Raw genomic sequence first — 234147 nt, 5'->3', positions numbered from 1 at the left:
TGACAGTACCTTAATAAATAAAGCTGATTAGACAGTTTTAAAACTGTTCAAACAAACTTCTTCTTAAAAAACCATGGGACAAAAAGTACAGTCTAGTGGAATTGCTACAAACGAGAGAGTGGCAATAGTATCCTACCTGCTTCTCATTATTCCATTTCTGCCCTATCCCCCCCACCCCAAATCCACTGTCAACATGGAACCAGATGGGGTCTTTCAAAACATAAAACAAATCATATTGCTCCACTGTTTAAGACCCTTTCAGAAAAACCCAACCTCCTTTCCATGGTCTTCCAAAAGCCTGCATGATCTCACTTCAGTTTAGCTCTCCAGTCTTACCCCCATCAGGCTCCCCCTACTCATTATGTTCCAGCCACTTGGCCTCCTTTCTATCCTCAAGCCTGCCAAATTCTTTTCCACTCACAGGCTTGCTTTGGTTGTTTCTAGGCCTGGAATGCTTTCTCAGCTCTTCTCATGCAGAATATTTGTCATCCTTAGGTCTCAAGCCAGATGTCACTTCCTGAGAGAGGCTCTCTAAACAACGTTCTCTAATGAGGCCTTCCTCAGTTACCTTTTCTAGTTACCTTGTTTATTCTTCATAGTAATGGCCATGATTTACAGTTACCTCATTTTGTCTTACTTGTCTATTGTCGTCTCTCCTACTAGAAAGTAAGCTCCCTGATAAAACTAATGTGACAAAACATTTAGAAAAATTAAGGATATGTTAAAAGTAAATTTCATAGGATTTTTTTAAAGTAATTAAAAATTACAGGTAAAGCGTAAAAGTTCTACAGAAAGGAAATAAAATTATAACATCCTATTGCCATCTTTTTCATGGTCATCAGGAAGTTTACACTGTTACTGATTTAAATAAATATGGTGATGTAATTCTATTGGAGTGGTATGGGTGGAGGTGGTTTGTGAGTGCTAAATGCCCATAGTGGAAGTTGGCATTGTCCATCCAACATCCATTCCACTTTCCCCCATGCACGGTGGCCATGAAATCCAGCTTTAGAGGCTGGCCTGATTAATCTAAATTGATTAGCATAATCCCATTCTCCTTGCCACTCCAATAAATTTATGGATGGGCAAGTCTAAGCCAATAAATTCACAGCTTTCACTAGGCCATAGGAGATGGTTCAGGAATGAGCATATGACCCAGTTTCTAGTAAAGAGCCATAAGAGGTTTGTCTAGGAATTCAGAAAAAGAGATTCCCTTATTCTAATGTAAAAGATCAGAGAATGAACCTCTTTCTTTGGATGTTGAGTGTGTCATTGTGAAACCAGGAACTGTTACAGCTCATTTGCCCCCATGGGAGAAGCAGTCTAAGGATGGGGACATCACACAGAGGAGACTAGAACTGAGGGAACCACAGAGAAATGGAGCTACAGCCCCTGAATGAAGCTGACTCAGGTTCATCAGAAACTCTGGGCTTCTGATTGTGGAAATCAAGGCAGTTCACGCTTCTTAAACCTGGTGGGATTGGGATTACTCGAAATTGAGGCATCCTAACTGACAAAATCCTACTCTCTCTTAACAACAAGTCAAGATATATTATCTAAAATATGTAGATGAAGAAATAGCTGTGAATATATATTATTGAGAAAAATGGAGCTTGCTAACAGAAGAAACAGCTTTAATAGCTGAAAAGTGTTTGCCTCAGGGAAACAGGGACCGGGGTGGAGAGAAGAGAGATGGAGACAAGAGAGGTAAGGCACAGTCCTTTTTAATTGTTAGCCTTTCAAAATTATTTGATTTCTTAACCAGCTTTAATTATTTAGACTTTTTCAAAAAGAACCTAATGAAGATTAGAATTTTAAATTGAGTCCATTTAAAAAAATTATTTCTTTAATTACTATTTTAATACAGGCAATTTAAAAATTGAAGCATTTGGTGTTCTAGATGTAAGAATGGTAATAGAGGAGTGGGGTAGATAGATAGATATAAAAGGAAAGCAGGGTCTTCAAAGATAAGAAGTTTGAAGTTGTTTTTGTTTTTTTAAGTGCCTAGTGGCTAATATCTTTAGATGTATGTACTATTGAACAACCAAAAAAGCACTAGATGCTGGTTTGTTAAGATAAGTTTCTTAAAACTAAATAGACATTTTATGCATAAGGTTATCATAGCCCGTTTCTGAGTGGTAAGAATATCGGTTTTTCTTTTTCTTAGATTGATATTAATATCAATCTCTGAGTAATATTATGGCCCCATGTTCCACTTGCAAAATACTTCCCTGTTTCAGTGTGAAGCAAATTTATTACTCCCCAATAGATTTTCACAGTCCTTTCATGTTCACTCTGCATAAAATTCCAGATAAATGTTTGATCCTTTCGTCCTTTTACTACAAATTCACTTTGCGTCTTTTCTCATCCAGATTTCAAATGTCATCTGACGTATATTTTAGTGGAGTGTTTCAGTATATTCCACAACCAATTAATTTTTATACAGGATAAATAGTTGGAGACACACTGAGTATTTTTTTCTCCACACAAAAATGCCCATGTGAGGAGAAAGTGATGGCTGAAACTCAGCTTGCACCTACTTTCTGTGTAGTCTGCTAGGAAAAAGGGCACATTTTGTAATTCACATTAAATTTCTATACATATTAGTGATGACCAGAGTTGGAGAGGAAAATAAGAACAACAATAGGAAAAGGTCAAAGAATATGTAATCAATTTCAACTAAGATTTTTGGAGTACCCACTGAGTGCTAGGCACTGGCATCACAGAAATGAGGAAATCAGTGGGCCCATAATGAGCAAGGTGACCACAGGCCTGTTTACTCAGGACTACCCAAGTTTGTCTCTGTTTTCCCATTGTCCCATCTGGTTAGTGTCCCCTTTCAGTCTCGAATGTGTACCAGTTTGGACAGCAAATTATCACCCTAAAAAGAAGGAAAAATTCATTCTAGACTGAGTGGCAAAGTCATGGGTAAGTGAAAAGGCATGATCTCCTCTGGTTTGTCATGATAGGAGGGTTGGTGGGGGAAATGGCACAAGGTAGAGATATGACTGAAAAGATAGGGAGTCTGAGGCGGTGAAGGGCCTTGTGTACTACTTTAAGGAGTTTTTATTTGTCTTGAAGGCCATGGGGACTGATGGTGGTTTGGGAGCAGGCAAATGATAAGATCAGCTCTGTTTAGTGTTGACAAGAGCAAAAGTACATTTCTCTACCATTGCCCCCATGGCTCCCCATACACACATACACACACATGGGTCTGGGAGAAGGAGAGGAGAATCTTGTCCTTTCTGAGTGTAAACACACATAACTGAGCCCCATTGAATCTTAAATCCACTATAACTCCTTGGAATGAATGACCAACCCTCTCCCTTCCTTCTATAAGACACACTGCTGCCATTGGCATGTGGAATCTCTAACTGCCTACAAGTGGCAAGCTACTCTAGTGCAACACACACTTCTGCTCCTGTAAGCTGAATTGTATATTTTAAGAGGTTGTGTATTTGTTCTTAAGCCTGTTAATGCTAGTTGTACTCGTTATTGCAATTACGTATTTGAAAAAATTATGTGAATTGATGAAATAAGAAGGTAAAGAGTTGTTTCTATGAAAATTTTGTGGAATGCTTCTGAAAAACTGAAAGACAAGCAGCTAAAAATACTTGGATAAATGAGATGTGGATGAGACAACTGTAGGAAAAGAAAGAAAGAAAGAAAGTAGTATACACATTCAGAAGGTTCTGTGTTCAGTTTGCCTTACCATATACTGTGAAACTGAAGCTATATGAATACACTCTCGTAAGGAGACAGGTCGAGTCAGCCCTGATGGCCTAGTGGTTAAAGTTTGATGCTCTTACCCCTTTGGTGGCCAGGTTTCCTTTCCTAGTCACGGAACCACACCACCTGTCAGTTGCCATGCTGTGGCCACGGCTCATGTAGAAGATCTGGAAGGACTTACACCTAGGATATACAACCATGCACTGGGGGTTTGGGGAGGAAAATAAAAAAAGAGAGGCACGTTGAGTTGGACACCTGCAATCAGGGCTATTACTTGATTGGGCTTGCAGTAGTCTATGGTCATTCTCCAGGATTCATCCAATTTTTGCAGGGGGCAGACAGGTAAATTAAATGGAGGTATTATAGGGACCATGTATTAGGGTTCTTCAGAGAAACAGAACCAATAGGATATATGTAAAAATAGATTTATTATAAGGAACTGGCTCATTCAATTATAGAGGCTGAGAAGTCCCAAGATCTATGGTCAGTAAGCTGGAGACCCAGGAGAGCTGATAGTATAGTTCCAGTCCATGGCTCAATCCAAAGGCAGGAGAAGACTGATGTCCCGACTCAAAGACAGTCAGGCAGAGAGAGCAAATCTCCCTTACTCAACCTTTTTGTTTATGCAAGCCTTCAATAGATTGGATGAGGCCCACCCACATTGAGGAGGGTAGTCTGCTCAGTCTACCGATTCAAATGTTAATCTCATCCAGAAACACCCTCACAGACACACCCATAACATTTAACCAAATATCTAGGCACCCTGAGGCCCAGTCAAGTTGACACATAAAATTAGCCATCACAGAACTCCACCCAGGCACCCCTGTGATCTTTATGAGTGGCACTAATCTCTCCTATTCACACCCAAAGTATGACATATTGCTTTTGGTTTATTTTGTCTCAAGTGGGCTGAGTATCAGTTTCCAAGACTTCTCTTTGGCCTTCCCCACTGTAACAGCTCTCATTTCAGGAACTAAAACCCAATCTGGGGATTACTCCTGCTGCCAAGTATGTTAATCACAATCGTAACTTAAGCGACCGAGGAAATGACCACTAGCTGTTGCCATGGACCCAGAGTACCTGCTCTGAGCCAGGATTTGGCCAGGACTACATCTGGCCTCTGTATGTTCCTACTTTTAATGGGGAGGCCAGGATGATACTCTGGGTTTCTGAGTATTAATGTTAATTTAGACCCTATGTCTAATGTTCCCTGAAATGTCTAGATACTCCCCTTTTCTCAGTGTATAGTCACCTGAGAAAAGGGCGTAGTACCCTTTGGGAAAAGACTAGAAGAATCATTACAATATATACTTGCCCTAATGTTGTGGGGTCCTTTCCTCCAGGACTTGGCCACGTCTACAGTCAATGGGTTCTGGGTCTGAAAATTGGCTCAGATCTGGGAACTGGACAAGGGATCATGACACTTTTTATTGTAGTGACATCCCTCGGTCTCCTTAGCCACTCTTGTTTTCTTTGATTACGTATATTAGGCAGTACCCTTGTTGCCTGCCCATCTATTTGTCCCCTGGGGACACTGGGTTCTTTAAAACATCTCCACTTCTCTTTCTAGGTCAAGCTCCATTGGTTTTCACTCTGATTTTGCCAGTCATTATAATAATTGTGACTACTCTGACTTCTGGCATTAAATTCTACCTCCTGGATCTACTATACTTCTGGACCCCATCATTCCCACTGCTATTAACAAGCCAACCCTCTGTGATAGCATCTCCTGAGCTCTGGCCCTCAAAGGTGAACTGCCACTGAACTTCTTAGTGAGGGTGGTGTCTCTCTTACCAGGTGTCTCTCTTATTGATGTCCTTGGTGAATGGTGTATCCTCTGCCTCTCTCGTAGTCTTCCCTGTGGGCTTGTGGCCTCAGATAACGTATGCACTCCAGCCTGCCCACTCCCCTGAGTTTTTAATCCCACCTTCCACTGACTGCCGTGGCAATTTAGGCATTTCAACATCTCTCAGCACAGGCCATTACTTTCTCCAGACTTCTGGGAACCATCCTAACAGGGAGTTTGCACCATCCCCTGGGGCCTGCCAGGGTGTTAAAGCCCATATCCCAAGAGTGCCTCCAAGTTAATAAGCTCGCCATTATCCAATCTTATATTCTACCTTTCTTGACTAGGCACCTTCAAAATGCAGTCCTAAATATTCCCCTGTTTCCTGTCAACATATGCTGACTGATTCTTGTGGCTTCTTTGGGGTATAGATCAGGCCTAGCACATTCCCATGCAGATTATGCTATGACTTAACCCCAGTTATCGACGTGGCTGCCATGAGAGGAGGGAGGTCGGGTAAGTTTCTGAGAGGGCACTCTGTTGCCTTGTTCAGAAGCGCTCACCGCAGTGGCTGTTTGCTTGGAAGGAGTGCTAGCTTTTAATGAGAAAGGTGGGCAACCTCTGCAGGCTCTGTGTGTTCAGAGGAGTCTAGGGAGCCAGAATCTTTGGATCATCCACCCAGATGTCCCCATCCTGTGTGTCAGGGTCCCAAGTTTTCCAGCAAGTTACCTATCTTTGGCTTCAGTTGTTTTTGAAGCTTCCTGATGATTGAGTTCTGAGTTTGGTGTTCAAGCTTTTTCTGTTTTCCCAGAGCAGGAGACAAGGGCTTCTTTGGAAGCTGCTAAAGAAGCCATCTGGCCTGCTTTAGGAGCTCCACTACTAGCGAAGTAGTGAGTTTTCACTTGTCTAACTGCTCTCAGGTTTTCATTAACCATCTGAAGGCCGCAAAGCAACATAACAGCCAGCCAATAAGAGCTTGTATCCATTGTTCATAAACATACGCACACTTTTGAACTGCCTGCATCTTTGCATTAACCAGGGCATTCTTCTGTGTCAAAATAATCTCCCAAGTCACAACTGGCGAAAGTTTTAGTAACCAGGCCCCCACATTCTACCAGGGACTATCCATGCCCTGAATCCTGCGTTTGATGAGGTTCATTGAAGTAGGACAGTTCTCATCAAGTTCTCCAGACCCCATCTTACTGCCTGCTTTCTCAGACCACTCCTTTTACTGACTGTGTCACTTTGGGTGTCCCAAGAAGCAGAAGATGACATGAAGTTAGGAGTACAAAAAGTCCATTGGAAAAAAGATAAAGGGGGAGAAAGCAGGATTGGGAAGGAAGAGCTTCAGATTGTGGTACAGATCTGGCAGAAACTCAGCCAACACAATGTGGAGCTCTGGAGCAAATATTGCCTTTTTGGCGAAATGCTACACTGGGCAGAAATGGCCAGGCCCTAGTACCATTGACGTGCCCAGTAACTGGCCAGGGCTGCCAGGGAAGAGGTCACCTCAACTGGAATGCTGTAGCAGATCTTGAAAATGCTGCAGATGGAGGCAGTTAGCTTAATGGCACTCATTGCAGCTCAATGGCAAGTTATATCTTGAAGGGGGATCTAAGTAGTGTATTTCCATGGCTGCCTTACTGTTCTAGCCTGAGAAGGCTCAGGAGGTGCCAACAACTGGTAGCAGAAGTACTTGATCGGGGGATGGAGAGGAAGACTGAGACAGGGAGGGCTGGTTGAAAGCTGATGAAGAAGCAAGTAGAACACTGGATCTCCCCGACTCCTTATCACTAGGCAACGGCCAACTGCAAATTGGAGTTTTATTGGAACATAGCCATGCCCATCCATTTACATATTGTCTATGGCTGCTTTCTTGCTACGACACAGAGTTGAGCAAATCAAAAATATTGGCTACTTGGCCCTATACAGAAAAATTTGCTGAGTGCTGCTCTGTGCTCTTACGGTTATTTACATCTATGTATTTCTATGGTGGAAATACTATAAAATGGTGTGCTGCTGCATATCTCCTTCCAACTCTGCATTCTGAGGAATCACATTGGCAGCTTGAAATTGGCCATGGTGGGAACATTTTTACCACAGAAATAAACAAATTCTACAATTCAGGGCTTTTTCTTTTTTGGAGAACTCCTTGTTAAACATTTACCAGCAGCATTTATTGCTGCCTAGTAAGTGTTGTGGACTGAATTGTGTCTTCCTCAAATTCATATATTAAAGTCCTGATCCTTGGTACCTCAGAATGCGACTGCGTTTGGAGAGAGGGTCTTTCAAGAGGTAATTAAGTTCAAATGAGGATATTAGGGTGGGCCCTAATCCAATATGACCGGTGTCCTTATCAAAAGAAATTTGGAAACAGGTAAGTACAGAGAGAAGACCTTGTGAAGCCTGAGGGAGAAGATGGCCATCAACAAGCCAAGGAGAGAGGCCTCAGAAGAAATCAACCCTGTTGACACCTTGATCTTGGGCTTCTAGCATCACAGAACTCTGAAAAAATAAATTTCTGTTGTCTAAGCCACCTGGTCTGTGGTACTTTACTATGGCAGACCTAGAAAACTAATATAGCAAGTGACCCAAGAAAGCATCAAAGTTCCTACAGAAGTAAATTTATTGAAATGACTTTCAAAGAGCTTTGATCTAGTGAGTATCTGCACCCCACTTTTTTTTTTTTTTTTTTTACCTCAACTGCATTTTGGTGACACTTAGTGAGCCTGCAGGTCACTCCAGGTGCCAAGTCAGCCTTTTGCACTCTTGGACGACCAGTGCCCCAGGAAAAAGACAAATACTCACTATACCAGCAGTAGCACTATACGAGTACTAGACTACGTGTTTGAGTAGACTATTTGGCAAAGCACCTTTATTAGTCCTGTAGGCATAATTTGACTTGAAACCCTTTATAAGTACTTTCTTTTTAAAAATGAAGTGTTCTAGGGAGGATGCTCTCTATTTTCAATTCAGATGAATATTACAGAAACTATAGTCAGAAGTATGTTTTTGAATGTAGATAGATTTGCAGTCAGTTAATAAATACTATCACCTACCCACATGTATTTTTTTCCTGTAATTTTGGTACCTGAATTTGAGGTCAGTAAATGAAAAAATGCTTTCTTTTGGGGGCTTGCAAACATGCACAATATGTTTTTAAAATTCTGCTAGCATGAGAAAGGAGCAATTCTTAAAACATATACCGTTTACTAAGAAACCTGTTAAGTGCTTAGGGGTGTTGAGCAGTTTTCTAAGCAGATTATTTAAACTGTGTGTGCAGTGAGAGGTACATACCTCCTCTGGACAATATGGAGTAGTTTAGCAATTTCCAAAATTTCTTAATTTATTTACATTTTAGCAGTGACGCTGTCTTTATAGAAAAGCTTGTATAGAATCTTGTGAAGTCCAAGAAGGAGAAGTAGAGATGCTGGAGTTGAAGTTAGGGAGGGACACAGAGATCCTTCCACTCAGCCACCCTCCATCATCCTAGAAGTCTTGTAGGCTCCTCCAGGGATCCTGGGTCCCTGAGAAATACAGTTTGGAAACTGTTATAGAGGAACAAGCACTAGGTAAGAATCTGAAAGCTTTGCTCTGAGTTTGTGACTTTAAACTGTTCGTTAACTCTCTCGGGTTCCCTGATCTGTACAGTGGAGATATAAAATATAGATGATCTCTAAGGCACCTCCTGGCTCTAAAATTCTGTGGTCTCCAATTCTGCCTGGTGACAAGCCATTGCTCATCTGTCCAGCCAATACCCAAGATTTTATCTAAGTTCGCAAGCAAGCCAGGCTATGCCAAAGGGGAAACAATTCTTGACTCTGCATTGTCTTTAACTCAGGAAGCATGTTCTATTTTTCATATTGTCTAAATTCATCTCTGGTCAAGAACCAAGAATTATTCCAACAGTACCTGGTTTATCTGGCATGGCTAAGGAATGTTCATGTTACAATTTGAAAACTCTGAATTCTGGTACATGAATATCAAATTGAACAGAAACCTGGCACATTGTAGGCATTCAATAAATAGTTGTCCCTTGTGACTATGCTAAAAAAACACTGAATTATGCACTTTCAAAGAGTGAAAGTTATGGTATGTGAGTTATATGTCAATTAAAAAAAAAAGTTGGAGGCTAGCCCAGTGGCACAGCGGTTAAATGTGCACGTTCCACTTCAGCGGCCCGGGGTTTGCCGGTTCGGATTCCAGGTGCGGACATGGCACCACTTGTCAAGCCATGCTGTGCTAGGCGTCCCACATATAAAGTGGAGGAAGATGGGCACGAATGTTAGCTCAGGGCCAGTCTTCCTCAGCAAAAAGAAGGATTGGCAGCAGATGTTAGCTCAGGGCTAAGCTTCCTCAAAAAAAAAAAAAAGTTGTTGAATGAATGAAATAGTTGTATTTTGAATATAGAAGTAAAGGAATTCATGTTATAGTTTTAAAATGCTGATTTCTGATGCTCAGAATAAAACAACCACCACCAAAAAAATAAAATAAAATAAAAACAAAGGAAATTTAAATCAAATACCTAATAGCACCATTAGTCGTCACGAGACATTAAAGACATTTGGGATACGTCCTTGAACTTTGAGGTTTGGGCACTCGTGTATGTAATAGAAATTTTCTTGCTGCTTTTTTGGAGGCAAAGTAGTAGCCACATTAGCTCTGCTCCTTCATGGCATTTAAAAATGTTTTTATTCTTTTAAGTATTACATTTACATTTAATGACATGAATTCATGCTGCTTAATATGTTTCATGTTATTTCTTTGGGTTAATTTCTTTTTTTTTTTTTAATTTTATTTTTTCCTTTTTCTCCCCAAAGCCCCCCAGTACATAGTTGTATATTTCTCATTGTGGGTTCTTCTAGTTGTGGCATGTGGGACGCTGCCTCAGCGTGGTTTGATGAGCAGTGCCATGTCCGCGCCCAGGTTTGGAACCAACGAAACACTGGGCCGCCTGCAGCGGAGCGCGCGAACTTAACCACTCGGCCATGGGGCCAGCCCCGGGTTAATTTCTTAATGCAATGATAGCCGTGGGCTTTCTCATTAACTGTGAAAATGTACAATGTTTGCTCAAACTCACATGAATGTAGTATTTTAAGGTATTTCCTCCTTTCTGAGTAAATGAATATTTATTGGGAGGGGTAGTAGGAATCTTATAAGTTAGTTTAAAATGAAAACCCTTTATAGTTGGTTTATTTATTCTCTTCACTATATTATTAACAGGAGAGGGCAGTCATAGACTACTTTCAGGAATTCTATAGCTTCTATATATTTCAGAGGCAAAATTCTATAATTCTGCTTTAAAAACACTTCTTCAGTAGCCTGTACTACATGCTATTTAAAGTCATTGCTGACGAATCGTTTATACCTCTGATGTACCCCTTAGAGCATGAAGGGTCCTTAGTCATTGTCTAAACTTCTCATTTTACAGGTAAGAAAATGAAAACCTAAAGGGCTTACATGATGTATCCAAAATTACCTAGCCACTTGATGGCAGAGTCTGTTTAATTTTGTCCTTAGCACTACCCCCCACAATTCATTCCTCTGATATGTGTCTGTGAAATGGAAACTAGTTATAACTTCGTAGTGGATTCAGAAGAGATCTGAAGAAATTTAGGCTTGAATAAGGTCAGGTTTACCCCTTCAGAGTTACTTAATAATGCGAAAACAATTACAAATTATTTATCTACATTATTCACCAATAAATCTGATACCTTTTCCTGATCCTATTACCTAGTTTTAATTAACTATTTTTCTATTAATATGTTAATATTTATATACATCTGAATTCTTTACAAAGAGAATTTGAGACAACCCAGAAATACATAAGCATAAAACTCTTAGATGTGCCTTGTATGATAGTATTAAGTTTGGATTATCTATAAAGATAATTACTTAGAGCACATTATAGCAAGATCTATATGTCTGTCAAAATTATTCTTAGCAGTAACTTTGATAGGCTTTGAAAATTTCTGGCAAAAATTGCATTTGTTATTATTTAGACAGTTCTAAATAATATAACATACTTCCCATTCTGCGCTGCAATATGAGGAAACTAAAGATCAGAAGCATAGGAGAGACGTTTGGATTGACTGTTTCTCTTAGGGGAGAGATGAGCTCCCTCAACCTTGTTTTTCCCACCTAGGTTTATGCTGTCTCTGCCTCTGGGATATGAGTTGGAAAATTGTTCTTACTAGCAGTTTCAGCAACAACAGGTGCATTCAGTCAGTTTACCAATATATTTGTAATATGACCAGAATACCTCTGTCATAGTAATCATTTTTTCATAACATGCTTACTGACAGATCAAGGAATCACCAAATACACACACACGTACACACACACACCCCTACCTATAAAGATACAAATGAGAATCTTTAGTGGATGCTGCGCAATGACACCCAGATTCTAGCCCCTTAAGGACTGAGACACTTATGCCCACATCTGTCTAGTGTGTTGGCTGCTGACTGCTCATAGCTACATTCTTCTCTGGAAATTGAGCTTGAGGTAAAGAAGGTACTGCATTCAACTTTACATCACCTGTGTCGATGTTGGAATCCAAAGGCTTGGCACCCTTGCCTTGCTTCAGAGCTCCCATGGGTCACTGAGGCCTCTGTCCCAACTGCATCACAGTTCCACTTCTCCCTCTACCCAATCCTACTTCTCTTACCTGTCACACATCTTGTTCCGGAGAGTAACCCTCCACCCCCAACAAACTGCCAACACGCAGATCTCAGAATCTCAGAGTGTCTCCTGGGACCCCAACCTGCAACAGTGTACACATAGTTGTATATGGAAATAGAGGGAGAGAAAGGAAGAAATTTGAAAGAGCTGATTAATTTTGGCTATCATGTGTAGCATAATCACAGAGAAAGGACAAGAAAACAAGGCTTAGATATCAAATTGAACTTCTGGCATGTCCTCATAGATCCTATTTTATCTGTATTTTGTTCACTTCCACTGTTTACCCCTAAACTTTAGACTACCTCATCCTTCCATCCTTCACTCTCTTTTCTCTATATGATTCCATAAACAATTTTTGCATTCAAGTTAGTCCTATGAAATTAATTAGCACTTCATACAAATGGATTCCTAAATATTTAGCTCCGTTTCTAACCTCTTTTCTGAGACCTAGATGAGAATTTCCAAAGGTGTTTTTGACCTCTCAACTTGAATTTTCTGCAGATACTTCAAATTCATTGTGTCCAAAACTAAACTCATAATGATTGTGAGTTTATGAGGGAACAAACCACTCCCAACAGAATCTCTATCTCTTTTTAATACAGTCACTGTATTCCTTTTTCTCCAAAATAAGTTACCTTAATCATAGTTTTTCTTCTTTCATATTATACTAACAATTGGCCACCAAGTCTTGAAAGTGCTAATCAGAAATGTGTCTAAAATCTGCTTTATTCAGGCCCTGACTTTCTTTTCCTTTTTTGCCCAAAAAGTCACCTACATAACCAATTTTATTTCTTTAACCATCTTCCCATTTTCTCTTCCAACCTGGTACCTCTTAATCAGTCTAACTCACCCTGTGTCACTTACCTATAGGCCGATAAAAGAAACGACTCAATGGTGTTTGCAGAAACCGTTCTGGGCCACACTTCCCTGTTTCTGTCCATTTCTTATTCATTCCCTGAGTCTTCTTCTGTCTCTTCTATTCCTAAACTTGGCATTTATATGTAAATTCTGGCTCTTAAATCTTGAATCTTGGCATTCTGAACTGGCTTTCTCTATTCTGGACCTCTGCCAGTAATGTAGTCACCATAGTCATTCTCACGCCCAATGGCCTACAGCCCAGGCAGCCTAACACCCAATCACTATGTGGGGACAAGGGACGTTTTGCTGCTAACTGTTCATTCTAGGAACATACTTTTCTTAAAGATATATGCAAAAATACACTTCAAATCAGCAATTTTTTCAACAAATTTTTTTGAGCATGTACTATATGCTAGATGTTGTTCTGGCTACTAATGATACAACTGTCGACAAAAATCCTTACATTCTAATGGGATAAGTGCATCTGTTGAAGCCCAGAGATAAGGGAAGGGAAGGCTGACTACAATATTTATCCTTACTTACCTGTTAGAACTAGCTTGTTAAAGAGAGAAACTGCTCGTCCTGCAGGTACCAGTATCTCCTCCCACAGCTGTTTAAGGGATCTGCAAGCCGTCATTGCTTTATCTCCTCAAACATGTCTTGGGGCACTAAGAAAAACTGCCTTTCTTGCTTAAGCAACTACAAATCCATATGGAAGCCCAAGACTTCTAATTAGCGTGCTTAATAGGGTGATATTTTACAATATTATAGTGATACAACTTAGTGCTTCTCTGCAGCCTTCCTTGCCCTGGGTTTGAGGCTTATTACACAAAGGAGCCAGAGGCTATTACACAAAAGAAGCTACACCAGAAAGGACTTTGATGAGCTTTAGACTCCACAGCTGGCTTTCCGGACCTCTCTAGGAAGATAATTGTCTTGCAAACCTGGAGAGTGAAAAGGTTTTCCCAAACTCCTTTTACTTGCATTTAACATATCAAAAGTGAGGCCTGATAGCTTATGGGCTTTCAAAGCACTGCTAACCACAATAGGAAACATTGTGCTATGACCCAGTTCACATGTATATATAATATTCAGTGTATATATTTTATAGTTGAAATAAACACAAAAAACTTGCTCTTGTTACTTGCAATACATTTTGATATACTCTATCCATTACAATATCATTTCTTTTTAATACACTATTCACAACACACTAAACTGTGATCTATGTTTAAAAAAAATTTCTAGCCTAGGGTTTTCAAAAGGGAGGAGGACAATGAGACAGAAAAAGGGCGAGAGGTTAAGTCGGCTTCTGAAGGGGGCAGGCGGGGGTTGGGAGCAGTGCTTAGGGAGAGGATCTGAAGGACCAGTGTTCAAATTTTTCGTGTTGAGTAGAATTGACCAGAGGGGAGATGTCTTTTATTGGAGAATGGAATTGTATTAATGTAGGTTATAAAAAGCAGACTGTATGAAGTCACTGAATTTAGGGGAACGTATAAGGTCACCAAGACATTGTGAGAAGTAGATAAAGATGAGTCAGCTGCAGAATGTTTACGTTCTTATGCCGATAAGCATAGGATGAGCTAAAACCACAGTGGCATTTGACCAAAGGACAGGCTATAACTGACATTACACTGTGTAGTTCCCACTCTTGATGGCTTGAGTGATGGAATCCCTCCCTATGATAATGGTATTTTAATAAGAAAATGAAGTAATATTTAAACAGTGGTAGAGCAACCTGGTGGTCTAGTTAGTGTCACCTTGAGGAAAAACTGGGGAGCAATTAGGGGGAAGGAAGTTGTGCAAGAAAGATGAGAACATAGAAATGATAAACTTGGGTTAGGCGTAAAAACGTACAGACTTGCAGACTTGGAAGATACTTGCGTGCCTTAGACCTGTTACAGCTAACTGACAAAGTTGTGTTCACTGTAGATAGTAGAAGTTTGTGTCTCCACATCGCCTTATCAGTTTGTCCCATCCTACACCTTTGAGGCAACAAGTAGATTAGGCTGAAGTTTTCCTAGGTTGGATTAAATGTAGATTTTTTTCCTTCCTTGCTTCGCAAAAAGGTAGGGGCTCACAAGGAAGATCAGGTAGGTTATAGGAAATGAAAAGACCTCGTTGTTGTTATACATGTGAGAATAGTGAGTAACCCTATCCATATGATCTTTGCTCAAATGTCATCTTTCAGCAGGCCTTTCCTGTCGACTCTGCTTATACCCCAACCACTCCTTATTCTCCTATTCTGCTTTAATTTTCTATATAGCACTTATTACAAATGAACAATTATGTGTATATGCATGTGTCTATGAATGGTATAATGAATCCCCATGTTCCCATCACCAAGCTTCAATAGTTATCAATATTTTACCAATCTTATTTAATCTATACCCCCATTTCTTTCTTTATGGTGTATGTTAAAGCAAATCTAAGACATTATAACATTTCTTCCATATTGTATGTTTTTCTTATTTTGTTTAATGTCTGTCTTACCTTACTAGAATGTGAGCTAGATGAGGGCAGTGATTTCTATCTGCTGTACTCTCAGAAAGATTCCTAGCACCCAAAAAGGTCGCTGGCACATGATAAGTGCTCAATAAATATTTTTTAAATGCATGAGTATGGAATCTAAAAAAGTGACATGTTTAGTCTCTTGCTAACTGTGCATAGAAAATTGGTTAATTTTATTTAGATAACTTGGCAGTCCCGATTGGGGAATCAGGTGGGGGTTTCTGGCCATCTTCTAGATTATGTCTGAAGTGTCCAACCTACCCTAACAAAACAGTTTAGAACTTCTGTTTTGGAGAGTGTAGATGTAGAATTTAGGTTCTTCTAGCAGCAACTAGACTGAAACTAGCCCACACTTATGGCTTAAATCAAGAGGTCCTCAAGAGAGCCCTGACTGGGAAGCTGGCCCAGACTGTGACTCCACTAGTTGGCCAAAATTGGCCATAACTGAGACAATTAGGCAGAAACAACAGTGGAAATTATGCCTTTTAGTGTTTGGCAGGGAGCCAGACAGAGCCCCAGTCAGGTCCTGAGCTAAACAAAAACACCCCTGCCCCATGATTCAAATGAGGAAATACAAACATGTGTCTTAGTTGTGCCCTCGTACCCATGTTGCTCTAAGAAATTTCATGTACTCCCTCTTCCAACACAATGCCCTACACTGTAACACCACCCAGTTACCTAGTTCTTTGGGATCAGGAAATCTGGAAGACTTTCTTCATTCATCCCAACTCCCAGCCCCTCTGAAAAACTATTACTCTAGATTTCATAAAATACTTGCACCTTTCCAAAGATTATATCACAATCTTGGTAGATGCACGTACCAAAATGGCAGACTTCATTCTCTTTACTGAATCTCCAATTCCCTTAGTCATCGTCATATGATTTATGAAGAAAAATTGCCTAGGGGCTGACCCTGTGGCAGAGTGGTTAAGTTCGCATGCTCCACTTCAGCGGCCCATGGTTTCGCCAGTTCGGATCGTGGGTGCGGACATGGCACCACTCATCAGGCCATGCTGAGGCAGCGTCCCACATAGCACAACCAGAAGCACTTACAGCCAGAATATACAACTATGTGCTGGGGGCGCCCTGGGGAGAAGAAGAAGAAGAAGAAAAACAAGAAGAAAAAAAAGAGAAGATTGGCAACAGATATCAGCTCAGGTTCCAATCTTTAAAAAAAAGAAAAGAAAAAAAGAAAAATTGCCCAGTACAGATATCCTACCATTGAGCCCTTTCCCCCTCTTGCTTCCAGCAATCACTGCTCAGAGTTCTCCATCTACATATCCACTTGTCCGTCACCCACCGGCTTAGATCAATTGTTGCACCAACCATGTTCTAGAAGACCATTTCCACTGCTACATACTATACAGGCTCAAGGCATAATCCATTACAGTGGAATTTTCAAAGAGTGTATTGTTCTACCCTTGGAACTAATCACAACGTTCATTGCCATGGCAGCTTCCATCCCTACTTCCCTATTTCTTCCTCTTCTAAGAACAAGCCTCTGATTGATACCTGGAAGAGCTGCTCAAGAAAACCTACAGGATCTCCTCTGTTCTTGGACATTAGGTGTTTTAGTTTAGCCAGTATATTCTTTTTTCTATGGTAAAGGCCTCAGCTTTTTTTAGGGCATTGCCTCTCTTCCATTGTCAATCCATATTGTGAAGTTGGGACAGATCCCACCAGCTTTGATCCAGGAGTGGTTACATGATCCAGTCAGAGAACCACATTAGCCTAGCCACAGTGCTTGGATCATGGATCACTATACAATAGAAGATAGGAATATCAAAGGCACAAAATTCATTTCTGAGCTATATGTTGGAATTGTTGGGGACAGAAAATGTCTCTTTACAACAGATTTAAACTTAACAATAAAAATCTTGAGCTGCTGGTAGCAATTTTGCTCCCATGTATGGAGAGCCTGTCTAAGAAAAGCCTATCTGAGACTGAAGTTAATGCAGAGGAATATAGAATCAAGCTATGGCTAGATAATATTAATTGAGCAATTTACTATGTGTTAGTTAACTACATAGTTAATCATTGAGTCCTACAATAACCGTTAGAGGCAGGGTTGACATTTATTGTCCCCAGTATAGAGATGAGGTAAATGAGGCTAAATGTCTTGCCCAAAGTTTCACAGCTAATGGTAAAGCTAAGATTTGAACCTAGGCAGTCTGGATCTAGAACCTGTGTTCATTACCACTATGTTACACTGCCTCAATGTATGCTTTCACTAATATATACACAGACTTCAGAGAGAGAGAAAGAGAGAGACTGAGACCCAAGTATTTGTCTTTGATTCCCTAGATCTAGTCACGCCTGAAATCATGAGCCTCTTGATGTTTTTCAATTAAACAAGCAAAGAAATTTCTCTCTCCTTCCTGTCTTTTTTTCAGAAGCCAATTTGACTCTTAAAACAGGAAAAACAGAATAATATACTCTCTAATATGTGGTGAACAATATAAAGTTTATAGAAACCTATATAGCAAACATCAAGGCAGACAGACCACATGGGAAACACTGGATGGCTCTCCCTACATTATAGGCATTTGCATTTGCACCTGTTTGAGGACAAGTCATAAAGTTCTTCAAGATAATTCATTGAATTAGTATTATTCATTCATTGAATCGAGTATTCCCCTCTATGTTTACCCCTGCACATTTATGCTGTCTTTTGTTCCTTCATGCCAAGCCTGGCTGACATACACACTGCTCTTCATCTACAGCTACAGCCTACAGCTTCAGGTCGGAAAACAGAGTACATAGTGAAAGCAGTGCCCTGGTGACCAGGTATGCTGCAACCCAACCTCTCATATCAAGGTTGCCCCTAAATGCATGCCAGCTTCTCCTTAGGTCATTCCAAAGAAACTTGGATGGGGTCCTGTTTGGAAGGGGAGACCTGAGTAAGATATAGTGTCCATCTCAATTCTATAACCTTAAGTCATCCCTACACACCCACATGCCATGAACCCAAAGGTGCGTGACCTGCCTCTACTCACTTGTTCCCTTTCTGTGCTTGCTTTGATCCTGTCCTTAATTGATTCCTGATTGTTGGAGACACCTCTTATTTATCATTCCACTTCTATAGGAAAATATTTCTTAACTAGTTTTACGAAAAGCAATAACCATAAAGGAAAATATTGGCAAATATTGACATAGTGGACAATATTAAAATTAGGAACTTCTGTTCATTGAAAGGTACCACTGAGAGAGTGAAAAGGTAATGCGTATAACAAAGAAACTCTGCAAATTAATAAGATAGATAACAGTAGAAAAATGGATAAGAAACTTGAATAGATACATCATAAAACATGGTACACAAATGATCATGGTACACAAACGATAAATATATGAAAAGGTACTCAACATCATTAGTCAACACAGAAACGAAAGTTAAACTACAATAAGTTAACATTACCCAGTGATCAGGGCAGTTAAGTTAAAAATATCAATACGAAAAGTTGATGTGTATTGGATACTAAGTGTTGATGTTGATCTGCAACTCTCATATACATTTGGTAGGAGCGTAATTGATACAACAACTTTGGAAAAATGATATTATCTACTAAAATTACACGTATAGACACTCAGTGAACAGCAATTTCAGTCTAAGGTATACACCCAACAGAAACACACACACATGAACATCAAAACCGCACTGGAAATTCATAATAGTAGTATTTATTATGGCTACAAACGGGAAGCAACCCAGATAGATACAGAATGGATAAATAAAAAGGAAATATGGTAAAAACGTACAGTGGAACACCATTCATCCTTAAATAAAGAAGGAAATTTTGCAATTATGTGACAACATGGATGGACCTTGGGGATATTATACTAAGTGAAATAAACCAGATACAGAAAGACAAATATTACATGATTCCACTTATGTGAGGTATCTAAAATAGTTAAATTCATAAAGTGAAAGATTGGAATGGTGGTTACCAGAGGCTAGGTAGAGCAGGAAATGGGGAATTATTAATCAACCAGCATAATGTTTCAGATAAGTAAGATGAATAAGCTCTAGAGATCTGCTGTACAACATTGTACCTATAGTCAACTATAATGTATCGTACAATTAAAATTTGTTAAGAGGATAGCTCTTGTGTTAAGTATTATTACCAGAATAAAATGATAATTAAATAATGAATAAATAAAATGTGGCATATTCATAAATTAGAGTACCATTCAGCAGTGAAAGTGAACATATTCTATAGCTACAGACACAATATGGATGAATCTCAAGAATATAATATTGACTGAAAGAAACCAGACATCAAATAATATAGCAGCGTGATTCTATTAATATAAACATCAGAAACTAAACTGTAGAAGTTAGAATAGTTGTTACCTCTGAGGAAGAGAGAGCGGATAGTTGCATCTTGCTCCAGAACACCTTTGGTAACATACCTACTATCATGGCTAACTGCTTAGTGGGTAATTCCACCCTCTACCCCAAGTCCTGCTCTACACCACTGGTCGGTTCTCTACTCTGTCTACCTGATCCACCAGTGGAAGTGGTGGTGGAACTATGCTCCAACTGTAGTTGACAACTCAAATTTCCCGAATGCCCCATGTATATGAGTATCTATTTGTTCATACTGTTCCTTCTGCCTGTCACAGAATTCCCCCTTCTCTACCAACTGAGAAACTAATACTCTTGATTCAAAACATAGATGGCACTGCCTGAGGCCAGAGAAAGTGGCAGAAAGTTTTTATAGTCTTTGGCCCTTGACTTGCTACTTTCAAGCTATTTGCACTTGGTCCTACTTAACTGTTTAGCTTCAGTTTCTCATTTGTGAAATGAGAATAATGATATCTAGCTCGTAGGCTGTTTGAGGGAAATCTATAAGATAATATAAGAACTCATGAAGTATTATTTTTCTTTTTTTTTTTTCTTACAGTATTACTTGTTTTCTGCTATGTGCTCCTCTAGCATCTATGTGAAATAATTTTGGAGCTATTCATTAAAAAAATTGTCTAGTATAGATATACTTGGTTCTAGGAGTCAGGATTACAAAAATGAGTTAGATATGATTGACAGACAAAGGAATTGCTGCTTTGGCCAACAATTGCAAGTTATTGAATAAGAAAATGATCTAATGGAATAATTTTGGGAAAAATAATAAAAGGCTCTTATGTACAGAAGAGACTGGAGATTTTAGGGGAAGAGAGCAATTCGCATCTATGGTATTCATGCAGATCTGAAGGTATCGGTACCTTGCCCACGAGGATGTGTCAATGGAAAGAGGAAAAAAGAAATAATACATGAGACACCAAGAAGGAAGAAGCATTAGAAGCTTTTTTTCTAATAGATGTTGTATGTAAAGAATCATACAAGGGGAAGCTATTTTGATGCCACACAGTTAGAAATAGTATTTGTTTATTCTGAAAATAAAAACCCAATATTTTATCAATATAACCGTATGTGCTTCCAATTGGGTTGGATTAAAAGATTTTCAAACCTTCAAAAAAGAAAACAAACCCTCACACTATAACAAAATAAAATTCATCAAATGGATTTCTAGATAATAAGATTAAATATAAGTTTTATGAAACATCCTGATTGTAATTTTTAAAACATTATGAGAATTCTGTCACTGTTCTGTCAGAATAGGAAAATCTATCTTGGAAGAAAGGGAGAAAATATGCTGGAAAACATCAAATGTCAATTGTTACTACGAAGCAGGAAGGCTACAAATGTTTCAATTATTGGAGACCTATTTTGATGTTCCACCACTTGGCAAGGAATTACTGACTGTAGTGGGACATGAATCTGGAAAATACACACAGCTTGAAATTTGTTGCTATTGTTACGAGCTGTTTAAATGTCAAAGCTTTACTTTGGCATTTGAATAAAACATCTAATATGCAATTTTCTTAATGTATCCTTCATTGCATACTAACTACTGTAATATAAACTTTTACTGTAGCAATGGCATATAAGGTATAAAGACACAATAGAAGTGAACCGATGAGTCCCTTAAGGTGAAATATGAACTGCTTGGAAAAAGAAAAATAGAACATATTCACAGAATGCCCTAAGGTAGTCTAGTGGGATTTACCCCAAAATAATATTTCATCAAGCAGATCACATAATGATGCTGCTGATGTTATTAAGCACTGAACTAAGATTCCTAGAGACTAAATGTTTGTGACATAAAAAATAAATTATGTATTTACAATAATGGATATATAAAAAGTCAGTACTGAAAAAATTCTTTTAGAAGAATCATGGCTTGCCAAAGATCAAAATTGATTTTAGAGTTTTCATCAGTGGCAGATATGTGAGAGCTTGTTTTGAAGTAACAGAGTAATCATAATGGGGGAGATACATTCAGGACAAAGAAAAAACTTCTAAGGTAAAGTCATGGAACATCACAATAACTATGAACAAATGTCCTAAGGATTGAATTCCTGGATATTGCTCATCTGCAAGGAGAGTATTGGAGCTTATTTTTATGCTTACACAAATGTTGGAGTATAACTTCATCCAGAACAATATTAGCACCTTGAACATTTGGTATACATAACCGCATATAATTTGCTTATGAATTTCCATTGACACTTGGGAGTAACCTGAAAACAAGCACCATTCCTGAACAGTTAAGATATCATATTTGGGGAAGGTACACCCAAACCCAGTCTGGGAATGGTGGAAGGATGTGGGAAATGAGGCAAGAAGTTAGTAACCCTAACTAACCCTAGAAGAGAGTTCATGAAGAATTATTAACAAACTTGGGGGTCTATAAATGCAGAACATAGGTTGAACTAGATGATTTCTTATTTCACTCAACTCTAGAATTCTATGATTTTAAGAGTCAGAGAAAAGATATGCGTCTTTCCTTGTAGTGAAAACTCTGATTCTTTGTATCAGTTAAGTTATAATACTAGCTGCGCCAACAGGTAAACACCAAATTTTAGTGGCTTAACATATTGTTTATTTCTCCCTCTTTCAACAGTCCCATGTAGATTGCCCTGGATGGGAGGCCTTCCAAGTATATTTTCAGAGACCCAGGGTCTGCCTTGTTCTAGGTCGTCCAAGACCTCTCCTTTGCTACCTCTCTAGGAAGCAGATTGAAGACCTTACGTAGGAAGTTTTTGTGGGTCAGGCTGAAAGAGGCTCATGTCCTTCATGCCCATATCCCATTGGCTAGAATTCAGTCTTATCACACGTTGAATTGCAGCAGATGCTGGGCAATACTGTCTGTCTGTGTGCTCTGGAAGAGATATGGGTTTGTGGGCATCTGGACAGTAACTGCCAAACTTTTTGAGACAGTCAACAATTTTAGAGAATATTGAGTTAGGACCACAGTTAAGTAGGAAAATTTTATTTAAAAAAGCTGTAGCAAATTTCTCTCGGTCTCTACTGTTGACGCCTCTCAAATAACGCACTTTATTTCTCCTTCAAAACCACTGGCTGGTAATAAGATTAGAGGATTTTTCCTAGAACAAGTTCACACAATCCATCTGGTGGACAATGGAGAGGAGAACCTGTATATAAAGGTCTTAAGATGTCAACAGAAAATGCCTTTTCCTTTTGCCTACTGCATTCTCATATGCTCACTTTATTTTGCTTTGTCTCATCCAAGATGCAGAACTCAGTTCTTTCATATAAAAATGAACTCGCACTAAATATTAGTAAGAAATAGGGGCTTTATTTGAGCTATTGTAGGGGACAAGGATGAACAGTTTGCAAGCCACAACTCATATTCTTTTTTTTTTTGAGGAAGATTAGCCCTGAGCTAACATCTGCCACCAATCCTCCCATTTTTTTGCTGAGGAAGACTGACTGTGAGCTAACATCCATGCCCATCCTCCTCTACTTTATATGTAGGACACCTGCCACAGCATGGCTTAACAAGCAGTGAATAGGTCTGCACCCAGGATCTGAACCGGCAAACACCAGGCTGCCGAAGCAAGGGTGCGAACTTAACCGCTGTGCCACTGGGCTAGCTCCTCACAGCTCATATTCGTATAAGACACCACTGATTTCCTAATTCTTTCTCAGATATCATGCCAGAGGGGTTTTCTCTCTCTGGCCCTTCTCTCATATATATAGCCATCATCTTTGCTCACTTCCCTTTTCCCCTCTCAAATATTCCCTAGAAACTCAAATTCCTCCGCTTCTGTTATGAAGAATTACTTTTCCCTTCCTCTTGAGTTTTCACACCAGCTAATAATATCCAGACTTTCAGGACCTCAGCTCTTAAGCTCAGCTTCAAGAAAAGTATCTTCCCAATAAAAATAGCTCTCTCTTGATAAAAGGAATTGTCACATTAGCTCCTAAGATAATAGAAATTTTTCCATCTTTACACTGAGTCTGTATTTTCTAAAAACTGAACTTGAGCTGAGTAGGTTTTGGTGTAGCAAGGAGGACCAGGGGGTTATAATGTCTGGGACTGAGCATGGCCTTGAATGAAAGATAAACTGTAGATCAGCATTAACCTGTCCAGCACCACTTAGAATTGCAGCTTGGCTCTGGGACAGTTAACATACAGGGATGCCCTTCAAAGATGTTAGGGGGTCAAAAGCGGTATTAACAGTCTCTTGGGTTTCTAAGTTTGTATTTTGGATGAACACTTGTGTTTTGGCCTGAGATGAGTGACCTGAGGGAAACGAGAGGCAACATAACGTAAACACTGGGCCTCCATTCAGTCCTTGTTACAGGAATCCTCGTTGCATGTGGTGCCATATTGGGTGCCCTTGATTTCTTTCAATCCTACTAGGTATAAAAGTTAACTGCTTGTTGGCAGGGAGTAACATTCATGAAGTTGGAGGATGACCCAGGGTAGGGCTATCTCCTAGACACCTTGGTAATTAATCTTTTTAGACACAGCATCAGCTTCCAAAAACATGAAATTTGATATCCAAACACTGGAAGAACAGAGTTCATGAATGTTTATACCTGAGCATGAACTCTGCTGAAAGCTGTGGCTTGTTTGTGTGGGCATGATAATCCAGTCCCTAGAGTGTCCTATGACCCACAGACGAAGGTGGAAACTTGCAGGCATAATCCCTGTTTGCTTATTGCACGTACATATCTGAGAGTAGCTGGATTTTCCTGAGGATTTTTAAATCCAGGTCATGGTGGATTCCCAAACATTAGAAATCACATCTTTTAGGATCTGGGATAATGAGCCCAGACTAGACATGCCTAAGTGGCACTCCAAAGTAGAAACCATTGAGAACGTGTCACGGGAAGTCTTTATTGTGGGTCATCGCACACCTAGCCTGTCACATAGAAAATACTATAGCATGTGAACTAATGTAGTAGACAAAGCTAGCTTGCCGTATTAGACATTCTTATCCCCTTCCTAACAGGTAGAATACTTCTCTTTAGCTTCCTTGCTGTTGAGTAGAGCTGTGCCACTAGATTTGATGAATGAAATGTGAGCAGAAGTGATGCATATCTCTTTCAGGCAGAGGTAGTGAAAAGCCCATTCAGAGTTCTTCATCTTTCCTTCCCTACTGGTCGTGGAGGAGGCCTCAGGTTGAGAGGAAAGAGCCATCACATCGAAGTAACCTGGATCACTAGAAAGTCTGTGAAACACAGCTGCCCTTAAACAACTCCTCAACTTGCTGAACTTTGCATAAAGGAAGAAATTGACTTTCATCTGAGATTTTTCTTTTTTCCTTTCCTTTCTTCTTTTTCTCTAGAAGCATAGCTTAGACTCTCCTGACTAATACAGCTGTTATCATTGTTATCGTTATTTCTAGAGATGCTATTATTTAACAAGTGCTGAATTTAATTGTTGTGGAATGCTGCTTTACAGTAAGGAATTTATAATTTGGAGTAATCGTTGATTTTTCTTTTTTTTTATATCCACATTCAATCTATTACTAATTCTTTTAGAATCCACCTTCAAAAGCTATCCCAGGGGGCTGGCCCCATGGCCGAGTGGTTAAGTTCACATGCTCTGCTGCAGGTGGGCCAGTGTTTCGTTGGTGCGAATCCTGGGCGCGGACATGGCACTGCTCCTCAAACCATGCTGAGGCAGCGTCTCACATGCCACAACTAGAAGGACCCACAACGAAGAATATACAACTATGTACTGGGGGGCTTTGGGGAGAAAAAGGAAACAAAATAAAATCTTTAAAAAAAAAAGCTATCCCAAATCCAAAAGCTTTTCACTATTTTTAAACCGTCTTAATCTTTTATCTGGATTACTATGATAGCCTCTTAACTCATCCTCTGCATCCCTAACATTCCCCCACCCCTCACCCCCACCCCGTCTATGCTCAACACAGCAGCTAGGGATCCTTCTAGAGGGTGAGTCAGATCAGGCCGCTTCTCATTTCCAAACTTCCAAAAGCTTCCCATTTCGCTTAACATAAAAGTTGAAGTCTTTACAAATGTCTACAAGCCCTACCAATATCTTTTTTAGTGAGGCCTTTCTTGACCATCCTATTTAAAATTTCAGACCGCCTTCTGTGTTTCCCCCACATCCCCCCACTCTCTATCTCCCTTCCCTCCTTTATTTTTTTCCGTAGCCCTTGTTGAAAGCTTAATCATTAATTGCATATTAATTTGATTATTTTCTGTCTCCTTCTGCTATAATATAAACTCCATAAGGGTTATTTTCTTTACTGCTCTATCTCCAGCATCTAGAACGGTGCCTGGCATATTTAGCAGTCAGTAAATAGTTTTTAAATGAAGAAATAAAGATTTCCATCCAGTTAGAGCAAAGTAGTTCATTCTCATATTCATTATATATGAAGAGGGACATGTAATTATTTAAAAAGTGGATGTCCTTGGTTGTTTTAAAAAAATAGGGAATTTAAAAACATGTGCCATTAAGAGTGCAAATTAAGTTTTATAATTATCATTGTAGAATCTCATAATGTGTTTTATATCCTTTTGGGATCTCCAAGTAGAGAGAGGAGTTTTATTATAATTTTTTGAGGCATAATTTGTCACATAAAACTGCTCTAATGAGAAAAGTTATAGAATTTTATTTAAAGCTTTAATCAGTCATTCTGCTGAAATGTTAAATATATCACTGTTCCTGGCAATATAAATTAAAAGAGAGAAAGAAGATGTTTTTTAATGGGACACAGGTGAATTATGACAAGAGTTTACTTGGACTTCTTTTTTTTTTCCTGTTTACATTTAATTAAGTATAAATGGAATTCAAAATTTCCCTTAGGCATAAAATTTTTCCCTTAGTCACTTGTTATTGTGATTGAAAAGTTTTCCCGCTATGTCTGATATAAGAAAGTGAATCTATGAAAAAACCAAGCTTATACATATTAAATGAATAAAAGTTATTTGATAGCATTAATGTAAAAATTCTTAATTTTGTGGGGCCGGCCCAGGGTGCAGTAGTTAAGTTCGCACTTTCCACTTTGGTGTCCCAGGGTTCACCGGTTCAAATCCTGGGTGCGGACATGGCACTGACTGTCAGGGCCATGCTGTGGCAGGCGTCCCACATATAAAGTAGAGGAGGATGGGCATGGGTGTTAGCTCAGGGCCAGTCTTCCTCAGCAAAGAGAGGAGAATTGGCAGCAGATGCTAGCTCAGGGCTATCTTCCTCAAAAAAAAATTATTGTCATGTAATAAAACATCTCAATAATATTACACAATAAGTTTTATATCAAATCCTAAATACTGACTACTGAATCTAATATTGCTCCTTCTCATCTCTTGACTTTTAAAATGTGTTGGGGCATTAAAAAGAGATGAATCGGTAACCACTTTTTTAGCTACACAATTTTCCTAGTAAAATTAGAGTCTGTTGAAAGTTAGTTGCAGATTAGCATATTCATTATGCATTTTACGAAAACTTACAATTAAACAATATAATTTAGGGTAGAAAGAAAGAAAGGAACCTGAGGCCTGCATCCCTGGTAAAACCTTGATGAACTCCAATACTGGTGTGAATTTGTGCTAGAAATCATATGTTTCAGTTTATATTAAATAACTTTATTTTCACTAATTCCTACAGAATATCACTAAAATTAGGGTTTGACTGGCCCTGAGCTAACATCCGTGCCCACGTTGAGGCGGCGTCCCACATCCCACAGCTAGAGGGACATGCAACTAAGATATACAACCGTGTACAGGGGGGTTTGGGGAGATAAAGCAGAAAAAAAAAAAAAGAAGATTGGCAACAGTTGTTAGCCCAGGTGCCAATCTTTAAAAAAAAAAAAAAAGAAAGCTTACAGCTCATCTGGGAGAGCAGAATATTAGGAGGCACCAAAAAGGAGCCTCAGTGTCAGATTCATCAAACCCAAAGTGTGGGCATCAGCCAGCAGGAGTGAGGAGTCACATAAATGTCCATTAAGAGAGCTACCACGGTAACTGAGTTTAGGAAATACTGTTGAGGTTTTACATACCACCCCATTCCCATACTTAATACTTCTGAATATCTGAAACCCGGGGCAACTAATCTTTGCAGAGCTATATTGGCATATTTAATTAATATTAAATAAAATTGTTCTGGCTCTTGGTAGATGAAGGTCGATACTCTGATTCCCAATTTTGTATTTTGCTTAGGCAATTTTGCTTTCCTTTTGCTCTGTGTCTACACCTTTACACTTTGGAAATGTCCATCTGTCCCCCTTGGTTGCTTTGTCATAAGCCCACATACTAATGTGGTCTCTTGATGGGCTTATAGATGGTAAGAGGTTGGGAAGGACTACCACAAGCAAAGTGTATCGCAAGGAAAAAAAAAGGTTTTTCTTCAACACCAAGAACAGAAAGCTCAAATAATCTTCTTTTTGATTTCTTTCCCCATGTGACCTTTAGAAGAGGTAAGGTTTAGGAATGGAAGAGAAGATAGAAAAGGAGAAACCACCTTCCCAATTAGGAAGAGCCCTGGGGCCATCTGCCATTTGTCAATAAAGGAAGCTAGTTTTTTAGAGAAAAACTGAGTGAGGGAAAAGCCAGATGTAACACCATATATATTTATGAGACTTTATTTTATTTTTTTTATTTTTTAAAGATTTTACCTTTTTCCTTTTTCTCCCTAAAGCCCCCCGGTACACAGTTGTATATTCTTCATTGTGGGTCCTTCTAGTTGTGGCATGTGGGACGCCGCCTCAGTGTGGCTTGATGAGCAGTGCCATGTCAGCGCCCAGGATTTGAACCAACGAAACACTGGGCTGCCTGCAGCGGAGCGCGCGAACTTAACCACTCGGCCACGGGCCAGCCCTCATGAGACTTTAAATGGTGCTTCTTAAAGAAAGAGTCAGAAGTGTGCCTTTGGGACAGGTATGGGGATGGAAGCCGTCGCCCGGGATTCCATGCCAGTTGCCTCAGGCTTGACATAAACCGAAAAAAGTTGAGAAACTACTCCTTTATGTTTTCACTTGTTGCACTGAAAACTCCAGACTCCAGCATTGTTACCTACTTTTGTTTTTTTTTTGAGGAAGATTAGCCTTGAGCTAACATCTTCTGCCAGTCCTCCTCTTTGTCTTTCTTTCTTTTCTTTTTTTGCTGAGGAAGACTGGCCCTGAGCTAATATCCATGCCCATCTTCCTCTACTTTATATGTGGGATGCCTGCCACAGCATGGCTTAACAAGCAGTGTGTAGGTCCACACCTGGGATCCAAACTGGTGAACCTTGGGCCACCGAAGCACAACATGCGAACTCAACAGCTGTGCCACTGGGCCAGCCCCTCTACTTTTGTTTTTATCAGTACTTGTCCTCCTTTGGAGATGAAGTGAAGGAAGAAATACCTTGCATTCTCTCAGGTATACAACCAATAGTAGCCAGTATTTTGTCCTCCTCTTGTTAACCCACATGGTCTAAACACATGGGATGTTGCTGTTCCCTTCAAGGGAGATGGCAGAGTCTCGGAAATGCCTTAACTGCACAGAATCCTCACCACAGCTCCCGGTATCATCCAGAGATGGGCCATTCAGCCTCCTCAAGGCCTTAAGTTTCCCCCAGAAACATCAGAAATAAGAATGGACAATACTCTGGGATGATACGTGAGAACTCTGGAAACCACACATGTAGCTGGGAGTGGGAGCTATAGCCCCTTAGGGTAATCTGACCCGAAGTCATTTTTTATATTTGGCTAGCACTTTTAATAAGTATATACTGAATTTGAATGTATTTTTAAATTAGGCTAGATATGCCTATTCTAATCTGCAAAGGGCAACTTCTTTCAGATTCTATTATTTCTTTTTATAATTTTTTTTTTACAGATTTTTCCTTCTTCTCCCCAAAGACCCCCCAGTACATAGCTGTATATTCTAGTCGTAGATCCCTCTAGTTGTGGCGTGTGGGACGCTGCCTCAGTAGGGCCTGATGAGCGGTGCACCCAGGATCTGAACTGGCGAAAGCCCGGGCCACTGAAGCAGAACGCACGAACTGAACCACTTGGCCCTGGGGCCGGCCCCAGATTCTATTATTTCTTATTTTATTTCCCTCTCTCCTCATCTCCCAATATACCTTATATGTATACAAACAGTTCCTTTTTTACGATGGTTCGACTTACGATTTTTCAACCATACGATGGGGTTCAAGTGATACGCATTCAGGACCAGGCCCCAGGGCCGAGTGGCTAAGTTCGCGTGCTCTGCTTTGGGGGCCCAGGGTTTCACGGTTCGGATCCTGGGCTCAGCTATGGCTTGTCAGGCCACATTGAGGCGATGTCCCACATGCCACAACTAGAAGGACCCACAACTAAAATATACAACTATGTATTAGGGGGATTTGGGGAGAAAAAGCAGAAAAAAAAAAAAGAAGATTGGCAACAGTTGTTAGCTCAGGTCCCAATCTTAAAAAAAAAAAAAGTGATGCGCATTCAGTAGAGACCATGCTTCAATTTTTGACTTTTGATCTTTTCCCAGGCTAGCAATATGCCGAACGACACTCTAGTGATGCTGGGCAGTGGCAGCGAGCCGCGGCTCCCGGTCAGCCACATGATCAAAAGGGTGAACAACTGACACCCTTACAACATTTTGAACCCACACAATTATTCCGTTTTGCACTTCCAGTACAGTATTCAATAAACTACATGAGCTAGTCAACACTTTATTATAAAACAGGCTTTGTGTTTGATGATTTTACCCAACTGGAGGCTAATGTAAGTATTCTGAGCATGTTTAAGGTAGGCCAGACTAAGCAGGATGTTTGGTAGGTTAGATGTATTAAATGCATTTTCGACTTACGATATTTTCAACTTACGATGAGTTTATTGGTACGCAACACCATCATAAGTCGAGTAAGATCAGTATTTGTGCAACTTCCTCACCCTCTACAAGCACTTGGACTTGCTGCTTCCTGTTGCCATCTGCAATAGGCAAAACAGTCTCCTTCCATTCCTCTCCTTATTTTAAAGTATGTTCAATTATATATTGCCCAGCAAATGTCACCCATTGAAATACAGTCAGAATACCTAACATTCATATGGCTCTTATGTGCCAGACACAATTTGATGTTTTCTGCATATATCAGGTCACTCAACCTTCACAACAAACTTATGGGTAGGTACAATTATTTTTTCTATTTTAAAGAACAGGAAAAAGGTTAAAAGACTTGCCCAAGGCAGAGATAGTATTAGAATTCAGATGGTCCAGCTCCAAAATCCATCTCTTAACCACATGATATGCAGTGAGGCATTGATGACTGCAGCACATAATGTCGGCCATTTTCTGTATAGATCCTATACATTTTAATCATACAAATCTCCTCCCAATATCAAGCCAATGCCTTGGTCCTACAGAGAAGTCAAACTTCAATACAGGACCCAGTGTCTCAGGCCCTCTTGCATGCCTCCCTTCTTCTTACCTGTACCCAGGCACGTTTTCTTTTCAATCCTTGCATTCTCATATACAAGGAGATGAATTCAGGGGCCTCACTGCAGCCTGAGGTTTCTCCTCTGCAGCTGTTTCCTGGGCCGTCGTCCAGGAAATCTGAGGTAAAAGTTTTACCATTTTTAAAGTTTATTTAATCCAATCTCAAAACCCTGATTGGATATACTTAGCTCAAGTCCCAGAGGGTCAACAGGAACGTGAGATTATCACAGCAGCTGCTCCCACCCAGAAAATTTAGAAAAGGAGAACATCCTAGAATCAAACATGATCAGTGTAGCACTGTACACCCTAAACCAGTATTTCTCAAAGTATGCTCAGAGGACCTACTGTGTCAGAATCTCCTAGGGAACTGGTTGAAAACACAAATTCATTGTTTGCATCCCAAATACAATAATAAGAATCTTGCTGAGAGGGTAAGGGAAAGAATGGCATTTTCTTATGTTCCCCAGATGATTTTTAAACACACTAAATTTTAGAATCATTCGTCGAACACTAGTTCCTTTATGTTTAGCACATACAGAAAGAGCAATGGCCCAGAACCAATGTATGTCGTGGTCTAGATCAGCCCTGTCCAATGGAAAAATAATGCAAGCCATATATGTAATTGTGAATTTTCTAGCAGTTACATTAAAAAAGTATACAGAAACAGATGAAATTAATTTTAGTAATATATTTATTTAAACCAAAATGCATCCAAAATAATATATTTTCAACGTGTAGTTAATATAAAAATTGAGATATGGTACATTCTTTTTTTGTACTAAGTTTTTGAAATTTGATGGATATTTTATACTTAGAGAATCTCTCAGTTGAGACTGCCACATTTCAAGTGCTCAATACTACATGTGGTTAGTGCCTACTGCATTAGACAGAGATGGTTTAGATCCATATTACTGTTACCAGCCATAGGCCAAAAGAGAACTGGTATTTTCTGGGGTAAGGGAGTAGACAGAAAAATAAAATAATAAATAAGGACTTTTTGGTTCCAACTGTACCAAGAAACTAATCAATTCCTGTCAGTTGTTCAGGACCCACTTCCACTGACTGCAAGGTTCGCACCTCCATGATGCAGGCCTTTCCTGAGATCCTCAACTTCTTTCTTTTTCTGAATTATTCCTATTGTTCCCCAAGGTTCTCATTGTTTTAGCCTCACAATCCTGAATTGAGGGTGGCCTGTGCTCAGTGACATAGACCCCACTCTGAACTGCTTTAATCCCAGCAGAATCCAGCTTTGTTTGTTCCTACTGCTGCTGTAAGCACTTCCTACCCCTCTACATGCAGGAGCCCGTTGAGAAGTGTATTATCTCTGCCGTGGCTCATTCCCTAAATCTCACCTTTTGTCCATGATGAAACCACATCATCTTGGTTACAATTATCTTTCTCATGGTGATGAAGACATTCTTTTCTGCCACCTATTTTTCTGCTCCAGCAGGAATTTGCTCTTTTTCTTTGGAGTTACATTTGACTCCTTCTGCCCTGGCTGAGGAATAGGATGCAAAGGAAGATAGGTCCTGGAGTGGAGAACACAGAACAGTCCAGCAATATGACTGGCATTGCTAAGTCAGAAGTTTGCATACTGAGGCTGTGTCTTGAGATCAGCCTGATACTTTAGAACTGAATCTTCGTCTTCATCAAGACCATGGTCCGCTCACTAGATCCTGTCCTTGTGCAAAAGCCTTTCTCTTCTTGGGGGGATTTACCCATAAATAGTGCAATAGCCCTTCTAGTTTGAGGTTCTTGAGTGGTCTTAACTCCCAAACCTCTCGCACATTGGCAGTATCATAGCCAATGAGATTTATCCGAGGCACGATTATTGCCAATTGAAAACTTTTCCCAAACCTCTCTGTGTACTCGCTTTGGTCAGCTTACCTACACCAGATGGTGATCAGAATTCCAAATTCTGAATCATGTGTTATTAGGTGTCGTTGGCCTCCAACCTCCATGTAGTCTGCTCATGATTCAGCCAGGACCCTATGAGCCCCCAAAGATTTCTCTTGCCTAGGTCACAGGCAGACTGAGACACCACTCTCTAAGAACTACACCCTAAACTTGGACCTCCAAGTCTTACTACTTGAATGGAGTGAAGGGCAAGAAAACATGAATACAAAGAAAAAGTGAATCATGGAAGCAAAAGACATTTCTTTCAGAGGCCTAAATCTGAGCTGGTGTAGGCCACATCTCCTAAGCCTTCCTAGGCCCGCACTTGTGTTGTTGGAGTTCGTTTGGGTCATGAGAGCTGTCTGAGAAGGACTCTTTCAATCATCATGTCCATCTTACAACATCAACCACATTGGAGGTTCGCAGCCCAAAAACGCAGACTCAAGGAACACTAGGTCATTGCCAGAGCTTTAAAACTTGCCCTCACTCCAAAAGTGTCCCCTATCAAAGAAAAACTTAGTGAGAGATAGGGAGATGTCTAGGACAACTTCTGAATGTCTTGCTAAATGGTGGTACCAATGCTCAAGACCAAAAATATAAAAGAGAAAGCCATTCTACAGAGGAATGCGATGAGTTCAGTTTTGGTTTGTAGTGTCTGAGTTGTCTGTGGTATCCAGGGGTAAATCTTTAGTAGGCAATTGGATATATTGGTCTGAAGCTCAAGTTACAGGGAATTTTTGGGATAAGGATAAAGATTTGTGAGGCAGAAGGAAAAAGGTAGTAGTTGAAACTCAAGATAATGTTTAGATCTCCTGCAGCTCTATTGCCCTGTTTTTACTGCTTTTCATGTTGTTGATGACAAATTTAATTTTTGCCTACCAGGTTAAAGCATGATGTTAAAAGTCACAGAGAGAATGGCACTCACCTGTTGTATCTTTTGTGATACAATGCAATGATTCCATATTTAATTGTTGCATCTAAAGAGTTTCTTTTGAAGGGTGTTAATTGGTGCAGAAAAGGAAAGGGGAGTAGAGTATTGTGATGATGATTCTGATGTGAAGCTCCTGATCGGGCTCCTCTCATTCCTGGGCAGATTTTATACTTTGACTTTCAGGGTCTTTGTTTAGGAATACTTCTCATAATGGAGTGGAGAACATATTTATCACAATATTTGAAATGCCTATTAAAAAATTAAAATCTCTAGGCCCCTTCCAGACCTACCATATTATAATACCTCAAACTAATATTTAAGAATCTCTGGCTTGATAATTGTGATTCCACTGAAGATAAGTGTTGGTGTAACTACCTTTGAAGCAGTTCTCAAACTTTAGTGTGTGTATCAGTCACTTGGATGCTTGTTAAAAATATAGATTCAGCAGGTCCAGGAAAAGGCCAAGAGATTTGCATTTTTAATAAACACTCCTTAGCTGTGATCACCTGATCACACTTGGAGAAGTAATGTTAAGTATTTGGCTATCTGAGGGACCCCAGTGTAGGTAAAGAACAGAGTTTCTTAACCTGAGATCTAAATACCCTCAAGAAGCCCATTGATAGAATTTGGAGAGTCTGTTAAGTTGGATAGGAAAAAAAATACATCTTTATTTTCCATAACTTCCAACTAAACCTTAGCAATTTAAAAATTATAAATGTAGGCAACAAACTACAGTAATAAATGTAGTCCATTTAACCTTTTCACCTATAGAAACAACAGACATTTTCGTATCATGTTAGAGTTGTTGCAAATATCTTGAAATATTACTTACAACCATAACTATTTTGAAATTATGGTAGTTGTTAGACTAGTATTAAATCTCATCTAATTTAATAAATAAGCATGTATATAACTCTAAGATTAAATTTTCAAAAACATTTTGTTAACTATGCCTTAATAAAATTGGTTTCTTTCATAATCCTACATATTTTTTAATGTGCTTAAAAATTACTATGAGAAGAGGTCTGTGGCTTCACTGAAATGGTAAAAAGATCCGTGGCACAAAAAGGGTTAGGAACCTTAATGTATAGAAGAAGAGTCCACTTATTGAGACATTAGAGAGGTGTATTACTTAATTCTATGAAGAAAAACAATGCACAAATACTTACACATGAAAAGAGATTGTTGTCCCAGCCCCCACCTCTCATTCGTGACTAACTTTTCACTCTTCGATATTTCTTCTCACGGACTGTACATCTCCCTGATTCGTTTACTGCTCCTCAGTGATTGCATAGCTCTGTTTTCCGTCAAGGATAACAGATTTCATCACAGATCTGAAGCCCATTATGAACATTAATTAATGTCTGACATCTCTTAATGAGGTAAGTAAAAACTATTATCATTTCACAGAGGGGAAAATCAGGTCTAGGCAAGTTGGGTGATTTGTTCTTAGGCCACCCACGAAATTGTGGCTCATTTCTAGAATCAATGCTTATTCTCCTCACATGCAAACAGATTTTTTTTGATTCACTATCCACCAATCTGTTGCAAAAACAACCTATTTTGCAAAATATTTCATTGATATAGGTATGGGAAGAATCTTTCTTAAGGTAGAAACATCTGATCATATCAATATTCATACTACTCCAATAGCAATAACTTATTTTCTGTGTTGTTCTCCAAAGAATAATAGATGTCCTGGTTGGAGAGAAAAAGCCCCAAGCCAAAATAAACCATTAAAAACCACTATCAATTTTGAAAGAAAGCAATTGGTTTCTTCTCTTATTTAGGATATTTACCAGCAAGAGAACAAAATGGAGACAAACAAAATGAATGTTAGTTGTCAAAATGCATTGATTTCACTTTTGCTCTTCAGCTACCATACATGGTCAGTGAGTAGGGACTTTTGTGTTTTTGTGATCAGTTTATTCCTCATTCATTCATGTTGCTTTGATCAATGATGTTTGTGTGCCTGATCTTAATCTAACTTTTTTGTTGTTTGACTAGTGCAACTGGCTAGACAGGATAGTGTGAAAAATTTGAAAATTCTTTGGGAGTTGTCTTTTTAAATGGTGTTTACTTTTATCTGTTGCTTTGCTAAATTCTTTCTGGCCTGGCAAGGAAGGGAACAGAAGGAACACAAGCAAAAATGAAGGGCACAAGTGACTGAATAAATAATTGATGGAGAAGGGATATGTAGAGGGAATAAGGACAATTGAAAATCTTAATTAGACAAACAAAATATGATAATTACCAGAGGCAAAATACGCTGAAGGACGCTAAAATTAGTGGGTGAAAGTTTGAGGAGAAGCAGGATATTTGCATAGTCTCATATTATCTCCCTAAGATATTTATTAATGACAAGGGAAGTGGGATATTTACACAGAGAAACTTGCAGATCCCACCAGGTCTCCTGATTTTATGCACTGAGAAGGGCATAATGCCGGGTGTTCTTTCTACATGCATAACCTTGATCTAGACGTGAGAAAGCATGTGACAAAATAACTCCACCAGTACTCTCTTCCAAAGTGTCAAGATCATGAAGACAAGGAAAGACCAAGGAACTGTCTCAGACTGAAGAAGACTAAGGAGACTTGACAACTAAATGCAACGCAGCATCCTGGATTAGATCCTGCAACAGAAAATGGACCTTAGTGAAAAAATGGCCACCAGTTTAAAGCCTGTAGTTTCGTCACATGTATTGTACCAATATTAATGTCCTGATTTTGGCAACTGTACTATGGGTATGTCAAATGTTAACATTAGAGGAAACTGGATGAAGGGTATGTGGAAACTGCTATTTTCACAACTTTTCTGTCGTTCTGAAATTGTTTCAAATTTGAGAAATCAAGGAGGCATTTGCAGCAATTTTCTAAATAACTCTTCATTGATAGTGGGGAAAAAAGATTTTGGTGGCCTTGAAATATCTGGGTAATATATCTTTCCACTCAGTCCAATAACTCTTTGCCTGGGCATATACAGTTTGAGAACTTTACCTCTTTCAGATGCATAGAAGAGCATAGCCTTTTTCTATAAAAATTACCCTATTTTTTCCTCATATGACATAAGCACTCAAAAACTATTTGTATAAAATGGGAATAATGATTGCTGTCATGATTTTCTCTGCTGAACTTATAAGGTGGTCAAAAGTGTAAAAAAGATATAGGAAGTGGAAAGTATTTTACAAGTTGTAAACATTGCACAGGTGTAAGGTGTTATTTTGATTATTGATGGAAGATTGTCCACGATATTTTTGTAACTTATATGTACATCAAATAAGTTTCTCCTTTTACTTTATCTGTACTCTGATGATATTTTCACATGTTTACCAGGCTTACAATTTCAAAATCGCCCTTGACAATGAGAACTAAAGGAGAGGGGATGGGTATCAGCTACGAAAATTCCAACTAGTCGTCTTAAAACATGCCCTTCACCGTTAGTCTTTTCTATGCCATATGAAATTATAGAGAAAAAAAGAAATTTTAGAGCAGGATAGGGCCCTAGAGTAATCTAACTCAGGTCTCTTAAACATACCTGATTATAAGAATCACCTAGTGAGGTCATTTCAAATATGAATTCTTGGACCCTTGAAATCATAATCTATGGGAGGGACTCTAGAATCTGTATTTCATTTTTTTAAAGAAATTTATTTATTTATTTATTTCCTTTTTCTCCCCAAAGCCCCCTGGTACATAGGTGTATATTCTTAGTTGTGGGTCCTTCTAGTTGTGGCCTGTGGGATACCACCTCAGCATGGCTTGATGAGTGGTGCCATGTCCACGCCCAGGGTCTGAACTGGCGAAACCCTGGGCTGCCCAGTGGAGAACACAAACCTAACCACTCAGCCACAGGGCTAGCCCCTAGAATCTGTATTTCAAAAATGAGTTTCAGCTGGTTATTATTGGCAGGCAAATTTAAAACACTCTCATTTTACAGATAAAGAAATTGAGACGTAATGACCAAATTTATTTAAAAAATAGCATACACTATCTGGTAGATAGTTTCTGGGACATTGTCTAGAATAGGAAACAATTTTGTAAACAACTCTAGTACATACTTTACTAGGGGACCAAACAAAGCTGAATACGGCTAATTCTTCCTTGGGAGGAAGAGGATCAGGAAAGCCTTCAGAGACTTTTGTAATATTGCACCTGGTGGATAGATGGCAGAGGGTAGATATTCCAAGAAGAAAGGACAATATGCAGAGACATATAAATGTGCATGGCATTTTCAGGGATTAGGAGTGGTCCAGGGGTCTGGACTGTGTTTTGCAGTGGAGTAATGGTGAAAGATGAAAGAAGAAGGACAGACTGTGTTCAGAATTTGAAAGCCTGAAATACCTTGCTAAAAGGTTTGTTCTCGTAGGACACCAAAAGTGCAGGCAACAAAAACGAAAATGGATAAGTGGGACTGAATCAAGCTAAAAAGTCTCTGTGCAGCAAAGGAAACCATCAACAGAATGAAGAGGCAACCTGCAGAATGGGAGGAAATATTTGCAAACCATTTATCCATCAAGCAGTTAGTATCTAAAATATATAAGAAACTCACAAAACTCAGCAAAAAAACTAGTAACCAATTAAAAAATGGACTAAGGACTTAAATAGACATTTCTTCAAATAAGACATACAAGTGGCCAACAGGTACATTAAAAATGCTCAATATTGCTAATTATCAGGGAGATGCGAATCAAAAACACAATGCGATATCACCTCCCACCTGTTAGGATGTCCACTATAAAAAAACCCAGAAAATAACAACTGTTGGCAAGGATGTGGAGAAATTAGAGCCCTTGTGCACTATTGATGGGAATGTAAAATGGTGCAGCCACTATGGAAAACAGTATGAAGGTTCCTCAAAAAATGAAAAATAGAACTGTCATATGATTCAGCAATCCTGCTTTTGTGCGTTTATCTAAAGGAATTGAAAACAAGATCTCGAAGAGATGTTTGCATTCCCATGTTCATTGCAGCATTATTTACAATAGCCAAGAGGTGGAAACAACCTAAGTATCCATTGGCAGATGAATGGATAAAGAAAATGTGATACATACATATTATGGAATATTATTCAACCTTGAAAAAAGAAGAGAATGCTATCATTTTACATACTACATATGCTATCATTCTACATACTACAATATGGATGAACCTTGAAGACATTATGCTAAGTGAAATAAGTCACAGAAGGACAAATACTGCATGATTCCACTTGTATAAGGTATCTAAAGTAGTCAAACTCAAAGAAACAGAAAGTAAAATGGTGGTTGCCAGAGGCTGGTGGGAGAGGGGAAAGTGGGGAGTTGCTGTTCAATCCTATATTTTCTATTTCCATTTAAATCGTAATTAGCCAGTTTCTTGAAGTTGAATTCTCAGAATTATCTTTGACCTCTCCTTCAAGATCTCCCCTTCCTTGTTCTTTCCTCCCTTCCTTCCTTTCCATAATTATTTGCCAGGCACTGTATTAGTCATTGACAAGACTAGTGAAAAAGCAGGCACATCCCCCATTCCTCATGAGGCTTACAATGTAGTGGGGGATACAGATAATAAACATGATAAATGAATATAATAATTACAGCTTGTGAGAGGTGTCATAAAGAAAATATATAGGGTAATATGATAGAAATTTGCTAAGATAAAGGGGTTGGAGGAACCTAATTCAGGTAGGCCTCCTGAAACTGAGTCTTGAAGGATGAGAAAGTTAATGTCAAATGCTGCCAAAAAGTGAACAATTATAAACATTAAAATCTTTTGTTCTAAAAGATTTTAGAACAAAAATGAAAAAATGAAAATGTTAAAATGAAAAGACAAATCTACAGACTGAGAAAACATTTACAAGTCTCATTTCTGACAAAAACGTGTTTCACTGCATGTTCATTGCAGCATTATTTACAATAGCTGAGACGTGGAAACAACCTGAGGGTCCACTGATGGATGAATGGATAAATAAAATGTCGTACATACACACACACACACACACACACACACACACACACACACACACGCTGGAATATTATTCAGCCCTAAAGAATAATGAAATCTTGCCATTTGTGATAACATGGATGGACCTTGAGGGCATTATGCTAAGGGAAATAAGTCAGGCAGAGAAAGACAAATACTGTAGGATCTCACTTATGTGTGGAATCTAAAACAAACAGACAAAAAAACAAGCTCATAGATACAAGAACAGGTTGGTGGTTGCTAAAGGCAAGGGGGATGGGGTGGGCTAGGTGGGTGACGGGGATAAAATGGTACAAATTTCCAGTTATAAAATACATAAATGATGATGATGTAGCGTACAGCATAATAACTCTAGTTAATACTGTGCTGCATATTTGAAAGTTGCTAAGAGAGTAAATCTAAGAAGTTCTCATCACAAGAAAATATTTGGTAACTAGATGTTAACTAGACTTATTGTGGTGATCATTTCCCAATATATACAAATAGCAAATCAAGATGTTGTATACCTGAAACTAATATAATGTTATGTATCAATTATACCTCAATAAAAAGACTTTTATTCAGAATATAAAGAATTCACAAAATTCAGCAATAAGAAATAACTCAAAAAACATGAACATAAGTTTTGAACAGACACTTTACTCAAAAAGACTTATTGATGGTAAATAAGCCTATGAAAAGACACCAGTACTCATGACGGAAATGCAAAGTAAAATCACAATGAAATACCACTATATGTCTGTTAGAATGTAAAAACAAAATCCTGACACTACCTGTATCGGGTAATGTTTGTTAACTTAAACAAGTTTAAACATATACAGTACTTATATGTTTACTTATTCTTAAATGGGAGTAGCAGTTCTACTCACAAATATTTCTTCAAGAGAACTAACAACTATTGTGCACACAAAAATCTGTACATGAATGTTTATTTCAGCTTTACTTTTAATTGTCAAAACTTGGAAACGGCTCAAATATAAATAAGTGAATAAACAATTTGTGGTATATCTGTACATTGGAATACTACTTAGCAATAAAAGGGAAAAAGTAACCATGATGGATTCATGCAACGACATGAGTGAATCTCAAATGTATTTTGTGAAGTGAAAGAAGCTAGAACCCAAAGGTATCATATTGTATGATTCCATTTATATGACTGTCTGGAAAAGGCTAAATTGCTGAGATGGAAGACCAATCACTGGCTGCCAAGAGTGGGGTGTGGAGAGGGGTTGATTACAAAGAGGCAGCAAGTGGGAATTTTGGGGGTGATGAAACTTTTTGGATCATGACTGTGATGGTATACACAGTTCTATGCATTTGTCAAAACCCATGGAAATATACATCACAAAGAGTGAACTATGTAAATTTAAAGCATGTAAAGTGTTATTATTGATTTCTAGTTTAATTCCATCGTGGTCTGAAAGCAGGCATTGCATGATTTCTATTTTTCTAAATTTGTTAAGATGTTTTATGTCTCAGGATATGGTGTATTTTGGTGAGTGTTCCATGTGAGCTTGAGAAGAAAGTGTATTTTGCTATCGTTGGATGAAGTAGTCTATAGATGTCAATTATATCCAGTTGATTGATGGTATAGGTGAATTCAGCTATGTCCTTACTGATTTTCTGCCTGCTGGATCTGTCCATTTCTGAAAGAGGCATGTTGAAGTCTCCAACTATTAGAGTGGAGTTGTCTGTTTCTTCTTGTAGTTGTATCAGTTTTTGCCTCATGTGGTTTGACACTCTTTTGTTAGGCATATACATGTTCAGAATTGTTATGCCTTCTTGGAGAATTGACCCCTTTATCATTGTGTAATGCCCTTATCTATCCCTGATAACTTTTCTTACTTTAAAGTCTGCTCTGTCTGAGATTATTATAGCTACTGCTACCTTGTTTTGATTAGTGTCAGCATGGTATATTTTCCTCTACGCACTTACTTTTAATCTATATGTGTCTTTGTGTGAAAGTGGGTTTCTTGTAGACAACATATAGTTAGGTCATGTTTTTTGATCCCCTCTGATATTCTCTGTCTTTTAATTAGTGCATTTAGATCATCGACATTTAAAGTGATTTTTGATATAGCTGACATATGTTTACTATATTCATTACTGTTTTCTATTTTTCCCCATGTTTTTTTGTTCCTGTTTTTGTCTTCCACTCTTTTTCTACCTTTTATGCTTTTAATTGAGCATTTTATATGATTCCATTCTCTCTCCTTTCTTAGCATATCAGTTTTACTTTTTTAAAACTTTTTTTAATGGTTACCCTAGAGTTTGCAATATATGTTTACAACTAATCTAGTCCATTTTTGAATAACACTTTACTACTTCATGGGTAGCATAAGTATTTTATAATAACAAATAATCCTAATTCCTACTCCTATTCCTTGTATCGTTGCTGTGATTCATTTCACTTATATGTAAGCATACATAAGCATATTTATTCATAAGCATACATAATCAAATACATTGTTACTATTATTATTTTGAACAAACTGTTATCTGTTAGATCGATTAAGAGTAAGAAAAATAAGTTTTTATTTTACCTTCATTTATTCTTTCTTCAACTCTCATCCTTTCTTTATGGAGAGCTGTTTCTGACCTATATTATTTTCTTTCTTTCTAAAGAACTTCTGTTAACATTTCTTGCAAGCAGGTCTACTGGCAACATATTCCCTCAATTTTTTTTTTACCTGAGAAAGACTTTATTTCTCCTTCACTTTTAAAGAATAATTTCATAGGGTATAGAGTTCTAGGTCGTTGGGTTTTTATTCTGAACACTTTAAATATTTTACTCAACTCTCTTCTTGCTTGTATGGTTTCTGAGAAGTCAGATTAATTCTTATCTTTGTTCCTCTATAGGTAAGGTGTTTTTATGCTCCGGCTTCTTTCAAGATTTTTTTTTTTATCTTTGATTATAATTTGAAGATATAACTAAGTCTAGGTTTTTTGGGCATTCTTTGAGCTTCCTGGATCTGTGGTTTGATGTCTGACATTAATTTGGGGAAATTCTCAGTCATTATTTTTTCGAGTATTTCTTCTGTTCCTTTCTCTCTTTCTTCTTCTGGTAATCCCATTACATATATGTTACACCATTTGTCGTTGTCCCACAGTCCTTGGGTATTCTGTTCTGTTTTTTTTCCTTCAGTCTTTGTTCTCTTTGCTCTTTAGTTTTCAAGGATTCTATTGATATGTGCTCTGGTTCAGAGATTCTTTCCTCAGCCATGTCTGGTCTACCATTAAGCTCTTCAAAGTCATTCTTCATTTCTGTTACAGTGATTTTTATTGTTAGCATTTCTTTTTGAATCTTTCTTAGGATTTCCATCTCTCTGCTTACATTACCCATCTGCTCTTGCATGCTGTTTACTTTATCCATTAGAGCAGAGCTCTTAGCGTATTAATCACAGTTGTTTTAAATTCCCAGTCTGATAATTCCAACATCCCTGCAGTGTCTGGTTTTGATACTTGTTCTGTCTCTTCAAATTATGTTTGTTGCCTTTTGGTATATGCTTAGTAATTTTTCTTGATAGATGGACATGATGCACTTGGTAAAAGGAGCTGCTGTAAATAGGCCTTTAGTGATGTGGCAGTGAGGTGTGGGGGAGGGGAAGCTTTCTATAGTCCTGTGCTTAGGTCTCAGTCTTGTAATGAGCCTATGCCTCTGGACTGTGAACTTCACAAGAGTTTCTCAGTTTTTTCTGCCCCCTTAGGTGGGACAGGATGACTAGAGTGGGCTGGAGTTCGGTATGTCCCTTTCCCTAAGTCAGCTAGGCTCTGATAATACTCCAACAGGTTAAGCTGTGGTTAGGTAGTGTTCCGTGAGGACAAGCCTTGTTTAGAACAGAGTGCTCTGGAGTGTCCCCGAGTGGTTCCTTCCCTCTCCTCCTGCCAGAAGCACAAGGGGATTTTTCTCAGATATTTACTATGGGAACCTAGTCAAGCTCCTAGGGGTAAATCTCACAATGTTGTGGGGGCCCCTCTACGACTGGGTCACCCCAGAGTTGTTAACTTTCAGAGTTGTCCCCTCTGAGCCTCCAGCAATTTGTCAGTTACAGTTCAGGCCTTCCCACCCTGGCACCGGTTCCGGAGGAGGTTTCTGCTCATGAGTCTCTGTTCTGGTAAGCGCTGCTCCCTGTATTTGTCTGTCTGTCTCTCTAATCTTGGGGGCAGGCAGCAGTTTGCCCTGTGTCCTTCTCTCTCTTATGGGTCCAAGAAGGGTTATTTGTTGACTTTTCAGTCTGTTCAGCTTTTTACTTGTTATTAGGATGGAGTGGCAACTTCCAAGCTCTTACATGCAGAGCTGGAAACTGAAAGCGAAAACATGTAAATTTTTAAAAAACCAAGCAAGATAAGGGTCAGGAAAAAACTTGGATTTTTAAAGTTCTGTATGTCTTTGGTGACTGAGCAGTTTTGAAGTAGAGCTCGTTGAATCCCCGAATTGCATTATGTTTAAGAGGAAGAAGTTGAGTAAATGGAAACGTACGTAGTGTAGACAACTCTTTCAAGAAGTTTGGCTATAAAGGGAAAAAGGGAGATAGCTGGATGAGAATATGAGTCCATAAAAGTTTTAAATTTTTTATGTGAGACTAATTAGGAATAAAACTAAGAAAAATGGGCAAGACTTTTACTGAGAAAATTATACAATTTAATGAAAGATATAAAATATCCAAATAAGTGGATATATCATGTTCACTGATGGGATAATTTAATATTGTGAAAAATTTCAGTGTTCCCTGAATTGATTTATAAATCCAAACAATCTCAATAAAAATGCTAATAGAATTTTTTTTGTGTGGATTTGGCCAAATGGACTCCAAAATTCATTAGGAATTTTGGAAGCAAGTAAGAATGCCACAATAATCTCTGAATATATTGGGAATTGCCTCATTAGTTTTCAAGACATGTTATAAAGCTGTGTTAATGGAAACTGTTTGGTACTGGTGTGAAATAGATGTTCAAAATTGAGATATGAGTGGGGTCCCTTTGAGGAAGAATGCTACGACCTTGCCAACATGGTATACTGTAAATCTCCCTCTTTACCTTCCTGAAAGTGACCTGGGACCATTTACCAAGGTGTCTGTGCACTGGAAAGAGGGAAATATCCAGGTTTTTTGAATTACTAGGACAGGCTTGGAGTTTATGCTAATTCCTAAGAATCCCAAGTGCTCTTTGGTCAAATAGTCAGACTGGGGATTTATAGAGATTAGATGTTAAATAGAGCTTTGATCTGATTCCTTCTATCAGTGGGCCCACTGGGTTCGCACATACAGCCCTATAGTAATTCTCTTTGTACCTAAATTTTCCCTGAATTTATAGTTCCCAAGAACCCATTTGCAAACCAGCAGACTCTTCACGCTGGTTCCCTGCCTATAGAACAAGGGGTTATATGACAGAAAGGGCCAAGTAAAAACCACTGCAATTGCCCTGCTCAACCAAAATGATAGATGAAAAGCAATACTGCATCCCTGAGGTGGTCTGTAGAGAATAATGTCACCATGGAATTCTTGAGAGCTGCAAGTGTTGACTTGGCCTGTACGCATGGTCATGGGATTTTGGAGTGTGGTAGAGGATTTTCGTAAACTTAATCAGGTGTTAACCCTAAATGCTGCTGCTTTTACAGATGTATTCTCCTTACTGGAGCAAAACAACACAATCTCTGACAAGTGGCATGTAGCTATTGCTCTGGCAAACGCTTTATTCTCTCTATATCAACCAAGAAGCAATTCCTTTCACATGATGAGATCAACAAAACATTCGCTGTTGCTTTCAGCTCTCGGGTTCTCTGTCATAATCTTGTTTGCATAATCCATGAAATCATGCTAATAGATTTGTTGGGCAAGAAGTACCAAATACCCTGGAAGCTTTAGTAAGATATATATGTGCCAGAGGGTGGGAGATAAACCCCATGAAAACTTGATGTGTTTCTAGAGCTCTAGGAGTCTGGGATATACTGAGATCTCTCCTTCAAAATAAATGTTAAGTTGATGTATCTTCCAGCTACTAACATTAAAAAAGAGATCCAGGGGCCAGCCCAGTGGCGTAGTGGTTAAATTCACATGCTCCACTTCAGTGGCCAGGGATGGTGGCTTCGGATCCCAGGTGAAGACCTACATGCCACTAGTCAAGCCATCCTGTGGCAGCATCCCACACACAAAATAGAGGAAGATTGGCACAGATGTTAGCTCAGGGACAATCTTCCTCAAGCAAAAAGAGGAAGGTTGGCAACAGACGTTAGCTCAGGGCCAATCTTCCTCAAAAAAAGAAAAGATGCTTTGTGGGCCTCTTTGGGTTCTGGATCCAATAAATGCCTCATTTGAGTGATTTACTTTGCGTATTTACTGAGTTTCAAATGGATCTCAGAGCAAAAGAAGGCTCTGAAGCTGCTCCAGGGTACAGTACAAGCTATTCTACCATTTAGGCCATATGAATCAGCAGTCTGTGGCTTTCAGGGCTGTTCTATGGAACTTCTGGCAACCCCCCATGAGAGACTGAAAATGGGTGCACCCAGGATTTTAAAGCAAAACCATGCAGATATCCATTCTCCTTTTGAGAAATGGGACCTTTTTTGCTACTTAGTGCTGGTTGGGACTAAATACCTAAATATAGGACATCAAGTGATCAGGCAATCTGAGAGGACTGTCATGAACTGAGTGTTTTCTGAATCATAAAGCTCTAAAGGTGGGCACAAACAGCAGCACTTCATCATAAAGTGATAACGGTGTGAGGTTGAACTCAAAGCGATATTGAATATATAGTTTGCATGAAGTGAGGTTCAGACTCTCATGACGTCTGCTCCTACTGTGTTGCTGCCACTCCTTCAACTCACATGTATGACCTCATAGGGAGTTCCCTCTGACCAGATGACTGATGAGGAAGAAGTTCAGACCTAGGTCTTTACAGATGGTTCTTTATGATATGCTGCCACAGGTGGAAGTGAATTGCTGCACAATTATGGCCCAACTCGGGGGGGGGGGGTCCTGAATGATAGTAAGGACATGAAATACTTCACTGAGCTGAACTTCGAGCAGTATATCTGCTTGCCCACTCTGCCTGGAAGGAGAGATGGTCAGAGGTATGGATCACATGGGCAGTGGCTAGTGGTTGATGCTGGATATTCAGGGACTTGGAAGATACAAGATTGGAGAAGTGGAGACAAGGAGATCTGGGCAAGAGGCATGTAGACGTACCCCTTAAAATGAGGACAGAATATGAAGATTCGTCTTATGTGAATTCCTACCAAAAATCACCAACTGGTGTCTGGTAGTTGACAGACAAGATGACCGATTATGTGGATAACTCTGCCTCTATCTCCAGCTACCCCAGTGCTCACTCAGGGGCTTATAAAGTGGTATAACAGGGGCCGGCCTGGTGGCGCAGTGGTTAAGTGTGCATGTTCTGCTTCTCTGCGGCCCAGGGTTCGCCGGTTCGGATCCCGGGTGTGGACATGGCACTGCTTGGCATGCCATGCTGCGGTAGGCGTCCCATGTATAAAATAGAGGAAGATGGGCATGAATGTTAGCTCAGGGCCAATCTTCCTCAGCAAAAAGAGGAAATTGGCAGTAGTTAGCTCAGGGCTAATCTTCCTAAAAAAAAAAGAAGTGGCGTGATGGCAGGGATAGAGATTATGCATGTGCTCAACAACATGAATTTACTCTTGTCAAAGCTTATCTGGCTAGCACCACTGCTGAGTGTTTGACTGGCCAATAGTGTAGATGGTTGCTGAGCCTCTGAGATGGCAACATTCCCCTGGGAGACCAGCTAGCAATCTGTGGCAGGTTGATTTCCTTCGACATACTCTTATTTTGGATAAATTCGGCTTTAAAATTTACCGTCCCTGCCTGAAATGTCTCCATCAGCACTAGCATCAATGAATTTGCTGATATTGTATTCACTATTGTGGTAGCCCATGCAACCATGTTTCTCCAAGTGTGGTCCGTGGAACCCTAGGGATCACCAAGACTCTCTCAGGGAGTCTATAAGGCCAAAACTATATTTTAATAGAACTAAGACATTATTTACCATTTTCCTTGTGTTCATTTATACTGATGGTGTGTTTTAACCACCATAAAAGCAATGGTGGGTAAGACCTCTGGCTGCTTAGCATGAATCAAGGAAAGGGTGCTAAACTGGACTGAGAGTCATAGGAGTCTTTGCTACTAGGCACTCACAGAAAAAATTTCACATCAAGAATATACTTATGTGGGGCCAACCCCATGGCACAGCAGTTAAGTGGGCATGTTCCACTTCGGTGACCCGAGGTTCTCCAGTTCAGATCCTGGGTGCAGACATGGCGCCGCTTGGCACGCCATGCTGTGGTAGGCGTCCCGCATATAAAGTAGAGGAAGATGGGCATGGATGATAGCTCAGGGCCAGTCTTCCTCAGCAAAAAGAGGAGGATTGGCAGCAGTTAGCTCAGGGCTAATCTTCATCAAAAAAAAAAAAATATATATATATACACTGATGAGGTAGTTAGTATGATTAATTTTATTAAAATTGATCTTTTAACATGTATTTTCTTAATATTCTGTGTGACAAATGAGAAACCATGCATATAGCACTTTTGATACATGCCAAAATATAATGTTTGTCTTGTGGAAAAAGCACTTGTGTGACTTTGTAAGTTGCAAGCTGAACTAGCTGCTTTTTTTCATGGGGCACCATTTTTACTTGAAAGAACAATTGAAAGACAAATTAGGATTATTCAGGCTTGTGTGTTTGGCAGATATTTTTTCAAAAATGAATGAAGTGAGCCTGTCATTTCAAGGGAAATAATTGACAGCATTTTGTTTCCAATGAAAAAATTCAAGCTTTCAACTGAAAGTTAAAATTTTGGAGAACTATCCACCCCTGTGAGCTTGAAAGCTTTGCAATAAAGACTTTTTAAAATGCTGTTGATGGTGATATTAATGAAGGTGATTTTACTTTTGATATTGTATAATGAAATGTGTCACCATTTGGAAGGTCTCAGTAACTCAGTGAATGAATATTTTCCAAAGGATCAAAGCATGATGTTACAAAAACGTGTATGCTGAAAGATTCACTTAAAGTGCCAAGTAGACCAATAGTTTTAATGTAACACAGTACATTAAGTAACAAATTTAAATAAAAGGCAAGAGACAAATTGAGAAAACTATTTCCAAAACATAGAAACATTTTTCCAAGAGTAAAAAGCACTTTATATTATTAAGTATAATGGATCATTGAGCTGTTTCTACTTGTTGAGATATAAAAATGAAATAGTTTTTTTACATCATTACTTGAAAATGTGCTGTGTAGAATTTTCTTTTTCCTCGATTATCGCTTTCTTAGATACATTCTAAAACCTTGTAGTCACTTTGCTATTAAATGAGTGCTAAATAGTTTAAAACCACAGCCTTATATTCCCTTCCCTAGGACCACCCAAAACTGCATCTCTGGCTGGTGGGAGTGACTTTAGGGAATGGGTGTAGGGAGTTGAGGGACCGAGCTCATGCATCTCTCTCACTTTCCTGTCAAGCTCCCACTGAAATGAAAGCAAAGCTTTATTTGTTTTTTGGTTTTGTTTGTTTTGGTATTGAAACCATAACACTACTCTTAAATAGGTAACATATGAGGAATACGTGGAAGGTAGAAAGAAGACGGTGTCGGATGGAGAAAGAACAGAGGGAGCAGCTGCCTGGGATGGTGGTGGAAAGCTCTGTTCCCCTTAGGACAGTTTTTCTGGAGAAGCTCTGGTCTGAATCCATGCAAAACAAAACAAAACAAAACAAGTGGGACATGGAGAAATCTGCAATGTTTTATGTAGAAAAGGTGCCAAAAATTTCTATGAACTGGAAAGTCCATTGAAAATTTGCACTGTTGATACTGTCCAGTGCCTATAAATGTGGTGACTCATCACATAAAACCTATAATGAGTTTAATTTTCACAGACCACATGTTGGGTAATTGTCCTTGATATATTGCTTTATGATGACATCATTCTCATGTAAGTACAGCTTTATTTCTGGAAAACTCTGCTCTAAAAATTATTTATCGATAGCCGTTTTGTATTAAGGCAGTATAAAAGCCTCCCATCATAATATTAATACCTTGTTAAAGACTCTATCATTGCAAATGCAACTTTATATTCTCAGAGTTTGAATTCTGGATGCAAGCTCACACTTGAGAGGGCAAGGTACAGAGTAGAATTTTTATAGAGGCTTAACTGTTCTCTCACAAAAGATGTAAACAATCAGGATTCCAACTTTCTATGCTTATCTCAGAGGCCGTCACAGTAAGTTGAAAGTCAACTAATCTTGTAACTAACACTAGTTTAAATGTAATGTTGCATATATTTTTAAGCATTGGAAAAAATATCTTCTCCCCTTTGGTCTCAAAAATTTCAGATTATTTATTAGAAATGTCACAAAATATGGGGGAAAACAGGCAATGGGCAAAATATCCAATTGTTGGGATCTTATAAAAGTAGGAAAACTGCCGTAATGTCCCTATTCGTTGCCATGGGAGTTATTTCCCTGTAGTAACTTAATTACAAGAAAGGGAGACTTATTCAGATGCACATTTTTTTGGCAGTCTGTCAGTAGTGGAAGGAAGGAAAATCTGTGTGAGTGATGGCTTGTTCTGACTCATATCTGCTTTCAAGTTTTAATTGAAACTGAATCTAACTATTCTCTCCCCCTCTCCCCATCCTTTCCTTCACCTGAAAACTTGAGAATGGTAAATGTAACTACCTTTTACTCCAGACAGATCATTTCAAATTCATGAAGAGACTGGATTAAATGACAGGTCAGCATTAAAGAGATTAACACATGGTCAAAACCCTCAGATGGGGCACTCAGGTCCAGGCCTGATGTATTTCCATAAATAGAAGTTTAAAAAAAAGGGCCCAGTGGACAGCAGAGGATTCTTCATAGTCAGGTTCATCTATGGCAATTTAAATATTCTCTAGATTGGCCTGGTTGACCTAGGATCTAATCTGTTATATGGTTTCAAACTAAAGAAGACCTAACCTCCTTTTAAGTGGCAGAAGCTACAGAATTTTTCTCCTTAAGGAACACGTAAGTTATTTAAGAAAGTCAAGCCAAAGAGATGTTTTCTCCCACTGTGTATTAAAAAAGGGAAGAAAAAGGCATCTTTTTTCCCCAGACAAGAGAGAAATAGCCAGCAATTTGTTTCTAAAGGCCTGAGAGAGAACTTCTCTTTCTACCCCTAATTTGCCAGGGGTAAAGTAAAGTGAATCACGGTGAAAGTTCCCTGTGCCTATAACTGCCTTAAAGGGAGTGGGCTGCTGGTCCTTAGAGGACATTACAGGTTGGACAATGACAGAACGTAGACTACAGTCCTTCTCCAAATCATCAGGGCAGCATCAACCCACCCCAGTGTGGACTTGCTCTCCTGCCTCCCCACAATAACTAATACCTGCTCATTTTGCTTCCCTTGTGAGTGTGTTTAATTTGATTTAGGAAAATAAGCAATGGGACACTTCCTGCACCTGGATATATAGAAGACATTTCTCTTCTAGAAGGCCAGAGCCAAGATTGTTGTAAGATTAGATTCACATCCAGAGCTGTCCCCAAGATTTTCAAAGTTACTCTAGGATGTTTGTGCCAGATGCAGAAAGTTATTCAATGCTGGATTTTCTTGCATCATTTGTTTTCTCTTTTATTGTTAATCTCTCTCTAGACCAGTTGAAAACTGAAATATCTAAAGCCAGGAAGGTAATATAAATTAGTAAATGGTGTCGTTTTGAAAGATGATAAATGGTAACTGGCTTTTGGCTTCAGTGCCAGGGAAGAATATGGAGGCGTGTGTGTGTGTGTGTGCGCCTGGGCGCAATATGGAGGGTGCAATATGGAGGACACATGCCCTATCTAAGGAGAGTAGTCACCATTCAGCTGTTAACCCTGGGGGAATGTGGGTCCAGAGTTGCCAAATTTCAGATTTTTTTTAAGAGAAATTGGAAATCCTGCTTTTTTTCTCATGAAATATGTTGTGTTTTAAAATGTTGGCTATTCAAATAAAAACTGTAGAGACTCTGTATTCTACTACAGATTGTCTAAGGTCAAATGGTGTGGTATAGAGACATAGATGCTCTCATATATTGCTAGTGGGAGCATGCATTGAGAATACCTCTTTGGAAAGCGTTTTGGCAATGCCCATCAAGATTAAGTACAGTCATCTCTCGGTGTCTGTAGGGGTTCGCTTGTAGGACGCCACGCCTCTGTGCACGGATACCAAAATCCACAGATGCTCAAGTGCCTTATATAAATGGCCTGATATTTGCATATAAGCTACACACATCCTCCACTGTATACTTTAAATCATCTCTAGATCACTTATAGTACCTAATACAATGTAAACGCTATGTAAGTAGTTGTTATACTATATTGTTCAGGGAATGATGACAAGAAAAATGTCTATATGTGTTCAGTAGAGATGCACCCATTGTAGGCCTTTCCATCCAAGGTTGGTTGAATCTGCAGATGCACACATTCTTTGACTCAGAAATTCTACTTCTAGGAATTTACCCTACAAATATACTTGCATACTTACAAAATGATATGTGCCTAAGGATATCCATTGTAGCACTTATCTATGAGTAAAATATTGGAAACATCCTAAATGTACATCAAAAGGGACCTGGTTAAATAAATTATGGTACATGAATACAGTGAAATGCTATGTAGCCATTTGGGTGAATAAAGCAGCCTGTATGTACTGACATGGGGTATATTGCTAAGGAAAGCAACATGTAGAATAATCAGTTTATATTGTATGCTACCATTTGTCTTATTTTTTTAAGTAAAATGTATACACTTTATCTTAAAATATATATAAAATACATATTTATATATTATATACAATACAATGTATATATTATATATATTTAAAGATTATCTCCTTAAGAATATAGAACAACTGAAAACGAGGCTTGTCTTTGACGAGGAGCTGGGTGGTTGGGAGCAGAGTTGGGAAGGTTACTTACTTTTCACTGTACATCCTTTGTTACTTTTTAAAGCTTGCTTCATGTGCATGTGTCATTTATTGAAAAAATAACAAAACAATATGGGAAACTAATTAAAAATTTAAAAAACTCTGAGTAGGCCAACACTGGATGGGCCACTAATTTGCAGACTGCCCTTGGCCTGCGGGTCTCTGAGCTTGCCATCTGCGCTCTGGCCTGAGCTCTTTGCTGCTTTCGCCTCATCCCCCATGCCAGGATTTGGCCCAGTGCCTTCCTCAAAGTAGTCACTTAATAAACATTCATAACTCAAGAGAGTAGCTGTTCTTGTTCTCAAGTGAATAGATGTTCTCTTCATGTTTCACTTCTTTCATTCCATTTTCTTTCATTCTTGTTTTTCCTCCAGCGCAGCCGCAAACTATCCTCCCCCACGTCTCTGGTCCTCATACACCCACTCTCTTCCTGCTACCATCCAAGATGAGAATGTGGTGTGCCATTTTGGGTCTAAGCAAAACTGTGGCCTCAACTTTGGCATCTGACAGACACGCATGAGTATAGTTTCCGGCTACCGCTTACAGGTCGTATGAATCTTTCCTCCTTTCTGAACCTCAATTTTCCCTTCTGAAAAATAGAGATAAGAATGCCTGCTTGGCAGAATTATTGTGAGTCTTAAAAAAAGTAGTATACAGAAAAGTGCCTTTAGAAATGTCTTTTATAACATAGTAAGCAAGCAATAACCATGAATTCATTCCCAAAGTGATCAATAATTTTTAATTCACTCTCAGTCTTAAGCAGTCGTCTATCCAAATTGTTCAGATCCTTCTATCACCGTAGAATGTAAAGAATTAATAATAGTGCAAAAAACATTTTAATTTCAGCAGAAATTAAAAGTTTAGGCCAAAAGAATAAAGCTCGAATGAACAGATTTTAAGAATTAACTGAAAGAATTTGTTTGTTCTCGGGGAGAGGGAGCAGTTGGAGAGAGTCTTGGCTAGTGACTTGGAAACGGGAAGTTCCCGTGAGTGCTCCCGGTCGGTCTGGCTTACCTGGGAAAGGCATATAAAGCTGTGGCTCTGTGGGACTATTTAAGTTAAGCATTGTTAATTAAGTTCTTGCACCCTAAGGGAGAAAAAAACAATGTGGGCCACAAGTGGCTGTGTGTTAAAGCCACCTCCAGAGAATTTCTGAAATTCTCTGAGGATTTCAGAATCCATCCTGAGAATTCTAGATTTTGAGAAATCTTCCTCTCTGCCTCCCCTGCCTACCAGCTGCTATCATTTTCATTATAGGTAAAGTACATATAGAATGCACATCAAAGGCAGCCCTGAGAGGGATAGAATATCCCAGAAGAGCCAGAGATGCCTACACTGAGTAAAGGGAGATCTTATATATAGATTGCTTTGGTGAAGAGAGCAGAAGAAAAGGAAGAATTTGTGTGTATAAAAAAATGACTTATTTTAGCATAAATTGGCAGCCAAAGGCTACAGGGCCAAAACTGTTGTAACAAGTTGCATTTTGTTGACTTTTCGAAACAAAAGGCCCAGAATACCCATCTTAATTCACTGTGCCCTGCAAATGATTCTTGGTCCATATATTGCAGGGCTGGAGCACGTTTCTAACAATGCTTTCCAAATTTATGATTTGAGAGTACATAATTTTCTTCCAAGGTGATTAGAACACTTTTCAGACATTGCCTTGTATGTCTTTGGCCTACTTAAAAAAAAAAGTCGTAGTTCTATGCTTTCAGTTTTTCAAGTGTGAAATGAGAGGATTGGACTGTTGATTCCAAGGGTCTGGATTATTCTAGCTTCCAGATTCCAATGAGTATCTTGTAGAGAGGAAGACCTTAAAGCACAGAGAATGGCAGCAACGTGTCTAAATTTGCTGAGAAAGTGCTGACAGAGCTAGGACTTTCACCACCATTTCCTGTCTCAAAAACAAGTTCTCACTTTGATCTTCAAGGCAGTAAAACAGGGATCAGAAACTGTTACTGTTTGTTCAAAAGCAGAAGCTAGAATCATTTCAGAGATAGAGAGAGCAAAATGGAAACTGACACTCTACTTCTACCTGTTTGTGGCACCAGTAGAGTGGATCCGCTAGGGGCTTCTACTCCTTTGATGCAATGAAATGATTAACCACAGAGGTGTCTTTCACTGACGTCCTAAATCTGGACACATCTTGCTGTTTTTGTTAGTAACCAACTCATTTTATGGGTACCCAAAATAGTTTTTAGTGGCTTTCTGAAGAGTCCTTCTTCTTTTCCTTTCCACAGCATGTTTATTCATTGACATCACTTCTGAGATCTTTAGTCTGACTTGGTAGTTAGACTAATCTGTACCATTAACCAAAATGCTCTATGAAATAACCCAAATCTCAATGCAAAGAGGCGAACTACATGGTATGCAGATGTTTCCTGCTTCTTTATTTTAAATAAGTCCATAACCTTCTTGGGATCCAGGATTAGAGTTAAGAGAATTAATTAGTGCCCCTCACTCAAAAAAAAAGCCAATACATTTTTGCCAAGAGGTTCCATTCATTCTTCATGGCTATGGTGGGCCACCCAGTACTTAAAAATTTTAGAGATAGTGACAGAAAAGAAATAAAAGTAAAAGGGATTCTTATGGCATCATGGGTGTTAGGAATTGCCAAGAGACTAAACATGTGAGGTACTTTCATATCTTCCTCAGCCATTCTCTTTGCCTGAAATGCTATTTTCCTCTTTCTAAGTGGTCTCATTCATCAAGGCTCAGTTCAGATGTTACTTCCTGTCAGAAACTCTCTTATTTCTGTCCCCAAACATCAGACTTACTGGTTTCTTATTTGTTTTTCTGTAGAACGCTTCTTAATGCATCATATTATCAATTTTTATTTTTGTCGTTTTTATTCCACGATAGACTCTGAGTCCCTTGAGGATAGGAAACATTCATCCTTGCAATTCTTGCCATATGCATGTTGTCTAGTCTATGGTAGATAATAAAAGCCTACCTTTTGAGGCACCAATTTGGAACAGGGAGTTGGTAACTGAAAACGACCTAAAATGCTCCCTTCTTTCAGTTTAGCCCACGCATTCCTCCATCGCTCTGGATGTGTCTGTCGCTGCTTAGATGCCTGAGAGGTTACCCCATCTATTGAACTATCATTCAAATGTCAGCCTCTCATTTCTAATAATGCTACACATCTGTATGTATTTTAAACTTTTCGTGTATTTTACCTCTTTTGCATGTATTACCGTATTTAGTTCTTACGATAATTCTGCAAGGTTCCACATGAGAAAACCGAAACTTAATAAGCATCAGTGGCTTGAACTAGAACTTAGGTCTTTTGAACGCTCAGTGTAATTCCATCTGATTCAGAGCTTAATGATTTTTTAACTTTTTATTTTGAAATAGCTTCAAACTTACGGAAACGTTGTAAGAATAGCGCGAAGAACTCCTGTGTACTTCACCCAGATTCACCCATTGTTGTCGTTTTGCCACATTTGATCTCTTTCTCTCTTCTGTCTGTCTATCTATCTATCTATCACCTCCTGAACCATTTGAAAGTAAGTTGCAGGCATCATGCTCCTTTACTCCTAAACACATCAGTGCCTATTTCTTAAGAACAAGGATGGAGGTCAGCCTGGTGGTGCAGCAATTAAGTACGCACGTTCCGCTTGGGTGGCCCGGCATTTGTGGTTTGGATCCTGGTGCGGACCTATGCACTGCTTGTCAAGCCATGCTGTGGCAGGCGTCTCACATATAAAAAAGTAGAGGAAGATGGGCACAGATGTTAGCTCAGGGCCAGTCTTCCTCAGCAAAACGAGGAGGATGGGCTGCAGATGTTAGCTCAGGGCTAATCTTCCTCAAAAAAAAAAAAAAAAAAGAACAAGGATGTTCATCTACGTACCATAGTAAAATTTTCAAAATCAGGAAATTTACTGATATAATGCTTTAACCAACAGCAAATTTTCCTAATCATTTCTTTCATAACTTTTTTCCTGGTTCAGGATTGAACAGGATCACACATTGTATTTAATTTTTATATCTTTTTTTGTCTCCTTTAATCTGTGTCCCCCTCACTTTTTCTTTTTCTTTCATAATATTGATATTTTTTAAGAGTTCAGGGTGCTTACTTTGTAGAATGTAACTTAATTTTGGTTTGTCTGATGTTTCCTCATGCTTAGATCTAGGTTATGCATTTTGACAGAATACTACTTAAGAGAGGTGATGTTTCCTTCTCAGGGTATCACACTAGGAGGCACGTGACGTCAGCTTGTCTCATCATGGTGATGTTTGCCAGGTTTCTTTTCTTTGTAAAGTTACTCTTTTTCCGTTTTAGTTATGCCAAGGGCTTTTCTTATTTTTAAATCTCTACTGAGGTTAGTTGTTGTATAGGCAACTGATGTGCCCCAGCTCGTAGCCTCTCGGCCTCTCTCTCCATTTCTGCCCCACTGCTCCTCCGCACAGCACATGGGATGCCTATGGCAAGTAGCACAACTGCCTCACACATTGTACGAGAGAGAATTAATGCCTGTGGGGCGATGCTTGACCAATCAAGGACAGACTCCACTGGATAAATGCGACCCTCTTCTAGCCTTTGGAGGCACAATTCTGAAGCTCGTTCTACATGGCTTTTTAGAGGGTCCCACTGGAACATGCCCCAGATGCCTGTGGTCCTGTCCAACCTGAGAATGTCCCATGAACTGCTTTCCTTTCTTCTGTGTCATTCTCCTCAGTCCCTCCATCCCTGATCCTTAGGATCATTTCCCAAAATAATCCTTTCCATATAAGTCCTTGTCTCATGTTCTCTTCTCTTTCTGCGACCTAAACTAAAATGATTATGTCTCTAGGTTACTAGAGTTAGTGGATCAGGGAGGTGACAAATTAGACTAGAGCAGTACAAATAGTGTGAGGCGTCTTTCTTAGGGGCTGACCTGACCAGACCTTCCTTCTATATCCTCCAAACAAAACCCACCCTCTTCTACATTAACTCCACTTTATTTAGCCTCTGACTATGACACTGACACTTCTCTCCAGTCCCGCATTTCTTCCTTTCTCTTCCTCCTACCAGTGCTGTGCCTTCTAAACCGTAATCCCTGAGAGCATTGCAAGGCAATGAAAAGGGCTTAGTGAACATGATTGTTGTGCTCAATTGCATACACCTCTTCTTCCTCCTTCTCACCATCCTATTCTTTAACCTTGCTTTTTATTTCCACTAATTATTTCCACTTTGTCCTTGCTCATTTCTTTCTGATAGGCAACTCATTTTCCTGGTGGAAAGAAAACAACACAGAAAAGATGAGACTATTATTTATTCCTGTTTAGTTGCAGAACAGAACAGAACATTCTGTGTGTGTGTTTCCTAGAAGAAAGCAGCACCATGATTAAGCACTCAGTAAATAATTTGGGAGGCTGATGAAATCAAGCAAGACCCTTTGACAGGTCTGTGGAATGAAAAGTTTTGAGAATTAGAGAATTCCCTGTCTTGGATATTAGGAAGACTGACAGTTGCTTCCAGTTCATATTTATGACATACATCAAATTTTCAAACTTCCATAACCAATTCCCTCTTCTTTTAATTAAAGGATATAATGATTATCTTTAGCTAGCATAGAACTGAATAGAAATCTGAGATAATGAGAGAATATGATTTTAACATGTTTTCAGGTGACACAAGAATAATCTTCAATATCATGTAATCAATTTCTTCTTCTCTGCCCCTATAATCTTGAAGGCATGTGGCTTACTTTCTTTTCACACCGATTGTGTTATATTGTATCCTGTCACATGTCCCTTAAGATATTAAGGCTGGATCGTAGGCCTGAAGCAAACTTTTGCCCTTGGATTGTTGACAGGTGCTGCAATTTAATTAAATTGATGTTGTGATTATAAACTCTCAGAGCTGGAAGAGACCACAGAGAATCTTCCATCCAACCTTCTTCACAGTGTAGGCAGTCTCTCCACAGCATACCTAACAAATGGCCTTTTCAGTTGAATGATTTCAACCACTGGGTGGCATTTGTGAGGAGTATACAAATGTTTTGTTGCAAAGTTATATCTAACTACATTTTCTTGCTTTTCTCATACTAAAGTTTGTGCTGTCAGTCATTAACCAAGAAGAACACCATGTAATGAAATCTTGTGGTTTGAGTTGTCTTGCCAGTAACAAAGGTGAATATGCAGCAATTCAGCCACACTCTCCTTGCAGAGATAAGGCACATTTTGGGGGACTGTGCCAAGGATAGGAGAATAAGTAGTCTATGGCACATAGTATCCAAGTCAGGTAACCAGCTAAGACACTTTCAAAGTAAAACTGAACAGGAAGTCACAGCAGATAATTCCACACTCTCTTCACTGGTAATTACCAGCCTTATGATTTTAATACATAGCTGCTACAGAATAAAAGGTAGGTGGCAATTTGTGCAACAGAACATTGTTTTACAGTCAACAGTAAAGAAGGGTGGCACTAAGCAATAGAATTTTTTTAAACCTATGAGGTAAAATAGTAAAGATATTATTAATAGACTAAGACTGAAAGAGCAGTGTCTTAATTATGGTTCCTTTTTCTGATTCTCTCTTAAAGATAATGTCTACTGCCAGTGAAGGACTAGAAAGAAAGGATTAGGGTTAGGATAGTAATACAGGGAATAGTAATTGTTGAGTTAAGATCAAAGAACCTTCCAAAATCTAGGTTGCTCAGAGTATCAGCAGTCAGCTATTTTTCTATTGGAAGCAATAGAGTAGTTCATTAAGAATGAAAAAAACAAAAAGAAACACTTCTCCATAAGGCCATCACTTAATCTACTAGGCTAAACTAAACAGCATAATTTTACAGAATCTCAGTTTTTCAGGGGATCTTCATATTAAGCCAACAGGCTGACATTCTCTCTGCAAGAGCCCCACCAAGTGGTCATCCAGACTGTGGGTGAAAGTCACAGAAAAACAGATTAGGAATCCTTTGAAGAGAGAATGATCAGACAGAAGATGGGTGAACATGAATCCTCCATCTGTAGAGAGATTCAGATTCAGGCTTCATGTTTAAGCAAGACATCTGCTTCTCCCACCATTTGTTTCTGGTAACTTTCTTGTCCTTGCTTGAACTATGTTTGCTCTTTGACCTCATGACCCCCTGTGCCTTGAGTCCTCCATTTTCTCTTAATCAATGAGCCCTCTTCTGTCTTCCCATTTTGCCCTGTCCGGCCCCAGACTGGTGTCCACCACTTAAATCATGCTTTCAATATTACTTTCAACTCTAATATAGCCATCCTGTTTCTCTGCCCCTGAAACTCAGCAGCTGAGAGTTTCTGGAGAAGAATCACCCAGCTATGGCAATTGATGTCACTACATATCATTGCTTTTTTGACTAAGGTTGGGTCCTCATTTATGATCAATATATGTCTGATCAACTGACAATGGCAGTAAAGAAGGATGGCACTAAGTCTAAAGTCTAAATCGTCCCTCTCCTCTCAAATCCTCTTCCTGCCACCAACTTTTCTTAGACTTCACAGACGATGGATCTGCCATTTCCCTGAGAAAAGCCAAGGGCATGAAGTGAGAACTGCATCTTCCTCTTCCTCTTCCTTATAAGTTTATTAGTATCTGTACTTCCCTTTCCTGATGGAAGAGGTACTCAACTAAAGACTCATGCCTCAACCTGTGGCTTGGATTCCATCCTTTCCTGTCTATTCAATGAGTTTATCGTATCAGTCAACTTCCTGTTCTACTTTTACTTCAGAAAATAAACAGAACAATGATTTATCTCATCGAAAATGAAAGAAAAAAGAAAGAATACCTTATCAGTTTGGGTCTTTTAACTATAAACAAAAGAAACCAACTCATAATAATTTATAGAAAAAGTAGAATTTATTGGAAAGATACTGATATAACTCATAGCATAAATGAAACTGCTAAACAACCAAGCCTCCTGAGGGCAGAAAGTTCAGAATCATAGAAGATGGAACTATGGACTTACAAACTCACGTTCAACCATCTTCCCTCCCTGTGTGTCACCACTCAAGATTCAGCTCCTGGGAAGGAATCATTTGATTGGTCCAGCCCACCAGAAAAATGTGGAGAGGAGACATTCTTGATACATTCACCATTGACTTCCATATGGCACAGTTCAGTGGACACTGTTTACCCTTATCTTGCTTGATTTCTCTGTAGCACTTGACACAGGTGAACATTTTCTCCTTCCTGAGTCCTTCTCTTTCTTTGATTTCTGTGACACTATTCTCTCTATTAAGAAAAAAAGTTTACATCTTCTTTGTAGGTTCCTTTTTTTCTGCTTAAATATTAAATGTTGGCTTTCCTGGGGCTCTATGGTTCTTATCTACTCAGATACATGGTTTCAACTTCCACCACTGTTATAGCACACTATACCTCCTGTCAAATCTTTTTCTTGAGTTTTGGACTGAATTCTACACTTGAATATGCAGTAAAATTCAGTATGTTTAAAAGAGAACTTTCTTCTTTCCCCCAAAGCTGCTCTCCTATTTTGATAAAAGGTACATCTCTTACCAGTCTTCCAGTCCGCATTCCTGGGAGTCTTAAGTTACATTCTACAAAGTAAGCACCCTGAACTATTCATAATACACAAGTCTTTGCAATCATTGAGTGAAAAGGACTTTAGTCAGGAGAGAGAGGAACTCTCTCCAGGGGCAATTGTTTCCTCAAGGTAAACATTGGGTGGGGACTTGAGATTCTTGAGGATTATAAACCAGTTGAATACGTGATATTCTTCCTGAGGGCAATTTAGTCAACAGTGCAATTAACATCAGCTGCCGAAAGGAAGCAGTTTTGTGGAAGTAGATTAAAATAGGAAGGAGGAAGGATCTAAAAAGATTCAAGTTGAGCAAAGTCTTCTATCTACCTTAGACTGGTGATCTTGGAAGACTTTACCCGCTTTTCTGTGTTTCTTGAAATAGTGCTTCATATTCATTATTTTTCCTTAAATATTTCTGCAAATGTTAGTAATTAGAATTTATTTTGTGGGGAAAAAAACCTTTTAATAAAAAAAGAATAATTGAATGAGCTGTGAGCCACTTCTGCTCGTTCTTAACTCTGGAGAGAAAAGTTCAAAGACATGGTCATGTCTCAAAACATCACCCTTCACTGGTACAAGCAACGTGAATGGCAGTGATATTGACCTGGAGGAAATATGCCAATCTTCCTTAAGCTGGCCTTTTCAAACCTAACTTTGCAAATGTCATGAGAAGAAACAAATGATTGTTCACTTGTAAGTTTGACTCATAAACCCACATATAAGAAATATCAATAAATTTAAATTTGCACTTGTTTGGTAGAAATAATGGGCCTTAAAAGTTATGTGTTACCTTATTTAGAAATTCCACGTGCACTTGAAATATATTCAAACATAAAGTTAATATTTAAAACCATATGCAAATTTAGTGTAAATGATTTTTCTTATTACATAAGGACTTTTTTTTCATTGTGTGTTTTAGATGCTGTTATTTTAAGTAAGGACTCTTAGTGAGATTCATATATATACTCCACAAATATTTGATGTTTGGACAATTTTCAGAAGTAGGCCTATTACATAAAATGGGGCAAAAAAAAAATCTGTGTTTAGATACCATGTAATTAGCTTCAAGTTCAAATAACATAAAATATGTGTTGTTTAGTTGTATAAACCACCTTCATGCACAAAATGTTAATAGTAGAAAATATTGGAAGTCACAGTGCTCTAGCAAATTGTGACTGGGGAATCTTAAAACAAGTCAGCACTTGACCAGAAAGGTTTGACATCTGACCTTTGATTTTTAAAAATACGTTGCTGACTCTGCAGGAATGTCCAGTCCTGAATGATCTAAGGGTAAGCAGCTTCTTTCTCCTTCTACGCCTCCACAAAGCTGGGAGTTATGTGGCAAGATTCAGTACCAGGAATGCTTTTTTGAACAAAAAACCTGAGGATCTTTTTCTTGGCCTTATTCAGAATTATCACATAAATGGCAAGCAATGATTTATGATCAATTAATTAGATGGAACCTGAAGTCCTATAAAATATCCTTTGTTTTTTCACTTTGATGGGAATTATAGGTTTAATGTATTTCATGATTAGCTTCAAAGAACTAGTTTAGCTATACTTTTGCTGTTCAGAAGATAATCAGAATCTGTTGTAGGGCATGTGATGTTCTTTGTAGGTAAAATAAAAAGGAAAAGAATGGGAAATTACACTAGTTGAAGTTAAACTAAGCACTAAAGTTTGGATTGAAAATAGATACCCAGAAGTTACTTTCATATAAAAAGCTAAGTAAAAGAATAATTAATCATTTTCTGACAGTTCCTTTAATTTAAATTAGACAAAAACTGAATTTTTATGCCCTTGAGTTTTGTCTGTACATAACGTAAGCTCCATGAGAACAATTCCTGGTCTGGTCAACCATTGTTTTTGCATTCAACACAGTGTTTATGCATAATGGTACCTGAAGTTATTTTCTACCACAGTCCATTAGACCCTATTTCAAGTTGACATAAGCTGCATTGTTCCTTCACAATTCAGTTCCTTTGGTAGTTAGGTAGTTAACAACTTCCAATAGTTGGATGTCAGTGAAGATCATAGGTCTCTTTTCCCTCAACCTAGTTATGAGGTGATACATTACAGTGTGAGAAAGCAAGCCTCAGACTCAATTTTGAAACTCAGCAAGCATTTATTAGCATGCAAACACCAACACAGTCATACCAACTGTCTGTATTCTCAGCGAAGTCCAGCTCCCTTTCCTTTTGGGTCCTCTGACAAGCAACTTGCATGGAAGGTTTACTCGAGGCAGAATGCAATAATACCGTAGCAACAGAATTCAGGACCAGTGTGCCGGCAAAATAGTGCGAGCCAATCCATGTACATTGTACAGCAGTCATTTCACTAATGCAAAATAATTTTTAAAAATTTCCAACATCCTTTATGTCAATTAATAAATACTCTAGCGACTGGGGATAGTGGTAGTTGAAGCTAAGAGCAGCTTCTTTGAATGGCTTTTGCACAGTCTTCCAAATGCTAACTCATTCTCCCGCGTATACATATTCTGCTTATAGTTTGTAGATTAAAGCTAATGTGTACATATATATCATGCTGCCTATGGTGATGTATTTTAAGTAAAATAATATAACATTCCATCCTTATAGTTCTATATATATATATATTTTTTTTTTTTTTTTTTTGAGGAAGATTAGCCCTGAGCTAACGTCTGTCACCAATTCTCCTCTTTTCGCTGAGGAAGACTGGCCCTGAGCTAACATCTGTGCCCATCTTCCTCTACTTTATATGTGGGATGCCTGCCACAGCATGGCTTGCCAAGCGGTGCCATGTCTGCACCCAGGATCCGCACCTGGGATCCAAACTGCTGTGCTACCGGGCGGGCCCCTTCAATATATTTTTTAAAAAATAAAAACATCTTGAGGCCAGCCCAATGATACAGCTGTTAAGTTTGCACATTCCGCTTTGGTGGCCCAGAGTTTGTGGGTTTGGATCCCAGGTGTGGATCTACACAACGCTTATTAAGCCATGCTGTGGCAGGCATCACACATATAAAGTAGAGGAAGATGGGGACAGATGTCAGCTCAGGGCCAGTCTTCCTCAGCAAAAAGAGGAGGATTGGGGGCAGATGTTAGCTCAGGGCTGATCTTCCTCACAAAATAAATAAACAAATAACTAAAAACATCTTACATAGCCAAAATGATATTATCACACCTAACAAAATTTAATAATTTATTGATATCATGTAATACTCAGTCCATATTTAAATTTCTCCTGTTGTCCCTTTGCAAGCGGTCTATTTGAATCAAGATCCAATCCCAACACATCTTAAATTCCTTGTGTCTCTTTCATTCTTCCATGGTACCTTTGGGATCACATTCTGACTTGCTGACGTTCTCCCACCTGTCCTTTAGAATGTCTTATATTGCTTGATCCCTTTCTTGTGGCAGTGCTTTACTTGTCACTTCGTCCCCGGTAATCTCTATAATCTAGGAGTCAAATCTAAAAGCTTTATAAAATTCAAGGTAAACATTTTTTGTCAAAGTTAAAATCACAGGTCATGTTCAATACTTTACATTGTCTCACATTGGGAGTCACAAATGTCTAGTAGTCCCAACCAGTGGTGATATTAAATTTGGCCATAAGATTAAAGAGTTTGGAAGTCTGATTCTTCCATTGTTAAAGTTATGTTTCTCAGCCTGTGACTAAAATTATTTAGCTGGAACTATGTGAATTTCCGGGTTACCAGCAGCCATTTGCCTAATGCTTTTAAGACCAATTGATAAAACTTAGCTGAATCAATAATCTTGTTAAGGCTTGCAAAGTAGTTATATTTATAATTCTATCACTTACTTCACAGTTTTTAGCTGACTTTCTTCTGTCAAGCAGACTTTCTCTTTCCAAATAGGGCTATTTAATTGCTCTAGACAATAGTTTCTTCTGGAAAGTGAAATAAATGTTAACTCTTTCCTTTGCCTCTAAAATTTGGAGGTAATTTACTGAGCAGATATCTGTCTCCAGAACTCTAATTGACTCTGTACAACATGGCTGTTTTCTAACTCATGTTCTATAATTTGTTTTTTATAATTCCCATTGTGCTTCCGTCAAAATGGCTATCTGGGAACAATTATCATGGTGTATTGCATTTCCTCTATGTTTCTTGTTGTTATGTAAAGTTCTCTTAGTAATCACTACTCTTGCTCTATTCATTCTATTTCCTTGCAAGGATGTACTTGATTCGTTTTACTGTAATCTATTCCTGCCAGGGTATTCCCATAGTGTTCTACAATTTCTATTGTGTTTGGATTATTTCATTTATAATATATATTTGGTGTTGAATTGATTCCCACAAATTGGTCATGTTCCAGTGCTAATATCCTGTTACTCCCATTCTGCAATCACTAACACTCTCCTTGGGTATCTAAACAGATCATGGAACTCTCTTGTATGTGGTCTCAGAAACAATTTGTGTGGCCAAAATTTGTTTAAGGATAAATACCAAAGATCTAGTATATCAGGCAGGAAATCATCTCTTGAAAATTTTAGTGGGTTGTAGGATTGACTTAGATTTGACAATAACTGGGTTTGTCATTATGGGATCCCATTAGTCTGTCTTCTGGTGTTGTGCTGAAAACTGAAATAATTTGATACACTAGTTAGGCCGGTGTAACACATAAAATAGGCCATGGTTTGAGAGATATGGGGCCCTGTGAAAGAAAATTACTTTGCTCTCCATGTTGAAGAATTTTAAAATAAATTATAGACAACAGAACAAAACCTCTAGGAGAGGAAGAACGGATGCTAAATCACCAGAGCGAAGCCTCACATGTAATGGGAACTACACCAATGTTTATTGAATGAATTAATTTCAACTCACTCATTTCTGTGGGAGTTAAAGGTCCTCTACAGCAACACAGATGAGATTTGGAAAAATCGTCTTGTTGAGATCTCTCTTGACTGAGATTTTATATTTTCTTCTATAGGAAAATGTGTCGAAGTTCTTTTGCCTTTCCTGAGGGTGTTTATAACACAAAAAGAAGATCTATTTCTTACCCTCCAACATCAGTTTCTTACTGATATTATTACTAAATTTCAAGGTCACTTTAGGAATATTTATCGGTAAAATAAAGGCACTACTTGAAGAAAGCATCTGTCATTTCTCAGGTTGTGTTTCCCATGTTTACACTTCTAAAAACTCAGAAACACAATTTCTCCTAACCACCTGGACATGTTTAACCATATGTACTCACTAAAACTAGAGGAGACTGATGTACCAATCAGAACATCAACAGAAATATGTCTGCCAGTGGGATGGAGCATGATTGACTGGTTCACATGGTTCCTCTCCTCCCTTTCCCCTACCAAAGTACAGAAGGGTCTTCACGAGCAGGGAATTAGATGATTTTAATGGCATATGTCACCATAGCTGATACCTGACGTGTCCATTTCCATGGTAGTGGTTAAACTGCCAAATTAACACAAAGTTCTACATTTGTCAGACTCCTCTGTTCTCTAGAGAGTGCTAGAAACCCAGCACTAGTCAGATTAGGCTCTTCAAATTTCCCTTTTATAAATAACAAGCAGAGTATTCCATTCCTGTTTATATATTCTTCTTTTAAAAGAATAGTTAATGTCCATAAAATTGATTGGGTTTAAGCTTTCCAGTTACGACCGTAACCTAATCACTTAATCCTATCACCTGTGAGCTCTTACCTAGGTCACTTTATTTGAATTTTAGTTCTCTACCAAAAGATGTATAATCTTATCCTTTACTTTTTTATTCCTGCTATATATATGTATATTTATATGGGGCAGAGGGGGAATGCTATTTTCCTCAACATTTTATTTTATTTTTTTAAGATTTTATTTTTCCTTTTTCCCCCCAAAGCCCCCCAGTACATAGTTGTGTATTTTTAGTTGTGGGTCCTTCTAGTTGTGGCATGTGGGACACCGCCTCAACATGGCTTGATGAGCGGTGCCATGTCCGTGCCCAGGATCCGAACCAGGGAAACCCTGGGCCACCGAAGCTGAACGTGTGAACTTAACCACTGTGCCACCAGGCCGGCCCCCAAACATTTTATTTTGAAATTTTTCAAAATTACAATAAAGTTAAAAGAGTAATACAATGAATTCTTGTGTATCTCGTATTTAGATTTACCAATTGCTAATAGTTTGCCAAACTAACTTTATCTCATCTCTCTCAATTTCTTTCTCTCCTCTTTAACACTATGAATTATGAAATTTTTTCAATGCATATTAATTCATTAGCACTATTAATATTTTTATGTCAAATTCTCCCAAATTTGGCCAGAGAGAGCCGCCTCAGACTATCTCCTTTACACTTTTACATGATCATATTCATTCATTATATTTTAATTCCTCTTGATTTCATGTCTTAGAAGAGTTAACCTTCGGGTTTGTTACTATTTTGCTTTCTCCCGCATGCACCTCCTACAGATGTGAATGATTTAGTAATTTGAAATAATTACTTGGTCTTTTCAATGTCTTTAGGGCAAGATTTTAAAATACATGTGTATATATACAAAATTGGATGTTCTTATATTCCGTAGTAAACTATGCCTTTTTAAGAAAAATTCTTCCTCTTAAGTTCAAGGACTAATACTGGAGATGGGTATAATGGACCTGAAATTGACATTTGCTTCTTGGTGTAACTCCTGCAACCTTCTACTCAATGCCTCTTTCTTAGTATAAACTGTCCTATGATATTATTTCTCATGCATTTTTAAATTAGATGAGGTGAAATTTAACATACCTTCAGAATTCTGAATCCAGCTAGAGATTAAAACAATCAAAATACTACAGGGACTTTTAGATGAACAATCTAGTATTGTTCAGAAATGTTAAATTATAGGACTTCCTTAAAGGTTTTTCCCGGTGTAAGAATACTTTAAAGTGCATACGATGTTCAATACTTGCCATTTTTTATAGAATGTGTTGAAAGGTGTCACTTCTTAAGGAAACTATCACTTTTTTTTTTTCCTAAAGATTTTAGTTTTTTCCTTTTTCTCCTCAAAGCCCCCCAGTACATAGTTGTATATTCTTAGTTGTGGGTCCTTCTAGTTGTGGCATGTGGGACGCTGCCTCAGCATGGCCTGATGAGTGGTGCCATGTCGGTGCCCAGGATTTGAACCAACGAAACACTGGGCTGCCGCAGCAGAGTGTGCGAACTTAACCACTCAGCCACAGGGCCGTCCCCACTATCACTTCTTTATAGTTCTTTCTAAATATTTTCTATATGGGTCATTAATATTTCTACTTTGAAATGGAGAAAAATATTTTCCAAAACTGGGTTATTCTCATGACGTAGAGATTTTAAAGTCTTTCATCTCATAGAATATTGTTTATTTCATAAAGCAAGATTCAGCTAAAATGTGCCCTGTTACTCTGAAGGCTTAAGGATAATTTCACAAGCTATCCAGGCAGTCACTTACTCCAAAATCCCCCTAGGGGTAAAGAAGTTTTATTTCCAGCCCCACGTCTTTTGCTAACCAACTCATTGAGTTACCTTAGGCAAATCATTTGACTTCTTTGGATTTACTTTGTATGAAAAGCAACAGAATTTGACTACGTGATTTCTAAAATCATCGTCAATTCTAAATTTCTGTGAATCTTCGGTAACATATTTAAAATTTTATCATCTGAAGAGAGTAGTAAGAGAATACTTCCTTTTATTTTTTTGCAACAATCTTTTGCTAGAGATGGAGCTAAGAGCCAGCAGCAGGGACCAGAGGAAGGCTATAATGCACTTCCGCTAGCTCCTTCCTTATTTAGCCATTCCTTACATGTATTTTGCAAACACAAAGTATTGCATTTGCACAGCCTTGCTGTGCTGAATAGTACAGACTCTGGTGCAAATGTTGAGAAGAGGACGGATCGGAGATAGTCCTTTTTTCCCTTCCAAAATTTTTAAATGCATTAATGCTGGTTCACACTAGTCTCTCACATGGGAGCCATGTTAGGACAAATATATTCATTTAAGAAACATTGCTGGTTCTGTATTTCCATGTATCATCCTGCAATCCTATCTCTCTAACCCTCAAGTTTTAGCATGTCCAATTATTTTCTAAGACATTGTAAAGGATGCAATACGTTAATGACAATAGGCTGTCTCCTTGGAGCAGTGGCTTATCTGTTTTCAAATAAATTACTGGAGAAAATGTATTCAATTCAAAGAAGCAGAATTTCTTATGAACTTTCTGGAAAATAGTCCTCAAAATGTTCTAACTTAGACATCCACTTACTGCTGGCTTAATGATCAAAAGGGTTTAGAGAGCACAAAGCATTTTAAAGCTGAAGTGATTTAAATGCCTGTTCTGCCGTACTCCTTGTTCTTGCATGCGTTCACTCACTGGCTGAATTTATAGAACCAATTTGGGAGAAGAACAATGGTTGTGCCTCCCCTAAGAAATTCCTCAAATTCCTGATAGGGACAATCAAAAGAGAATCTGAGTTGCTCTTTCTGAGACATTTCTTACATACTCAGCAGCAGTAAAAGTTTTGATTGTTCAGGTTGCAGAAGAAAGTCACAATTTTTGTTTATTTCTTCTACCTTTAAAAGCATAGTTTAGAGTGTTGTAGTAGATGAAAAAGACAAAAAAAACCCCGCAATAAACTACAGGTCGAGTGCCTATGGCATGAGCTGTATAATCAGACGGACCTGGATTCAAATCCTAGTGGAGACATTTGCCAGCTCTATGATTTTAGGTGTTACCCTAAAGGAGCCTGAATCTCAGTTTTTCATCCATAAAATGGGACCCAATATTTCGTGTTATAAGTTTTAAATGAGATAATACATGTAATATACTTAGCAGAGTCCTTGGAACACATAAAATGCCCAGTAAACACTAACCATTATTAACTGGTTGCTAACCTTCTATTCTATTTCTAAAAGTTGAATATTTAAAAAATGTAACTAAAATACCGTTGTAACTCCTCAAAGAAATGAAGGGCTCCTTGCTATCATTAGATGCCCATTCGGTGTTCACATTCCCCCAGTAGATTTATTCAAATTAGGATCAAAACAAAACCCACACGTTAAATTTGGTTGACATTTTTCTTCAGACTTTAATCTATTGGCTTCTCTTCCTGTTTTTTTCTTTTTATTCATTCTTTTCATGTGTTGAAGACATTGGATCATTAGTTCTGTAGTATTTCTCACATTCTTGTTTTTCTGGTTACATCTGCCATAGTGTTACTGAAAACGCTAACAAAAAAAATCAGAATTTAAAATTTAACACTAACTGAAATTAGATAGTTCACTTAGCTAGATTCGACCAGACTGTAAATTCCATGAAGTCATTTTTTTATTACTCTTTTGTATCCTAATGGGGCCTGATGATACAGTGCTAGGCGAATAATAAATACTTGCTGTTTGGTCAATTACTGTGAGTGATAATCCTGCATTTGACTCATAGATATTAACATTTATATTAGGGATGAAGTAAGAATTGGGAATTTAAGAATTAGGTCTTGCCTTGCCATGATTTTGCTGTTTAACACAGAAAAAAACTCATTAAATATTTCTGAGCTTCACCTTACCAGTCTATAAAAGAGGGATGTTCTGCGTCATAGGTTTGCTATGGGAATGAGAAAATGCGTGAGTGGTGATACAAATGCTAGTTAAATAATAAGTGTTTTTCTTCTTGAATAAAAAGCGTCAACACGGATATTTAATTTTAACATCAGCAGTTGAATAAGAGGCTAAATGGGCTTGCTGATTGAAAAACCACCTTTATATTTAAAAAATGGAAAATGATTTTTCCTACTCAGTTTCCACTTCTCTCTTGGCCATGATAGCGTGGTTTTACATGCCATTTTATAATTGGAGAATGAACTTTCCCCTGAATCTCTCAGCAAGTGCAAATCCAGTTGAAATGATTGGCTTAGGTGACAAATGAGACAAGAGACTTTGGCTTACACACCCAGAGCTCCTGATGACACCAGCCTTGGAGCTCCTCTGAAAGCAACAAGGACTAAGCTCCTGTCCAAACGAGGCAATTGGAAAATCATTGACTGATTTTTATTCAATGGCAAATTAAAATGGAATATCCATAGAATTAAATATGAATGCATGTGAATACAAATGTCATTACAAAAATGTCATTCCAATGAATATTAGGTAAATTTGTAATGAGGTCTTTTGAAGTAAAAATAATGTCATAATTTCAGTTTTAACAAAGGCTCGACAAGTGGCTAGTGTCTGGGCACCTAATATGTTTAATGGTTTAAAAAACAGCTTTTAAATTCTACTTAGGATTTATTTATGAAAGTTTTGATTCACAATTAAGATATGTATTGTGCTGAGAAAACTACAGTGAATGGCCGGGAAGCAGCCTGGTTGCAGAATTGCAGGAATGTTGAACATACAAGGCCCACTCTGCTTGTCGATTTATGTAGAGCTTTACATTTACCTCCTCTCATTGGTTTGGATGGAAGGTCTTTTTAGTTAAGGAATAATGAGCCACCCCTGCATATACAAATAAGCCAGAACAGTGGTTCTCATCCCAACGAGACTATTTAAAAATACTAATATCCAAGGTTCACCCAAGATCAATTACAGATCAGAATTTCTGAAGGGATGGTCTATGTATTTATTGCTGTTAGGTCAAAAAGCTAGAATTAGCTCCTTTTAATTTTGTCCTCCCTTAAAAATAGGAAGCTGGTGATAAAATTAATTTTGGGAAAGCATATAACATTTGAAAATTACAATAGGTCAGGAAGGAAGCAAAATGAGGTGGCTGTTATATTCGTGCCCTCTGTGAGCACAATTACAGACCTCAGACTGAGCCACTGTGTAGGGTTTCAGCTCCTTGAAATTATTTCATGTACGTATGCTTCTTTTTCTCATCTAGAGATTACCTTCTCTCCAAGATTAGTTAACTTTAAAGACTCTATAGACAATTTAGGTTTTCTAACAAGGATTCTTTCTTGAGACCACTTTTATATGTGAAATATCTTAGGAAAGTTGTTTACTCAATCAAAAAAATACTGATAAAAGATTTTTTCCCATGACTCACCATAATGAGCAGTCTTTCCGTTGAAAATAATCTGTTCCTAAATATCAATATGTTTTTGACAGATTTTTTCCCTCAATAACTGTTGAGAGAGTTTTAATTTGTAACCTGCTAGAAAGAAAGTTTTGTTTGAAAAATCTATTTAATTTTCAAGAATGATTTATATCTGAGGGGGATGGGGAGTGGAAGAAAAAGAAAGGTTCTGGGTCCAAATTCTTTCAAACTTCTCTAAGTTGTTGTGGTTTTCTGGAAGTTACAATATTTATCCTACGGCTTTCATTAGTTTGACTGTCTTAATTCTTTTGTCTTACTGCTAGTATTAAAGGGAAAGGATGAATCAGTTGATAAGGAAACACAATTTTTGAAAGGACATACAGATATTCTGTTAGTTTATTCTTTTATAATATTAGGTAATCCTTAAGCTTCAATTACTCTTTGAAAAATTCTATAGCAGTTAGTCATTTTTCCTTTCTATTTCATTTCCATTGTGTGCCCAACCATTTTTAGACTTAACATAGTCTGCTAAAAAGATAATAGATAGCTGGCTCTGCAAGGTCCTTCCAACTTATATTTTGATAAACCTATGACTAAAATTAATCTTGACTCCACCTTGATGAGTTTATTTATTGATCTGCATGGCAGAGCTATAAGCACAACTTTGTCAATTTCAAACTATTAAAAATATTTATAAAAATGAGACATTTATTGACTGCTCTGGATTCAGGGCTACACGATCAGAAAATAGCTTCATTCTTCTATCACCGATGTCACACCTGAGTGTTAGGCTTTCCCTCCTCCAGTATTTGGTACATTTTAAACAGATCTTGTAGCTAGTCAGTCATTAGCAGATGTTGAAAAGCCCATTCTAAAGTAATAGTTTAATCTTGCTTCTATTGTAAAGTTTTTTCCCCTTAGGTCCGGCCCTGACCCTGTTTTAGGGATCGGTGATGTGGGCGGGGAGGGAGAAGTGTTAACTGTTCAGTCTCCTTACTTCAAATCGTTTTCCACTTGTCCACTCACTCTGCTGTGCCTGGCTCTTCGAGCTTCCGGGTGGGAAGTGTGATGAGCAGTAAAGTGGTAAAAAGGGAGGCAAGAGGTACAGTGGTTAAGAGCATGGACTCTGGAATTAGATACCTGAGGTTAGAGCCTCTACCACTCACTGGCTTCATGAGCTTGGTTATAACTCCATAGTGTTGCAGGTTCCTCATCTATGAAGTGCCAACAAGGAATTTTTTAATGACTATTTGAATAATGATTTGTGGTTGTGAGGATTATGTGAGTCCACTTATGTAAAGCCTTTACTCAATCACTGTTAGTTGTTCTGGATATTCCTGCTGGGTTTGTTATTACTGGGTACTGGTCGTTCTCCTGGGGCTGTGTTTTGGATGCAGCTGCTCTCTACCTTGGCAGGCACCCATTGTTAGTTTTGTTTTGTGGGATGATTTGGTGAGTTCTCTGCCTCCCCTCCATCCACAGGGATCTCTGCACTGTAGTTTCCTGATGCTTGCGATGCACTTGCTGGCTGACACTTGCCAGTATCCCTGTCCTAGCAGTAGACTCATGAGGTTTTCTTCCCTGGGCAGTCAGTGAAGAGTGAACATGGGAAAACTAATACATCCAGGCCCAGCTGATCACTGGAAGTACCGGCCATTCCTCCTGCTGGTCTCTCTTTGCCCTGCCTTATGGGCTGCCTCAGCTGCCTCCTGCCTACAGATTCCTTGAGGGCCCTGTGTCTGGCTTCAGTCTGTATCTTCATGTATGCTTCTAAACACCTGGAGACAGATGTGAGAGCTTCCTAAAGTACTCTCATGAATGTGCCTAGACATTTTTGCCACTCAGCAAATTCCACCAGAGCAGTGAAATATCTCCTGCAGCAAACCTTAATCTCTCTGGGTGATGCTCTTAGGGCTCTTGTTACTTGGATTGCTTTTGGGGCAGCACACCACTCCCCTTTCCCACATGACACCATGGTACTCTCTTCCTTGAATTCATTTCAAAGTCTCCTCTTCAATGAGTTTCTAACGTTCTCCCTAAGTGGGCCACTGGGTGTGATGGTTGCGAGACCCCTTTGGCTCTGCCCTGGGGACGTGTTCAGAATGTAGGATGTTCATCAGTTTTTATCAAGTGTAGCTAAAATTTGGAGTCAACAAAGAGGAACCTATTTCACATGCTATAAGTGGTTCGGTCATTCCTTCTCCGATAATCAAGGCTGAGTAATGTGGCAAATTAAATTCCAACATATCTGTATTCCAACTGCCTGGAACCACGTTTATTTGTCTTGTTTATATTAACACAGATGTAAATAAGTGATTTCTCTGGGAGAAATGTGATTATTTTTATTATAGAACCTTTGCTATATGAGCAGAGAGAAATTATAAACTGAAAAAAGATCCCCATAATCCCATGTACTTAAACCTTACATCATTCTTGTTAAATATAACTTAACAGCAGCTAATATAGCAATGCTTGTCTTCTTTCTAAAAATCAAATATTCCATGTTGATAGCCATTATTAATAGTTTGAATCTGATGTGATCATACCTCAGACAGGGTCAGAATAAACTAACCAGAGTGTGGTCATTTTTAATTTTTGTCATACGAGTTTCAAAGTACAATTCTAGAAGGATTTTGAGAGGTCATCCATCTATGCTCAGTGTCGCCCAGTAGAACTTTTTGTGAAGATGGAAATGTTCCATGCTGGCCAACACATGTGGCTGTTGGGCACTTGAATTATGACAAGTCTGACTGAGGAACTGAATTTTTAATTATATTTAATTTCAATTATTTAAAATTAAAATTTAAATTTTATGTAACTAGTGGCTACTCTATTGGACAACTCAGTTCTATCTTTACACAGACTTGGTTAAGTCTAAACTAATAATTAAACAACTTTTTTTTCTTTAGTAAGACTGATTTTTTTTTCCACAGAAAATAAAAATAGAGTTATTGAATAACATGGAAATACATCCTCTGCCTTAGATTACCTGCCTTATCAAATAGAATAATTTAAAGGAGAAAATCAGCACTGTCTTTTACCACTAAAATGATCCCAGGCGAGGACATTTTAGTGTAAACAATGTGGAGGCAACATGGATCCTTTAGCAATCTTCCATGATTTGTATTTGTGTAGAGATTACAGTTCACAGCACATTATCTCATTTTTTTTTTTTTTCAGAAAGAATCCCTTATATTATTTTCATCCTCATGTTAGGGGTGGGGATGTTGAGTATCCAGGAACTGAAGTGACCTGGCAGATATCACAGCATGAGTGTTAGCGGGGAGAGGATGAGAGTGTTTGGTGTAGTTTGCACAAAATAACATTTCCTAAGGACTCATCTGTGGCAGGCACTGCCTTGTGTGAAGGATTCAGGGAGGAATAAAATAAAGCTCTTCTGTCTTGGATATTTTGGGTGCCCTCCCATCTGTCTTTGGGTAGGAGATTGGAGGGAGGGAGAAAAGGGAGGCTGACTCCTCTCTAGGAGGCTCTTAACAGTTCTCTCCATCTGGATGTCAGCAGCCCACCCCTCATCTAAGCCTGCTGGACAACTCTGCCAGTACCAGTCCCACTAACTTGCACTGCCTCTTAAAGCTTGTCTGCATCATGTCATATGTTCAGAATTCATCCCTTTTAAAATAAATTCTCCTTCTTAAATTATTTGGTGAATCTCCTCTGACTCTGGTTGGAACCCGGGAGTAATATATCCCCTCCTTCTAGGGAAATAATAAGAATTAGAGCAGAAATAAATGAAATTGAAACAAAAAAGACTATAGAAAGGATCAATGAAACAAGGAGCTGGTTCTTTGAGAAGATAAACAAAATTGACAAACCCTTAGCTAGACTCACCAAAAAAAAAAAGAGAGAAGGCTCAAATAAGTAAAATCAGAAATGAAAGAGGAGAAATTACAATGGCTACCACAGAAATACAAAAAATTATAAGAGAATATTGTGAAAAACTATATGCCAACAAACTGGACAATTTAGAAGAAATGGATAAATTCTTAGACTCTTACAGCCTCCCAAAACTGAATCAAGAAGAAATAGAGAATCTGAATAGACCAATCACATGTAAAGAGATTGAAACAGTAATCAAAAACCTCCCCCAAAATAAAAGTCCAGGACCAGATGGCTTCTCTGGAGAATTCTACCAAACATTCAAAGAAGATTTATTACCTATTCTTCTCAAATTATTCCAAAAAACTGAGGAAGATGGAAGTATTCCTAACACATTCTACGAGGCCAACATCACCCTGATACCAAAGCCAGATAAGGACAACACAAAGAAGGAAAACTACAGGCCAATATTGCTGATGAACATAGATGCATAAATCCTCAACAAAATATTGGAAAATGAAATACAGCAGCACATTAAAAAGATCATACACCATGATCAAGTGGAATCCATACCAGGGACACAGTGATGGTTTAACATCCGCAAATCAAACAGTGTGATACACCACATTAACAAAATGAGGAACAAAAACCACATGATAATCTTCATAGATGCAGAGAAAGCATTTGACGAGATCCAACAACCATTCATGATAAAAACTCTCAATAAAATGGGTATAGAAGCAAAGTACCTCAACATGATAAAGGCCATATATGACAAATTCACAGCCAACATCAAACTCAAGGAGGAAAAACTGAAAGCCATCCCTCTGAGAACAGGAACAAGACAAGGGTGCCCACTCTCACTGCTCTTATTCAACGTAGTCCTAGTGGTTTTGGCCAGAGCAATCAGGCAAGAAAAAGAAATAAAAGATATCCAAATAGTCACTGAAGAAGTGAAACTCTCACTGTTTGTAGATGACATGATTTTATATATAGAAAACCCTGAAGAATCCATTGGAAAACTATTAGAAATAATCAACAACTACAGCAAAGTTGCAGGGTACAAAGTCAATTTACAAGAATCAGTAGCATTTCTATACTCAAATAATGAACTAACAGAACAAGAATTCAAGAATACAATCCCATTTACAATCGTAACAAAAAGAATAAAATATCTGGGAATAAATTTAACCAAGGAGGTGAAAGACCTAAACAAAGAAAACTATAAGACATTACTGAAAGAAGTTGATGATGACGTAAAGAAATGGAAAGATATTCCACGCACATGGATTGGAAGAATAAACATAGTTAAAATGTCTGTACTACCTAAAGCAATCTACAGACTCAACACAATCTCAAACAGAATCCCAATGATATTCTTCACAGAAATAGAACAAAGAATCTTAAAATTCATATGGGGAAACAAAAGACCCCGGATAGCCAAAGCAATCCTGAGAAACAGGAACAAAGCGGGTGGCATCGCAGTCCTTGACTTAAAAATATATTACAGGGCCGGCCTGGTGGCACAGCAGTTAAGTGCACACATTCCACTTCAGTGGCCTGGGGTTCGGTAGTTTGGATCCCAGGTGTGGACATGGCACCGCTTGGGAAGCCATGCTGTGGTAAGCATTTCACATATAAAGTAGAAAAAGATAGGCACAGATGTTAGCTCAGGGCGAGTCTTCCTCAGCAAAAAAAAACAAAAAAGAGGAGGATTGGGCAGCGGATGTTAGCTCAGGGCTAATCTTTCTCAAAAAAAGAAAAGAAAAAAGAAATCTAAAAAAATATATTACAAAGCTATAGTAATCAAAACAGCATGGTACTGGTACAAGAATAGGCATACAGATCAATGGAACAGAATTGAAAGCCCATAAATAAAACCACATATCGAGGGACAGCTAATCTTCAAGAAAAAAGCCAAGAACATACAATGGAGAAAGGAAAGCCTCGTCAATAAAAGGTGCTGGGAAACCTGGACAGCCACGTGCAAAAGAATGAAAGTAGACCATTATCTTTCCCCATGCACAAAAATAGGCTCAAAATGGACCAAAGATTTGAAGGTTAGACCTGAAACCATAAAACTTCTGGAAGAAAATATAGGCAGTACACTCCTTGACATCAGACTTATGAGGATATTTTCAAATACCATTCTACTCAGACAAGGGAAAAAAAAGAAAAAATAAACAAGTGGGACTTCGTCAGACTAAAGAGCTTTTGGAAGGCAAAGGAAACCAAGATCAAAATGAAAAAACAACCCACCAACTGGGAGAAAATATTTGTAAATCACGTATTGATAAGGGGTTAATTCCATAATATATAAAGAACTCACATGAATGAACTACACAAAAACAAACAACCCAATCAAAAAGTGGGCAGAGGAGATGAACAGACATTTTTCCAAAGAAGATATACAGATGGCCAATAGGCACATGAGAAGATGCTCAACATCATTAATCATCAGGGAAACGCAAATCAACACTACACTTAGATTCATCTTACGCCTGTTAGAATGGCTATAATCAGCAAGATGAAAAACAACAAATGTTGGACAGGATGTGGAGGAAAGGGAACCCTCATCCACTGCTGGTGGGAATGCAAACTGGTGCAGCCACTGTGGAAAACAGTGTGGAGATTTCTCAAAAAATTAAAAATAGAAATATCACATGACCCAGCTATCCCGCTACTGGGTATTTACCCAAAGAACTTGAAATCAACAATTCAAAGAGACTTCTGCACCCCTATGTTCATTGCAGCATTATTCACAATAGCCAAGATGTGGAAGCAACCCAAGTGTCCATCGACTGATGATTGGATAAAGAAGGTATAGTGTGTATATATATATACACAATAGAACACTACTCAGCCATAAAAAAGACAAATTCATCCTATTTGCAACCACATGGATGGACCTTGAAGGCATTATGTCAAGCAAAGTAAGTCAGACAGAGAAAGACAAACACTGTATGATTTTACTTGTATGTGGAATATAAGAAACTTACAGACAAAGAGAACAAATTATTGGTTACCAGGGGAAAGGGTGTGGAGGGTGGGGACAAGAGGTGAAGGGGCATACTTATTTGGTGTATGACAAATAATAACGTACAACTGAAATTTCACTATGATATAAGCTATTATGACCACAATAAAAAAAATATATATCCCCTCCTTCTGACTAAACTATTTCTGGTGGTGTATCTCCTCTCTCCTCGGGTTGGGTGGAACAGCACAATAGGTGTACCAAGAATAGCAGCATTGAGGCCTCTATTCATTTTTTTGTGTGTGAGGAAGATTGGCTCTGAGCTAACATCTGTTGCCAATCTTCCTCTTTTTTGCTTGAGGAAGATTATTGCTGAGCTAACATTTCTTCCAATCTTCCTCTATTTTGTATGTGGGATGCCACCACAATGTGGCTTGATGAGTGGTATGTAGGTCTGCACCCAGGATCTGAACCAGCGAACCCCACGTCACCTAAGTGGAGTGCACAAACTTAACCACTACACCACTGGGTCAGCCCCAGAGGCCGCTATTCTTGAATACTGGCTGATAAATGGAGTGCGATACTATGGATTCCAGCGGTCCAAATGCCCAGCGTGCTGGGGGCCTCAACCCCATTGCAGATGATGCCTCTGTGTTAAGCCATGGGTTTAAATCGAGGCAGCATCCCTTGGTAAATCATTCTATTATCATATACATAACAGAATAAATACTTAAATTCATCAATGATCTGATAATGAATTCTGCTGACAGGTATAACTTTATTTATTGACTAACCATAGAAGGATTGCATTTATAAAGTGGGTGCTCAATAAATGATTTTGTGGATGACTAAGTTTGGATACATTCTTAAGTTATAATACATTATAAATATATACCAAGAAATGAATTGATATTCTAATTGAGGTCAATATATTAATATTAGTTAATATATCATGTCTCGGATCACGTAGTTATATTTTAACAGAGATTTATGAATCTTCACTTAGATTATCATGAGGAGACAATTTTAGTCTCTCAAATAATGGCATTGAGTGACTGCCTATTTTATTTTAAATGATTCTTATAGTATCTGCTATGAGCCAGACACTGTGGTGAGTACTGAGATTAAAACAGCAAACAAGTAGACACTGTCTGCGTTTGGGGAAATTATATTTTATTGGGTAAGATGTATACCAAAGGAGTCATTTACAAATAATTTGTGGATTCCAATTGTTGTAATATGGTTTTTGTTTCCTTCCCCCCTCCTCATTCCACACTCCCACCCTCATCCTCCCCGGAGGCTGACTCATACTGAGACCAAGAAAACAGAGTTTTTGGAAATTTTTGTCAAGGAGGAGGCAAATATTCTTTAGCATAATAAAGTGCAGGAGATAGACTAAAAGGTGTTAATCTTGCTAGTGTGAAGAAGCTAAAGGGTTTATATTGAGAATCTAAAAGACTGACCTCAGTGAAGATTTTTTCCCCTTCTCTTCTGCCCTCAGCAATGAAAATCTCTGGAACAACTTGGCAATGGCACATAAAGGAGCTGGACAAGAAGAGACCCAGTGACGGATTATGGGGGTCTGGTTGAAAGGGGTGAGAGTAGGGAGAAAGGGATATAAAGAGAATCATAGAGACTGTGAGAGGAAGGAGAGAGAAAAGGGCCCTTGGCAAAGATAGTCTTCTGCCAACATCTAGGTGGCCATGAATGTCTAGAACATTGCAGGAGCTGCGTGTGGTAACCTGCTTTCAAGATAGTCCTCAATGATTCTAGGCCCCTGCTGTTCATGTCCTTATGTGGTCTTCTCCCATACTGGAAAGGGCTGACCTGTGTAACCAATAGGATATTGTGGAAATGATTGAGTGTGTCTTGAGTTTAGGTCATAAAAAGATATGTGGCTTCTGCCTTGCTCTCTTGGATCACTCTATGTGGGAGAAGCCAGCTGCCATGTTGTGAGGACTCTCAAGCAGCTCTGTGGAAAGGTCCATAGGTGAGGAACTGAGGCTTCCTTCTAATAGCCATGTGAGTGAGCAAGCTTGGAGGCAGATCTTCTAGCCTCAATCAAGCATGCAAATGACTATAGCCTTGGGCTGATATCTTGACTGCAGTCTCAGGAGACCCTGAGCAAGAATCACCAGCTGAGCTTCTCTTAAATTCCTGACCCAATGACACTGTGAGTAATAAATCTTTGTTGTTTTATTTATTTATTTTATTATTTATTTATTTTTTTTTTTGAGGAAGATTAGCCCTGAGCTAACTACTGCCAATCCTCCTCTTTTTGCTGAGGAAGACTGGCCCTGAGCTAACATCCATGCCCATCTTCCTCTACTTTATACCTGGGACACCTGCCACAGCATGGTTTGCCAAGTGGTGCCATGTCTGCACCCGGGATCCAAACCGGCGAACCCCAGCGTGCCAAGAAGTGGAACGTGCGCACTTAACTGCTGTGCCACTGGGCTGGCCCCTCTTTGTTGTTTTAAATTGCTGTGTATTGGGGTAATTAATTATATGGCAAGAGATAACTAGTATACTAAGAGATGAATTAAACAGAGTCCACTTCAAGTTTCCACTGCCCTGTGGATTCTGAGTTGAACAGGTTGCTCTAACCTGAGCTATTTATTGGTTCTTTTGAATCCTGTGTCTGTTTGATTGGCCCACAACAAGACTTTAGGACTACGGACTGTACTACCCCACCCTTCCATAATAAAGCTGTGGTGTTCAGGTTATAACTTGAAGTGCTGAAAGGAGAACTACAGGGTACAATGAAAGAATATAACTCATTAACACTGTTTCTGTTTACATGTAAGAGTAATGCAGGTGTGGGAGACTGAGTAATCTGAATAAAACTATATTGTGTGCCCCCGTCATAAAAATCATCAGCTTGACATTGTCCTGCTCTTAGTTCTGGCCTCTTAGTTCCTCAATACCATTGACCTTTTCTTTTCTCTTTTAAAAAACATTTCTTTAAATTCATTTCTATTGTAATCTGGATCATATCGTTGCCTGTCTCCCCCTTTTAAAAACAACTTTGTTACTCTGTCTTTTGATAATAGAATATTACCTAAAACCCTCTCTTTGTATTCTACATTACAGCTTCATTTCAAAATCCAAATCCTTAAAATTGGCATTCGTTTGCAAATTAACGGTGACTTATGCCATGGTAGATACCTCGTTATGCCTTCTATTGTTTCATGTAACAGTTTGGCCATTGCATAAAAGGATATGTACCAATGATTTTAATAATTGAAATACCATCCTGAGTTTTCTTTTAAGTGGAGAAAAGCCTATTAAAATTAATTCATTAACAAAAACCCCATTGTATCCAGCAAGGCAATTTCCAGTAGAAAGATACCACTATCTCCCTTGCTCACATGTTGCCATTTACATATTTAACATCCTGAACTATGGAGATTTCAATACTATTTAAGCATTAGCATGAAGCAAGCTTGTGAACCAGATACATCTGCCTATTGCTTTTATATATTTGACTCCTTCCCTCCTTTAACTTTGTCATCAAACTCTGAAGTCTTCACTGGTTCCACGCAGATTATATTAAGAATGTCAGCTTCTGGCGCCCTCTTGCGGAGAAATGCTCCTGGTGTTAGTCTTATTGGCAGCTCAGTTACAGTTTGTTTAGGGAAATCTGAAAGGATGAATCATTTTTCCATTTATTTATGCAACATGATTTGAATTCCTGAAACAGTGTGACTCACTTCTTGCTCAGTTATAGGACTGAGTAACTGAGATAAATTTCTATTAAAGCAAACATGAGACATGAAAAGAAAACCTCTCGATAAGCGATTAAATTCCTATTAAAATTTTGACTTGTTAGATAGGGTTATTTGTTCTCACTAGCATTGGTAACAATTAATTGTCAAAATACCATTGACTAAATAGACTAAAGAGGAGTCTTCCATTCAGCGTTTGTTATCTCAGGTCCAGGGTCAGGTTCCACCATTGTCAGGAAATGTTCCCCGCGAGATGCGTCATCAGACACAATGATGTAATTCACCCTGGTGCCCATTCCTTGCCTGGCATCTCCCACACAGTGATCGCCCTTGGCCTATTCTCTACTGACACATTATTTTCTTTCCTGAGGTCAAGAAAAAAATAATTAAGTGATCATTGAGGACTTACCGTGAGCTGGAGTCTGGGAAACGCTAGAGGGACAGCACAGTGCTTGTCTAACTCTGCCTAGACTACACAAAGCGGGGAATAAAATTAGGCTCACGACACGTGAGTTGTTTCTCTGGTTCTGCTAATACTTGCCTCTGTGGAACGTGTAGCTGCCTCCAGGTATCCCCATCCCAACTCTTTCTGGGAGTTCCCATCAATTCCCAGAAGCGCTCAGTCAGCTCACTCAGCCACCGCGCAATCAGGCATTTTCCCTCCTTCACGCCAGACTCTGGGCTGTGTAGGTTGCCTGGTGTTGCCTGTCAGTGTGGGTGCAGGCTGCTGATGAATGTGTGGCCATAAGGAGGCTACCCCTGCCATGTCGAGGCCAGCTGAGGTCACTGGGGCTTTGCTCTGTGCCTGGAAATGTCCCAGACTCTGCTGGTGTGCTGGAGCTCAGGTTGCGCCAAGGCTTCACTCTGTACTTTGATTTCTCAAGTCTGCACTGGCTTCATCTCCAAGTGGGGAAAATTCCTACCCTCGTTTTATTGTCTTTCATAGGTGCCAAAGCAGCGCTGATTCGGGTGCCCAGTATTTCCCAAACCTCTGAGCGAGGCAGCTCTCCTCCATTCTGTGAAAGGCTCCTCCTCTCAGGCGAGGACCCAGGTCCCTGGAGGGAGGTGAGGTGGGGGCCTGGGCGGAGGGGAAAAGTCATAAAACAAGATGAGCCACATTTGCCTAATATTACTCCTCTCACCCTTTACCCAGGACATTTTTAATAGAAGAAACAGTGAGCTTCACTTCTCTTTTATTTGTTCTTTGCCCACGCCCCGCCTCCGCCCCCCCGCCTCCCCCCCCCGCCTCCGTGCCCCCCCCCCCCCCCCCCCCCCCCCCGCCCATTCCTTGTGGCTCTGATTTATCTGTTTGCCAGAAGTGCTCGGACATGTCTGCATCTAGGAAGAATGCAGCTGAGGCTCCAAGGAGGTTCTCTCCACATTCATTGGTGGTGCCAAAGGTGATAGAGGGTGGTGGTGCCAGGTTAAGAGAGGGGACATCTTTAGGTGGAAAATGCTGGCAGTCCCCATGCTTCTAAAATATTCTAGGAGTTCTTGAGGAGAGAATATGTCTCATGGAAACTCTTAGTAGTTTTCAAAACTTCTTGAACTTACCATGAGAGCATAATACTAAAAATTAGATGCTCTAACATTATTCTGCTTTATAAAGTATTTCCCTCTTGTAATGTGCTCAGCAAACATGCAGAATTATTATGTAAAGCTTATTTTTTTTTACAAATATTAAGGTTACAAGAGACTGAATAGGCAAATGCCTGTATAAGTACATAGATGTTATCTAAAGTAGGGTTAGCTTGACTAGGCAGACATCTGCATGAAGACTTTTTTCTTTCTTTTATATTACCTGGGTAATTATGTTACAATGCTCTTTGCACCTCCTCATCTCTACCTCTAGCGTTTTATGGTGCAGTGATACACCCCAGCTCCTCCTGATATTTACGGTTAGGTAGCCTGGAAGATATTGCTCAGGGAAGGCAGGCGGCCTGGTTTTGAATGCAGGTGTTCACGCTTTCTAGCTGAATCACCTTGACAAGTGACCTTGGTCCTCTAAGACTCAATTTCCTGATCTATGAAATGGGATAAAGGATATTGGTAGCACCTACTCATAAGTTGGAAGACTTCACTGAGGTTATTAATAAAAGCTAGACAGTACAGGACAGGTAGCAAAAGCTTGACAAACTTTTGCTCTTTTTAAAATGAAATAAAAATTTTCTCACCAAAGTAAGTTTTTGTATGCCAATTATGCCTCAATAACGCTGTTAATAAAAGTGAGAGAAGAAAAATTTAAATGCAAATTGCCTTACTAAAAGAAAATGCTAGAGGGTTGGCCTGACGGCATAGTGGTTAAGTTTGTGCACTCCGCTTTGGCAGCCCAGGTTTGCAGGTTCAGATCCCAGTTGCAGACCTACACACTGCTCATCAAGCCATGCTGTGGCGGCATCAGCATACCATATGCAAAAGAGAGGAAGACTGGCACAGATGCTAGCTCAGTGACAATCTTCCTCAAGCAAAAAGAAAGATTGGCAACAGATGTTAGCTTAGGGCCAATCTTCCTCACCAAAAAAAATAAAGAAAAAAAATGCTAGCTTGACTCCTAAAAATTTTGATATTTTTTTCAAAAGAAGGTAAAGTTTTGGGACAGACAGACAGACAGGAAGGCTGTGCTTCCTGCAGCACTGTATGGAGGAAGGAGTGCCTGGGGACAACATGAATTGGGGTCATGAAGTGACCTTTGTGATGAATTTGAATCACCACTTTACTCTGTTTTATCTAGGTCAGCACAGTCCAAAAGGTAGCACTAGCCACATGTGGCTGTTAAGTGCTTGAGATGTGGCTAATCTGAACTGAGATGTGGTGTCAGGATTAAATACACACCAGAGACTGCATTTAATAATACTGTAGTGTATACTTGAAAGTTGCTAAGAGAGTAGATCTTAAAAGTCCTCATCACAAGTAAAACAAAATTTGTAACTATGTGTGGTGACAGATGTTAAAAGACTTATTGTAGTGATCATTTTGCAATATATACAAATATCGAATCATTACATTGTACAGCTGAAACTAATATAATGTTATATGTGAATTATACCTCACTTTAAAAAAATACACACCAGATTTTAAAGATTTAGGGGAAAAAAAGAATGTAAAATAGCTTATTTGAAATTTTAAAATATTGATTACACATTGAAATGATAATATTTTGGATATTTTTTAAAGGAAAAAACAAAATTAATTTTACCTGTTTCTTCTTACTTTTTAAAATGTGGCTGCTGGAAAATTTTAAATTATGTATTTATCTTACATTATATTTCTATAGGACAGTGCTATGATCTAGATACATTTATGCCTTTTCTTGGTGACCCAGGGATACGCGGAAAGGACATAACTTCTGGAAGAAATGAGACTGAGGCAGATTAACTTTTTAATGTCAGACCATTCCCATTACATTTGTAAAATTTTTATAAATCCAGTGCTCAAAAGAGTGAACTTGAGATTCAGACATTATGGCTTCAAATCCAGATACCATCACTGAATGTCTGTGTGATCTTGGACAAGTGTCTGAATCTCAGACTTTCCCCCCTGAACCATAGGGAGGATATTTTCACCTGGGTCTACAAACTCAGATGTGCAAGAAATACATATTTATTTTTCTATAACTGAAACATTTCCATTATGAGTGCCCTGTCCATCTATTGGTGGGAACAATCTCCGTCCTTTCAGGGGTGCCTTCCCCCGTATACACAAATGTTCCCTTTGCTCTGAGTAGTGAGTGCTGAAGTAAGGGGGGGAAGAGCATATGATCCTAGGGGTCGTGGGCTATCCCTGCTGGCATCAGCTGGGACATTCTCCTGCCAGGCTGGGGTTTAGTCACCAAGGCTGCTATTTCTTCCTCATCCTATCTGCAATGCCTCTTTGGGCACCCTACTTCTCTCTTGCATGTCAGACCCACTTTGGGGTTTATGGAAAATGGTCATCCGGTTACAAAACCTGCCTCACAGGTGCATTGAGAGGAATAAACAAGAAGATCCATGTAAAGTGCTTAGCACAAAGCCTCCCCAAAATAAGCACCTACTAAAGGTAATTGTTATCGTTAATGTGGTTGATGCTGCTGTTCTTCTCAGTCAATGCACACGGGGTTTCCAGAGATGTAGTTGCCAGAAAAGAGATGGGTAAGGTTACCATTTTCTTTTGCTCCTTTTTCAGTAGTTGAGAGTGAGGAGAGACACTAGATACACTGGGGGACACGAAATAAAACATTGGTCTCCAGTTACTCTCTGGTGCTGATCAAGAGATGAGCAGCCAGGGCTGGTGCTGGGAAGACATGCGGGAAATTGGGTGAAGACTGGCAGATCTTCTAACATTGGAGGGTCCCTTTGAATGGTAGAAATAACAATGTCATGAATATTAAGCATCTCTGATATGCCAGTAATATGCTAGGTGGTGTGGAAGATACAAAGGAAGTGGAAGTCATAGTCCATGCATTTGGAGAAGTTACAATTGAATAAACAAAAAATGTGTGTTGTGTTTCTGAGAGATGATAGTGGGTTGGAAGGCTGACTGTTTCTGCTTGATCTCTTATGGTGGTGATGCTTTGGTGGGGATGTCAAAGCTCAGGCTTACTGCTCAAACTTCAGATGAGGAAACTCAATTTGTTAGTGCGCTTTGAGCTCATTGGGATATCAGAGACTTATTCTTTCTAACCAAACTCAAAACAAGCTAATGGGTAATCAGAATGTTGATGTGTTAATGTACAGTGGGGGATATTCCTTTCAAGTGAGGAGAATGCTCATGTAAAATTTAGTGACAACTAATACTGATACAAGATAAAGATGATTTTTTTCAATTTTTATCAATATTAATTTATTGACATGTTCATTTTGTCATCTGGTGGGTACTAGCTGACGCTAAAGTTTTATTTTAAATGTATAAAAGAATTCTTTAGCATTGAAAATTTTATCTACTAATTACATTTTTTAATATGCACAATGGGAAAAAACTTCCAATGTTAAGATTTTAGTAGTTACAATATCTCAGACCAGCATGAAGGAAACCAACATTTTACCAGAGGATAGTTTGAAAACCACTGCTTAAAATTTTGACTGCCGCCTTATCTTCATGCTTCCCTTCTACGCACTCACGTTTATTAAGGAGTTAAGACTTGGTCTGATCTTTGAATGAGGTATTAGATTTGGATTAGAATAAAGAAATAGGACTTAGAGCTCGAGATTGAATAAAGCACAGGAGAAAGACGTGCAGACAGACCTTTACTAGAATGCAGAGGAGAATCAAGTTGGAGACTAACAGGAGAAAATGTTCGGAGGCCAGAATTGATGGGCAATATGGCCGCACTGTGTTGTATTCAGTCGCGCAGTGGCATGAGAGCCGGATATTTGTTGGGAGAAACCTAAACTAAAAGCCTCATAAATCTCCTAATAAAAATATTGGAATTTGGAGTGATAATTTCCACTTAACAATTGGATGTTGCTAAGATGTTGCATACGACATGTCCATCTTATAAAATTTATTTAAAGATTTTTCCACCCCACCAACTCCATTTTCAAAATGTTAAAGTTTTGTATTACAAACGGGGCTTATTTTATATTTAACTTCTGTCAGTACTCGTTAAAAGTTACTTTATAAGCAATTCTTTGAAACATTCTTTAGAGAATCAGCTATTCTGAACTATGATGTAAACTATAAGTGTGTCTCTTGCTTTTCAAAGCTGTTTTTTTAGGTGATAATTTAGTAGATAGGCTTTTTGAGGCAAAAGGGAGATATGCCACTATCACATCTAATGTAGAGCTATTATCAAATCTTCATGTTTTACTATTTCCTCCCCATCTTCTCTAAATCTCATTTAATAACATCAAATTGAGTTATAGATTATTAGAACTGCAAGGGATCTTGGTTCACATGGTTGTGATCTCTTTGTTTTTCTGGAATTTTCTAAGGGATTGGAGGAAATATAATTCAAAGTAGTCTGTTTTTTCTAGATGCTTCCTGAGGACTGGGCAAACCTCATAACTTGGCCAAAATCTTAACATTCTGCTCTGTATCTACAGTCAAGCCCTGTGTATTCTTCTGACATTTAGTTTGTTTCACTAGTGAAGCAAACAATGGTTTCTTTATCTGGTCCCTTTTTGTTAATTTTGTTACTTGGTTTCGTAGAATCCACTCTCCTACAAATGAGTAGAATGTGGCACATATATTTTCATGTCATGACTTAGGTAAGTGCAGCAATGCTGGTTCCCACCTTCACTGTGTGCTCATCAGTGTGATGGTTAATTGGATGTGTCGACTTGGCTCTGCCACGGTACCCAGATATTTGCTCAAACACTGGTATAGATGTTGCTGTGAAGGTATTTCATGATCAGATTAACATTTACATCAGTGGACTTTGAGTAAAGCAGATTACCCTCCATAATGTGAATTGGCTTTATCCCATCACAGTTGTAGGCCTTAAGAGAAAAAACGACTTCCCTAAGGAAGAGGGAACCCTGCCTGCAGTCTGCCTTCAGACTCCAGTTGCAACATCAACTCTTGCCTGGGGCTCCAGATTATAAGCCTAGACTGGCTCAAAACAAATTTGGCAGATTTCATGCTTGCCAGCCTCTACAATTGTGTGAGCCAATTCCTTAAAATAAATTTCTCTCTCACTATCTTTCTCTCTCTATTCTGTTTCTCAGGAGAATCCTGACCAATGCAATCAGTCAATCAGGATTAATGATCCACCTCTGGCCAAAATTGTCTATAATCCTATGTGTTAGAGTTTAAAGCAAAAGTAAGAGACTAGAGTCACATTTTATGGATGAATGAATCCATCTTCGTGAGTAAAGAGAAGAAAAATGGAAATCCAGGAGAGAAAACAAGAAGAGAATTTACTCAACATGATTTTATTATTGTCTAATAGCTCAACCTCTCCAGTAGAAGAGGATTTCACTGTATCAGAGATCAGTTGCCACTGGGAGCAGATCCAGGTTTTGCTTGCACAGTTCGGGGCGCTTTCTTTAAGAAGAGAATACAAAAGTAGTACTACCCACTTAGGTATGAAAGTTAATATTTATTTAGGTTCAGAAGAGGAATCCTAACAATTTACAAAAGTTTAAAAGCTGGCAAATATTGTAAACAAAAAAAACTACAAAGAAAACACATACTTTTTATTAATGAATTGCGTGATATACCTATACATTACTTTTTTCCCCCCTATAGTTTCTTTGGTGTATATTTTTGGTTACCATTTCAGAAGAGTAAGACAATTTAGTCAATAAATTTCACTGTGTTGCTTCTCCACTACCAACAAACTTCCACGTTGTTCACCTTAAGATACATTCATGTGGCCTGCAGCTTCCTGTCACAATGCCTGAGTATGCATAGTCTTTACTGGAAAATAAAAATTTTGGAGAGACTTTCCTGTACTGAGATGATTGGCAATAACTTAACTATACATCAATGCGACCGTAAGCCATATAAATATACCCCACAAAACCCAAGCTAAATATACCCCTCTCTTAATTTTTCCTTACCAGAGTCTAAAAATGCTACAGTCATTCCAATGCCACCCTGTGTGAGTGGACATGTGATGGAGGGGAATTCAAAGTGGAAAAAGATGAAGATCCTAAGATCAGAAAATATCCTCACTTTATAAATTTTACAAAAACATACGATTATGTGACCATGGCCTTGGAAAGGTCCTGGGTAAATAAGAGACCCCAAATCTTCAGCCTCTGGCTACCATAGTTATATGGCATTCTTCTCTTTTCTTACTTCGAGATAATTTTTCAAAGACTCACTTATTAATGTAAATTTATTAATATATTTTCATGCTACTGGGATTAATGTGTGAAATTTTCTATAATTAACTGTAAATATTTATACTGTGAGTGTGGGAACTACACATGAATAGGAAATGAAATAGCTTTAAATCATAAATTTGCAATGAATATTTTAGAGCAGTGTAGTTGAATCTTGCTTATAATTATGGTAGACATACAATAATAGCTCTTTTTCTTGAAAAGAGCTGTTATTTTTCATGCTAAGAAGAGCAGAGGAAAGGAACAAGAAAAAAGTGAAACAGGCCATCTTTTATCAGGAGGGGCTGACTTCAGAAACAAAATGTGTATTGGAGCCATTCATAGTCAGAACTGATTTCAAAATGAAATTACCATTGACTTTCAAATGGAAATTTCAGGGAGAAAATGTTGATAAAAATGTAATGGTTATAATGGCAACCCTAATGATGATGATGTTATGTGTGTTTTGTTAGATGAATGATTATCATAATCTGTGACACTTTTTCTTAGTCCATAAAGAGGTAAACTGAAATTGGTACTTATGGGATCATAATTTATTCACTTTTCCCTAGCTCATTAAAATGACTTTCCCATTATTTCTAAATTCTCATTGTGAGACAGGGCCATGCACATATGGCACAGAGAATCAGACTGACAGAAACTTTAAGTCAATTCCAATTCTGCTTTCATTATTCACAGGACTAAAGACTCTCTCTATAAAATCAGTTATTTGGCATCTTCTCATTGATTCTGAAAGAGGTTTTTACATGAATATGCATAGGAATCTGTGGCGGACTGGAGCATTGGAACCCCCCCCCCCCCCCCCCCCCCCCCGCCAACTCAACTAAGCCTCTCAATACTAAGGCCCTTCTGTAGCTCCCTCCCACAAGGACTCGGCTGGCTGTGGTCAATGGACATTAGTGAATGTGACACATCAAGGTTTGTTGAGGGCTTGCACATTCAAGTTGTCCTCTTAGAAAGCTCCATTTTGGAACCTAGATATCATAGTGTAAGGAAGTCCAGACCATATTGCTAGAGAGAGACGCCTGGAGGATGAGACACATGTAAAGAGAGAGGACACTTGGAAGAAGACCAAGGTGCCCCAGCCTAGTTTCCAGTTGAATGTAGCCATATGAGAGACCTCAGCTGACACTACATGGAATAGAACCACCCTATCAATCCACAGAAATGTGAAAAATAGTACATCATTATGGTTTCAAATCAGTAAGTTTTGGTTTGTAAAGCAGCAATAATTAATGGAAACAGGATTATAGAAAGATTTTTTAAACCATCTGACCTGTATATGAAAATCTGAAAGTGATTTGAATGAGAATTATAGAGACTTATTAAGTTAAATGGCCATAAAAATGACATTTATTCAGCACTTTACCTGCATAGCATTGTAATTTAAATAGCTAACATTTATTAAATACTATGTTACTCATTATACTAAACAGTTTATATTTATTAATTTTTAAAATCTATACAACAACCCTATGGAGTAAGCACTCTATTTGTCCCCATTTTACAGATGAGACTTCATAGACGATAAATATTGTACCTAATGTTTCACAGCTACCGTACAGAGTGGGGAAGATACACCAAAGAAGTCTAAGATGCAGTCTGGACATGCAGGGGCATGCACAGTCTTTAAAAAGGTCTACACCCATGAAATTATTATAAGAAGAGATGATGCTACTGTAACATATTAAATAGGGTGGTGTTGGTTAAAAGATCATAGTATTCAGAATCACAATGACACAGATTTAAATGGTGGCTCTGCCACCAGCTTTGTGACCTTAAACAATTTATGTAAACTCTGAGCCTCGGTTTCCTTATCTATAAAAGGTAGATTAAAAGTATGTCTTCCACGGTTGTTGAGAGTGTAACCTGGGCAGTGGAGCCAGTTGGCACCTACTTCTGCTGATTGTGCCCATCTCTTTCCAGATAATGTTCAGGGACATACACCACTTTAGTAGCTTAAAATCTGCCTTGGCGGGAGTATTAACACCGTGAAAATGTTAACACCTCATCAGCCAAAGACTTTCAGCCTGTAGTCTGACAAAATCTGATTTATTGACTGATGCACAGCAAGGGAGAGCAGTCAGAGGAACAGTGTAGTGTCACTTGAACAAGGGGACAGAGAGAACGTGTCTGTATGTGTTGGGCTCCTGCTGGAGGAGTCTGGGGAGGGTCCGAGGGAAGGGAAGATCCATTCTGGGTTGGTTGCTGTTTCTGAGTCAGGACTAGAGAAGTGGGGATTAACCAGGGGTTGTGTGCTGCCAGGAGGGTAGGAAGGTTTAGCAATTGGGCATCCAACAGTGAATAGCAAAGGGCGTCTGGGAGTGTCATTGGTGAGAAAGTAGTGATCATAAAGGACATTTTATGGCCACAGAACCTTGGGAGAAGCCATTTGTCCTCTTAACTTTGCAGCTGACTTTGTATGTTTGTCCTTCTAGCCTGATTCACAACAGGGCTGAATTTTGTTTTTCAGTCCAAGTTGATTTTCGCTCTTACTCTCCCAGGAAGTCTTTCAGAAATCAGCAAGCACTACAAATCAGGGCTTTTTATTTTCCTGGAAACCCAGTTTTTAAACATTTACAAGCATGTCACTACTTGTTTGTTCTCATATTTCTGTCCTGCGTGAGAGATTCCTCTTTTTTTAATACTCAGTGAACACAGTCAAGTCCCAAAGGTATAACTAATGAAAGTCTAATATCCTCCCCAGGTATTTCCTAGAATCTCCGAGGAATGCTTATGTTTCACAAATCCAGTCTTAAGTGTCTACCTATGAATTACGTACCCATTTCAGGCTTTCTCTGAGAATGTGTGAAGATTCTTGTCATAACCACCTGACAAAAAAAAATGCTTAATAAAACATTTCTTCTCAGAACAGAGGAAGCCTTTCCTCCAAGAAAAAGTCCTTTCACTTTAGTTTATAAAATTTTCTTAAAATCACAGAAAAAATCCAGACTTTCTAGTGTCAACAAATTGGCACAGTGACTACATATGTGAAAATAGGAGTGGTTAGGTGATGCTCATTTGCTTTTGTCCAGAACTTCTCTAACTGTACAAAGTGAATACAAGTTAGTCTACTTGTATAGGTGATATTGATGGGGAAGTGACCATACGTTTACTCATCCAATGAATTCGTTCAAAGATGCAGATGCAATTGTTGGGCAAAATACAAATATCTGCCAAAGAACTTTCAAGCACACTGTTTCAAAATGCAAAATTACTTCTGTTCTTTTCTGCTAAAATATTATACATTTTGGAAGGAAAACAAATTGTCTTTATAATGGGTGGAAATTAAGGTAAAGAAGAATTATGACTCAATGGAAGATGCACAGGCTATTGGAGTTGAAAGGGACCTTAGAGATCATCTTAAAACTTTTGGATTACAAACTTGCTTGAGAATCCGAAGTCATGGATCTTCTTCCCAGAAAAATGTATATGCCCTAGTGTGTGCACACATATGTACCACCATCACAGAATTTCAGTGTTCTTTGATCCCTTTAAGCCCATTAATATATTCCAATGTAAGAGAAAAATCTGGATCCAGTCTGTGCATTTTCCTTCATTTTATTCGTAAAGCTTTCAAGGCAAGGTGATATATTGAAGTAGTGGTCGATCTAGGATTACGAGGTACAACTCTTGCCTTAATAGGCTGCCACCCATGTCTTCTCTCATCTTCTTCTTTCTTCCCTACCACCATCAGGAGACAGCTAACATACTTAGGTTCCAAGTCTGCTGACAGGAAGTGGGTTTGAATAGGCCATACAGTATGATGGTTTTGGAGTCGGGCAGGTCTAGGGTCAAGTCCTGGCTTTGCTTCAGACTTTAGGTACAGTTCACCCTTTCTAAGCTTCAATTTCATCATTGTAATATGGAGAAAATAATTGAATCGAAGAACTTTGCAAAGATTAAATGAGAATAATACATACAAAGTACTTAGTGCTTGTGTCCTCAAAAACTGGGGAGACAGACAGACAGACATGGAGAAGTACAACTTACTGGAGCAGAAACCCATGAGAAGAAACCTCTGTGGGAATCTGTATGGGGTGAGAAAACCTAAGTGGTAAGTGACAAGTCTGAGAGTTGCCACCTCCAGGGGGTGCAGTCTTAAGGGAGTGCACCCACCCTTTTGTGAGATTTACCTCCAAGAAACTCTACCAGGTTTTCACAGTGAAGATTGGAGAAAAATCCCATTTCAAATCATTTTGAAAAACATCAGAGCATTCTATTCTTCTTAACAAGGCCTGCCCTGTGACCTCAATTCTCTGTCGGATCTGAGTTGTCGATTTTCAGTTTGTTCAGCTTCTTGCTTGTTCTGATGATAGAGTGATGACTTCCAAGCTCTGTACACGCTGGACTGGAAACCGTAAGCCCTATATAAGTGTTTTTATGGACATGTTTTTATTTCTTTTGGGTGAATACCTAGAAGTGGAATTGCTTGATGAAGACTTTTAGTGTTCCTTTTATTGGCAATGCAGAATTATGGCTATACTTAAGCAGTGTATTTCAAATTTTTCTTGAAATCCTCCAAGTAAATATGAATGTATAATCGAGCAATGGTTCTTTAAAAACCTCCGTTATCATAACATATCATTGTTTCGCTGTCAGCTTTGAGATGTGCTGCTAGAAATTTAATTTTGCAGAGAGAGGGTCTCACCAAAGAAACTCTATTGATGGTTTTTCTTTTTTGATGCTTCAAGAAGCCCCTTGTCTGTCTTTGGTTGATAGGCTGGTCGTTAGAGAGAGTTGGAAGGTATTGCTTTCCTACCTGTCCCTCTACGCCTGTCCTTACAACAAGGGCAGAGAAATCTTAGTGTTCTAAGTTCTGGGCATTGACTGTGGGGGTTTCGAGGGAGTTACCGGGAGCAGAGACTGGACCCATCTAGCATCTCAGCCCAGGACTGATGACCAGGTCAGGGTACCCAACCACATGGGTATGAGTGCAGCATCTTCCCTAAATACCACGTGAGGATGTTCCTGGGACCCTGATAAAGCTCTAGGGAATAACTGAGAACTGATGGGGCCGGGGCAGGGCCTCAGTCATTCAAGATTTAGGGATAGAATTGGAGCCTATCTTTGTATCCCAAGCTGGTGACAAAGGGCATTTATGCCTGTTACATAACTAGTAAAGATAAATTAAACAAATATAGCAAATTGTTTATATTAGAAAAGTTAACCTGGGGGCTGGCCCGGTGGCGTAGTGGTTAAGTTCACGTCCTCTGCTTCGGCAGCCCCGGGTTCATGAGATTGGATCCCAGGCATGGACATACACACTGCTTATCAAGCCATGCTGTGGTGGTGTCCCACATATACAATAGAGGAGGATTGGCACAGATGTTAGCTCAGCCACAATCTTTCTCAAGCAAAAGAGGAAGATTTGCAACAGATGTTAGCTCAGGGCCAATCTTCCTCATCAAAAAACAATTTAGAAAATTAAAAAATTTAAAAAACAAATAAAAAATAAAAAAAATTAAAAGCTAACCTTATATTAACATTATTCAAGTTATCCTTTTAATATCACTTTTATTTGTTTTTATTCTACTATTTTTATGAGAAGAGGAGGTGTAGATCTGAGTGTCTTTGGGGATAATTTTGAATATTCATGAATAAGAACTTTTGTGTTTTGCAGTTTTGTTTATAAAATAATCTAAAATTTTAATATAAGCAAAAATAAGTATATTCTGGATCATCTGATTGAACATTTATAACTGTGAATGACCCCATGATTTCTGTGGAAGGTGCATTTATTTTTATCACTTACATTTTACCCAGTAAAGGCCAAATGACATCATGATGTGCTGTATGGGTTAAATTTTCAGAGGAGTTTAAATTGAGAAAAATTACCTGAGAATTGAGCCTTCTTATGGCATAGAAGTATGTCTAAGTATGTCTATAGAAGAAGATAGTAGCATATTAACATCACAAAAAATCATATTGTAAAATGTCTAATTTATTTGCCTCTCACTTGGAGAATTATCTTAGTACTGAGAATAATAGTAAATATATAAAAGACTTTAATTAAGTATAAATTTTTACTTTTTAGTGTTGAATGTTGGCACTAAGTAATTGATTGATTCATCAAAAAATGATTGATAGTTTGAAAGAAATACATTATTAAAAAATAATGACAGAGCACAGAGGATTTTTAGGGCGCTGAAAATAATCTGTATGATATTATAATGATGGATGTATGTCATTATACATCTATCTAGAATGTGCAGCACCACAAGTGAAGCTTAAGGTAAACTATGGACTTTGGGTGATTATGATGTGTCAATGTAGGTTTCTCCTTGGCAACAAATGTACCATTCTGGTGAGTGATGTCTATAATGGGGGAGGCTATGCACGTGTTGGGGCAGGAGGTATATGAGAAATCTCTATACCTCCTTCTCAATCTTGTTGTAAACCTAAAACTGGCCTAAAAAAATAAAGTCTTTCAAAAGATTTAAAACATCTGCCTCCAAAATATGACAATAGTAGCTCAAATGAGGGATCACCATCCTTAAAATCAGAAGACACAAGTTGAGCATTACTTATCTATTGCTGCATAACAAATTACCACACACTTAGCAGCTTTAAACAGCCCATATTTATTATCTCACAGTTTCTGTGGGTCAGCAGTCCGAGGAGGTCTTTGTTGTGTCCTCTGCTTAGGATTTCACAAGGCTTTACGCAAAGCTTTCGCTTGTCTATCACTCATCTGGAGGCTTGACTGGGCAAGAGTTCAGTTCCAGGCTCACTCAGCTTGTTTATAGAGTTCATTTTCTTGCAGCTTCAGGAGTCATGGCAACTGGTTTCTTTAAAGCCAGCAGCAGAGAGGGAGTCTCTAGCAAGATGGAATCCTATGTGACATACTGTAGTTGTGAGAGTGACATCCCATCACCTTTGCCATATTCTGTTGGTTAGAAGGGAGTTACAGGTCCCGCACTCAATGGGAGGGTATTAGACAAGGGCGTGAATTCCAGGAGGCAGGTATCTGAGGCCACCTGCAAGTCTGTCCACCCTACTATAAATGAAGTGTAAAACTTGCAAATAATCTACGGTTAACCCCAACAGTTGTCGTTTATGTTCAGCAAAGCAATATCATCTATCATAAAACTAATAAAATGAATCATTAAAATAGTTTTAACGCTGGTAATACATGAGAAATTTTCTTCTTTAGAGAGAGATCTATATATGACTTAATCTAACCTGAAGAAAATAATGTTTTCTTCAGAGAAAAAGTTCTGTTATTGGGATGATTATATAGTTATTCTTTAAATTAGCACCTGTATAAAAGTATTAGTTTCCTAGGGCAGCTGTAACAAAGTATGACAAACTTGGTGACTTAAAACAATAGAAATTTATCCTCTCAAAGTTCTGCAGGCTGGAAATCTGAAATCAAGGTATCAGCAGGGCCGTGCTCGCTCTCAAGGCTCTAGGGTAGGATCCTTCCTTCATCGTCTCTTCTTAGATTTTAGTGGTTGCTGGAAATCAGTGGCATTCCTCGGCTTGTGGGTGCATTGCTCCAATCCCTGCCTCTGTTGTCACCTGGCAGTCTCCCTTGTGTCTTTGTGGGTCTTCCTTTTTTATTTTTAAGTTAATTTTTATTGAGTTTATGGTAGTTTACAATCTTGTGACATTTCAGTTGTACACTATTGTTTATTAGTCGTGTTGTAGGTGCACCCCTTCACCCTTTGTGCCCATCCTCACCCCTCTTTCCCCTGGTAACCACTAATCTGTTCTCTTTGTCCACATGTTTAAATTCCTCCATGATGTCCACATGTTTAAATATGAGCGGAGTCATACAGAGATTGTCCTTCTCTATCTGGCTTATTTCACTTAACGTAATTCCCTCAAGTTCCATCCATGTTGTTGTGAATGGGATCATTTTATCCTTTTTTATGGCTAAATAGTATTCCATTGTGTATATATATACACCATATCTTCTTCATCCAATCATCAGTTGATGGGCACTTAGTTTGCTTCCACGTCTGGGCTATTGTAACTAATGCTGCAATGAACATAGGGGTGCATGGGACTTTTGGAGTTGCTGACTTCAAGCTCTTTGGATAGACACCCAGTAGTGGGATGGCTGGGTCATATGGTATTTCTATTTTTAATTTTTTGAGGAATCTCCATACTGTTTTCCACAGTGACTGCACCAGTTTGCATTCCCACCAGCAGTGGGATCCTTTTTCTCCACAACCTCTCCAACATTTGTTACTTTATGTTTTGGTTATTTTTGCCATTCTAATGGGTGTAAGGTGATATCTTAGTGTAGTTTTGATTTGCATTTCCCTGATGATCAGTGATCATGAACATCTTTTCATGTGCTTATTGGCCATCCATTTATCTTCTTTGGAGAATTGTCTGTTCATGTCTTCTGTCCATTTTTTGATTGGGTTGTTTGATTTTTTGTTATTGAGTTGTGTGAGTTCTTTATATATTATGGATATTAACCCTTTGTCAGATATATGACTTGTAAATATTTTTTCCTAATTAGTGGGTTGTTTTTTCGTTTCAATCCTATTTTCCCTTGCCTTGAAGAAGCTCTTTAGTCTGATGAAGTCCCTTTTGTTTATTCTTTCTATTGTTTCCCTTGTCCAAGAAGACATGGTGTCTGAAAAGATCAGTTTAATACTGATGTCAAAGAGTGTACTGCCTACATTATCTTCTAGAAACCCTAGGGTTTCAGGTCTTGCCTTTAGGTCTTTGATCCATTTAGAGTTTACTTTTGTAAATGTGAAAAAGAATGGTCAATTTTCATTCTTTTACATGTGGCTTTTCAGTTTTCCCAGCATCATTTGTTGAAGAGACTTTCTTTTCTCCATTGTATGCCCTCAGCTCCTTTGTTGAAGATTAGCTGTCCATAGATGTGTGGTTTTATTTCTGGGCTTTCAGTTCTGTGCCATTGATCTGTGCACCTGTTTTTGTACCAGTACCATGCTGTTTTGATTATTGTAGCTTTGTAGTATGTTTTGAAGTCAGGGATTGTGATGCCTCCAGCTTTGTTCTTTTTTCTCAGGATTGCTTTAGCAATTCAGGGTCTTTTGTTGCCCCATATGAGTTTTAGGATTCTTTGTTCTAATTCTGTAAAGAATGTCATTGGGATTCTGATTGGGATTGCGTTGAATCTGTAGATTGCTTTAGGTAGAATGGACATTTTAACTATGTTTATTCTTCCAAGCCATGTACATGGAATGTCTTTCCATCTCTTTATGTCGTCATTCATTTCTTTCAGGAAAGCCTTGTAGTTTTCATTGTATAGGTCTTTCACTTCCTTAGTTAAATTCACCCCAAGGTATTTTATTCTTTTTGTTGCGATTGTGAATGATATTGTGTTCTTGAGTTCTTTTTCTGTTAGTTCGTGATTAGAGTATAGAAATGCTACTGATTTATGTAAGTTGATTTTATATCCTGCAACTTTGCTGTAGTTGTTGATTATTTCTAAAAGTTTTTCAATGGATTCTTTGGGGTTTTCTATATATAAGATCACGTCATCTGCGAACAGCGAGAGTTTCACTTCTTCCCTCCCTATTTGGATTCCTTTTATTCCTTTCTCTTGTCTAATTGCTCTGGCCAAAACCTCCAGTACTGTGTTGAATAAGAGTGGTGATAGAGGGCATCCTTGTCTTTTTCCTGTTTTCAGGGGGATGGTGCTCAGTTTTTGCCCATTGAATATGATGTTGGCTATGGGTTTGTCATATATGGCCTTTATTATGTTGAGGTAATTTCCTTCTATCCCCATTTTGCTCAGAGTTTTTATCATAAATTGCTGTTGGATCTTGTCAAATGCTTTCTCTACATCTATTGAGATGATCATGTGGTTTTTATTCCTCACTTTGTTGATGTGGTGTATCATGTTGATTGATTTGTGGATGTTGAACCATCCCTGTGTCCCTGGTATCAATCCCACTTGATCATGATGTATGATCCTTTTGATGTATTGCTGAATTCAGGTTGCCAAAGTTTTGTTGAGAATTTTTGCATCTATGTTCATCAGCAATATTGGCCTGTAGTTCTCCTTTTTTGTGCTGTCCTTGTCAGGCTTTGGTATCAGTGTGATGTTGGCCTCGTAGAATGTGTTAGGAAGTGTTCCATCCTCCCTAAGTTTTTGGAATAGCTTGGAAAGCATAAGTATTAAATCCTCTTTGAAAGTTTGGTAGAATTCCCCAGGAAAGCTGTCTGGTCCTGGGGTTTTATTCTTTGGGATGCTTTTGATTGCTGTTTCAATCTCCTTCCTTGTAATTGGTCTGTTCAGATTGTCTGCTTCTTCTTGACTTAGCTTTGGGAGATTGTAAGAGTCTAAGAATTTATCTATTTCCTCTAGGTTATCCATTTTGTTGGCATATAATTTTTCATAGTATTCTCTTATAATCCATTGTATTTCTGTGGAGTCTGTTGTTATTTCTCCTCTTTCATTTCTGATTTTGTCTATTTAAGCTTTCTCTCTTTTTTTTTTTTTGCCAGTTTTACTACTATATGCCTTGCAGTAAGTCTTTTTACATTGCCATATCTAGGAGACCTGAAAGCTTCCTCCACACACATTTCTCTCTCATTCCCTAGATTTGGGAAGTTCTCTGTTATTGTTTCTTTGAGCATGCTTTCTGCTCCATTCTCCTTTTCTTTGCCCTTGAGGATACCTATAATTCTTACATTGCATTTCCTCATTGAATTGGCTATTTCTCGGAGATTTTCTTCATTTCTTTTTAGTCTTAGTTCTCTCTCTTCCTCTGTCTGGAGCTATTCAACGTGTCTATCTTCGATTATGCTGATTTGCTCCTCTATGGCATCCACACGGGCATTCAGGAAATCTGTATTCTGTTTTATTTCTTCCATTGTATTTTTCATCTCTACTATTTCTAATTGATTCTTCTTTATAGTTTCAATCTCTTTTGTGAAGTAACTCCAGAATTCATTGAACTGTTTCTCTATATTTTCCTCTACCTCATTGAGTTTTTTGATGATAGCTATTCTGAATTCACAGGTGTTTAGTTTACTTATTTCTGAGTCCTCAGGACATAAGTATGCATGCTTGTTTTCCCTCTGGTCTGGAGATTTGGTGAACTGCTGGATGTTGGATGATGGACGGGTCTTCTCCATTGTGATATTATTCTGTTTTAGTTACAGCCTGTCATCACTAGATGGGGGACAAGAGCCATGTACTCTGAGCCCTCCACCTTCAGCCAAGATGACATAGCACAGCCTGGGTTGCTGGAGGGGTGGGGGGCACTTGCTCTTGCGTACAGACCCAGGTTTCCCAATCAGTTCTTGCTATCTGCTCTCCTGGGGTCTTGGCTTAATGAGGTCACCCCATGTGAAAGCTTTCACCTGGTTAGAGGGCTTCTGACTGGGCTGCAAGGGCCTTGGGGAGTCCTGGGTGATCCTACTGATATGCATCCCCTCCCCTACTCCTTCCCTCACAGAGCCTCCTGCTGCAGCCGTCCCAGTCTTTAGGGGAGGGAGTGAAGTTCTCTCTTACCCTGTTCCAGCTCCTCCGAGGTGGGGTCCAGGCTGTCCGCCCTCTGTCGTTTGGCTGCTGTGGGTCTCTGAGGATTCCTGTGCTATTAAGATAATTTTTGTTGGAATATGGTTGCTCCTTTTTGTTGTATGTTGGAGGGGAGAGAGTCCCTGGCAAGCTCACTCTGCCATAATGCTGATGTCACTCCTGGGTCTTCTTTTCTTATAAGGACACTGGTCATATTGGATTAAGGGACTGCTGTCTCCTCCAGTATGACATGAAGTTTAACTTAACTAATTATATCTGCAACAGTCTTGTTTCCAAATAAAGTCACATTACGAGGTGCTAAGAAGGACATGAATATTTGGAGGACACTATTCAACTCAGGCAACCCCTATAGTTTAGTAGTACCAGTACCACATGGTAGACCATTTCTGAAATAATTCTCAATGCTCCCACCTCCTGCTCTTCATCCCTTGTGTAATCCCCTCCTCTTTGTGTGAACTGGATCTAGTGGCTTTCTTCTAATAAACAGAATAGGCAAAAGAGATGGGATGTCACTGTGAGATTAGCTTGTAAATGTCTATGATTTCTGTCTTTCTTGCAGACTCTCTCTTTGGCTCTTCTCACTTGTTTGCTCTGATGAAGCAAGCTGGCATGTTGTGAACTATCTTATGGAGGTGCCAGCATGATAAAGAACTGAGGACGGCATCAGGCCAACAGTAAGTGAGAAACTGAGGCCCTTAATCCAACAGCTGGAGAGGAACTGAAATCTCTCAGCAGCCACTGAAGCTTAGAGACAGTTCCTCCACAAGTCCTGTTTTAAGATGACTGCAGACCCAGCTGACAGCTTGATTGCAGCCTTCCAAGATGATCCTCGTGAGAGATCCAGGGCTGGAGGATCCAGCTAAACTGTGCCTAGATTCCTGATTTGCAGATACAGTGAGTCAATAATGTTGTATGGTACTCAATTTTGGGGTAATTTGTTATACTTTAATAGATAACTAAGGTTCACCATTTCTTCTCATTTCTTCTCAACCATTTCATTCTCAACAAATATGAAACTTAAGGATATGTTTTACATCTTCTTTTATTTAAAAAAAGTCAAGCAAATACAGTCTAGTGTCGCTTAATACAGCATAGCACTAACAGTGTCACTGTAAGCTCTCTATGGATGATTTAATAATGTCAGATGAAATTCTTGCCTGTTATGAACTCTGAAGAAAATCCCAGAGATTTGATCATTAAGGTTTAATTAGAGTTGATGGAATTTATTATTATAATCATATCAACAACATAATTATGCTGTGTGTTTATTTTTAACTGAAGCACTAGTGTTTTTGTTCTGGACATTTGAAATAAATGGAAATTCATTTTGGTTTGGCAGTTTAGATTAGTTGGGTATGGTTTTATTATTGTCCTCTGATGGTTGGGTTTATAATTATAAAACAATTAGCCATTTGACATACCACTCTTCTGTTTCTGTTTATTCTGAAAGAACCAGAAAAATCTCATTTCTTTCTTTCTTTTTTTTTTTGGTGAGGAAGATTGGCCCTATTAAGTGTAATGCCCAAATAATAGTTATTACCTGTATTGCTTCTGTGACCAAAGACAGGACACCTCTACTTGTGTAAAAGGTGGTGGGTCCCAAGATAGTGTTGTTGGTACTGAGGTGAATGACTGGTGGGTGTGTGTGCTTCTGTCTGGTGTCCCCAGCCTCCAGCTGAACCTCTTCAGAGAATTCCTGGGCTACCAATCCACTGAGGAAAAGAGTGTTTTTTCCCTATGTTACTCTCACCTAAGGCAGAGGTTTTAGATCCATGTTAAATTTAACTGAAATCTCAGCTCACGGTCTAATCAGAACTAAATATATGAATTATGTAGCCATATATTCCATAGGGTAAGTCAGCTGGATCTCCAAACAACAGGTATTTCAAGCAAATCACTTGCATATGTTATTGTGGTGGCTGGCCTGTAAGGTGGCCCCCATGATACTTACCTCCTAGAATCCATGGTCTAGGCTGCTCCAAAATTCCTGACCCACAGAAACTGAGAAAGGGTTTTTCTGGTTTTGAGACTCTAAGTTTTGGGATGATTTGTTGTAAAACATTAAGTGCTTACCACGGTTATTTGTTCCTTCTCAATATGAAGATGCAGATATCTGCTATGAAAAGGTGCCCTTTGGTGTACCTAGTTTATAGTAGGTACTCAAAAATATTAATTGAATAAACTAATGAATACATAAATGGGAACAGTTAGAAATATAGCACTGGAATTCAGCTAAGATTTCATAAATGAATTAGCATTCTGATGACCAGAGAAATATTTTTATATGGTTAAAACATTTAGCCTTATGGCGTCGGTGGAGATGCATAGAATATGTTGAACAGTAAGACATGACTGTAATCTCCCACCATGTAGCAGAGGTGTTCATTTACACAGCAATATGATGACAAGAAAATAAGAAATAAGGGCATTTAATCTGTGCAGAAATAGTGTGATGGTTATTTTTACATGTCAACTTGGCTAGGATATAGTATATGGTTATTTAATCAAATTCTAATCTGGGTGTTGCTGTGAAGGTATTTTATAAATGTGGTTGACACATACAATCACTTGACTTTAAGTAATCTGGGTGGGCCTCATCCAATTAATTAAAGGTCTTATGAGCAAAAACTGAGGTTTTCTGAAGAAGAATTTCTGTCTCAGGACTATAGTGTCAGTTTCTGCTTGAGTTTTCAGCCTACTGGCCTGTGGATTTCAGATTTACTGGCCCCTAAAATGGTGTGAGCCAATTCCTTAAAATAAATCTCAGTCTCTCTCTCTGCCCCTCACACACATCTTATTATTCCTTTTTCTCTGGAGAATCCAGACTGATACCGATTGCTACTGCTCAGGGAGAATGGATGTGTGTGTGTGCTCCCTTAGGTCTTACAAAGTCACCTTAGTTTGATGCCAAGTGATCAGAATGGAGAATGGGCTGTGAGCAGCAGTGAGCTGTGTCATATTTAGTTCAAACCACTGAGGAGCCAGGATGCCTTCACCTTCTCTCCCTTCCCAGACTGGGAGGACCTTGGAAACTATATGCTCAAATAGTATACCTAAGCCATAAAAGAAGGCAGCCCAACTAGTATTGGACTGTGATGTGAATAAAATGATATCTTTGTTGTGTTAAGCAACTGAGATTTCAAATTTTATTTATTTCACCAGAGTTTATCCCATCTCGAATAATACACCATCTAAATGGAAAAAAATCGGGTCATGGGCATGTTAATTAGAGGTCTTTGGTTGTAAGGGAATGAAAATCCATCTCAATCTATTTTTTAAAAAGAAAGGGAATTGAATGGCTTGTATAATTGAACAGTCCAAGAATAGACTTTCAAATTTAGTCACAACCAAATCCAGAGAATGAAAAACTGTCATCGGGATTTGGGTCTCACTCTTAGCTTAATTTACACTTTTATTCTTTTTTGTACCAGCAAAGTCTAGGGATGATTCTGATTCACCTGGCTGGGTTATGTCCCTGACGCTGAACCATTCATGTGGCTGGGTCACAGACTAAATCATTGGCCTGCTTTCTTTATATGCCTGTTCTTAGAGATGGGGTAATTGGGGGACTGGTAAAATCGGCCCACTCATATCACAAGGACTGAAAATGGGTTAGGGGAGGTTCTCCAGAGGAAAATTGGGCTGCTGTGACCAGAAGTGGAAATGAAGTCAGGCAGGCAATAACAGTAGATTTCTACTGCAGGGGAGTAGTTTATGTGCCTTTTATATAGGGAAAAAGGAAACTGGATTGCTTATATAGAAACACAAATGTGTTTGCCGAACATGCTTTTTAAAACTTTAGTGTTGTGATGAACGAGCAGGAAGCTGGATATTCGACTGACAATTGGGAGAGCAGCTGTTACAATGTGATAATTCATTTTAATCAAAGATTAAAAAAAAAGAGAGAATTTGCCACATCAAGACCATGCATGTCAATAATACATCTATCAATGTACCGGAGATGTCACATCTGATTGAAAGCAATTGAAGTTATATTATATCTCTCAAGAAATAAAAGCCGAGGGCAGGTTATTCCATATTGAAATCACACCCACAATTATTCATTATTTGGATAATAATGACACATTTAGAACTTGTTCAGAGGGCAATTAACAAGCTGACTGTTCAGCCACATCCTAATCTGTTTTATGTAATGTGAATAAAACTAGTCAAACAGAAAAATTGGTTAAGTGGAAAGCTCCTTGTGTCTCAGTTCTATTATGGTATTTATGTGAGTAAGTTGCTAAGAGGTTATAAAGCATCTATATAGGTGTGTGTGTATATATATGCATATATCTATCCATTATTGATCTAGTTTTATGATATATATACTTCCATAATTAATAAAAATAAATAAAAATAAATATGAGCACAATTATAAATCTTTTGTATATGTAATAGCACACTGAATATTTGCTAAAGATTTTAAAATTTTTAAAGAAATGATTCATTTAAGAGATTTAGAGAATAGTTTAATCAGCAGCTTGGATTGGCTGAATGCCATAAAGAAGAAAAAATATTAAAATAACCTTTTTCCCCCTTCTTTTCCTTTTTTTAAAAGCAAAAATACTGACTACAACTATAGAAAGCAAGCGTCTATACTAAAAGACTAGAGGAATGGTGAAATTAGCTACATGTTAATTTCCTGCCAATTTCAGAGTTATGTTCCTAGATTTTAATGGCATGACAAAACTGGAGTTGCTAAGATCAAGGTCTCATAGAAATTTGGAAATCAAAAGAAATTCGGTAAATATTGCAATATATAACAAAATGTATATATAAAAATATAAAAATTACAAATAAAAGTATGAAAAGCACCTGCTTTCAAAACAAACCAAGTCAAGCTGTGAAAAACCTGCACCAGTAGATAATTCTTTTCCTGAATCATTTGCTTCAAGCAGCTTGCTGTGATGTTTTGATCTGTTGTGGCAGATTCTTTCCTAAGTTTTTGAATCAAGCTCACTGCACCTCTGCTCAAAGTATGTTGGTCTTGTACCTACCATGTCCTGGGCACATTACATGCATTTCCCAAAGAACTGAGAAGAATTCAGACCTGCCTGACTCCAAATGCCATCTTCAGTTTCTCAATCTGCTGCGATGCCTCACCTGTCACACATGTTATGGGGTGTCATGATTGTGCCACCCTGCTCTTGATGATACTCTGTTCACTCCTCCCTAACATGCATAGAGGCCCCATGGATCATGTTCAGCCACCTGATCTCCAGTCCCCTACATAGTTCCAAAAACTACAGCATGAATCATGCTTCTTAATACTGAATTACCTTGGCTCCTTTAGTCTCACAGGAATCAGAAAACCTATGTTAGTATTTCAGCTCTCTCATACTCGCTACGTGATCTTGGATAAACGGCTGAAATTATTAGTGCCTCAATCCTTCTTCTTTAGTCCTCTCATTTTCCCATAAGATCCTCTGACCCCTTCTCCAGCTTTGCAGAATTTCTAGTGATGCCAATGAACTCGAATTTATTTTGAATTATCTTGTATTATTCTGTTGTTTGTAATTCTCGTGTGTTAGATATGATTTTGCTCTGCAGTTCTCGGGGAACAATATACAACATTTCTTTTTACAACTTGAATGTGGATTTTAGCCCCCTACTTTTAGCCTATTCTTTTTTTTTGGTAAGGGGGTGGTAGACTACTACTTCTCTTTAGGGTTGTGCAAACATTCAAGTGTGTGAAAAATGGGAGAACATTCTGGGCCTTAGTCCATTGTGTTGGTTGTCATTTAATAGTCCTCCCATCAAGTGATGCTGCTGGGAAGAGCTGCTTCTCTACCATTATCCAGGCACTGCTGCTCCAGAAGGACTCAGATGCCTTCGCACAGCTTTTCTGTACTGACCTCAGGTTTTGTCACAGAGACCCTCTTCTCTCTGAAGAAGAATCTCAACACTTTGAGGCCAGGATTCCACAGATGTCCAAAAGCCTTCTGTCCTCCCTAGTATCTGGCATTAGGAGCAAGGGTTTGTGAATGTGCACCAGATACAAAAACCGTATATGAGAAGTCCTCCTGTACCTTCACCAGTCTCTCAGAAGCTGTTCTTTCTTCTCTAGGATGAGCAATTTTCTAAAATTACTCCAAGCACAACCTCATTCTCCTCTCTCCATTGGGATTACCCAACCTAGTAACCACGGGTGCTTTGAGTCCCAAACAGAAGCCTAAAAAGGAGTTGTCTTCTTGATGCCAGACAACCTCTGTTTCTGCCTCTGAAACCCAAAGCTGTTGACAAGCCCGAACACTAAAGGAAATCAGAGTACAATGCTGAAGTTCCTATTTCTAAGGGTCTGGGTAACTGTGATGAAATTAAAGTTGCATTTCTTCTGAGAGTCTTGTATAGGAGTGGGAATGAGACAGAAATTACTATCTCAATAAATTATCCTGTAACATTGTTCTTCATGTATATTTTAGAAGGATGTCAATTTAAAAATCTGGAGCAGGGATGGTGATACATGACTTTTGCAGCCATGGCTTTCTGCCTCCGCCTTGGCAGACATAGCTAATTAATTATTTCTATCAATGGTCTATACTTGCTTATTAATTCTCATCCTAATGGATTAGACAGCCAGTACTGATGAATTTGATTCAGAAATTGAGATTAGAATATGCTTACCATCTGTAGCCTAAAGATTCTATAATGTGGAAAATTCTGGAATGTTGTGATGTTGCCAATGGAGTGGAGTGGAGTGGAAAGATGAAGGGTGGGGGAGTAGAAGAGAAGAGATGATTGATTGAAGTTCTGTGTTTCAGAGAGGTCATATGGACCCATTAGTCCTTGTGAGCTCACTTTGAACCTAGAATTTGCTCTTCAGCCTTTGTTGTGAGCACCTTTAAATTGTGAGTCCATCCAAGAACCACCAGATTTTGGGAGACAGGTATGAAACTGATTTATTGCTTGGTTAAAAATCACTTGGTTCAAAGTGAAATTTCTAGATAGGAAGTCTGGAAAGTACATGTTTCATGGCCTGCCTATTCTTTTATTGTAACAAAGACTTCTTGTGAAGCCAAATTAATATTAGAAAGTTAATAAAACAATTTAAAGAAAATAAAAAGGAGTTGAATGTTCCTAAAGCATAGTGCCTTCAAGATAAGACAGTGTCACAGACCCATTTCTAACATAGGAATGTAGATGATGAACAGACCAGTGAACTAATATTGTCAATGGCCTAGTATGTTATGGTTCTCCAGAGAAACAGAACCAACAGGAGAGATATATGTGTGTGTGTGTGTCTGTGTATGTGTATATATTTATATATGTAAATATATAAGTTATATATTTATATTTTATATATATAACTAGATTTATTATAAGGAATTGGCTCACGCAATTCCAGAGGCTGGTGAGTCCCAAGATCTGTCGGGTGAGTCAGCAAGCTGGAGACCCAGAAGAGCTGATGGTATAGTTCCAGGTCTGAGGCTGGCAGGCTTTAGACCCAGGAAGAGCTAATGTTTCAGTGTGAGTTGGAAAGCAGGAAAAAGTTGCCATCCAGCTGGAAGGCAGTCACGCAGGAGGGATTCTCTCTTCCTAGGGGAGAGTCGTCATTTTTATTTCTCAGGCCTTCAACAGATTGAATGAACCTGGCCTACCCACATTGGGGAGGGCAATCTGCTTTACTCAGACTACTGATTTAAATGTTAATCTCACCCGAAAACACTCCCAGAAACTCCCAGAATAATGTTTGACCAAATATCTGGGCACCCTGTGACCCAGTCAGTTTTTCTTTTTTTTTTTGATTTCGGTAACATTGGTTAACAGTATATAAATTTCAGATGTACATCATTATATTTTGATTCCTGTATAGATTACCTCATGTTCACCATGCAAAGACTAATTACAGTCCATCACCACAGACGTGTGCTTAATCACCCCTTTCACCCTTCCCCCTCCCCATTCCCCTCTGGTAGCCACCAATCCAATCTCTGTCTCTATGTGATTGTTTGTTATTGTTTTTATCTTCTACTTATGAGCAAGATCAAATGGTATTTGACTTTCTCCCTCTGACATTTCACTTAGCATAATACCCTCAAGATTCATCCATGTCATCACAAATGGCTGGATTTCATTGTTTCTTATGGCTGAGTAGTATTCCATTGTGTATATATACCACATCTTCTTTATCCATTTGTCCCTTAATGGGCACTGAGGTTGCTTCCAAGTCTTGGCTATTGTAAGTAATGCTACAGTGAACATAGGGGTGCATGTATCTTTATGCATTCACGGTCTTTGGATAAATACCTAGAAGTGGGATAGCTGTATTGTATGGTAGTTCTACTCTTAATTTTTTGAGGAATCTCCATACTGTTTTCCATAGTGGCTTCATTCCCCCCAGCAGTGTATGAGAGTTCCCGTCTCTCCACAGCCTCTCTAACACTTGTTGTTTCCTGTCTTGTTAATTATAGTCATTCTGACGGGGGGAGTGAGGTGATACCTCATTGTAGTTTTGATTTGCATTTCCCTGATAGTTAACGATGTTGAACATCTTTTCATGTAACTGTTAGCCATCTATATATCTTCTTTGGAGAAATGTCTTTTCAGATCTTTTGCCCATTTTTTAATTGGGTTGTTGGTTTTTTTGTTGTTGAGATGTATGAGTTCTTTGTATATTTTGGATATTAACTGCTTATCTGATATATGGTTTGCAAATATCTTCTCCCAATTGTTAGATTGTCTTTTCATTTTGTTGATGTTTCCTTTGCTGTGTAGAAGCTTTTTAGTTTGATTATTTTTTCTGTTGTTTCCCTTGCCCCATCAGACATGGGACTTGAAAATATGCTGCCAAGACCCATGTCAAAGAGTATACTGCCTATGTTTTCTTCTAGAAGTTTCCTGGTTTCAGGTCTTATGTACAAGTCTTTAATCCATTTTGAGTTAATTTTTGTGTATGGTGTAAGATAATGGTTTACTTTCATTCTTTTGTGTGTGGCTGTCCAGTTTCCCAACACCATTTATTGAACAGACTTTCCTTTCTCCATTTTATGTTCTTCGCTCCCTTGTTGAAAATTAGCTATCCACAGAGGTGTGGGTTTATTTCTGGGCTCTTGATTCTATTCTATTGATCTGTATGTCTGTTTTTGTGGCAGTACCATGCTGTTTTGGTTAATATAACCTTGTAGTATATTTTGAAATCAGAGAGTGTGATACCTCCAGCTTTGTTCTTTTTTCTCAGGATTCCTTTGGCTGTTTGGGGTCTTTTGTTGTTCCATATAAATTTTAGGATTCTTTATTCTATTTCTATGAAAAATGTTGGAACTTTGATAGGGATTGCATTGAATCTTTAGATTACTTTAGGAAGTATGGACATTTTAACTATGTTGATTCTTCTAATCCAAAAGTGTGGAATATCTTTCCATTTCTTTGTGTCTTTTTCAGTTTCTTTCAAGAATGTTTTCTGGTTTTCAGTGTACAGATCTTTCACCTCTTTGGTTAAGTTTATTCCTAGGTATTTTATTCTTTTGATTGCAATTGTAAATGGGATTGTATTCTTAATTTCTCTTTCTGCTACTTAGTTGTTAGTGTATGACCCAATTTGACACATAAAGTTAACCATCACACCTGGGAACTCTTTTCCTGAAAGGGCTGAACTAGAGACAGAGGAATTTTTACCTTTTGGGTCTAGTTTGTAAAATGTCATACAAACTACAGTTTATTTTTTTGTATTTATTTTTTCGTTTCCCTAAAAGGATTTTAATAGACTATCCAGATTTACTAGCATTGCAATTACAAATGTTATTTCAGGATGTTATTTATCCAAATAACTAACACTCATTGAATAAAAGCATGTTCAATTCTAGTTCAGAAGATGACATCATCTAAACAAAATTCTAAGAGGCAGCCTATTCAAAGCCTACAAACACCATTGCATTAATCATAGGTTTGCAACTTACCTGCTTTAAGGTCTCCAGTACATCCAATTTATGTTATTTAATGTGTATCAGAAATCCACACCCAGGCGCACATATACACATATTTACACCATGCAATGAACTTTGAAGTAAAATTTCCCTGTAGAATTTTCCATGTATCTGTCTTATTCCTTTATGTCCATTTTCCCTTTTCCCCAATTTGTTTCAATGTCATTTGAAAGCTAACATCAGATACTTGGTGAGCATGCCTAAGATTTTTGGCTTTTTCCCCTTTATTTTCTAATGTAAAAGACAAGCAGCTGAGAGAACACAGAACCAAATTTGGTTGCCCTGATACAAATTTCAACTATTTATATTCCACAGTTACCAACCGAACTTAGTTTTAAGAAGTAATGGCCTTAGCCACGATCTAAATTTGATCATATCAGCAAACGTTATAAACTCTGAAATCAAAACTAATTATAACAAGAGTTAAATCTGGTTTAGTGGGCATGTGAACTTATAAAATAACAAAATCACAAGATAATCCTTACTTTTTCCAATTCATTTCTGGAAAATGCATTATAAACACATTGCATTTTCCCACAGGAACCTAAAATTGCAATTGCATTCTTGCTCAGTTACTCACCATCAAATAAGTCAAGATTGTGACTAGCAACATATTATAAAAGCAAAGATAAAATGATAAACCTACAATAAACTTAATATCAATTTTTTTATAAGTACAAGATTAGAAAAATGTTTTTTCTATTTTTTGAGATTCTACTAAAAAAATTCTACTCAACTTTAAAATGGGGGCAAGTCATTTAAAATTTAAAAGAAACAACACAAACAACACAATGGTGGTCAAAGAAAACGTGGATACAGCCCTATTGGGCATCATTTCGTAACTTTCCTTGCAGTTCAATATTTGACTTGAGAAAACAAACTGACACTGAGTGAAGTTAAACAACTTGTTGAAGATTACACAGTAAGTCAGAGTAAGAGTCAGGACTAAATTTCAGTCCTGAATTTAGCTTAAGTTCCTTCTATGTCAGGGAAGGAACGCTTGAGATCCACTTTAGAAAATGGGTAAGACTGTGGGAAGAGAGGGCATTCTGAGCTGAAGGAACCCCAAGAGCAGGGCCTCAGGTGTCACACAATCAGGGAAACCAGGCAATTCCTGAAATGTGGCAGGACAATGAACTTGGGCCTGTGAATGAGGGGAACCCTCCATGCATTTGCTTGCCACAGGTGGCACTGCGGAAGAGGCGCGAGGCAGGTTGAGGGTGATGAGTTATGACCTCTGCTCACGACTCCTGCTGTGTGGCCTTCTTAACTCATTTATTCAAATGCATTTGTTCGATAGCTGCTATATTCTGCATACTATGGGGAGTATAAATGTGAAGACGTTTTCTGGCATCCAAAAATGGAAAAAACCTAAAAAGTAAAGTTAACATACATTTGATATAGACAAAAAGAAGATGCTAACTACAACAGCAACAAAAGAGTTCACCAGTAATGTTGATCGCCTTCTTAGAATGGAGCTGGCTTTATGAGCAGGCAGCTTCAAAACTGTCCAGGAAAGTTTTACTGATGACTTGTTTCTGATCAATTTCCTTGTAGCAGGCAGAAACATTTTAAATTTTGCTGTTAACCTTACTGTCTGCTCCATATTATGTTTGTCCTTTTACAATTTAGACATTACAGCATTTTAAAGGCATCGTTGAGCACTTCAGTCATGATGGGTTGAAGAGAGTTCCCTTCTTACTCTTCTTCTCTTTGTTTTATCATTAGGCCTCTTCTCTACACCCACTTCAACCATGATGGACAGCTTTGAAAGGGAAAAACTGAAGGAGGATTTGTTGAAGGAGAGACAGGCAGTCCCTCTAAGTCATACACAAACTATTGCACAACACAAGACTTTCTTTAGCATCAGCTGAGAGGCTTTCCTGCTTCTTTTGCTTACTTTCTGAGCCTGGAGAAGATTCGTTAGACCAACCTTCTGTGGAAACCACAGACTAAGCAGGGAAAAGTGATGAGAAAGGAAGTTCAGGTGTCAATTAGGCAGACCTGAATAAGCAAAGTCTGGAATGTACTGGAAAAAAAGAAAATTGTGTCTGGTACTATTTCCTAGTTGACAATTAAAATTATTCAGATTTTCCACTATATATTCCAAACAACCTAAGAGGAATTTTTCTTTCTCTACTTTTTTTTTTGTGTTTGGTGAGGAAGACTGACCCTGAGCTAACATCTGTTGCCAATCTTCCTCTTTTTGCTTGAGGAAGATAGTCCCAGAGCTAACATCTATGCCAATCTACCTCTATTTTGTATGTGGGACACTGCCACAGCATGGCTTGCTGAGCGGTGTGTAGGTCTGCCCCGGGAATCCAAACCCACAAACCTTGGGTCACTGAAGTGGTGTGCAAACTTAATCACTACGCCACTGGGGCAGCCCCTCTTTTTCTTTTTTTTTTTGGGGGGGGGAAGATTAGCCCTGAGCTAACATCTGCTGCCAATCCTCCTCTTTTTGCTGAGGAAGACTGGCCCTGAGCTAACATCCGTGCCCATCTTCCTCTATTTTATATGCAGGATGCCCGCCACAGCATGGCTTGCCAAGCGGTGCCATGTCCGCATCCAGGATCCGAACTGGTGAACCCCAGGCCACCAAAGCGAAATGTGTGAACTTAATCACAGTGCCACCAGGCCGCACCCCCCTCTTTTTCTGTTTTTAACAGGCTTTTCTACCATAATGCTGTTTACTTCATAATTACTCAGTTTGTGCTACTATCAATTCATGTGTTGGTTTTAGATAAACAGAGACATACAGTGATTATCTTTTTTAAGATAAACGACTAATAGTTCCATTTATGTTTTCTGAAATTTGAGAAACGTCAAATTTCTCTGATGCAAATCCTAGGTTTACATATGAATTAACTGCGTGCCGTATCCTTTTGTACGTACATGACACTGAACTGTCCTTATTAGATGATCTTTTCTCTGTCTGGGATTAATATAACATAGCGATTTGAATCCTTTCTCTGTCTCTTGCTAGCTGTGACCTTAGGATGGTTACTTAACCTCCACATGCCTCAGTTTCTCCAATTAAAAATCGGGATGATACTAATAACAACTTCTCATAAATTTTTATAAGAATTAACTGAGTTAACATTATAAAACATCTAAACAGTGCCAAACACGTAATGTGCCATATGCATATTTGTTAAATAAATAAAATACTTTTCCCTATTCTACATGTATGTGCAAATACCTAACTCCAAACTTCTTTTCAACTAATAAACTAATTTACCTTCTTTTTGTTCTCTTCATTTCTCTTCTTCTCCTCCCTATTTTCATATTAGTCTTCAGAAGGAGAACAAAATAAGAAATTACCTGGAAAGACTGGCGAGTGTGGGCCATCTTTTCAGACCTGAAATTATAGATTGTATTTGCATGCTTTGAAAACATGTAACAGAAAAGTCAGTTCACTCTCACTAGTTTAAATTGGCTCATAAAATAATGTACAAAGGCCAGATGGGTTTCAGGTCTGGTTTAACACAGTTGATACGGCTCCTTTTCTTTGCAGTTTCCTTGGCTTTGATTCTTTTAGCATGATGCACCTTTCCTCAGGCTGGCTTGCCTCATGGTGACAAAATGCCTTTTAGAGGTTCTGTGCTCCATATAATGGAGCATATAGAAGATGAGAAGAAGTCTATTTTGCTTTTAAAAGCTAAGAAGTTTCTTACCAGAAAACCCTCCTTCGTGACTCACTAGTCCTTATTAGGTTAAAAGCTAGTTCCTGAACCAGTTTTTGAGGCTAGGGGACTACCATGAACTAATTGGATTAGATGAACCCATCTCTAGTATAGGGGATGGGATTACTTTTAGATAAATAAGGCCCAGCTCTAGGGCCAGGATCCATCATGTTCCTTTTAAAAACATTGGTGTTAGTGCTAGGAGTAGATGCCTGAACAAGAGTGAGATTGTGTTAGAAAAGAGGAAGGACAAAGACTGTGTAGACAACCATTGATATCTACTACATAGGTTACGTTCCCCAGAGGAGGAGATTAGGAATGCACCAGTGTCAGTAACAGATGTTGGAATGGGGAAACAGTTGTGGCTAGTGCACCTTCAAATTCTGTCAGGTGGTTTTTTAAATTATACACATCATTTTTAGGATTTGGTTAAGACTAGCCACAATCAAGACAACGTAATTAACCTTGCCTGTCCATGGTGCTGACTTTGGCACCACGGCTACACAAACTAATCTAACTAGTTTCTGGGCTTATTGTTTCAAAAAGTTAAATCACAGTTTTAACTGTTTTTATTTTAAAATAATTTTAAACTTGTAGAAAATCTGCAAAAATAGTACAATGAACTTTTTTCCTCTGAACCGTTTGAAAGCAAGTTAGTGACATAATGCCCATTACACTCCAATACTTAATGTGTAATTGCAAAAGCAAGAACATGCGCCAACCTAAACACCATACAACCATCAAAATCAGGAAATTAACATTGCTGCATTACTTCTTGATAGTTGCCTACCCCCTCATGTTTTGGCAATTGTCCCAATAATACGCTTTATAGCAAAAAGATTCAGTCAAGGATCACAGTAGCATTTAATTGTCATTTCTCTTTAATCTTGAATCTTAGTCATCCTTGACTTTCATGACCTTTACAGGCCAACTGTTTGGTATAATACCCCTCAATTTGGGTATGTCTGATGTTTCCTCATGATTAGATTCAGATTATGTGTATGTGGCAGGAATAGCATGGAAACACAGAAGTGATGGTGTGTTCCTTTTATTGCATCCTATCTGGTGGTCTGTGATTTTAATTTGTTCCATTATTGGTGATATTCGTTTTGAATGCTTGATTGAAGTGGTGTCTCTCAGGTTTGTCCACTCTAAAGTTACTTGATTCTCTTTATAATTAATAAGTATTTGGGGAGAGTTTCTGTGCAGAGGTAGATTAAACTTCAGGGCTAGTTTAATGCAAATCTTATCTTTTACTTTTTGCGATTTTTTTTTTTGGTTCTTTTAATAGGTAAATATCTCATTGTTTGTCAAACTTTCACCTATTAATTTTAATATCCATTGATATATTTTGGCTGAATTAGTGGTGTTATTTTGGTAGTGGTTTCCAAATGTTTGATTTCTCTGATTTAAGCATTCCTTCTATAGTTACTAGTTCCCATTCGAGTATAAGGTGCTCTTCTCCCTATTTATTTATTTATTTTTATATGGACTCACAAATTCCTATTTTGTAAAAAGGGTTGTAATTTGTTATTATTTATTTTGATGCTGACATTGTTCTTGATTTGGTCAGTGGAAGTTCTTTATACTGACCTCTGTGTCAGTTTGATGTGTCCCTTTCATTCATTGAGTACTTTATTACTTTGTGGCTCAAAAAGATGTTCCAGACTCATGTTGTACTTTCCCAACTCCAGCCCAAGAATCAGACATTTCTCTAATGGGTGCTGCTTCTTTTAATGGAGAATGGTTTTAGAAACCAAGATTTGGTTGCTAGATGTGCTCAATGTTATTGGGGTGTCACTGTTCTCAGGATCTTTCAGTAGTCAGAGATACAAAAAATATTTGAGTACAAACACTTCAATATTCTGTTTCTCAATTCAGCATACCCAAAATCTAATTTTAGCTTTGTCAGAGGGATAATTCTCTTAATCATGTAGAGGATCTTGGGATAACACACAAAATGCTTCCATGAAATCTCCAACTACTATTTTCTAATGGCTGCTATAGTAAATTCCCAGTAACTTGGTGGTTTAAATAACACAAATGTGTCCTCTTACAGTTATGGAGGCCAGAAGTCTGAATCAGTTTCACTGGGCTTACTCAAGATGTCAGCAGGGCTGATTTCTTCTGGAAGCTGTGAGGGGAGAATCGGTTTCTATTTTCTAGATGCCACTTGTATTCAACTTTTTATAAAGCAAGTTTTCTTAACCTCTTCTAATATTCTTTTTTTCTTTTTATCTTTGATCTTTTTTTGTGATGAAAGTTGGCCTTGAGCTAACATCTGTTGCCAGTCTTCCTCTATTTTGTATGTGGGATGCTGCCACAGCATGGCTTGTTAAGTGCTGTATAGGTCCATGCCCAGGATCTGAACCTGCAAACCCCCAGCTGCTGACATGAACATGTGAACTTAACTATTACACCACTGGGCTAGCCCCCTAATATTCTTTTTTTTTTAAATTTCAGAAGTCGTATTGAACTTCTAGTTGGAACCAGACCTTATAAGTATTTTAATGCCTCTTTAATCAGAATTTATACTCCTTTAAGGGGAAGAGAAAGAGAAATGGACACACAGATGGAGCTTAATCGATACCTTTAGACTGGTTGATATTCACATTATAAAGCTCAAGTCTTTTACTTAACAATGCTGCTTTAATTGAAGAACCATAATAAGAACTTACCTTTTTCCTGTTGCGGATATCCAATTGCTATTTGACAGACTATGACTATCAAATACTTGATGCATTGTAGTCTATAGATGGTATTATATTTTGCATATTAAAAATAATACTTTCTTTTGGTTTAGTGTAGAATCAATATATTGAAATAGTGGAACCAGAGAGAGTGCAATCATGAAGCAACATAATTTTCATCCCCATTATTCTTTAAAACCTTTTCTACAGGGCCAATTCTCCTCTTGCCCTGTGGATAAACTTACCTTCCACAGTAGCTACAAAAGATCTGTAGGAGAAGAGGAAGAATAGCTTCATCCTCCTTGATCTAATATTTTTTATATCAAGTAATCTTCTCAAGTTTCAAGGCACTTGCAAAATAATCAGGCTCGATCAGCTTCGTTCTACTTAACTGTTAGCCTTTATTGGTACTGTAGTTTCGTTCATTTACAGTTTGTAAATAAGAACAACAGCTGGTTTAAAAATATTTTGCAAATCTTAAAATGCACAATTGTTAGCAATATTTTATTAATGGACTACTAAGGAGCTGCCAAGAAAAATTGTCATTTTAACAATTACTTAAGTAAAAGGGGCAAATTATAAATGTTGTAGGCATTGAAGTGTTAATGTACACTTGACTCCAAGATCGCGATAATTGCTTTAAAAAAATAATACCTAGGTTAGTATGCTGTGAGATTTGTACATTACTTCTAGAAGTTGTCATTTTGTAGCAAACATTTACATGTGCATGGCTTTTAAGCCAGCCATTCTACCTGTAGAAATTTATCCTTAAAAAAAAATCAGATAAGTGTGATGTGTGTGTATGTGAATTATTACATTATTTTTTCAGTGTAAAAAACCAGAAGTACCTAAATGTCCATTACTAGAGATTAAATAATAATTAGGTTTTTAAAATAGGATAAATCTATATAATACAATATTATACAGCCACTAACAGTCGATGTATATTTTTATTTATTCACATATAAAGAACTTCCCAATATATTATTAATTGGGGAAATGTCTACAACTGATGTGGATAGTATTATTCCATTATTGTAAAAAAGAATATGAATATTTTTATATATGCCTAGAAAATTCTGGAAGCATATACACTTAAATTTTTGTAGTGGTTGCTTCTGAGTGGTGGAGTTCATCTACATATATATTTCTTTAATTGGGACTGTGCATTAGGCTAGGAACTGGGGATATGATGTAGAAAAAAGAGAAATTGTTGCCCACATAGAGCTTATATTCTCTATGTTAAATGAATAAACATGAACTAAATAAAATTATTATAGACTGAGACAGAGAGTTTTTCTTTTCTTTAAAGATTGGCACCTGAGCTAACATCTGTTGCCAAACTTCTTTTTTTATTTTCTTCTTCTCCCCAAAGTCCCCCAGTACGTAGTTGTATATTCTAGTTGTAGGTGCTTGTGGTTGTGCTATGTGGGATGCTGCCTCAGCATGGCCTGATGAACGGTGCCATGTCTGTGCCTAGGATCTGAACCCATGAAACCCCGGGCTGCTGAAGCAGAGTGCATGAACTTAACCACTCGGCCATGGGGCTGGCCCCCAGAGAGTATTTTATATAGGCAATAGCTGTATCTCATAAATTTTTATATGTTGTATTTTCATTATTTCAAAATGTTTTATTATTTCCCTTTGATGTATTTAGAACTGTGGGATATTTAGAACTGTGCTATTTAGTTTCCAAATATTTGAAGATTTCCAGATATATTTCTGTTATTGAATTCAAATTGAATTCCACTGTGGTCATAGAATATACTTTCTATAACTTGATTCATAGCTTTTTAAAAGGATAAGTAGTAGATGGCATTGATCCTATTGATTCAGCCTGTTTTCTTCTTAAAACCTTTCCTAACTTTTCTGCCCTTCTTGCTAGCCTGCTTTCTTCTCTTAAATCATCAGCAAATCTTTATTCTTTTCCCAGCGTACCTTCACCGAAGTAAATGGCTATGTGTCCCTTTGGGGAAAGGACTGGGAAAATCATCACAGTCTATAATGCATGACCTTTTTCCCATGTGCCTGGCCATCTTTTCAGTCAATGGGTTCCAATTCTTGACCTGAAAATCAGCTCAGGTCTGGAAACTGAGCAAAGGATTGTACATTTTTACTGGAGAAATCCACTTCAGTGTAATGTCCTGTTCCTCCAATCTTGCTCCCTTCTTCCCCTCAAATTAGAGATGTTAACAGCACCTTGGTTGGCTGGCTGTCAGTTTTGCTTGCTGGGACACCATTCTCTATTAACCATCTCAACTTCTTACAGGTCCGGTGGCCTTGGCTGCCCCTCTGACCATGCTGGTCTTCATAGTAATTGTAGTCTGCTGGGTCTGGCAGTGGAGCATCCTACCACCTAACCTCAACTACTTCAAGATCTCATCATCATCTGAGATACTAACTAGCTCAGCTGTGTAAATACCTTTCTACCGCCAAACCTGGTCTGCTGAGGAGAGCTGCCACTGAACTTCTTAGTGATGCTGGAACCCCTGTCACCAGCACATTCCTAATAACCTTAGTGAGTGGTGTGCACTCTGGGCCCTCCCATGGAACATAATTCTGTGGTAATTTTTCTGGCCTCGTATATTATTCCAATTCTTTCAGTTTCTCTATTCCTTTCTCTCTTTTCTGCTAGGACAGATAGGCATTTCTGCTTTGACAGTAGCCATCATTTTTTCCAGCCCTCTAAGAGCCATCCCAGCAGTGAACTGGCCATTCCCTGGAACTATTGCTAAGGTGCTAAATCGTGTGTCCCAAGAAAATGTCCCCAAATCAATGAGTTCTTGCTTTTCCAGCCTTCCATTCTTCCTCTGCTTGATCAAGCACACTGTCTAGGAGTTCTCCCTAGCTCCTGCTGGTAAATGCTGACTAATCCTTGCATCTCTTTAGGTATATCATCTCTTTCCTCTCATATTGGATCCATTATGTACCCAGTCAGGTTCTGCTGGGGCTTTACTCCTGGTGGTTATCAGCCTAGCAGATCAAATAGGAAGTTCCTGAGAGGAGCACATAATGCTTTGTGAGGGAGAGGGCTCTGCAGCAACTTCTAGCAAGGCAGAAGTGATAGCGCTTATTAGGGAAGTGTGGACCATTTGTGTAAACCCATTGGTTTCAGGGGTTGCAGAGTCAACATCCTCGTGGACATCCATTCGGGATGTTTAAGGGTCCTGCCTTTTCCTACCAGGAACCTGACTTTTACATAACATACTTGCCTTGGCTGAGCATTCAGATATCTCTGGGACTCTAAGACTAATAATTAGGTCTTTAGCTTACTGCTCAGCTGTGTCTGCCTTTCTGCTTTTGAGACAAGGACATCCTGTGGGTTATTAAAGAGGACATAGTGTTTTCACATTTAACCATTAACAGCTTGTTAACATCCCTCAGTCTCTCATTATCCTTCTGCAGTGTGTCAAAACAACTTAGCAATGACTAGGATTGGTTTTCAAATGCCCATCATTGCACATGGCATAGCTCCTCCACTGGGACATTTTCCTGGCTTACTACAGTTGGAATTTTAACACTTGTGCTGCCACCTTGTGTCAAGGACAATCTGTGCCCTGCCACTCACCAGATGACATCCTGTTCAACTGCTGGGTAGTAGGTAACCAACTCAGATTTTGGTCTTACTACCTTTATCTTGGTTTAGTCTTGGTTCAGCTAAGGTTAGTTTGAATCATCCATGAAACAGACACCAAGATAGGGTTAAATGGAGAAGAAATTAATTAATTAGGAACATGCCTGGCCTCCAGCGTGGCCTCAATAAAAATGTGATGGTTTCGGAGTGTTGTTCAGGGAACTGAGGAAGTTACATTCTCTGTGATCAGAGATCTGAGAGGCCCGTTCTCATGGCCATCACATATGCCAAATGCTGGAAGAAATGAGTTCTGGATATATTTTTATTTTGCAAGCTACACAAGTGATACTAAGGCATATGTCTAATTTAGAAACAATAGTGAATAATGAAATGAAAAAGGTTCAAGTGTAAAAAAAATTAATCTTGGGTGACATCAGTATTTTAGGTATGGTAAATTAGGAGCCACATGGAAAATAAGAAGTGGCCAGAAAAGTCATATCAAAACAAGAATAAAGTGGCATCCAGTTGTTTCTCTTCATTTCCATCAGCACCAGCCCATTCTCAGCTATCAATATCTTTTTTTTCTGCTTTATCTCCCCAATCCCCCCGTACAGAGTTGTATATCTTAGTTGCAGGTCCTTCTAGTTGTGGGATGTGGGACGCTGCCTCAACGTGGCCTGACGAGTGGTGCCATGTCCGTGCCCAGGATCTGAACCCTGGGCTGCTGCAGCAGAGCACGCGAACTTAACCACTCGGCCACAGAGCTGGCCCCTGCCATCAATATCTTTTACTTGAACTTTTACAGTAGCCTCCTATGTGGCCTGTCCACACAATCTAACCCACCAATATTTTCTCCTGACTATAGCCAGGGTGGTCTTTAAAAAACTATTTAGATTATATTCTTCCTCAGTTTTCACCCTTTCTTCTTAGGATAAAATCTAAAGTCTATTTTTTTTGCATTTTCTCCCCAAATCCCCCCAGTACACAGTTGTGTATTTTTAGTTGTGGGTCCTTCTAGTTGTGGCATGTGGAAAGAACGTCAAGAAGATGAGAGCAATCAGTTTTGTCAAGAGCAGCTCAGAAATCCAGTAGTTCAAAACTGAGAAATTCCCCTTAGGATTTTTGATAAAAATGTCACTGGTTAAATTGGTGATAATTATTTCAATGGCATGGAAAAAGTAGAAGGCACAGTGGAGTGGGTTGAAGGATAAATAACAGGTCAGAAAGAGGAGACAATTATTTTAGACTGTCTTTGAGAAGTTTAACTGAGAAGAGATAGAATAGTGTCTAGGTCGTAGGGTCAAGAGCAGTTTGATTTATTTGTTTGGTATCTGAGAGCCTTGGGATAGTCACATATAAATATATCAGAGAAAAAAATTCACTAAAAATGGAGATATGAAGACAAATAAGAGTAGGGTATCATTGGTTAAGTATAATTCCTGGGAAGAAAGATGGGATAGGATCTAAAAGATGAAGGATTTGCCTTGGGAGAAAGGCACCCACCGTTTCTGCTACCAAGTTTGCAAAGAATCAGCCCAGACTTGGATTTTTTTCGTGTCTTTTCACTTTTCTCCCTCTGAGAAGGAATCCTAGCATCTGTCTAAGAGCAGAAGGTTTGGGTCAACATACAATTGGCATGACTTTGGGAAAATCGTTTAACACTCTGAGGCGTGAGTTTCTCATTTCTCATTACTCTAATTTTGATGACTATGTGAGATTACTTATGCCAAAGTCTTTTCAGACAACAACGCTTTCAAGAGCTACATAAATAAAAGGCAATATTATGGCCATTGTCACTTCAGATGGGGGAAAACTCAAATTTGCATTTCCCACAAATTGATTACATTGTGTTACCTTTGCCAGCTCTCTCTCTCTCTTTTTTTTTAAAGATTGGCACCTGAGCTAACATCTGTTGCCAGAAAAAGAAATCTTTTTTTCTTCTTCTTCTCCCCAAAGCCCCCCCCAGTACCTAGTTGTATATTCTAGTTGCAGGTCCTTCTAGTTGTGCTATGTGGGAGGCCGCCTCAGCATGGCCTGATGAGTGGTGCTAGGTCCGCGCCCAGGATCCGAACCAGCAAAACCCTGGGCCGCCAAAGTGGGGTGCATGAACTTAATCACTCACCAATGGGGCCAGTCCCTTGCCAGCTCTCTTGATGAAAGTCTTTCTTCATTCCTAATGGGAGAAATGTAGTTGAGGTAATAATTAATAGGTCTCTAGAAAAAAACAGCAAGTTTGTAATCTGGGTATGGTACTGAGAAGTTGGGAAAAATTGGTCTTTATATATCCACTTTTCTCACTAATAACCATCTGGTAGTAGGAAAAGACAAGTTTAAAAATGTTTTAAATAGACTTTATGTTTTGGAGCAATTTTAGGTTCATAGTAAAAGTGATGAGAAGGTACAGAGATTTGCCATATATTCCTTACCCTCATCTATGCACAGCCTCTTCCATGATCAACATCCCCCCCCCCCAGAGTGGGGCATTTGTTATAACTGATGATCCTATATGAACATGTCATTATCCCCCTAAGTCCAAAGTTTACATTAGGGTTCACTCTTGGTGTCATACATTCTATGGGTTTTGACAAATGTATAATGGCATGTATTCACCATTGTAGTAGCATACTGAGTAGTTTCACTACCCTAAAAATCCTCTGTGCTCAGGTTCACACATTTTATATACAACTTGCTGGCCCACTTGTATCCTTCCTAGCTTCATAAGATCTCTGCCAAAGATGTTGTTGATCATCTCCAAGATTTACACTGAACATACCTTCTTTTGGGAGGGCTGCACACTGGTTTTGCAGGGACAGCTCCAGCATATAACAAACACTGAGTCTTGCAGATGGGAGAGGAAACCGTTTCACCAGCTCATCTCATTGGAATTGTCTCCTCATTTTTAATTTTTTTTCTGAGTTCTGTACTTGTCTAGCACTCCCTCTATTGACAGAATTCATGAATTTCACGTTTTCCCTGGGTTTGCTATTTTTCAGTGGCCTTGTCCTGTGATTCCTTCTACTTGTCCTAGTGATGTAAGATTTACCCAGCATCTATATGCCAAGAGAGAACTTATAATATGAATTGACGCAGTGGTTTTCAAAGTTTTAAAAACAATATAACTGTTTATTCAAACAAAATGTCAATGCATAAAACTGACAAAATTGGGGCCGGCCTGGTGGCATAGTGGTTAAGTTTGCGCACTCCACTTTGGCAGCCCAGGGTTTGCAGGTTCGGATCGCAGGCACAGAACTACCACTGCTTGTCAAGCCATGCTGTGGTGGCATCCCACATAAAACAGAGGAAGATTGGCACAGTTGTTAGCTCAGAGACAATCTTTCTCAAGGAAAAAGAGGAAGATTGGCCCTCAGGTAACATCCGTTGTCAATCTTCGTCACATACACAAAACTGACAAAATCACAAGACAGCTCTGTAAAAGAAGACATACTGGAGAAGTTGAGACTTACCCACATATTCTAGGAAGTTTCCAAGATACTTTTCAGAACCTGCAGGATTCCATGGACTATGAAAATTTCTGTATTAGCTTATAATAATATGATTATTTTATCACATGGATTAATGGACAGTGCTCCTAATTGAATAACATTTGTCTTATAAAAGGTCTTTTGGAAACAATACAATGAAACTAATTAGAGAACGTTGTAGATTCTGGTGAAAATATTTTAGGGCTGGTAGGCTTTACCATTTAGCCTTTTCCAATGTTTGTAAGATTGCTTTAGCCCTTCGAAGAATTTGAAGATCTCCTTTTCTTGTTTAATTTTAAAATCAGATGGAAAAAAGAGATAATATTTCTTACTTTATATAATAAGCCTTCTTCCCCCAGTAGCTTTTCTCTGATTATGATTCTCTGGTTTGGTGTAGTGGAGAGAGAATTAGATTTAGAGCTGGGACATCTGAGTTTGTCTTGGTTCTTCTGTGTTTCACAACTTCTTTTCCCTAGGCTTCAGGTTTTTTTTGTAGGTTGGGGAAGATTATGACTGCATCCTTTGCTTCCCCAAAATAAGAAAGCCATATCTACAAATGAATGACTTTAGTGAGCAGGACTTAGAACAATGTACAAATAGGCCAAGAAGTCTGATTTTCACTGTTAATCATAGAACAACATTCATGCAAATATATACCCGTACACACACAGGCACAAGTGCACACACATTTGTATACACCATCTTTCCAACACATTTTTACCACTGCCTATTCAGAATGACCGGAGATGAGTAACTTCAGATTTGATGCATCTCAAGAAGCACAATTTTTAAGGCTCTTTTATATGTGGCCAGGAAACTTGTTTAGACATATCTACTTGGCTCATCTCATGTTGACCAATTGATATCTTGGGAGGTTAATACTTGCATAGGTTGGTATCAGACTTGGATTACTTTAATTAATGAATACTCGCCAGTGTAGTTCAGTAAGAAACATTTAGTGCAGTTGGTAAACAGAAAGGTCAGCAAGTGAGACAATTTCATATTTGACTTCTGTTCGTTTTAAAGTGAAAACCCGGGTGGCCAGCTGACATTCTACAGGCCCACTTTCATCTTGCAGCTTGTTGTGTATCCATTTTAATCAGTAGAATCTTCAGGAAACATGGGGAAATCAAATCCGTGGCACCTCCACTTTGCCTCTTTCTCCTTCCTACCTAAAACTTCAGCCTATGTTTTTACTGTTAGTAGAATACCCTTGTTAATCTCGGCGTATGGAACAATGATATGTTTCAGGTTTGTTCTCCAACATGTTTACACTTTTATTTTTTACATTTTTTTAACCAATAGCTATTACTAAAGTTACAATTATATTTTGATACATAATTCTTCACATCTCACATGATTTTTGAGAAGATGGCTTTAAATATGGTCTGAAGAAGTGCTTTTGACCCAAGTAATCAGAGGGCGTGGATTGGCAGTGTGAGTGGGCAAAATATAGACTGATGGGTCAGAACTGAAAAGAAAGTGCCAGGGGATCCATACATGAGAATTAAGGTCTAGAAAAATTGAGATTCAGGAAGGCAAAGCGCAGCACGGAAATTTAATCTCATGTTGAAAAGAATGTGAATCTTTACAGACAGATAGGCCTTGTTTTGACTTTCTTTTCTGCCACTTATTATCTGTGTGATCTTGGGCAATTAACATCCCTTGGTCTTTTGTCTCCGTGACAAATGGGGTGAAAGGGGGACATCTATCTCAGAGTGCTAGTGTAAAAAATAGGTGACGTAATACTTTATAAACGTAAGGCTCCTGTAACAAAGTAGACACTCAGTAAACACTAGTGTGGTAGACAGCCTGTGACACGGCACCTGATGACCCCACTGCCTGGTATTCAGTGCCTTGTGCAGTGCCCTCCCACATTGTACCTGCGTTGGTCTGTGTGATCATCAAATACAGCAGAAGTGTCACGTCTGAGATTAGGTGATAAAAAGACTCCTGTTTTCATTTGAGGTTCTCTGTCTCTCTCCATATTACTTGCCGTGGGGGAAGCCATGTTGTGTGCAGTCTCACTGAGAGGCCCATGTGGTGAGGAACTGAAGCTTCCTGCTAATAGCTCTCTGCTTGAGCTTGGAGGCAGATCCTCCAGAACCGGTCAGGCCTCAGATAACTACAGCCCTCCTGACACTCCTATTGCAGCCTGATGGAGAGACCATGAGCCAGCACCACCGAGCTACCCTGCTCCTGAGTTTCTGATCCATCCAAACTATGAGATAATAAATACTTTTCCTTTAAGCCAATAAGTTCAGGTTAATTTATTAAGCAACAATCAATAACTAATACATCTAGCTATTATTTTGAAGATCTGGCAAGTGAGAGTTAAAATATAAACTAAGTTGGGGCTAGTGGTGGGAGTGAGAATTTTAAGTGGACTCGGGGGTGAGAAGGAAATTTGAGCACTGGTATCCTAAGCTAGTTTGTACTTCGCCATCTGTTGGGGGACTCCAAGGCAGGGCTTCCCAATTGGTGTGCTGTGAATTGGGTCTGGATATTTTGAGATATTGATTCCTCTCAGTCCTTGAGTGGTCTGGTGAGGTCTGAAGAGGCTGAATTCTTGGGGCTGGTCACCTCTGGTCTTGAGGACGTTTCTTTCTTTATGCCTGTGTGCCATCCAGTAGTATTATTTTCTATATGTGCCATCATGTGAAAACAGTTGGACAGCACTGGAATTTACAAAGCTAGCCTCTTGGCTTTGGGTGCAGAGATATGAGACAAACAATTTTATGTAAAACGTGAATTGTGAAGGTTGGTCTAAGTCAGAAATTTTAAATCTAGGGTCCTATGGTCCCCTAAGATCTATAAGTGGGGATTCAAAGATTTCAAAACAACACAAAATTTTATACAAAATTCTGTGTCTGTTGCTGTGCCATCATGTATGTTTATGCATTTTTCAGAGGACAAGTTTCATTCCTTTTAGCAGATTTTCAGAGAAGTCTGTAAATCAAAAGATATTAAGGAGCACCAGATTACCTGCTCTCCAAGGCCCTTTCCAGCTCTTAAATTTCTAGAATTCTAGATCTAATAGAATTGGACTGTAGGAGATCATTATCTGATTCAAAGTCATGCAGGGCACCTATAAAATTCTAGGATGGACCCTTTGCGACCAATTTTTGGGCTTGTTATATTTTATCATAATGTGAGGATAAGAGCATGAGCTCTGGATCCACTGCGCATGTAACTGAACCTTAACTGAGTGCTCTTGGCGAAGTGGCTCAATCTCTCTGTGCCTCACTTTCTTCAGTTGTACTAGCAGTTTTATCCTATGCAAGATTCCTGTAATGATTGCATGAGCTATCCCATATCAAGCAGTTAGAACTGTGCCTGCCTAGCACATAGTCAGTGCTCAATAATGTTCATCTCGATTATTATTGTTACTCCTGCCCCAAATCCAAACTTCCGCCTAGCAGCTTGAATGCTCGGAACCAAGCATAGATTAGGTCTTCCTGTATCCACAGCAGGACTGGGTTCTTGCAGCCCGGAGCTGCAACTCTGCTGGCCCTGCCCCTTCTCCTGCTTGAAGAGACAGTCTCCCTAGAAGACGAGTGTCTTTGGTAGTTCTCCATTCATCTCGCCCTGACTTGGCAAGAACAGGCAGAGGCTGTTGTTCACCTCTATAGGTCTCAGATGTTTCCTTTGTAAAATGAAAGGGTTGGACTACATGATGTCTAAGGTCTCTTTCAGTCATACTCATCTATGAATTTATGAAGAATAGAAGGAATGCACAGGTAAGTGACGTTAGTGGTAAAGTAGAGCGAAGGATTACCAGTCCAATTGCATTTTCAAGCTTTAAAAAATTGCTCTGATCATTTAGATGAAGACTTGGCTTCCAAGGCTATCTAGATATGTATTACATATGAAACAAGTCTAGTTTCTCGAAAAATGAGTAATATCTTAATAATTATGTTACAGCAATTTTATTCAAATTTGTTACTAAATTCCATATTCTGTGTCAAGAGCATGTATCTATATCTATATCTATAGCTACACCTTCATCTACATATATCTGTATGCAGCTACTGTGTTAAATAAAAATTAAAGCATTATTCTTGAGCACATTTAATTTGCCTTAAAACATTAATAATATTAAAATTAATATTTTCACCCAATGGTCTTAATGTATTTTTTTCAAAAAATAAAGCCCCTGTTGTGGAAATGAGAGACTCAAATTGCTGAAAATGTGGCAGGACCAATAAATAAACTTTTAGGAAGGCAATTAAAGGATTCTAAGTAAAAAGGAATACTTCGGATTAAGGAGGTAATTTCACCTTTCCTCTTTTCAGTATTATGGTTTAAAAAAAAAATAATGCCACAAAAGTGCCAGCAGAGGTCCTCAGTCCCATAGTTTATCAATTGTGTTTCTTGAAAAATCGCTCTCCCTATGGTATAACAAACTGATTTCAAGGACTTGTTTGCTTACTTCAAATAACTAATCGTAATGAATGGCCTACGGGTTTAAACTTTTAACACAAAAGAATATATTTAAATTAAAAATGCGATTAATATGTACAACAGTGCATAAGGTGTTGGAAAACATTATATAGACATGAAAGAACTAGACAGTAAAAAGTGCAAATTACATGTTTTTAAATGGATGGTATTCAGAAAAATCCAGCAGATAAAGGTGAAGAATGGGGGCTGGCCCCGTGGCCGAGTGGTTAAGTTCATGTGCTCCGCTGCAGGCGGCCCAGTGTTTCGTTGGTTTGAATCCCGGGTGCGGACATTGGCACTGCTCACCAAGCCACGCTGAGGCAGCGTCCCACATGCCACAACTAGAAGGACCCACAACAAAGAATATACAACTATGTACTGGGGGGCTTTGGGGAGAAAAAGGAAAAATAAAATCTTTCAAAAAAAAAGGTGAAGAATGGTGAGGAAAAGAGTAAACTATTATGTGTGTGTCTAATTATTTTTTTATCTTTTCAGTTTTGTTCTTTTCTCAGTCTGAACTATTCTACTTCTGGGAGAAAAATAAAACCAAAGGATTCATATAGGATCTTCTCTAGGTGAAAATTCTGAATATTCTATATTTTTTCATTAAAGATGAATTTTAAAGAGCAAATAAAACAATCAGAGATAGAAATAACTAATGGGAGATTTTTGTATCTGAAATAATTACATAATGCTTTTTGATTTGCCAGTCTTCCTCATCTCTTCTTTTTTGTCTTTACAGTGAGATGTCCCTGTAAATTCTTTTAAGAAGACATAGTTAATAAGGTGACCACCAGAGAAGCTTGGGCATCTCTCACGATAGAGCTTACTAGTTTCCTGGTGTTGTGTTAGGGTTACTTGACAATATGTGCAAAATATCAAAACTCTGCATTTGTTCAGAAGGCGGCAAGTAAATATCAAGGCAACTGCCAGTGCTCAGTCTCTCTGGGCCTCAGTTTTCTAATCTAATCTTCCTAATCAACTTCCTAATGCCTGAGGATGTGGTTGTGCTTATGGAGGGCATATGTCAGGGAGAGAAGGCAGAGGGGTGTAACTAAATGACCTGACGTAGACATAAATGCTAGGCAGATTAAGCAGATATTATCTCATGGCCAAGAGGCAGTATAATCCAAGTTAGATAAAGAAAAAGGAAAAATTCTAAAGGATGAATTATGATAGTCCCATAGAAGAAAACAGAAAGACACTCTTAAGTCACTGTCTTTTCATTCTTTTAAATTCTTCTTGTGACTGTTTGCCTATGTTTTCTTTTTTTCTGATATTCTCTGCTCCCTACCTTTTTTTGTGGCCCCTGGCTGCTTTGAGAATTAGAGTCTTTTGAAATCAAACAGATACAATCTAATGGAATGCGGGAGGCATTCTTGGCCTTTTCCAAGGGTTGATCTAGGAGACTCTAAATATCTATGAAAACTAAGTAGCCTTTTGAGGATTTTTTTTAAAGCTTCTGCAGAGAAGGGGTGGGTGGCACTTAATTAAATTCATGGTAGCTTCTAGAGCAAGTAAACATCTTTGGAGAATGACTTATCTTCCTTCCTTCTGTACCTTAACCAGAAAGAATGAACGAGTGAGAAAGAATAACCAAAAGGAATGCTGTTGTCATTTTAAATCTGTTTGTTGAGTGTGACTGTCCTTTTTCTTTCTAAAAACAGGCTCTCAGATATCCTTGGGGCTACACAGAATGATTTGAGTAACTAATTTTCATAATAGGCATAGACATGCATAAAGGTTTTCAGAGCTGGTTACTAAGGCTTTGGTACACATAAAGATGTTTGGGGTATATGTGGTGTTTTATTAATTCAAATGTTGCATGTACATAGCACAGCATCTCTCTAGTGCATTAAAAATGCTGTTTGGGTGTATACGTTTTATTAATCTTTATGTCTTTTTTTCCGTAAAACTCTTTATGTGCTACAGTTTATTTGAGGCATTCCATTATACCCAATATTTCTATGAACAATATTTAGACCTCTGAATAGTAATAACTATCTCTAAAATATTTGTTGACCAAATGAAATTATAACATATTGTAAAGAGTCATACAGAAACTCATACCCATGTCTGTTTGATATACAAATTAGATCTTAAGAGTAACTGTATTATAGAACCCTTAAAATAACATTTCGTTAGACTCAGAACCTCTTATGTATTGTTTTACAATTATACTCATAAGCATTCTTAAATTCTCTCCATAAAGGAAATGAATCTATGGATTTCCTGATTTGAAGGGGTAGGTTATACTCCAGTTCTTGGGCTGTTATACTAGTCTGGTTTGGTATTTTTCTGTGACCTGGTGAAGTTGAGGGGGTTGGATTTTGTTTTCTCATTTTTCTCTCTCTAAGTAACAACAAATTCTTAAACTGTGGGTTAAAAAAATTTGATCCCCTTCTTGCCAACTAAACTCAAATAATATAAATCAGACTATCCATTTATAGATCAAATCTGAGGCATTCATTGTTCAAGAGTCATAGGTGTTCTTTCTTCTGTATTTCTTAATTAGCGGGGCTTCTAATCTAGTGTGGTGTCTACTAGTCTTCAAGGGAAAAGAAAAGCCAGAAGAGCTGACCATTGTCCCTAAGGGACTGGCATTGGAAATGCACTAAACATCAGCCAGGGTGTGACGAGTGCTACTTATGTTTCCTTCCTTACGCATGTAAGTGTTATATGACACATCCAGAATGGAGTATATTGGGAATTCTGAAATTAGTTTTAAGAGGTGAGTTTAGAAGCATTATTTTCTTTTAGTGCTTGAAAATATACTCTAGAGTACCCAAGGAGTACAACCTTTGTTTTCACATATTTCAGAGCCATTTTGCATTCATTTACTCCTGTTTAATTTTGTAGGTGATGAGTTATTCACAGTCCCTTAATCTTTCTCACTTCATTAATTTTCAGGGTTTTTTGTTGTTGTTGTTTTTTTTTTTTTGCTGAGGAAGATTCACCCTGAGCTAACATCTGTTGCCAATCTCCCTCCATTTTTTATGTGGGCTGCTGCCACAGCACGGCTTGATGAGTGGTGTAGGTCCACACCCAGGAGCTGAACCCAGCCCACCAAAGTGGAGCACGCTGAACTTAATCACTAGGCCTCTGGGGCTGGCTCTAGTTTTCAATTTTGCACATCAAATGTCGTCAATGATGACTGCTTCTTTTCTCTGGAGAAATGCTGATGTGCTCAGGCTAAGTTACAGAGAAGAATGGAAAGGGGAAAGAGATGGAGAAAAAGCTAATGGACAATTTCTCCCCCAAGGCCACTTAACTGGCAAAGAGATAGATTGGTTCCTAAATCCCCACATTGGGGTTAGACTGTGGCATCTAGAAAGAAAGTTATAGTGGTGATGCTGGGCAAATTTGATCTCCTGGTTATGTTAAAAATAGAAATAAACTTTAAAATGAACTTCGAGTTTCTAATTTTCATATTAATATTTGTTGCTGGTTCCCTTACATTAGATGGGCAAGAAGCATTATTCTGAAACCAAACCAAACAGAAACCACAAAAACTTACATTTTATGATTGTGTCAACAACTTATACACTGAGATAGAGACAAATATCCTGGGCCAGTATCTAGTCCTGATTATTATTATTTTAAATCATATTTTTATGTTATTCTGTCAGTAACTCGACACAGGTATGTATGTGAATAAGGAGACTGAATTGTTCTGTTGATAAAGGGACAATTTGTAAATCTTCTCCTGTTCCTAAAACCGTTTTCTCCTTTTAGGTATTTATTATTTCTATTTTATGAAAAAAAATGAGCGATAATCTCTTTCCAGTGTAATACTAAGTTTGCCAGGATGGAAGAAGGACTAAATCAAAGAAAGGTTAAATTTAACATTTGTTAAATAAGCATGGAATTAGATATGGCAGCATATGCGGAGAGCTGACTGGTAGGTATCCCGTTGCTTCTGTTTTTATTCAGGTCTTGTTCCTAATATACGGCCAATAGTGGCAGTAAGACTGAATCTCTTTTTCAGCATTTTTTTGGTGGTGATGGTGGGGGGATCTGGGAGGGAGTTGGTCTGCCTTATGGTCTGACTGTTAAGGTAAGTAGACAGTTAGAAAGGAAATGAAAACTTCAGAAGGGGAAGGTTCTGGTGGCTGTAAAAGATGGGAAGGAAGCTCATACATATTTGCCTCTCTCCATAGTTTTGCCCTTCTACCTTTATCTAAAACATATGAGGAATTCTTGGGGCAGAATATTGAAAGATCTATTTCCTAAATTGATTATTTTGTAATACTAAGGCTTAAAAAATAGTTGAGTTGACAAGGGGCTGGTGGAAAAGGATATATTTGTTTATAAGCTCTTGTTTTTAGAACTTCCTTATTCTTTTCCTTTTAGAAAATATCAGGAAAAATATTTTCTCCCCACTTGTTTCTTGTTATTTAATGTTGTCACTGTTAATTACAAAAATATTTTATTTAAAATTTCATTAATTATGCATTTATGTTAATTTGAAGAGAGAATTAACTGAAATTTACCTTTATGTTTTCAATGAAAAAAAGTTTGCTAAGAGAATTAATAGTAAGTGAAAGCTCAATGGCACATCTACTAATTTGGTAAAATAATTATTTTCAGCCAGTTTAGAAACACTCTAAACTTAATATAGTGAAATTGCCATTAAAAAAATAAATATATAGATTAGATTTTAGGTACTTCAATAATTTAATTAAAATCATTCTTATCTATTCGTTAAAGTAGGACTTTAATGTTGAGTAGCTCAGTTAATGTAAACAACTGGAGAGTAAAGCCACATGCTTAAAATTATGCTATATTTATAATTACATATGTGATAATGGACACTTCGTTAGATAAGATAAAATTAATAAATATTTCATAAAGTTTTATAGTCTCAGTTTTTCAAAAGATATTAAAGGACAAATAAGATTTTGAAACAGCTCAATTTATTGTTAAACTCCTTATAGTTTAAAAGATTACATTAGAATTTACTTCCACATGCTCAAGTATAATCTTGGTAAAATTCTAAAAATTACCCCTAAAGATTACAGTATTGATCATGTAAGTAATTTCCGGAAGTGTGAGTTCTGTGATTATTTTTAACATAAAACATTGTGTGGTATAAAAATAGTATTAACAATGCAGTAATATAAAAACCATATAATAGTGCAAAATGGTATTAATTAATCTTGTGGCATTGATTGAGTCACTACACATCTCTGAGCCTCAATTTTCTAATCTAAAATGTGAAGAATTTGGACTGAATGATCTGTAGGATTACTTGTAATTCTAAAATAGTCTATATCTATAATATGACTATCACATAGCCTCAAAGAACATCAGTATCATGTAATTTTGAAGGGTGTATTTATTTAAAACAGCAAGACTTTTGGGATATCAGTTTATTCATAAGGTTAGTTTATTGGATCAAAACATTTCATTTTGAGGGAACTGCTTAGCTTGCATGACTATTACCATTCAAGGAAAAGTTGCTTTATTCCCCGGCAGAAGAAATGATATGCTATCTGGAAGTTTCATTCTGTTGTTGGCACTCACATTTTAGGGATAACTGAAGAAAGCAAAATGGCTTTTTCATATTGATTACAGTTGGTACTGATGGTACTAAGGGATGTAATCAGTTATTTGGAGTGAGATGTTTAATACTTTCCTTCCTTCACGCAACATTTAAAAAACCTTGCTTGGAAGAGAAGTTTATTTTTCATCCAGGAGCTGGTGATCCTTTTGAAATGGATTATGTTCTTGTTGTCATGGCAACACAGGATTCCATGCTCCTGCTTTCTACAATGTGTATTTCTCTGAGTCTGGTTGTTTCTAAGTGTTTTATTCATTGGTGGCAGTGTGTGGTATATCAAGAAAATAGATCAGTCAGATGACTTCTATAGTGCCTGTCAGTGTTGTTTTTTGGATGTTCTTATTGAAGCATAGTTGACATACAATATTATGTTAATTTCAGGTGTATAACATAGTGACTAGGTATTTATATACATTATGAGGTGATCACCATGATGTCTAGTAACTATCTGTCATCATACAAAGTTATTACAATATTATTGACTATATCCCCTATGCTGTATATTACATCCCCAAGACTTATGTATTTTATAACTAGAAGTTTGTACCTGTTAATCCCCTTCAACTATTTTGCCCAACCCCCTACTTTCCTCCCCTCTGGTAACCACCAGTTTGTTCTCTGTATCTATGAGTCTATTTCTGTTTTGTTTTGTTTGTTGATTCATTTGTTTCTTAGATTACACATATAAATAGAATCATACAGTATTTGTCTTTCTCTGTCTAACTTATTTCACTTAGCGTAATACCCTCTAGGTCCACTCATGTTGTCGAAATGGCATGATTTCATTCTTTTTTATGGCTGAGTAATTTTCCATTGTATATGTATATATATATATAAACACAACTTCTTTATCCATTCATCTATTGATGGACATTTAGGTTGCTTCCATATCTTGGCTATCATGAATAATGCTGCATTGAACATAGGGTATATGCATCTTTTCGAATTAGTGTTTTTGTTTTCTTCAGATAAATACCCAGAAGTGGAATTGCTGGATCATATAGTAGTTCTATTTTATTTATTTATTTATTTTCCTTTATTCTCCCCAAAGACCCCTGGTACATAGTTGTATATTTTTAGTTGTGGGTCCTTCCAGTTGTGGCATGTGGGATGCCGCCTCAGTGTGGTCTGATGAGCAGTGCCATGTCTGCGCCCAGGATTCGAACCAACAAAGCACTGGGTCTCCTGCAGCAAAGTGTGCACTCTTAACCACTCGGCCACAGGGCCAGCCCCCATGGTAGTTCTGTTTTTAATTTTGGGGGGAAACTTCAAACTGTTTTCCATAGTGGATGCACAATTTACATTCTCACCAAAAGTGCATGAAGGTTCCCTTTTCTCTACACCCTTGCCAACACTTGTTATTTGTTGTCTTTTTGATGATAGCCATTCTGACATTAAAAGGATCATGTACTATGATCAAGTGAGATTTATCCCAAGGATGCAAGAATGGTTCAGTATCCACAAATCAATCAACATAATATACTACATTAGCAAAATGAAGAATCAAAATCATATAATCATCTCAATAGATGCAGGAAAAGCTTTTGACAAAATTCAACATCCATTTATGATAAAAACTCTCAACAAGGTAGATATAGAGGGAGCACACTTCACCATGATAAAGGCCATATATGACAAACCTACAGCTAACATCATACTCAACAGTGAAAAGCATTTCCTCTAAGATCAGGAACAAGACAGGGATGCTCACTCTTGTCGCTTTTATTCAACATAGTATTGAAAGTCCTAGACACAGCAATTAGACAAGAAAAAGAAATAAAAGGGATTCATATTGGAAAGGAAGAAGTAAAACTGTAACTGTTTGTAGATGACATGATACTATATATAGAAAACCCTAAAGACTCTACCAAAAAACTATTAGAACTAATAAATGAATTCAGTGACGTTGCATGAAGCAAAATTAATACACAGAAATCTGTTGTATAGAATTTCTATATACTAATAACAATCTGTCAGAAAGAGAAATTAAAACAATCACATTTATATTTGCATTGAAAAGAATAAAATAGCTAGGAATATTTTTAACCAAGGAGGTGAAAGATTTGTACTCTGAAAACTGTAAAACACTGATGAAAGAAATTGAAGACAACACAAATAAATGGAAAGATATACTGTGCTCATGCATTGGAAGAATTAATATTGTTAAAATGTCCATACTACCTAAAACTATCTGAGGATTCAATGTAATCCCTAGCAAAATACAGCGGTATTTTTCATATAACTAGAAGAAATAATCTAAAATTTATACAGAACCACCAAAGACCCTGACTAGCCTAAGCAATCTTGAGAAAGAAGAATAAAGCTGGAGGTATCACACTCCCTGATTTCAAACTATACTACAAAGCTATAGTAATCAAAACAGTATAGTACTGGCCCCAAAATAGACCACAGATCAATGGAACAGAACAGAGAGCCCAGAAATAAAGCCATGCTTATGGTCAAATTAATCTATGACAAAGGAAACAAGAATATACAATGGGGAGAAGACAGTTTCTTCCATTAATCATATTGGGAAAACTGGACAGCTACATGCAAAAGAATGAAATTGGACCACTTTCTTACTCCATATACAAAAATAAACTCAAAATGGATTAAAGACTTAAATGTAAGACCTAAAACTATAAAACTCCTAGAAGAAAACATAGGCAGTAAACTCTTTGACATTAGTCTTAGCATATTTTTTTGGATGTGTTTCCTCAGGCAAGGGCAACAAAAGCAAAAGCAAACAAATGGGATTACATCAAACTAAAAAGCTTTTGCACGTTGAAGGAAACCATCGACAAAGTGAAAAGACAACCTACTGAATGGGAGAAGATATTTGCAAATAATTTATCTGATCATGGGTTAATACCTAAAATATATAAAGAACTCATACAACTCAATATCAAAAACATACAAACAACAATCCAATCAAAACATGGGCAGAGAACTGAAAACATTTTTCCTAAGAAGACATACAGATGGACACATGAAGAGATGCTGAGCATCACTAATCATCAGAGTGCCTGCCAACTTTGCTTGCTAAGATACATTAAGCATTCCAAAAAAGGTGATTACAGTGTCTCTTTTAGGAGGGAGGTGGACTACTAACTTTTACTTTCTATCTTAATCAGTGTATGTAATGCTAGTGGCTGTAACAAGCAACTCCCATATGTCAGTGGCTTAGCACAACCAAGGATTTTTTCTTTCTTGTTCATGTCAGATGTGGACAGGGCAAATCTTTACCAAAATATGACTTGTCCTTGTTGACCTTTAGAGGCTACTGGGAGTCCTCCACTGTATCTCTTTCATCTGCCAGGCTAGCAAAAAAGAGAAAGCACGTGGAATTGTACAGGTTGTCTTACAGCCAATTCTGGAAGTGGTGTATATCATTTCTGCACACATTCCATTGGCCGGAACCGAATCATGTAGCCCTAATTGCTAGGAAGGCAGAGGTATTAGTCTTACCAAGGCCCAGAAAGAGAAAATAGGATTGACAAGCATCCTTTCTCTGCCATAGTGCCTTTTTGTTTGCAAATGTTTTACGTTTAAATGGAATATCTTGGAGAAATTTAGATCTCTCTATTTAAAATTCCCTTTGAATGATGAACAGGTGGTAGCTGATATATTAATTCAGATTTATCCTTGTTGCTTTTTCATGAAAGGCTCATTCACTGTTTCTTTCCTTACAATTTAGGGTATTCTGAATATAACCATTAAGTTCTTATTTTTATATTTATTGCTACCTTAGGATCTCACTTTAATTATCAAGCTCTTTGCTTCTGTTGAAGAGAACTCCATAACTTACAAAGTAATAATCATAACAGGACTTTTGTAATTCCTTAGAGGCCAGATGAACTTCATTTGAAGTAATTTAAAGTAAATTATTTTGTTCTGAATTATCACTTTTAGCTTAATTATCTGGCAATACAAAAAAAAGTTCTTAATGATCTCTTTGCCATTCGTTACATCTGCGGTGAATGTCTAGCCACGTGTGGCCAATTAAAGGTGTTCACAAATTCTTTGACCCTTCTCCATTGAGAAGTGGAGTCCCTGGCCTCTCCCCTTAAATCTGGGTGAGCTCTGTGACTACTATGACAATAAAGTATGGCAGGGTTGATGCTGTGCCGGCTTTCAGGCCTAGACCTTAAGAGAATGGCAGCTTCTACTTTTGGTCTCTTAGAATGAAGCCAGCACACTGTAAAGCTTAAGCCACGTGTAGAAGCCATGTGTAGGAGCTCTAGATAACAGCTCCAGATGATCTCCTATCCTGGAGCCGGTATCAGTTGTCGGCCATGTGAGTCAGCCATCTTGGATGTCAATCCAATAGAGCCTTTAGATAAATTCTGCATGCTGAAGGCAATCAATGAGAATCTCCAAGCAAAAACTGTCTGGCTGTTCCAGCCAAGGCAGAAATGTGGGGGGTCGTAATAAATTGTTGTTTTATGTGACAATAAAATCCCGGAACATTATATTTTCCTTTATTAAGATTTTAGTCCTAAAAAGCTTTCAACACCATCAAAGTTTTCAATAACCTTTGAATATGATTGAACAGCCTTTGGATTTGGAGAAATGAACATGAGTCACATTTCTATTTATTATCTATTTGTCTGTCTATCTACATGTAATGTTATCTATCATGTCTCTATCTGTTTATGTTAGTTGCAATCTAGCTGCCAGCTAGGACAAGTGGGTGGATTAATATTTGAGTGTGAGTGACACTACCAGGACAGGGTTCAGTAAGTTATATTTCTCAAGGTTGGCAGCAGGCAATATTCTCACAGTTTTCTGGGTCACTGTCATAAACTAGATTTCTAAGAACATAATTTAGTTTAAGGGAACATCAATCTTACCAGTTTGTCACTGGTGGCAGGGTCAAAGTATAGTTGGTGGGAAGGCTTTGTCCTCAGGGAAAAACTGCACATTTGAAGCTGTGCAAGAAATAGGGGATGCAAACATTGTTGGTCAAATAATGTGAATGCAGGCAGGTCAGGCTGTGTGTAGCTTATAATGAGCTGAATCCTTATATTGCATGAGTTGGAAGAGCCAGTAAGGATCAGATTACCCTAAGTACTTCCCTCATATAGGAGTCTAAATCCTGAAATATGACCACGATAGATTTAGTTGTTTGTATACTTTTACTTCAAAACCTCCATTAAAGTGTCAATATTCTTTGGAGAATATTACTTGAACAAACTCATGTTCAGGTATTAGAGATTTTCAGATATGATCTTTTTCCTATGGGGAGAAGACTCTTCAAAGAGTTGGTGTTCTCATTGTTTAAAGAGACTTTCAAGAGCTGGTGTTGTTCTTGGGAAGATGCTGTATGTTGAAATAGAGAAAAAGGAGGGGACATATATTGTATACTTTATAATTTTCTCTAAGCTTTTGCTAAATGCACTGTGTACTTAGAATTCTATATATGCCACATTTACTGGTCTCCTTTGAAGTCATACGCTCTTTGAGGAAGGTTCATATATTGTGCATATTTTATAAAATAGTAATATAGTAAGTCAATAGCATTTATTAAAACTTACTATTAACTGATAAGCCTTTCATCAGCCTTATTCCAGGGCATATGTAAATTTTTAGTGTGAATTCTGAACAGAACATGATAGTGCTTTCTTCAACAGGCACATGCTTAGAATTATAATTCTGTTGGCAGTTCCTTTATGTGTTATGTATAAATGGAATAATAACCTGAGAGAATGGTTTCTCCAGGTAGTACAGCTAAAGTAATTTCACTGGCAGACTCCCCTTCCTCCTACTGTTCCATTTTCTCTTTCTTTGGGAGCATATAGCCATCTAGCTGGAGACTACATTTCCCAGAATTCTTTTGATCAAGAGTGCCCACGTGACTAAGTTATCACTAGTGGAATGGGACGAGAAGTGATGTGGACAACTTCTAGTCTTGTTTGCTTAAAAGTAAAAAAATATTCTGGATTTCCTCTCTTTTTCCGCTTCATGTGAGTAGGAACACAATGTGTTTGTGATCGAGCTTCAACCATGCAGATGAAAGTAATATTTCAGGGGAGTGGTGGAGCAACAAGATGAAAAGGACCTATAATCCTGAGGGACCTTGTGTATCAGAGCTACCCCAGCACCCTTGAATGCTGTCCTTGGGATTGTTATATGAAAGAGAAGTCAATTATATCTTATACAAGCCACTGGTTTTTTAAAAAAATCCCTTTGTTAAAGTACCTTAGCTTTTATTGTAACTAATATATTTCAGCTTTTATGATTAAAATAAATATTCTCTTCTATGAAAGAGCTCAACCTATACCCTAGCGTATGTGTTTGTTAATTGCCTCAGTAACTCAATGATGTTAAAAAAAGTTCTGAAAATGATGCACTTGGTTGAATGCTTTTAAAATGTACTCATAAAACAGTATGCAAGTGACCCAATAAGCATATCTAACTCAGGATGAAGATCCAGTGGGAAGGCATCAAATTTCTTCCTGTCAAAATATTCCTCACTTTTGTTGCTTATTTCTTTAAAACTTAGGCTTCTATAGCTACTTAATAAGTATCTTTTTCATTCTCTTATTATGTCCTACTTTGTTCTAAGTACTAGAGAAGTCCAAGAACTATTGGGTCTGATTTGAAGGAGCTTGTGCCCTTGTCTGTTGTGATAAACATCATCTCCCAGAACTCAGAACAGTGCCTACCGTGTAGGATACTTGATGAATATTTGAAGACTGAATGGATATAGTTGATGAGAAATGGTATATACGGAAAAACGTAGCAACACAAGGCAGGATTGGAAGGACAAGTGGCCTTGAAATAAGAGCCATGGAGTTTAAAATAGTGAGAGTCAACCGTAGAAGTAGAAGCGCTGAAGGATGTATGAGATTTACCTGGAGAGAGTTCAAGTTGGTTCCCGGGGTCGGGAACAGACAGTATGCACAAGGTTAAAGGCAATATAGATAATCTCTGTCCAACAGAACTTTCTGCAGTGATAGAAGAGTTTTATATTTGCACTGTCACATGTGGCTACCGAGTACTTGAAGTAAAGCAAAGATTATTGAGGAACTGAAATTTTAGTTTTAGATAATTTCAGTTAATTAAAATGAACATTTAATTAGCCACATACGGCTAATAGCTACCTTATTGCAAGCACAGGTATAAGGGTGTATGAATAAAGATTTAGATGTAAGAATGAGTCAGGTAAGTTTTGGGCTTAGAGAATATCTCAAATCACTAAAGTGCCTGAAGTGGGAGTACTGAATTATAAAATTTAAAATTAGGTTGTAGAAATGTACATGTCTTCAAGTCCCATCTGGAAACTGCTAAGTTTGCATTGGATTTGCCATGGTACTGCCTCAGTTGTACACACACACACACGCAGACACACACAGCCTTGAAATGAGAGCTATTTATTGAAATATGTTGAGAAAATTAAATGAAATGGCCAAGATTTTTAAACTGAAGTCTGTGTTTTTTTCCCTTTTAAATCCAGGTAAGCAGCTTTTTGAAAAATATAATTCTGAGATTGTGTGCATCAAGACATCTAAGTTCCAATTACAGGATTTTTCCTAAAGTGATTTATTTCATGGAAAGCTGTGACATGCCAGCTTACAGTATTCTTTTAGTCTAAATATTTTCCAGGAAATTATGATATGTGAAAATAGAATCTAAAATGTATTCCCCAAATCTAGTATAATTTATTTGAAAGTTGTATGTTATTGGTGTCAACTTGCCCAAAAAGATGTTTTTTATCCATACTAAGTGCTGGTAGTTAAAATTTAGTGAGCACAATTCTGAAATACATTATAGTATGTTCAATTTTGTACATTTATGTAAGAAAGAGAGAATTGAATAAGAAGCGAAGATGGAAAGGAAGAAAGGAAAGATGAGGACAAAATAAGACAGAGAATGTGTTTACCAATTGCCTTGATTGGATATTTACTTATATTGAATATTTGAGTCTCATTTCTCTCTTCTCTGGATGCATGCAAGTGAAATGGAACAGGAAGACCTTTCTAAACTTAGAAGTATCAGAATGTGATAAATCTCTCTCCCAGCTGTCGTGGTGTACTGCATAGTATAAGCAAGGTGCAGTTTCTATGATGTGGGAAAATAGAAGTGGATGGGAAAAATAGAGAGAATGTATTTTCTTCCAGCTATAGAGGTCATTTTATGAGATGTAAAGGCAGAAATGTTCCTGGGAGGCATTCTGCTCACTCCTAGAGAGCTTTTATCGATCTACTGTAAAAAGCCAATTTCTACTTTCATATGTGTAGAACTCCTATTGAGGTCAAAGGTAAAGGACACACCTGGATCCAAAAAGGATGTTTTAGCTCGAATTTTCAAAAATAGATTTTGGCAGGAAGAAAGTTAATATGAAATATCAAGCCCAGAGGATTCATTCTGCACTGTGATAGCTCTGTAATGTTTCTTTCCTCTGCAGGAAACTTGATCCACTCTATATTTGTTTTGAATTGCTCTGTCCAACTGTCTAACTTCCAAAGATTACCTTTATTCCCCTACTCAACTGGTTAAGGGAAAAGATAGAAAAGAAAAGTTCTAACACAAAGGCTGCTGGAAACTTGAGTTTTTAATTTGCAGCTATTTGTTTTACTATTAAGTAGTAACAGTTGAGTAGTTTGTGGCAAGCGACATGAAAGCCTCTGATATTCAGATTTAGCAGCTCTCGATTGGGCATAATGATCCCTGTCAATTGTTGGTGAAAGAATTCAATAGGGATTTTTGTGTTGCTGTTTTTAAACAAATGATACGCATGGTTTAAGCAAAGTCTCCAGATAAGCTTCTATGCCTATTTGCAATCTTGGACAGTTATTGGGTGCTTACTGTGGTAAAGATGTTCTTCAAGTCCCATTGGGAAGAAGAGTTTTGGGATTGGAGTAAAATAAATTTCCTTAAGAAACCCTAAAAAAGATTTTTGGTTTATCGAATAATGTCATTTTTCAATGAAACACATTTCTGGATATTTAATTGATTTCCTACATAGAAATTTATTCCACACCATGCTGGAACATTTATATTTCTTTAGAATCTAAAAATCTAATCCTATGGCTTCAGAGGTCTTGATAAATGATTCCTTAGCAGATAGTCCATTCCTGACCTGTGGGGCCATCTGTTCCAAGATCTGGATGTCTAGAAGGGCAATGGACATCCTCACGATAATTTAATGTTGTAGTAATTGAATTACTCTCTCCTGGGAAGAGTAATGACGCCTTTACTCTAAGCCTTCTGAAAAGTCTGCTGGGACTCTATACATCAAGGCTGGAGGCAAAGGATCTTCTTGGTATTTCTGATAAAATTGGGGGCTGCAGCATTGTGTTCAGAATCAAGTCCACTTGAAAGACTGCCTAGGTATCCTATGGCTGTGATGATTCACCTTGTCATTTCCTAAGCACAGCTGGACTTAATCAGGTCTAAAGTGCAGCCCACCATAATCTTGGTCCACTAGTCATCAGCCATTATCAAGGTGTCATTGACAATGGTCCTTCCCAGTATTAACTAAGGGGTCCTTTTGTTAGTGAGAGTATGTGTGTGTATATGTGAATTTATACTGTCTCTCTTCAGTTAGCCAGCTGTCTTATTCTCCACTGACCTATTTCATATAACCTCCTAAAGTTTATATTATTCAAAATTTTGAACTGCTTAAAACAAGCCAAAACTTCCTTGTGTCTTTTCTTTTCCTCAACTTTCTTTGTTAACATTTGATTTCTAATATGTATCATTAAAGGGTAGTAAAAATATTCAAAGCCATTTTAAGAATAGGATAGGTTAAAGTTTTTTTTTTTTCTTTTTAGGAAGATTAGCCCTGAGCTAACATCCATTGCCAATCCTCCTCTTTTGTTTTTTCTGAAGAAGATTGGCCCTGAGCTAACATCTGTGCCCATCTCCCTCTATTTTATATGTAGGACACCTGGCACATCATGGCTTGATAAGCGGTATGTAGATCCACACCTGGGATCCGAACTGGTGAACCCCGGGCCGCCGAAGTGGAGCGTGAGAACTTAACTGCTGTGCCACTGGGCTGGCTCCAGGATAGCTTAATGTTTTACCTATATATTTAATTTCCTCATACCGGAATTTCTCAAATATACACAAAAGAAGAGAGAATAGTCTAGTGAACTTATACCTAGCTTCAAAAATTATCAACTTTCATCAAAAGTTTTATCACTTTTTATCTTGCTGGTCTATTTGAAAGCAAATCTGAAACATCATAGCATTCCACATATACATACACTGACATATATTTCTAATCTATGAGGAGAAATTGAAAATGTAACTATCATGCAGCAATTATTTCTAACAAATTTAACAATTATTCCTTCATATCCTTTATATATAGTCCTTATTTAATTTTTACTGATTATCTCAATGATGTCATTTTTCTGTTGATTTATTCAAATCAGGATCAAGCAAGGTCCCTAGTTACATTTAGTTATTATGTGTCTAAAGTCTCTTATTCTGCTAACGTCTTCTTTCATATATTGCTTTTTTTTTTTTTGATAAGTGATTTCTTGGAGAAAGCAGTTCATTTGTCCAGTAGAGGGTTCCATATTCTGGATTTGGCTCATTGCTTCCTTGTGGTGTTATTAAATAGCTGCTCCATTCCCTAAGTTAGCTGTTCACTATTCAGCAGAACTGGAAGCATTCTGAGATTCAGATCCAAATTTTGAGGGAAGAATATTTCATAGTGGCTACTGTGTACTTCTATTTCATCACATCATGAAGCATATTCTTCTTTGTTGACTAATATTCAATGTCACTAAGTTTGATCAATTGCTTCAGGTGGAGTCAGCCTATACCCTCTGTTATAAAGAAGACCATATGGAAGCTTAAACTGTAAGATACCGTATTTATAATATACGTTATAGTTTTAGCATCCATTGTTGATTATTGTCTAGAGTCATTATGTAATTGTGGTTGCAAAATGGTGATTTCCTTTTATTTATTAAAATTTTTAAAAATAAATCTTGAACTTATAGAAAAGTTGGAAGGACAGTACAGAAAATTATTTTTTCCTATATCTTTGAAAGTTTACTAATGATGTGATACTCAACCATCCCCTAATACTTTAGTGTATATTTCCTGCAACAAGGGCATTTCTTACCTAACCACAACTAAACCATCAAAATCAGCAAATAATATTGACATATTATTATTGTCTAATTTCAGACCCCATTCAAGCTTGCCACATAGCGCAGTAATGTCCTTCATAACAAAAGGATCCAGTTCAGAATCGTGTGTTGTCTTTAGTTGTCTTGCTTCTTTTGTCTCCTTTGTTCTGGAATAGTTTCTCAGTCCTACCTTGACTTTCATGCCTTAACTTTCTTGAGGATTACAGGCCACTTATTTCAAGTATGTCCTTCAATTTTTGTTTGGTATTTCCTGATGATTAGATTAAGGTTATGCATCTTGGTTCAGGTTATGGCAGAAATGTCACAAAAGGGATGTTGTGTACTTGTTGCATCTTATGAGGTGGCTCATGATTTTGATTTGTCCTATGACTGATGATGTCCACTTTCATCATTTGATTAAGATGGTGTCTGCCAGGTGTCTCCACTGTGAAGTTACTGTTTACCCCTTTGTAATTACTTAATATTTTATGGAGCGGTACTTTGAAACTCTTTAAATATCCCACTCTTCATGAAATATTCAATTTATTTATTGTTATAGCAGTATGGTATGTCATATCCTCCTATTATATTCAATGAGTTATAATCTACTAATACTATTTTTAGTTTTGATACTCAAATCAATTTGGCCAGTCAGAGCCCCTTGAAAGTTGGCTCCTGTGGCCTTTTGGCATGTCCCCATTGTTCTTTGAGCACTTACCTACTTACTGATACAAGATGATCCAGGTGTATCATGACCTTTCATTGTCCAGATTTGGAATCAGCCATTTCTCTAAGGATTGCTGGTTCCTTTTTGTGGAGATTAGCATTTAAACACCAAGATCTGGACGTGAAGTATTCTCAATGCTTTTGTAACGTCTCCATTCCCAGGTCCTCTCAGTGGACAGAACTACATACAGACATCGATGTATATACACATATTTACATCAATATCTATTTTTCTGTATATGTAAATATATTGAAAATCACTCCAGTACTTCCAGTGTCATCTGACATTACAGGAGTCATTCTAGTTTTCTCCCTAACTCTCTTCTCTGAGTGGGATTTTTTTCCCTTTTTTGATTAATCTTACTGTATGTGCCAGGTTGCTCACCAGCCTCACAACTCTTTTCTGTGCAGATGCTCTCCTCCCTTCACTTGGACTCTGACATCTTAGCCAGTCAGCGCCTGCATGGACATCTTCTTCACCCTGCCCCATCTCTGAAACCCCTTGCCAGGCCATCCCTCCACAAGGACACCTTTCTCACTCTGCTTGAGTTCTGAAACCCCATGCCTTTCCATCCTTTGTTGTAAAACTGCCCCTACAACTGTGCATGCTCTGACTCCTCATTTGATCCACCCAAGTGACTGGATGCCCTCTGACTCTGCTCAGGCCCTGACATCCCCCCATGTGAGGTTGCCCTCCTTACACTGCTCAGGCTTGGACTCCCTGTAACAGGTTATTTACCTGCATGGAGTTTGGGTTCTGACACCCCAAATTTGGCAGCCCTCTTACATGAAGATCTTCCTTATTGTGGTGGACACACTCTTAAAGTGACCCCCCTGATTCCATCTCCTTTCTTCCATTTCCTCGTATGATCCCCTCTTCTTGAGTGTCAGTGGGATATGTGAATTGCTTCAAATCAATATAATATGGCAAAGGTAATGGGATATATATTATTATGAGAATATGAGTACATAATTACATTATATAAGATGGTAGGACCATCCTGCCAGAGTCTCTCTCACTTGCTGGCTGTAAGGAAGCAAGAGTCCATGTTGGGACACCCTGTGTGAAAAGGAACTGTGGGAAGCCTCTAGGAGTGGATGGTGGCCTCCTGTCAATAGCCAGTAAGAAATTGATGCCTTTGATCAGACTGTTACAAAGGACTGAATTCTGCCAACAACTTGAGTGAGATGGAAGTGAATCCTTCCAAGTCAGATGAGACTACAGCTCCTGCTGGAAGCTTGATTTTGGCTTTGTGAGACCCTAAGCAGAGGACCCAGTTAAGCTCTGCCTGGACTCTTGATGCACAGCACCTGTGAGATAATAAATGCGTGGTTTTAAGTCTCTCAGTTTGTAGTAAGTTGTTATGTAGCAATAGTTAGCCTGCCTAGGACATTCCACTCTGAAACACCATGGTCTCCCCCTGCTCTCAAGCCTGGGTACCTACTTGCAATGCCCCATCTAATGACTTTAGGACCGAATTGTTTGGGAAGAGAAGAGAGGAGGGGGACATGAGAGGGGAAGGAAAGAGAGAGAAAGTGAGAGGAAAAGGAGAAGACGAAGGAAAGGTGAGAGGAAGAACCAGATGATTTTCTAATTTATTTATGCCTTCTGTATTTTTCACGTGGAATTTTTCTGTAAAGAAAAGTATTACCTCAACTACTTTGTTATCCAGAATACTATTTGTACAGGAAAAGAAAAATGCTTAATTTTTCCCCTTTATTTGTCAGTTTTCAGACTAAAGAGTTGGTGCCCTAGCAATATCTGATTTAAACAAACCAATGAGTTTGTTTAAAAAAATACAATTATAAATTTTTAAATATATATATATATATTGGTGAGGAAAATTGGCCCTGAGCTAACATCCATTGCCAATCTTCCTCTTTTTGCTTGAGAAAGACTGTCCCTGAGCTAACATCTGTCCAGTCTTCCTCTGTTTTGTATGTGGGGTACTGCCACATCATGGCTTCCTGAGTGGTATGTAGGTCTGTGCCCAGGATCTGAACTTGCAAAAAACCCTGGGCCACCAAAGCAGAGTGTGCTAACTTAACCACTGTGCCACTGGGCCAGCCCCCTAAATATTTTTTATATTTGAACTTGATGTGTTTAAAATTATTATTGCTGTTGTTTCTTTTGATGTTCAAATTGTCCCATTTTTAGGATATTGTGAGCCCCTTTATATGAGCCTTGTTGACTTCCATGCCCTTTTGACATTGACCCCATTCATCTTTGATAGATTTTTGTCTTCTGGCACAGCAAGAGGGTCCAATCTGTGGTGTATATTTCTTGTTCTAGATATGGAATCAACCCCAAAGCATAATCAGAAATGATATTTAAATATCACAATATAGGAGGTAGAGGTATTTATTGCTACTGGGTATTTATTGCTTCTAGGCCTTTTCAGTGGATAGAGTTAGGAAATGTGTAAAAGTTATTTTTTAAGAATAAAAAATCATGAGTTCATACTTATGTTTTTGATTCAAATTTAGAATTTACAAGGATTTGGAGTTAGTAAAACTTGAATTTAAAGGCACAATCATCCAGATTGCCAAGCCTGCTCAAGACTTCTGACAATGGCTGCAAGTTTAGAGGTCCCCAGGACCACCTTGGCTTCAGCTGGCTACAAATTCAGAGCTCCTATGGACTCCCTAGGATTTGATAATTTGCTGGAATAAATTGTAGAACTCATGAAAGTGCTGCACTTATGGTTATAGTTTTATTATAGCAGAATATGTAAATCAGAATTGGACAAAGGAAGAGACATATTGGGAGAAATCTGGGATTGGGAGGGTTCCAAGCTTGAAGCTTGCATGTCCTCAGTGACACATTATCCTTTCAGCATCAATGTGTGGCAACACACACGTGCAGTATTGCCAATCTGGGAAGCTCACCTGAGCTTCTGTGTCTAGAGTTTTTGTTGGGGTTTCATTATGTAAGCATGATTGATTGAATCATTACCCCTGTGGTTGAACTAAATCTCCAGCCCCCTCCCCTCCTTGGAGATCGAGTTCATATCATATGGTTCAAAACCCCAACTTGAAGCACATGGTTAGTCTTTCTGATGTGGCTAGCCAACATCTTGAGTCATCACATTAGCATAATCTATTTAGAGGCTCACCGTGAGTCTCCTGGGTAGCATAAAGTATCAAGTGTGGTCTGGATAGCAAAGACACTCCTATCATTTAGAAAATCCTGAGTTTAGAGTTTACCTCCCAGAAATTGGAGTAGATCTCTTTTCCAGTAAAGTTAATTTTTCGCTACACAGCAAAGTTTTTGCTTAATGCTTTTGCTTTATAATCATGTCTTTTTTATGCTAAAACTCCTGGCTCAGTCTCAGGGATAAGAAAATCTCTGGTTTAGGGAATTAAGGACTTGGCAATGCAAGAAGGCCACCTATGAAACATTAAACCAAAAAACTGAGGCCACAAATGAGTGTTGTAACGTATGGTATAATGTACAAGTACTTGACGGGTGTGAATGAGAATGACCATAAGTGGCTTAAAGAAAGAGGCAGATTAGGGTAAGTGGAATTGCTTTAACAAATGGAACCCTAAATGTAGCAGTTCAACATATTAGAAGCTTATTGCTTGCTCATGTAACAGTCCAGGGGCTTCTTGATTGGCAGGCGGATTCTGGTTCTATGAAGTCGTCAAGAATCCAGGCCAATGGCAGAAACTGCAGCTTCAACATATGGCTTCTAAAGTGGATCTGGATCTCACCATACCAGTTTCCTGGTAGCAGGAAAGAGCATGAAGTAGTAAGTGCAGGACATTTTGTGGGTTACCCCTGGCGGTGGCTCATACTACTTCTACGCACATTCCATTGGCTAGTACTCATTCTTAGAGCCCCAACTAGCAGCAAGGAGGCAGAGAAATGTGGTCAAGCTATATTCCCAGCAGAAAGGTAAGAATTAATTTGGTGGTCATCCAGCAATCTCTATCACACAGGGCTTGAGTTGAACTTTGAAGATAAAATATGATTTGGAAGGAAAAAAGGAAATATATCTCAGGAGAGTTGAAGAAAAGAGGCAAGGCTGACAAGAGTCAAGTTACACAGTTGTGAAAAAGTAAATTGTTGTAAAGGGCTAGGAGTGTGGTTCAACAGCTCATTCTTTAATTTACATGGATTTATAAGCATTTGGTTACAAATCAGTTTCTCCAACTACACTATTACTTTCTAGCACAGTATCTGTCACATAGTAGATATCCAGTTAATGTTACAAAATCAGGATGCTAATTTGGATTACTTCAATGCTTAGTTTAAATCAGAGAAATGCTCCCTTTGAGAAATAATTTATCCGTCGTCTTCAGGACACATCACTTTTAAAAGAGATCTAATCAACTAACACTCCCATGCATGTGTTCTTGTTTAAACAGAGACTAATATATTTCAGAATTATCTTACTTTGAGCTACCAGCTCTCTTTTCATAGTGTTTATCTGCTCTTCTGTTTATATAGATGGAATTCATGCCTTTATAAGAGGAGTCAAAATTATCTGCATTTTACTGACAGATTTAAATAAATTTTATTTACTGAAAACAGGTCTTATATTTATTTATAGTGAAGGAAGATTTCTTTAATATGGTTAGACTACAAATGAGGCAACTCAAAAAAGGAAAAATGTGGAGAAAATGGAAAAATGGTGAATGATTATGGAAGTATGTGAGATACAAGTATCTTGTCTCTTTTTATGCTTATCTCTTTATTTAGTTAGAAGATGAAAAATCATTCTGAATGAAAGTATTTTATTTTATTTACCACTATTTTGTGTCTACTGATATGAGTTTTGTTCTTAATTGTACTCAGGGCACAGAATTTAATAATAAAGCACACCACAACTAATATTTGTGCACTGAGTACATAGCTTGCATTACTTCTTAGGGATCTGCAAAGGTGTTGGAGAAGATATTGTTAGGGAGAGGAATGACTGGGAAAAAAATTTGTGTGTTGCTTGGCCTATGCGTCTGATTGAAATCATTTATGAATGGGGGATTTTATTTGTTGTGCAGGGTCTTGCTTTTGACCATTCAGGTCCACCGTCTATCCTTCTCAACCATGCGCTGTGCCCTGAGAGGCTAAATTGGATGGACTGCATTGACGGGGTTTCCTGTTCTCTGGCTTCTGTTTGGGTTACAGTGGGAGCACTTGTCAGAGAGAGAGAGGAAAAATCTATTCCTTCTGCGGCATCATGTCACAAATTGGATGCATCCTTCGCCTAAAAGTCATAGCTCCTTTCAAGTAGCCCTCTCCACACGGGGCTCTTGCACTCTCTCTCTCTCAATCTCTCTCTGTCTCTCTGCCTGTCTCTCTCTTTGAATCTCTCTCTCTTTCTGGGTTCTGGTCAGCACTCCTCTTGTCCCTCATTGCTTCAGGCCAGGAGATGTTAACATTGCCCATTATTACCAGCACCAGGATACTGCATTACCCTTTGTGTTGTCCAAGCCTTTGTAAACAGATCCATTTATGAAATTCTTCTCACATAACAAATTTGAAACTTCATTATTTTGGGCCAAGGCCTGTCTATGGTAATTGAAACTAGGGGTAGGAGGGATACTGGGAGTGAATTGTTCACATAGTTCAAGAGAACCTTCTTGCTGGCGGGCATAGGTCATGGATAATTACTGGCATGCAGTAGCCACACAATCGTCTTAATAGCAATAGTAGCAGCATGGGATTAGGTGCAGGTGGAGGGCAGGGCATTGAGAGACAACTGTGAAGTTAATCATTATGATGTCAAAAGTGATTATAAAAGTTATGGTTCTAGAGAGTGTATACAGGGAAATGGAGAATTTTAAAGCTTAGAATATGCATAGAAAAATCAAACCGCCTAAGAGGCTATTTAGGAGTGCCTTATCTCCTATTGTGGTAAGGCAGATATAGTTGAGGACAAAGAATAGGACCTAGTTGTAAAGGGTACAGAAATTCAGCCACAGTTAAATGTTCAACATTGTTAGGTCTATTATGTTAAGGTAAGAGCAATAAATGGGAAGCGCTGGGACACTGAATTATGGGAAAGAATCATTTGGACAGACAGAGAGAAGGTTGAGAACTTGAGCTCTCAAATCTCCCTGAACCTCTAATGCTGGTTCTCTTAGGCAGAATCTCTCCTTTATCTGAAAGAACCAGCCTGACCCTGGTAAAAAAGATTTTTCATGATGGTGTCTGTTGCCTCACAAGGAGACACTCAGTGGCATGGGACTTCCTCTTACCAAGGCTGACCCAACAAATGCTACTGCTGTGTAACTATCCTGGACCATTCTCTGGGGTATAAGACAGTTACCTGGTGGGAGGTTTATTCCATTGGATCCCTTTCATCATGAAGGGGAGAACACTTTGTCCTTATAATATGGGTATGGATTTACATTTCTTGCCCACTGTACTTTGCCAGCACCACTATTAGGGCATTTACAGGATGCCTTAGCCGTTGCCTTGGTGTTTTTCATGACATTGCTTCCAATTAGAGGACTCATTTGATAAGAAAGGAAGTGTAGCAATGGGCTAATTCCTACAGAATTAACTTGTTTAATCATATGCCCCATAAAACCGAAGTAGCTAGATCATATAATGGTGGAATGGTTTGCTGAAGCTCAGTTACAATTCCACTTGGGAAGTAATAAAGCCTAAAGATAATGAGTCCTGCAATACTGCTTTATCCCTTATGATTTCCTACAGCTCACCTTTTATCAAACTCTCTTTCACTTAGCCACATTGATAATGCCGTCTGTTTCTTGCCAGGTCCCTGACTGATAAGATTACACATCAAGTTGGCCCCATTTTACTCTTATTTTGTGTCTCTATACACAGCCTAATTTGTAACTGATCAGTTCAGGTCAGGGTGCATTTCTTGGGACTGATAAAACTAAACAGAGAAAGGGATAGTTGTGGAAGTTTTGGCTCTTTAGCTGTAGAACACTGAGGATAATTTACTGCTGGTAATTAGGAGGGTACTTCTAGGACAGCCCAAAATTCAGTCTGAGAAGTTGAGCTCAGCCGATAAAGGGAGAAAATTGTCCCAAGTGTTATATCTTTGTTATTTTGATGTTAGGATTTTTTTAAAAAACAAAAAATCAGATGTGCGGATCAGTGGGTGAGAAAAAACAGTAAGTTGGGACTCCACAGCTTTTGATCCCTATTTCAGAGAGGGTAAAGTAGACTCCATGAGCTCAGTTATGGTGTGGTCTTTTGCTAAATCCCTGTTTCATTTGTCTAAGCAGCAGTCAAGTTGGAGGGGATTACAAACACGTGGGTATCATACAAAACAACCTCCATAGGGGGAATCATACAATTTTTCTCCTATTGGTGGTGGTGGTTGGTGATGGTGAGGGGAGTTGAGTTGTGCTGGTGGCACAAATTCCTGAGGCTAAACTACCTAGGCTTGAAGGTTTATTTAAAATTTAAAAAATAGGGGCCGGCTCCGTGGCCGAGTGGTTAAGTTTGCACGCTCTGCTGCGGCGGCCCAGGGTTCAGATCCTGGGCGTGGACATGGACTACTCGCCAGGCCACGTTGAGGCAGCGTCCCACATCCCACAACTAGAAGGATGTGCAACTAAGATATACAACCATGTACGGGGGGGCGGGGGGGGGGAGATAAAGCAGAAAAAAAAAAAAGATTGGCAACAGTTGTTAGCCCAGGTGCCAATCTTAAAAAAAAAATTAAATTAAATTAAAAAAATAATAACTTTCCGAAGTCAGTGCTGAATCATACTTTCTAGCCTGGTACTCTGCAACCTAGACAATTTCGTTGAATTTTATATACTTCTCTTAATAGGTGCACTGTGTTGTTTTGGGTTCTATTCTTTTCGTTAGAGTTTTATAGCACTGAATGTATCCTGCAATCCTTAAAATCGTAGTTTTGAAAATCTACCTAATAATTTCTGATAGTCATACAAACTTTATGCTTTTCTCACCTGCAGGTGGAATTGGGCTGGCTCCCTCAAAAGTTGCCCTTTTACATACATAAACTTGAAATGCCTGACCACTAATGGTGAAAGCCTGGAGATATTAAAGGATAAATTGTACTATAGCCCTAGGCAGAGACAAACATATTTATTGTGCGTTCAACTCTTAGAAACCGTATACTCCCCTGATCAGATTTTACCAGCAGCTGTTCTCCTTGCAGCTCAGTTTTGAGATTTGTACAAGCCATTGACCTCTAACTTTAATGTATTCTTTTGGACTAAGTTGATGCCAGGTAGAGCACTGATAAAGACCCCAAAAGACCAACAGTGGATGAACATACATATCTTAGTGCAAGGTCCTCAAGCCATACCTCAGGCCTTGTAGTCCCATGGAACCCACTTAGGAGTTTTGCATAGAGACATCGTGCTCTCATTCCTCTCGTCCTTTAGGCTGAAATATACTTCTTTTTTCCCTTTATTTGCAGGTCCTGTCCCATGGAATGCATTCTCCAATGGCTCAAGTCTGTGACAGGTGATCTAATGTGCCCTCATAGTGTGCACCTATTATCTATTTTGCAGTTGATGATTTACTCCACTAAATTATATGTCCCTTGAGAGAAGGAACTGCCATTATTCGTAGAGTCAGTTTAATGGTTATGAATATGTCCGTTGCTATCTGTGAGCCCTGGGTTCCAGTTCCAATTTGCCATTCATAAGGTGTGTGACCCTGGATGAGCTATTTATACTTCTTGAATATTAGTTTCTTTTAAAAAGTGGGAAAAATAGTATTACCTAACACAAGTATTTTGTAGGTGAAATTTTACATATACAAAGCACTGTGCTCAGAGGTTGGAGAATATTACATGCTCAATAATTATTACAGAGTATTCCCAACCGTTGCAGAATAAATCTTTCAGTTCCCATACGTACCTATTGGACTTGGACACTGAACAAGGTTTCGGAACTATGTAATCATCTTGAATAGCTGACTCACAAGAAACAGTGTTAATCTTGAAGCAAGTGAAAACAAAGGGCAATGAGCAAAATCTGACAATCAGTTTTGGTTGCCATGCCGTTGCAAACATTACCCTACTACCCACTCACATATCATCATATTGAATAAGTTATAATATTGATATAAAATTGCTTTCAAAATACTGAAATTGAGAGTTGTTCTAACAGTTAGCCTGCCCTGAGTAATAAGGATATTGCTGAGAAAATGAAGTCCAAGCTCATTTTTATGGCACGGAGTTTTTCATGGTCCTTTGTCTGTTTTCTTCTCCTACCCTAGCTTTCTGTGAGCTCCATTCCACATTTTTGGGCTCCTGTCACATGCAGTTTTATTGCAAACACCCTCATCCAGTAGTTTCTGGTCCTCCCAATTTACATAGCAAACACTTTCAAGATCCAGATCAAAATTTATTTCTGCTGATAAGAGTTTTCCTATAATCTAGTATATAATTTATCATTTTACTTTTTGTGTTCCTACAATACACTATAGATTTCATGGCATATTTCTTCATATGAATACGTTTCCCTGTTAAACTGTAAACCATATGAGGGCAAACATTTGTATATAGCATGTACTTACTATATCTAAGCAAAGAAACAAATGATATAGTAATCTAAGCATATTTAAGGGGCATTAGCAACAGGAATGCTTGCATTTCAACTCCACTTGTTCTCCATGGACATTAATATGCAACTATCTCTTTTTCATATTTTCAGAAGCGTCCTTAGGTTCTTAACTGTGTCTTTTGATATGTAGGTCAGTGTACTTGACTTAAGTGATCTGGGAAGATAATCTCTACAAGAATTGAGAGAATGTGCTTATAACACTTAGGGATCTTTTATTTTAATGGAGATCTTATTCTCTCTTAAACACAATCAATACATTGCCCAGATGACTAAGGTAATAAAATATGAGAACAATGAAAACGAAAACAGAATTTCCACACAAGGCCAATGGGACAGTATCCAATTTGTTTATGAAAAGAGTTTATACAGTTTGGCCAACATAAGCACACTGAATTAAGATTTAGGACCATGATTCAAGTTAAATTGGACCAATTGTATGAGTGACTTATTCTGAGGTCAAACTCAGATGAATACTGCCTGAGGGAGAACCACTGCAGAGCTAGAATATACTTATCCATTCTGCTCAGAAGGGAAAGAAACAAAATGGAAATTTGTCCTAGTCTGTTTGGGTCGTTTCCTCTGTCTCACATGTGTTTGAGAGGTGGACACATTCTCATTCTCCTGATTTCTCTTATCCATCTTCTCTGCCCTGATCAAATGAGCAAAGCTGAGTTATGGTTGCCCTTTCTGAAACACTCACGTAATTGCTCCCTGCTCCTCCCCTGTCCAAGGACTTGTTCACTTGTGAAGGTTGAGACCTGAATTGCAGTCCAGCCTCTACTCATTAGCAAAATGATCTTGGACAAGTTTCTTAAACTCCTTGAAGCACAGTTTCTGCCTTTGCAAAGTGAGATTACATCTCCTTACAGAGTGTTTGTGTGAACCAAATGGTAGAATGCACATGAAAGCAGCAAGTAAACTGCAAAACACTACGCAAACACGAGTTCAGTGCTATAAATCGGTGCTACGCTGTGAGCACCAGTAGGCAGGAGTGGTGTTCTTTGTCTCTAACTTTCCAGTATTTTTCTTTTAAGGGTGATATTGGTAGAGGGGACCTGTTCTGTTACCATGTGTTGAGAGACAGAATGTGAATTGGGGACATGTCATGTTGCAGTCCACTCACTGAACAACCTCTGGGGTAATAGTCTGTGTATAGACCCACATGTTCTGTGTAGCTGAGAGTTTAGTCTTTTAAATCTCAACACTTTAAAAATATTTCTTGATGGAAATATTTTCAAAATATATTTAATGGGGAAGGAGCTAGTGAAGGAGAGATGGATTATTTATTGTGAACAGAAGGAAATATAAAAGATATTCCAGCTCTACCTTATTGCCTTGTAAAGAGCATACTCACCATAATTTTCCATTTTATTGGTAATTCAGGGACATAATTAGGAATATTAGTTATACTGTGCTATAACACTATGATGACTTCAGGGAATATGCTGTGTATTGGGTTATTTGCCTTTATATCGAATACTTCCAAATTGTTGTATATTTTGAAATTTGATTGTTTTTATAATTTGTATTTCCTCCTCTGCTATCACTTCTCTTCACTCTGGAGCAGTACCTGTGCTAGATGTTTTCTCCCTTTTATTTGCTGCTTTCTCATAGAAGTCACGAGAGAGCCAATGTACTCCAAATCAGCTCACCTGTCTCAGCAGAGGCTCGCTGGGCACTCTAGGACTCTGAGTATCCCAGAGGGACCTCCAACCTCCTTCACCACCATCTGACACTCAGAACCTCTCCCCTACACTGTGTCTTAGGATAGTCAAGACTAATCATCAGGACAAGCCACTGCTTTCCAGGTCATCACTCATTTCCTGAACTTTACTCCTTTTGGTCCAGGATGTATCCTTTTTGGCCCCTTCTCTCACTCCTGCCCCCTCTTCTGAATTTTCTCCAATGTGCCCTCTGGAAGTCATGGTCAATGAGGGAGTCAGAGTCTGCCTGGGGCTTAAAGAGTGAATATCAGCTCAGATTGAAAAGAGAAAAAAGCATCCCTGCCATTTATCAGGCTGAGAGGGCAGACAAGGATAAAGCCAGCTACAAAGTTAACAGGAAGTAGTATTTCTGCAGAGGTCACGCAGCAATTGTCAAATGCCACAAGCCTCCCCTCTTGGAATGATTATTGCTTTCTTACCCAGGACATCCTAGACCCACTTTGCTATACTCATCTATTATTGGGGGCACTTGTCTCCAGTGGGCCTCAATGCTGACAAATTGTCTCATTCCATTCCCAAGTCCATTTGACTCTCTTTCTCTCCTAGACTTTTATTTTATACCTTTTTCTATTTTTTCAAACCCACAACACTTCACTCTTAGCTTTTGATCTTGCTTTCTATATAACTGAGAAATTAGAAGCAATAAAAGAGAACTTCTATAATATTCCACTGCCATATATATATCTACCAATGAACATTAGTGCCAATATACATTATCTTCCTACTTCGCGTCACCCATCTACTTTGCACCAGCTCACATCCCTTTTCATTGTTACTCAGGATCATTCTTATAACAATTGTTCTCTCTCTTGCCTATATCAGCAGCTTTAATCATCTATTACATCTTTCCCATCAGTACAGAACATACTGGAACTTTTCTCATCTTAAGGACAACAACAAAGCTCCTCCTGACTTACTTTCCTTCCTCCTACCACCAATTTTTCTTCTTACTTTTGTAGTAAAACTCCTTGAAAACTTTCTCTATACTTGCTGCCTTTGTTTCTCTTGATTAGTTGTAATCTGTCTTTCACTCTACTTTATCAAGGTCACCAACTGACTTCCAAATTGTAAAATCCAATGAACACTTCTTGGTCCTCATGTTACTTCACCCATCAGAAGCATTTGGCACCACTGATCTCTTCCTTCTCTTTGATGTACTTTTTCTTGCTTGGCTTCCTGGACAACTGCTACTCTTGCTTTTTCTCCTATCCCATTGACCTTTTCTTATTAGTCATCTTTGCTGTTTTATTTCTCATTTCTCCGATGTTTTTTTTGAGGAAGATTAGCCCTGAGTTAACATTTGCTGCCAATCCTCCTCTTTTTGCTGAGGAAGACTGGCCCTGAGCTAACATCTGTGCCCATCTTCCTCTATTTTATATGTGGGATGCCTACACAGCATGGCGTGCCAAGCGGTGCTGTGTCCGCACCCGGGATCTGAACTGACGAACCCCGGGCTGCCGAGAAGCAGAATATGTGAACTTAACCACTATGCCACTGGGCCAGCCCCACATTTCTCCAATTTTTTAATAATGGTGGGCCCAGTTCCCAGTCCTTGGTCCTCTTTTAATTTCTGTATAAACCCAACTCTTAATGAGCCTTAAAGATCTTAACAAGTTTCATGATTATATATTGATAATAGTCTGATGACTACCAAATTTATTTCTAAGATAGTCTCCTCTCTGAACTCCAGATTAATATATTTAATTGACTACTCGAAATCTCTACTTACAGTTCTGCTAGTTATCTCAAACTTAGTGTGTTCCAAACTGAGCTTTCTGTGTTTTTTTTCCCCAAGCCTACTGCTCTCCTAATCTTTCCCATCTTAGTAAATTGCAACTGCATTCTTCTAGTTGCTAAGGCAAAAAATCTTGGAGTCATCTTTGATTTTTCTCATTTGCTTACAACCTATGTCTAATCTGTAAAGAAATCTTACTGGTTGTGCTTTCACATATAACCACAATCTGACCATCCTACATAGCTCCTTCCTTCACCTCCTGTATGTCTTTACTCCAGTGTCACTTTCTCAATGGAAGTCACGATAAGTCACTTTGGACCCTCACACCCAACCACAGCATTCTCTATCCCCCTTTCCTCTTGCATGTTTATTCTTTATTCCTCATTACTATTTAACATCCTGTATATTTTACTTCTGTGCCTCTTATATTGTCCATCACAGCAAAGATTTTTGCTTGTTTCATTTGCTGCTGTATCCCCAATGTTTAAAACAGTGCCTGACACATAGTTGGAATTTAATAAATATTTGCTGGATGAATGAATAAAAAAGTTAGTACTGAGAATTAGGAAAAGTAAGATATTTAGATCCATATGTACAAGAGCAAATAGGCCCTTGGTTATTATCTCCATGGTTCCCCTGTGAGTAAAATTTTAGTTTTATGAAGTAGCAGCTTAATAACAATAATAACAACAGAGTACCTATTATGTGCATAAGCCATCCCACATGCTTTATTCACTTCTTATTTAAGCTGTACAACCATAAGAAATAGCTATCTGTCTTACAGATGAGGCTAAGCAACTTCTTCAAAGTCACCTTGGTAGCAAGTGATTATGCTGGGATTCAAAATCAGTTCCATCTGACTCCAGAGTTCCATTTTTTTCCACTGTAATACATGGCTTACTTTTTGGATCTTGGCTGGTGTTTTGGTAAATGGGGGTATTAACATAGGCCATAAACTAGGCGGAAAAACTGAATGGTATGCCATTAAGCCCGTTGAGTTCACCATTTTCTTTATTGCACAAATTTCGGTATAATGAAATTTTAATATCTTCTTTATTTGTGGGGAGACCTGAACAGTCAAAATGTAGGGTAAGCATTGTTCACATTTTTAATTGAAAGTTAAAGGTTGTCCTGTATCAAAATGCATGCATGTAATACTACAAACAGGTGTGCTTGACCTTTTTTAGTGTAATATTTGGTTGTTAAAAACGGAGTTTTATTTGGTTTGAATGTCTCTCTTGCATTTAGGAGGCAATAAAAAAGCCCTCCTGCAGCTAATTTAATAACAGCAAATTCTCACAGATGTAATGCAAATATCTGCTGCGAGGCAAAGCCTGCTTCATTTTATTTATTTATCTCTGCATTCATTACATTGATTACACTGTAATGGAATTCAGGGACCCTAACAATGGAAGAGAAAATTGGATAGGTGCATGTGAGGGAAAATTAGTGGGCTATTTGTCCTGCATTCAGACCAGACATGGTGATTTTTGTTTTGAGCTTTGTAACTCATTTTCTTTGGAACCACGATAGCCAACGTAGATGTCACTCAATTTCCAAATGTAACTTGGAACATTTTTTTTTCTTTTGATACATTTTTAATTATATGATAAAATATGTTGGTAAAGCAATCTGCATTCACATATAAAACTTCATTTTCTAGATCAAAGAAAATGTTCATTGTAAATCGCACATACTTGAGTAATTTAATGATTTAGGATTTAGGAGAACTGATTCCTAGTTCCAACTTTTACATTTTCTTAATATTTCTGTGCCTTGATTTCTTCCTCTGAAAAGTGAGAATAATCCTCATCCTGTTTATTTTGTGGACATGTTGAAACTTGCATCAGGTAATTTATGAGAAATCACTTTGTAAATTGGAGTGCCTATGTAAATGTAAAACGATAGTGATTTTATTACTATTGTATCGCTTAAAGGGATTAGTGTTTTATCAACTTTACACTTTTTCCAAAAATCAATTGTTTTGGATTATAACATTCACCTGTTTTGATTATTTTTCAGTTAATGCAGAATTTTGTGGAGTATAAGGTAAGCCATTGATGGATTTAAACTATAGTACTGGTAATTGATCAACATCCTAACACTTATTTAGATGGCATTTTATTTTTCACCTTCATTTTTCTTTTGTCACTAAAATAATTAATGTTGATGTTTCTATCGTTTCTATTTTTTGTGGTTATAAATAAGGCAATAATGCACACTTAAGTGTATATGCCTTTGCATATTTGTGTAACTTAATCCCAAGTTTTCTGGTTTACATGATCTGCACTTTATAAAGGCTTTTGCCTAGATCCTATCTGGGTTAAAAATAGAAGACCCTTTTGTTGGCCTCTCCCAAATTCTTCACTTTAAATCTATAATTTTAAATCTACAAGAGGATCATCTGAACATCACATTCCACAATATATGTAAGTACTGAAACACAATCAATTTGTGTGTCAAAAAGAAAAAGAAAACATAATCAGACTTTCTGTTATTGGTTTCTAATTTAATTCCATTGTGGTCAGAGAACATACTTTGTATGACCTATGTCCTTGGTTTTATGGCCCCAAATATGGTCTACCTTAGAAAATGTTCTGTTTCCACTTAAAAAGAATGCATAATCTGCTGCTGTTGGGTAGAGTGTTCTACAGATGTCAGTTCTATAGATCTCAGAAGTTGGTTGATAGTGTTGTTCAAGTTTTCTTTATCTGTGTTAGTTTGCTAGGGCTTCCATAACAAAATGCCACAAACTGAGGATCTGAAAGTCTGACACCAAGGTGTTGGCAGAGCCGTACTTCCTCTGAAGGCCCCATTCCAGGCCTCTCTCCTAGCTTCTGGTAGTTCCTTGGCTTGTGGCATCAGAACTCCAAACTTCACATAGCGTTATTCCCGTGTGCTTGCCTTGTGTCCAAATTTCTCCTTTTTAGAAGTCAGTCCAATCATATTGGATTAGGGGCCTATCCTACTCTGGGATGATGGCTTTTTTGTTTTTGAGGAATATAAGCCCTGAACTAACTGCTGCCAATCCTCCTCTTTTTGCTGAGGAGGACTGGCCCTGAGCTAACATCCGTGCCCATCTTCCTCTACTGTATACGTGGGACGCCCACCACAACACGGCTTTTGCCAAGCGGTGCCATGTCCACGCCTGGGATCCGAACTGGCAAACCCCGGGCTGCCAAAGCTGAACGTGCGCACTTAACCGCTGTGCCACTGGGCCTGCCCCTGATGGCATCTTAATTTAGCTATGTCCGCAATACCTCTATTTCCAAATAAGATTACATCTGGATATTGGGGGTTAGGGCTTCAACATGTGAATTTTGAGGGGGACACAATTTAACCCATAACATTGTCCTTACTGATTTTCTGTTTGCTTTTCTATATATTCTGGGGAGACAGGTATTGTAATTTCTAATGTTAATTGTAGATTTGTCTGTTTTTCTCTCTTTACGGTTCTGCAGAATTTTGCTTTATGTATTTTAAGCTCTATTATTAGGTGTATAAACTCTTTGAATTGTTATTTTCTCTTGACAAATTAACTCCTTTTTTTATTATGAAATAACCTTCTTAATCACTGGTAAATATATAATAATTTTTGTTCTGAAATCCACTTTGTCAAATATTAATCTAGATACTCAAGCTTTCCTTTGCTTTGTGTTTATCTATATCTAGATCTATATTTATCTATACGTCTTCTTCTTAGTCACCTTTCCTGTCTTTTTCCTCATTTCTCTGATTCGATTTGTGAGGTATGGATTCTTGGAAATGTCTTGTCACACAAGCCCTGTGAAGATTTGGTATAAAATGTTTCATAGCTTAAACACTGCTCACTGTGTGAAGAGACTTACAAACCTCACTTTGAGGCCTCATCTATTATTCTGAGCGAGACAGCAAGTGTGTGACGCATAAAGAAAGGCCCCGGGTGCCACAGATATCTCCCCTCTTCTACTGTGCTTCTTGATGACATGTATCTTTAAAATGATTGAAGTCTGATAATGAGTAAGATCCCTGATTTGTGGGAATCTGATCCTTTTGACAATTGAATCCTTTGTGTTGGCTCATACACTTAAACGTTTAGACACACATCTGCAAAAAAGAGAATTTTAAATTTTCTAAAACAATGTTGACTTCAAGATCCCATTTTACTTGGTAGTAGCTGAGGTAGAAGGCTTGGGGAATTGTAGGGGAACACAAATTTGCCAGTTGAAGATTTATTACTTTTTTCAGATTTAAAACAGATAAATAGTAAATTTAAAACTGGTAATAGTCATTGCATTCGAAGTTCTAATGCCCAGTAAGTCATTTCATGTTTTCCCCCTTCTATATTTTAACGTGAGTTCTGGAGGCAGGAAGAAGTTTCCTTGCCCTCACTGAGTTGAGGGGTGATTTGTCTAAGTGAGGGTCCTGCTGTTATGTGAATTCTCTCTTGTCTTGCCCAGTCAGTGTGCATTTGCTGGCATATGCTATTGCACTATGAGCTGGTGACACTCATCTTCTGGTCTCTCTGCAAGGCCAATGAATAGGGGAATGGCTGTCTCCATCTGCTGACCTGGCCTCATCTTGGAACCTTCCGTTCCTGCAGGTCCTCTGAGACTCAGCCATGTCATCCCTCAAGTCCCAAGTCCTTGAATTTCCGCACCCCTCGCCAGCGGCCCTTTGTCAGATCCTCTGGCTCTAGACCAAATGTCAATGCTTGGGTATTTTTCATAACCCAAGGAGCCAAAGCAATCTTCCTCGGACTCTCTTCTGCTCAAGTATTCTCTACATAATTTCTATTTTGCTGAAGCTGTTCTATATTGTGGTAGGTGATTTTCTTTTAGAATCTCTAGTGGTAAATAGGGGAAAAGACTGTCTAATTTCAACTGCATGCTCTCTCATGTTTTGATGTCATTGCCTGTTGCTAATAAACTGAGGCAGTAATAGGGAGCCTGGCATCCCACCTTTTTGCTCTGCTCTTGGTGCCTCTTGTCCCTTTCAGCTTACCTCTGGCAAGCTCCTTCCTTGCTCTATTGAATAGGAGTCTCCTTATGACATAAACTTTTACATTTTTATTCCATGGGCTTCTTTGAACCCTCCCTCATTTTCCTGTTGCAGTAAATCACACGTCTAATACCTAATGGCTAAGCAGTGTAGGAGGACGTGATTTATGTGGTCACAAACCATATATTGGTTAAATATTTCGATAACTATTGTCCCTATTATGTAAATCAAACCAACAAGAAAGAAGCAAACTGAAGATCAGATAGCATTCAGATTTTACTAATAATATTTCGAGGCGTGTTGGAACTGGATGAAGTTGCCAGGATGAGTTACCATTTGTTGAAAAAAATTGCCTAGAAGGGGAGCCAGAGGAAGCTGCAAAGGATAGGGCGATTAAATGAGATACCAGGGTCCTGCGGAGCCACTCTATGCACAAGACACTCATCATAGCTTATTTCATATACTGCTTTTATTAACGTTGTAAGTTAGATTTTTTTTACCCCTCCTTTATATATGAAGAATCAGAGAAGAAAATTACAGCTAAACGTGACGGACAGAGTGTGAACCAACAAATGCCCATTTTGTGAATCCCAAACCTGTGTTTCTATAATCAAATCCTCCTATAGGTGCTAGAAAAATCCTGAGCCTCATGTCTGCAGAAACTAAAGGCATAATCTATCCCTACTAGCACCAACACAAAGGAGTAGCTAGGCTCTTGTGCCGTTTGTGAATTTTTTCCCATTAAAGTTACACCTGTTCACACTTATTTTTCTGTTTAAAATCTTGTCAATAGACACACAGGTAGGGAGACTATTCTCGAGTGTTGTTCGCCTCTGGAGAAAAACCCAAACCTATAAGTGAGAGAAAGTTTATAGTTCGTAAAGGAGATAGCTATAAATGTACATAGGTGTTTTGGGAGAAACAAAGCGAAAACAGTTTTAGCAAAGTGTATCTTGGATGCTTGAAAATGTGGCGCTACAAAAACTTAAATTGGGCTCAACAGTTCTTGAGACTTTGATCTAAATCAAAAGGTTTTTGGACAGCTTATGGATTTTTTCTTCCCTGAAACCGTTGGAGGCCATAGATTTGAAAAGGAATTTCACACAGATATGATTATCACAGCACAGATAAACTGTTATCTCTACAGAACAGAAGTAGGCAAGTCAGTGTTTTGTGGGACCAGGTTCCTCAGCCATGGAGAAATCAGAGGTGTGGGAAAGCTGAACTGAATACATGGGATATTATGCATGTTAAAGGGTCCATGATGAAATCTCATCAACATAAACGTCACCAAGTCACTGACATGTAAACAAGATGGTTTTATATTGAATGGCTTGGGAAAGAGAATTTCTGCTCTTTCTCTATGAATTTTAATTTAGCTAGAAAATATAGCTATGCCAACTAAAATGTCACCATCTGAAGCAATAATTTCCACATTTTCTAAATTGCATCTCTTATCAGTAAAACATTTTAAAGCACTCTTCTCCAAATTGTGTATCTTTTATTTATTTTTAAATGTTATAGTGTGTTAATATACATTATAAAAAGTATACAAAAATGGAAATTTAAAGCACAAGTAAAATTAAATATTTAAATATTTAAAAATTAAAAAATTTTTAATGTATAACAAACTTCTTGCTTTTACTTAAAATGCTAGTATCATCATTAATAGAAATATAATTGAATGTGTTTCATTCCTTTTGAAAAACTTGGTTTAACACCTTGTGATCCAGTTATCTGAAGGTCTCATTCTAAGGTGAGTTTATTTCGGTATTTGCTTTTAAAAAGTGTCACAGCTGATAAAGGTGCCTCACAAAGATGAATTGAAATAGAAGAAAGAAATGTATCATTGGTTACGTTTATCAACCATGGAATTCATGGAAAAATTCATCTACCAATGTTTTAAGGTTTTAAATTAAAAAGTATTAAATTTCCATATTCCTTGATATCAATACCTTTTTCTGACAAACCAATTAAGAGATGTTCTGTATTAAAACAAAATAGTTATGAAATCATCTCAGCTTTCTTATTTGCAAAATTTGAAAACACATTAGGGAATTGTTTCTAAATTTTTGAGTGTGACGGTGTGAGAGTTTTATGTGTTATGCACATTCATCATTTTTAGCAAGAAAATCACTTAAGCAGGAAACCTTTCCCAAGCATTCATTTTCAAAATGTTCCATTTTATTCTGAAAACAAGTTGGTCTCTCAACATTGTTAAAATGTCAACTTTATCATGAAAGGATTTATTAAGTATGTTTACTTTGTCAAAATATTTGCTAGATACAGATTATTGAAGGCCACTGATCCAGGAAAGGTAAGCAATTTAGGAAGTTTTATTTTTATACAAGAGTAGTGCTGAAATCATATTTAACTTGGCAAATCTTCTTAAGTACTTGGCTTGCACTAACCAGTGGACCTGTTGTGGCAGAAAAGAATTTTCTGGTTACTGCTCATATCGTTACAGAATATTATAACTATTCTACTATTTAATATTCCTGTTTTTATAAATGCAATTGCAGGATGACATTCCAAAGTAAGCAGCTGGAATTGCCCACAAAAGCTGCCAGTCAATGAATGTGGGAGGGTGAGATCATCAAACCCTCTTTGATGTAGAATTTATTCTTCCCTCAGGTTACTTCACAGCAGGGTGCCTGGACCAAGCAAAATATTAAATATGAGCAAAATTTTCTTTTTTATTTTTTAGATTAAAAATACATAATTAAGATGTTCCAATTCCGGTGGATTATTACAAATGTTGAGGAAGTACCCACTACTTTGGAGATCATAGAGCCGAAGTGGTCCTCAAACTTTAGTGTGATAAGAATCATCTGGAAAGAGTATTAAATAGTAGATGTCAGGCCCTATCCAGAGAGATTGTGATTTAATACATCTGAAGTGTGATTTGAAAATCTGTAATCTTACCAAACATCTTAGATATTTCAAATGCAGTTCCTTAGAAAATCGTACTTTGAGAAACCCAGACTAAAGAGCCTAAAAGAATTTTGCATATTTCCCTCATGGTATCATCCTTGGTTTAAGGTTGATGGTATAATCTTTGATCATTAGCACACCAAAGTTCAGTTTGAGACTTTGCATAAATACCCAGGGAATGAAATGTGGTGAATGGGTGATGGCTCTTTAATATGTTTAATTAGAGAGCTGTAATTAATAGGTAGACAAGATTACCAACATAGACCTATCTAATTTGTACATAGAAGGTGATGACTTATAACCCTGATGCCAGCCAGGAATTGCATTCCCCGACCCCTATAGATAAAATCTCCTTAAGCTTTTCATCACACATTCTGAGGAGATCCAATGCCAGAGCCAGATTTCTGTGAATTCTTAAGTGATTTACAAGTTTTCATGATCACTTCTGGCTTTAAATTCCCATTCTTGTTGGGTTTCACTTCCAGTGTCCTTTCTCATCACTCTGCTTTGGGCTCAGTGGAGAGAATCAATAACTTTTTCTTTTCTTCAACCAACCTGCATTGAACTTAGGCAATGCGTTTGGATGTTAGATAGCCCTTCCGTTAACTATTTGCCCATGTTGATGTCAGGACTTTCTCACTGACCCCCTTGGTCCCTGGCTTCCAGCCTCTTGCCAGCGCACTATTTTCCCTCTCCCTGCAAAACCCCTCTCCGATTGGTGTGCCTGGTAATTTACTGCTCTGCCTGCTACTCAGCTGCTTCTATTCCAATTCTATTTCGGGGTCATTTGTTCTAAAAAGCCATTAGCCACACTGAAGAATTTACAGAGACTTTAAATCTCTTTTCTTTCTTCCTCCATCATCCATCTCTGAAAATGAAAGGGAAGAGAACCTCTACTCAGTTTTGCATTCTGAGTGATGTCACTATCTTCAGAAAGCAGAAACAGCTACCAGCAGTCATTTTTTTTTTTAAATTATGAAGTTCACTAAGTTATGAAATTCACATAACATAAAATTATCCTTTTTCAAGCATGGAATTCGGTGGTGCTTAGTACATGCATAATGTTGGGCAACCACCCCCTCTATCTAGTTCAAAAACATTTTCATCAACCCGGATGAAACCTCATTCCCGTAACCACTTATTCTCCATTTCCCGTTGCCTCCAGCCCCTGGCACCAATCTGCTCTCTGTCTCAATGGATTTACCTATTTTGGGTATTTCAGATGAATGAGTTCATATAATATATGACCTTTTATGTCCAGTTCGTTTCACTTAGCACAGTGTTTTGAGATTCATCCACGTTGTAACATGTATCAGCACTTCGTTCCTTTTGATGGATGAATAATATAGTCCATTGCATGTAGATAACATAATTTGTTTATCTGTTCACCTGTTGATGGACGTTTGAGCTGTTTCTACCTTTGGCTATTGTGAATAATGCTACAATGAACATTTGTGTACAAGTATTTGAGTACAATTTTGGTTTTAAATAATTGTTTTTCATTCCTTAGCACTAGTTTCCCTTTCACACATTGAATAAATTATTGCAGTGATCTGACATGTTGGAGTACTTGAATTTTATACTGATCACTATTTTGGCTTTTAATTTAGGTTGTTGATTTCTGTTTTAGCTTTTGGTGGTGTTTTCCTGGGGAGGAAGTGGAGACTAGGTTTGGCCAGAGATTTGTACCTGGATCAGCTTGCTCCTCACTGTGTAAGTGGCAGTGAATTTTGGGCCACCAGCTGAAGACATGCTCTGTGAAGCCAATGCCAAAAGTGGTAATTGGAAGGAAAGAGCCAAGGAGTACTGGGCCTTGAAAGTTGAAGAAAAGGGAGCGTTACATGAAAGCCAGGTTCTGGGATTCAGTGGACATGATTTAAGACCAAGACACATTTCTGCCGCATTTCTGTATTCTCTTAGTGCATATGTCCCACCTTTTTGTGGCTTGTCTTGTTTTTTTTTAGGTTACCTATATTCACCAGGAGGGGTTAAGTGTTTCATCTTCTTACTGCATGAATCAGAATCAGGAAACTACTATCATCACTTTTGTTAGTGATCAGTCATACTGTTAAAAAAGTTTACTTAAACTATGTCATTTTTAATATTAGGCTTCTTCAGCCTAACATTAGGCTGTCTTCTGTGCATTGGATGCACACAGGGATAAAAAGTAAGAAACAACTGAAAGAAGGAGAGAGCATTATTAACACTCAGTTACAGCTTTTGAGTCAGGAGTTAACTGCTTGTCTACAAACCTATGTGTTTTTTTCCAGCTAGTCAATTCCTCCTAAATTTTCCAGCAATTGTATAATCAATGTGGCTGCTTAAACACTTAAAGCAAATCAAGTCAATAAGATTTTCTAAAGAAATTGGAATTAGTTCTGTGTTGCCTTTTATTATTTGGGGAAAAAGATCATGTTTATTGTCCATTTGACAGGTTTTTATTTGCAGGTTTATTTGAAGGAATCAAAATTAAAGCAAATAACTATTAATATAGGGAGAATGTTGCTTAGAGTGAAGACTAAGAATATTAAGTAGATTGTTTTTGTTGGTTGCCAATTTTATTTTGTTTTTTTCCAGCTTTACTGAAGTATAATTGACATAAAATTGTCTATATATAAGATGTATGTGATGGTTTGATATGCCTATACATTGTGAAATAATTACCACAATCAAGTTAATTCATACATCCATCACCTCACAGTTACCTTTTTTTTTTGGTGTAATAAGAAAAATTAAGATCTACTCTCCTAGCAAATTTCATGTATACTATGCAGTATCATTAACTATAGTCACCATACTGTACATCAGACCCCCAGAATTTATTCATCTTATAATAGAAAGTTTATACCCTTTGACCAACAGCTCCTTCTTATCCCTACCCCCATCCCCTTGTAAACACCATTCTATTCTTTGGTTCTGAGTTCAACTTTTAGATTCACATATAAGTGAGATCATACAGATTTGTCTTTCTCTCAGGTTTATTTTACTTAGCATAATGTTCAATCCATGTTGTTGCAAATAACAGTCTTTCCTTCTTTCTCAAGGCTGAATAATATTCCATTGTATATATACACCACATCTTCTTTATCCTTTCTTCTGTCAATGGACACTTAGGTTGTTTCCATGTCTTGGCTATTGTGAATAATGCTGCAGTGAACATGTGAATGCAGATACCTCTTCGAGATACTGATTTCGTTTTCTTTGGATATATTCCCAGAAGTGAGATTGCTAGATCATATGGTGGCTCTATTTGTAATTTTTTGAAGAACCTCCATACTGTTTTCCATAGTGGCTGCACCAATTTACATTCCCACCAACAGTGTACAAGAGTTCCCTTGTCTCCATATTCTCATCAATACTTACCTCATGTCTTTTTCATAAAAGCCATCCTAGTAGATGTGAGGTGATATCTCATTGTGGTTTTTGGTTTGCATTTCCCTGATGGTTAGCAATGCTGAGCATTTTAGTTGACTGCATATGTGTAGTTTTATTTCTGGGCTGTTTATTCTATTCTTTTGGTTTATGTGTCTGTTTTTATGCCAGGACCATACTGTTTTGATTACTTTAGCTTTGTGATATAGTTTGAAATTGGAAGGGTGATACCTCCAGCATTATTCTCTCTCAAGATTGCTTTGGCTATTTGTGGTCTTTTGTGGTTCTATACAAATTTTGGGATTTTTTTTCTATTTCTGTGGGAAATTCCATTAGAAATTTGATAGGGGTTGCATTGAATGTATAAATTCCTTTGGGCAGTATGGACATTTTCGCAATGTTAATTTTTCCAATTCAAGAACATAGGATATCTTTCTATTTATTTGTGTCTTCTCACCTTTTTTCTTCAATGTCATGTAGTTTTCAGCATAGGAGTCTTTCACCTGCTTGGTTAAATTTATTCCTAAGTATCTTATTCTTTTGGATGCTATTGTAAAAAGAATTGTTTTTTAATTTCTTTTTTAGGTAATTTGTTGTTAGCATATAGAAACATAACTGATTTATGTGTGTTGATTTTGTATCCTGCAACTTTACTCAGTGTGTTTACTAGTTCTAACAGTTTCTTGGTGGAGTTTTTCAGGTTTTCTATATGCAAGATCATGTCATCTGAGAACAGAGACAGTTTAACTTCTTTCTGATTTGGATGTCTTTTATTTCTTTTTCTTGCCAAATTGCTCTGGCTAGGATTTCCAATGCTATGTTGAATAGTAGGTGCCAATTTTTTTTTAAACATCTTGATTGAGGTATAATTTGCTATCATAAAATTCACATGTTTTTAAGTGTGCAATTCAAGGAATTTTGGTCCATATACAGAGTTGTGGAAACATCACTACAATCCAGTTTCAGAGCATTCCATCCTCCCCAACAGATTCCTCAAGCCCGTTTGCAGTCGATCTCCACTCCTAACCTCAGCTTCAGGCAACCACTGATGTACTTTCTATCTCTATGGATTTGCTTCTATGGAAATAGCATATAAATATAATCACACAATGTGAAGTATTTTGCATCTGGTTTTTTTGTCCTGAGCTTAATGACTTTGAGAATCATCTCTGTTATAGCATGTGTCAGTATTTTTGTTTCTTTTTATTGCTGAATAATATTCCATTGTATTAATATAATACATTTTGATTTTTCCATTGGTGGATATTTGGAATATTTTCACTTTTTGGCTACTATAAATAATGCTGCTATGAACATTTTCATATGAGTCTTTGGGTTGATATATATTTTCATTTCTCTTGTGTAGGTTCCTAGGAGTAGAGTTGCTGTATCGTATATAAAATATATTTAATATTTTCAAAAACTGCTTTTGGTTTTCCAAAATGTACCATTTTACATTCCCACTAGCAATATGTGAGGACATTTCCAGTTTCTTTACATCCTCATCAACACTTGTTATTATCCATCTTTCTGATATAACCATTCTAGTGGATGTATTATGGTATCTCATTGTGGTTTAAATTTACATTTTCCTAAAGACTAATGATGTTTAGCATCTTTTAATGGGCTTATTAGCCGTCCTTATATCTTCTTTGTGAAATGTCTATTCAAATATGGTGCTCATTTTAAATTGGGTTGTTTTTCTTCTTATTACTGAATTTCAAAAATCCTTTATATATTCAAGATATGTTCTGTATCAGATACATAATTTGAAAATTTTCTCCCAATTTGTGGTTTGCCTTTTCATTTTCTTAATGGCCTATTTTGAAGGGTAAAAGTTTTTAATTTAGATGAAGTCTGATTTATCATTTTTTTTTCTTTTATGAACTATATTTTTGTTGTATTTAAGGGATCTTTGCTCAACTCAAGGTCACAAAAATTTTCCCATATTTTCTTCTAAAAGTTTTATGATTTTAGCTTACATTTAGATCTATGATCCATTTTAATTTAGGTCTCCAATAATTTTTGGTAGGATAGAAATTATAATAGAAGCCATTGGATGTACTAGTTATACTGGTTTTTTGTTGTAAGAAGCATAGACTCATTTAAGTGTTTCAAGTAAAAGCAAATCTATTGAACAAATACTAGAAAATTTGATGGAAGCTAATTTTAGGAAGAATAGTTAGGTCCCATGAAACTGGAAAGTCATCAGTCATCTTCTCTTTCTTGCTCTCTGTTTCTCTTTTGTTCAGATAAACTCAGGTCTACGAGACTTGTATTTTGGCCAAAACTTCCTTTTTCTTCAAAGCCCTAGAAAATCAGGTCTGTTAGAGTCATTTGCCATAGATTACTTCCTATGTGCTCTTTAATTTTTACTTTTTTTGTCGCCTTCTTTGGCTTCTACATTATTGGTTTGGTATTCATTTTCTTATATGCCTTTGCTTTTATACTCTCCTGATTTCAACAGATGTGAAACTTTAGTTAAAAGAATTCCTTTTCTAGTATTGTATTGTTCCCATGATTTTGCATGGGCTAGATTAGCCCTGTTACTTTCAGGTGAAAATGATCCAGATGTTTGATAATTTTAAGATCAAGAATCTTAAACTTGCTTAAATTGTTAAAATGTGTTATCTTTTAATTGATGCACTATCAATCATTAAGGAAGAATTAATGTGACTATTTCACAATGAATAGGCCTATATCTTATTTTCCAGATTGACTGAACTTTTTAACTTCCATTCAAAGAGTAGAGTCTGGATGGCCCTTGTCACTATAGCATGTTATATAGTGACTGTAATACTGGCTAGGGCATAGTTTAGGCATTAGGTGACATATTTCTGTTGCAAATGCTAAATTCTTATCTCCGGTTTTAAACCTTTAACTGCATTGGAAACTTTCTACAAACTTCCATAATGGGCTGGTCACCTTCCATTTGTCTTTCTGGATCTATTTTCCACTCTTCTCCACCTGCTTTGAGCCTCCTGGAAGCTAATTTATGGGACTGTATAAACAGTTCTCTAGGTCTCTGGATTTCAGTTGGGTTTGGCCCATGGAAGTCCTGATGAAATATGGGTACCTATCTTTTTTTCCACCATGTAGAAAAGTCTGACTTGAGGCTACTGCTCTTTTCTTGTGAAATCTGTTGCTGCATGTGGTCTGCTGAATGGTTGATCCAAAGCTGTTTCCTGTAAAGAAGTATCATTTATCAGGAATGCCACTGGCATTTTCTAGCGGACTATTTCATCTTGCTATTGCTTCTTCTCCTTCTCTTCTTTTTCCTCCTCACTTTTCTCCTTTTTGTTTTTGAAGTTGTGTCATGCTGTGTAGATAGAATTATCTATTGTATTCTGTGCTTGGGCTTGCCTGATTTTAGCTCATCAGAGAGAGTTGTGTTGATTTCTGATTGTGTATCATTTTAGTTGAATGTGTGGAGAAGACCTTTCCTGCCTCAATTTTTACTAAGGCATCAATACAACTGATTTTCAATGCCAAAGTGAGTATGAGCTAAGTCCTTATTTTCAGATATTATAGAGAAAAACGTCAAGAAGCATACTCATGACTCTTGCATCCCTTGGCCAGATCAAGGATATAGAAAAAGTCAGAGAATAATGAGAAGGGCTTTGTGAGAAAATTTACTAGGTAGAGTGCTGTTGTCATTCTGTGAATCCCTACCTACATCCCAGACAGCAAGGGGAAATAAGAGTTGAGGGGGCTGCCTGACTCATCCCTGACAAGCTAATGTAGTCTATGATTGCAGGATGGAAGTCAGCTTTTACTTAAAGTTTAATAGGATAAAGGAATTGTGAGTGTTCCCTGTGTCTAGAGGGAGATTCCACAAGACAGAGCATGCCAGAATAGATCTGTCTTTGGTCTTTCCCAAAAGGGAGAGTGAAGGGATTCATTCCAATGGTGAGAGTCTCTGTAGAGTGACAACCAGACAACCAGGAGCAGACCAGTGAAGGAACAGAATATATCATCCATGTCATGGGATTTGAAGTCAGAAGGGCCCAGTAGAGGAGCTTCTGATTAGCTCAAGAAAGCATCCACAGGAGAAGGAATCAGCTTGAAACATCTGTCATGCATGTTGTGGCTTAGTGTGCAATACATTGTAAAGTGTTTTATATAATATTCTCTGCTTGTGAAATATAAAGTTAGAAATAATATTTTATCCTATTAATTATTATTGATTTCCTTTATGCCACTTATTTTTGTTACTTGGATTAACATAAACAACTGTATGTTGAAGATTGCCATTCAAATTGTGTTTCTCCTTAGCTATCTGCATCTGATGGTTTTTGCTTTATAACTTGATTTTATGTGGCTTGCTACATGAATGTTCAAAACTGCCAAATCTTAATTACAAAACTGCTATAATCCCAGTAAGTAATTGGTAAAGGACATGAAAAGTCCATTTATAAAGGAGAAAAAATAAATGTAAAAATGCATATGAAAAAAATGTTAAACCTGGGTCTGGCACCATGGCATAGCACTTAAGTTCTGTGCACTCCACTTTGGCAGCAACATTTGCAGGTTTGGATGCCAGGTGCTGACCTACACCACTAGTCAGCCATGCTGTGGTGGTGACCCACATATAAAGTGGAGGAAGATTGGCACAGATGTTATCTTAGGGCTAATCTTCCTCAGGAAAAATAAAAAGTTAAACCTGACTAATAACCAAAGGAGCAAATTAAAATGTTCATTCAAAAATATCCATTAGCAAATATTTATGGATCAACTATTATGTGCTGACCACTGAGCTAGCCACTGAAGATACGTGAGTAATGTCAGATATGGTCCTTGTTCTCATTGTACAGGTGAAGAAAAGTAATAGGTAATATTTTTGATATGTTTTTATTCTGCCTATCAATTAGCAAGTAGTAAAAGATTATAATGCATACTTTTTAACCTAATTATTGTATTTCTAGCAATCTTTGCTGAGAAAATAATAAAAAAAAGAAGTTAAAAACATGAAGAGCAGGTTTTTTTATAGTACTATTTATTACAGCCAAATTATATAAAACTCCAATGTCCAGCTAACAATGAAAAGTGATGTTATGGAATGCAATGATTTTTAAAATGCTTTTCATAAATTGCTAAGTAAAAAATAAAATATGAAATTGTATATATAATTTCAACTATATAATATATCTGTAAAAAAGATAGAAAGAAACTACATTAAAATGATAACGCAGGTTAGAGGATAAGCTCTCCTTATGGTCTGAGCACCATCATATAGACTCGCCTTCGCTTACTAAACACATTTTGTTAAGGTTTCAGTTATAGGACTGTGAATGGGGCATAGTGAAGATGCCATTCTGATGAGGGTGGGGGAGACCCTCATGGGAAAGAGACCACAAACCTTCAGAGGCAGTAGAGGCAGGAGTGATAGTTCAGGGCACATTCTTCTATGAGCTTGAGTTGTGAGCTTCAGGGTTTGTGTCTTGGGACAGCAATGGAAGGGTCTGTGCTGAGCAATGTGGCAATACAATGCAGGTGCTGTTTTTTATGTAGGCTTCCAGCTGGATTCTCTAGGTCAACTAGAGGTTCTATGGACTGTGTAATAAGCTTTAATAAATTTATTTCACTTTTGAAGTAGTTATTCTATTTCTTGCTAAGAACTCCATTTAATACAATAAAACAACCTGTTTACTTCTAATTTATTAATTAATGAATCAATTATTTATCTGTTATAGAGTCTATTTTATATTATAAAATCTAAAACACAATAATGGTGTAAAGAACAGTGGGGCAGGGGAGAACTATTTCAGCCAGGGTGCTTAGGAATTGAGAAGGAGGTGACTTTTGGGCTGAGACCTAAATGATGAGAAAAATGTATGTGGGAGGCAGGCTTCTAAGAGGTTCCCCAAGATTTCTGGTCCCCACTGTACATATACCTCCTTCTGCTTGTTCAATCAAACACGAATGTAGATACTGCTGTGAAGGGATTTTGCAGGTGTAATTAAGATCTCAAATCAGTTGGTTTTAATCTACAGCAGTTATCCAGGTGGGCCTGACCTAGTTAAATGAGCCCTTTAAAATTGGACCTAGAGGTCAGACACAGAGAAATTCAAAAATTTGAAACTACAGAGACATTTTTCTGCTGGACTAAATGGAGCAACTGCCATGTTGTAGAGAGGGCCACATGGCACAGAACAGCAGCCAACATTTAAGAGCTGAGAATGGTCCCCAGTCGCCAGTCTGCAAGAAAATAGTGACTTCAGCGCTACAACCATGAGGAACTGGATTTACCAACTTTGGAAGAGCACCCTAAGACTTATATGAGACCATAGCTTGGTCAACACTTTGAGTTTAGCTGTCTAATGACGATTGAATTGGCCAAGAATTGTAGCACTGAGTACAGTGAGAAATGGTTGGATTTGAGGGTAGAGTTGATAGGACTTATTGCCTGGCCATACCCTAGTTGCGTATGACTCAAAGAAAGAGTTGAAAGAGAGAAATCAAGGATGACTACTAGGTTTTTGGCTTGAGCAACTCAGTAAATGGTGGTGTCATGTATTGAGATGGGATAGATGTGTAGAGGAGTCAGTTTGGGTGAAAGGGCAGAAATCGAGTTATATTTTGGGCCTATTAAATTTTAGATGCCTATACAAAAAGAGACACCAAGTAGAAGTTGGATAAATTTTCAGTTTAAGCAAAGAAGTTAAGCCTGGAGATGAAGATTTGAGGATCACTGACAGGTAGACAAAATTTTAAACATATGCGTAGACTCAGGATAGCCAATACAATATTGAAGGAGAAGAACAAAGTTGGAGGACTGACACTACCCAACTTTAAGACTCACTATAAGGCTATGGTAATCAAGACAATGATTGTGGTATCAGTGAAAGGATAGGTAAATAGATCAATGGAACAGCATAGAGAGCCCAGAAATAGACTCATATAAATATAATCAAATGATCTTTGACAAAGGAACAAAGACAATATGATGGAGAAAAGATTGTCTTTTAAACAAATGGTGCTGGAACAATTGGACATCACATGCAAAAAAAAAAAAAAAAAGAATCTAGACACAGACCTTATGCACTTCACAAAAATTAACTCAAAATAGATCATAGACCTAAATGTAAAATGCAAAACTATAAAACTCATAGAAGATAGCATAGGAGAAAATCTAGATGACCTGGGGTTTGTCAATGACTTTTTAGATACAATATCAAAGGCATGATCCATGAAAGAAATAATTGATAAGCTGGACTTCCTTAAAATGAAAAATTTCTGCTCTATGGAAGACACTGTCAAGAGAAGGAAAAGACAAGCCAGAGACTGGGAGAAAATATTTGCAAAGACATATCTGATAAAGGACTATTTTCCAAAATATACAAAGAACTCTTAAAATTCAGCAATAACAAAATGTGCAACTCGATTAAAAAATGGGCCAAAGATCTTAACAAACACCTCACCAAAGAAGATATACAGATTAGGGAGATGCAAATTAAAGCACAATGAGCAAACACTACAGACCTATTAGAATGGCGAAAACTAAAACACTGACAACAACAAAAGTTGACAAGGATGTGGAGAAACAGGAACTCTCATTCATTGCTGGTAAGAATGCAAATGGTGCAGCTATTTTGGAAGGAGTCTGGCAGCTTCTTACAATACTAAACATGCTCTTACTATATGTTCCAGCAGTTATGCTCCTTGCTATTTACCCAAAGGAGCTGAAAATTTATGTCCACACAAAATTCTGCACTCAGATGTTTATAGCAGCCTTATTCATAACTGCCAATACTTGGAAGCAACCAATGTGCCCTTCAGGCAAATATATAAATAAACTGTGGCACATCCTGACAATGGACTGTTTTTCAGTACTAAAAAAAAAAGTGAGTTATCAAGCCGTGAAAGAACATGGAGGAAATGTAAGTGCATATCACTAAGTGAAAGAAGCTAATTTGAAAAATCATACTAGTGTGATTCCAAGTATATGACATTTTGGCAAAGGCAAAACTAACTGTGGAGACAGTGAAAGGATCAGTGGTTTCCAGGGCTTAGGGGGGTGGGAAGGATGAATAGGTGGAGCACAGAGAATTTTAGGGAGGTGAACCTAGTCTGTAGGGTACCATAATGGTGGATACATGTCATTATACATTTGTCCAAATCCATAGACTGTACAACACCAAGAGTGAGCCCTAATGTAAACTATGGACTTTGGGTGATAATGATGTGTCCATGTAGATTCATCAGTTCTAGCAAAGGTACCACTCTGGTGGGGGATGCTGATAATGAGGGAGGGTGTGCATGTGTAGAGACGGGGGTATTTGGGAAATCTCTGCACCCTCCGTTCAATTTTGCTGTGAACCTAAAACTGCTCTAAAAAATAAAATCTACTATAAAATATGTATCGACTAGAGCCTTTGATGAAACTAAGTCTGGTTTTGCTGCTTCCTTTTAATCTGTGGAGCTGGCACCTAGTCCTAACTGTCAGACTTCTTTAGAATGTGAGGAACCTAATACCAGTTTGTCTTCAACTTTGGGGTCAAGTCATTTATTCTTCAGCAAAAGAAACATTTTATTCAAACTTTCATTACGCTAGTATTGTAGGAAGCTATTTTAAAGCCATTTGCCCCTCTTTAATGAGTTATTTATTTTAAGGTAAATAATATATTCCATAAATCCATTAATCACCCACAGATAAACTGCAGGGCATTTAGCTGAGCCATAAGGGGGGTTTACTTTGAGTGGAGCCTCCATTGTTCCCTCCAGATATTTGGGATGCGCTCTGTGACTGTGATTACGTCTGTGGGCCCAATGATTTATTAAAGATGAAGTGAAGTTTAATTTGTTTCTCATTTTAAAAATAAAACTAAATCTAAATGAGAGGTTTTGATGTTTTCTTCCTGTGTCCCTGTGGATCATCTTGCTCATCCTTAGTGAGGACAAGTGTGGAGAAGACAGGCAGCAAATGCAACTGAGAGATCAAGAAAAACTAGAGCAAAGAATTGTTCATAGGATTTAGCAAAGGAGGTGTTGGTGACCCTATAGGAGTCATTCGAAAGTGGAGGGGAGAAAACACATTGAATAGAGAGAGCAGAGGAGAGGGTGTGTGGAGAGACTGAGATGAGTAGTATCATTTTTGAGAGAGATATTTTCTGTGAATAGAGAGTAAACAACTGTACCAAAAAGCTAGACGGGGTGTGAAGGGGTCAGAGATTTTATTTTTTAAAGATATGTGAGATATATATATATATATATATATATGTGTGTGTGTGTGTGTGTGTATACACACAATATCTCCTCTGTATTCTATCTATATAGCCTATTTGAAAAGCAGTTTTAGCTTCAAATTGATTCTCGTAGCTTGTGTCATAACATTGCTGACAGGATCACAGTAGACGGGCACAGTCTTCCAGCAGATCATTTTCAGTTTCAAATGATGTTGAACGAGGCTTTGTCTTGTGTTCTAATTTTTCTTCATGTGCTTATAAGTTGCATATAAATTCCTGTTTTCCTATAGCCTTTAGGGTGGCTTGATCATTCTTAGGGGCAAAAGCACCCTGGAAAACAAGTATTTCCTTCCATGCCAATAGCATGGCTCATATTACTGTGGCATGATCTCAGGAACATGCTGATACTATTGCTTAACTATTGCTAGAAATAATAGTTTAGGTTAATATACCTTCTTCAATGGTAAAGTTGTAATACAAAATAGCCCTGTCTGTATAGGCAGCTTGCTTGGAGGCATTTTGTTGCTAATGATGATGAAACTGACAGGAGGTGGTGCTAGTCCAAAACAGAGAGGTATAATCCTGAGACTTTTCCCCTTGGAGGTGGATGTCTAGAACAGCCACTGTTCTTTTTCTAGGTTAAAGTCATTTCTCCTGTGTTCTAGCTACAGAATTTGGGTCTGTACTTCATTTATTCACTTTAGACACTCTGGCAGAATCCATTTAGCCATTTGGAGTCACTGGGGAATGCTCATATGCTATATAGGTCATACAGTAGAAAATCGACAGGTTATACAAATATGGCACTAACTTGCATTGTATGCTAAAATAGAAATTAAACCTGCAATTTTTCTCACTGTAAGATCTAGACATTGCTTTGCAGATATTTCAAAAGCTATATATGTAGTATTGTGGAAAATACAACAATTGCTATACTGTAGAGACAATTATTATATAGAAAGAACTCCATTTATTGCTTTGTCAGCAAGAAAAATGTTCAAAAAATGAATGTAATAATAGGACTCATGTATAACTTGGGAATGGGCTTTTAAAACCAATGAATTATAGTTTGATCAACGTTTTTTTTCTTTTTTGTCTATTGTCTGACTTTACTGCTTAGTGAATATCACCAAAAGAAAGCGAAGGGAGGAGAAAGAAAGAAAAGAGGTTGAATAAATAGCAAATAGAAAGCTGAATTCCCATTTAGATATGCTCACTTTTACATGGAGGATGTACTAAGCATACCTTTATGTATTCATGTCAAAATTATTAAACTTTTCAAAATTCCAAGACTTCTCATCGTGGTTTTATGATGTCTGAATATAATAAAAGATATCAAAGTGAATTTATCCATGTACAATTGAATGTTTTACAAACCCTATCTGCTGGCCTAGTTATTTTAAACAGCATTCAAAACAACCAAAATCCAAGGACAAACTAAGAACGACAGACACTTCCTTGCAGTTTATTTTAATGTAACATAACCAGAAGCTAATACTAAATCTCGCCTCATTTGCTTGCTATTGCCTATTCAAAACTGTTGCCTTAACAGGACATCAGACATAATAGTGACTGAAAATAAGGACATGGTAAACTGCTCCCAGAAGTTGAAGTGTAAGACTATTAAAAGTGAATGCATAATGGATGAGATTAGCCAATTGAGAATGCCATCCAAGAAAGAATTTCTAAATATGCTGCTAGGAGACTTGGGGTTCCTGGGATGTAGAGTCAAGAAGGCATGAATAAGTGTGAGTGGAGCTTCAGAAAGCTGAAGGCTCACTCAGATGTACTCTCCTCCAGACAAAGGAAAAGGAGATTGACAGGCTGGGAGAAGGTTTACTGAGAGCCTAGAAAAGAGGAGCGCACACTTTCTGTTTCTCTCTGCCCAGGAGGGGTGAGTCCTTATAACTACCGGAGCGTTCTGACCTTCTTGCACATCCACCTCTGTATGAGGGATAGATACTTTCTTTGGCTATCACAGCTCAGCAGCTCATCAAGCAGTGAATCCTCTTATTCTGATTCTATTGCCAATTGCCAAGCAAAAGTTTGTAGATTTAATTACATAATTTTTATCAGAAATTTATCAGTGAGACAAGTAACAGATCTTCCCTACCCCAACATCGAATACATTCATTGAATAATTGAGCAAATATTCGTTGAGCATCTGTTTTATGTCTGGGTCTGGATCTATATTAGTCAATGAAATAAGCATAATGTCTACCTTCATGAAGCTTAAAAAATATTCTTATAATGGGGTTATTTACCATTATTTAAAAAATCTTTGACTCAATACTGTGTTTATTTGGACTCTTTTTTATTTACTTATTTATTTTTATTCGAACTCTTATAATTTGCTTAACACATATTCATAAACCTGACTTGTCACTGTGAGCATTATCAAAAAATAAGTTTTTGGAGATGCAAGTGAGAACAGTGTTCTTGACTGTAACGTCCCCCAAATGGTCGTATAGAACACAGGTATTATCTGCGTAGCCAGCTTGTCACCTTCAATGACAGCTCTACCTTCTCTCTTCCTGCCTAAAACAAATAATATTTTCAGAAGTGGTCATGAGACAAGATTTCAAATGAAGTCTGTCAAAAACTGAAAATGATCTTCATGATACTACTTCTGAATAAGGAGAAGGTAAGGGAAAGGTATAAAGACTCAGATTTCTTACACAAATTAGAATTACAAGCGAGTCACATTTTAAGTAATCTAATTTGGTTAAAAAAGGATACATTATTTCTCCATTTATAAAATCAAAGCACAAATGTTACTTTAAAAGCGTTTCTTTAAAACATCTTTGTTTATAATGTCAGATATTTTTTCTTAACTCAGCTAAATATTTCGAATTAATTTTCATCTTTTAAGTAGGTGAAAAAAGTTAAAATTAGTTAAATATTGAAGAATGCATACTGACAAACTAGAAAGATAAATAATAATGAAAACTTCTAAGAAAAGCAAGTAAATATTAGAATGCAATAGATTTTGGAGTCTTTGATATCAACTCAAAATATAAAAATCCATGAGATATTGGGGCTGGCCCCGTGGCAGAGTGGTTAAGTTCGCGCGCTCTACTGCAGGTGGCCCAGTGTTTCGTTGGTTTGAATCCTGGGCGCGGACATGGCGCTGCTCATCAAACCACGCTGAGGCAGCGTCCCACATACCACAACTAGAAGGACCCACAACGAAGAATATACAACTATGTACCGGGGCTTAGGGGAGAAAGAGGAAAAAATAAAATCTTTAAAAAAAAATCCATGAGATATTAAAAAGTGATTCTATATACCCTTTTCCAGAACTATTTATTTTTACAGCTTCTATACCTTGAGAATGTACATATTTAGCAATTTTAAAATTTAATCTTTTATATATAAAATGGATGTGAAAATAAGTTAGAAACCATAAACAAATTGGGAATTTTTAATTTGATTACGTGTGTATTAAAATTTGTTTTTATGTTTGAGTTCAAATATTTAAATTTTAAAGCTTCAATTTTATATTAGGAGGCTTGCTGTAAACATAAAATAAGTTTATATTTTACAATTAAAAATTTGTAAAAGTAAAATTCTGATTCTGTATCTAGCTACTTAGAAAGGTCTGAACATAAATATGAAAAGACTTTAGAATCATTCGAGTTATCTATCCACAGTTCTCTGACAGCTGTCCTCTACTCTAGAGCTGCTGTTTGCATTAGGGCCTCTGCATTCACATCTGTAGCTTTCATTTCAACAACAGATCCCAATTCAGATTGTCCTTAGGGCAGTGGTGCCGGTGATTGGGTGTTCTGGTGCCATGCACCACTGCGTGCCTTCCTATGCCTTTCCTCACATCATCTTCTCTAGTCCCTCCCGTCTTCCCCAAGCCTGGGATGCCCTCCTCTCTTTGCTGTTTGTGTCAGGTCCTAGCCCAGATCAAGTCACACTTCCTTTTAGGAGCTTTGCTTGATCCTATCAACTCAAGTGATTTTACTTTCTTTGATGAATTTCTGTAGAAATTTTTGTTATTCCTACTGATTTAGAATTTGGTGTAAGTTTAGTTGTTGTACCTGTTGATTTATGTGCCCTATCTTCTGAAATTAAATAAAACATTTATCAACAAGTTCTAATAAATTGTTTGGGGGTAGTGAGAGACTGTAGTATTGGTGGCTTGAAGAATCTGGTCCTGATGAGGGGTTAGCTGACTCAAGGTTCCAGGACATTTCTCTGCTTTCTTCAGAGATTTCTAGATTCTAGACTAAGCTGTGTTTTGCAAACACCACTTTATCTACTGAATGCTTAGAACTGTGAAAGAATATTCTTGGTTTAATTTCCACACGTTTCTTATGTTATAATAGAGCAATACCATGAGACAGGAATTTTAATTTTATTTTGGCGATATAATAAAGTAGCACTCATCCATCGATGAAAGTGTCTATGCTTATAATTCACCTGCAGTTTTTCACTTGGGGTGGTTGTGTGATTAGTGAGGGAGAAGAGAAGAGGGAGGAAGGATGTTAAAAATGACATTGAAGCACCAGAAGAGCTCCTGTTGCTTCTCCCTCACAGTCCTGTTCTGGTGCTGCATGGTGTTGATTCTTTTGGTTTTTGGGGTGATTCCTAGACTTCATGTGATGACTCAGTTTGAGTCCCAAGAGCAGAGCTGGAGGCAAGGACTTGGGTGAGGGAGTTTATTTGTGAAGTGATACCAGAATTCAAGCGTGAGGGAGTAGGGAGAGTAGAGAAAAAGAGTCAATGTAAGGATATATTATGGAGATTGCTGCCTCAGGCCACGGGGCGTTGAACCATGAGAATTCCATCTGGGAAACAGGGGTATGGAGCATTTGTCCATCCAATCCTGTCCTCTACTGCTTGGAGGTCGCCTGGGTGCATTAACCCTGCACATTGTGGGTTTTGCTTGCAGGAGGATTTGGTGCGCTCCCACAATGGTGGAAAAGATTCTGGGACTGGTAGGATAGGAACCTGGAAGTCTCAGTTGTCTGAACTCTGTCGCACAACTCTAGGTCAAAGGGGGATGTGACACAGGCCCAAGAAGTGTGGCTGCATATTCTGTTGAGGAAATCAACAGTTTCAGACCGGTGCCTCTGAGAGCGAACTGGCCCAAGCGGGAACATTTTAGGTGAAGGAAAGATTGAGAGCAGCAGTTCTTAACTTGTTCTCCCTGGAGTTCCTTCTATAGGTGTGGGACAAAGGAGTAAGTTTAGGTTTTCAGCCCCTCACCGTCATTGAATCAAATGGGGTGGGTTCAAGTTTATCTATTATACATTTGAGCATCTGAATGAGATTTTATTCCGAAGCCATGAAAAAACTCGAAAACCACCCAGGGGGGATTGAGAGTGTGGATTTAGGCTACAAGCCTGGGCTCCACCGCTTAGCAACTGTATGGATGTTAGGAAGTTATTTAAGCCTCAGTTTTCACATTCATTAACATTTAATTGCCTCATAGGCTTGTGAAGATGATTTGGGATAAGACACGGAGAGCGCTTAACCTGGGGCCTCGCACAGTGTTAATCTTGCAATAAGCTGGATAAGAAGCTTTGAGCAAGGGAGACAAATGGAAGATCTGGGATCTGACAGGTGGGGTATCAAGGCAGGTAAAAAGTGAAGTAGAAATTTTAGTTAGGAGCTGTACACTTTGCCTAGGAATGACACTGATTATGGGTGTCTAAGCGTTAGAGAGAGTGAAGAATTTTAAGCTTGACAAAGTCATTGTCCATAATTTATATGTACTTTATAAACTTTGAAAAATGTACAGCCTTTTAATAATACTGTTGGATTCAATTGCTGTCTTCAAATATTATAATCGTCGTTAAGATAAAATCTCTGCGCGTTTCCTTGCGTAGCTGTGTGTTTATGGCTGGTGGAGAGAATTCCTTTTTGTGTAGGTTGACGGTTATACAGTCAGTTATTCCATAATACTGATTAAATCTTTTTTGCTCTGAATATGTATTTAGCATACTGGCTTTCATTTTATACCAATTGTAATCCCATCTGAACCAAATTGGAGGAGAAATTAATATTCTACCTATGCAAACTCATTTGGGAAAAATGGCTTAAAAAAGACATTATTTTTTGAACACTGAAAGCAGACCTGAATATGTAAAGTTGCTTTAAAATTTTTGTTCTTCTAATTTGATCTCTGAACGTTCATTTTCTTTCTCTCAGGCTTTGGGATTGGAGCCATAATTTCTATTTCCTAGCTTTCATATGTTAATTGTAACTTTCATTTATAAGGAAGTAATGCACTGTTAAATATAACTTAAATTATTAAATTTTTTCCTTATACGGAGCAATACGCATAAAATAAATTGAGTTATAAAATGTGTTTTCATTAAATTGATTAATATTCATATAGTTAACCATTTATTCCTGTAATTAGGGATGGTTTTATAAATATTGGAGACTTGGGTTGCTAGTTGACACAGAGTTCCTCACTCTTCTATACTATCACAAAATCTCATATAATACCTTTTGCTACTACATATATATATCTAATCTTTGCACTATTATTTTACATATGTTAACTCATTAATACAACATTCTATGCAGTAGGTATTATTTTACCCATATGTAAAAGAGGAAATGAAGTCACACAAAATACTTAACTCAATGTCACATTGATAGTATCTGACAAAGAAGAAATTAGAACCTAAATCTGTTTGACTTCTGATTGATAATTGTGGTACACATCTCTAAAAGAGAAGAGATTCAATTTATAAACCAACTTCAATATTTTTTAGGTCATTTGGTGATAGCCATTCAGCCTAAATGAACTTCTTCTTACTTTATTCCCAGTTGATTTATTCTTTGCATGAAAAGAAATCTCAGACCATTTAGTATACCAGTTTTGGGACAATTTTTAGATCAGGACATCCTAAGCATATCCTGTATTTCACTTATTCATTATGCGACCATCTGTTAAGTACCTCCTGCATCAGGACCTGTGTGATTACTGGGAATATAGAGATGAGAGACATATCCTCTGCCATACAGGATTTCATACTATAGTGAGAGATAAGGATAAGAAACGAGACAGACCATTGTTCAGTAGGTGGCAACCCTTATGATAGAAAAATAAACAAGGTATGATTGTCAGATATATATAAGGATGAGACAGGCTATGAAAAATTATTTTCCAAAGGCAACAATAATGTGATATGGGTCATTCAGCACTGTCCAATTGAGGGGACATATGAATATCCTGGGGGATGTCACCATGTTGATAAGGTTCAGGAAGATAATGGGGCAATAACTCATGTCACTTGGCCGATCCAAGGGCATGGATGGAAGGCACTCACCAGACAGCAGCTAGAACAGCTATGATGTCTCTTTATCACAGGACAAGTGATGGACTGTTTGTAGGCTTTCCTTCTACTTGCACAAATTTCCCTGGTGTGGACTCAGGATGAGGCTAGAAGTCTCAGAGTGCTAATTTCCTTCTTCCCACATACCTGTGGCCCCCCCCACCCCCAAACCCGCATCACCAGATCGTGTCTTGTCTGAGAACTCAAAACCAAGCCAACTCCCTATTTCCCTCCTAGCCAGATGACTTTCACCTGGCTTCCTGGAGAAAGACTCGTCTGATTTTTCCTCACACTCTTTCTAGACTATTTTTATGAGAAAAACACACCAGTGCTGAGCTTCCATCAATGCCTCTCTTTCAGACTCAGGAGCTTTTTTTCTGTCAACAAACACACGCATCTTGCAAATCAAAGCCTTCACGTTTGAAACTCTTCTTTGTGATAACGGCTTCAGACGCCTGTTCTGGGATGCCTCTGATGAGTGCTGAGAATAGAAAGAGCAACAGAACTATAAATATATATATTTTTATTTTAGGAAAGTAATTCCTGTACATATTTCATAAAATCAAATAGATTTCCCAGTCTCATGATGAAGTCCAGTAGTCCTTTGTTCCTTTCCTCACCACCCTGTTTTTCCCTGTAGATGCAACCATTGTCAATTAGTTCTTTTGCATTTGCCTCTATATTTCAAAATAACATGCTTGATTTTCAGTTATACATATTTTGATAGGCAGAAAATTGGCCCCCAAATATGTCTACATCCCAATCTCCAGAAACTATGTTATGTTATTAGTGGCAAGGAGCAATTAAGGCAGTGGATGGAATTTCAGGTGCTAATCAGCTGCCTTTAAGAGAAAGAGATTAACCTGGGTTATCCACGCGGGCCCAATGTAATCACAACTTCCCTTAGATGTGGAAGAGGGCGGCGGAAGATTCAGGGCTAAAGAGATGTGCTGTGAGAAAGACTCGCTGGCTTTTGCTGGTCTTGAAGCTGGGAGAAGGGGGCCAGGAGCTGAGGAATGGGAGGGGCATCTAGAAGCTGGAAGAGTCAAGCAAACGGATTTTTCCCTAGAAACTTCAGGAAAGAAGGTAGACCTGCTGCACAATTTGGTTTTAGCCCAGTGAGACCCATTTTAGACTTCTGACCTCCAGACCAGAAAGATACTACATTTATGTTCATTTAAACCTCTAAATTTGTGCTAATTTGTTTCACTAGCAATAGAAAACTAAAATAGGTTTTTATCAGTAGATTTCATACTATGAAAGATAAACAGTTAATATTCTTGGATTTCTCCTTCTCAATTTTTCCATTAGGGGTTTTTCAGGATATCAGTTAAATCTAAATTCAATGTTTACATTTTTTTTTTTTTTTGAGGACGATTAGCCCTGAGCTAACTGCTGCCAATGCTCCTCCTTTTGCTGAGGAAGACTGGCCCTGAGCTCATATCCATGCCCATATTCCTCTACTTTATATGTGGGACGCCTACCACAGCATGGCTTAGCCAAGTCCGCACCTGGGATCTGAAGCGGTGAACCCCAGGCTGCCGAAGCGGAACCTGTGCACTTAACTCCTGCACCACCAGGCTGGCCCCTTAGGGCCAGTTCATACTTTTCACAGGTGAACCAGGTAACATCTTGGACCAATGCTACTTTTCCTTATAGTAATTGCTTCAGCTTTTTGTTTTCTTTGTTTTTGAAATACCAGGAGCTTTCTGAGAAAGCATAAATGGGAAATATTTTTTTGAGACCTGGAGTGTGTGAAATGTCTTCATGCTACCCTTGTGTTTGACAGATATTTGATTTGGTATAGAATTCTATATTGGAGAAAGGATTTTTTTTTGTAATTTTGAATGCATTGCTTCAGCTTGCTCTGGTCTTTTGCATTTGTTGTCATCTGTCTGTCTTCTTTGCTTTTAGCCTTTAAATAATGATTTAGAACACACAGAAAGGAATATAAAATATTCATGTGTAGTATAACAAGTAATTTTAAAGTGACAGTATTTTAACCACTAGTCAGGTCTATAAATAGTACATTGCTGGATCTAAAGAAGTCCCTGTATATCCCTTTGTGATTGTACTGCCTTATTCTTCAAAGGCAATCTCTATCCTGATATTTGTGTTAATCACTTTCTTGCTTTCATTTGCATGCTTACTACCTATGAATGCATCTCTTAGCAATACATTTTAGTTTTGCCCCCTTTCTGAGCTTGATATCAATGGAAATAGATTATACATAATCATTTGGGTCTTACTTTGCTGAATATTGTCCTTAGATTTATCCATGTTATGAGTACTTTAGTCCATTTCATCCATTTCACTGCTGTGAGAGTGCCATGGCTGGAACAGACCACCGTTTCCTTTTCTTTTCTGTTATTGATGGGCATTTTGGATTGTTCCATGTCCTTCTGCCTTTTAGCTTCCAAAATTGTCTATTTTTCTTTTGTTGTTGACTTTTCTTAATTCTCTTTGGTCGTCTATCTTAAGTAGAATTCCGTATGCCCTTTTTTTCTTTTTAATGTTTTTTCACTTTTAGTAGGGGTGGGGAAAGAGGGTTGGGAGATAAACCCTACAGATTGTTAAATTAATACATTATCTGGTACAGTAGCTCTGGAGATTATTTTAAATACATTTTTATACACTTGAGTTCTCTGGTTCTTTTTGCTGTTGTAAAACCAGACTGACATCCTTGGGATTATGTTGAAGCCAAGTTTGGCAAAACCTAAAATTATGACTTGGTTAAGAGAGATATCTTAGTGTGTTTGATGTGGGGATTCTGCTGCACAAAGAGAATGGAAGTGCTGCATCTGTAAGAGGCAGGGCCACCGTGAACTCCTTAACACTTGCCTTTGAACTTGTAGTATCTTCTGATCCTCCAGTATCTTTTTTCCTTAATGTTCCCTTAAGAAATATTACCTGGAATGATCCTTTGTCCATGAAGAAATACATATTCTGCAGTGACAAATATAAAAATGATTACATATTTTGTTTCTTTCTTTTTGCTATTCTCTGGCCGGCTGTGTGCATTTCAAGATCTTCTGCCTTCAATGAACAGGGAGTTCTTTACCTTGATTACTGTACCTCAGCAGAGCTGAGCATATGCAGTGGCCAGTGGATATTTGGCCATGGATAGTAATGACATCTGAGTATAGACCCAGATATAACAATATTAAAAACGTAAAAGGTGATTTATTGTTTCTAAGCAGTAATACACAATGAAAGGGAAAGTATAGGTAATTAAATACAAGTGATATAAACATGTACTTTTGGGGCCGGCTCGGTGGCGCAGGGGTTAATTTCACACATTCTGCTTCTCGGTGGCTGGGTGTTCGCCAGTGTGGACGTGGCACCACTTGGCAAAAAGCTATGCTATGGTAGATGTCCCATGTATAAAGTAGAGGAATATAGGCATGGATGTTGGCTGAGGGCCAGGCTTCCTTAGCAAAAAGAGGAGGATTAGCAGTAGTTAGCTCAGGGCTAATCTTCCTCAAAAAAAAAAAAAAAAAAAAACCAAAAAACCACATACTTTAATCTCCTATTGCTAAATATATCACATGTATCATACATTGAAAGTTTTGTTTTGAAAAGAACAACCTAATTATTTCTAAAGCTTTTTTTTTTTAAACCCCAGTCATGACCTTGATGATTACACAGTTTAAGAAAGCTATATTTGAAGAGTGTTTTTCCACGTAAGGAGTCTTTTCTTTTACTGGTTCATTAAAATCACTGTAAAACATTTTTTCAGTTATTTTTTCGGGTTGTTGAGATAATGGTAAGTATATCTGCCTTATCATAAGCATCAGTGGTTAATTGAAGAATAAGTTTGCACTTGAGAAAATGTGATACCTATTTGTAGAAGTGGTTGTTTTTTAATTAAAAGTATCCACAAATAAAGAAAAAAAGCAAGTACCTTAAGGAGGGGCAATCTTATAAACTAGGAACTTTACTCGTAATGTAGAGGTGTTGCAAAGACCATTTTTATGGTGTCTCATGTTGTCTGATATGGAAAGGAAAGTATTACTCTGTTGTCTTTTATTTACAGAAAAATAGGGTCACACAGAATCATGTTATGTCTATAAGAAAGACAGTTGTCATCTTTATTTCCACATGAATCACGAACTTTTCAGAATTTTGAGAGGACTTTCTAAAGCAGAAATCTTTTTTCTTGAAATGTTTCAGTTAAGTCCTATAGGACTTAACTCAAGACGGTTATTCTTTTCCTTTCCTTTCCTTTTTTGGTAAATGGAGCCAGCATTCCTGCGGAGAACAGAAGGTGGCGCTCTTCCTTCTGTCTTGCAACATCTTCCACTTGAGTGTTTATTTTAATTCTTCCCTTAGGATTCAAGCAGCACTCTCTTGCTGAGTGGATTGTTTCTTTGCAGTTAATGACCACTTTTTCACTTATCAAGAGGCAGGGACACATCCCATGAAGGGTAATATTGAATGTGAGGCACCAACTGTCATTGGCAGTCCATAGTAAACAGTGGTTAAAGTTTGACAAGGTCCCTTACAGTTTACTTCCCTTTGTGAGCAACTTGTCTCCTGAATGATTTTCTCCTCATTCTGTTTTATACACACGGGTAATAAAAACATTTAGGTGTCAAAGAGCCCTTGGAACAGATTTGCTTTCACAGGTACTGAAGCTGATGGTTGATTAAATGAGCACATAGTGATGTAATCTGTGACCTTTCAAGCCAATTCTCAGCCTCAAATTAAGCTTCTTTTTGGAACTTAAATCTTGCTTTGTTTTCTTTGACTTGGTATCTAATCTAGGCTAATTTATGTGGGTAAGGTTGAGATTACCTCATCAATGGCAATAAAAATCAGTTTGTTGCTTTCCTTTGTGTTTCTGTTATATTCTTTTCCAAAGGCAAGAAAGCACAGATACTCATCAAGTACTGTCTAAATGATGTTACCTTTTAGTTAGAATTAATATATTCTATTTTTTTTGAATGTCATCTTTTTTGTTATGCATATAAAACAGACCCAGATTTTCCTAGTGATACCTACATATCAGGCTTCATTGTCATTGAATTAATTCTTTTTAATAATTTGCTCCACTTTTTATGTTATCAGTCCCAACTAGTACATTTGAATTATAAACAACCCTGTGTCCTGTTACTAACGTAAACCTTGAGGACATGTGTTAGGAAGTTGTTGGTTATCTATAGTCAGAGTCGTGTTACTTGGTTCTATTTTTAACATTCTGCCTGGCATCAGTGGAGAGCCCCAAACCTGGCTCTGCTCAACTCCAGGAGATACGTCCTTTGGAAAATTGCCCCTAGCTAAAGACCATTAGCAACCTGTGCAGTTTCTAGGAGCTGTATAGACATCTGGCACAATTTTACCTTTTACATCCAGGTAGTTGTGCTGTTTCAATCACAGCACTCTTATTAGCTAAACAGTTGAAGACTTACACCTTGCACCCTTGTAGAAGCACATCTGTTAAGGAAGCGAACTAAAGTTCACAATCAAATTAAAAAGTGTTTGCTCCTTTATAGGAACTAGATAAAAACCAATGAAATTAGTTCTGGTGGTGAGAGACTGGGCCAGCGTGAGACATGATGGTAATCTCTTTGAGTGTATGTTTGAAAGTCATGGCTGGTAAGATATAGGAAAGGAACAACAAAGTATGGTTCTGATAACTGTGCCCTGAGAGAGTTGCTTGGATGTCATGATAATCTGCTGTCTCTTATCTTCACTTCCTGCTTTGATAAGCTATAGAAGGAAGGGGTCACAGACGTTAACTATTTAGATGGCTGCCCTATACAAACCCCTGGCAGAATCTAGCGCGCAGAATAACAGAGATGTATAACAATCTTTGAATTGGGAATTTGGGAGCTACTTTTCGTTCTACTGGGATCTGAGGCATCACAGCAGTGCGAGGACAGATTTTCCCCAGTTAGAGGCCCAATGATTTGATTTGCAGGGACTCTGAAAATGGTAGCTCTAGGCTGAGTAGCTGGGAGTCACGGTACGCTTTACCCAGGTGTAGGCGCAGCAGCAGCAGCCTCTAAGAAGAAGGTCATGAGGCCTAGGAAAGTTGCCTAATGCAAACATTGATGTTCTGTGTCAGGGGTCAGCAGACTTTTCTGTCAAGTGCCAGATAATTAACATTTTAGTTTTTCTGGGTCAAGAGGCAAATCAAGAATATTATGTAGGTGCTTGTATAACCATTTATAATGTAACCATTACAAAGTAACCATTTCAACCCAGTAGGATGTACCAAAACAGGCAGCAGCCCTGACTGATCTGGGCTACAGGCCACAGTTTTTTCATCCCTGCAGGACTCAAACATTTCGTGATATTGTCTACGTTATTTTTAATAATTCAGGCTAGCATCCAAAACATTTGGTTGTTCAGGTGTACAGGCGCACCAATATTCTTATAGCTCTGCTCTTTGGGTTTATAGAACTGTGGCTGATCAGACAGATTAAATTTTGGTTTGGTTGATTTGCCTGCACTAATAAAGACAAAAGTACATCTGGCAAACATAAAGTCAGATCCTCAATGGTCAAATGGCGTTTATTTAAACTATTATGGAAATGTCAAAAGTCCCACTAGAGACAAGGAATCATTACAAACGTTCTGATGTTTTACAATTCTATGCTTGGGAAAGAACCTGATCTATTTTAATAGATTAAATCATTCAGGAAAATATAAGATACTATTGATTAAAAACGAAAACTATAAAAGCATAGTTCAGGGATGCTTTTTGTCTGGCAGTTGTAGAGGCTCTTTAATGACTCCCTGGTCAGTACTAAGCCTGGGAGAATTTGCCTCCCATGTAATTTGTGGGAAAACTTCTAACAGATGGACTAAAGCCTTGTCTAGCAATTGAAACAGTTGTTAGCCCAAAAGGAAATCAGGTCATCCAATCAGACAAACCCATTCCTTTGAGGCCCTGCACAACTGCTTGTCTGGATGGCAGATAATCCTCAGGCCATATGGGAGCTTTTAATGTCTAGCAGATAACTCTAGAAAGAGTTCAATGAGTTGAGTCAATTATAGTTGGACTAACTTTTACACTGTTTTTATGTCCCATAATTTGTCAAAATATAATGATATTTTTTGGGAAATAAGGCATGGAATCATCAGTGTCTCATGGGAACATGGCTATGAGCTGTCGCGCACCTTAGGTTTGTCACCTATGGGGTGTGATGTTGCTCTCTTGATGTCATGAACAGTGATTCATGATACTCAGGATCCTTCTCCACGAGCTTTGTCCTGTCAATGCTCCTTTAGGGATGCAGTACATGTCTAGCATTTCTATTTTAGGTGATGTGTAGCCAGTGTTTTTAGCTACTTTAAAATTTCATTTGTATGACAGAAAATATATGAAATTTACTTAGCGACAAACGCAGAAGTTTAGCAAGTGCCTTCACGAAAGAAAGCAAACAGAAGTTTTCTAGCTCATAGGTCAGAATTCTAATTCTAAAAAGTAACAAAGTTTTTTCTAATTATAATTAATTAACGTTTACTGAATTGCTCAGTAAACATGTTTCCGCCATATTAATTTGATGTAAATATGTATTTTAGTTAGCGTTTCTTTACAAATTATGTTGGTATAATTTTGAGATACTGATATAAGATTAAAGCCCTTTGAAATAATTGTCTCCAAAAATGTACATCTTATTTAGGGAAGAATCTTGTAAAACGTTTCCCAATAATTGACAACTAATAAGTTCTCGGTTAATCTAGAGAACATTTTGTTATAAAACATTGTCATATTGCATCAATTCTAAGGCATGTTTTCTTTTTTTTCACTTTTTGACTTCTTTGGAATTGAGATGCATCCTATGAGTGATAGCATTTTATGGTATATTGACAGCGTAGAGCTGCTTAAATGATAGAACATCTTAAAATTGATGATGTTTTAGATTCAATGAAATGCTTTCTGAATTACCTTGGAAAGAAAAAGCAAATAGAAAAAAATCATGTGTAAGAATAGGAATAATCATTGGGGATGTAGAGCTCAACTCAACAATAATCTGAAGTTAAATTCATTCTTAAAATGAGTATTCATTGGTGGCCCATATTATGCATTAAGCTAGAAAACTAAGGATTACAGAGAAGGTATAAGACATCATCCTGATCTCTAAGAAATTAGAATGTATTTTGGCAGAGTCAGAACAAAGAAATATGAAATAGTGAAACATAAATTGTCTAGCCATTTTATAAATATTAAAAAACATTTATGTATATGTCTCTCTGTGCATACACATGCACACACACATATATACACAAACACTGTTTTGGGCTAGATTAGTCGAACTCTTTGGAATCTTCAACGTCATCATGATCACACCTAACACTGATTGAGCGCTTACTGTACACTGTACCCAGAACAGTGTAATGTAAGACATAAAGGAGAGGATCCTGAAAAAAGGCTAGAATTTATCCAAAAAAAGGATTTCTATGAGTCAGGACAAAAGGACATTCCAGATGGGGGAAATGGCATCAAAAAATATTTTGAGTCAGGTATGGGAGTAAAGAGTTACAGTGACAGTACGATGTGATTTTTATCAAGTTCAAGACTAATGTTGGAGGCTGCAGCAATGAGGCTGGTACCAGATGTTAGGGAAAACTGCAGGCCTGGATACAGAAGGCCCTGGTAGCCATCAAGGACACTCGAGAAAGAAGGACATCTCCTTCATCTTGAAAAAGGCTTCTCCTACCTCTGCTGTTTCCTGTAGCTATTATTCTGCTTTTCCATTAATTGCCCATCCTCAAGAAAAGGGTCTCTATTCACTCTGTAACTTCATGTCTTAGACTTCTTAATTCCTTATACCTCATAGCTCTTTTCCCACCATTCTTCTGAAGCTGCTCTCAAGTTTCTCTACATGAAATCCATTTTACCTCAGCAGTGCCATTTTACGTACTGTTCAAAACTCCCATTTTAAAGATGAGAAAAACTGAGGCCCATATTGTTTATTTGACCTGTCCAAGGTCATTCAGCTCTATGTGTAAAATCTAGTCCTAAAACCAGACCTACTGACTCTCTTCCATCTTTTCCCCTGCACCAGAGCTCCTATATTTGCATTCACATTGTTGCCTGCCCACGACTCTCAAGATCCCGCTGAATACCAACACCTTGAGAGAGACCTAACCAGAGAAGTCATTCAGTCATCCTGCCTTTTTCTTCATCTCTTTGTAGCTATTTGTTAACATCAAACTTCAAATAAAAGAGTTGGATCATAATATTAATTCTTATTGACTTTCCTAAAGCCTGCAGTACTTGAGAAAAATAATTGCATCCATTTTTACAGTAACCCCATTGGGTAGGTGTTATGTAACATGCTACAATGGGAAAACCAAGCATTAACCCTTTAATAACTTATTTAATGACTTAATCAAACCAGTGGAAACCATTGCTAATGCTCTGTGTGTGATTCATACTATTTATACTATTGCTCAGAGCTTAATGGAAGCTCTGTTTCAGTTGATGGGAACAATAAAGGTGAGCCCTAACTCCAATGAGTTTGATCCATGTGTTGCCTTTGTCTTTACTATCTTAAGCTAGAGGACACAGATTAAGACTCTTACTAATAACTTGATCTGGTAGATACCACTCTGTGAAAATTTGTTTTGTTAAAATTTGGAGTGATTAAATGTCATGAATATATCTTCCGAGCATGAAAAGCATAATGTTATGTTAACATATTTATCCGAAACCCCAACACTGACATTCCCACAAGATGCCTGTGAATGCAGTGGTTTCCTTTTCCTCCTCAAGTTCTCAGCCTTGTGGGTGCTGTCACTTCACTTGAGATAACTTTGGATGACAGATTTTTTTTCTTTTTTTTTTTTTTCATGGCTTCTCTCTGCAACTCAACTAAATTTTAGGGGAGAGAAACCCTACTCTAATTAGATTTAGCAAAATTGGGAATTTCTCAGCTCCATAACCTAAAAGTATGGATCCAGATGCTTAGTTTGTACTGTGAAGATTCTGCCTATTTCTATCTCTTGGGCAGGTAAATGTAGGTCCTCATTTTTCTGGGCTAGTCCAGATTTGTATTGTTTTCCTGGTAGTCTGTTTAGCATTTGTCCCAGACTAAAGTGTTTTATTTAGGGTGACCATGTAATTTATCATCCAATCTGTTGGTCCTTGACTTGGTCTTATGCACATTTCCCCTGGGGAGTTGAGATTGGCCTCAGCAATTCCAGTCTTAAATTGTAATAGCTCGGGCCAGCTTAGTCATGGCAGAAACCCTTCCTCTTATGTGGGTCACATGCCTTCCCTGAAGCAGTTCTTTGGCTAGATAAATGGTATGTGCTGATCAAGAGACCTCTGCTGTTGTTGAGGATGGGGTAGGGTTTAAAATGCTAAAGATGAGATATAGGAAAGAGTAGTTCTTCAAAGCCCAATTTCCCCCAAGGTGCTATTTCTAGGGGAAGAGTAGACTGGACACCAGGTAAGCAAAAACTATGTTGCTCCTTGAAAAAAGTAGATTTTCTTTTCCCCTCTAGACCAGAATTACCAAGAAATTTTCCTTAACAGTAAACTTTTTGCCAGTTCTCCTACTCTCCGGAGATAAAGTGGGCTTCCTTTTGTGTTATTAACCTTTCCATATTGTCCTCCGTAAGACATTGCCCCATCTCTATCTCTACCATCAGCTATTCCCTCCTGCTGATTATCTTTATCTTTTCTCCACTAGTTACTTTCTGTTAATTTAAATACATCTTCAAAATTTTGTATTATTAAAAAAAAAAAACAACCCTGGATTTAATGTCATATCTCTCTTAACTGTTTGTGGTCTCCTCTCTCTACTTGTTCACTTTCTCAATTAGCTAATGTACAACTGCTGTGTCTCCTTTTAAGATACGCTTTCTCCAAAGTCACCAGGAAACTAATTTCTTGACAATTTGGGCCTTTCTCCTGACCCTGGCACCATGGATCACTCTTTCTCTACTATGAAGGCAAAACTGAAATGCCCCACTCTTTCTATTCTCCTCCATCTTCCTAGTTATTCCATCTCCGAGTTGTAGGTGGGCTACTCTTTCCTAGTCTGCCCCTCCGTGTTGGGTCTTTGTTCCTGTGCCTTTCTTACCTACACTTCCCCCTAACTTTAGATAATTTCACTTATTCTAATATTTTTAGCTTTCATTTATATACTATTTCAAAACTCATAAACCTAGTCCAGACTTTGCCTCAGAGCCTCATATTAACGTATTCAACGGCTTACTGGAGATCTTCACTGGAATATACTTTTAATACTTCAAGTCATTTTCAGACTAAACTCATTATCTTCCCTCCTACATTAGCTTCTCCTCCTGAGTCTACTTTGGTACTCAGGTGCAAACTTGCAAAACATCCTTGAAATCTCCTTCCTTTTTCCTACCTTTAGTCAATCATCAAGACTGCTTTTTACCTTTAAGTGTTTTTTCTAATTCTCCTTGCCTACTAGTATTTCTTATTATTACTTTGTTGTCTTAGGACTTCAACTCTTAGATGCTACCGCAATCATCTTCTCTTTGGAACCCTTGCTTCCAATTTTGTTTCCTTCAAATCCATCTTCCACATGGTTGCTAAAGTCATTTAAGATACAGACATAAACATGTACTTCTCCTACTTTGAGAGCTCCTCACTGCCTGCCATGAAAAGTCCCAAGTCTTTAAGAAGGCTGTGCTTTATCTGGCCTGAATACACACCACTCTTACCTTCTTGCTTTTTCACATTCTTACCTGTTTATGTTACATGAAAAATATGGGCAATAAGGAGAATGGAAAGATATAGGTATTACCTGGGTGGGATGGGAATGGGGGGAAATAATTTCCTAGTCAATTATTTGTGACCCTTTAAAGATAGATTATAGATAAGATCTTTCACAATTTATTTGATACAGGAGAAAAAGGTTTGGGATATAGACATCAGGTCAGGTAAGGTTTTAAAAAGGAGTTAATAATGCATAGAGACATAAAGTGCCTTTGGTGTCAAAGCTCAGGGAAGAGAGTGTCATCCCTCACTGAATGAACTATTGACTATATTTCCCAGAAAGAAGGTAAGGAAGTGATATGGTTCATGGGCAAAATTAAGGGATTTAAAAAGGTTGAATGTCAGGAGATTTTAGTATGGCAGACCATGATTAGTCTTTAGCTGGCGTCTATTTCAACTTATTAATTTTACAGTAAAATCTATCTACACACAATATGTGCAGATACCTGGATTTCTGTTTTCTCTTCTGGTATTGCTAAGAGGGCTTGTAGGGAGGCAGGTGATTCAATGGTTGCTATATGGCTGTGTTGTCCTCTACCTCTCTGTTCTGGGATTTTTTCCTCAGCTAATGGCCCTTCTAAGTTGTTCACCTGTGGTTGAATTGATTCACAGTAATCAGACTCTGAAGAGATGGATTTGTAAACCAGAGTCTAGCTTGTTTATAAAGGAAGATCCATCTGGTGCAATCTGTAATGGTACCAGCTGTCCTCTCAGCACACCACTTTTTTGACATCAATATATGTGGGAAACCCAATTTGTTAGTAATAGATGGCTTTGGTAAGCATAGAATCAGCCAGAACAAGGGGAAATGGATGGATTTAAGGGACATCTCCGTTAAGTTGAGATACAGCCTGAAGGAATTATACCTCCCACAATAAGGATAAATGCAAGGGGTAATCAGTGCCTGTCATTCAGAGGCAGTGTCTCTGCTCTCCAGGTCAGTTCCTGGTAGACATTGGTAAAGTTCTTGTTTTTTCTATTCCCAGCATTCCCATTGATTGTAATGGATTTGTATTTTCTCAATTTTCCACCCCCAGGACTGATCCTAGGCAGTATTGGGAAGTAGATAAAATTGTCTTCATGTATTTTGCATAATTTCTTCCTAAGTCTTTTGGTTTTTATTTTTAACTATTTATTAAAGTATAGGACACACAAAGGAAATCACACATAAACGTGCAGCTCGTTGAATTGCCAAAACATGAACATATCTGTAAATAGCACTGTACTCTTACTCCTTTTTAATAAGTCCTCTTTCACATGGGATCTGTTATCATTTGACCTCTGTCCCACCCCTTGGTTTTTATATTTTAAATCAAGACCATAAAGCAAGATCAGTGCTTCACACAAGGTGGTGAATTGCTGAGATGGATTATCTGGTACACCAGGGAAGATAAACACTGTGCAGAATTGTCCAATGTTTACTTTGGACTAAGTGCTGGGAGATGTGGAGGAAACAAAATACAATAAGAATTGGAGAAAATTTTATGAAAAAATTGAGAATGAATCTTGAATTAAGGGTAGAATCTATCTGTTAAAAGGAAGAGGAGTAGAGGCTGGCCTGGTGGCATAGTGGTTAAGTTCGTGCACTCCGCTTCAGTGGCCTGGGGTTTGCAGGTTTGGATCCCAGGTGAGGACCTACACACCACTCATCAAGTCATGCTATGGCGACATCCCGTATACAAAATAGAGGAAGATTTGCACAGATGTTAGTTCAGTGACAATCTTTCTCACCAAACAAAACCAAAAAAACACACCAACAAAAGAAGGCAGGGGGAGAAAGAGTGAGTAGAAGTGAGGGGAACAACACAGTGTGGCACAGTGTGGATATAGATGAGGGAGAGAAGGAAGGGGGCAAGCCAGGGAGACCAGGGTGGGACATTCAGGTGATGGCAGAGTAAGAAGCAAAGTTTCAGAGGTATAGAGTCCAGCAAAAGGAAAACATTAAACACAAAGCAGAGAATGTGGACTAAATCATGGCTTTCAGCAAGAAGGACAGTGGCAGACATGCTTTAGGAGTAATGGTTTGACAGTAATATGTTGAAGGGCTTTGAGGGGAAAAGAGGACAGTTGAGAACAGTTAGATTGTTGCTGTCCCTAAAGTGTGGTCTGACTTAGATTTGAACTATAGGAATGAAGAGAAATGAACAATTTATAGATATTTTGAAATAAGTATTGATAGAATTACGTTACATATTGTATACGGGGTGTAAAGATCAATAGAATTAGGTTACATATTTTATATGGGGTGTAGCTATCAAGAGAGTAGAAATTAAAGATTTCAAGACTGTAGGATTGATCGTTAAGAGGAGCTGGTTTGGAGGCTATGACGATTTTAGCTTAGGATCTGATGTGTTTCTGTAGCTGATAAGACATACGAGTGAAAGGCTCTGGTGGGCAATTGGAAATACGGGATGGAGGTATAAGAGGTTAAGATTAGAGATGTATTTTGGAATTATATGCATGGAGAATTATGAGAATGAATAAACTGCCATTGGAATGGTGAGATGGTCAGGACAATATCCTAGACTTTGGGTCTAGACATTGAAGACAGGATGCTCTGGACATAGGAACTAAAGAAATAAAGATGTATTGAGCAATTTTTCTTTTATCTCCCATTGACTCCAGGTTGACTTATTTTATTCTGTATAAATTCTGCTAAGGGTGAATTCCAATTTGGATATTCTATGTGTAAACATAATCTCATGTACCAACAATTTCCTTGTATATGAAGCCTGTATAAATATTCACACTTTTGGGTTCTCCATCATCCGTTGAGTAGAAGTCTTAAATCTCCTTAATGCAAACTTTAAAGTACTTTATGTCTATTGAAATGTTCATGTTTTATGGAGAAGTAGATGAGTTCTTATTCTCAGGCAGACTGCAAGAATTATGCTCTCAGGAATAGGAAAGAAATAATAAGTTTGTTATGAACTTGACTGAATTTTACCTGCTGTCTTTATTATCTTGAATATGATGGAATATTCAAGAGCTTCCTTTCTCTTTGATAAAATTACACTAGCGTATAAAAATACAAAAGACTGCATTGCTTTATAGTTAAATTCATATTAGTTTTCTATCTTTCACCTTTTTTTTCTGACCATTGAGCCCTGGTGCTTCTCATGTATTTGAGCATTAAAAATGGTGTAAGTTAGGGGCCGGCCCCGTGGCTGAGTGGTTAAGTTCACATACGCTCTGCTTCGGTGGCAGTGTCCCACACAGCACAACCAGAGGCACTCACAACTAGAATATACAACTATGTACTGGGGGGCTTTGGGAAGAAAGAAAACAAAAAGTGAAAAATGGTGTAAGCTACATTGGAAAGACACAGGTCAGTAGTAGGGAGATTGGTCCTCAAATATCAGTGAAAGAATTTTTAATGCTCAATGACAGCTATGTTGGCCTATTTTGTTTCTTCTAAGCCCTGGGAAGCAGGTTCTGAGGGTAAATTTCTGCTCTTGTTTCTGTACAGGTTTCCCCCCTGGTATTGTTACCAGTGACTATTCTCTCTTGTAGGTGTACCCATAGTCCTCAACAACAATTTTAAAACATTTGTTTTTGGCCATAGGATTATCAGAAAAGTGTTTGTAAGCATGAATATAAATCCATTAACAACTATCCTAAGTGCCCCGTTCCCGCTATTGGATTAGCAGGAGCTAATTTTTCTTAGGCAAGGCACAGGATTTTTGAAAAGTTACTCTAGCAGGTATCAGAATCACAAATCTAGGCTCCTCTCTTAAAGATTCCTATTCAATATATCTCAGAACCTTTGAGTATGTGTGTTTTGAAAGATCTCCTTGCTAATTTTGAGGTATTACAATTATTCAAGTGAAATTTTATATTTCACAATTCAGAATTATTGGACACTTTGAAAATTTAAATTTTTGATGGTTTTTTTAGTTTTCTAGTTGGGTTAAATTTCTTTACTTAGGCAGCTAAGTTGTTTAATTAATGTAAGATACATCCTTACAGTATCCACATGCGTGTGTGTATTTCTTTTTGGAATTTACTCACTAGAACTTTTTCTTTAAATCTTTAGAATAGTAGAAAACAGTATTAGACAAAGTAGAACAATTGGAATAGTTAGGGTATAAGCTGAGTTACAGAAGAAAGTCAAAAATAGTGACTCAAACAAGGTAGAAACTTATTTCTCTCTCATATGACAGATGAGAAACTACCTAAGGCATGTAGATGGTTTTGATCCAGAAGGGCATTCAAGGGCCAGGCTCCTTTTGTTTGATGGTTACATCATTTTTCAGGATGTTCCCCTTGTCTGCATGGACAAAGCTATCTCCCCAGCACTGTATCTACGTTTAAGGCTATAGGAGTGGGAAAGAGAGAGGTGGGAAGTCCTCATAAGAATGTGATCTAGAAGTTGCAATCACCATTGCTGTCCATTTTCCAGTGACCTAAACTTAGTCACATAACCACACCTTGCTGCAAGAGAGGTTGGGAAATACAGTCCTCTGTTAATACGGGCCATTAGCCTGTATGAAATTTATGAAGTTCTATTTCTAAAAGAAAAAAGATAATGATAGGTACTAGGGAGAACCTAGTAGTCTCTTCTAAAACATTCAGGCAATTAATAACAACCCACGGACAAGAAATTTTGAAGAAATGAGAAGATATGAAATCATCTGGGGAAAGTAGAGAATTTTATAAATAGTGTGAAGCTTCAGCTTAGCATCAGGATTGTAATGCAATTTATCAGACTTCTTATTGCTAGATTATTTGTAAATTAGAGAAATGCAAGAGACAATGTTAGCAGGTAGTGGCTTTTTTCCCCCCTGGCTTGTGGGAAAAAAATAACACTGAAAAAGTAATTTTACAATTCCTGCCTGTACATTTAGAGAAGACTCCTCAGTGCTTAACATTCAGAACCTCGTTTTTTCTTCCCTCTGACAATGTGCTAGACTCTGCTTTCATTGTGCTTCTAAGCCATCTGAGTTGTAACAACTGGAAAGCATTTACAGTCTTGCTCCATTCCTTATGAAGGTGGAGTGACAACTCTGACAGCGTGTTTCAAAAGCCTGTAAAAATTTCCCATAAAGGAATACCTACACTTAAAACAGTTTATCACTTTACGTAAAGGAGCCAAGCTCAAACCTATGATGAATTTTGAAAGCATTTCCCTTAAAGCTTGTGAATAAAAAAGAGATTATAGATGAAAACACAAATACAATTCAGTAACATGCGTCTTTACCTGTTTTCCTTCTTTCCCAGTGGTGCTACCCTCACTTAATTTGCTTTTCACTGTATAGTTGTTGGAAATGTCCAAGGCTTCTCTGGCTTAGAATACACATATAACCTTGACAGACTGCAGTGTGGTTTTATATTCATTTTTGTGGTCTATTAGCTTTAATGACTGCAATAGTTCCTTCTTTCACTTATCCCTACCCTATGGACGTATGCATGCCCCATACCTCTATTTTAGGGTCTTTATATTAATAGCAATATGAGTAATAAGAAGACACTTTTCTATTTTACATTAAAAGCACTGATTCTTGGTGACTGGAGTCACTTTTCTCTGCTGGAACTGAAGGCTGGAGGAAAGACTAGCCAGTCTAATATTTAAGTCTCATATTTCCTGCTCCGTGCTTAGCATTTCTGGCTATAACTCCTATTTTTCCCCCTCATTATGACCAATTCGCTCCTTATCATGAAGATGGGAAAAGGCAAATATTCTTGTTGGGAGTCTTAAGCTGACATTTCAAGCCGACTTTAGCATGAGGCTCCCTGATACCTAGCTGATCTCCTTTATTTCAATATGTACATCCCCTTTAATTATAGTAGTAGGCAGACACTGTGCTGCTCACATAGATGGATAAGTTGATTACATTTTATAATTTTCTTGACTTGACAAGTGTTGGCAAAGGCAATACATTAGTCTCGTTGTCTAGGGCATCAAATGTCATCGTGATAATGGGGTTTGGGACCACGTGTTTCCTTTGGTGACGGACTGCCACATGCTGTTCTGTGGTTTTAGACTAATGCTTGGAAGAGATGAGAGAAGGTTGCAAGGAGGTGAGAAGTATATGAATCAGTTCCTGGGATGTCCTGGGGCTCAGAAGAAAATGACTTGAAACAATTCCAGCTCTCACTTTTTTCCTTCAATCAATTCCCAGCTGGGCTGTGACAGAAGGCAGATGATGAGAAGAGAGAAGAGCAATAAAGTGCAGCCACTTTATAAAAGAAGAAGAAGTTTCCCAAAGGGAAGGAGAGTGAAAAAGAAGCAGAGGACTGGGAGGAAATAAGGGAACAGCGCTTGCTTAGGAGGGTGGGAAGTACAGTAAAATCCTTAAATGTTCTTAACATCAGTAATAACAGCTGTTAAGCTGAAAAAGGTGTAATAGGGTTTGGTGGAACAGAGCTTCAGCATCTCTATACACTCTCACTGTATAGTATTCATGTCCCTGTCAGTGAAAAACTGCCTTGGTGAGTTGAAAATGGAGATACAAGAAAACTTCCCAATTGCATGTGAACTTCATGCAGTCATTAAAAAGGCAGTATGATTTCCACATAAAATAAACAAGAAAGCAAGCAAGAATCCACCAGGCATCTTAAACTAAGAACATGTAATTTTATTTCATTTAATTCTGATGTTATATGTGTTTTCTTTCTTTTGGTAATGGCTTCATCGATGCAAATTGTAGAGAAATTTTATGTGTTTCTTTTTTTTTTTGAGGATGATTAGGCCTGAGCTAACATCCGTACCCATCTTCCTCTACTTTATATGTGGGACGCCTGCTACAGCATGGCTTGACAAGCAGTGCATAGGTCCACACCCAGGTTCCGAACCAACGAACCCTGGGCCGCCTAAGCGGAGCGTGCGAACTTAACCTCTGCACCACTGGGCCAGCCCCCCTGATTTTATGTGTTTTGAGGGGAAAACTTGCAGAATTTCTGTGTTCCCCACAAGCTAAAGCACTGGTAGACACGGAGATATCTCTATACTTGTAATTGATAAGGCCGAAGAGTGGAAATTGAGGAAATCACGCCATTGCAAATGAGTCACTTGGACTTCTGTTGTTCTCTGTGGATTACAAAGCAAAATCAGATGGAGAGGATGTCAAATACTTTCCACAGAACTTTCCAATAATGGAATACATGTTAAAGCTTAAAGAGTGGTAATAATGATAGTAACGATCCTTAAAAGGAAATAAAGTTAAATCATATTTAAAAGGAATTAAAGCAATATTTGGAGAATATCGTTACAATGGGCCACTAAGGCAAACAGGAATGTTTTCACCTTTTTTTTGGTAAGGTGATTTTCCAGGATGCTCTTGTGTAAGTCAGAATGTTAGGGCATACCTGAAATTTCTGGGTTTCTTGGGAGAAACAAATAAATGATTATTTTCTCTGACTTTTGGTAGCAGAAATGAATGACCTCAGCTTACTGAAGATAGAAAGGAGAATAGAGAGAAAGAGTAGAAGATTCACATTAAATAATCATGGCCTTGTCCCACATGACCAGGGATAGTAGCAGTAGTTCAGGTTTGTGGTCGTTCCAATGGTGGCAGAATCTAGATAACCTTACAGGACTTAAGAAAGTAGCTATACTGCTGCTTATTTTGTATATATTTATCAAATGTACTTCTTCGAGTTACTCAAGGTCTTTGCTGGAAACACAGGAAAGTCTTTGCTTCCAATCTACAGAATTGTAGAGTGACGACTTGATTCTCTTTGATCTTGTCTCATCCAAAGACTTGGAAAATGCACAATCCTAGACACAGCTAGATGTTCAGTCACGTCTGTCACCTGCATGTAAATGCTTACTTTGCACTGTGAACATAGATTTATTTTTGTGCATTACAAGACTGTCAGCATTCTCTCTCTCTGTTTAACCCTACACCCCTTACTAATGTCACTCTGAATAAAAACCATGTCCCACACTTATGCCTGTCCCCAAAGAACCACACAATATGGATTAAAGTTGAGGCAGATCCTATTAATGTGCATATACCTCTGTTTAAGTCTTATTTAGAAATACTTAATTTTATTTCAGTGTTTGAACTTAGAGTCCAGTGATTTATTTTCTTAACCATTGTAGTGTTTTTTGAAAGAATGTATTGTATCACTAAGGAGAAAGGGATGTTTAGGAGCTTTCTAAGTCTAGTTTTATCACTCTGAAGAATTAGGAATGGAGGTAATTGACAAATTATGTTTTAAAAGCAGAAATTTTATCCCACAAAAATTCGGCTTAACACATAATTCCTTAAGAAAAATATTTGCCTATGAAACAGCTTTTCTGTTGATTTTCAGATTTTTAGATTTTATCTTCCTATGTTTTTCATTTTTATTAATCTCCAGAGAGATTTACTAGTGGGCTGTGCTTAAAATCTGTCAATATGATAAAGTGATAAAGCTAATAAAATGCAAATCCCACAAGACCCAATGATGACAGATAAATGTCAGGTTTGTGCTAGATACAAGGAAAAAAACCCCAAATAAGACCATTATCGGAGGGGGGGAGATTATATTTTTTTTCCAGAGGTAAAAGACTGATTTTTAAAATAAATTATTGTTTTCTCTGGCTATAATTGTACATTGAAATATGTTTGTGAATAACGTAGCCCTTAAATGCATTTCTTAGTTCAACACAGAATTTTTTTTGACCTTGAAACCTTTCATCCTCTTTAGAAAACCCATTTCCTTATTCCATTAGACAAATAATCCTTTCATGTTTTCTTTCAACTAAGACTGAATTCTGACTATAAGAAGTGTTCTGATAAATGCCTACAAGAGAAAAAAGCAGAGACAAGTTTAATATCTATATGAACAAAAAGGACAAATTGGCTGATGAGAGCGTATACTTCAATGTATTTTTGGGAAGAAATAAATTGCATTGCTCCTAATATTGTAGTATCACATGCTGTGCAGAACCACTGGGGTCAAGAAGATGCAGTGGTCATAATGAAAAAAATTTATTATGCATGAGTCAATTCCCTTATGTTGTGTCTGGAAGATGTTGTGCTGGGCACTAGGGGACTAGTGGGAATAAGAGTTTTAAGGTCTTTTTCTGTAACCTTGAAATAAATCAGAAGGTGAACATGATGGTCTCACATACCAGAGCTCCTTTAATGCTTCTAACACATCGGTGGGAGCCCACTTCTCTTTAATTCATGGACGTACTTGTCAAACCAACTGATAGAAAAGCTTTCCCAGAATCATTACGACTCCTTTATAGCCTGATTTATTCAGGGGTCCCTAGATGGGTGTTTTTTTAGCAATGACATAAAGTTTTTTCAGTTTGCTAAGACTTGGGGATAATTTGTGGTTATTTCTGTTTGGGATATTCACATGGTTCCGATAGTTTATTATAAGTTGAAGCTTCCCGCAGGCAAGGACGGTGTTTCAAGTTTTGAAACGGAATCGTTTACTTACCATAAAAACACCATGGATGTTCCTGGCTTTGCGTGTTTGCCTAGACTTTATTGAGAAGTTCTCCTACACATTTTTGTCAAATTCCTCATGGAAGCCTGAATGCTACATCCTTCAGACCCTTTTCCCATCTACCCTTTGCTCCATACAGAGGGATCTCTCCCCTTAAAAATCTGATAATTTCTTCTGCATGCTTTTCTCACAATGTTTAGATGGTTCTTGGTGCACATATCTGCTTCTTGATAACAGCTTGCTCTTATTTCCTCTCTTCCCATTTGCCTTCTTCTCCCTTCTTTCATTGAAGGAGAAAGGTTGTCAACTGAGCCTTGCTTCCAGAAAAGGATGTGACAGAAAGGAAAGCACATACAAAGAGTTTTTCCTGACTTTGGTTTCTAGACTATTAAGCCCTCAGGAGAATGAAGTGAATGTCAGAGTTTAATCAGTATATTAAGGGATTGGACAAGGAGAGATTCTCTTTCTCCATTACTAGAAAAATTCCCCTGGGGCTTTGTGAGAGGAAAACAACAGCAGAGGAGAAGTGAGTGGAGAACAGAAGTTGGCGGGTCACAGGGGCCTCTACTTCTGGGATTGGGTCCCTGGGGTCAGAGAGAGAAGAGTTTGCTGTGTGTGCATAAACTCATGGAGACTTCAGTGTGTGGAGTGACTCAGAAGAAGAACCATTCTTTTGTTCTCAAGTAGGAATAAATAGTTGGCAGTTGGGAATGAGTTTTAAGTTTTTCTATGACCTTAAAATACAGCGAATAGTTGAGAGACTTTCCAGGCCCAAAAGGGCTGAGAGATGCAGGGATATCTCAGTTTGCTACCTGCTTAGGTTAAGGATTAAGGAGAAGATGGATGATGGATGACTCAGGAGAGAGAGGACAGAAGGCAGTGAAAACTAGATGTTTATTCTTGTCCTTCCCTCTCTTGGACGGCTTTGAGTTTTATAAGTCTTTAAGAACTTAGATACAAATTCAGATTAAAAACTGGATGTGCCAGATAAGTGACTGAAAGTAAATTTGCACCATGTTATTTAGAATGGGGGAAAGAATAAATTTCTTTTAGTTCTAGCAAAATGGAAAACAACTGTATTTTAGAAGTTTTTGGTGCAGTTGAATTTATGGGCTAAGCTTTATGTCTTACCTACATTTAAAAAATTATTGAACATTTATGATGTATCAGATTTTCTTATAGGCATTTTCTGAATGTTAACTAATTCTCATCATTTTACCCTGAAAAGATACTGTCTTTGCCTTATCCTCTTAATTTAAATAGATGGGGAATTTGAGGCAGAGGGTGATTATGGAACAGTTTAAGTGGCAGATAATGGGATTTGAACCCAAATTGTGTGTCTCTGGAAGATGCTCTTGACCATTACACTCTGCTGCCTCTCACACTCAGCAGTTTTCTTAAGGGCAGGGCTACAGTTCATCTCTCTTTGCTTCACCCACCGTCCCTGCTACACTGTTTTGTTAAACATCTATTGAAGCGAATCCATGAAAATGAGGATATTCCCAGTAGTCAAGGGATACTAAATAAATACATAGGAAACTGAAAAAAACAAAGAAATGAGGGAGGGAAGTGTCATCCTGTTTTCCTTATCATAAACCATTTGCACGCCAGCATGGAGATGTGGCATGAAAGCCTCCAGATTTCGTGCGTTAACTGTCAATAAATAACATTTTTCTTGCAGTTTCTTTCCCTTTTTTGGTGGAAAACTGTATTGCATATTGTAGCAAAGTGGTAAGCAGTGCCATTAGATTTGTGCTGGAGCTGTAAGTGAAAGATAGCAAAGCCGTAGAGTCCACAGTGGAGCCGCATTTGCCTAAGGATGAATGTGTGTCACCCAGCCCCTCTGCTGTCTCAACCTCTCAGCTGTTTGGTTTGTTTACTTTAATTTTTTTGGTTGCCTTGGATTTTTGAGGAAACCCGGTGAGTAAGCCATTAAAAGACCTCACAAAGTGGTTCCAAGCTGCTTGTGGTCAGATATTGTAACTCATTTGTCATTCTCTCAGATAATCAAAATAATTAACTTTGCGTGTCAAGGAGCAAAGACTGAACTAATTGTGACTTACTCCAACTTTGATTGAAAGGACATATTTAAAGCAGACTAGAGTCAGCTGTTCATCTCCACTGAAGCTGAAGCAAGAGGTTAAGCTTGTTTCAGCCAGAGGACTTGAGTTAGAAGGATAAAGCTTTCAGATACAGAAATGATGGCTTAGAGCTTTGGGGGAATTTCCTCTTTGAGGTCCTTGAAAAAAAAAAGAATAGAGAAATCTGTTGGGGAGAGTTAAAGGGCAATCCTACTCTAGTGGTTCTCAATATTCCAATTCTTTGGGTGGTGGTTTTTGGCATTTTCTAGTGTGGCTCACTGAAATATTCTATTTGACTTGTAAAATTTAGGAGTTTGCATCTCTAGAACACGTCTCTAGTAGTTTGTGTCCTCTGGGCTTGATATTCAAAGCATAGTCCCCAGAACTTCAGCATTGGAGTCACTGAGGACCTTTAGACCCGGGGAATCTCAGGCTCTTGCTAGACCTACTCCATTGAAATCTGCATTTGAACAAGATCCTTAGGTGATTCATTTGCACGTTAAATTGGGAAGCCCTCTTCTGTGGAAATCCTTTGTCTTGCCTTATGACACGATGCCATAGGTGATACCCTTAACACTTGTCTAGTATAATAATAGCAGAGGTGAAAACTGGACTGAAATCCTCTTAGGGATTTTCTATAATTGCCTGCACTTTCCCTCTAATTTAATATTCTCAAACTGTAACGTGCATCAGAATCATCAGAACTTGTTTAAACAGATTGTTGGGCCTCATCCCTTTAGTTTTTGATTCATTAGGTCAGGGATGGTATGAGAATTTGTATTTCTAAAGTGTTTTCAAGTGATGCTGGTGCTGATGCTACTGGTTCAGAACCATGGCTCTGAAGTCAGATGTTGATCCCTGGTTTACTTTGACTGTAGCTAATCCATATTGCAAAACCCAGTGACGGCAATGGTGTAGAGCAGAGAGAGTAACTCTGCTAGCTTTGGACTACGTGGCCTTGGGAAGTTGTTTAATCTTTCTGAGCTTTAATCTTCTCATCTGTCCCTTGGAGATGAAGTGAGGTAACAAAGATAAAGAGATAGCTTGTGTGTAACAAAACTAACACAGTGGCTGGCAAGGAGTGGTTTCTCAATATGTGTTCTTCTCCCATTGGATTTAATTGCATTTAAAACAATTGAACATTACCTGTCCTCATCTTAATCTTCCTCTATTCTTCATCCAATTAAATTCCCTGTGTTAAATCTTAAGTTCCAGCACTAACAAACTTCTTGAGGATTTTCAGATATACCCTATTTGTTGTGTTTTTATCTTGTATGTCTTAACGTCTTTGTTTTCCTCTGATTTTCTTTGTTGTTACTCCTAAACAGATCATTCAACAGTATTCAGTCACACAATCTCTGCTAACTCACCTCCCCATTCATGTAGATTTTATTATTCCTTCCTGTATGCTAATAATGGACCTTGTTCATTTTTGTAATGCTGAGTTTAAAACATTGCATTTAATTGATTAGTAAATTCATTTAATCATTTAGTCATTTATCTTTCCCTCCAAGATACTCTTCTCTTTGTTGTGGGGTCACAACTGACTCTCGTATTCTGAACATATGCCTCATTGTTTGATCCACATTATGTGTTCCATGAATGGGCAAGGATAGAAGCAGCCTATAAGATGTCTTTTAATTCCTTGTTTGGGGTTCTCTGTTGGGAACTCAAGGACAAGGAGATCCCCAGCTGAGGTTTTAATGAATTGGCATAGACATGGCTTTCAAGGGAGCTAAGATAAGATCACAGTCTTTAAAGTAGAGAATCCTGCAGATGGATATGGTATTGAACATCATATTTAAAGATTATAGAACAGTTGAAATAAAATCCTTGGGAAATTAAATACAAAAGTTATTAATCTACCCAGGCACAAATTTTAGACATAAATTTAATAAAATTATTTTATTTATGCCTATAACAAATTTACTATGTGCTTATCTACTGCTGTCTTTTATCTGAATTTCCATGCATGAGACTTATGTTACTGAATTACAAAAAAAAGATGAGTTTGCAAGTATCAAAGAAATTGGAATATGTTTTTTAGAGTTGGAATCAAGTGTGGACTGTTAACAGGCTTGCAGAACTCTCTCAAATCTCCTAACTTATAAGACAATGTAAATTCTATAACATAAGCTTATATATGACAAACTAAAGGCTTTCTAACATGCACAAGTTATGAGAGCTATAAAATGTCTTAATAGAAGCAGAAGTGAAATGGTATTAGACATTTTAGCTGTGGTCTATCTGATTCAAGACCAATTTTCTTTTCAGACTTAGTAAAGGAACCCAGCCTAGAATTCTTGAATGAAAGGGCCTACGTAAAGCATATTTTGTCCTAGGAAGAATAACTCTACTTGTCCCTTTATTCTTTTTTTTTTTTTTTTGGTGAGGAAGCTTGGCTCTGAGCTAACACCTGTTCCCAATCTTCCTCTTTTTGCTTGAGGAAGATTGTCCTTGAGCTAACATCTGTGCCAATCTTCCTCTATTTTATATGTGGGATGCCGCCACAGCATGGCTTGATGAGTCATGTGTGGGTCTGTGCCCAGGGTCTGAGCCCACGAACCCTGGGCTGCCAAAGTGGAATGTGTAAACCCAACCACTACGTCACTGGGCCAGCCCCCCTTTATTCTTTTTGAACATAAAAAATCTCATTTCCTATAAGTATTTATTCAACCAGTAATGACCTTGATGTCCTATTATTAAGAAATCCTCTGAAATTTGATGTTTCTTCATAGGTGTTTCTTATTGAAAGAAACTATACTTAACAAAACTATAAACAAATTTCTCCTTCTTTTTTTTTTTTTTTAGAGCTGAAAAGGAAGTTCTACTCTGATGCTTCTTTAAATATAGACTGGGAGATGGGTCTCATAGAAAAAAAGTCTACTGATAAGCTGAAATGAAAACTTTGACTAAGGAAAACAGTAAGTGCAGATCTGTATCCATGAATTACTGAATATTCTGGCCCTTTTTAGCACTTGAATGTCTCTGAGGTACTTTCCTTTCTTGTTCAGCCATTGCCTAGCACTCTAAATTCATCAAAACAAATCTGAAGAAGAATCAACCAAAAGGGATATTTCCATGTGTATAGCATTGCTTATACAGGAAATGCAATGAGAAATATCCTACTTTGTCAGAACAATGGTTTATCCATTTCAAGAATCATTTATTCACTCTGTTAGAGCCAAGTCTATTTGGTGGCTGACTTTGCTTAGGAATATTGAAAGGCATATTGGGTTAGGTTTTCTATTTATTTTTAGAAGAATCCATATGGGCACTCATAGGCACAATATTCTTCCCCAGTCCCATTCATGTATACACGGCCCCAAAGACAATCTGTGTCTTTGGGCATAGGCTATGCTGTGCGTAGATATTTTTTTAAGTGTGTTTACCTATCCTATAGTATTCATGGAGGCAGATGGAGAAGAAGCAGCTAAGATATTAGGAGTCTGAGCATGGGCATAAATGCGTTAATACCAATGCCGCGACCTTTACACCTAATGAGGCAAGGTCAGCCTTTTCTGAGTCTCTTGGATGATTTATGGACTGTTTCTAGTATCATCATAAGTCTCTTCTTTGGCCTTATGTTTATATCCCTCTTAGGAACTAAGTTTAATTACTTCAACTGCAAAGTCAGTTTTTCCTTTTACTTAGTGCAAGTTAACTCCATAAATCAATTTTTAACACATCAGTTTACTTACAAGCAATATATGTCTGCTATATGTCAGGTACATATTGGAAATTGAGGATTCTAGGATGATTAACACTAACTCCCTGCCAATGAGCTGAAGGTCTAATGAGAAGAGAGAAGAGAAAAGCAAAGAATTTATAGCTTATTGATAGAGGTGTGCCTCGGGAGCTTTGGGAGCACTTAGGAGGGGCACCCAACCACATCGCTAGGACAGAGAAATCTTTCCAAAGGAGATGATGCCTAAACCAAGTCTTGAAGAAGTAGGAGTTAGTAAGGCAGAGGAACAGAGGAAGGTAAATATGCCCTGGCAGAAGGAGAAGCATCTATAAATGTTTGGGGGAAAGAGGGAGAAAAGGAGAGAGAGACATCTCACACGTGAAGAGTTAGAAGCAGTTCTATATTGCTGGAGCAGGCAGAGTGTAAGGATAGTGACAAGAGATACGGGTAGAGAGACTAGCTAGAGTCTGCTTAAGCAGGACTTTGTGTGCCAAGTAACGAATTTGGATTTTATCTTAAAGAATTTTAATGATGGCAGATACATGATCAGACTTTCTTTTTGGTTAGCATCTTTATCGAGGTATACTTGATGTACAGTACACTGCACATGTTTAAAATATACTCTCTTGGTAAGTTTTGGCATGCACATATGTGCATATACCCATCTGTGAAACCATCACAACAATCAAGATGATTATTTGCATTTTGGAGAGCAATATGAAAAATGGATTAGAGAAAGGCGTTCCTGGAGTCCGATGGCAATTGTGAGGCTGTTGTCAGATAAGGAAGACTTCACTAAAATAGTGGCATTGAGGCTGGAAAGATGTTGTGTTGGAAGATACGAAAGCGGAATCGACTGGGTAATTTGTTGACCCAACCAGATAGGAAGAAGAAAGAATCAAGGTTGTACTTCTAAGTTTATGTCTTGGTCAACTGAGAAAATGGTATCATTTTCCTGGGATGGGGACTACAGAAGAAAGAAAAGGTGAGTTCAACTTTGGACATACGTTTTGGGAGTTTGAGCTGGAGTCATGGAATATCGGCATAGTAGGAAGAGGAGGAAATGCTTTAGCAAATATATAGAGTGAAAAGAGAAGAGAACAGATACTAGGGAGGTGTGGGGAGAGGAATTGGTGGAGAGCCAGGAAAATGTGAATGTATGGATGTAATGGACAGAAACGTCACAATCTCACACTTACACTGATATTCTTTCCGTCTCTGATACGTTGTGTTTGTTGTTTATGGTCGCCTCTTTTCTGTATGTTTTTTTGTTCTCTTCTCATTTTGCCAATCATGGTTATTTATTGCACAAGTTATCCCTGTCTCTGATAGTTACGTTTCCTAGGGATGCCAGTAAAAGCAAAATTCTAATTTATTATTAAACACTTAAATGATCTGACTTCATTGTTTTAGACTTCTAATAGATGTAGAAGAATTGCATTTTCAATCTTGCATTTTCTTTCATTTCTCACAATAGTTGGCATTTGCTTTGGCTTCTAGATAAGGGTGTCCCATTTATTTCAGGTAACTCATTAAATTAAAAAATTTACTTTTAAAAAGGGAAGAACTGTTAAAATTTTAGTTCCTGAGGGCAGGGTCTCTTTGCTTCAGGTAAATCGTCTCCTTTCATTAAACATTTCCCCAAAAGTCTATCAATTCCTGGTACATTTCACTCATGCAGTTTTGCTGGGAAAGTTCCCTTTTCCTTGCCAATTTCTTGTCTTGGTGTTGGGAGAGATGGTGGTGTGTGAGTAGTTCATTATATTCATAAATTGATGGTAACTGGAGTCTGACTAGTGTCGATGTAAATAGTCCATAAAGAAGCTATAAATCATAATTGGGGTGAGTTTATTATGAGTCAACCGTGAGGATGATGTAGCCCAGAAGAGGCTTTTCACAAAGGAAGGGAGCTTTCCAAAGAAGTGGGGTACACAGAGTGGTTATATATGTCAAAGAGCATGCATCACATATGATTGGAATGTCCCTTTGACAATAGTCAGGAGATTGCTTTGCTGGCATAGCAATTTGGTGAACTAGCCAGCTGGTGGTCACCAGGTGAGTGGTCACAAGGTGAGTGCAGCAGGTCAGCAATCAATCCTTAGTTTATGGAGAGATGCTAATCCTTACGGAAATGCAGATGTGGGCAAAATTACATCCTTGTCTTTAAGGGCATTGTTCTTGTCTTTTTGAGATAGTAAATACTTACAGCAGATATTGCTCAACAGGCCACATCTGGCCTTTTTGGAAAAACAAAGCCAGGAGGAATTAGTTTTAACCCAAATGGCATCCTCATATACTCGAATTTATCCTATTGCTGGTCATTTATTTATCACTAGGAAGGAACCTAATTATGTGCCATGCTAATGAATTTGGACCTTATCTTGAAGGAATTTAAGTATGCTAAGGACATGAGTGATTTACTTTTAGATAGATTGATCTAGTCACAACGTATACTTTGACTTATTTCCATTTTAGAGGGTGAGGAATTTGGTGACGGAACATCATGGATTGCCAGGGCCTCTCATTATTGCCAGGTGACCATGAGCCTCAACGTAGGTTTTCTCTAGATATCATTTGAGGAATTTCTTTTCTTCTACAAAAGACTTGCCTACTCCAAAGTATTTCTCTCACTAATCTGTCTTAATTTTCTTCCTTTCTGGCTCAAAATTTTTACCTTTGATTATATAAGCGATGCAGCATACTATAATAATGCCTACCGATAATAGGCGTTAAACAAAGGCTTACTGAATGAATGCGTGAATGAATGATATCCTACTCTCTCTGTATGGTCTAGGACACAAGAGTGACATAAATGGTTCTCCTAAGAATTCTTTTCTTTTTATACTGTAGAGAATCTTAAAATTTAGCCAAAATTTGAAATAGATAAAAATTCTGTAAACTGGCACAATTGCCAAAAGTTTTATAAGTAAAATTATATTGTTAGTGCTCAAAGGTGAAAATGTGGGTTATTTTCTTGAAAAATGTGTTGCAACCCAAACCATTTTACTGGTAGATGGTTACATTAGTATGTTTTTTACTCTTATTTTTAATAGCCTTTGTTCTTTCAAGGTCATTGTTTCTAAACATAGCAAACTACTTTGGAAAATGACATTTCTACCTTTTGCCCTCACCAAACTGATGGTAGAGAATTTTAAATTAGGTATTATACATATTCTGCAAAAGGAATTGTGCCAAATATTAATGCTTAAATCGAAAGAACTCTCTTTCACGAAGGAATGGTTTTCATATGGTAATCAGTTCAGTTCTAAACAATCAAAAGCAATGGTTATGCTTATAATTGCCTGATTTCATGAATATTTATGACTAGTCATTATACTCACTCACTATTTTGTTCTCTAGGTGATCTAGAATAACATTTACTATATCCCTCTGGTAAAATAAGTTATCTTGTTAAACAAGGACACCTTGCTATTCAGGATAGAAACTCAGTGAGTGACATATGCTTCACATTTTCTGAGTTGACTGTAATTCTCTTCTTTCTAAATGCAGATCATATAATAACCTTCACTGTTATATAAATGTTTACCTCTGCTTTATTTCTTGTCTTTTGAAAATGCTTCTCGTTACAATCTCATATGAAGTCAGGTAAGTTTTTTTTTTTTTTTTAAAGATTTTATTTTTCCTTTTTCTCCCCAAAGCTCCCCAGTACATAGTTGTATATTCTTCGTTGTGGGTCCTTCTAGTTGTGGCATGTGGGACGCTGCCTCAGCGTGGTTTGATGAGCAGTGCCATGTCCGCGCCCAGGATTCGAACCAACGAAACACTGGGCCGCCTGCAGCAGAGCGCGCGAACTTAACCACTCGGCCACGGGGCCAGCCCCAAGTCAGGTAAGTTTTAATCTAATTTTCCTCCCCTCCTTCTAGTGAGAGACAGACAGAAAGAAAATACAGTTAAACAAGATTGAGAATGGCTAGATACTGATTAATCTCCCTTCACGTCTCTCTGTTATTTGAAGTCATTTTAAGCATACCGAGAGGAGACTCAAGATTTGAATGGAAATTAAAATGATTTCCTTTACCTGATTTCAAACAAAAGGAGTGAAATTTTTGGAAATGTCGAACAAAAGGCTCAAACATTAAGCTCATGAATTACAATGATTGATTTAATTTGTGTTAATCATGTAACTTTGGTTTAGTTTCAAAGCAAAGGCATTTGTGTTCATATCATTGACAGCCAAGGTTTATTGTGTATAACAAAAGATCATTTCAAAAAGAAGATTGGGTAAAAGATATAATCAGTACAAACTTCAGTATGTGTGCACGTGTGGGTATGCACTGCTTGAACATGTATAACAATTGTCAATATTTTTTGTGTGTATATGTCTGTGAAGTTTTTCCTCTCTAGTGGTTTACAACCCTTTCAAGAATAAGCAATTTTTAATATTATGAAAAATGATTGGAATCTCATTTTAAAGTAGTAGTCCTTTTAACATCTGTTAACTGAGAAAACAATAATGTTGAAAAAATTTGTAGCATTTATGTACTGCCAACCAAATACCAGACACAAACTAAGCATATGAACAAATTTCAGCAAGTTAATCCCCATCTCAACTCTAATATAGCCCTTTTGCATGTGAGAATACTGAGGTACGGGGAGGTTTGTAACTTGCCCAGGGCCACACAGTTACTAAGTGATGAAGCTGGCATTCAAACCCAGGTTGACTCCAAACTATTTCCTTGCATCTATACCATACTGCCACTATAAGTTAAGTAGCATTGTAAAATTTTTATTTTACATATAGCTGTAGTACATATATGTGAGAAATGATTTTTCTGGTCCATTTACTGGTAACAATTAATGTGCCTATGTCCTAATATGTCCTTGCCTCATGTTTTAACTCAAGCTGACGGAACCTGAATGGAATCTGCCACAGGGTCAGATATGCTTCCAACCCTGTATTAAATGTTTATTTAATACCGTTAGTACAAACTTCCATTTCACTGGAAAACTGCATGTCTAGACAGGATTAGCTTCCTAGTTCTAGTCTAGTTGTGAAATGTGTGATTTTTTTTCCCCAGTCTCTCAGATTTGCTACTTTCTTCCTCAGCACTTCTTCCATGGGTACCCATTAGCTTTCTCTAATAAAAGTCTTAATATTATAACTTTATGATTACTTCTAAATGACAGTAAACATTATTACTTTCCACCATGGAGATTTTCATTTTATCAGGAAAAGTTAAAAGAATGCAGCTTTTAGACAGGATATCAATACTGAGAGAACACCTCTCCTCAAACCAACCTTCCTCCTTCTCTCCCTCACTCCTTGCTTTTCTCTTCCACCCTTCAACATTATCTTCTGCTCTCCCCTTCTCCCTTATATTCATCCCTTTGTTTATTTCTCTATAAACAAGCGGAATGTTGACATTCCACCTTGACATCAGGGAAGTACAAATCTAACTAGGGCTAACTCAATCTATAGTCTGACCAGCTGGACCATTCTGTAATGAAGTCTTCTAAGACACTAAAATGTCTTAAAGAAAGGCACCTTCTTACTCCATTCTCCGTTCAAGCAAGCAACCAAAATATGCTCCCCAACCATGGTAGGCAGGCATCTTCCAGATTTTGGTAATGTATCAAGTAATAAGTGCTAAGGCTATAGGCAGGTAAGATTCTGGCTCAAGAAGGTGACAGAGAAGATATACTGGCTGTCTTCTGTGTGAAGAAGAATACTCTCTCGGCTCTGGGGAAGATAGAAATGATAGCAACAGAGCTGACCTCTCACCAGGTGTTGTTGAGCAGGAGTGTCAAGCGCTTAGAGATGATTACCGATGATATCTAAGGAAGTCTGCTGCTCAGTATAAAAATAAAATGTGAATGCTAACTAGTAATTGGGGCTACAATAACATTTTAAATGTCTAGAAAAATGCATCTGAAGTCAAGTCACTGGAAAAATGTTCACCAAGCAAATTCGAACATTCAGTGGTGTACTTTATAAAGATGAAGGACCTTAGTGATCTTGACAAAATGTCATCTTGCAGTTGTAGTGATTTGAGTATTCTAAATATTTCATGTAGATCAGTAAATTATCCCTGCTGGCAAAGTTATACTATTTTAGAAATGATAACCTCAAAAAGAAAAAGAACGGTATATTTTCAAGTTAACATTTAATCGTATCAAATAGTTTTCCAGTGTAAATAAAGAAGCAACTGAGTACAAGTCTTGAAAAGTTAATTTGCAGTACAAAAACATGAGTTCTGGTAACCTTTCTATCTATTTCACATGTATATCACTTGTTTTAAAACGTGCTATGTGTAAATGGAAGGTGTAAAATTATTCTTAAAAACAAGTATCTGATGGTTAATTTTGTGTGTCAATGTGGCTGGGCTCTGGTGCTCAGATATTTGGTCAAACACTACTCTGGATGTTTCTGTGAAGGTATTTTTTTGTGGATGAGATTAACCTTTCAATCAGTGGACTTTATGTAAAGCAGATTCCCCTCCCTGATGTGGGGGAGCTTCATGCAATCAATTGAAGGCCATAGTAGAACAAAGACTGACCACTCTTGAGCAAAGAAGAAATTCTGCCAGCCATGGACTTGAGCTGCAACATTGGTTTTTCCTGAGTCTCCAGGCTGTGGGCCCACCTGGAAGATTTTGGACTTGCCAGCTTTCTTACTTGCATGAGCCAATTCCTTAAAATAAATCTCTCTCTCTCTATATATATATACACATCCTATCAGTTCTGTTTCTCTAGAGATCCTCAACAAAGTGACATTTCCATATTTCCCTTGCTTGAATATCTTTCTTATCAAAATATCTTTCTTTCTTAATTCCAAAGTGACTATTGGTTTAAAATGATGGTTTATGGGCCCAGCCCCATGACTAAGTGGTTAAAGTTCCACGTGCTCTGCTTCGCTGACCTGGGTTTCCGGGTTCAGATCCTGGGCAATCTGGGTGAATGGACCTACTCCATTCACCAGCCATGCTGTGAGGTGTCCCACATACAAAAAAATAGAGGAAGATTGGCAGAGATGTTAGCTCAGGGCTAATTTTCCTCAAGCCAAAAAAAAAAAACAAAAAAAACCCAGGAGAATTGGCAATGGATGTTAACTCAGGGTGAATCTTTCCCCTTCCAAAAAAAAAAAAAAAATAATAATAAAATGATGGCTTATGTTTTTAGCATATTTTTTTTTGTCCTTGTTTTAATACCAAAATTAGTCCTGACTTCCTTAACAATTTAGTCTTATGGTCTGTAGCTGTTAGATTCCTAGTAATAGTTAACACATGCCTTTTCCCCTATGTTCATGTTTACACAGGCGTATATTTTCATCTATTTTTGTAAGTAGGAAAAATAATCTGATTATAGTATAGAATACACAGTCAATTATTATGCTAAAGTTTTGTGAACAGAAAGCATATAAAAGCACAATAGATAAGGCTGTTGCAGGATTTTCACAATCCTACGTGAAAATACAAATACACAATGCCTTTCTGAGATGTTCCTCTACCTTTACAGTGTGAACCCCTTGAAATTTGCTATCCGTTTCCTTTGCAGTTTATCTTTTTATGTGGAGCTCTCTGAGCCTCAATAGGTCCTCAGAGTAGTGAGACTTACTGCTTCTCTTTATCCGAGTGTTCGCTCACAACAGGGGCACAGTCACCCCTGAAATGGGTTGTAATGATGCAGAAAAAGAGAGCATATTCTTCAAAAAGATCTGTTTTGCCCACCATATAGCATTTTCCTTTCATCTTTAATTTCCTTTTTTGTTAACCTCATCCTAAATCCTTCTAAGAAAAACCTTCTATACCAAATACCAGATAATTTGCCTGGAGAGCAACTCAATAAATGTTGTTTAGTGATGATCTACAATATATAAAGATCAAAACAATTGATTGATTTTCTTTTGGAAATCTCTACTTGATTGATTATGATATCTACTAGAAAAACACACTGACTGAAAGTGTTTTGTCTTTTAGCATAATTTTAGATCTATGAGGTACGCAAAACAGTCAGTTCTTAGAAACACCTAGAATTCTTGGGTCTTAAGATATTTTGGCTTTAAAAATAACTATGCTTAACGTTTCATTATTCTTTTCATTCTATGAGATGATAAAACTTCTTAAACTAAAACTTGGCATCTTTCTTTCAAATTAAATTAACATTAATGAAGTTTCTGTTTGGCATTTTATAGGGTAACTTTCAAAGAGTCTTAGAAATTTGTGTTTCCTGGTTCCTTAATAACTAACCTCTGCTCCAGGACACAGCCAGAGATTTTAAATTGGACTAGACCTGCAAATTGACCCTGGTGGTGACCTTCACAGTACCAGCGGTGACAAGACTGCTTGGACTAGGGAGTAGGTGAGGCCACACTGGGATTTTAAGGAACCCTAAAACCCTAGCTTATAGATTGAGTTACACGAAACAGACTGGAGTAACAAGATCAGTTTTAAGTGCCTATTTTCTGTACCTCATTTAACTCTTCATTCCTGGGGAAGTGGTGTGTTTCAACTCGAAGCAGCTGTGTGTGCAGAACTTGACAGTTATGCGTGTGTCTCCATGCGTCCATAGCCTGCCTTTTGCCTTGAGTGCCTGTGGGTGAGATATCTGGGGAAATTTCTTTTTTGTGTGCCTCCCTGAGCATTGTTTCATCAGCTATACTCCACTGCAATGGGTTCTAAATAATACAGACAGATTTCATGGAAATATAGGGTGGTTGTTATTAGAGTTTTGTAGCTTATTCACCTTGAAAGCTAACGAAATTTATATCTAGGATCTGACTTACAGAAAAGTTCTTGTTTGGGACTTACAAAGAAGAATTCATGACAGTTTCTAATTCCAGTGAATGTCTCAATTCAGGGACCTCCAGGAGGAGTGCTGGTCAACATAAGGCAACAGTCTGCTGGGGACTGTCAGGAATAGGAATAAACAGGGAGATCTCTTTGGGTCCTCCAAGAAGGAGGTGGCATCTCCTCTCGAGGCATTTTAATAATGGACTGTTGGGTGGAATCTGGTTCTGTTACTCACTAGCTCTGTGACTTGGATAAATATTTGAACTTTTCTATGCCTCAATTTGTTATCCATAAGAAGTGCATAATACCTCATATAGCTGTCTGCAGGTTACAGGAGTAGATCTGTAACTCACACAGTAAAGCAGGTCTTAGATCTTCAATAACTTAGAAGAATGCTTTGGCGTTTTTATAACTGCATTAGAAGATTCCGCAATGACGCCGTGAGCCGGGCCCCAGTGGCATTGCTGAGAAAGAGCTCACCTGAGCAGTGTAACGGCACATCCTCTCACTAGGGGAGATGCCTGTTAATTTTATTTTTTCTGTAAGTGAAAACACTTTCAGAAGCTCCAAATTTCACCCTTCAAGGTAAATCCTTTACTTGAGTTTAAAATATTATTTTGTTTAATTGTTCGTTCACCTCAGGATTTCTACTCCATCTATTCCAAATTCCCGTTCCCTTTCAGGGCTGTCTTCTCCTCTCACATTCGTCTTCCTCCCCAAGATGGCCTCTGGGTACAGAAGTGATTTTGAGTATAGCAGGGCAGTGGGAAGAAGAGGTATCTGATTTTCCTCGGCCCCCACTGAGGGTGAATGCCATCTCTTTCCCTTTGTATATTCACCCCAGTTCCACAGTTCATGTCATTCTCTGGTAAGGCAGCTTGTGGCTTGTTCTCTCAGAGCTGGGTGTATGCAGTGCTCGCTCCCGGGGAACATCTTTCCTGCTGGTAAAACTTCAGCACTCGCTCAAACTGCTTATCTGATGCCCAGCCATATTCTACCCATCCCCAGCCGTGGCCTGTGGACCCCACGTTGCCTGCTGTGGAATCCCTTCCCCTTTCACCACAGCAATTCCCTGGCAGGTACACGAGGAACTTTTGTTGCTGCTGCCATTTGTTCTTTGTCATAGCCGCATAATTTTTGGCCTAGAGTGTAGAGCATCTTTCTCCTTAGAGTTTTAAGAGAGAGATACCTTCTATTCTCTGGATCCTCTTAGTTTTTTGAGGGCACAGAGACTCCTTTAAGGACGTTCATTTTATCTTTTGCAATAATTTTTTGAAATTTATTTTTGTAGTAAATTTCTTTTATTCTTTTTTCTCTCTTTCTCTCTAGGCTGTTCCACTGTCCAGGGAGGGATTATTCTTATATCCTTTGAGACGGAAAACTGTTCTTATATTACATCTGACTTCTTTATTCTGTGGTCAGCATTTATAAACTCTATGCTCTAGACCAGGAGTTGGGCTAACTACAATCTGGGGGCGAAATCTGGCCTACTGCCTGTTTTTGTGAAGTTTTATTGGGACACAGCCATGCTCATTAATTTATGTATTATTTATGACTGATTTTGTGCTACAGTGGCAGTTGAATAGTTTTGATAGAGATCCTATGGCCCACAAAACCTAAAATATTTACTATCTGGCCGTTTGCAGAAAAAGCTTGACTCCTGCTCTAGACTTCCAGGGTCTGATCTCATTTTCCAAGCCATGAGATTCTGAAATTCATAATAAATCTATTCATATCTTATTTTTTAAAATAAAAGACACCATGTTTTCAGACTATTGTGCTTGCTGCGAGTTTTAAGAATTCTTTTAGCACTTTAGTTGGCTCCTTTGTTCCAGACTGTTCAGACTTCCCCTCGAGGCTATAAGGGCTGTAAAACCAATGGATGGAGACTCACAGGATATCAATAATATGTCTCAGGAAAAAGAACTATTCCGTTTATAATCTCAAAATAGCGTCCTGCCATCACTCACTCATTTTCTCACTCTCTGACTGATTCAGTTATCAATCAATCATTAAAATTTGTTTAGCTGAACATGCCAGGCACTATGCTAGGTGCTAGAAATGCACACATTAACAAAACATAAAAATATTTCCTTGATCTCAAGAAGATCAAAGACTGTTATAACAGGACTGAAAAAATTATAATTGTTTGAATTATTTGTTGCTTGTTCCTTCCTTTCATGTTGCAGGCAGACAGCTAAGCTCTCTGTAATTGCGTCAGGCACACTTTCAGGGTAGAGAGTCACCTAGGGTAAAGTCAATAATGCTTTTGGTTTTCTATAAAAGTGCAAATCCATTGAAAAGACATCAGGGTTCTGGAAGGGAGGCAGGGTGGGGCAGGATGGAGCATCTTTAAATGAAGGGAGGAATCCTCGGGTTCACAATAGAATGAGTAGGTCTTTAGCCGTGGGTTCTGGAGCTACAGGGGCCCTGAGCACCACCCATGATAGCACTTTAGAAGGTGGAAGACCTGTAAGACAGTAACTGTTGGTTCTTCTGGAGAGGAAACTGTAGGCATCAGTTTCCCAGAGTCAACAGATTTTTGTGTTCTCTGCATACGGAAGAAAAGCTGAGAGCTACTTACTTCAAGGAACTGTTAAAAGCTTAGAAAAATGAATATGCCAATGCAGACCATGATATAAATTGTGATTAAAGATCTTTCCCACTTTTTTTTTTTTTAGCACTGCATAATTTTGGCATGATCCAAAAGGGATTTTGGTGTGACCCCAAAGGGACCCAGGGCAATAATAACTGTCTGAGATTGAATTTCCTGCTGTTCTGGTTGAACAGGGGCTAGGGTTCAAGTTTAATTTAGTTGAATGAGAAGCTAGAAATGAATATTTTTGAAACATCTGAGCATATGGTCTAAGATTTATATCCAGTGAAAGAAAAAGAAATTTAATCCCCTAATGACAGTACTTTTATTAAACACCTGCTATGCGTTAGACACATTCAATGAATTGCAGTTGGTTAAGATCAAGAAGTTACCGATTCATGCCACACAGCAGATATGTGATTGATTGAGATTTTAAACTCAGGTCTGAGTACTTGTAAGCCAGAGTGCTTTCCCACATGACCCCCCTAATCCTGGTGGAACTGGAGCTAAGTAGGTAGCTAAGGAAGCTTACACCAGGGAGTGTCGCCGAATTGTTGCAACCACTGATGACAAAAGATTGAGCATTAAATTAGGTAACTGCTTCTCTCTGGAAGGTTTCATTCCTTTCTTCTAACGTCACATAAATGCAATGTTGACTTTCTTAACGTCTTTTATTGAGGAAGGCAAGCAGTGGAAGACTCTGAGACGAGAAAATAACTTTTCATCAGCATACTCAATGAGTTTGGGGTAGGGCCCCCAAATCTTGGAGTAGAACAAATTATAGAAAACAGTAATGTATGATTCCATGGCTGGCTGAATGATATGGCCTGAGGAAGTGAGTTATAATTAAATCCACTAGATCATGGCCAGGTTGAAGCAGCTATGACCTATATTAACAAAGAATTTCATGGATCTTTGTTTAGTATATATTATGAATGTACATAGTAAAAGAGTGAGTGCTTTTAAAATAGCTCCAGTTTAGCATGTACTGGCAGAGCTAATGAAAGCAGAATTTGTTTGAGGTCAATATTGCCAAGAGCCTTTTGGATGCCGTCTTTGACAATATGCCACTTTTAAAAAATAAGCGTTTTTCTAGAAAAAAAATGATTCTGTGTATTTCATCATACAATATGGCAATCCTTCAGTTACTTTCATGGGTGAGACAGTTAATTGTCAAGCCAAAAAAATGACTGTAGATTTCTTGTGAGTCCTCATACACTCAATTCCAATCTCAAGTGCCAGATTTTTATAGTATACTTTGTCATAAATTTCTAGTATTGGACATATATGGAGTCTTCCAAGGGTCAGAGGGTGGAGATGGGTAACAGAGTAGGATTCTGAATCTTAGATTAAACCTTTAGTCATTCTTTTCAGTTGACTATTTCCGAATAAAATTATATATATTTATGGAGATAAAGATTTCTATATTCAGATTCAAACTAGAATTAGAATTCTTGTATTCCAGGCATTGTTCTAGGTAACATGATAAATATTCTAGATATCTTAGATAAAGGAAGACATCTTTAAATTTAGAATATTAATATTCCAAGGAAATGGAGAGATTTTGTTCAGCATCCTTGTTTTACAAATGGGAAAACTCAGGTCCACAGAGTTTAAAATACCTCCAGTCCTGACTAGCAAGTTGTGTGACCATACATAACCCAAATTTCCTGATTCTCATTACGATCAACTTGTGTCATATCAAATTTCCATATAAATATTTTCTTAGTCATTCTCAAACTGCCAAAGACTTCCACAGACAGGGACCATACTCTGCTTGCATGTCTGTTTCTGTTCATTAGGAAAAAATAGTTTTATATAAATTTTATAATCAGGAAAAATAGTTTTATACTTTTTGAGGAAAAGAATTAAAATTTGATAAGATAAAAAGTTTGTATGCAAATATATGATTTAATTTTGGAGGTTTAATTGCCTGAATCAGGCCAGATAAAGTTAGTGTTGACTAATATTTGGAGGGTTAAGTTTTATGACACATTATGTAAAGGGCTGATCATGAACTTTCAGTCATGTCTTCATTTGGCCACACATATCTGCATAAATGACAAACAAGCAGATGAACGTGCAAAGATGGAAAAAGTTAAGGCAGATGTTGAATGAGTAGAACCAAATTCTAAGCAGATTCTGACTTTAATATACAGTCCATACTGGTGCCTTGCTGATTTTTTGTGTGTGTGTGAAGAAGATTGTCGCTGAGCTCATATCTCTGCCAGTCTTCCTCTATTTTCTGTGGGATGCCGTCACAGTGTGGCTTGATGAGTGGTGCTAGGTCTGCGCCTGGGATCCAAACCTATGAACCTTGGGCTGCTGAAGCAGAGCACACAAACTTAACCACTACGCCACCGGGCTGGCCCCTAATTTTTTTTTTTAACAGAAGTAGGCATATGAATGGTGAATTAAAATAATTTTAAACAAGTATGAGAGAAAACAATCTGATAGAAAGCAGGTGACATGTGAGTAAAATCTCTAATGTAAAACCCTTTTTTTCTAGTTCTAGTAACTCAGCAATAAAAGGGAAATGTTTGGTATTTCTTAAAGTTACATTGATTTTTAGCCCCAAACAAATGTTACCCTAAGTGTTAGCAAACTAATAGTGATATTCTAGTACTCTCTCAGCAAGTGGCGTAAACATGACTGATACCTGATGTAAGCATGGTTGCATCATACTCACTTGGTCTTTTCTGTGCCTGTCTCAATGGACACCACATTTGCCCTTGGTTAAAATAGAGCACTTCTGTTGATATTCTAATATATTTCATATTTGTCCCTGTTTAGCCTATCTAAATAAACTACTTATAAAAAAAAGATTGCTTTGTTTCAGAAAGCCTAAAACATCTTACACAATTTTGTTTGATTAATTAGCAGATAACCATTTAAGCAGCGTATCAGATTCTTAGAGATTTAAAAATCTATATTACTGTTATGCTAATAAATTCGACCCAAAACAAGACAAGGCAAACTCATTATAAGTATCCATTAGACTCATCTCTTAAACACTATTAAAATTTTTTTATTCTATTCTCAATTCTCTTCTATAATATATAAGCTGCTTGTGTGAGATCTAAGTGAAAATTTTGAAGAGAAATGAATTTGGGGATAAAATGTATTCAGGTTTGCATAGATTAACACTTTTTGTAAGGGACTGGTTGGTTTCACATACTTAAAATTCCAATTTTCTCAGAATGAAAAAATGTATTTACGTGAATGTTTTATTGCTCAGGGTGTGTATTGGCATTCTCTCTGTGGGATAAATGCCAACCAGATGGTCTGTGGCAATCTAGCAGAAAGGCAGCTGGACTGCACTTACTTTACATACGTGATTTAACAGCCATGCAAGAGGCATTTGCTTTCTTTGCACCTTGAAAAAGGAAGACAAACAGATCTAAGGTATAGCTCAGACACTGCAAATGAACACCCTGGGCTTTAAATTCATTATATAAATAAGGACCAAAAAAATCTGACTCATATTAATTTATTTGTTCTTGTTATGTGATAGCTAAGTTACTTTCACAGGAAAGCAAGACAGCAAAAAAACTTCCCCAAATCTCATTTATGCCAAATATTTTTCATTTAAAAATATATTACATAATGAATAATTGAATTTCAGAAGAAAATATTCTTCCTAACTTCATTTGAGGCAAGTTTATGCATAGTGATATGTGTATTTCACATGTTAGTAGTCGTTAACTATTGCATGACAGCTAAGAAGAAAGTGAAAGAGATAACAGAAAATATGCTACTTCAGGATATAGGCTCCTGAGTTCTGGTGCACAAATCATTTTGTCTATAATTCATTATTAATGTTAGGATCTCCATTAACTCTCAAATTTTATGAAGACAAAAATTTAATGGATAGTAGTGAAAAATTTCTGTGGATACCTAGATTTATGAGGTTCAACCAGGCACATGCTCTTTAGACAAGGGGATGGAATTTAGGATAAAGTCCTTGTTCTCATACTGTGGTATACATCAGAATAGCCTGTGATGTGGATTTAAAAACATAAGTAAACGAAACACAGATTCTGAGGCAGTGGGTTTGAGATGAGGCCCAGGAGTCTGCTTTTAAGAAGCATCCACAGTAATGCTGATACAGGTTATCCATATTTGAAAATTAAGCTCAAGGAGGTGGTTAGTATGTTTCATTGCTCATGCTCCTTTAATGTCTTTAGTTTTAATTCTCTTACCTATTTTGTTTGCTACTTGCTTGCTTTAAATGGGTGCTAGGACATCAAAAGATGGGAGTTTAAATTACTGTGTTTTCTTGATTAAAGGAGGCTCACACCTGGATAAAAGATATGTAGGTGGCAAGGTGAAACTGTTATGGAAATTGAGCCAGATGAGCTATAGCGTAGAAGAAAAAAATGGATTTTGGATCAGTGGGACCTGTTCACAAATTCAAGTTCCATTATGACTAGCTGTCTGATCTTGTAAGTTATTTCATTGTAGTAAGTATCTATTTTCTATTACCTGTATTTGTTAGGGTAACTCTAATTCTATAATAGATAAATCCTGAACTTTCAGTGGGTTTAACACAATAAAAATGTAGTAAGGGAGTCTCCACACAGTTATTCATGGACCTACGATGACAGAGTCTCTGCCATCTAACAGGACAGTCATCAGCAAGTGGCTCCAGAGGTCACCCTGGGCATTGACCTCTAGCTGGCAGTTAAAGAAAGAGAGAATGGAGGATCTTCCAAATTCTCACTGATTATGGAGGTATAAAAATAGAAAACCAGAATATAGTTCTGTGAATAACCTGTAATAAACTGGCCTGAGCAGCTCACTCTAGTCTCCATTTGCCTCGTACACGACCCATGATTTGATATCCATGAGATGGTCCTTCCGAATTAACTGAGTGGGAATGAAGAAAGAGAGGAGAGAAACGATTCCAAAAAGAGAAAGATGTGTTCAATTTGGAGCACACAAGTTTTGACAGGGCTGAAGGGTATTAATTTAGAGATATTTTCTCGGCAGTAAAGTATATGATTTGATGCTGAGAGGCAATAAGATTTTATGTGTTCACATACATAAACATAATCAACACTTGAGAAATGTTTGAAGTAGCCACGGAAATCAATGAGATCAGATGTGGAATGAATGCACACAATCAAAGGGTCAAGGATCCTCGGGCTTAGCAACAGTTAAGGGGCAGGGAGAGGAAGAGGAGAATGAGAGTCATAGAGAAAAGGTTCAGAAAGAAAAGGACAAGAGAGATTCAGTGCTACAGAAAATCTGTTAGGAGAGCTGGAAAAGAGCCACTGGTTTTGGCAAGTAGGAGATTACTGGTGATTATCATAAATATCTTTTTTCATTGTTGTTTTGAGGTAGAAAACTGATTGCAAGGGAGATAAGAAATTGTTGGAGGCATGTAGAAAGAGAGGCAGTAAGCATAGACTCACCTTTGAGGAGCTGATGTTGAAGGAAATGGAAGAAATGGAATAGAAGAATAACCAGTAGATGGAGTAAGAGATTATTTAACATGAGATTTCAATAGGTATAAAATTGAAGCCACCGATGTGTGGGAAAGTTCGTTTCATTCTATTCTTTAAATTAAATTTAATCCATATTCATGTACGCATCCTACCTGGCCAGGGCAGGGTGGGTGGGGAATTCAATCCCTGTCATTATGTGACTTCCTCCCCCATGTTCCTAGGGTTGAGCAAAGATCTCCAAGTGGTGACAGGATGTTTTGCTGATGCTGGAAATTCTTATTTCTGGCATCCAGAATCTCTAAATGATCCAGCCATTCTCTTGGGAGTTTCTGCTGCTCCTCCTTAAGGATTCTTCCAGAGAATGGACAGTGAATCTGGTTCTATGATCCTTGAGACCTGCTGACCGCAGTCCTGCTTGTTGACCTGAAGAATTCTGCCCACATGCACTACCTCAACCTTCTTCCCTTTCTCTCCTTCTTTGGGGAGCATAATATAAACGTCCCCAGACAGGAGGATCCTTTAACTTCCAAGAACTTTTTATTTCTGCCCTGCGAGGACAAGGAGCATGCAAGGCAAAAGAATACAAATGAAATGGGGTCTCTGAAAGGCTAAAAACAAACCAGTGTATTATCTTATCACATATCTGATGAATTTCATTCTGAGTACTATAAGACAAGCAATCAAAGGATTTCAAGAGGAAGTAGAGGTTGGACTGAATGACAAATCATAATACCAAAATATATCACGGGTTATGTGCTACCACAGTTCTGTCTCTGCTCAGCTTCTTTCCTTTATTCAGGAAAGGCAGCTGTGGGGAATAAAGCCTTGGTGGGGGACAGGGTACCATTCACCTGTGCTTGGGGTTCTCTGACTTACATGGCTGAGAGGCAGGGAGATTGCTTTGTGAAAATAGTAGCTAGAGGGTCATCAGTCTAATGATACAGTAGATGTAAAGAGATACTTCTAATTTTCTCTTAAAGCCTCATTTCTTTGCTTCTTTATTAATTGTAGTGGATTCCCAACAAAAGGTATACATCCATTTGAGAAGTTTTTGCAGTATTTTAACTGTGATGGTATTTTTCTAAAATAAATTATATATTCTTATACAAAACCATCTGTCTGTGATTGGATCAGGTGGTTAAGAAAAGCATGACTTTTAGTTACCTCCAATTTGCAATATTTTTGCTGCATATCTATTTTATGTAGCTCAGGATTAAAATTTAAATCATTTGGTCAGTTCAGAAAATTGTAGAGAAAAAAATACACTTCATAAAGAAAAATTATATTCTCCTGTTATCTCCAGAGATCCTGCATTACCTAGGTGTTATAATAATGCAAAAAAGTGGTTGTAAAATATAGTGTCATATTTTATTAGCCTCGTTACTTCATGTTGCTTTTACACATTACAGTCATTTACCTTTCTATATATTTTAGTTTTATTTTATTTTTTGTTAACGTGGCTTATTCAAATCCTAATGTGAAAATATTTACAATTATTTCCACCCACCCCCCTACTGCAGCTTTTTGTTTGTTTTTTATAACATTGATAAAGATTTACTTCTGTTGCAGAGTCAACCTAGGTATGAAGTAATGTTTTGGTCCAGATTATGGCAGATGGACAAATTTAGGCTGAATGATAGTAGGGGGCTTGCCTAAGGGCACAGAACTAGGAAGCAGCAGAGTTAGGATGGGGAAACTTTTTCCAAATATACTTCTCATATTCCTATTTCAAGATGAAAGCAGGGAGTAAAGTTGACTAAAATGTCCATACTTTAGTCTATTCAGTTTCAGGATATCTTTTTATCATTTCATAATTATAGTTAATGCCTCAATCAAGGAGAGCTTGTCATAGAACAACAAGAAAACATTTTTGACAAAGGAAAAATAACAAAATAGGCTTTCTAATGAATTGGAAATAAGGGAGTGAAAGAGCAAGACTCACAGCCTTTTTATATGATGATAATGACTCAATTAAATGACTGAGGTAAAATATGTCTATGGTTTTGATTCTTTAATATTCTCTGAACCCCCTAAACTATAAGATATTTAGCAGGAAGAAAAATTTGGAGATCTAGCCTTATAATAACATTATTAATGACAGATAAAAAGTTGATAATAAAAACAATGAATTTAAATGAGTTTTAGTCATTTGAGGATGTCTATAAGTATTTTATGAAACAGAAATAACAT

General features: G+C 37.9%; 1 long non-coding RNA gene and 1 other non-coding gene across 2 annotated transcripts; both read left to right on the top strand.

Moving 5' to 3' along the window:
- Nucleotides 1-33097: 33097 nt before the first annotated feature.
- Nucleotides 33098-33244, top strand: LOC123289996 (U4 spliceosomal RNA). Its single transcript, XR_011506155.1, has one exon. It is a non-coding gene; the product is annotated as a U4 spliceosomal RNA (small nuclear RNA).
- A 10862-nt stretch (nucleotides 33245-44106) lies between these two features.
- On the top strand, nucleotides 44107-214399 carry LOC123289807 (uncharacterized). Its single transcript, XR_011505931.1, has 5 exons — nucleotides 44107-44221; nucleotides 102898-103012; nucleotides 155906-155952; nucleotides 162540-162566; nucleotides 214285-214399. It is a non-coding gene; the product is annotated as an uncharacterized lncRNA (long non-coding RNA).
- The last annotated feature ends 19748 nt before the right edge of the window (nucleotides 214400-234147 follow it).

The sequence above is a fragment of the Equus asinus genome, chromosome 9 (genome assembly GCF_041296235.1).
Source record: "Equus asinus isolate D_3611 breed Donkey chromosome 9, EquAss-T2T_v2, whole genome shotgun sequence".
NCBI classification, from domain to species: Eukaryota; Metazoa; Chordata; class Mammalia; order Perissodactyla; family Equidae; genus Equus; species Equus asinus.
The sequence above is the reverse complement of the archived record's forward strand: the minus strand, read 5'-3'. Positions and strand labels throughout refer to the sequence as shown.